General features: G+C 38.0%; 12 protein-coding genes and 2 long non-coding RNA genes across 23 annotated transcripts in view; 9 read left to right on the top strand and 5 right to left on the bottom strand.

Annotated features, from left to right (window-relative positions):
- Nucleotides 1–5167, top strand: part of cenpo (centromere protein O) — a 5521-nt gene extending 354 nt beyond the window's left edge. The window contains exons 2-6 of the mRNA XM_082142989.1: nucleotides 547–692; nucleotides 1533–1671; nucleotides 1779–2047; nucleotides 2763–2925; nucleotides 4026–5167. Of these exons, the coding sequence (XP_081999115.1) occupies nucleotides 547–692; nucleotides 1533–1671; nucleotides 1779–2047; nucleotides 2763–2925; nucleotides 4026–4135 (827 nt within the window). The 3' untranslated portion in view covers nucleotides 4136–5167. The remainder of the gene's footprint in view (nucleotides 1–546; nucleotides 693–1532; nucleotides 1672–1778; nucleotides 2048–2762; nucleotides 2926–4025) is intronic.
- Nucleotides 5168–5876: 709 nt separating this feature from the next.
- Nucleotides 5877–8906, top strand: tp53i3 (tumor protein p53 inducible protein 3). The gene is made up of 7 exons (XM_082142984.1): nucleotides 5877–6029; nucleotides 6352–6428; nucleotides 6648–6779; nucleotides 6854–7121; nucleotides 7188–7400; nucleotides 7481–7677; nucleotides 7909–8906. The coding sequence occupies exons 2-7, from the start codon at nucleotides 6402–6404 to the stop codon at nucleotides 8089–8091; spliced, it is 1020 nt and encodes a 339-aa protein (XP_081999110.1). The 5' UTR covers nucleotides 5877–6029; nucleotides 6352–6401; the 3' UTR covers nucleotides 8092–8906.
- Nucleotides 8907–12287: 3381 nt separating this feature from the next.
- On the top strand, nucleotides 12288–23566 carry dnajc5gb (DnaJ (Hsp40) homolog, subfamily C, member 5 gamma b). The gene is made up of 6 exons (XM_082142991.1): nucleotides 12288–12403; nucleotides 12599–12812; nucleotides 12934–13081; nucleotides 18973–19029; nucleotides 21788–21829; nucleotides 21949–23566. Exons 1-6 carry the CDS (start codon nucleotides 12291–12293, stop codon nucleotides 21993–21995), a joined length of 621 nt encoding a protein of 206 aa, XP_081999117.1. The 5' UTR covers nucleotides 12288–12290; the 3' UTR covers nucleotides 21996–23566.
- LOC309479112 lies at nucleotides 15116–18966 on the bottom strand. The gene is made up of 2 exons (XR_014199162.1): nucleotides 15565–18966; nucleotides 15116–15522 (listed from the first exon to the last, which is right to left on the bottom strand). It is a non-coding gene; the product is annotated as an uncharacterized lncRNA (long non-coding RNA).
- A 141-nt stretch (nucleotides 23567–23707) lies between the features above and the next one.
- On the top strand, nucleotides 23708–32297 carry LOC309479110 (proton-coupled zinc antiporter SLC30A2-like). The gene is made up of 8 exons (XM_082142993.1): nucleotides 23708–23982; nucleotides 24064–24248; nucleotides 24447–24593; nucleotides 27961–28114; nucleotides 29271–29457; nucleotides 31003–31108; nucleotides 31807–31941; nucleotides 32018–32297. Exons 1-8 carry the CDS (start codon nucleotides 23903–23905, stop codon nucleotides 32143–32145), a joined length of 1122 nt encoding a protein of 373 aa, XP_081999119.1. The 5' UTR covers nucleotides 23708–23902; the 3' UTR covers nucleotides 32146–32297.
- A 129-nt stretch (nucleotides 32298–32426) lies between these two features.
- Nucleotides 32427–222347, bottom strand: coq8ab (coenzyme Q8A-b). Of its 2 annotated transcripts, none has more exons than XM_082142980.1 (15): nucleotides 221692–222347; nucleotides 220987–221106; nucleotides 220616–220861; nucleotides 220360–220426; nucleotides 220189–220263; nucleotides 219972–220097; nucleotides 218355–218440; nucleotides 37728–37868; nucleotides 37548–37629; nucleotides 37379–37472; nucleotides 36591–36732; nucleotides 36385–36492; nucleotides 36231–36296; nucleotides 36055–36141; nucleotides 32427–33029 (listed from the first exon to the last, which is right to left on the bottom strand). In XM_082142980.1, exons 2-15 carry the CDS (start codon nucleotides 221089–221091, stop codon nucleotides 32736–32738), a joined length of 1719 nt encoding a protein of 572 aa, XP_081999106.1. In that variant the 5' UTR covers nucleotides 221092–221106; nucleotides 221692–222347; the 3' UTR covers nucleotides 32427–32735. The 2 variants fall into 2 exon arrangements, with proteins under 2 accessions (XP_081999106.1, XP_081999105.1); XM_082142979.1 differs by having other exon boundaries at nucleotides 221696–222345.
- LOC309479109 (uncharacterized protein) lies at nucleotides 115087–118739 on the bottom strand. The gene is made up of 4 exons (XM_082142992.1): nucleotides 118698–118739; nucleotides 117783–117858; nucleotides 115699–115791; nucleotides 115087–115586 (listed from the first exon to the last, which is right to left on the bottom strand). The coding sequence occupies exons 1-4, from the start codon at nucleotides 118724–118726 to the stop codon at nucleotides 115248–115250; spliced, it is 537 nt and encodes a 178-aa protein (XP_081999118.1). The 5' UTR covers nucleotides 118727–118739; the 3' UTR covers nucleotides 115087–115247.
- A 460-nt stretch (nucleotides 222348–222807) lies between the features above and the next one.
- Nucleotides 222808–227378, bottom strand: LOC309479115 (putative deoxyribonuclease TATDN3). 3 transcript variants are annotated; one of them, XM_082143000.1, is made up of 10 exons: nucleotides 227223–227378; nucleotides 227104–227136; nucleotides 226951–227024; nucleotides 226801–226879; nucleotides 226654–226716; nucleotides 224515–224624; nucleotides 224376–224431; nucleotides 224167–224279; nucleotides 223324–223398; nucleotides 222808–223252 (listed from the first exon to the last, which is right to left on the bottom strand). In XM_082143000.1, the coding sequence occupies exons 1-10, from the start codon at nucleotides 227274–227276 to the stop codon at nucleotides 223109–223111; spliced, it is 801 nt and encodes a 266-aa protein (XP_081999126.1). In that variant the 5' UTR covers nucleotides 227277–227378; the 3' UTR covers nucleotides 222808–223108. The 3 variants fall into 3 exon arrangements, with proteins under 3 accessions (XP_081999126.1, XP_081999124.1, XP_081999125.1); XM_082142998.1 differs by having other exon boundaries at nucleotides 223324–223404; XM_082142999.1 differs by having other exon boundaries at nucleotides 223324–223401; nucleotides 227223–227377.
- A 124-nt stretch (nucleotides 227379–227502) lies between these two features.
- On the top strand, nucleotides 227503–240208 carry fuca2 (alpha-L-fucosidase 2). The gene is made up of 7 exons (XM_082142997.1): nucleotides 227503–227838; nucleotides 231939–232126; nucleotides 233537–233876; nucleotides 235031–235241; nucleotides 237337–237527; nucleotides 237657–237765; nucleotides 239022–240208. Exons 1-7 carry the CDS (start codon nucleotides 227654–227656, stop codon nucleotides 239154–239156), a joined length of 1359 nt encoding a protein of 452 aa, XP_081999123.1. The 5' UTR covers nucleotides 227503–227653; the 3' UTR covers nucleotides 239157–240208.
- Nucleotides 240209–241746: 1538 nt separating this feature from the next.
- On the top strand, nucleotides 241747–243906 carry LOC309479117. The gene is made up of 2 exons (XR_014199163.1): nucleotides 241747–241794; nucleotides 242750–243906. It is a non-coding gene; the product is annotated as an uncharacterized lncRNA (long non-coding RNA).
- A 2029-nt stretch (nucleotides 243907–245935) lies between these two features.
- On the top strand, nucleotides 245936–262133 carry hivep2b (HIVEP zinc finger 2b). 3 transcript variants are annotated; one of them, XM_082142996.1, is made up of 9 exons: nucleotides 245936–246595; nucleotides 252870–252956; nucleotides 254578–254669; nucleotides 254830–259055; nucleotides 259176–259318; nucleotides 259421–259596; nucleotides 259674–259769; nucleotides 260166–260869; nucleotides 261585–262133. In XM_082142996.1, exons 4-9 carry the CDS (start codon nucleotides 255108–255110, stop codon nucleotides 262017–262019), a joined length of 5502 nt encoding a protein of 1833 aa, XP_081999122.1. In that variant the 5' UTR covers nucleotides 245936–246595; nucleotides 252870–252956; nucleotides 254578–254669; nucleotides 254830–255107; the 3' UTR covers nucleotides 262020–262133. The 3 variants fall into 3 exon arrangements, with proteins under 3 accessions (XP_081999122.1, XP_081999121.1, XP_081999120.1); XM_082142995.1 differs by lacking the exon at nucleotides 245936–246595 and adding an exon at nucleotides 252037–252786; XM_082142994.1 differs by lacking the exon at nucleotides 245936–246595 and having other exon boundaries at nucleotides 252037–254669.
- LOC309479116 (gap junction epsilon-1 protein) lies at nucleotides 261492–269770 on the bottom strand. Its single transcript, XM_082143001.1, has 4 exons — nucleotides 268026–269770; nucleotides 266237–266419; nucleotides 262133–265274; nucleotides 261492–261771 (listed from the first exon to the last, which is right to left on the bottom strand). Exons 1-3 carry the CDS (start codon nucleotides 268062–268064, stop codon nucleotides 264879–264881), a joined length of 618 nt encoding a protein of 205 aa, XP_081999127.1. The 5' UTR covers nucleotides 268065–269770; the 3' UTR covers nucleotides 261492–261771; nucleotides 262133–264878.
- A 1443-nt stretch (nucleotides 269771–271213) lies between these two features.
- On the top strand, nucleotides 271214–279566 carry txlnbb (taxilin beta b). 2 transcript variants are annotated; one of them, XM_082144295.1, is made up of 10 exons: nucleotides 271214–271357; nucleotides 273374–273593; nucleotides 273753–273844; nucleotides 274624–274794; nucleotides 276133–276327; nucleotides 276790–276909; nucleotides 277130–277204; nucleotides 277292–277384; nucleotides 278340–278435; nucleotides 278619–279566. In XM_082144295.1, the coding sequence occupies exons 1-10, from the start codon at nucleotides 271229–271231 to the stop codon at nucleotides 279498–279500; spliced, it is 2073 nt and encodes a 690-aa protein (XP_082000421.1). In that variant the 5' UTR covers nucleotides 271214–271228; the 3' UTR covers nucleotides 279501–279566. The 2 variants fall into 2 exon arrangements, with proteins under 2 accessions (XP_082000421.1, XP_082000422.1); XM_082144296.1 differs by having other exon boundaries at nucleotides 271239–271357; nucleotides 273371–273593.
- A 6706-nt stretch (nucleotides 279567–286272) lies between these two features.
- The window catches only part of slc22a3 (solute carrier family 22 member 3), a 20831-nt gene continuing 18745 nt past the window's right edge, over nucleotides 286273–288358 (top strand). For 2 of the 4 annotated variants that reach the window (XM_082143505.1, XM_082143506.1), the window contains exons 1-4: nucleotides 286273–287299; nucleotides 287516–287619; nucleotides 287765–287919; nucleotides 288184–288352. In XM_082143505.1, coding sequence (XP_081999631.1) covers nucleotides 286907–287299; nucleotides 287516–287619; nucleotides 287765–287919; nucleotides 288184–288352 — 821 coding nt within the window. In that variant the 5' untranslated portion in view covers nucleotides 286273–286906. The remainder of the gene's footprint in view (nucleotides 287300–287515; nucleotides 287620–287764; nucleotides 287920–288183; nucleotides 288353–288358) is intronic. The other 2 variants (XM_082143504.1, XM_082143503.1) reach the window with 2 other exon arrangements.

The raw sequence follows: 288358 nt of genomic DNA on the forward strand, positions 1-288358 counted from the left end.
TTACGTGCCTGGAATTAATATGGCAGACACAACTCAACTCAACTCACTTATTGTAAATACATTGACAAAAAAGTAAATGCATCAATAAGTAACAATACACTACAATCAAAATGTCACTTGTTTTGATTTACAGATTCTGTTCAGTCAGTTTAATCAAATTCATAAAGGGTTAATATATATATATATATATATATATATATATATATATATATATATATATATATATATATATATATATATTCTTCATTTGGACATCAAAGTCTTCTACATCATTTTCCATAATCCATAAAAGATGATTAATCTCATTTAATTTTCTCATATTAAAATATGATATAACTTCTAAGGTGAGGAAAATTTGAATGTTTTCACAAAATGTTTATCATTATTATAATTATTTTGATGACAATTATTCTACAATGTGGAAAATATTCCTACTAAAAATGAGTAGCTATGTCCTAACCTTTGTCTGGTGGTGTAAGCATATTTTCACTTACTCTGTAATTGTTTTTAATGCACCCTGTGTTTATGTGTCATGTTATATATCAGGTGTTCTGAATCACCTGATGGCTTTAGAGAGAGGTATGATACAGCAGGACCAGCATCAGTCTGAGAGGTTAGAGATGCTCAAGGTCAAAGCTCTGACCCTCCGTGCCAAAAGAGATCAACTCAAACGTCAGACAGACGCCATCAAAGTGAGACTGCTTTGAAATAGTAAAGAGACTCTAATATGTGACTTTCTCTTTGATATTTGGTAGAAAATGAGTAGCATACATTTATTTATGTTACTGAGTAGCATAAATATCTAATTCAGTCATGAAACTCTTGAGGGTGCAGGCTGAAACGTCCTTTACATGCAATCTACAAGCAATCACATCATTACTGCATGGCGATGAGATGAGGTTAAATGAGAACATTTAAATGGTCTGGTCCATTGTTTGCTGTAAGCTAGTCCTGCAGTGTGCCATCAGAATTCTTCTGAAACCCTCCACCTCCCCAGCTCCACCTGCCTAGATCTGCAATGTGATTTTTGTACAGTATGTCTATATATGCAGCAGTGTGTCTGTAGAGCAAGTCCATACTTGCTCTGAAGCAGCAGCAATAATCAACAACAACAACAACAGCATCATAGCAGATCTAGTCCGCCAAGACCAAATACATTAACACTGCCATATTCAATAACATGCTCAAACTATTCAGAGAGTTGTCATGATTGACCTCTAAAATGTTAATAATGGTTCTAATTCTATGATAATAGTGACGTTCACAACACACAACTGTATCAAACAACACAGATAAACGTTATCATTGGATTTACGTTTTAGAACGATTTTTTTCCAGCTCATGAACATTAACAACATTCATAACCAATCAGAAACCACTCGAACTTTTAAAGCGGCAGATGGCAACTGCAGCACGTGCTTATAGCAAACACAAGGTTACTGTGCGACGGTGTGAATGCTAATATAGTTATCTTTAGTTATTCTTGGTGTAAATGGGCCTTACTGTAAACTTATTGTCATTGTGTATGGCAGATCCTTAAAGATAAAATCAGCAAAGATCTTCCTTTACAAGATGATGATGATGCTGGCGGCCTCATAGAAATGCAGCAGTCTTTGTTAACTGCTTGGAAAATGCAGTTAAAAGATCTTCAGCGTGCTCATCACTTAATTGGTAATTATATTCACATCTCATTTTAATGGTGATATTGATCAGTCCTAGATCGATCATGCTTCTGTTTAGGCCTGATCGTATGTTCTGTTGTTTTTATTTATTATTAGGTGGCTATGATTTGGTGGAGTGTAAGGAAGGGAAAAGTGTGTGTGTGTCTTTTCACACAGCTTTTGAGGGTGTGTATTTGGACACATATAACATGGAGCTGGATCTGACGCGCACCGTGCAGATCTCCCGCCATAACATCCCACCGTCATTACCACTCGAGAGTTTTGCCAAACAGAACCTGCAGAAAGACCTGAAAGCCTTCCTGCAAACCCTCAGCCAGAACCTCAATGCTTTAGCTGGTCGCAGACAGCAGGTTTCCCTCGTCAAGGTATTTTATATAGAGATTTTTCTTTTTTATATATATTTATGTATAAACTGTATATATATATATATATATATATATATATATATATATATATCATTCACAGGAATAAAGGACATGCTCTCTTATGCTCACCAAGGCTACATGTATTTAATCAACATTAAAAACAATAATGTTTTCTATTTTAACATATATTTTAGAATGTAATTTATTCCTGTGACGCAAAGCTGAAATTACCAGTCTAAAATGATGATTTGCTGCTTCCCTAATGTGAAGTATATCCGAGTGAAACAGCTTCTCAAACAATAAAAATGTTGGGCAGGACTTGACTTTGTCCATCGGGAATTGATTGGATGGTTGTGGTTTGCTATTGGTGGATCTCATTTGAGTGAAAGGTTGTCCCGCCTTTGAGTCAGAGAAGAGATATCACTGCAAGAGGGAGGGGAAGTTATTTTGATGAAAGATTATGAGGGCATATGAATTTAACGCGGATAAATCATTTATTAAAAAAATAAAGATTTCATAAAAAACAAGAATTGTCATTTAAATTGACTTTAATGCTGAATTTTTTTGTAGAAATGGTGATACAGTTTTTCAGTGACTAGATTTTTTTGATTAATCGAAAGTTCAAAAGAACAGCATTTATTTGAATTGGAAATCTTTTGTAAATCTTTTTGATAAATTTAATGCATCCTTGCATTCTCTCCTGTCTTTGCCACAGGAACTCGTTGGTTCGGTGGAGGTGATGGAGAGCAATCAGCTGTGCAATATTCTCGTGCTCATGTGTACAGAACAAGGAGAGACTCCCAAAGCTGTTCTGTGCACACTGGAGTATGGAGATCTCACACAATGTCTCCCAACACGTGTCAGCATTGAGAGTGAAGGTACGGCACATCGCAATTGAATTGACCCGGGCTAAGCTTGACCTGCGCTTACGATTTCTCGCTTGGAAGAGAACATTCCTGTAGCACATATACACTGTAACACTATACCATGACACTAGCAACAAGGAATGCATGAACTGACAAAAAAAAAGTGTTGCTTGTGTGATATGTGATATAAGTCACTTTGGATAAAATAGATACAAATTTAACAGAACATATTAATATGAATTATTTAAAGGGACAGTTCACCCCCCAAAAAATTTAAATTCTGTCATCATATACTCACCTTCAGGTCATTCCAAACCTGTAAGTCTTTGGTTAATCTTGTAAACACAATTTAATTTTTAAGGAAACCTGAGAGGTTTCTGTCCCTCCATTGAAGGTTCAGGTAACCAAAACTTAGAAGATCATAAAGCATTGTAAAATGAGTCAAGCGGTTTAATCCAAGGCTTGTGAAGAGACACAATCGATTCATATGATGAACAGATTTGCTAATGCTTTATTCTCATATAAACACTCATGCATATAGCACATAACAAATGGTACATGGAAACTCATGATACATGTGCATCACGTGCTAGAACAAACAAACCTCATCGGTTCTCATGCATCACACGCGTCTTTATGATGTGCTCTGTGTATGTGTGTCGATCATTGTTTAGATGAAATCTGTCCATCATATAAAGTAATCATATATCTTAACAAGACTTGGATTAAACCACTTGATTCATTTCACAATGCCTGTTACCTGGACTTTCAATGGAGGGACTACCTCTTTAATATGAAACGATTTTCAGTAAAATCTCTACGGTCTGTTAAACATTGAATGGATATTATTCTTACATGGGCTGGGATGAAGTGTGAGATTACAAAGCATTTTTATCTGCTATTTTTCATGCACTAAAAAATGTAAATCAAATGAAGTGCTTATCAGATTATGAAGTTGTTTTAGGGTAAATGTATGTGCTCACGTTCATTTGGCAATAAGGGCGGACACATAGTTTAATCCAAAGCATGCACTTTCTTTATTTAAAGATTTGAAAAAAGAAAAGTAACTGAGATTACAATAATTTTGTGTATATTTGCTTTTATTTTTGTAGATAAAACCATTTCGGAATCTCCACAGTGGAAGAAAAACCAGTCGCTGCTCCTGGAGTCTCCAGCTCATACGGCTCTCCTGACCATGAGGAGGATGGGAAGCATAGCTTAAGGAAATCAATTCATTTAATGTAAATAATGTTCTGTGATAGTGCAGTTAAAAACCCGACAATGAGCTCATATAACAGAGAGATGCGTCAGAGGTAGATTAGCATGCAGATGAGGAAACAAACAACTATTTAGAATGATCTATATGTTCAAAATTTCCTTAAGGACAAATAAAGATTCATCTGACAACCATATTCACAAGCATACGTTGTTAAATATGTTCTATCGTGTTGAGAAAGCTCCTTATTTTCTGTCGTAGTTTTTCTCTCTGCAGTTGTTTCAGTCTTTCTTTATACCCTCTGTAACACTCTTCCTGATACATCAGCTCTCTCTGGGAGATGCTGTCGATCAGCGCCAGGTTTTTCAGCTGTAGAATAGATAGCTGACCATTCTCCGACGCTTTGAATCTCTCTGTGATCATAGATGGAGATGAATCATCTTGCTTGACAAAAAATGATGCTGATTTAGCAAACCTCTGTTGGTTATCATCCTCAAAGGTTTCAATAGAGGACAAAGCTCTGAATGCTGGGGCAGATTTTGAGAATCGGGTCTTGTGTGCGTCGTTTGCCATCCTGACCTCTGATATGGTCCTCATTGTGTTGTTTATTGTCGCGTACGGTTCGCAAAACTTTAATTGCAGAAGACGTTTGTGCTCTTTCAGGACGATCTGTCGTTCCTGCTCCAGCAGTCTGAGGTTGAGTCTGTGTTTGGTGCTGATGTTGTGTAGTTTCCTCTGAAGATAGACGTCCTCTTTGTGGTTCAGCAGTCTTACGTCCATGTAAATGAAAGACTTGGGTTTCTTAATGCTTGGCTGTGTTGTCATTTCGAGATGTTTCTTGAAACAAATACTGTAAATCAAACGCACACCCATTTAGTTTTTTTTCGGTCAAAGCCGAATTTATTTTACAAACACACACAAATGTCTCAGAAGCTTCAAACTTGTAGACCACAATGATTGCTCGAAGGCTAAGTTATTTTATGAAAATATGTATGTGTATGGACATTGTGTATACATAATAAATGCAAGTTTACTCTACCTGAAACTGCTGCATATGTTTTCTAGTCTCGTAAGAGCCCGCATCTGCTGCTATGACACTTAAACATAACATGTATTTCCTTCTGTCAGGTTTCAGAGTTTTGAGTTTCAAAGTCGCTCGGTCACATGATCACTATTGTGTTGATAATGACAATGTAAAGCTGGAAGACCAAATTCTGGCCTTATCTACTTTTAATAGCTCACAACTCATTTAAGACGTTTGAAAATTCTATCATTTACTATAAGAATTTCTTTCTTTCTTACTGTATAAAGATATGTTGAAGAATGTTGTTAACCAGACAGTTGATGAACTTCATTGACTTACATACTTGCAGTATTGTTTTTTCTCCCATACTATAGAAGTCAATGGGGCCCATTCATTGTTTGGTTACCCATATTCTTGAGGTAATGAATGACAGAATTTTCATTTTTGGGTCAACTATCTCTTTAAGCCTTACATTATGTATATTTTGAGATGTATAAATTTACTCTTATAATGTTCCATAGTATTGTTTACTTTACACACTAAAATACGATAGACTTCGGTTATTGCTACCGAAGGAATAGCATTACTACAGAATCGTAAATTAATTTGGAATCTCCTTCAAACCGCCTCAAAGCTCAAAGCTTACAGAACGTTTTGTTCTTTTAGAACGTGGTTCGTTAGAATGTAGGTAATATGGGAGGTACTAGGATAGCATTTGACGTCAGTTTATGTTCAGTTCAGACCAACGTCCAATCAACTACTTTCACAACAAAAACAGCGATTTAAATGAGTAATTTTAGGAAGTTAGTTCTATTAAAAAATTTTAAAAGCCTAAATTTGAGTTTGTCGCTGTTTTCTTCCACAGTGAATGTAAAGGTGAGCTGTTTGAATTATAGTTTTTAGTCAGACAACACAGAGATTAAAGTCGATGTCATAATTTGTGCATTCACTACAGAAACAAGCTATATTGCAGTGATATGCATATATATGATTGATCAGTGCTGTAGATTTTGTTTTCGTTAACGCACAGAATAGTTGATATAGTTCATATGTGCGTCGAAATTGCGCAGAAAATCAGACACTGGTGTAAATAAAAGTCACTCATTCCAATTGTGTGTATCTCAAGTTACGTTGCATTACAGTGTTATGTGTGATATAATGCTTCACTTTTAATTCACGTTTGTGTTTTTAATTTTAGGCCTTAAATCAAAAGGAAAGCTAATATCCTGTTTGTGTCGTTAGATCGAAATGTTACAAATGTCCGAAGAGAAAACAGTAAGTAAAAATTTAAGAGTGTTTTCCAGAGTGTTTTAAAGTTGTTCAAATTGTCTCCCCCTCATAATAAATATATATAATAAACTTTGTATATTGCCAAAGTATTACAGAGGGAAACAAACAAAATGAAATAATAAAATACTGTAAAAAAAAAATATAGACATCAAAAATCCAATAAAAAAGCATGATAAACAGCTTGTATTTCTTCTCATTTCCGAGTCAATGCAGGCAGTTTGTGTTGATGAAGCTGGGAAACTGGGTGTGAAACATGTTCCTCGGCCTGAACCCAAAGATGGGCAGCTCCTCATCAGAGTCGCCGCTACCGCTTTAAACAGAGCTGATCTTCTGCAGGTGATCCACAAATCCTGCCGAAGTTTGTGTCCTGGTCAATTTCAACCCCATTGATGGCTCATTTTAATTGACAGAAAAAGGGTCTTTACCCACCTCCCCCTGGAGAGAGTGAAATCTTGGGACTGGAGGCCAGCGGGGTGATCGCTGAGATCGGTCCTGGGGTCAAGGGGAACTGGATGCTGGGAAGTAAAGTAATGGCTTTACTCGGAGGAGGTGGCTATGCAGAATATGTAGCTGTTCCAGAAGAACTCATCATGCCTGTCCCGTCAAACCTCAATCTTCATCAAGCCGCAGCTCTTCCTGAGGCCTGGCTGACTGCCTACCAACTTCTGCACTTCATAGGTAACAATGTCAGCTTATGAATGCTTTTTATGCCCACTATATTCCCATATGCTGCCCTTTTTTTAGCCAAAGTGAAGGCGAATGAGACGGTGTTGATTCATGCTGGAGCGAGTGGTGTCGGCACCGCTGCCGTTCAGCTGGTTCGCTTATGTCGTGCCATTCCAGTAGTAACAACAGGGAGCCCTGAAAAGTTAACATTTGCAGAGCAGGTTGGAGCAGCTGTGGGAATCAATTACAAAGAGGAGGATTTCTCGGAAAAAGTGCTGCAATTCACTGAAGGTCAATCATTTTAGTATAAAAAATATCTTTGTTAAATGTTGCAATGAATGCATTTAAACGAATTGTGTATTTTCGTTTAGGTAAGGGAGCCGATGTGATTCTGGACTGCATTGGTGGATCTTTTTGGGAGAAGAACATCTGTAGCCTTGCGATGGATGGACGATGGGTGCTTTATGGTGTATTGGGAGGGAAAACAGCAGATGGAGACTTATTTGGCAAGCTTTTGAGGAAAAGAGGGCATCTGCTTTGCAGTCTCCTCAGAAACAGAAGTTTAGAGGTAAGAGGAATTTTCGAGAAACCATTTTTATTGATAAATTGATGTAGAATAAATAGTTCACCCCAAAATGGTCTGAGACTATTCTGTCATTATTTATTCAAACCTCATGTCACTCCAACCCATAATGCTGTTAATTGTGGCCTGTTTTAACTCCTTTAATGATGTATAATTCTCAGTTTGAAGCGTTAACGGTTATACGCTTTGTATGAATGATTGTGTCTTTATTTCTAGTATAAAGCAGAGTTGGTCAGGAGTTTCACCGAGCAGGTTTTGCCACACTTCCAGTCGACAGATCCTTCTCTGCGGCCTGTGATTGACAGCATGTTCAACATGGAAGATGTTGAAATGGCTCATCAACACATGGAGGCCAACAAGAATATTGGGAAAATCATTATCAAAATTGGAACCTTTTGATCACAGTATTATTATGGAATACAGTCAGTAGCATCACCCGATCAGCCCCTGTGCAGCGGCATTGAGAATAACATCTATGCGTTTTCATAGAGCAACAATCAGCGGATTTGATTTATGACCACTTACAAAACTGTCGTCAATGTTAAAAAATGTAAAGTTCCTATATTAGATTAATGAGATCAAATGTTGTTAGAGGTTTGAATCTTCCTAATATCTGTTATTCCATTTCGATTTATTTTGTGACCCTAAGCCCTAAAAAATATACTTACGAACTTTCTGGACAAAATATTAAATAAAAAATGTAATGCATTTTTTGGAGATATTTTGTTATTTTTATTATTTTATTTTCCTCTGAATTACTAGATTTGATCAATAATTTTTATATAAATAAGCACATTATTTCACTAAAATACAAAATAACTTAAATCAGCAAAGAAATCTCACATTGTCTCTGCCGACCTTTGTGAAAAAATAAAACATGATATTAAATGACTCTTACCACTAGATGGCCTTATTGCTCTATATGGAGCAAATGAACTGTTTCCCTGGATCCTGAAGTCCCATTTAAAGTCAGTTTGCTTCAGTATGCATTCAGGTATATATATTTAGACATTACAAAATAATTATTTGGAAATATTTGAGCACTTTTCTTTCCATTTTGAGCATTTTTTTTTAGGTTTGTATTGATTTGGCAACAATTCGAGTTCAAAGTTCAAAACAAAAGTAAATCTTTGAAGAATTTTTATTTGAATATGCTGATTTTCTTTGTGTGTGTGTTTGTTTAAATGGACAAAAATAAAAAACCTCACTTCCCACCATTTTCCATTCATTCTTATGGGGGTCAAATTAACCCGTGAGGGAAGGATTTGTCACTATTTTTTATTACAACCACAAAAACTTGAAATCAGTTAATTTTTAATTAAATGGATTGGATTGCTTATTGTTTTTTAATTGGGCTTTACTATGTAATGATAACAGACTCTGATCTCTAAAAAGCATAGTTGACATCAAGCAACATTTTCATAAATCTTTGAATAATTACTATATGCATTACCTCATATTAATAATGGGATGAAATATCTGGACGTTAAATCGTATTCTACGTAGGCCTACTACTACTACATAGGCTACTCTCCATTATTCATTCCCATTTAAGTAATATAAAATTTAATGTTAAAATAAAAAGACAAGTTTGTGTTATTTGTCGTCAACCAACCCAAATACATATGTGATATGTCCTACTGGAATTATAGATAACGTTACTAAAATACTTTGGTTTTTCTAACTGGTGACACACACACACACACACACACACAGCTTGCTTTACTAGTTCACGGCTGCACTCACACTGAGTTTTCGTACTTTGACGTAAGAGAAACTTTATTTCCTACTTCCTGGTCTAAAGTAAACTCTGCTGCTCATGATCAATGGATCAACTTTATGTAAAAACGCTGTAAATATAATCAGAAATGAATACACGCACAACTTTATCAAACTTCAGCTTCTCTTCTTAAACGGTAAGTGATCGATTTCATGAATCGGTATATAATTATTTTAGTCAAGTTATGATACAACAGGCCTGAGCTCAAACAAGCGCAAATGACCTGAAAATGAATAATAGTCGTGGTTATGTTGTTGGCGGAAATACAGCAATCAGCAAATTCAATATTAGTCTTTCTGATGATGAATTCTAACCCTGTAAATATGTAAGTATTTTGTAAAAAAAAAAAAGTATTTGGTTTTTACATGTATAAAAACAGTGGCCCTAATTGGGTGCACTTTTACTGTATGAATGTCATTTTTACCTTTGCGTCTTCCTTCGAATCATTAGGTGGTGATTTTTAGTCAATGTGTGAAGTCATTTCTTCAAGCTCGCACAGGTGTAATCCAATCATATACAAAATGTGCTTGTGCTATTTTTGGTAGCACTTTACAATAAGGTTCTATTTGTTAACATGAACTAACAATGTAAAATACTTTTAAAGCATTTAATCTTCGTTAATGTTTTTTTATTTTTTATTTACTAATACATTATTACATTTATTACATCCTATTTAATGGACCTGAGCTAACATGAACCAACTTTTTATTAACAAAGAAAACATTGTAGTTAACACATTAAATAATGTTAAAGGGATAATTCCCCCCCCCCCCAAAAAAAAAAAAAATCTGTTATTAATTACTCCCCTTCATGTCGTTTCAAACCCGTAAAACTTTTGTTAATCTTCGGAACACAAATGAAGATCTTTTTGATGAAATCTGAGAACTTTCTGTCCCTCAATTGACAGCTATGCCACTTTGATGCTTCAAAAAGTTCATAAAGAGATCGTAAAAACGAATCCATATGAATTGAGCGGTTTAGTCCACATTTTCTGAAGAGACTCAATCGCTTTAAATGATGAACAGATTTAATTTAGGCTTTTATTCATATAAACATTCATCAGCTTACACATTAGTTGTGGTAAATGGAAGCTCAAGCATGTTCACTTGACGTGCGAGAAGCAATGAGGTTCATTCTCGTGTTACGCAGCACGTTTGAGCTTCTGCAAGAACCAATGAGGTTCATTCTCGTGTTACGCATCACGTTTGAGCTTCTGCAAGAACCAATGAGGTTCATTCTCGTGTTACGCAATACGTTTGAGCTTCTGCAAGAACCAATGAGGTTCATTCTCGTGTTACGCATCACCTTTGAGCTTCTGCAAGAACCAATGAGGTTCATTCTCGTGTTACGCAGCACGTTTGAGCTTCTGCAAGAACCAATGAGGTTCATTCTCGTGTTACGCATCACCTTTGAGCTTCTGCAAGAACCAATGTCGTAAGGTTTGTTCTCGCAAATCAAGCAAGTGCGGTTGAGCTTTTGTTTATGTTCGCAGATCAATGTATAGTAAGTATATGTAAAGTAAGTCGAGTCTGGCCTAAATTATAAGCATTTTTAAAATCACTTATAATTTGGTCTGAAGACTTCACTGGGGTATGTTCTTCTTAAAAGTCTTACAACACCATAAATCGAAGTCTCGGTTGGCAGTTTTTGTTATCAATAAAATTTATTTTAATTGGTTACTTTTCTTTTTATAATAAACAAAAATGTAAAGGCAAATAAAACTTCACCATTAAAGTATAAAATACAATAATCACGTTTTGAATCAAAGATGTAGTCAGCTCTGGGCTTCTTGTCTTCCACTTGGGTTTCTTGTCCTCAGCTCTGGGCTTCTTGGCGTCGGGGGTTTAATGACGTATATCAGTATCCAAGTCAATCACCTCATCAGTCTTTAATACTCCTGTTGTTTACCACTGGCGTTAGGTTCTAATCCTCTTGATTGAACATAAATGGTAACTTTCCCAAAGTTTCCCAGATCCTTTTCAAGGCCTCACAGGTGCAAGCTGTACACCTCTTCATGTCTTTGAACTCCAGTAAACTCAACCAAGATGGCTGATTTCCTTTAACATTCTAGGAGTATAACCACAGTAGAACCACAGTTCTTTGTGTCCTTGAGCACATACATAATCGCACAAAAGGCACACACGCATATACATAACGAACAATTACTGTACATCTATGCCAATACAATATAAGCCATTTTTTACAAACAAAAATAAATAACAACATTGAATGCAATGCATTATATTCAATACACTGGCTAAATATGTGTAACAAAAATGCATCTACAATAGACAAGGAAGCAGGTAATTGCATTTTCTTGATATTATACAACAAAGCCTAAATTAAATCTGTTCATCATATAAAGCGATCCTGTCTCTTCAGAAAATTAAGACTAAACCGCTCAATTCATATGGATTCGTTTTACAATCTCTTTATGTACTTTTTGAAGCGTCAAAGTGGTAGTTGCGTAGCTGTCAATGAAGGGACAGAAAGCTCTCAGATTTCATTAAAAGATCTTTATTTGTGTTCTGAAGATGACAGAAGTCTTATAGGTTTAGAACGACATGAGGGTGAGTAATTAATGACAATTACAATTTTTGGGTGAACTTACCCTTTAACTAATGGGACCTTATTGTAAAGTGTTAACCTATTTTTTTTTTATATAAATGACACTTGGTTTGATATGTTGTTATCTAATACAGTAACATTCAGAATTTTTTTTTTTTTTTACATAGCCAATGTCCTGTTTTTTGGTTATTTTGAGTAATAGAGAGGAAAACTAAAAATGACTCTTCTGATCTTTTAGCAGAATTAAACAATGGCAGATCCAAGACAACCTCAACGCAAGCTGTCCAGAGCTGGAGAGAGTTTATACAAGACATTAGGCCTGCAGAAAGGAGCAACATCTGACGAAATTAAGAAAGCATACCGGTATGTTTGTTCAAATAATGCAAATCTTTTGTTTAGCCTAATTATTATTGAAAACAATCCAAATATGTTTAGCTAATCGAAAAGGGTATTTCTCCATAATAAAGCACTCTATTTGATCAATAATTCATGTCAGTTCAGGAAATCATAAATGCAACGTACCTGAAAGGCTTTGTTTTTATAAATCCTCACCATAAGAAAACTGGCGCTGAAGTATCATCCAGACAAGAACCCCAACAACCCAGAAGCGTCAGAGAAGTTCAAAGAGATCAACAATGCCAACACCATCCTCCACGACGAGACCAAAAGAGAGATCTACGACAAGTACGGCTCCATGGGCCTCTACATCGCAGACCAGTTCGGAGAGGACAGCGTTAAATACTACTTCCTCATGAACAAGTGCTGGTTTAAGGTGAGTCATTTGTGTGCATGCAAGTATGTTCTTTGCTTTTAGTTATATAAATAATACAACTCATTGCATGCACATGATCACTATAATAATCCCTTTTTTTGTTTTGTTGAACCTTGTTCAGACGCTCCTTGCGTTAGGGATGATCTTCACGTGCTGCTGCTGCTTGTGCTGTTGTTGTTTTTGTTGTGGAAAATGTGGCGCTACAGAGCAGGAAGAACACTTTCAGTATATGGATCCAGATGAGCTGGCGGCAGAGGAGGAGAACGGAGGTGAGGAGCAGTCATGTTTTCAGGTTTGGAGACTGCAAAGTTTCCCAGTTTCCATCTTGGGCCTGCTTAAAGGGATAGTTCACCCAAAAAACTCTCCCTCAAGCAATGGCGCCACCAGGGGGTGGCCAGGGGTGGCCGTGGCCACCCCTGACCGACTCCTGGCCACCCCACTGGCCACCCCGCTGGCCAGTATAATTTTTAGTAGCATCAGTTATGCATTTCATCCCTAATGCACAGCCAGGCAGGCAAGCCGCTCTAGACCTTCGATCGCACACAGTAGCCAGTACTCCCCCGCCCCTCCGTCCATGCCACTGTTGCGCGCTCAGACAGCAACAGCTCAGCGCGTGCCCGTCGGTCAACAATTTCAAAAGAAGTTAAGAAAGAAGACTACCGCGTCAGTTTGGGTGACAAAGTCATCTGAAGTTATTCCATAGCTTAATATGACGGACAGAAGTCTATTTACATCATTAAAGTTTACGGAAACTCGTTTTCCCTCCTCTGTGGCTGTCAATCATTCTCCATTCAGTATTCAAACAGCGCGCGCGCCTCTTCCGGTTGGATGCACGGTAAAACTCTCTCCAATATGATATATTCACCTTTTTAATGCATTATCTGTAGATAAAATGCTGTGGCTTTGCATAAAATGACTTTATTTTGTTGGAGTTTGTTGCTGTTTTTAAACGACTCACTACCGTGTGCTTGTTAGATCACACACACATCACAAGGACTATGAATCGGAATCAAACGCACAATAACTGGAATTTAAAACTGTGAAACAAATGATCAATAAACTGTTGGACAGATATACACTAGGATTTGTGCGCTCGACATTTCTTCGCCTTGTGCCGTGAACTTTTAAATGCTGCACCCGCGATGCGCATACGCTCTTTGTGCGCTCTGTTTTGAAGCGTTTCATATTATCATGGTTTTGCGCACTGAAAGATTATTAAAAGCCTATATTTTTTATACCTAGCCTGCTCAATAGATTTAAAATAAGCATAATTTAATTGTATATTATTTCTTTGTAGTGTAGGCTATATAAATATATACACTTCTGAATTCTTGACATTAATAAATATAATATATTTGTATCTGCCAGTATCTGCTTTTCCCCAGTAACTGTTTTGTTTGCAATAAATGTACACCTTTGTTGTTGTGCAACTCAAAATGTACACTGTACTGTTATTATGCACATTATATCATTAGTAACATTAAATATAACACAATAAACCATCATATAGTATATAGGAGTTTCCTTAAGTCTTTCTAAAAGTTTACTACAGGCCGGTTTACTACAACAGTAGAAAAAAATTCTGAAATTATGGTTTATAGTTTTGGTGTGCCACCCCAAGATTTTAAGTGGCCCCATCTGGCCACCCCAATGAAAAATTTCTGGAGGCGCCACTGCCCTCAAGCCATCCTAGGTATATATGACTAGCATTGAATAGTGACTGAGTTTTTGAGTAATCATAAAAGTAATCCATACGACGGGTTAATAAAGGCCTTCTGAAGTTAAGTAAAATATGGTTGTAAGAAAAATATCCATATTTATAACCTTAAAACTATAATCACTGGCTTCTGGCAACGGCCGTACACGCATTCACAAGAGAGTTACATGGTTTTCGCGTGAGGTGTCTATTCTCACCTAAGCTTATGCTACATTTACATCATACGTCCGCCAGAACTCAACTCTCATGAACGCGCGTACGGCCGTTACCGGAAGCCAGTGATAAAATATGGATATTGTTCTTACAAAAACCCATCGCTTCACTTCAGAAGGCTTTGGAACCTTATGGCCCCCTGGAACCTTATGGATTATTTTTATGATGGATGAATGCGCTTTTTGGAGCTTCACAAACTCTGGCACTATTCAATGCCATTACTGTAACATCCTGACTGTATGTCCTCAAAGGGACACTGTAGCCCTCGGGCAAGATCCCTGTACTCTCGCGAGATTGTGCAGAAATCAAGATGGCGAAATAAACACCCAGTTCAGAATGTCCGGTGTGCGTTCCAGTTATTTTGTATAAGCTAGTTTAGCCAGTGCGCAAACGAGTAAACATTACATGGTGTCAGAGTAGAGGCTGTAATACTCACGTTCCGACAGAAATATGGATAGTTTCGGCGTCCCAGCACCCAAAATGGATTGGGATTCAGCTAATTTACCGGAAGCGTGGCGACGTTTCAAGCAGCACGCAGAGCTAATATTCTCTGGACCCCTACAGGAGAAACGCGAACAGGACAAATGCAGCTACCTTCACTTATGGATCGGGGAGAAAGGACGGGAAGTTTTCAACACATGGACACTAACAGATGAAGATTCAAAGAAACTGAAAACATACTACGATACTACACCAAAGTCTAACCCGATATACGCAAGATATCGTTTCCATGAGAAAACGCTAGGAGATGGGGAAACTTTCGAACACTTCGTCACGGAACTAAAGCTGCTAGTTAAGGACTGTGGATACCCAAACAGCGACGAGATGGTGCGAGGCCGCATCGTTTTCGCTACAAACTCACCGCGAGTGCGGGAGAAATTGCTTAGCCATGGCACGGAGCTAACGCTAGACCAGCGCTCTCATGAGCTAGCACAAGTCCAGCTCAAAGAGATGGTTGGAGGCAGAGACCTCTACATCGACGCTATACACGCCATTACAAAGCCAGGCCGAGAGAGTCCGCCACAGCACACAGAGAATGTGACCGATGTGACCAAAGACGGCGCCTGTCCAGCCAAAGGCAAGCAGTGCATGAAATGCAAAAAACTCAATCACTTTGCAAAAATCTGCAAGTCAAAGTACCACACAAACACCCATACAATAAAAGTGACACACTGTGGATGAAGACACTGAAGATGAGCAGGTAGAACTTTTTATTGATGGACTTACAACTGAAAACACAGGAAAATGTAACGAACAAACTTATGCTGAAATTGAAATCGGAACTCAGAAAGTTCAATTCAAAATTGACACAGGCGCAAACACCAATGCAATTCTCGTACACATATTTGAAAGACTGTTTAGAGATACTGCCATAAAACCAGCCACCCAAAAGATCTCCGGCTATGGTGGTGAGTTCCTGAAAGTGAAGGGGACCTGTCATCTGAAGTGGTGCAAGTAAAAGAACACCTCCATTGTGCTTGAATTCTACATAGTAGACACCAAAGCACCTCCCAGTCTAGGGATGAGAGCTTGTCTAGACCTTAAGTTGTCTAGACCTTCCTTGGCTGTGGCCGAGGAAGAAGTGAAGCCATGCACAGACACAGACAGCCTCCTTAAAGAATACACAGACGTCTTCTAGGGCATAGGAGAGTTTCCAGGGGAGTGCAACCTCCATGTCGACCCTCACACCACACCAGTAGTATACCCCCCACGAAGAGTACTGATCACTCTGCGAGATGGACTGAAACAGGAGCTCGAGAAGATGGAAGAGAGCAACTTGATCTGCAAAGTGACTGAGCCCACAGAATGGGTCAATGACCTCGTAGTCATAGAAAAACCCCAGACTGGCAAGCTGAGAGTCTGCCTGGACCACAGAGACCTCAACAAGGCGATACAAAGGCCCCACAACCCCTTACCAATTTTAGAAGACATCACCACAAAGCTCGCCGGAGCGAAGTACTTCAGCGTCCTCGATGCCAGATCAGGCTATTGGGCCATAAAGCTGAGTACAGAGTCGTCCCTGCTAACAACATTCAACACCCCCTTTGGCAGATACAGGTTCCTGAGGCTGCCGTTCGGAATCAATTCAGCTCAAGACGAATTCCGAAGGCGTGTGGACGAGACGTATGAAGGCCTCCCAGGTGTAGCCGCCATTGTCGACGACATACTCGTTTTCGGCAAGACAAAGCTTGAACACGACAACAACCTCAGGGCCATGCTGAGGCACACAAGAGAAAGAGGGGTAAGGCTAAATCCTGACAAATTCCAAATAGGTGTATCAGAGGTTAGCTACTTAGGCCACACGCTCTAGCGTGAAGGCGTCAAGCCGGACCCGGCGAAGGTGAAAGCGATATGAGAAATGCAGTCACCCACAAGCAGAGGGTAGTTGGAAAACATCCCCGGGATGATTAACTATTTGGCCAGATTTGCACCACGCCTCTCCGAGATAAATGCCCCACTACGTCAACTACTGAAGCAGGACAGTGAGTTCCTATGGGACAAAAACCACGACAAAGCATTCATGCAGATGAAAAAACTGATAACACATCAGATTACTACTATAGCAGATTCTTTGAAATGGAGCGGCTTACAAGCTGCACCTCACTTGCAGTAATCACCAAGCTCAAGTCCGCGTTCGCTCGTCACGGCATCGCAGAGACAGTCATCAGCGACAACGGACCATGCTACAGCTCTGAGGAGTTCTGCCGCTTCGCAAACGCGTGGGACTTCACCTACACCACCACAAGTCCGCGTTACCCACAGAGCAACAGCCTCGCCGAAAAGACTGTCCAGACAGCGAAGCGCATCCTGGACAAGGCAAGCTGGAAACACAGACCCCTACCTCGCTCTGCTGGAGTAGAGGAACACTCCAGTGGACAACCTCCAATCACCTGCCCAGGTTCTGATGAGCCGACGACTACGCTCCATACTCCCAGTGACCAGCAGGCATCTGCAGCCACAGGTAGTACCCCAGAAAGCCGTTCAAGATAGGCGAAAGGCATCCCAACACCGCCAACAAGCATACTTCAACAGAGGCACCAAGCCTCTGTCTCACCTACCTGCTGGCACACCTATTCGTTTCCATCAGGAGGATGGCTCCTGGAGACCTGCAACAGTAACACAACATGCACACACACACAAGAGCTACCACGTCCAGACAGGAGATGGATAGACTCTACGACGCAACCACTGGCACCTCCTCGAAAGCAGAGATGCTCGAGGCGCCAAAGACACACAACATGCAGACACACACACCAACAACACACAGTCAACGCAACCTGAACCTGCGGACCACCCGCGACTGGCAAACTAACAACAGCCCAACTACACAACAAGGTTTGGCAGCATCTCCAGGCCAAGACAAGTCCTCGATCGCTGCCCTAGAAAACACAAACAAACTTGTAGTTCAACTGTTGTTTCTGATCACTTGCCTCTTGTTAAAACAAAACAAAAACAAGAGAAAATGAGTTTACTTACCTGTTACTTACCTGTTACTTACCTGTTACCTCGAAAACACTGTGAAATCACTTTGACTGCCTGTTATGTCTTGCCTTTTCACTAAACAAAAGAAAACAACGAGTTCACTTACAAGTTACTTGAATCCTACAAGAAATTAAAACCTTGCTTTCTAACTTGAACACTATTGACTTGTTTGCACCCACGTCTTATGTCATTTAACTGCTGCCTGTACCTATTTACATTACAGCAATGACACTAATGACCACAGAATGTATTCAGACTCCTTATATGTGCCTTAAGCACAAGTGTTCTGTTCATGGAATTAATGTTGTGTGTGTTTAGGTAATGCCATTTTTCTCTTAAGAAGGGAGATATAACATCCTGGTTGTATGTCCTTAAAAGGACACCGTAGCCCTCAGGCAAGATCCCTGTACTCTCGTGAGATTGTGCAGAAATCAAGATGCCGAAATAAACACCCAGTTCAGAATGTCCGGTGTGCGTTCCGGTTATTTTGTATAAGCTAGTTTAGCCAGTGCGCAAACGAGTAAACATTACAATTACAAAGCTTGGAAGAGCCAGGATATTATTAAACTGCTCTGCACTGCACTGCTCGTGTTCGGCTGAAAGAAGAAAGTCATATACACCTAGGATGGCTTGAGGGAGAGTAAATTATGGGATCATTTTCATTTTTGGGTGAACTTACTTTTTAAGAACAATTGTTATTAAAGAAAGGCGCATTGTAACTTGTACGATGTTACTTGTGATTCACAGGCAATGACACAGTAATAACAGGACAGCCTGTTCCCAGTCCAGCGCCTGGAGATTCCGGTGAACATTTATTCTTTCCTCCAACAGATGCATATTTAACTTGTTCAGTCATTTTGTGTATTTGTTAGACATCTCATATATATATATATATATTAGTGCTTTCAATAGATTACAAAAAATTAACTAATTAATTAGACATTTTTCTGTAATTAATCATGATTAATAGCACCTAACATACAAGTTTTTAATATATTTTTATGATGTAATACTCAATTTCACATTGAATCTTCAAAATAATGTAGAAACAACATAAAGATAGTATATTTTAAATATTTGTTTAATAGCATCTTTTTACTAAGCACTATGAATCACTGATACTGTGACTGATACTGATGTCACCATTAAAAAATACATTTTCCCTAAGTTTTAGCCAATTTTATCCACAGTAAAAATGAAAGCTATCATTTGTAACATTTAATAATAGGCAAAAAATATAACAACTTTTGATTTAAGTAAACTTAAAACAATCTTCACATAAACCCATTGTATTAAATGTCACATTTAGCTGTGCCTTTAATATATCAGGGCTCAATGCTAAGGGTTTTTTCTACTGATCCAGTCAGACCGGTTCAGATTTGTATCTTCCCTGCTAAAATGCCATTGTTTTTGACCCATGTAACCTTGTAAACAGTGCTTTAATATTTCCAAGCAGGTCTAACATGTAAATATACAGAAATTGAATAATCAAACACTGCACAGCCTTCACTGCATAAATTATAAATTAAATATAGATTAATCCTTATTAAAGCTACAAAAGTGATTCAGTCAAGAGCAGTGAGTGATTTTCTCTTTGTCTTTTGTTATTTGATTAACATTAATGACACAGACAGCAGCAGGTTTATTAGGCTGCTGTCACTTTACAAGCTGACGCACGGCACGGATCTGACACATATCCTATTTCCTCAAAATTTAAAAAAGAATGTTCTGACCCCAAACTTTTAAACAGTAGTATATAAAAGTAGTTTATAATTAATATTATAATTTGAATATCCTTGTAATAGTTTACTATTACTTAACTTATAATAGTGTAATATTATAGTTAAAATGGTTGATACTTTTTTATGTTTATTTTATATATATTTATATTTATATATTAGACAAAGGGGAGCTGGAGCGCTGCTGGTATCCCTTGTATCCTCTGGTGCGCTTGGAAGTGTTAAATGTTCATAAAAAAAATAATAGGAAAAAATCCAGGTCCAGGCACTCAGTAGGATGCAAAAGTTAAAAAGCCTTTGTTTTAAAGGACTAAAACATTAAAACACCAACGCGTATCGGCCCACTGGCCTCATTAGGCTGTTGGTAACAAACAGACAGAATCAAGCCATACTTATAGTTGCATTGATTTCAGGTGTGCCACTCTGGCACTTGCAACACAATGTCTTGGCCACTAGAGGCAATAGTTCAGGTCATGACTAATGCCAGAGGTTAAACCATACAAATACAAGACCAAATGAGAGATCTCCAACTGGAAAAATAGGAGTGACACCACTACAAACATCTAGTGTACTCCACACAACATGCACCAAAAGTCAATAAATATGAATAAGCTAGTTTCACATCATAATTCTTAATTCATAGTGTTGGAAACTTTTCCTTCGTCAAAGCAGAGACCAGGAGACTTGGTTCTTTCTTCAGCAGGATTCTTTATTGAGAACACGAGCTGTCGGTAGCTGCAGTCATCAAGTCTAACTAATGGCAGTGTACATTGCAGTTTATACCTTTCAAGGGGGAGGGATTTACATAGAGGTGGCATGTAAATGAAGTACAGGAGTCAGCCAATTTCCTGATCTCATCAGCATAACAGGGGCATTCAAATTCATAGATGCTAATCCAATCAGCCTGATAGTATCACCCATACCTTCACATTATCATTGCTTAACTTGGGACAATGACACTGTTCAGGAGGTGCATAAAGACAAAAGGTTAATGTCAGACACCTAGGTTGCTTGACTTAATCTTCTTTGAATCTCATCATCTCATCTCATGATTGAATCTCATCATCTCAAAATGTAAAACACAGTGTACAGAACCGTGACCCGGATATAGCTACTCACCTGAATCCAGATTGAAACTTCAAGCTCAACAATAGTCAAGATGGTTTTAAAACAACATGAATAGTGTACAAAAATGGCAATTGGGTCTATTGCATTCAAAAACTAGTCATCATTTACGAACAGCAATACACTATTGAGACAGAACAATTACAAAAAGTGTGAAAGGTCAAAATCTTCATTGAGACCTGGATAACTAGTGGCCCTCAAGGAATAGATCCAATATGTCTCCCTCTGTTTAAGGCGTTTGATTATATCCCCACCCCTGGCATCAAGGCATTTTACACTTGTAGATCTCTCATTTGGTCTTGTATTTGTATGGTTTAACCTCTGGCATTAGTCATGACCTGAACTATTGCCTCTAGTGGCCAAGAAATTGTGTTGCAAGTGCCAGAGTGGCACACCTGAAATCAAAGCAACTATAAGTATGGCTTGATTCTGTCTGTTTGTTACCAACACCCTGATGAAGGCCAGTGGGCCGATACGCGTTGGTGTTTTAATGTTTTAGTCCTTTAAAACAATAAAGGCTTTTTAACTTTTGCATCCTACTGAGTGCGTGGACTTTTTCCTATTCTTTTTTATGAATACATTAGTTTACCTTTTTGCACATATGACTGAACACAAGAATATTTTGCTCTCTCATGTAACAGTTCTATGCTGTCTCAAAAATTAAGAAAGAAAGCTTACTTTTTTGTGTTGTTTAACAGGACACCCTGTGTTTGTAGGAATGCCCATTCCTGAAAAGTCAGGTGAATATCAGCTTCAGTTATTAGCATTAGCATGTTCTGTTCTGTGTGATGTTTGGATAATGTTGTGATTCTGAGGGTTGTTTTGCAGTGAAATGCTGATAGTTTGTGTTCTCCTGCAGATCGAGACACTGCTATACTGATCGCTCCAGAAGCACACAGCAAATGACAACCTGAAGATTTCCTCGTCCTAGAAATGAGGACACGGCTGTTGAAATGTGTTTCAGTGGAAGGCTTTGTGTTGCACACGGTGTCTGTGCAGTATATGTGGATCATTTGATCTCCACGCGTAATGCTATTTCTGTTTACATCATTGCTTGATTTTCATTGCAAAAACACTTTTTCTAAAGCTTCTTTGATGAGGCACACAGATCAGATGCAGCCCTTTAAATGACATCTAGAGCACAATCAAACATATACATGCTTGCCTAAAAAAGTTGCCAAATAACCTGATCTAATAAAATAAGAATCTGCTGTTTTTATAACAACACCATATTTATTGATATCTCGTTTTTTTTTTTTCAGTGTGAACCGATTTATGCACTTTCTGTGCTGTAAGTCACAATAATTCTTAAAAACACAAAGCCTTTGGAACCTTTATTAATATTGTATATGTACGATGTGAAGACGTTAAGACAGTGTAATACAGTGATAACAAATAAATTCATAACTCTTCACAAGTTTTCATAAGTTAACTACTTTAGTTAACATGAATTAAGAATGAACAATACTTCTATAGAATTTATTCATCTAAATTAATGTTAATTTCAACATTTACTACATTATTAAAATCAAAAGTTGTATTTGTTAACATTAGTTAATTATGGAAGCTTGTTTCCTCCACAGAATAAAATTAAAAGATAATTGCGATCTTACAATTGCAAGTTTACATCTCGCAATTCTGACATCTTTTCTCAGAATTGTGAGATATAAACTCACAATTGTGTGTTATAAAGTCCAATTCTAAGGAAATAAAGACTGACTTTTTTTCCTCAGAATTGGATGTTTATATCTCACAATTCTGACTTTATATCATGCAATTCTGAGATAAAAAGTCAGGACTGTGAGATAAAAAGTCGCAATTACCTTTTTTTATATTTTATTCTTTGCTGGAAACAAGCTTCCATAGTTAATGCACTGTGAACTAACATGAACAAACAATGAACAGCTATATTTTTATTAACAAAGATTAATAAACGAATATTTTGCTCATTGTTAGTCTATGTTAGTTAATACATTAACTAATTTTAATAATGAAACCTTATTGTAAAGTGTTACCAAAAATCCATTAGTAATTTATTATCTCTTTGTACATAAACATTGACATTTTATCTAACAGACAATTTTATGTGGTTTATTTAGTTTCAAGCACACTTTGAAATAACCATTTCATAATACATGATCATTTACTATGGTGTCAATCTTTTAAAAGTTTCAAATGAATGTATATAAATGAACTTATGATCAATAGGGCTGGGGTTCAGGTACGGACTGTCCCGCTGAGTTCAAAGGACCACTGAAATTTTGCCATGTAACGGCTAATAATAAAAGAGATTCATATTTTGTTGCTGTTTTGATAGTGGTAATATTGCACAGCCTCAGGGATGGTTTTGTCTGCGATTATGTATGTATATGTATGTTTTTGTTTATAATTGTAATTGTTGGCAAATGACTGCTGCTGCAATATTCATTTATATTATTAATTATGAAAGATTAATAAATAGTTGATTATTGTATCTACTCAAGCTTTCCGTGTGAGTTTGTACATGTGAATTAGCTCTTACAGCAGTGAAAAGGCTATATGTACACATCTGTTATCCAAACCCTCCAAAAGCTTTATCTCACTTTATCGCTAGTTTTTGGAAAGTGACCTTGATGAAAACTAAACATGGTTTCACGGCACCAACTAACTTTTCCGGCATGTTATAGTAGCAGCGTGTGGAACGGCATATGGCTTTAAATTGACTGGAAACTTAAAGTTTCACATTAGTTCATCTTCAAAGTTCTAGAGATTTTATTGCATGCTTTTCAAGCACTAGTTATTTGGAATTTACTATTTGGAAGGATTTATTGTTAATGGCCTCCATGATGAATTTGGAGAAAGTCCAGCTGAGCAAGCAGAACAAGACCTCGACAGACTCGCTTGAACTTTTGGGGTAAGTCTCTCAAACCCGTTCTGCTGCTATTCCAGGTGATTGATCTCGCTTTCTTCATTCTGTTTTGATTCTTTCCTCTAGTTTGCTGGATAATTCAGAGGACGAATACCTCAGCACTCAGTTTGAGTGTCAACATGACGCACACGCTTTTCATTGTCACAGCCTGAAAGACACAAGCTTGAAGCACCAGGACAAAACACAGGCCCGGAGAAAGTTACTCATCACATGTGCTGTGTGCTTGATCTTCATGATCGGAGAAGTCATTGGTGAGAATTATAAGACGTGCACAGTTTAAACAACCTAGACAGTTGACAACAAAATTTACATTACAAGACGTACTGTTACTTCTAGATGCATTTGAGACCAATCAAACTTGAATAGCCTATAGTAACAGATGTTATCATCTCCTGTAGCAGGTTGTGTGTGGTACTGTGTTGACTGTGTGTGGTACTGTGTTCTCGTAGGTGGTTACGCTGCTCACAGTCTCGCTATCATGACTGATGCTGCTCATCTTCTCACTGACTTTGGCAGCGTTTTGATCAGTCTCTTCTCGCTGTGGATTTCCTCCAGACCGCCGTCCAAACATCTGACCTTTGGATGGCATCGATCAGGTGTGTGTGGGTCCTGTAGTCTGCTGGATATATATACACTGCCTGGCCAAAAATGATAATAATTGGATTTAAATAGGCAAATGCTTAAGAGTCTATGATTGGATCAGTATTGCAGTGATTATGTTGCTATCATGTTATGTTTAGCAACAGTTCTTTTAACCCTTGATAGTGTGTAGCTTTTCATTTCTTAAACAACCATGTAGGAAAACACATCATGGCCATATTTCAGGAGGACAATGATTCATCAGGCTCAAACTGTGAAAGAATGTTTGGGAGGAGCATGAAGAATCATTTTCACACATGAATCGGCACCAAGAGTCCAGACCTTAAATTCATTGAAAGTCTTTGGGATGTGCTGGAGGAGACTTTACAGAGTGCTGGACTCTTGCATTCTCAATACAAGATCTTGACCAAAAATGTATGCACCTCTTGATGGAAATAACATCACAACATTTATTTCCATCAAGAGGTACATACATTTTTGCAGTTTTGCAAATAAATGCAGCCTTGGTGAGCAGAAGAGATTTAAAATAAATTATAATTCCAAACTTTTGACCGATAATATACAGTGTATCCGGAAAGTATTCACATCGCTTCACTTTTTCCACATTTTATTATGTTACAGCCTTATTCCAAAAGTGATTGAATTCATTATTTTCCTCTTGTTTAATTCTACAAACAATACCCCATAATGACAACATGAAAGAATTTTTTTGAGATCTTTGCAAATTTATTAAAAATAAAAAGTATTCACAGCCTTTGCTCAATACTTTGTTGATCACCTTTGGCACCAATTACAGCCTCAAGTCTTTTTGAGTATGATGCTACAAGCTTGGCACACCTATTTTCGGGCAGTTTCTCCCATTTTTCTTTGCAGAACCTCTCAAGCTCTGTCAGATTGAATGGAAAGCGTCGGTGCACAGACATTTTCAGATCTCTCCAGAGATGTTCAAGTCTGGGCTCTGGTTGGGCCACTCAAGGACATTCACAGAGTTGTCCCGTAGCCACTCCTTTGTTATCTTGGCTGTGTGCTTAGGATCATTGTCCTGATGGAAGATGACCCGTCTCCCCAGTCTGAGGTCTAGAGCGCTCATGAACAGATTTTCATCAAGGATGTCTCTTTACATTGCTGCATTCATCTTTCCCTCGATCCTGACTAGTCTCCCAATTCCTGCCACTGAAAAACATCCCCACAGCATGATGCTGCCACCACCATTCTTCACTGTAGGGATGGTATTGGCCAGGTGATGAGCGGGGCCTGGTTTTCTCCAGCACATGATGCTTGCCATTCAGGCCAAAGAGTTCAATCCAATTTTGTTTCTCATGGTCTGAGAGTCCTTCAGGTGCCTTTTGGCAAACTCCAGGCGGGCTGTCATGTGCCTTTTACTGAGGAGTGGCTTCCGTCTGGCCACTCGACTATACAGGCCTGATTGGTGGAGTGCTGCAGAGATGGTTGTTCTTCTGGAAGGTTCTCCACTCTCCACAGAGAAATGCTGGAGCTCTGTCAGAGTGACTATCGGGTTCTTGGTCTCCTCCCTGACTAAGGCCCTTCTCCCATGATCGCTCAGTGCAGACAGCTTTAGGAAGAATCCTGGTGGTTCCAAACTTCTTCCATTTACGGATGATGGCGGCCACTGTGCTCATTTGGACCTTCAATGCTGCAGATATTTTTCTGTACCCTTCCCCAATTCTGTGCCTCGATACAATCCTGTCTCAGAGGTCTACAGACAATTCCTTGGACTTCATGGCTTGGTTTGTGCTCTGTAGTGATGTGACATTTGAACCGAGGTGTCGGAGCTTGTGTCGAGAAAAAATGGGCGTGCCAGATGAAGCCGCGAATCGAGGCTTGTGTTGTTAACGTGAAAATCACGTGACTAATGACAAACGAGGCCTCGGTTTGTGTGGATACATCATCGATTCGGTCTGAGTGTCTCTTCCGGATAAAGGGGGTTCGAAACTCGCGCCACCTTGTGGGTGTTGTCAGGAGTAGTAGAAGCAGTTGTAGTAGTGTCAGAGAGTCAGAGAGTTAGAGAACTATCATTGTCATTGTCCTTATTGTGTCATATATGTGTTAGGGCTGTATATTATTACATTATATCAGGTTAGAATAGTTATAGTATATTGTTATTATTAATTATAGTAGGCCTAGCTATATTATAGTCTTGTTATATTAATTAGATAAGATTATTTGGATTGCTTTGGATTTTTGGATCTGGACTGGACTGCTTTTTGATTTGGATTGCCCTTTTTGATTTGTTTCCTTTTTGTGACCTCTTCCCTTTTTCCTGGTAATGGAGCCAGCAAGAAAGAGGAAATCCTCCCCTGTCTGGGCTCAACAGAAGCATCAGTGTCCTCATTTATACCAGCTGGCACTGCCATTTTTATGTTCCCCTGCATCCTCTGTGGCTGGAGAGGTTTTGTCCAAGAAGAGGAATCGTCTAAACCCCAACACACTTGAAAAAATTCCCCAGTGCCATAAGCACAACACTACACTAAAACTAGTAACAGTTCACTTCACAAACCCCCCCAGAAACAATTCTTAACTTTTCCCACCCCAGACTATTCTGTTGCAGTTTACTTTATTACACTCCCTCCACCATAAGCACTGCACTCAACACAGTGTCACGTTTGCTGTTCATACTGTCACTATCCAAACAATTTTTGAATAATTAATGAATTGTGTGTGTGACAGTTGTCTCTGCACAAGTAAATTCAGACAGAGAAAGATACATATTTTATTTTATACCCAGGCAATGGACAAATGTCTGCTCAGGTCATTGGTTCAAAATTTATAAATTTGTCTGCTATTTCTTTGCACAGTAGCTAGGTGTCACTAGTTAGCAATGCTGACTGAAGCTTCGAGTAATGAACCTTTGGGTGAAGCAATGGGCTGCGAGGTCTCAGTGGTTCAGAAAGCTTCATTTTGCCATCACTAGTGCTCTGACATGCACTGTTAACTGTGGGACCTTATATAGACAGGTGTGTGCCTTTCCAAATCATGTCCAATCAACTGAATTTACCACAGGTGGACTCCAGTCAAGTTGTAGAAACATCGCAAGGATGATCAGTGGAAACAGGATACACCTGAGCTCAATTTTGAGTGTCATGGCAAAGGCTGTGAATACTTATGTACATGTGATTTTTTTTTCCATTTTTTATTTTTTTGATAAATTTGCAAAGTTTTCAAACAAACTTCTTTCACGTTGTCATTATGGGGTATTGTTTGTAGAATTTTGAGGATTCTGTAACATAACAAAATGTGGGTTTTTTTTTAAATGATGTCACTAATGTTTATTCCTTTCTTAGGAATTACATTTAACAACTATGCCAACTGTTCCACAGTGTTTCTGTCATTTGTTTTGTCCAGAGGTTTTAGGAGCTCTTCTGTCTGTTATGTCCATCTGGACTGTGACGGTGGTTCTCGTTCTCCTTGCTGTTCAGAGGATCATCAGTGATGATTATGAGATACACAGTGATGTCATGATAATCACAGCTGGATGTGCGGTAGCACTCAACATATTGTGAGTGATTTTATTTGATTTCATTAGTGGTGTTTGTTAAAAAAGCATCACTATTACAACTGTTCATACTCATAGTTAGGTAAGGGAATTAACACTAACCCTAAATGTTAAACTTTGGCATGAAGCTCATTCTACACCATTTGTGTGATAAGCATGAATGATTTCAGCAATTGTGTATTGCATTGCACCACTCACTTTTCTTGCCAGTTGGGTCAGAAAGATAAACTTAATTTAAGTTTATTTTTCTGACCCCATTGACAGATTTTTAAGCTTAAAAAATGTAAATCTATCTTTATTTAAAGTCCCCCTGTAGTCAATAATTGTATCCTTTTTTTTCCTTTGAAAAGAACATGCCTTAAAATAGCTTGAATGTAACTCTACACCCGTGCCTCATTTAGTATTATGTGGTTCTATGAATATGCTAATTAGCCCCGTCTCCACTCTCTCGCCAGCTCAGAGATTCACTTGGCGTTCATTCATATCGCTCTTTACAACGTCGGACCCACGTCGGACACATAAGGGTAATTAATATGATTATCCTTTTGGCTGACTACGTTATCAAACAGATAATAATGTGTTGCTAATGTTACACGAACCATACCGTTCGCCATCTCAGAGTCAGACAGATGCCTTCTCATAATCATCAGAAACGCTTTGAACAAATCGACCCGATTTTTCATATAAACAAAAAACTATACCGGGATAAGCTGGCTTCTCCTGGCTAGTATTCTGTTAATGATATGCTAAAGCCCACCGGCACGCTGACATGATTGGTTACAAGGTAGTTTGTGACGTCAGAAACACCAGCGATTTCAAACCACGTTTTTGAGACTGTCTTTAGTTCACCGCAGTTTTTAAGAGAAAATACTCCGCAATGGTGTTGACTCATGAATTTGCACATGGTTTGTCTTAAAGCATATTAAAAACACCACATAGACATATAAACAACATTAAAAACTTGATTTTCACCACAGGGGGACTTTAAGACTTTGTAATGGAAAACAAGACAAAAATACTAAGTGTGCAAAATGTTAAGTGATTGTAACATTTGTAGAGCATTTGTAGAACATTGTTGTAATTGAACATTAGATTCATTATTATGCATGCTGGGAAATGGCATCTTCCTGTACAGTGTTTTAATGTTTGTTTCCATCAGTTTGGCTTTCATTCTCCACCAGTCTCCGGCCCGTCACTCTCACAGCTCTCTCAGTGTCTCGGGTCATTCTCACGGCCTCACAGAAGAGCACAGGAACACCAGCGTGAGGGCTGCTTTTATTCATGTGCTGGGGGATTTACTGCAAAGTTTAGGTGTTCTGCTGGCTGCCACTATCATCTACTTCAGGGTTAGTAACATTACTACTACTGGCATATACAAAAGTTCTCAGACTTTCACTTTTATGGACTTTTAGTCAGACTTATAAATGTGTTTATGTGATTCATCAGATCAGTGTGTCTCGAATGCTGCAGGAAAGTTCCTCCTTACTAACGCTAACACTAACTCATGATTTTTTGTAGATGTATGAAGTATTTCTCTTTAAGTTCACACAGAGGAACACAGGCATTGATCGTCGTATTTATATCAACATGATCCTCTAACTTAAAATCGTTCTGTCAAATAAATTCTACTTGCTTTGATATTTCATTATCTAATGCAGGGATTCTCAAACTCTTGTGCCAGCCTAACCTCTTTGACAAAATATTTACTTGAGGTACTCCCTGAGACTTTAAGTTAATATTTCAATAATTGAACAACACATTTCAATATTTACAGTTCTGTGACGTCATCGAAGCTCCCTGGTTTTCACAGTGCATTGTGGGATGTTTTAGAGAGCGAATGTTTAAGTGCACTGGAAGGATTTTGCAATTGAGATTAGCCATATTGGCCGACTCCCTGATCAGTGCCCTGACTACTGAACTAGGGAGCTGATTGAGACGCACCCATAGTCTCGGCCTCAGACATCACACCCACGGACTGTGGGCTGAACATCTGATGCATTTGCCACACAAAATTGAAAACACTTTGGTAGTTTCAAAGTCTGTCCAATCATTATCTGATTGGTTTAATTCTACTGGATTTCTGGGAGACGTGTGTCGCATTCTTTAGCGGTCCGCCTGGAAACAAAGCCGTCGAGATGCCAAACCCCCTTATGGAAGAAAGCTTGGCAAATGAAAGCTTTATGGAGCCCAGACCTTCTGCAGTCAGTCTGAAGGTCTGGCTGCGCGAGACTACCGCACCCAAAACATGAGGACCAAGTTCTGGCTGCGCGAGACTACCGCACCCAAAACATGAGGACCAAGTTCTGGCTGCGCGAGACTACCGCACCCAAAACATGAGGACCAAGTTCTGGCTGCGCGAGACTACCGCACCCAAAACATGAGGACCAAGTTCGAGGCCTCTCTCTGTGGAGCTTGTGTGTTTTGCGTCTGATATATGTTGTATGTCCCCTACATGAAAAATAACAGAGACAAAAAAAGGTTCTTTATTGGCATGGTTCCATGAAGAACCTTTAACATCCAATAAATTTGAACAAAAGCTTCTCTATAGTGCAAAATGCTCCTGGAAGGCCACTGTCCTGCAGAGTTTAGCTTCAACCACAATTAAACAAACCAGAACCAGCTAATAAAAGTCTTACTAAGCATACCAGAAACTTCCAGGCAGGTGTGTTGATGGAAGTTGGAGTTTGGACACCCCTTCTATAGTGAAAAATTGTTTGTTAGAGTTTTAAAATTTTCTTCACACTACGAAAAAATGGTTCTTTTATGGCATCATTTTGAAAATCCCTTTGAGGAACCTTTATTTTTAAGAGAGTATGTGCAAATACTTTTTTTTAACAGCTGCATATGCAATTTAAAAAGCTTCCATAACTGTTGTCTCTTTGCCCTAACAGCCTGAATGGAAAATAGCAGATCCAATTTGTACTTTTCTGTTTTCAATACTTGTGCTCGGAACAACATTCACCATCCTGAAAGACATATTCAAAATACTCATGGAAGGCAAGTGATTAGTTGATCCGTATAGGATTGTAAATGCCCTAGTGATTAGTTGATCCGTATAGGATTGTAAATGCCCTAAAATGTTGACACAAAAGCTAATGGTTAAATGGTTAATTCACCCACAAATTAAAATTCTGTCATCATTTACTTACCTTCATGTCATTCCAAACCTGTAAGACTTTCATTCATCTTTGAAATAAAACTGAATGATGTTTAAATAGAGCTTTCTGTCCCTCCACTGACAACTACACAACTACCACTTTGACAAAGTTCATAAAGAGATCGTAAAACATTTACAAAAATTGTGTAAGAGAGCTTCTGCAAGAACCAATGAGGTTCATTCTCGTGTTACGCAGCGCGTTTGAGCTTCCGCAAGAACGAATGAGGTTTGTTCTCGCTCGCCAAGCAAGTACGGTTGAGCTTGTTTATGTTTGCCGGTCAATGTTTATATATGAATAAAAGCCTAAATTCAATCAGTTCATCATATAATGATCTGTGGATAATCTGTTCATCATACAGTCTCTTCAGAAAATTTGGACTAAATTAAATGTTTGATCCATATGGATTAGTTTCACAATCTTTTTATGATCTTCATTTGTGTACTGAAGATAAACGAAAGTCTTATGGGTTTGGAACGACATGAAGTGAGTAACCGTGTTGGTTTTGGGTGAACTAACCCTTTATTGTTTTATCTGAAGGAGTCCCGCATGGCATTGACTTCGACTCTGTGAATGACGTTCTGCTGGCAGTGGGCGGAGTCAAATCTACACACAGTCTGCGCATGTGGTCTTTAACTGCGAGTGAAACGCATCTCTCCGTTCACACGGTCATAGGTAATACATGTACACGTTTAAATGCTTCTTTAAAAAATGTCTGTTGTTTAACCCAAACAAATGATTTAATTTCCAGATGAGCAAACCAGCCCACAGACTGTGCTTATGGACATGACCAAAATACTCCAGATAGAATATGGATTCAGCAATATCACTGTTCAAATGGAGTCTTATTGCTTACAGTGCCAGGAACCGATGGACTGACATAGCATTTTAGCTTCTCATTACACAGGTTGAGTGTAATAAACGTATATAAATATATACATGTTTTCCAAGGCACACGTTTTTGTAATTAAAATGTCTGTTTATCAGACATTGTGGTCAAAATTTGAATGAAAATAACTGTTTCAAAACCAGCATAAGACTCTTCTCCTTTTGTTTTCCATGGAAGCAAAAAAAAAAAAACATATGGGTTTAGAACATGTAGTACAATAAATGAAACGATGGACTTCAGAAGCTCAAGAACGACATGAGCGATCAGTAAATGAGTTTAAACAATGACAAATTTTATGTCATATTTGGTTCTGCAAATTCAAATGTATATTTTACTCAAGATTGAAATGCAAACCACACATCACAAAACAAGTTAACATTTTTCTCCTGGTTCATAAATATACATCTTCACTTATATTATTCAAGTATAATCCACAGCCAAAGATCCTCCATTTACTTCTCTAAAGATAGAGTTAAGCTTGAAGCCAGATAAAGTGCATATTCATCATGCTAGCATAGTGCATTTCATTATTTTCAAATCCATTTTTGTCTGGTACACACACATTGATATGCCCACTGGTTCATTTAGCAGTTTCCTTTTGCCGATCTGTCCAGTATTTAGCGTAGGCCTCGTGGAACATGTTCTTGCAGCTGATCTTGGCCTTCAAGCGGGAGCAGATGAGGAAGGAGCCGCCCATCTTGCGGTGCAGAGAGTAGGTTTCCTCCGGCGGAGGAGTCAGACGCTCCTTCAGCATCACAGGGATCAGCCTGTGGATCCGCTCCGTTGTGCTCTGGGAACCGAAGTCAAACGGCTCGTCTGACGCGAATGCTTCCCCGAGGATCATCACCGCATCCACATGGGCGTCCTTCATCGCCTGAAATGTTGAAAAGAGTGAAGTGAAATTGCACTCAAGGTTGTGCGCCATTCAGAACTGACTTAAGAATTTCAGTTATAAATTTGAACTGAGGTTAAGTAGGAATAAGGGAATACAATGTCTATGTGGTGTTTTTATGCTTTAAGACAAACCATGTGCAAATTCACCAGTCAACACCATTGCTGAGAATTTTCTCCTTAAAACAGGATTGAAAATAAACAGTCTCAAAAACGCGGTTCGAAATCACTGGTGTTTCTGACGTCACAAACTACCTTGTAACCAATCACGTCACAAAGGGGGTGGGCTTAAGTATATCATTAACTATGACCACTCTGAAGCATGCGAGTCTCAAGAGGAGCCAGGTTACCCTAGTATATTTTCATGTGCATTTAGCATATAGCGGGTGAATTAAGTATATGATGTTTATTACGATGTTATGATGAACTATATGCCTTTCTCCACTGACGTTCTGAGTTCAAAGTGTTTATGATGATTGTTAAAAGGCCAGCTGTCTGACTCTGAGATGGCGAACGAGAACATAGTTCGTGTAACATTAGCAATATATTATTAGCGGTTTGATAATGTAGTCAAGCAAAAGGCTAATCAAATTTATTACAGTGATGTGTCCTATGTTGTAGAGAGCGATACATAAAACGCATAAAAACCATTGTGATACATCGACTTGTAGACGAGCCTGTATAATTCAATATTCCACTTCTTCTGAATCAGTTTCTAGTTCAAACATACAAGGTTGAATTAAACCAGTATTTCTACTTGCCATTGTGTAGCGTTTACTACAGTTAAGTTGAGTGAGTTGATCAGGTATTCTAAGCTCTTGTGATTGAGGGGCTGTTTACACAACACTGTTTTCAACTAAAAACGTAAAACTTTTTATGCTTTTTGGCCGGGTTTCAAAGTTCAAGTTTTTGAAAACGGTCTCCGTGTAAACAGAAAAAACACGAATCTGTGAAGACGATGACGTCATGCACATGTGTATTACGAGTTCAGTTTAATGTTTCATCGCCATCTAATGGCCTGGCAGCAGAATTAGGGCTGGGTATCGTTCAAAAAATTTCGATACCAATACCGATACCGATACCTTGATTTCGATACCGGTTCCTGAACGATACTTTTTTCGATACCAATTTTATGAAATCCATTTTAACAAGATTACATTACACATTACCTCAGAAAAACTTTGGTTTTATTTTTTCAGTTTGACTCATGCTCCTTAGCCAGTGCACAAAGGAACAATTTTTTTTTTTATAAAGAGCTCATGCTCACCAAAGCTGAATTTGTTTGATCAAAAATACAGTAAAACTTGTAACATTGTGAAATAGTATTACAATTTAAAATCTTATTTGAATATATTTTAAAATGTAATTAAGTAATTTATTTTATTTAATTGCTGAATTTTCAAAATCATTACTTCAGTGTCACATGATCCTTCAGAAATATGAAAACAGTTTGCTGCTTAATATTTTGGAAACTGATACATTTTTTCATGATTCTTTGATGAATACAAATTTCAAACAGCATTTATTTGAAACAGAAATCTTTTGTAACATTACACATGTTTTAAGGTAATTTTTGATCACTTAAATGCATCCTTACAAAAAAAAAAATCTGACACATATTTGAACGGCAGTGTACATTCAATAGGTCATTATTGCGATATAATTACTGTCAGAGTGATCAACAAGGTATCTCTTCATTTACCAGTCGAAGACGGAGCAACTTTCTGCTCTTATCGTGCACTGTCAAGGTCTTCATCATATTTGTCGTGGTAACGGTCTTTGCAGCAATTATTTTACCGCAAATACTGCATCGCGCGCTGTTGGCATCGAGCCTGGAGAAATGTAGCCACACTTTTGATCGATTTTTCCACATCTTTAGGGTATTGTGATTGTGTGTGTGTGTGAGTGAGAGTGTGTGTGTGTGTGTGTGTGTGTGTGTGTGTGTGTGTGTGTGTGTGTGTGTGTGTGTGTGCTCGCGTCTCATATGAGTATGTGCGCGTAGAGTTTGTGTGTGTGTGCTCGCGTCTCATATGAGTATGTGCGTGGACAGTTTGTGTGCGCGCGCGCGTTGCATATGAGCATGTGCGCGGACAGTTCCGCGCGTCTCGTGTGTGTAGAGTTCGCGTGTATGTGCATGAGCGACTTTAGGTGTGTCGTTGTGCATTTCATATGTATTTGTTTGAGCACTGACGTTGACGAGAAACGCCTTAGGTATCGAAATCTGGTACCGAAAAACAAGTAATTTTTCGATACTCGATAGTATCGAGACAATTCGGTCGGTACCTAAGAAGTATCGAACTTGGTACCCAGCCCTAAGCAGAATACAGCGTTTTTAGTCGTTTTCACGGATCCGTGTGAATGGGGATCATTTTGAAAATGGCGTCGTCTGTATGCGGAAAACTTCTAAGTTTCAAGCATATCGTTGTCGTGTAAACGTACCCTGAGTTGAGACATGACCAATTTGCTTATTCATGGATCCATATACTAAACCTTTGGTGATCAAAGATGAGTTCTTAGGGATAAAATTATTGAGTACAGGGGGACTTTAAGATTTAGAAAACATTTGACTGAAAACAAAACTGATAACATTTCAGTCATGACAACTCTGAGTAGTTTGTAATACATTTTGTTAATGAGAAATATAAATGTAAATAAAAATAGGTTTGGTTCATGACTGAACTTGGTATTTATATTAATAATTCAAATAATGGTAATTTAATAATAATTATTTATTTTAATTTATATATATTTTTACTCTTTTGTTGTTTAATTATGTAAAGTTCCTGTAAATTATAATTAAGTAAATTCAGTAAATATGAGGTCAATTCCATTCACACTTATGAATTTTCAGTGTTTACTATGCAAATGGATTTTCTCAAAACAAGCTACAAAATGTTTGTGGCAATGACCTAACAGGATATGATGCGTCCAAAACCATCATAGAGTTTTTTGGCAGGTGAAACATGTAATGTTTAGGTCTGTGGGCTCTTTGGAGTGAATTACTGTACCTTTGACTCGTATCCGGTCAGAAAGTTCATATCAATCGACTGTTTTAAAACTCCCTCTCTGTTCCTGTCTGCAGCAGCTTTGATAATCTGATCAAGAAATAAAATTGAAGAATTGTCACAAATTTAAATATGAAACAATATAAAAAATATGCAGAATGTAAAGTTTACAGTGTTACCTCAATATAGACATCAGTGAAGCTCGCATCAAAACCTCTAGTGGCTCCAAAGTCTAACAGAGCAACCTGCATATGAATCCCAAACAATACTCATTTGCAATCAAAACTATGCAGAATAAACGATTCCAGATATACAATGAAAACAGAGAAGTACCTTGTGTGTTTGTGGGTCAAAGAAGAAATTGGACCAGTTGGGATCCGTCTGCATGTATCGAAACTCAAAGAGTTCACGCAAACACAGAGTCAGAATCTGCTCACAGATCTGACAAAGAGCAGATATGATCATTTTGAATGTTTATGACTACAAAAAGATCTTTTTAAAGACAACATCAGTCTGGAAGCATGTGTGGCCAGCTTTACCTCGTTCTTGAGTTCCTGTGACAGGTCATCGGCTTTATCCAAAGGGAAACCGGACACCAGCTCCGTGGTGAGGACGTGCTGGCTGCTCAGTTCATCCACAACATTTGGCACGTAGAAATAAGGATGGCCCTTCAATAACTCCCTGTAATGATATTAACACACACACAGAATATTACACCTGTGCAACAGAAGAAATATTGTACTGTACATACACAATATATTACAGAATGTTCCAGAAACAATAAATCTAACATAATGCATTTGCATATTTTTATAATCTTACACATTGGTATTATTTATATTCTAAAAGGAGCAATCATGAAGTCAATTTTATTTATGATGTCTAGCTCTATATGCAATTCATAATTCCTATCTGTGAATCAATGTTGTTCTTATAAATAACTAAAACTAAAAAATATTTTAAACAGTTTCTGTTAATTGAAGAAAAATAAATAAACTACAATAAAATAAAATAATTTGAAAACTTAAACGAATATCTGAAATGTTGAAACTAACTGATATATAATAGGTTTAAGCTGAAACTACTATAATTATTAGAACTATAATAAATATTAAAGTAAAATAGAAATAAAAAAAATAACAAAACAAAAACCTAGTCAAAAAATGAACACTGAAAATATATATTTTTAAAAAGTATTATAATAGCATATAAATAATACTAAAATAACAGCCTAACCTTTGAATACAATCTCATTTGCCTCATTTAAATATCAAATGAACTACGCTGAGATATGCTCCACACTTTGGATCTACTCAAAGTTACTCACTGGAATTTCTTGGCACATTTGGCTTCCCGTACATAATCACACTCCAAAGCCAATTCCCTGCTCATGACCTCTATGAGATGCTCAGGAAACAAACCTTCACGCGAACAGAACGACAGACACGGTTACAGTAGAACTGAAATCAAAAGCATTGTGACAACATAACTCATACCTTCAGGTAAAGCATTGCTGATACTGAGGAGTGTCATTAGGTTGTTCACGTCGCTGTTTATACTTTTGGCCACTCCTGGATACTGACAGCACATAATAATGTTCAATTAATGAATGCCTAGATCTAGCGGCACAAAGCACAGACATGTGAAACACTACGAGACAAAAGCAGCTCTCGAACCTGGATCTTCATGGCCACTTCTCTGCCGTCCTTCATTCTGGCCAGGTGAACCTGACCGATGGAGGCCGCTGCAAACGGACGCTCCTCGAAGTACTCTAGTTTATCCTGCCAGTTTGGACCCAGATCACTGACCACTGTTTTCTGTCCGAATGATAAACACACCATAAAACAAAACCATATTTTGTTTTTAAACTTGCTGTTCTTACTATCTCAGGCTACGTCTACACCAATCCATATTTCTCTGTTTTGGCTTTTTTTCCCCTGCAAAAACATTTAGTGTGGACTGTTAAAACTGAGATGATGCATCTTTGAAAAAGATGATGCATGTTTAGTCATGTGATGCATATTTTATGATGAAATTTACTCAAAATTGCTGTGCTGCTGTAAAACATGAAGGTAATTGCGTTTTAGACCATAAATGGAATGGCCACAGTGCGACCTTGTGAACTAAAACTACTGGCCTAATATAAATTTAAAACATTATTAAAGACAAGTAATAAAATAAGAACAAATAATCAAATTACAAGCAAAAAGCACAAATAAATACAATATAACAAAGATACAAATAAAATAAACAGTGCTTTTCAGGTTTTCAGGTAGGTCTGACAGAAGTTTTCAGGTACAGAAATTTGATAATTTAATAGTGTGGACGGAGAGCGTTTTTTAAAACGCCATTTTCAAATGTATCTGGATTAATGTAAAAAGTGCCTTAAAAGTAATTAATTGATTATCTTTCTTAAAGGGATAGTTAATTTAAAGGGAACTAAAAGGGAATTTTCATTTTTGTGTGAACTATCGCTTTAATTACTTTCTAATTTCAGCTCAACAGCAAAAAAAGTTCAAATTACAGACATTAAATAACTTGCAAATGTTTTTTAATGTCGACTTTAAGCAGTGTTGGGGAAAGTTACTTTTAAAAGTAATGCATTACAATATTGCATTACTCCCTAAAAAATAACTAATTGCATTACTTAGTTACTTCTTATGGGAAGTAATGCATTACATTACTTTTGCGTTACTTTTTCTCACCTGGGCTGGACTTGGTTGTTTGTTTTTTAATAAAATAAAATAAAAAGTTCTGCTTTTGGGCCCTTTCACACCGAAGTGAAATAAGTACAATAATAATAATAATTAAAGCTGCAAGCAGCATTTATCGGGGTTCAAGCTGTTAAGGTGTTTAAGGTTTTTAAGCACAAAAGCATCAAAAGTTATAAAGTTTTATTTAGCAAGCATGTAACCACTGACATAATAGATTAAAAAGACCATTTACAGCCAATGCAGGCAATTCACCATAGGTAATATATGGTTTTAAAGCTTTTTAACAGTTATAGCGCCACCTTTGGTCCGATGTCCATAAAATTTGGCATGCTTGTTAATGATGTTATGTCACATATGCTCACCAATTTTTGTGAAGTTCTGAGTTTTCATTTATGATTTATAGGCTTTTTAATGTATTTTGCCACGCCCATTTTATAAATGACCCTATTACAGCCATCCAAATGCAAAAGTTCAACTTTTTTTTGATAATTATTGATCTAGAGAGTCCAGAGAATTGTCCTAGACTGGTCTGGTTCCGATCGGGCGAAAAACCTAGGACTAGTTCGCAAAAGTAGGTTTTTAACATATTTGCGAATAATTAATGAACGGTTTGATTGACAGCAATGGTTCTTGAGGCAAAGTTGTTCAGCATGAGCAGATCTATCAAATGATATGCATATTGTGTGGATGTGTGCAACACCACGTGATTACAAAGCCATAAAACTCATAAAACAATTGGACTTCGTTAACCTTGTTTAATAGGTGCTCAAACCTCATTGGCCAATGGCGGCCATGTTTTTCGAGATATGCCAATATCCTTTTAGACATACATGGCCTCTTGGCCCAAGACACTGCATACCAAATTTCAAGTCATTCGGAAAAACGGTCAGGTGTTTATACGTTTTTTTTGTTTATAGCGCCACCATGTGGCCAATCGATGCAATTTTTTTACTGTGACCTCAGATTGACCTCCTACACATGTGTACCAAGTTTGGTGAAGTTTACTCAATTAATTCTTGAGTTATAGCCATTTTAGTAAAATAGGCTCCTCCCACAACGTTCATTTTGCACCCCCTAGCGACCATGAATCAAAATTTCGACTTTTTTTTGATAATTATTGATTGTCAGACTCCAGAGAACAATTCTGCACTGGTTTGGTTCCGATCGGACAAAAAACCTAGGACTAGTTCGCAAAAGTAGGTTTTTGACAAAATTCAAAATGGCGGAAAATCTATCATGACGGAAATGAAATCGGAGATATACGTTTTGTTCGTCAGGCGTCCAGCTTTCCAATGATATAAGACACTTGAGTCTACGACTTACGGTCTATGAGTTATGAGCTGTTTCGCGCTTTTGGTTGCTATAGCGCCACCTATGGGCCAATCGGGGTCATAATTTGATAACCTCTCCTCGATTTTTGTACTACCATCTGGCAAAGTGTCAATGCTCTAGCCCTTACGGTTTGGGCTGCACGATGCGTTTTACGGCAGAAGAATAATAATAATAATTAAAGCTGCAAGCAGCATTTATCGGGGTTCAAGCAGTTAAGGCCTTTAAGGCATTTAAGCACAAAAGCATCAAAAGTTATTAAGTTTTATTTAGCAAGCATGTAACCACTGACATAATAGATGGAAAATACCATTTACTGCCAATACAGGCAATGTACCATAGGAAATATATGATTTCAAAGCTTTTTAACAGTTATAGCGCCACCTCTGGTCCGATCTCCATAAAATTTGTTACGCTTGTTATTGATGTTATGTCACATATGTGCACCACTTTTTGTCAAATTCTGAGTTTTCATTTATGATTTATAGGCTTTTTAGTGTATTTTGCTATGCCCCTTTTATAAATTACCCTATTACAGCTACCCAAATTAAAAAAGATCAACCTTTTTTCGATAATTATTGATCTAGAGAGTCCAGAGAATTGTCCTAGACTGGTCTGGTTCCGATCGGGCGAAAAACCAGGGACTAGTTCGCAAAAGTAGGTTTTTAACATATTCATGAATATTTAATGAACGGTTTGATTGACAGCAATGGTTCTTGAGGCAAAGTTGTTCAGCATGAGCAGATCTATCAGATGATATGCATTTTGTGATGATAAGTGTAACACCACGTGATTACAGAGGCATAAAACTCGTTAGCGCCAACTAGTGGCCGATTTCTTTCAAAAATCTTACAGACCTCTAGGGGCTTGAGCCGAACATGCCCAATGAGTTTCGTTCCGATCGGACTTCGTTAATAGGTGCTCAAACCTCACTGGCCTATGGCGGCCATGTTTTTCGAGATACGCCAATATCCTTTTAGACATACATGGCCCCTTGGGCCAAGACACGGCATACCAAATTTCAAGTCATTCGGAAAAACGGTCAGGTGTTTATACGTTTTTTTTGTTTATAGCGCCACCATGTGGCCAATCGATGCAATTTTTTTACTGTTACCTCAGATTTACCTCCTACACATGTGTACCAAGTTTGGTGAAGTTTACTCAATTAATTCTTGAGTTATAGCCATTTTAGTAAAATAGGCTCCTCCCACAACGTTCATTTTGCACCCCCTAGCGACCATGAATCAAAATTTCGACTTTTTTTTGATAATTATTGATTGTCAGACTCCAGAGAACAATTCTGCACTGGTTTGGTTCCGATCGGACAAAAAACCTAGGACTAGTTCGCAAAAGTAGGTTTTTGACAAAATTCAAAATGGCGGAAAATCTATCATGACGGAAATGAAATCGGAGATATAGGTTTTGTTCGTCAGGCGTCCAGCTTTCCAATGATATAAGACACTTGAGTCTACGACTTACGGTCTATGAGTTATGAGCTGTTTCGCGCTTTTGGTTGCTATAGCGCCACCTATGGGCCAATCGGGGTCATAATTTGATAACCTCTCCTCGATTTTTGTACTTTTGTACTAATAATAATCTAGAGCTTCCAGAGAATTGTACTGCACTGGTATATTTCCGATCGGGCGAAAAACCTAGGACTAGTTCGCAAAAGTAGTTTTTTTAACATAATCGCAAGTATTTAATGAACAAATTGATTGACAGCAGTAGTTCTTGAGGCAAAGTTGTTCAGTATGAGGAGATCTATCAAATGATATGCATCACGTGATTACATAGCCGTAAAACCTGTTAGCGTCAACTAGTGGCTGATTTTTCAAAATTCTTACAGACCTCTAGGGCCACGAGTCGAACATGCCCACCTAGTTTCGTTCTGATCGGCCTCCGTTAAGAGCAAACTAACAGCTTTGAATTAAAATGGTGAGGTATCCTGTTGTAAACATCAACCATGCCTGTTGACAGTTCTCTTTTGTGGGAAGGGAATGAAAAGTTCTCAAATCCGCAGCACAGCCTCAGACATAACATTTATATCCATGATCTGCCATTTTCACTATTGTCCTTGCTTGCTTCTTCACAATACCTGCAGATCTTCTGCTGATTCGGCTGTGCAGGTCTACATTAACACTGCCTGGCCTAGAACATGGACTGGAAAATGTAAATTTGGGGGGTATAAATATTAATGATCCTGACTCCAACGTCACAGTCGGTGTTATGGTGGGATTCACTCATTTTTCAGCGGTCTTTTGCAAACAGGAGATTTACACATGAAGGAGGAAACAATGGTGTTTGAGGCTCACGGTATGTCAGTTCCATGTCCAGAACTCTTATCATTCAACTATGCCAAGATAAATACAGTTTTCAATTGTATGGCACCTTTAAAATAGATGATTAGTAATATAATGCTTACTTGGAGTCTGAAATGGCTTTAACAAAAGAAGAAAAATATTCTTAGATTTCTGTTCATTCTAATCATGTACAAATAAAGTAGCACAGTAAGATTACATTTATTTGAATGCATTAGTGAGTGTGTGATTGTGCTGTGTGTGCAGCGTGTCAATACTAAAAGTGAAGGTGTAGTTGATATCTTTGGTGATAATATCTGTAGTAATCATAAAAAAACAATTAAGAAATAAAGAATTAAAATTACAAATAATATTCTATTAAGATATGAGTTACAATAACATGATTTGCAATAGTAATAATATCAATAATATATGCACAATACACACAGATTAGACTATCAGGTCTGTGTTTTACAAAAACATTAGTATTGCAGCCAATGTGAGTCTGTGGGATTTATAAACAGACAAAATATGATTTGAAATGTTATTTTAATGATTTTATTAAGTTTAAACAATATTTCAAATGGAAAAAAAATGAAAAATAATATTTTAGTGAGCAGAATGAACCAATGAGTGTTCTTCTTCTGGTGGTTAAAATGTAAATGAAAACAATAATACTTAAACAATAATACTTAATACACTAACCATGCTTGAACACACACATGCACACACATTTTTTTGTAGATGTAGATATTTAAAATAAAAGATAGGTAACAAAATGATAATTGCAAATCTCCTCTGTATAACACCATTTTCAGATTTCAAATTAATCACTGAGAGGCAGAATTGTTCAAACTGAGAGCTCAGTGAAAATGAAGTGATAAACTTTGACAAAACATGACTGTGTTATAATAGGTGATTTTCATGCAAGTAATTTTATATAGTCCAAAAACTAATGCAAAAGCACAGATGAAAATATTTTATTAAGTAGAATGTCCTGCAGAGGGCAGTAGAAGACCACTAATTGACTCACTTTCATTTGAAAGACTTTTTTATCCACCAGTAAAACAAAGCAGTTTCTCCATGTTCTTTCCATTAAGCATGCTTACACACACAGACACACACACAAACACATCCATCCACACACACACACACACACACACACACACACACACACACACACACACACACACACACACACACACACAAGACAAATATGTTTTCAATGTTTTTATGATGTGATATTGTGAAAATATCTTCATCTCCTCATCTTGAACAACTTTGCCTCAAGAATCACTAATGTCAATCAAACCGTTCATAATCATAATAAAAAAATAAAATATATGAAGAGTTCAGATGCAAAAGCCTCTAAGTGCCATCTGAAATTTTCTTCTATAATGATCATTTTTATCAAGCTCGTATATTTAAGTTCAGTAATTTCCTTAACTTAAATATACGAGCTTGATAAAAATGATCATTCTAGAAGAAAATTTCAGATGGCACTTAGAGGCTTTTGCATCTGAACTCTTCATATACAAATATCATAATAAAACAAAAAACATCGTAATAAAAAAGATTGCTTCTTAAAGCATTTGTTTATTTCCCAATACTGAAAGCGAATTAAAAGATCATGCGTAATCCTGCTGCTCCCTCTAGTGGACAACAGTGGTATTATAGCTTACATTTTACAGTTGAAGTGTTTGAATGAATGAATGGGAATTTGTTTTTTTACTTATATCTCAGGAACCAAAAGGCGAAAAATTCTGAAACTCAGAGCATAGATAGTGCTTGAGGAGCCCTGTTGAATGAGACCATCAAGGTGTTTTTGGGCGATTGGGGCTGGGAGTTATGACTGTTATAAGGCATATCTGTTCGGGCTATTATCTCTGGAATGCCCAGGGCAAATAACACCACATTTGAATCGAAGCTAGCCAAGGACACGCCCTTTCCAACGAGCTCTCACACAAGGTTCGGGGTGGTTTGGGTCGGGAGTTGCGGTCGTTCAAAGTCGGGGGTCCGCGGGCTTGCGATGCGCGGGGGGGCGCGCTCCCGAGGCCCGCGACGACACGTTTCGATCAAGAGCCCCGAGAGGTCCTCACCATCAAAATTTGAGCGCGCAACGACTTTCCGTTTTCGAGTTATGAATGAATTTGTATTTGGGGGCGTGGCTTAAATGCCGTTATACTTTCGTTTCATTTCATTCATTTACTTTCGTCCATTTCCATATCTCAGTGTAACACAATTGTCAATAGTAATACTCAATAGATGAGTTTTGACAAAATGTGATTGTAAATGTTAAAATAATGATTTTATAAAGTCTAAATATGAATTTTATAACAATATTAGGGAGTAGTATGATGAAATGACAGCAGGGGGCAGTAAAATACCACTTATTGGCTTAATATGTCATTATATTCATATAAAATCACCTTTTGAAGAAGTTAAACTTTTTTTCTGATAATTATTGATCTAGAGAGTTCAGAGAATTGTGCTGCACTGGTTTTGAACATTATGATATGAACATTATATGATAGAAGACACCATTTACAGCAAATACAGGCAATTTACCATAGGAAATATATGGTTTTAAAGCGTTTTAACAGTTATAGCGCCAACTATGGTCCGCTCTCCATAAAATTTTCCATGCTTCTTAAGCAGGTTATGACACATATGCTCATCAATTTTCGTGAAGTTCTGAGTTTTCGTTTAGGATTTATAGGCTTTTGAGTGCATTTTACCACGCCCATTTTCTAAATGACCCTGTTAGCCATGCGAAAAATGCAAAAGTTCAACTTTTTTTTGATAATTATTGACCTAGAGAGTCCATAGAATTGTCCTAGACTGGTTTGGTTCCGATCGGGCGAAAAACCTAGGACTAGTTCGCAAAAGTAGGTTTTTAACATAATTACAAATATTTAATGAACGGTTTGATTGACAGCAATGGTTCTTGAGGCAAAGTTGTTCAACAAGAGGAGATCTATCAAATGGTATGCATTTTGTGACAATAAGTGTAACACCACGTGATTACAGAGCCATAAAACTCGTTAGCGCCAACTAGTGGCCGATTTCTTTTAAAATTCTTACAGACCTCTAGGGCCATGAGTAGAACATGCCCACCGAGTTTCGTTCCGATCGGCCTCCGTTAACCTTGTCTAATAGGTGCTCAAACTTCATTGGCCGATGGCGGCCATGTTTTTTTAGATACGCCAATGTCCTCATACACATACATGACACCTTGGACCAAGACACTGCATACCAATTTTCAAGTCAATCGGACTAACGGTCAGGTGGTTAAAGCCTGTTTTATGTTTTTTTCATATTATAGCGCCACCATGTGGCCAATCGCCGCGATTTTTTTACTGTTACCTCATATTGAGCTCATACATATGTGTACCGAGTTTGGTGAAGATACCTCATTTACTTCTGGAGTTATAGCCATTTTAGTAAAATAGGCCCCTCCCACAACGTACGTTTTGGCGCCCCTTAGCGTCCGTGAATCGAAATTTCGACTTTTTTTCGATAATTATTGATCTTCAGTTTCTAGAGAACATTTCTGCACTGGTTTGGTTCCGATCGGGCGAAAAACCAGGGACTAGTTCGCAAAAGTAGGTTTTTGACAAAATTCAAAATGGCGGAAAATCTATCATGGCGGAAATGAAATCGGAGATATACGTTTTGTTCGTCAGGCGTCCAGCTTTCCAATGATATAAGACACTTGAGTCTACGACATACGGTCTAGGAGTTCTGAGCAGTTTCGCGCTTTTGGTTGCTATAGCGCCACCTATGGGCCAATCGGGGTCATAATTTGATAACCTCTCCTCGATTTTTGTACTACCATCTGGCAAAGTTTCAAGGTTCCAGCTCTTACGGTTTGGGCTGCACGATGCGTTTTACGGCAGAAGAAAAATAATAATAAAAATCAGCACAATTACAATAGGGTTTCAGCACTTCGTGCTTGAACCCCTAATTAAAGCTGCAAGCAGCATTTATCGGGGTTCAAGCATTTAAGGCCTTTAAGCACATAAGCATTTAAGACATTAAGTTTTATTTAGCAAGCTTTTAACCACTGAAATAATAGATGGAAAAATCCATTTACAGCCAATAAAGGCAATTTACCATAGGAAATATGTGGTTTTCAAACCTTTTTGCCAGTTATAGCGCCACCTATGGTCCAATCTCCATGAAACTCTGCATGTTTCTTCACCATGTTATGACACATATGCCCACCAATTTTCGTGAAGTTCTGAGTTTTCATTTATGATTTATAGGCATTTTAGTGTATTTTGCCACGCCCCTTTTATAAATTACCCTATTACAGCCACCCAAATGCAAAAGTTCAACTTTTTTTCGATAATTATTGATCTAGAGAGTCCAGAGAATTGTCCTAGACTGGTCTGGTTCCGATCGGGCGAAAAACCAGGGACTAGTTCGCAAAAGTAGGTTTTTAACATATTCATGAATATTTAATGAACGGTTTGATTGGCAGCAATGGTTCTTGAGGCAAAGTTGTTCAACATGAGCAGATCTATCAGATGATATGCATTTTGTGATGATAAGTGTAACGCCACGTGATTACAGAGCCATAAAACTCGTTAGCGCCAACTAGTGGCCGATTTCTTTCAAAATTCTTACAGACCTCTAGGACCATGAGTCGAACATGCCCATCGAGTTTCGTTCCGATCGGACTTCGTTAACGGTGCTCAAATTTCATTGGCCAATGGCGGCCATGTTTTTTGAGATACGCCAATATCCTTTTAGACATACATGGCCCGTTGGGCCAAGACACTGCATACCAAATTTCAAGTCATTCGGAAAAACGGTGAGGTGTCTATACGTTTTTTTTGTTTTATAGCGCCACCATGAGGCCAATCGACGCAATTTTTTTACTGTGACCTCAAATTGACCGTCTACATATGTGTACCAAGTTTGGTGAAAATATCTAATTTCGTTCACGAGTTATAACAATTTTAGTAAAACTGACTCCGCCTCCTTCGAACATTTTGGCGCCCCAGAGCGACCATGAATCGAAATTTAAACTTTTTTTCGATAATTATTGATAGTCAGACTCCAGAGAACATTTCTGCACTGGTTTGGTTCCGATCGGACAAAAAACCACAGACTAGTTTGCAAAAGTAGGTTTTTGACAAAATTCAAAATGGCGGAAAAATTTGCATACCGGAAATGAAATCGGAGATATACGTTTTTTCCGCCTTGAGCCAAGGATTACAGTGATATAAGACACTTGAGTCTACGACAAACCGTCTAGGAGTTATTAGCGATTTTATACTTTTGCTTACTATAGCGCCACCTATTGGCCAATCGGGGTCATAATTTGATAACCTCTCCTCGATTTTTGTACTACCTTCTGGCAAAGTCTCAAGTCTCCAGCACTTACGGTTTGGGCTGTACGATGCGTTTTACGGCAGAATAATAATAATAATTAAAGCTGCAAGCAGCATTTATCGGGGTTCAAGCAGTTAAGGCCTTTAAGCACACAAGCATCAAAAGACATTAAGTTTTATTTAGCAAGCATTTAACAACTGACATAATAAACGGAAAAGACCATTTACAGCCAATACAGGCTGTTTACCATGGGAAATATATGGTTTTAAAGCTTTTTAACAGTTATAGCGCCACCTTTGGTCCAATCTCCATAAAATTTGGCATGCTTGTTAATGATGTTATGTCACATATGCTCACCAATTTTTGTGAAGTTCTGAGTTTTTATTTATGATTTATAGGCATTTTAGTGTATTTTGCCACGCCCCTTTTATAAATTACCCTATTACAGCCACCCAAATGCAAAAGTTCAACTTTTTTTCGATAATTATTGATCTAGAGAGTCCATAGAATTGTCCTAGACTGGTCTGGTTCCGATCGGGCGAAAAACCAGGGACTAGTTCGCAAAAGTAGGTTTTTAACATATTCATGAATAATTAATTAATGGTTTGATTGACATTAGTGGTTCTTGAGGCAAAGTTGTTGAGCATGAGCAGATCTATCAAATGATATGCATTTTATGACGATAAGTGTAACACCACGTAATTACAGAGCCAAAAAACTCGTTAGCGCCAACTAGTGGCCGATTTCTTTCAAAATTCTTACAGACCTCTAGGGCCATGAGTCGAACATGCCCATCGAGTTTCGTTCCGATCAACGTCCGTTAACCTTGTCTTATAGGTGCTCAAACCTCATTGGCCAATGGCGGCCATGTTTTTCGAGATACGCCAATATCCTTTTAGACATAGGTGGCCCCTTGGGCCAAGACACTGCATACCAAATTTCAAGTCATTCGGAAAAACGGTCAGGTGTCTATATGTTTTTTTTTGTTTATAGCGCCACCATGTGGCCAATCGACGCAATTTTTTTTACTGTGACCTCAGATTGACCTCTTAAACATGTGTGCCAAGTTTGGTGAAGATATCTCATTTACTTCTCGAGTTATAGCCATTTTAGTAAAATAGGCTCCTCCCACAACCTTAATTTATCATCCCCTAGCGACCAGGAATCGGAATTTCGACTTTTTTTCGATAATTATTGATCTTCAGACTCCAGAGAACAATTCTGCTCTGGTTTGGTTCCGATCGGACGAAAAACCAGGGACTAGTTTGCAAAAGTAGGTTTTTGACAAAATTCAAAATGGCGGAAAATCTATCATGACGGAAATAAAATCGGAGATATACGTTTTGTTCGTCAGGCGTCCAGCTTTCCAATGATATAAGACACTTGAGTCTATGACTTATCGTCTAGGAGTTATGACCAGTTTCGCGCTTTTGGTTGCTATAGCGCCACCTATGGGCCAATCAGCGTCATAATTTGATAACCTCTCCTCGATTTTTGTACTACCATCTGGCCAAGTTTCAAGTCTCTAGCACTTACGGTTTGGGCTGCACGATGCGTTTTACGGCGGAAGAATAATAATAATAATAATAATAATAATAATAATAATAATAATAAAAATCAGTACAATTACAATAGGGTTTCAGCACTTCGTGCTTGAACCCCTAATTAAAGCTGCAAGCAGCATTTATCGGGGTTCAAGCTGTTAAGGCCTTTAAGGCATTTAAGCACAAAAGCATCAAAAGTTATTAAGAGTTATTAAGCAAGCATGTAACCACTGACATAATAGATGGAAAAGACCATTTACAGCCAATACAGGCAGTTTACCATGGGAAATATATGGTTTTAAAGCTTTTTAACAGTTATAGCACCACCTATGGTCCGATCTCCATAACATTGTTTACTGTGACCTCAAATTGAACCCATACACATGTGTACTAAGTTTGGTGAAGATATCTCATTTACTTCTTGAGTTATAGCCATTTTAGTAAAATAGGCTCCTCCCACAACAATTTACCACATTCTAGTATTATTTACTATGATTCTAGCATGATTTACCGTAGTTTACCATGATTTACCATGAAATACTACATTCTAGTATGATTTACCATTGTTTACTGTGATTGTAGCATGGTTTACCATAGTTTATCATGATTTATCATAGTTTACCATGATTTATTATAGTTTACCATGATTAACCCTGTTCTAGCATAGTTTACCATGTTCTAGCATATTTGCCATGATATACCATGTTCTAGAATGATTTGCCAGAATTCTAGAATGATTTACCTTGATACACCACATTACTAGCAATTATGTGAAGTGTCAGTGCAAATGAAGTGATAAACACTGACAAAATATGATTGTGTTATAATAGTTATTGTAATAAGTATTTTCCATGTTAACTCAATAATGCATGCTTACACACACACACACACACACACACACACACACACACACACACACACACACACACACACACACACACACACACAGATACAAATATGTTTTCAATGTCTTTAGGATGTGTTATTGTGAAAAAATATTTTAATGGTCTAACCATTTCATATATTTCATTGTGATCTATATTATCAGTCCAATAATAATAATAAAAAAATAGCTTTAACCATTTGTTTGTTGACCAAAGCTGAAAGCTGATAAAAAGATTAATACTATGTCTAATACTGCTGCTCCCTCTAGTTGACAACAGTGGAATTACAGCCTCCATCTTACAGTTGAAGTGTTTGAATGAATGAATGGGAATTTGGTTTTTCACTTATATCTCGGGAACCAGAAGGCGAAAAATTCTGAAACTCAGAGCATAGATAGTGCTTGAGGAGCCCTGTTGAATGAGACCATCAATTATTTACTATGATTTACCATGTTTCTAGCGTGATTTACCACATTACTAGCAATTATGTGAAGTGTCAGTGCAAATGAAGTGATAAACACTGACAAAATATGATTGTTATAATAGTTATTGTAATATAAGTGTTTTCCATGTTAACTCAATAATGCATGCTTACACACACACACACACACACACACACACACACACACACACACACACACACACACACACACACACACACACACACACACACACACACACAAATATGTTTTCAATGTCTTTAGGATGTGTTATTGTGAAAAAAATATTTTAATGGTCTAACCATTTCATATATTTCATTGTGATCTATATTATCAGTCAAAAAAAAAAATAGCTTTAACCATTTGTTTGTTGACCAAAGCTGAAAGCTGATAAAAAGATTAATACTATGTCTAATACTGCTGCTCCCTCTAGTTGACAACAGTGGAATTACAGCCTCCATCTTACAGTTGAAGTGTTTGAATGAATGAATGGGAATTTGGTTTTTCACTTATATCTCGGGAACCAGAAGGCGAAAAATTCTGAAATTCAGAGCATAGATAGTTCTTGAGGAGCCCTGTTGAATGAGACCATCGCTGTGTTTTTGGGTGATTGGGCCCGGGAGTTATGACTGTTCAAAGGCATGTATTTTGGGGCTGTTATCTCTGGAATGCCCAGGGCAAATTACACCACATTTGAATCGAAGCTAGCCAAGGGTGGGCCCTTTCCAACGAGCTCTCACACAAGGTTCGGGGTGGTCTGGGTCGGGAGTTACGGCGGTTCAAAATCGGGGGTCCCGCGATCTGGCGATCCGCGGGGGGGGGGCGCGCTCCCGAGGCCCGCGACGACACGTTTCGATCAAGAGCCCGGAGAGGACCTTACCATAAAAATTTGAGCGCGCAACGACTTTCCGTTTTCGAGTTATCAGTGAATTTGTACTGGGGGGGCGTGGCTTAAATGCCGTTATACTTTCGTTTCATTTCATTCACTTACTTTCGTCCATTTCCATATCTCAGTGTAACACAATTGTCAATAGTAATACTCAATAGATGAGTTTTGACAAAATGTGATTGTAAATGTTAAAATAATGATTTTATAAAGTCTAAATATGAATTTTATAACAATATTAGGGAGTAGTATGATGAAATGACAGCAGGGGGCAGTAAAATACCACTTATTGGCTTAATATGTCATTATATTCATATAAAATCACCTTTTGAAGAAGTTAAACTTTTTTTCTGATAATTATTGATCTAGAGAGTTCAGAGAATTGTGCTGCACTGGTTTTGAACATTATGATATGAACATTATACGATAATAGATAGAAGACACCATTTACAGCAAATACAGGCAATTTACCATATAGGAAATATATGGTTTTAAAGCGTTTTAACAGTTATAGCGCCAACTATGGTCCGATCTCCATAAAATTTTCCATGCTTCTTTAGCAGGTTATGACACATATGCTCATCAATTTTTGTGAAGTTCTGAGTTTTCGTTTAGGATTTATAGTTATAACTATATAGTTATAGTTTAGCAGTTTTCTGCACTAAAGCAAACCAGTTTTTCCATGTTAACTCAATCATGCATGCTTACACACACACACACACACACACACACGAAGACAAATGTTGTTGTTGTTTTTTCAATGCTATTGGGATATGTCATTATGAAAATATATTTGAATGGTCTATAAACATTTCACAAAGTCTTTGTTAGCTATTAATCAGAAGATTCAGAATTTATTCAGAAACCTAAGACTACACAAACACATTATGTTGTAGATACAGACATTTGAAATATATGATGTGATAAAACTGTCAATACTAATACTTTAACGGACGGATTTTGACTAAATGTAATTGTAAATGTTAAAATAGTGATTTTATAAATTTTAAACAGCAGGGGGCAGTAAAATACAACTTATTGGCTTAATATGCCATTATATTCATATAATTTTCACCTTTTTAACTGTTATAGAGGCAAATTTTGTCCGATCGGTCTGAAAATTTTCATGCATGTTCAGAGTGATATTTCACTGGCTTTTTAAGAAGGTCTGAGTCATTCATTAAAGAGATATAGGCTTTCGGGGACACTTGGTAAAGGCTACATTTTGAAGTGAACCTATTATATCTATCCAAATGAAGTAGTTCAACTTTTTCTGACAATTATTGACCTAGTGAGTCCAGAGAATTGTATTGCACTAGTTTTGAACATTATGATATGAGAACTATATGATCAGAGATGGAAAAGACCATTTACAGCCAATACAGACAGTTTACCATAGGAAATATATGGTTTTAAAGCTTTTTAACAGTTATAGCGCCACCTTTGGTCCAATCTCCATAAAATGTTGCATGCTTGTTAATGATGTCATGTCACATATGCTCACCAACTTTTGTGAAGTTTTGAGTTTTCATTTAGGATTTATAGGCTTTTTAGTGTATTTTGCCACGCCCATTTTATAAATGACCCTATTACAGCCATACAAATGCAAAAGTTCAACTTTTTTTTGATAATTATTGATCTAGAGAGTCCAGAGAATTGTCCTAGACTGGTCTGGTTCCGATCGGGCGAAAAACCAGGGACTAGTTCGCAAAAGTAGGTTTTTAACATATTCATGAATATTTAATGAACGGTTTGATTGACAGCAATGGTTCTAGAGGCAAAGTTGTTCAGGATGAGCAGATCTATCAAATGATATGCATTTTGTGACGATAAGTGTAACACTACGTGATTACAGAGCCATAAAACTCGTTAGCGCCAACTAGTGGCCGATTTCATTCAAAATTCTTACAGACCTTTAGGGCCATGAGTCGAACATGCCCATCGAGTTTCGTTCCGATCGGCCTCCGTTAACCTTGTCTAATAGGTGCTCAAACTTCATTGGCTGATGGCGGCCATGTTTTTTGAGATACACTAATGTCCTCATAGATATACATGGCACCTTGGACCAAGACACTGCATACCAATTTTCAAGTCAATCGGACTAACGGTCAGGTGGTTATAGCCCATTTTATGTTTTTTTCATGTTATAGCGCCACCATGTGGCCAATCGCCGCGATTTTTTTACTGTGACCTCAGATTGACCTCTTACACATGTGTACCGAGTTTGGTGAAGATACCTCATTTACTTCTGGAGTTATAGCCATTTTAGTAAAATAGGCTCCGCCTTCTTCAAACGTTTTGGCGCCCCTTAGCGACCGTGAATCGAAATTTCAACTTTTTTTCGATAATTATTGATATTCAGACTACTGTGAACATTTCTGCACTGGTTTGGTTCCGATCGGGTAAAAAACCAGGGACTAGTTCGCAAAAGTAGGTTTTGGACAAAATCCAAAATGGCGGAAAAATTTGCATACCGGAAATAAAATACCTCCTATATTTCTTGTTCGGCTTGAGCCAAGGATTCCAATGATGTATGACACTTGAAGCTGAGACAAATGGTTATTGAGATATGAGCAAAATAGTGATTTTTTTTTGTTTTTTGCGCTATAGCGCCACCTATTGGCCAATCGGGCTCATACTTTGATAACCTCTCCTCGATTTTTGTACTACCTTGTGGCCAAGTTTCAAGTCTCTAGCTCTTACGGTTTGGGCTGCACGATGCGTTTTAGCGGAGAAGAATAATAATAATAATAATAAAAATCCTTACAATTACAATAGGGTTTCAGCACTTCGTGCTTGAACCCCTAATTAAAGCTGCAAGCAGCATTTAGCGGGGTTCAAGCATTTAGGGTCTTTAAGCACATAAGGCAGTTTAGTGAGTTGTCTGAGTTTTTGTTTAGGATTTACAGGCTTTTGAGTGTTTTTTGCCATACACATTTTCTAAATGATCCTGTTATGGCTACCCAATGGGTAAAGTTAAAGTTTTTTATATAATTAATAATCTAGAGCTTCCAGAGAATTGTACTGCACTGGTATATTTCCGATCGGGCGAAAAACCTAGGACTAGTTCGCAAAAGTAGGTTTTTAACATAATCGCAAGTATTTAATGAACAAATTGATTGACAGCAGTAGTTCTTGAGGCAAAGTTGTTCAGTATGAGGAGATCTATCAAATGATATGCATCACGTGATTACATAGCCATAAAACCTGTTAGCGTCAACTAGTGGCTGATTTTTCAAAATTCTTACAGACCTCTAGGGCCACGAGTCGAACATGCCCACCTAGTTTCGTTCTGATCGGCCTCCGTTAAGAGCAAACTAACAGCTTTGAATTAAAATGGTGAGGTATCCTGTTGTAAACATCAACCATGCCTGTTGACAGTTCTCTTTTGTGGGAAGGGAATGAAAAGTTCTCAGATCCGCAGCACAGCCTCAGACATAACATTTATATCCATGATCTGCCATTTTCACTATTGTCCTTGCTTGCTTCTTCACAATACCTGCAGATCTTCTGATGATTCGGCTGTGCAGGTCCACATTAACACTGCCTGGCCTAGAACATTGACTGGAAAATCCAAATTTGGGGGGTATAAATATTAATGATCCTGACTCCAACGTCACAGTCGGTGTTATGGTGGGATTCACTCATTTTTCAGCGGTCTTTTGCAAACAGGAGATTTACACATGAAGGAGGAAACAATGGTGTTTGAGGCTCACGGTATGTCAGTTCCATGTCCAGAACTCTTATCATTCAACTATGCCAAGATAAATACAGTTTTCAATTGTATGGCACCTTTAAAATAGATGATTAGTAATATAATGCTTACTTGGAGTCTGAAATGGCTTTAACAAAAGAAGAAAAATATTCTTAGATTTCTGTTCATTCTAATCATGTACAGATAAAGTAGCACAGTAAGATTACATTTATTTGAATGCATTAGTGAGTGTGTGATTGTGCTGTGTGTGCAGCGTATCAATACTAAAAGTGAAGGTGTAGTTGATATCTTTGGTGATAATATCTGTAGTAATCATAAAAAAACAATTAAGAAATAAAGAATTAAAATTACAAATAATATTCTATTAAGATATGAGTTACAATAACATGATTTGCAATAGTAATAATATCAATAATATATGCACAATACACACAGATTAGACTATCAGGTCTGTGTTTTACAAAAACATTAGTATTGCAGCCAATGTGAGTCTGTGGGATTTATAAACAGACAAAATATGATTTGAAATGTTATTTTAATGATTTTATTAAGTTTAAACAATATTTCAAATGGAAAAAAAAATGAAAAATAATATTTTAGTGAGCAGAATGAACCAATGAGTGTTCTTCTGGTGGTTAAAATGTAAATGAAAACAATAATACTTAAACAATAATACTTAATACACTAACCATGCTTGAACACACACATGCACACACATTTTGTTGTAGATGTAGATATTTAAAATAAAAGATAGGTAACAAAATGATAATTGCAAATCTCCTCTGTATAACACCATTTTCAGATTTCAAATTAATCACTGAGAGGCAGAAATGTTCAAACTGAGAGCTCAGTAAAAATGAACAGATGAACAGATGAAAATATTTTATTAAGTAGAATGTCCTGCAGAGGGCAGTAGAAGACCACTAATTGACTCACTTTCATTTGAAAGACTTTTTTATCCACCAGTAAAACAAAGCAGTTTCTCCATGTTCTTTCCATTAAGCATGCTTACACACACAGACACACACACAAACACAAACACATCCACACACACACACACACACACACACACACACACACACACACACACACACACACACACACACACACACACACACACACACACACACACAAGACAAATATGTTTTCAATGTTTTTAGGATGTGATATTGTGAAAATATCTTCATCTCCTCATCTTGAACAACTTTGCCTCAAGAATCACTAATGTCAATCAAACCGTTCATAATCATAATAAAAAAATAAAATATATACAAATATCATAATAAAACAAAAAACATCGTAATAAAAAAGATTGCTTCTTAAAGCATTTGTTTATTTCCCAATACTGAAAGCGAATTAAAAGATCATGCGTAATCCTGCTGCTCCCTCTAGTGGACAACAGTGGTATTATAGCTTTTTTTACAGTTGAAGTGTTTGAATGAATGAATGGGAATTAGTTTTTTTACTTATATCTCAGGAACCAAAAGGCGAAAAATTCTGAAACTCAGAGCATAGATAGTGCTTGAGGAGCCCTGTTGAATGAGACCATCAAGGTGTTTTTGGGCGATTGGGGCTGGGAGTTATGACTGTTATAAGGCATATCTGTTCGGGCTATTATCTCTGGAATGCCCAGGGCAAATAACACCACATTTGAATCGAAGCTAGTCAAGGACGCGCCCTTTCCAACGAGCTCTCACACAAGGTTCGGGGTGGTTTGGGTCGGGAGTTGCGGTCGTTCAAAGTCGGGGGTCCGCGGGCTTGCGATGCGCGGGGGGGCGCGCTCCCGAGGCCCGCGACGACACGTTTCGATCAAGAGCCCCGAGAGGTCCTCACCATCAAAATTTGAGCGCGCAACGACTTTCCGTTTTCGAGTTATGAATGAATTTGTATTTGGGGGCGTGGCTTAAATGCCGTTATACTTTCGTTTCATTTCATTCATTTACTTTCGTCCATTTCCATATCTCAGTGTAACACAATTGTCAATAGTAATACTCAATAGATGAGTTTTGACAAAATGTGATTGTAAATGTTAAAATAATGATTTTATAAAGTCTAAATATGAATTTTATAACAATATTAGGGAGTAGTATGATGAAATGACAGCAGGGGGCAGTAAAATACCACTTATTGGCTTAATATGTCATTATATTCATATAAAATCACCTTTTGAAGAAGTTAAACTTTTTTTCTGATAATTATTGATCTAGAGAGTTCAGAGAATTGTGCTGCACTGGTTTTGAACATTATGATATGAACATTATACGATAATAGATAGAAGACACTATTTACAGCAAATACAGGCAATTTACCATAGGAAATATATGGTTTTAAAGCATTTTAACAGTTATAGCGCCAACTATGGTCCGATCTCCATAAAATGTTCCATGCTTCTTTAGCAGGTTATGACACATATGCTCATCAATTTTTGTGAAGTTCTGAGTTTTCGTTTAGGATTTATAGACTTTTGAGTGCATTTTACCACGCCCATTTTCTAAATGACCCTGTTATAGCCATACGAAAAATGCAAAAGTTCAACTTTTTTTTGATAATTATTGACCTAGAGAGTCCATAGAATTGTCCTAGACTTGTTTGGTTCCGATCGGGCGAAAAACCAGGGACTAGTTCGCAAAAGTAGGTTTTTAACATAATTACGAATATTTAATGAACGGTTTGATTGACAGGAATGGTTCTTGAGGCAAAGTTGTTCAACAAGAGGAGATCTATCAAATGGTATGCCTTTTGTGACAATAAGTGTAACACCACGTGATTACAGAGCCATAAAACTCGTTAGCGCCAACTAGTGGCCGATTTCTTTCAAAATTCTTACAGACCTCTAGGGCCATGAGTAGAACATGCCCACCGAGTTTCGTTCCGATCGGCCTCCGTTAACCTTGTCTAATAGGTGCTCAAACTTCATTGGCCGATGGCGGCCATGTTTTTTGAGATACACCAATGTCCTCATAGACATACATGGCACCTTGGACCAAGACACTGCATACCAATTTTCAAGTCAATCGGACTAACGGTCAGGTGGTTATAGCCTGTTTTATGTTTTTTTCATATTATAGCGCCACCATGTGGCCAATCACCGCAATTTTTTTACTGTGACCTCAGATTGACCTCTTACACAAGTGAACCGAGTTTGGTGAAGATACCTCATTTACTTCTGGAGTTATAGCCATTTTAGTAAAATAGGCCCCTCCCACAACATACATTTGGGCGCCCCTTAGCGACCGTGAATGGAAATTTCAACTTTTTTTCGATAATTATTGATATTCAGACTCCAGAGAACATTTCTGCACTGGTTTGGTTCCGATCGGGCGAAAAACCAGGGACTAGTTCGCAAAAGTAGGTTTTTGACAAAATTCAAAATGGCGGAAAATCTATCATGGCGGAAATGAAATCGGAGATATACGTTTTGTTCGTCAGGCGTCCAGCTTTCCAATGATATAAGACACTTGAGTATACGACATACGGTCTAGGAGTTATGAGCAGTTTCGCGCTTTTGGTCGCTATAGCGCCACCTATGGGCCAATCGAGGTCATACTTTGATACGTTCTCCCCAAATTGAGGACTACCATTTGGCCAACTTTCAAGGTTCCAGCTCTTACGGTTTGGGCTGCACGATGCGTTTTAGGGGAAAATAATAATAATAATAAAAATCCTTACAATAACAATAGGGTTTCAGCACTTCGTGCTTGAACCCCTAAAAATCCTTACAATTACAATAGGGTTTCAGCACTTCGTGCTTGAACCCCTAATTAAAGCTGCAAGCAGCATTTAGCGGGGTTCAAGCATTTAGGGTCTTTAAGCACATAAGGCAGTTTAGTGAGTTGTCTGAGTTTTTGTTTAGGATTTACAGGCTTTTGAGTGTTTTTTGCCATACCCTTTTTCTAAATGATCCTGTTATGGCTACCCAATGGGTAAAGTTAACGTTTTTTATATAATTAATAATCTAGAGCTTCCAGAGAATTGTACTGCACTGGTATATTTCCGATCGGGCGAAAAACCTAGGACTAGTTCGCAAAAGTAGGTTTTTAACATAATCGCAAGTATTTAATGAACAAATTGATTGGCAGCAGTAGTTCTTGAGGCAAAGTTGTTCTGTATGAGGAGATCTATCAAATGATATGCATCACGTGATTACATAGCCGTAAAACCTGTTAGCGTCAACTAGTGGCTGATTTTTCAAAATTCTTACAGACCTCTAGGGCCACGAGTCGAACATGCCCACCGAGTTTCGTTCTGATCGGCCTCCGTTAAGAGCAAACTAACAGCTTTGAATTATAATGGTGAGGTATCCTGTTGTAAACATCAACCATGCCTGTTGACAGTTCTCTTTTGTGGGAAAGGAATGAAAAGTTCTCAAATCCGCAGCACAGCCTCAGACATAGCATTTATATCCATGATCTGCCATTTTCACTATTGTCCTTGCTTGCTTCTTCACAATACCTGCAGATCTTCTGCTGATTCGGCTGTGCAGGTCCACATTAACACTGCCTGGCCTAGAACATGGACTGGAAAATGCAAATTTGGGGGGTATAAATATTAATGATCCTGACTCCAACGTCACAGTCGGTGTTATGGTGGGATTCACTCATTTTTCAGCGGTCTTTTGCAAACAGGAGATTTACACATGAAGGAGGAAACAATGGTGTTTGAGGCTCACGGTATGTCAGTTCCATGTCCAGAACTCTTATCATTCAACTATGCCAAGATAAATACAGTTTTCAATTGTATGGCACCTTTAAAATAGATGATTAGTAATATAATGCTTACTTGGAGTCTGAAATGGCTTTAACAAAAGAAGAAAAATATTCTTAGATTTCTGTTCATTCTAATCATGTACAAATAAAGTAGCACATTAAGATTACATTTATTTGAATGCATTAGTGAGTGTGTGATTGTGCTGTGTGTGCAGCGTGTCAATACTAAAATTGAAGGTGTAATTGATATCTTTGGTGATAATATCTGTAGTAATCATAAAAAAACAATTAAGAAATAAAGAATTAAAATTACAAATAATATTCTATTAAGATATGAGTTACAATAACATGATTTGCAATAGTAATAATATCAATAATATATGCACAATACACACAGATTAGACTATCAGGTCTGTGTCTTACAAAAACATTAGTATTGCAGCCAATGTGAGTCTGTGGGATTTATAAACAGACAAAATATGATTTGAAATGTTATTTTAATGATTTTATTAAGTTTAAACAATATTTCAAATGGAAATTTTTTTTTAAAAATAATATTTTAGTGAGCAGAATGAACCAATGAGTGTTCTTCTTCTGGTGGTTAAAATGTAAATGAAAACAATAATACTTAAACAATAATACTTAATACACTAACCATGCTTGAACACACACATGCACACACATTTTGTTGTAGATGGAGATATTTAAAATAAAAGATAGGTAACAAAATGATAATTGCAAATCTCCTCTGTATAACACCATTTTCAGATTTCAAATTAATCACTGAGAGGCAGAATTGTTCAAACTGAGAGCTCAGTAAAAATGAAGTGATAAACTTTGACAAAACATGACTGTTATAATAGGTGATTTTCATGCAAGTAATTTGATATAGTCCAAAAACTAATGCAAAAGCACAGATGAAAATATTTTATTAAGTAGAATGTCCTGCAGAGGGCAGTAGAAGACCACTAATTGACTCACTTTCATTTGAAAGACTTTTTTATCCACCAGTAAAACAAAGCAGTTTCTCCATGTTCTTTCCATTAAGCATGCTTACACACACAGACACACACACAAACACAAACACATCCACACACACAGATACAAATATGTTTTCAATGTCTTTAGGATGTGTTATTGTGAAAAAATATTTTAATGGTCTAACCATTTCATATATTTCATTGTGATCTATATTATCAGTCCAATAATAATTTAAAAAAAATAGCTTTAACCATTTGTTTGTTGGCCAAAGCTGAAAGCTGATAAAAAGATTAATACTATATCTAATACTGCTGCTCCCTCTAGTTGACAACAGTGGAATTGCAGCCTCCATCTTACAGTTGAAGTGTTTGAATGAATGAATGGGAATTTGGTTTTTCACTTATATCTCGGGAATGCCCAGGGCAAATTACACCACATTTGAATCGAAGATAGCAGAGAACGGGCCCTTTCCAACGAGCTCTCACACAAGGTTCGGGGTGGTCTGGGTCGGGAGTTGCGGTCGTTCAAAGTCGGGGGTCCGCGGGCTTGCGATGCGCGGGGGGGCGCGCTCCCGAGGCCCGCGATGACACGTTTCGATCAAGAGCGTGGAGAGGACCTTACCATCAAAATTTGAGCACGAAACGACTTTCCGTTTTCAAGTTATGAGTGAATTTGTACTGGGGGGCGTGGCCTAAATGCCGTTTTACTTTCGTTTTCATGTTAAATGTTAAAATAATGATTTTATAAAGTCTAAATATGAATTATATAACAATATTACGGAGTAGTATGATGAAATGACAGCAGGGGGCAGTAAAATACCACTTATTGGCTTAATATGTCATGGTATTCATTTTAAGGCTACGTATTGAAGTGACCCTATTATAGCTATCCAAATGAAGTAGTTCAACTTTTTCTGACAATTATTGATCTAGTGAGTCCAGAGAATTGTATTGCACTGGTTTTTAAGATTATTTTATAAACATTATATGATTACATATGGAAAACACAATTTACAGCCAATACAGGCAATTTACCATAGGAAATATATGGTTTTAAAGCTTTTTAACAGTTATAGCGCCAACTATGGTCCGATCTTCATAAAAATGCTTCTTTAGCATGTTATGTCACATATGCTCATCAATTTTTGTGAAGTTCTGAGTTTTCCTTTAGGATTTATTGGCTTTTGAGTGCATTTTGCCACGCCCATTTTCTTTATGACCCAATATACCCATGCGAAAAATGCAAAAGTTAAACTTTTTTTCGATAATTATTGATCTAGAGAGTCCAGAGAATTGTCCTAGACTGGTCTGGTTCCGATCGGGCGAAAAACCAGGGACTAGTTCGCAAAAGTAGGTTTTTAACATATTCATGAATAATTAATTAATGGTTTGATTGACATTAGTGGTTCTTGAGGCAAAGTTGTTGAGCATGAGCAGATCTATCAAATGATATGCATTTTATGACGATAAGTGTAACACCACGTGATTACAGAGCCAAAAAAACTCGTTAGCGCCAACTAGTGGCCGATTTCTTTCAAAATTCTTACAGACCTCTAGGGCCATGAGTCGAACATGCCCATCGAGTTTCGTTCCGATCGACGTCCGTTAACCTTGTCTTATAGGTGCTCAAACTTCATTGGCCGATGGCGGCCATGTTTTTTGAGATACACCAATGTCCTCATAGACATACATGGCACCTTGGACCAACACACTGCATACCAATTTTCAAGTCAATCGGACTAACGGTCAGGTGGTTATGGGCCGTTTTATGTTTTTTTCATGTTATAGCGCCACCATGTGGCCATTCGCCGCGGTTTTTTTACTGTGACCTCAAATTGACCTCTTACACATTTGTACCGAGTTTGGTGAAGATACCTCATTTACTTCTGGAGTTATAGCCGTTTTAGTAAAATAGGCTCCTCCCACAACATACATTTGGGCGCCCCTTAGCGACCGTGAATGGAAATTTCAACTTTTTTTCGATAATTATTGATATTCAGACTCCAGAGAACATTTCTGCACTGGTTTGGTTCCGATCGGGCAAAAAAACAGGGACTAGTTCGCAAAAGTAGGTTTTTGACAAAATTCAAAATGGCGGAAAATCTATCATGGCGGAAATGAAATCGGAGATATACGTTTTGTTCGTCAGGCATCCAGCTTTCCAATGATATAAGACACTTGAGTCTACGACATACGGTCTAGGAGTTATGAGCAGTTTCGCGCTTTTGGTCGCTATAGCGCCACCTATGGGCCATTCGAGGTCATAATTTGATAACCTCTCCTCGATTTTTGTACTACCATATGGCAAAGTTTCAAAGTTCCAGCTCTTACGGTTTGGGCTGCACGATGCGTTTTACGGCAGAAGAAAAATAATAATAAAAATCAGGACAATTACAATAGGGTTTCAGCACTTCGTGCTTGAACCCCTAATTAAAGCTGCAAGCAGCATTTAGTGGGGCCAAGCACAATCAGATGACAAGACATGCCAACATTGCTCAAAGTGTCAGACCAACTGCAACAATGAGCAATTAAAGACATTAAAGAGGATTTTAGGCAAAATGCCTGAAAATTCATAGAAACAGTAAATAAAAATATGTAATGCATTATCACTTTCGACCAATAGGTGGCGCAGTTACAAAACTGATGTGATGTGGTCAGAGTGAAGTGACAATGACAAATACAAAGTTTGGTGTCAATATGTCAAGGCATTGCAGAGATAAAGCCTGAATAGTGCTTTTAGCATCATGCCTCAACTTTGCTGCTGCGCTATACGAAAACAGTTTTGTCAATCGAGACGAAATCGATAACTTTTAGTCGGCACGGTCTGGAGATGATACGATTCGATTTTGGTGAAAATCGGACAAACGGTGTAGGAGGAGTTCGAAAATGTATGTTTTGAATGAAAATCAAGATGGCGGACAGGAAGTTAGGCCAAATAAGGAAAACGTGGTTTCTATGTTCTCGGCTTGACCCAAGGAATCTATTAATACCAGTGGCTTTTTAATAGGCAGATTTATTCAAAAGTTATTAGCATTTTTAGAAGTTTTGTTATAACTTTTGACCACTAGGTGGCGCTGTCTTGAAATATGTTGGGTACTTTCAGGAAATGGTGCTGAAGGCACTTTCTGAGTTTCATTAAATAACACCAATGCATTTGTTTAGTATAGCATTTTATTTCACAAAACTGTATTGAAGTCAATGGGAATTTCATGTTTTGTTCTATTATAGCGCCACCAAGAGGCTCAGTCACACCATTTTTTTTACGTGTCCTCAGAGTGAGCCCATACATATCTGTGTCAATTTTGGTGAAAATATCTCAATTCGCTTCGGAGTTATAGACATTTATATGAAAAAACACGTAAAAAATGACTGACACATGACTTTGATTGAATTTTACTACCCCTTACTATCAATATTTTCGCATTTGGGCATTGGCGTATAGCTATCGACCTATGTTTCCAAACTTCTGACGGTGGTTTCGTCTCGATCAGACTAGCGGTTTCGCAGATATAGCCAAATGTTTTTTAAGCGCTAAATCACAACGCTACACAAACCGTAAGGCGAAACCTAGCATCTTTGGTATCGTAGGACTCGGCAAGGATTCAGGAGTCTAATTAGATGAGTCTCGTGAAAATAAGTCGACCACACCCAAAGTTATAAGCATTTGAATAAAAAGATTAACCACTAGGTGGCGCTGTTTCGAAACTTCTCAGGCTCCTTCAGGACATCGTGCTGATGACCCATACCAAGTTTCGTAACAATCCGTTCATGCGTTCTTAAAATACAGCATTTTAGCACAAAATTCAAAATGGCCGACAGTCAAAATGGCCGATATGGTAAAATTGGATATCAGTCGACTCTGCATTTTACCCTGAATCTAACGAGACCAATTTTATGATTTTTGGACAAACTGTTCAGAAGTTATAAGCAAAAATAGCCATTTTTCATATCTCTGGACCAGTAGGTGGCGCTGCGCCGAAACGCAGCATGTAGCCTCAGGTCATGCTTGTGATGACATGTACCAAGTTTGGTCTGAATACGATAAAGCGTTGCGAAGATACAGCCTTACGACTGTTTTCGCAAGCGCTACGTAAAATTTGTTCGAGCGTTTATTGAAAACAGTTTGACAAATCAACTAGATTTTAATAACTTTTTGTCAGCACTGCCTGAAGATGATCTGGTTCAATTTTCATGCAAATCGGACAAACTGTCTAGGACGAGTTCGAAAAAGTAGGTTTTGAGAATAATTCAAAATGGCGGCCATGTTTTTATGACGGAAAATGACGACATAGGGTGCAATCGAATCGGCATGAGCTCAGGAATCAGAGGAAAAAAGAATTTTGTTGATTGGCCTTACGGTTCAAAAGTTATTAGCAAAACAAAAGTGAAATTTTGGACAGGTGGTGGCGCTAGAGGGAATGACTTAGACACACCAAAATTGGTGTATTTAATGTTGGGACTGTCCTCTATCAGAATGTCAAACCATTACAACTTTCCCGCAATCGGTTCTATGGGCTGCCATAGACTCCCAGAGTGGAAGAAGAATAATAATAATAATAATTAAAGCTGCAAGCAGCATTTAGCGGGGCCAAGCACAATCAGATGACAAGACATGCCAACATTGCTGAAAGTGTCAGACCAACTGCAACAATGAGCAATTAAAGACATTAAAGAGGATTTTAGGCAAAATGCCTGAAAATTCATAGAAACAGTAAATAAAAATATGATTTAATGCATTATCACTTTCGACCAATAGGTGGCGCAGTTACAAAACTGATGTGATGTGGTCAGAGTGAAGTGACAATGACACATACAAAGTTTGGTGTCAATATGTCAAGGCATTGCAGAGATAAAGCCTGAATAGTGCTTTTAGCATCATGCCTCAACTTTGCTGCAGCGCTATACGAAAACGGTTTCGTCAATCGAGACGAAATCGATAAGTTTTAGTCGGCACGGTCTGGAGATGATACGATTCGATTTTGGTGAAAATCGGACAAACGGTGTAGGAGGAGTTCGAAAATGTATGTTTTGAATGAAAATCAAGATGGCGGACAGGAAGTTAGGCCAAATAAGGAAAACTTGGTTTCTATGTTCTCGGCTTGACCCAAGGAATCTATTAATACCAGTGGCATTTCAATGGGCAGATTTATTCAAAAGTTATTAGCATTTTTAGAAGTTTTGTTATAACTTTTGACCAAAAGGTGGCGCTGTCTTGAAATATGTTGGGTACTTTCAGGAAATGGTGCTGAAGGCACTTTCTGAGTTTCATTAAATAACACCAATGCATTTGTTTAGTATAGCATTTTATTTCACAAAACTGTATTGAAGTCAATGGGAATTTCATGTTTTGTTCTATTATAGCGCCACCAAGAGGCTCAGTCACACCATTTTTTTTACGTGTCCTCAGAGTGAGCCCATACATATCTGTGTCAATTTTGGTGAAAATATCTCAATTCGCTTCGGAGTTATAGACATTTATATGAAAAAACACGTAAAAAATGACTGACACATGACTTTGATTGAATTTTACTACCCCTTACTATCAATATTTTCGCATTTGGGCATTAGCGTATAGCTATCGACCTATGTTTCCAAACTTCTGACGGTGGTTTCGTCTCGATCAGACTAGCGGTTTCGCAGATATAGCCAAATGTTTTTTAAGCGCTAAATCACAACGCTACACAAACCGTAAGGCGAAACCTAGCATGTTTGGTATCGTAGGACTCGGCAAGGATTCAGGAGGCTAATTAGATGAGTTTCGTGAAAATATGTCGACCACACCCAAAGTTATAAGCATTTGAATAAAAAGATTAACCACTAGGTGGCGCTGTTTCGAAACTTCTCAGGCTCCTTCAGGACATCGTGCTGATGACCCATACCAAGTTTCGTAACAATCCGTTCATGCGTTCTTAAAATACAGCATTTTAGCACAAAATTCTAAATGGCCGACAGTCAAAATGGCCGATATGGTAAAATTGGATATCAGTCGACTCGGCATTTTGCCCTGAATCTAACAATACCAATTTTATGATTTTTGGACAAACTGTTCAGAAGTTATAAGCAAAAATAGCCATTTTTCATATCTCTGGACCAGTAGGTGGCGCTGCGCCGAAACGCAGCATGTAGCCTCAGGTCATGCTTGTGATGACATGTACCAAGTTTGGTCTGAATACGATAAAGCGTTGCGAAGATACAGCCTTACGACTGTTTTCGCAAGCGCTACGTAAAATTTGTTCGAGCGTTTATTGAAAACGGTTTGACAAATCAACTAGATTTTAATAACTTTTTGTTAGCACTGCCTGAAGATGATCTGGTTCAATTTTCGTGCAAATCGGACAAACTGTCTAGGACGAGTTCGAAAAAGTAGGTTTTGAGAATAATTCAAAATGGCGGCCATATTTTAATGACGAAAAATGACTTCATAGGATGCAATCGAATCGTCATGAGCTCAGGAATCAGAGGAAAAAAGAAGTTTGTTGATTGGCCTTACGGTTAAAAAGTTATTAGCAAAATAAAAGTGAAATTTTGGACAGGTGGTGGCGCTAGAGGGAATGACTTAGAAACACCAAAATTGGTGTATTTAATGTTGGGACTGTCCTCTATCAGAATGTCAAACCAAAACAACTTTCCCGCAATCGGTTCTATGGGCTGCCATAGACTCCAAGAGCGGAAGAAGAAGAATAATAATAATAATAATTAAAGCTGCAAGCAGCATTTAGCGGGGCCAAGCACAATCAGATGACAAGACATGCCAACATTGCTGAAAGTGTCAGACCAACTGCAACAATGAACAATTAAAGACATTAAAGAGGATTTTAGGCAAAATGCCTGAAAATTCATAGAAACAGTAAATAAAAATTTGATGTAATGCATTATCACTTTCTACCAATAGGTGGCGCAGTTACAAAACTGATGTGATGTGGTCAGAGTGATGTGACAATGACACATACAAAGTTTGGTGTCAATATGTCAAGGCATTGCAGAGATAAAGCCTGAATAGTGCTTTTAGCATCATGCCTCAACTTTGCTGCTGCGCTATACGAAAACGGTTTCGTCAATCGAGACGAAATCGATAGCTTTTAGTCGGCACGGTCTGGAGATGATACGATTCGATTTTGGTGAAAATCGGACAAACGGTGTAGGAGGAGTTCGAAAATGTATGTTTTGAATGAAAATCAAGATGGCGGACAGGAAGTTAGGCCAAATAAGGAAAACTTGGTTTCTATGTTCTCGGCTTGACCCAAGGAATTTATTAATACCAGTGGCATTTCAATGGGCAGATTTATTCAAAAGTTATTAGCATTTTTAGAAGTTTTGTTATAACTTTTGACCAAAAGGTGGCGCTGTCTTGAAATATGTTGGGTACTTTCAGGAAATGGTGCTGAAGGCACTTTCTGAGTTTCATTAAATAACACCAATGCATTTGTTTTGTATAGCATTTTATTTCACAAAACTGTATTGAAGTCAATGGGAATTTCATGTTTTGTTCTATTATAGCGCCACCAAGAGGCTCAGTCACACCATTTTTTTTACGTGTCCTCAGAGTGAGCCCATACATATCTGTGTCAATTTTGGTGAAAATATCTCAATTCGCTTCGGAGTTATAGACATTTATATGAAAAAACACGTAAAAAATGACTGACACATGACTTTGATTGAATTTTACTACCCCTTACTATCAATATTTTCGCATTTGGGCATTGGCGTATAGCTATCGACCTATGTTTCCAAACTTCTGATGGTGGTTTCGTCTCGATCAGACTAGCGGTTTCGCAGATATAGCCAAATGTTTTTTAAGCGCTAAATCACAACGCTACACAAACCGTAAGGCGAAACCTAGCATGCTTGGTATCGTAGGACTCGGCAAGGATTCAGGAGTCTAATTAGATGAGTCTCGTGAAAATAAGTCGACCACACCCAAAGTTATAATCATTTGAATAAAAAGATTAACCACTAGGTGGCGCTGTTTCGAAACTTCTCAGGCTCCTTCAGGACATCGTGCTGATGACCCATACCAAGTTTCGTAAGAATCCGTTCATGCGTTCTTAAAATACAGCATTTTAGCACAAAATTCAAAATGGCCGACAGTCAAAATGGCCGATATGGTAAAATTGGATATCAGTCGACTCGGCATTTTGCCCTGAATCTAACGAGACAATTTTTATGATTTTTGGACAAACTGTTCAGAAGTTATAAGCAAAAATAGCCATTTTTCATATCTCTGGACCAGTAGGTGGCACTGCGCCGAAACGCAGCATGTAGCCTCAGGTCATGCTTGTGATGACATGTACCAAGTTTGGTCTGAATACGATAAAGCGTTGCGAAGATACAGCCTTACGACTGTTTTCGCAAGCGCTACGTAAAATTTGTTCGAGCGTTTATTGAAAACGGTTTGACAAATCAACTAGATTTTAATAACTTTTTGTCAGCACTGCCTGAAGATGATCTGGTTCAATTTTCGTGCAAATCGGACAAACTGTCTAGGACGAGTTCGAAAAAGTAGGTTTTGAGAATAATTCAACATGGCGGCCATGTTTTTATGACGGAAAATGACGACATAGGGTGCAATCGAATCGTCATGAGCTCAGGAATCAGAGGAAATAAGAATTTTGTTGATTGGCCTTACGGTTAAAAAGTTATTAGCAAAACAAAAGTGACATTTTGGACAGGTGGTGGCGCTAGAGGGAATGACTTAGACACACCAAAATTGGTGTATTTAATGTTGGGACTGTCCTCTATCAGAATGTCAAACCAAAACAACTTTCCCGCAATCGGTTTTATGGGCTGCCATAGACTCCAAGAGCGGAAGAAGAATAATAATAATAATTAAAGCTGCAAGCAGCATTTAGTGGGGCCAAGCACAATCAGATGACAAGACATGCCAACATTGCTGAAAGTGTCAGACCAACTGCAATAATGAGCAATTAAAGACATTAAAGATGATTTTAGGCAAAATGCCTGATAATTCATAGAAATAGTAAATAAAAATATGATTTAATGCATTATCACTTTCGACCAATACGTGGCGCAGTTACAAAACTGATGTGATGTGGTCTGAGTGAAGTGACAATGACACATATATAGTTTGGTGTCAAAATGTCAAGGCATTGCAGAGATAAAGCCTGAATAGTGCTTTTAGCATCATACATCAAATTTGCTGCTGCCCTATACGAAAACGGTTTCGTCAATCGACACGAAATCGATAACTTTTAGTCGGCACGGTCTGGAGATGATACGATTTGCTTTTGGTGAAAATCGGACAAACGGTGTATGTGGAGTTAGAAAAAGTAGGTTTTGAATGAAAATAAAACAAAACTGTATTGAAGTCAATGGGAATTTCATGTTTTGTTCTATTATAGCGCCACCAAGAGGCTCAGCCACACCATTTTTTTTATGTGTCCTCAGAGTGAGCCCATACATATGTGTGTCAATTTTGGTGAAAATATCTCAATTCGCTTCGGAGTTATAGACATTTATATGAAAAAACACGTAAAAAATGACTGACACATGACTTTGATTGAATTTTACTACCCCTTACTATCAATATTTTCGCATTTGGGCATTGGCGTATAGCTATCGACCTATGTTTCCAAACTTCTGACGGTGGTTTCGTCTCGATCAGACTAGCGGTTTCGAAGATATAGCCAAATGTTTTTTAAGCGCTAAATCACAACGCTACACAAACCGTAAGGCAAAACCTAGCATGTTTGGTATCGTAGGACTCGGCAAGGATTCAGGAGTCTAATTAGATGAGTTTCGTGAAAATATGTCGACCACACCCAAAGTTATAAGCATTTGAATAAAAATATTAACCACTAGGTGGCGCTGTTTCGAAACTTCTCAGGCTCCTTCAGGACATCGTGCTGATGTCCCAGACCAAGTTTCGTAAGAATCCGTTCATGCGTTCTTAAAATACAGCATTTTAGCACAAAATTCGAAATGGCCGACAGTCAAAATGGCCGATATGGTCAAATTGGATATCAGTCGACTCAGCATGTCGCCCTGAATCTAACGAGACCAATTTTATGATTTTTGGACAAACTGTTCAGAAGTTATAAGCAAAAATAGCCATTTTTCATATCTCCGGACCAGTAGGTGGCGCTGCGCCGAAACGCAGCATGTAGCCTCAGGCCATGCTTGTGATGACATATACCAAGTTTGGTCTGAATACGATAAAGCGTTGCGAAGATACAGCCTTACGACTGTTTTTGCAAGCGCTACGTAAAATTTGTTCGAGCGTTTATTGAAAACGGTTTGACGAATCAACTAGATTCTAATAACTTTTTGTCAGCACTGCCTGAAGATGATCTGGTTCAATTTTCGTGCAAATCGGACAAACCGTCTAGGACGAGTTCGAAAAAGTAGGTTTTGAGAATAATTCAAAATGGCGGCCATATTTTAATGATGGAAAATGACTTCATAGGATGCAATCGAATCGTCATGAGCTCAGGAATCAGAGGAAAAAAGAAGTTTGTTGATTGGCCTTACGGTTCAAAAGTTATTAGCAAAATAAAAGTGAAATTTTGGACAGGTGGTGGCGCTAGAGGGAATGACTTAGAAACACCAAAATTGGTGTATTTAATGTTGGGACTGTCCTCTATCAGAATGTCAAACCAAAACAACTTTCCCGCAATCGGTTCTATGGGCTGCCATAGACTCCAAGAGCGGAAGAATAATAATAATAATAATAAGAACGGGAACAATTACAATAGGTGCCCGCACCTTCGGTGCTTGGCCCCTAATAATAATAATAATAATAAGAACGGGAACAGATACAATAGGTGCCTCCGCACCTTCGGTGCTTGGCCCCTAATAATAATAATAATAATAATAAGAACGGGAACAGATACAATAGGTGCCCGCACCTTCGGTGCTTGGCCCCTAATAATAATTAAAGCTGCAAGCAGCATTTAGCGGGGTTCAAGCATTTAGGGTCTTTAAGCACATAAGGCAGTTTAGTGAGTTGTCTGAGTTTTTGTTTAGGATTTACAGGCTTTTGAGTGTTTTTTGCCATACACATTTTCTAAATGATCCTGTTATGGCTACCCAATGGGTAAAGTTAAAGTTTTTTATATAATTAATAATCTAGAGCTTCCAGAGAATTGTACTGCACTGGTATATTTCCGATCGGGCGAAAAACCTAGGACTAGTTCGCAAAAGTAGGTTTTTAACATAATCGCAAGTATTTAATGAACAAATTGATTGACAGCAGTAGTTCTTGAGGCAAAGTTGTTCAGTATGAGGAGATCTATCAAATGATATGCATCACGTGATTACATAGCCGTAAAACCTGTTAGCGTCAACTAGTGGCTGATTTTTCAAAATTCTTACAGACCTCTAGGGCCACGAGTCGAACATGCCCACCGAGTTTCGTTCTGATCGGCCTCCGTTAAGAGCAAACTAACAGCTTTGAATTAAAATGGTGAGGTATCCTGTTGTAAACATCAACCATGCCTGTTGACAGTTCTCTTTTGTGGGAAGGGAATGAAAAGTTCTCAAATCCGCAGCACAGCCTCAGACATAACATTTATATCCATGATCTGCCATTTTCACTATTGTCCTTGCTTGCTTCTTCACAATACCTGCAGATCTTCTGATGATTCGGCTGTGCAGGTCCACATTAACACTGCCTGGCCTAGAACATTGACTGGAAAATCCAAATTTGGGGGGTATAAATATTAATGATCCTGACTCCAACGTCACAGTCGGTGTTATGGTGGGATTCACTAATTTTTCAGCGGTCTTTTGCAAACAGAAGATTTACACATGAAGGAGGAAACAATGGTGTTTGAGGCTCACGGTATGTCAGTTCCATGTCCAGAACTCTTATCATTCAACTATGCCAAGATAAATACAGTTTTCAATTGTATGGCACCTTTAAAATAGATGATTAGTAATATAATGCTTACTTGGAGTCTGAAATGGCTTTAACAAAAGAAGAAAAATAGTCTTAGATTTCTGTTCATTCTAATCATGTACAAATAAAGTAGCACAGTAAGATTACATTTATTTGAATGCATTAGTGAGTGTGTGATTGTGCTGTGTGTGCAGCGTATCAATACTAAAAGTGAAGGTGTAGTTGATATCTTTGGTGATAATATCTGTAGTAATCATAAAAAAACAATTAAGAAATAAAGAATTAAAATTACAAATAATATTCTATTAAGATATGAGTTACAATAACATGATTTGCAATAGTAATAATATCAATAATATATGCACAATACACACAGATTAGACTATCAGGTCTGTGTTTTACAAAAACATTAGTATTGCAGCCAATGTGAGTCTGTGGGATTTATAAACAGACAAAATATGATTTGAAATGTTATTTTAATGATTTTATTAAGTTTAAACAATATTTCAAATGGAAAAAAAAATGAAAAATAATATTTTAGTGAGCAGAATGAACCAATGAGTGTTCTTCTGGTGGTTAAAATGTAAATGAAAACAATAATACTTAAACAATAATACTTAATACACTAACCATGCTTGAACACACACATGCACACACATTTTGTTGTAGATGTAGATATTTAAAATAAAAGATAGGTAACAAAATGATAATTGCAAATCTCCTCTGTATAACACCATTTTCAGATTTCAAATTAATCACTGAGAGGCAGAATTGTTCAAACTGAGAGCTCAGTAAAAATGAAGTGATAAACTTTGACAAAACATGACTGTGTTATAATAGGTGATTTTCATGCAAGTAATTTTATATAGTCCAAAAACTAATGCAAAAGCACAGATGAAAATATTTTATTAAGTAGAATGTCCTGCAGAGGGCAGTAGAAGACCACTAATTGACTCACTTTCATTTGAAAGACTTTTTTATCCACCAGTAAAACAAAGCAGTTTCTCCATGTTCTTTCCATTAAGCATGCTTACACACACAGACACACACACAAACACAAACACATCCATCCACACACACACACACACACACACACACACACACACAAAGACAAATATGTTTTCAATGTTTTTATGATGTGATATTGTGAAAATATCTTCATCTCCTCATCTTGAACAACTTTGCCTCAAGAATCACTAATGTCAATCAAACCGTTCATAATCATAATAAAAAAATAAAATATATACAAATATCATAATAAAACAAAAAACATCGTAATAAAAAAGATTGCTTCTTAAAGCATTTGTTTATTTCCCAATACTGAAAGCGAATTAAAAGATCATGCGTAATCCTGCTGCTCCCTCTAGTGGACAACAGTGGTATTATAGCTTTTTTTACAGTTGAAGTGTTTGAATGAATGAATGGGAATTAGTTTTTTTACTTATATCTCAGGAACCGAAAGGCGAAAAATTCTGAAACTCAGAGCATAGATAGTGCTTGAGGAGCCCTGTTGAATGAGACCATCAAGGTGTTTTTGGGCGATTGGGGCTGGGAGTTATGACTGTTATAAGGCATATCTGTTCGGGCTATTATCTCTGGAATGCCCAGGGCAAATAACACCACATTTGAATCGAAGCTAGCCAAGGACGCGCCCTTTCCAACGAGCTCTCACACAAGGTTCGGGGTGGTTTGGGTCGGGAGTTGCGGTCGTTCAAAGTCGGGGGTCCGCGGGCTTGCGATGCGCGGGGGGGGGCGCGCTCCCGAGGCCCGCGACGACACGTTTCGATCAAGAGCCCCGAGAGGTCCTCACCATCAAAATTTGAGCGCGCAACGACTTTCCGTTTTCGAGTTATGAATGAATTTGTATTTGGGGGCGTGGCTTAAATGCCGTTATACTTTCGTTTCATTTCATTCATTTACTTTCGTCCATTTCCATATCTCAGTGTAACACAATTGTCAATAGTAATACTCAATAGATGAGTTTTGACAAAATGTGATTGTAAATGTTAAAATAATGATTTTATAAAGTCTAAATATGAATTTTATAACAATATTAGGGAGTAGTATGATGAAATGACAGCAGGGGGCAGTAAAATACCACTTATTGGCTTAATATGTCATTATATTCATATAAAATCACCTTTTGAAGAAGTTAAACTTTTTTTCTGATAATTATTGATCTAGAGAGTTCAGAGAATTGTGCTGCACTGGTTTTGAACATTATGATATGAACATTATATGATAGAAGACACCATTTACAGCAAATACAGGCAATTTACCATAGGAAATATATGGTTTTAAAGCGTTTTAACAGTTATAGCGCCAACTATGGTCCGCTCTCCATAAAATTTTCCATGCTTCTTAAGCAGGTTATGACACATATGCTCATCAATTTTCGTGAAGTTCTGAGTTTTCGTTTAGGATTTATAGGCTTTTGAGTGCATTTTACCACGCCCATTTTCTAAATGACCCTGTTAGCCATGCGAAAAATGCAAAAGTTCAACTTTTTTTTGATAATTATTGACCTAGAGAGTCCATAGAATTGTCCTAGACTGGTTTGGTGCCGACCGGGCGAAAAACCTAGGACTAGTTCGCAAAAGTAGGTTTTTAACATAATTACGAATATTTAATGAACGGTTTGATTGACAGCAATGGTTCTTGAGGCAAAGTTGTTCAACAAGAGGAGATCTATCAAATGGTATGCATTTTGTGACAATAAGTGTAACACCACGTGATTACAGAGCCATAAAACTCGTTAGCGCCAACTAGTGGCCGATTTCTTTTAAAATTCTTACAGACCTCTAGGGCCATGAGTAGAACATGCCCACCGAGTTTCGTTCCGATCGGCCTCCGTTAACCTTGTCTAATAGGTGCTCAAACTTCATTGGCCGATGGCGGCCATGTTTTTTTAGATACGCCAATGTCCTCATACACATACATGACACCTTGGACCAAGACACTGCATACCAATTTTCAAGTCAATCGGACTAACGGTCAGGTGGTTAAAGCCTGTTTTATGTTTTTTTCATATTATAGCGCCACCATGTGGCCAATCGCCGCAATTTTTTTACTGTTACCTCATATTGAGCTCATACATATGTGTACCGAGTTTGGTGAAGATACCTCATTTACTTCTGGAGTTATAGCCATTTTAGTAAAATAGGCCCCTCCCACAACGTACGTTTTGGCGCCCCTTAGCGTCCGTGAATCGAAATTTCGACTTTTTTCGATAATTATTGATCTTCAGTTTCTAGAGAACATTTCTGCACTGGTTTGGTTCCGATCGGGCGAAAAACCAGGGACTAGTTCGCAAAAGTAGGTTTTTGACAAAATTCAAAATGGCGGAAAATCTATCATGGCGGAAATGAAATCGGAGATATACGTTTTGTTCGTCAGGCATCCAGCTTTCCAATGATATAAGACACTTGAGTCTACGACATACGGTCTAGGAGTTATGAGCAGTTTCGCGCTTTTGGTCGCTATAGCGCCACCTATGGGCCATTCGAGGTCATAATTTGATAACCTCTCCCCGATTTTTGTACTACCATATGGCAAAGTTTCAAAGTTCCAGCTCTTACGGTTTGGGCTGCACGATGCGTTTTACGGCAGAAGAAAAATAATAATAATTAAAGCTGCAAGCAGCATTTATCGGGGTTCAAGCATTTAAGGCCTTTAAGCACAAAAGCATCAAAAGTTATTAAGTTTTATTTAGCAAGCATGTAACCACTGACATAATAGATGGCATAAAAGACCATTTACAGCCAATACAGGCAATGTACCATAGGAAATATGTGGTTTTAAAGCTTTTTATAGGAGTTATAGTGCCATCTATGGACCGATCTCCATAAAATTGTTTACTGTGACCTCAAATTGAACCCATACACATGTGTACTGAGTTTGGTGAAGATATCTCATTTACTTCTTGAGTTATAGCCATTTTAGTAAAATAGGCTCCTCCCACAATAATTTACCACATTCTAGTATTATTTACTATGATTCTAGCATGATTTACATAGTTTACCATGATTTTATCTTAGTTTACCTTGATTTACCATATTCTAGCATGATTTACCATGATATACTACATTCTAGTATGATTTACCATTGTTTACTGTGATTCTAGCATGGTTTACCATAGTTTATCATGATTTATCATAGTTTACCATGATTTACCCTGTTCTAGCATGATTTACCATGATATACCACATTCTAACATGATTTACCATAGTTTATCATGGTTTACCATGATTTACCCTGTTTTAGCATAGTTTACCATGATTTACCACGTTCTAGAATGATTTGCCAGGATTCTAGCATGGTTTACCTTGATACACCACATTATAGTATTATTCACTATGATTTACCATGTTTCTAGCAATTATGTGAAGTGTCAGTGCAAATGAAGTGATAAACACTGACAAAATCTGATTGTGTTATAATAGTTATTGTTATATAAGTGATTTTTAGAGTCTAAATATGAATGTGAGCACATGTGAAAAGACTTCATTAATAAGTAGAATGGCCAGCAGAGGGCAGAAGAAGACCACTTATTGGCTCACTTTCACTTTAAACTTCATGATTTTCACCAGTTTTCTGGACTAAAGCAAACCAGTTTTTCCATGTTAACTCAATACACACACACACACACACGCACACACACGCACACACACGCACACACACGCACACACACACACACACACACACACACACACACACACACACACACACACACACACACACACACACACACACACACACACACACACAGAAATAAACATACACAAATGCAAATATGTTTTTAATGTTTTGGAATATGTTATTGAGAAAATATATTTATTGGTCTATTAGAATTCCTTTGTGATCTAATAATATTAAAAAAAATTTTTTTTAAAAAAGATTGCTTTTTAAAGCATTTGTTTGTTTCCCAATACTGAAAACTAATGAAAAGGTCATGCGTAATCCTGCTGCTCCCTCCAGTGGACAGTGGTATTACAGCTTCCATCTTACAGTTGAAGTGTTTGAATGAATTAATGAATGGGAATTTGGTATTTCACTTATATCTCGGGAACCAGAAGGCGAAAAATTCTGAAACTCAGAGCATAGAGAGTGCTTGAGGAGCCCTGTTGAATGAGACCATCAATTATTTACTATGATTTACCATGTTTCTAGCGTGATTTACCACATTACTAGCAATTATGTGAAGTGTCAGTGCAAATGAAGTGATAAACACTGACAAAATATGACTGTGTTATAATAGTTATTGTAATATAAGTGTTTTCCATGTTAACTCAATAATGCATGCTTACACACACACACACACACACACACACACATATACAAATATGTTTTCAATGTCTTTAGGATGTGTTATTGTGAAAAAAATATTTTAATGGTCTAACCATTTCATATATTTCATTGTGATCTATATTATCAGTCCAATAATAATAATACAAAAAAAAATAGCTTTAACCATTTGTTTGTTGGCCAAAGCTGAAAGCTGATAAAAAGATTAATACTATGTCTAATACTGCTGCTCCCTCTAGTTGACAACAGTGGAATTACAGCCTCCATCTTACAGTTGAAGTGTTTGAATGAATGAATGGGAATTTGGTTTTTCACTTATATCTCGGGAACCAGAAGGCGAAAAATTCTGAAATTCAGAGCATAGATAGTTCTTGAGGAGCCCTGTTGAATGAGACCATCGCGGTGTTTTTGGGCGATTGGAGCCCGGAAATATGACCGTTCAAAGGCATATCTATTGGGGCTTTTATCTCTGGAATGCCCAGGGCAAATTACACCACATTTGAATCGAAGCTAGCCAAGAACTGGCCCTTTCCAACGAGCTCTCACACAAGGTTCGGGGTGGTCTGGGTCGGGAGTTTCGGCCGTTCAAAATCGGGGGTCCCACGAATTTGCGATTCGTGGGGGGCGCGCTCCCGAGGCCCGCGATGACACGTTTCGATCAAGAGCCCGGAGAGGACCTTACCATCAAAATTTGAGCGCGCAACGACTTTCCGTTTTCGAGTTATGAATGAATTTGTACTGGGGGGGCGTGGCCTAAATGCCGTTTTACTTTCATTTTCAATTTCCATATCTCAGACAGACAGTGTGACACAATTGTCAATAATAATACTCCAATAGATGAGTTTTGACAAAATGTGATTGTAAATGTTAAAATAATGATTTTATAAAGTCTAAATATGAATTTTATAACAATATTAGGGAGTAGTATGATGAAATGACAGCAGGGGGCAGTAAAATACCACTTATTGGCTTAATATGTCATTATATTCATATAAAATCACCTTTTGAAGAAGTTAAACTTTTTTTCTGATAATTATTGATCTAGAGAGTTCAGAGAATTGTGCTGCACTGGTTTTGAACATTATGATATGAACATTATACGATAATAGATAGAAGACACCATTTACAGCAAATACAGGCAATTTACCATATAGGAAATATATGGTTTTAAAGCGTTTTAACAGTTATAGCGCCAACTATGGTCCGATCTCCATAAAATTTTCCATGCTTCTTTAGCAGGTTATGACACATATGCTCATCAATTTTTGTGAAGTTCTGAGTTTTCGTTTAGGATTTATAGTTATAACTATATAGTTAAGCAGTTTTCTGCACTAAAGCAAACCAGTTTTTCCATGTTAACTCAATCATGCATGCACACACACACACACACACGAAGACAAATGTTGTTGTTGTTTTTTCAATGCTATTGGGATATGTCATAATGAAAATATATTTGAATGGTCTATAAACATTTCACAAAGTCTTTGTTAGCTATTAATCAGAAGATTCAGAATTTATTCAGAAACCTAAGACTACACAAACACATTATGTTGTAGATACAGACATTTGAAATATATGATGTGATAAAACTGTCAATACTAATACTTTAACGGACGGATTTTGACTAAATGTAATTGTAAATGTTAAAATAGTGATTTTATAAATTTTAAACAGCAGGGGGCAGTAAAATACAACTTATTGGCTTAATATGCCATTATATTCATATAATTTTCACCTTTTTAACTGTTATAGAGGCAAATTTTGTCCGATCGGTCTGAAAATTTTCATGCATGTTCAGAGTGATATTTCACTGGCTTTTTAAGAAGGTCTGAGTCATTCATTAAAGAGATATAGGCTTTCGGGGACACTTGGTAAAGGCTACATTTTGAAGTGAACCTATTATATCTATCCAAATGAAGTAGTTCAACTTTTTCTGACAATTATTGACCTAGTGAGTCCAGAGAATTGTATTGCACTAGTTTTGAACATTATGATATGAAAACTATATGATCAGAGATGGAAAAGACCATTTACAGCCAATACAGGCAGTTTACCATAGGAAATATATGGTTTTAAAGCTTTTTAACAGTTATAGCGCCACCTTTGGTCCAATCTCCATAAAATGTTGCATGCTTGTTAATGATGTCATGTCACATATGCTCACCAACTTTTGTGAAGTTCTGAGTTTTCATTTAGGATTTATAGGCTTTTTAGTGTATTTTGCCACGCCCATTTTATAAATGACCCTATTACAGCCATACAAATGCAAAAGTTCAACTTTTTTTTGATAATTATTGATCTAGAGAGTCCAGAGAATTGTCCTAGACTGGTCTGGTTCCGATCGGGCGAAAAACCAGGGACTAGTTCGCAAAAGTAGGTTTTTAACATATTCATGAATATTTAATGAACGGTTTGATTGACAGGAATGGTTCTAGAGGCAAAGTTGTTCAGGATGAGCAGCTCTATCAAATGATATGCATTTTGTGACGATAAGTGTAACACCACGTGATTACAGAGCCATAAAACTCGTTAGCGCCAACTAGTGGCCGATTTCTTTCAAAATTCTTACAGACCTTTAGGGCCATGAGTCGAACATGCCCATCGAGTTTCGTTCCGATCGGCCTCCGTTAACCTTGTCTAATAGGTGCTCAAACTTCATTGGCTGATGGCGGCCATGTTTTTTGAGATACACTAATGTCCTCATAGATATACATGGCACCTTGGACCAAGACACTGCATACCAATTTTCAAGTCAATCGGACTAACGGTCAGGTGGTTATAGCCCATTTTATGTTTTTTTCATGTTATAGCGCCACCATGTGGCCAATCGCCGCGATTTTTTTACTGTGACCTCAGATTGACCTCTTACACATGTGTACCGAGTTTGGTGAAGATACCTCATTTACTTCTGGAGTTATAGCCATTTTAGTAAAATAGGCTCCGCCTTCTTCAAACGTTTTGGCACCCCTTAGCGACCGTGAATCGAAATTTCAACTTTTTTTCGATAATTATTGATATTCAGACTACTGTGAACATTTCTGCACTGGTTTGGTTCCGATCGGGCGAAAAACCAGGGACTAGTTCGCAAAAGTAGGTTTTGGACAAAATCCAAAATGGCGGAAAAATTTGCATACCGGAAATAAAATACCTCCTATATTTCTTGTTCGGCTTGAGCCAAGGATTCCAATGATGTATGACACTTGAAGCTGAGACAAATGGTTATTGAGATATGAGCAAAATAGTGATTTTTTTTTGTTTTTTGCGCTATAGCGCCACCTATTGGCCAATCGGGCTCATACTTTGATAACCTCTCCTCGATTTTTGTACTACCTTGTGGCCAAGTTTCAAGTCTCTAGCTCTTACGGTTTGGGCTGCACGATGCGTTTTAGCGGAGAAGAATAATAATAATAATAATAAAAATCCTTACAATTACAATAGGGTTTCAGCACTTCGTGCTTGAACCCCTAATTAAAGCTGCAAGCAGCATTTATCGGGGTTCAAGCATTTAAGGCCTTTAAGCACAAAAGCATCAAAAGTTATTAAGTTTTATTTAGCAAGCATGTAACCACTGACATAATAGATGGCATAAAAGACCATTTACAGCCAATACAGGCAATGTACCATAGGAAATATGTGGTTTTAAAGCTTTTTATAGGAGTTATAGTGCCATCTATGGACCGATCTCCATAAAATTGTTTACTGTGACCTCAAATTGAACCCATACACATGTGTACTGAGTTTGGTGAAGATATCTCATTTACTTCTTGAGTTATAGCCATTTTAGTAAAATAGGCTCCTCCCACAATAATTTACCACATTCTAGTATTATTTACTATGATTCTAGCATGATTTACATAGTTTACCATGATTTTATCTTAGTTTACCTTGATTTACCATATTCTAGCATGATTTACCATGATATACTACATTCTAGTATGATTTACCATTGTTTACTGTGATTCTAGCATGGTTTACCATAGTTTATCATGATTTATCATAGTTTACCATGATTTACCCTGTTCTAGCATGATTTACCATGATATACCACATTCTAACATGATTTACCATAGTTTATCATGGTTTACCATGATTTACCCTGTTTTAGCATAGTTTACCATGATTTACCACGTTCTAGAATGATTTGCCAGGATTCTAGCATGGTTTACCTTGATACACCACATTATAGTATTATTCACTATGATTTACCATGTTTCTAGCAATTATGTGAAGTGTCAGTGCAAATGAAGTGATAAACACTGACAAAATCTGATTGTGTTATAATAGTTATTGTTATATAAGTGATTTTTAGAGTCTAAATATGAATGTGAGCACATGTGAAAAGACTTCATTAATAAGTAGAATGGCCAGCAGAGGGCAGAAGAAGACCACTTATTGGCTCACTTTCACTTTAAACTTCATGATTTTCACCAGTTTTCTGGACTAAAGCAAACCAGTTTTTCCATGTTAACTCAATAATGCATGCTTACACACACACACACACACGCACACACACGCACACACACACACACACACACACACACACACACACACACACACACACACACACACACACACACACACACACACACACACACACACACACACACACACACACACACACACACACACACACACACACACACACACACACACACAGAAATAAACATACACAAATGCAAATATGTTTTTAATGTTTTGGAATATGTTATTGAGAAAATATATTTATTGGTCTATTAGAATTCCTTTGTGATCTAATAATATTAAAAAAATTTTTTTTTAAAAAAGATTGCTTTTTAAAGCATTTGTTTGTTTCCCAATACTGAAAACTAATGAAAAGGTCATGCGTAATCCTGCTGCTCCCTCCAGTGGACAGTGGTATTACAGCTTCCATCTTACAGTTGAAGTGTTTGAATGAATTAATGAATGGGAATTTGGTATTTCACTTATATCTCGGGAACCAGAAGGCGAAAAATTCTGAAACTCAGAGCATAGAGAGTGCTTGAGGAGCCCTGTTGAATGAGACCATCAATTATTTACTATGATTTACCATGTTTCTAGCGTGATTTACCACATTACTAGCAATTATGTGAAGTGTCAGTGCAAATGAAGTGATAAACACTGACAAAATATGACTGTGTTATAATAGTTATTGTAATATAAGTGTTTTCCATGTTAACTCAATAATGCATGCTTACACACACACACACACACACACACATATACAAATATGTTTTCAATGTCTTTAGGATGTGTTATTGTGAAAAAAATATTTTAATGGTCTAACCATTTCATATATTTCATTGTGATCTATATTATCAGTCCAATAATAATAATAAAAAAAAAAATAGCTTTAACCATTTGTTTGTTGGCCAAAGCTGAAAGCTGATAAAAAGATTAATACTATGTCTAATACTGCTGCTCCCTCTAGTTGACAACAGTGGAATTACAGCCTCCATCTTACAGTTGAAGTGTTTGAATGAATGAATGGGAATTTGGTTTTTCACTTATATCTCGGGAACCAGAAGGCGAAAAATTCTGAAATTCAGAGCATAGATAGTTCTTGAGGAGCCCTGTTGAATGAGACCATCGCGGTGTTTTTGGGCGATTGGAGCCCGGAAATATGACCGTTCAAAGGCATATCTATTGGGGCTTTTATCTCTGGAATGCCCAGGGCAAATTACACCACATTTGAATCGAAGCTAGTCAAGGACGGGCCCTTTCCAACGAGCTCTCACACAAGGTTCGGGGTGGTCTGGGTCGGGAGTTTCGGCCGTTCAAAATCGGGGGTCCCACGAATTTGCGATTCGTGGGGGGCGCGCTCCCGAGGCCCGCGATGACACGTTTCGATCAAGAGCCCGGAGAGGACCTTACCATCAAAATTTGAGCGCGCAACGACTTTCCGTTTTCGAGTTATGAATGAATTTGTACTGGGGGGGCGTGGCCTAAATGCCGTTTTACTTTCATTTTCAATTTCCATATCTCAGACAGACAGTGTGACACAATTGTCAATAATAATACTCCAATAGATGAGTTTTGACAAAATGTGATTGTAAATGTTAAAATAATGATTTTATAAAGTCTAAATATGAATTTTATAACAATATTAGGGAGTAGTATGATGAAATGACAGCAGGGGGCAGTAAAATACCACTTATTGGCTTAATATGTCATTATATTCATATAAAATCACCTTTTGAAGAAGTTAAACTTTTTTTCTGATAATTATTGATCTAGAGAGTTCAGAGAATTGTGCTGCACTGGTTTTGAACATTATGATATGAACATTATACGATAATAGATAGAAGACACCATTTACAGCAAATACAGGCAATTTACCATATAGGAAATATATGGTTTTAAAGCGTTTTAACAGTTATAGCGCCAACTATGGTCCGATCTCCATAAAATTTTCCATGCTTCTTTAGCAGGTTATGACACATATGCTCATCAATTTTTGTGAAGTTCTGAGTTTTCGTTTAGGATTTATAGTTATAACTATATAGTTAAGCAGTTTTCTGCACTAAAGCAAACCAGTTTTTCCATGTTAACTCAATCATGCATGCACACACACACACACACACGAAGACAAATGTTGTTGTTGTTTTTTCAATGCTATTGGGATATGTCATAATGAAAATATATTTGAATGGTCTATAAACATTTCACAAAGTCTTTGTTAGCTATTAATCAGAAGATTCAGAATTTATTCAGAAACCTAAGACTACACAAACACATTATGTTGTAGATACAGACATTTGAAATATATGATGTGATAAAACTGTCAATACTAATACTTTAACGGACGGATTTTGACTAAATGTAATTGTAAATGTTAAAATAGTGATTTTATAAATTTTAAACAGCAGGGGGCAGTAAAATACAACTTATTGGCTTAATATGCCATTATATTCATATAATTTTCACCTTTTTAACTGTTATAGAGGCAAATTTTGTCCGATCGGTCTGAAAATTTTCATGCATGTTCAGAGTGATATTTCACTGGCTTTTTAAGAAGGTCTGAGTCATTCATTAAAGAGATATAGGCTTTCGGGGACACTTGGTAAAGGCTACATTTTGAAGTGAACCTATTATATCTATCCAAATGAAGTAGTTCAACTTTTTCTGACAATTATTGACCTAGTGAGTCCAGAGAATTGTATTGCACTAGTTTTGAACATTATGATATGAAAACTATATGATCAGAGATGGAAAAGACCATTTACAGCCAATACAGGCAGTTTACCATAGGAAATATATGGTTTTAAAGCTTTTTAACAGTTATAGCGCCACCTTTGGTCCAATCTCCATAAAATGTTGCATGCTTGTTAATGATGTCATGTCACATATGCTCACCAACTTTTGTGAAGTTCTGAGTTTTCATTTAGGATTTATAGGCTTTTTAGTGTATTTTGCCACGCCCATTTTATAAATGACCCTATTACAGCCATACAAATGCAAAAGTTCAACTTTTTTTTGATAATTATTGATCTAGAGAGTCCAGAGAATTGTCCTAGACTGGTCTGGTTCCGATCGGGCGAAAAACCAGGGACTAGTTCGCAAAAGTAGGTTTTTAACATATTCATGAATATTTAATGAACGGTTTGATTGACAGGAATGGTTCTAGAGGCAAAGTTGTTCAGGATGAGAAGCTCTATCAAATGATATGCATTTTGTGACGATAAGTGTAACACCACGTGATTACAGAGCCATAAAACTCGTTAGCGCCAACTAGTGGCTGATTTCTTTCAAAATTCTTACAGACCTTTAGGGCCATGAGTCGAACATGCCCATCGAGTTTCGTTCCGATCGGCCTCCGTTAACCTTGTCTAATAGGTGCTCAAACTTCATTGGCTGATGGCGGCCATGTTTTTTGAGATACACTAATGTCCTCATAGATATACATGGCACCTTGGACCAAGACACTGCATACCAATTTTCAAGTCAATCGGACTAACGGTCAGGTGGTTATAGCCCATTTTATGTTTTTTTCATGTTATAGCGCCACCATGTGGCCAATCGCCGCGATTTTTTTACTGTGACCTCAGATTGACCTCTTACACATGTGTACCGAGTTTGGTGAAGATACCTCATTTACTTCTGGAGTTATAGCCATTTTAGTAAAATAGGCTCCGCCTTCTTCAAACGTTTTGGCACCCCTTAGCGACCGTGAATCGAAATTTCAACTTTTTTTCGATAATTATTGATATTCAGACTACTGTGAACATTTCTGCACTGGTTTGGTTCCGATCGGGCGAAAAACCAGGGACTAGTTCGCAAAAGTAGGTTTTGGACAAAATCCAAAATGGCGGAAAAATTTGCATACCGGAAATAAAATACCTCCTATATTTCTTGTTCGGCTTGAGCCAAGGATTCCAATGATGTATGACACTTGAAGCTGAGACAAATGGTTATTGAGATATGAGCAAAATAGTGATTTTTTTTTGTTTTTTGCGCTATAGCGCCACCTATTGGCCAATCGGGCTCATACTTTGATAACCTCTCCTCGATTTTTGTACTACCTTGTGGCCAAGTTTCAAGTCTCTAGCTCTTACGGTTTGGGCTGCACGATGCGTTTTAGCGGAGAAGAATAATAATAATAATAATAACAAGCAGCATTTATCGGGGTTCAAGCTGTTAAGGCCTTTAAGGTTTATAAGCAAAAAAGCATCAAAAGTTATTAAAATTTATTTAGCAAGCATGTAAACACTGACATTATAGATGAAAAAGACCATTTACAGCCAATGCAGGCCATTTACCATAGGTAATATATGGTTTTAAAGCTTTTTAACAGTTATAGCGCCACCTTTGGTCCGATCTCCATAAAATTTGGCATGCTTGTTAATGATGTTATGTCACATATGCTCACCAATTTTTGTGAAGTTCTGAGTTTTCATTTAGGATTTATAGGCATTTTAGTGTATTTTGCCACACCCCTTTTATAAATTACCCTATTACAGCCACCCAAATGCAAAAGTTAAACTTTTTTTCGATAATTATTGATCTAGAGAGTCCAGAGAATTGTCCTAGACTGGTCTGGTTCCGATCGGGTTAAAAACCAGGGACTAGTTCGCAAAAGTAGGTTTTTAACATATTCATGAATAATTAATTAATGGTTTGATTGACATTAGTGGTTCTTGAGGCAAAGTTGTTGAGCATGAGCAGATCTATCAAATGATATGCATTTTATGACGATAAGTGTAACACCACGTGATTACAGAGCCAAAAAACTCGTTAGCGCCAACTAGTGGCCGATTTCTTTCAAAATTCTTACAGACCTCTAGGGCCATGAGTCGAACATGCCCATCGAGTTTCGTTCCGATCGACGTCCGTTAACCTTGTCTTATAGGTGCTCAAACTTCATTGGCCGATGGCGGCCATGTTTTTTGAGATACACCAATGTCCTCATAGACATACATGGCACCTTGGACCAAGACACTGCATACCAATTTTCAAGTCAATCGGACTAACGGTCAGGTGGTTATGGGCCATTTTATGTTTTTTTCATGTTATAGCGCCACCATATGGCCATTCGCCGCGTTTTTTTTACTGTGACCTCAAATTGACCTCTTACACATTTGTACCGAGTTTGGTGAAGATACCTCATTTACTTCTGGAGTTATAGCCGTTTTAGTAAAATAGGCTCCTCCCACAACATACATTTTGGCGCCCCTTAGCGACCGTGAATGGAAATTTCAACTTTTTTTCGATAATTATTGATATTCAGACTCCAGAGAACATTTCTGCACTGGTTTGGTTCCAATCGGGCAAAAAACCAGGGACTAGTTCGCAAAAGTAGGTTTTTGACAAAATTCAAAATGGTGGAAAATCTATCATGACGGAAATGAAATCGGAGATATACGTTTTGTTCGTCAGGCATCCAGCTTTCCAATGATATAAGACACTTGAGTCTACGACATATGGTCTAGGAGTTATGAGCAGTTTCGCGCTTTTGGTCGCTATAGCGCCACCTATGGGCCATTCGAGGTCATAATTTGATAACCTCTCCTCGATTTTTGTACTACCATATGGCAAAGTTTCAAAGTTCCAGCTCTTACGGTTTGGGCTGCACGATGCGTTTTACGGCGGAATAATAATAATAATAATAATTAAAGCTGCAAGCAGCATTTATCGGGGTTCAAGCAGTTAACGCCTTTAAGGCCTTTAAGCACACAAGTATCAAAAGACATTAAGTTTTATTTAGAAAGCATTTAACAACTGACATAATAGACTGAAAAGACCATTTACAGCCAATACAGGCAGTTTACCATGGGAAATATATGGTTTTAAAGCTTTTTAACAGTTATAGCGCCACCTTTGGTCCGATCTCCATAAAATTTGGCATGCTTGTTAATGATGTTATGTCACATATGCTCACCAATTTTTGTGAAGTTTTGAGTTTTCATTTATGATTTATAGGCATTTTAGTGTATTTTGCCACGCCCCTTTTATAAATTACCCTATTACAGCCACCCAAATGCAAAAGTTAAACTTTTTTTCAATAATTATTGATCTAGAGAGTCCAGAGAATTGTCCTAGACTGGTCTGGTTCCGATCGGGCGAAAAACCAAGGACTAGTTCGCAAAAGTAGGTTTTTAACATATTCATGAATATTTAATTAAGTGTTTGATTGACAGCAATGGTTCTTGAGGCAATTTCAATAAAAGATCTATAAGATGATATGGATTTTGTGATGATCAGTGTAACACCACGTGATTACAGAGCCATAAAACTCGTTAGCGCCAACTAGTGGCCGATTTCTTTCAAAATTCTTACAGACCTCTAGGGGCTTGAGCCGAACATGCCCACCGAGTTTCGCTCCGATCGGACTTCGTTAACGGTGCTCAAACCTCATTGGCCAATGGCGGCCATGTTTTTCGAGATACGCCAATATCCTTTTAGACATAGGTGGCCCCTTGGGCCAAGACACTGCATACCAAATTTCAAGTCATTCGGAAAAACGGTCAGGTGTCTATATGTTTTTTTTTTGTTTATAGCGCCACCATGTGGCCAATCGACGCACTTTTTTTTACTGTGACCTCAGATTGACCTCTTAAACATGTGTGCCAAGTTTGGTGAAGATATCTCATTTACTTCTCGAGTTATAGCCATTTTAGTAAAATAGGCTCCTCCCACAACCTTAATTTATCACCCCCTAGCGACCAGGAATCGGAATTTCGACTTTTTTTCGATAATTATTGATCGTCAGACTCCAGAGAACAATTCTGCTCTGGTTTGGTTCCGATCGGACGAAAAACCAGGGACTAGTTTGCAAAAGTAGGTTTTTGACAAAATTCAAAATGGCGGAAAATCTATCATGACGGAAATAAAATCGGAGATATACGTTTTGTTCGTCAGGCGTCCAGCTTTCCAATGATATAAGACACTTGAGTCTATGACTTACCGTCTAGGAGTTATGACCAGTTTCGCGCTTTTGGTTGCTATAGCGCCACCTATGGGCCAATCAGCGTCATAATTTGATAACCTCTCCTCGATTTTTGTACTACCATCTGGCCAAGTTTCATGTCTCTAGCACTTACGGTTTGGGCTGCACGATGCGTTTTACGGCGGAAGAATAATAATAATAATAATAATAATAATAATAATAATAATAATAAAAATCAGTACAATTACAATAGGGTTTCAGCACTTCGTGCTTGAACCCCTAATAATTAAAGCTGCAAGCAGCATTTAGCGGGGTTCAAGCATTTAGGGTCTTTAAGCACATAAGGCAGTTTAGTGAGTTGTCTGAGTTTTTGTTTAGGATTTACAGGCTTTTGAGTGTTTTTTGCCATACCCATTTTCTAAATGATCCTGTTATGGCTACCCAATGGGTAAAGTTAAAGTTTTTTATATAATTAATAATCTAGAGCTTCCAGAGAATTGTACTGCACTGGTATATTTCCGATCGGGCGAAAAACCTAGGACTAGTTCGCAAAAGTAGTTTTTTTAACATAATCGCAAGTATTTAATGAACAAATTGATTGACAGCAGTAGTTCTTGAGGCAAAGTTGTTCAGTATGAGGAGATCTATCAAATGATATGCATCACGTGATTACATAGCCGTAAAACCTGTTAGCGTCAACTAGTGGCTGATTTTTCAAAATTCTTACAGACCTCTAGGGCCACGAGTCGAACATGCCCACCTAGTTTCGTTCTGATCGGCCTCCGTTAAGAGCAAACTAACAGCTTTGAATTAAAATGGTGAGGTATCCTGTTGTAAACATCAACCATGCCTGTTGACAGTTCTCTTTTGTGGGAAGGGAATGAAAAGTTCTCAAATCCGCAGCACAGCCTCAGACATAGCATTTATATCCATGATCTGCCATTTTCACTATTGTCCTTGCTTGCTTCTTCACAATACCTGCAGATCTTCTGATGATTCGGCTGTGCAGGTCCACATTAACACTGCCTGGCCTAGAACATGGACTGGAAAATGCAAATTTGGGGGGTATAAATATTAATGATCCTGACTCCAACGTCACAGTCGGTGTTATGGTGGGATTCACTCATTTTTCAGCGGTCTTTTGCAAACAGGAGATTTACACATGAAGGAGGAAACAATGGTGTTTGAGGCTCACGGTATGTCAGTTCCATGTCCAGAACTCTTATCATTCAACTATGCCAAGATAAATACAGTTTTCAATTGTATGGCACCTTTAAAATAGATGATTAGTAATATAATGCTTACTTGGAGTCTGAAATGGCTTTAACAAAAGAAGAAAAATATTCTTAGATTTCTGTTCATTCTAATCATGTACAAATAAAGTAGCACAGTAAGATTACATTTATTTGAATGCATTAGTGAGTGTGTGATTGTGCTGTGTGTGCAGCGTGTCAATACTAAAAGTGAAGGTGTAGTTGATATCTTTGGTGATAATATCTGTAGTAATCATAAAAAAACTATTAAGAAATAAAGAATTAAAATTACAAATAATATTCTATTAAGATATGAGTTACAATAACATGATTTGCAATAGTAATAATATCAATAATATATGCACAATACACACAGATTAGACTATCAGGTCTGTGTTTTACAAAAACATTAGTATTGCAGCCAATGTGAGTCTGTGGGATTTATAAACAGACAAAATATGATTTGAAATGTTATTTTAATGACTTTATTAAGTTTAAACAATATTTCAAATGGAAAAAAAAATGAAAAATAATATTTTAGTGAGCAGAATGAACCAATGAGTGTTCTTCTTCTGGTGGTTAAAATGTAAATGAAAACAATAATACTTAAACAATAATACTTAATACACTAACCATGCTTGAACACACACATGCACACACATTTTTTTGTAGATGTAGATATTTAAAATAAAAGATAGGTAACAAAATGATAATTGCAAATCTCCTCTGTATAACACCATTTTCAGATTTCAAATTAATCACTGAGAGGCAGAATTGTTCAAACTGAGAGCTCAGTAAAAATGAAGTGATAAACTTTGACAAAACATGACTGTGTTATAATAGGTGATTTTCATGCAAGTAATTTTATATAGTCCAAAAACTAATGCAAAAGCACAGATGAAAATATTTTATTAAGTAGAATGTCCTGCAGAGGGCAGTAGAAGACCACTAATTGACTCACTTTCATTTGAAAGACTTTTTTATCCACCAGTAAAACAAAGCAGTTTCTCCATGTTCTTTCCATTAAGCATGCTTACACACACAGACACACACACAAACAAACAAACACAAACACATCCATCCACACACACACACACACACACACACACACACACACACACACACACACACACACACACACAAAGACAAATATGTTTTCAATGTTTTTAGGATGTGATATTGTGAAAATATCTTCATCTCCTCATCTTGAACAACTTTGCCTCAAGAATCACTAATGTCAATCAAACCGTTCATAATCATAATAAAAAAATAAAATATATACAAATATCATAATAAAACAAAAAACATCGTAATAAAAAAGATTGCTTCTTAAAGCATTTGTTTATTTCCCAATACTGAAAGCGAATTAAAAGATCATGCGTAATCCTGCTGCTCCCTCTAGTGGACAACAGTGGTATTATAGCTTTTTTTACAGTTGAAGTGTTTGAATGAATGAATGGGAATTTGTTTTTTTACTTATATCTCAGGAACCAAAAGGCGAAAAATTCTGAAACTCAGAGCATAGATAGTGCTTGAGGAGCCCTGTTGAATGAGACCATCAAGGTGTTTTTGGGCGATTGGGGCTGGGAGTTATGACTGTTATAAGGCATATCTGTTCGGGCTATTATCTCTGGAATGCCCAGGGCAAATAACACCACATTTGAATCGAAGCTAGCCAAGGACGCGCCCTTTCCAACGAGCTCTCACACAAGGTTCGGGGTTGTTTGGGTCGGGAGTTGCGGTCGTTCAAAGTCGGGGGTCCGCGGGCTTGCGATGCGCGGGGGGGCGCGTTCCCGAGGCCCGCGACGACACGTTTCGATCAAGAGCCCCGAGAGGTCCTCACCATCAAAATTTGAGCGCGCAACGACTTTCCGTTTTCGAGTTATGAATGAATTTGTATTTGGGGGCGTGGCTTAAATGCCGTTATACTTTCGTTTCATTTCATTCATTTACTTTCGTCCATTTCCATATCTCAGTGTAACACAATTGTCAATAGTAATACTCAATAGATGAGTTTTGACAAAATGTGATTGTAAATGTTAAAATAATGATTTTATAAAGTCTAAATATGAATTTTATAACAATATTAGGGAGTAGTATGATGAAATGACAGCAGGGGGCAGTAAAATACCACTTATTGGCTTAATATGGTATTCATTTTAAGGCTACATATTGAAGTGACCCTATTATAGCTATCCAAATGAAGTAGTTCAACTTTTTCTGACAATTATTGATCTAGTGAGTCCAGAGAATTGTATTGCACTGTTTTTTAACATTATTTTATAAACATTATATGATTATATGGAAAACACAATTTACAGCCAATACAGGCAATTTACCATAGGAAATATATGGTTTTAAAGCTTTTTAACAGTTATAGCGCCACCTATCGTCCAATCTACATGAAATTTTGCATGCTTGTTTAGAATGTTATGGCACATATGCTCACCAATTTTCGTGAAGTTCTGAGTTTTCCTTTAGGATTTATAGGCTTTTGAGTGCATTTTGCCACGCCCATTTTCTTTATGACCCAATATACCCATGCGAAAAATGCAAAAGTTCAACTTTTTTTTGATAATTATTGATCTAAAGAGTCCATAGAATTGTCCTAGACTCGTTTGGTTCTGATCGGGCAAAAAACCTAGGACTAGTTCGCAAAAGTAGGTTTTTAACATAATTACAAATATTTAATGAACGCTTTGATTGACAGCAATGGTTCTTGAGGCAAAGTTGTTGAGCATGAGCAGATCTATCAAATGATATGCATTTTATGACGATAAGTGTAACACCACGTGATTACAGAGCCAAAAAACTCGTTAGCGCCAACTAGTGGCCGATTTCTTTCAAAATTCGTACAGACCTCTAGGGCCATGAGTCGAACATGCCCATCGAGTTTCGTTCCGATCGACGTCCGTTAACCTTGTCTTATAGGTGCTCAAACTTCATTGGCCGATGGCGGCCATGTTTTTTGAGATACACCAATGTCCTCATAGACATACATGGCACCTTGGACCAAGACACTGCATACCAATTTTCAAGTCAATCGGACTAACGGTCAGGTGGTTATGGGCCGTTTTATGTTTTTTTCATGTTATAGCGCCACCATGTGGCCATTCGCCGCGGTTTTTTTACTGTGACCTCAAATTGACCTCTTACACATTTGTACCGAGTTTGGTGAAGATACCTCATTTACTTCTGGAGTTATAGCCGTTTTAGTAAAATAGGCTCCTCCCACAACATACATTTGGGCACCCCTTAGCGACCGTGAATGGAAATTTCAACTTTTTTTCGATAATTATTGATATTCAGACTCCAGAGAACATTTCTGCACTGGTTTGGTTCCGATCGGGCAAAAAACCAGGGACTAGTTCGCAAAAGTAGGTTTTTGACAAAATTCAAAATGGCGGAAAATCTATCATGGCGGAAATGAAATCGGAGATATACGTTTTGTTCGCCACGCATCCAGCTTTCCAATGATATAAGACACTTGAGTCTACGACATACGGTCTAGGAGTTATGAGCAGTTTCGCGCTTTTGGTTGCTATAGCGCCACCTATGGGCCATTCGAGGTCATAATTTGATAACCTCTCCTCGATTTTTGTACTACCATATGGCAAAGTTTCAAAGTTCCAGCTCTTACGGTTTGGGCTGCACGATGCGTTTTACGGCAGAAGAAAAATAATAATAAAAATCAGGACAATTACAATAGGGTTTCAGCACTTCGTGCTTGAACCCCTAATAAAAATCCTTACAATAACAATAGGGTTTCAGCATTTCATGCTTGAACCCCTAATAAGAAGAGACGTTTTTGCCAGTTATAGCGCCACCTATTGTCCGATCTTCACGAAACTTGGCATGCTTCTTCACCATGTTAGGACACATATGCTCATCGATTTTTGTGAAGTTTGGTGTTTTCCCTTAGGTTGTATAGGCTTTTGAGTGTTTTTTGTCCCTCCCCTTTCCTAAATGACCCTGTTACAGCCAGGCAAATGCAAAAGTTCAACTTTTTTTCGATAATTATTTATCTAGAGAGTCCAGAGAATTGTCCTAGACTGGTCTTGTTCTGATTGGACCAAAAACCAGGGACTAGTTTGCCAAAGTAGGCTTTGGACAAAAGTGGCCATATAAATTTTTTTTTTGCTCAAATCGGGATTTGGAGATAGCCATGTTGTTCGTCTGGAGCCAGGGATCACAGTGATGCTAAATTTGAGCCTCTAGGACAAACTATGTATGAGTTATGACCAATTTAGTAAATGGGGTCATTATAGCGCCACCTATGGGCCAATTGGGGCCATACTTTGATAGGTTCTCCCCAAATTGAGGACTACCATTTGGCCAACTTTCAAGGTTCCAGCTCTTACGGTTTGGTCTGCACGATGCGTTTTAGGGGAAAATAATAATAATAATAAAAATCCTTACAATAACAATAGGGTTTCAGCATTTCATGCTTGAACCCCTAAAAATCAGTACAATAACAATAGGGTTTCAGCACTTCGTGCTTGAACCCCTAATTAAAGCTGCAAGCAGCATTTATCGGGGTTCAAGCAGTTAAGGCCTTTAAGGCCTTTAAGCACACAAGCATCAAAAGACATTAAGTTTTATTTAGCAAGCATTTAACAACTGACATAATAGATGGAAAAGACCATTTACAGCCAATACAGGCAGTTTACCATGGGAAATATATGGTTTTAAAGCTTTTTAACAGTTATAGCGCCACCTTTGGTCCGATCTCCATAACATTGTTTACTGTGACCTCAAATTGAACCCATACACATGCGTACTAAGTTTGGTGAAGATATCTCATTTACTTCTTGAGTTATAGCCATTTTAGTAAAATAGGCTCCTCCCACAACAATTTACCACATTCTAGTATTATTTACTATGATTGTAGCATGATTTACCATAGTTTACCATGATTTACCATGAAATACTACATTCTAGTATGATTTACCATTGTTTGTAGTGTGATTTACCATGATTTACCACATAACTAGCAATTATGTGAAGTGTCAGTTCAAATGAAGTGATAAACACTGACAAAATCTTATTGTGTTATAATTGTTATTGTTACATTAGTGATTTTTAGAGTCTAAATATGAATTTGAGCACATGTGAAAAGCACATGTGAAAAGACTTCGTTAATAAGTAGAATGGCCAGCAGAGGGCAGTAGAAGACCACTTATTGGCTCACTTTCACTTTAAACCTCATGGTTTTCACCAGTTTTCTGCACTAAAGCAAACCAGTTTTTCCATGTTAACTCCATAATGTATGCTCTCTCTCTCTCTCTCTCTCACACACACACACACACACACACACACACACACACACACACACACACACACACACACACACACACACACACACAAGACAAATGTTGTTGTTGTTTTCAATGCTATTGGGATATGTCATTATGAAAATATATTTGAATGGTCTATAAACATTTCACAAAGTCTTTGTAAACTATTAATCAGATGACATTTGAACCATAGGATGTGATCAAACTGTTTACTGCAAGTCACCTTCAGGATTCACATCTCTCAATGTGACACAATTGTCAGTAGTAATACTTCAATAGATGAATTCTGACTACATTTGATTGTAAATGTATTTTTTTAACAGCAGGGGGCAGTAAAATACCACTTATTGGCTTAATATGTCATTAAATTCATATCATTTTCACCTTTTTAACTGTTATAGAGGCAAATTTTCTCCGATCTGTCTGAAATTTTTGATGCTTATTCAGAGTGATATTTCACATGTTCTGACTTGTTTTTAAGAAGATCTGAGCATCTTAAAAGATATAAGCTTTCGGGGACACTTGGTCAAGGCCACATTTTGAAGTGACCCTATTATAGCCATCCAAATGAAGAAGTTCAACTTTTTGTGATAATTACTGATCTAGAGAGTCCAGAGAATTGTACTGCACTAGTTTTGAACATTATTATATGAAAATTATATGATCATAGATGGAAAAGACCATTTACAGCCAATACAGGCAATTTACCATAGGAAATATATGGTTTTACAGTTTTTTAACAGTTGTAGCGCTACCTATGGTCCGATCTCCATAAAATTTTGCATGGTTATTAATGATGTTATGTCACATATGCTCACCAATTTTTGTGAAGTTCTGAGTTTTTATATATGATTTATAGGCTTTTTAGTGTATTTTGCCACACCCATTTTATAAATGACCCTATTACAGCCACCCAAATGCAAAAGTTCAACTTTTTTTTGATAATTATTGATCTAGAGAGTCCAGAGAATTGTCCTAGACTGGTCTGGTTCCGATCGGGCAAAAAACCTAGGACTAGTTCGCAAAAGTAGGTTTTTTACATATTCATGAATATTTAATGAACTATTGGATTGACAGCAATGGTTCTTGAGGCAAAGTTGTTCAGCATGAGCAGATCTATCAAATGATATGCATTTTGTGACGATAAGTGTAACACTACGTGATTACAGAGCCATAAAACTTGTTAGCGCCAACTAGTGGCCGATTTCTTTCAAAATTCTTACAGACCTCTAGGGCCATGAGTCGAACATGCCCATCGAGTTTCGTTCCGATCGGCCTTTGTTAACCTTGTCTAATAGTTGCTCAAACTTCATTGGCCGATGGCGGCCATGTTTTTTGAGATACACCAATGTCCTTATAGACATACATGGCACCTTGGACCAAGACACTGCATACCAATTTTCAAGTCAATCGGACTAACGGTCAGGTGGTTATAGCCCTTTTCATGTTTTTTTCATGTTATAGCGCCACCTAGTGCTCAATCGTCGCGATTTTTTTACTGTGAACCCAGACTGAACCCATACACATGTGTACCGAGTTTGGTGAAAATATCTCATTTCGTTCATGAGTTATAGCCATTTTAGTAAAATAAGCTCCGCCTCCTTCGAACGTTTTGACACCCCTTACCAACCGTGGATCGAAATTTCAACTTTTTTTCGATAATTATTGATATTCAGACCCCTGTGAACATTTCTGCACTGGTTTGGTTCCGATCGGGCAAAAAACCAGGGACTAGTTCGCAAAAGTAGGTTTTGGACAAAATCCAATATGGCGGAAAAATTTGCATACCGGAAATGAAATCCTTGAGGCCATTTTTGTTCGGCTTGACCCAAGGATTCCAATGATATAAGACACTTGAGTCTGTGACAAACGGTTAATGAGATTTAAGCAAAAATATGCTTTTTTTTTGTTTTTTTCGCTGTAGCGCCACCTATTGGCCAATCTGGCTCATATTTTGATAACCTCTCCTCGATTTTTGTACTACCATCTGGCAAAGTTTCAAGTCTCTAGCACTTACGGTTTGGGCTGCACGATGCGTTTTACGGCGGAATAATAATAATAATAATAATTAAAGCTGCAAGCAGCATTTATCGGGGTTCAAGCAGTTAAGGCCTTTAAGGCCTTTAAGCACACAAGCATCAAAAGACATTAAGTTTTATTTAGCAAGCATTTAACAACTGACATAATAGACGGAAAAGACCATTTACAGCCAATACAGGCAGTTTACCATGGGAAATATATGGTTTTAAAGCTTTTTAACAGTTATAGCGCCACCTTTGGTCCGATCTCCATAAAATTTGGCATGCTTATTAATGATGTTATGTCACATATGCTCACCAATTTTTGTGAAGTTCTGAGTTTTCATTTATGATTTATAGGCATTTTAGTGTATTTTGCCACGCCCCTTTTTATAAATTACCCTATTACAGCCACCCAAATGCAAAAGTTCAACTTTTTTTCGATAATTATTGATCTAGAGAGTCCAGAGAATTGTCCTAGACTGGTCTGGTTCCGATCGGGCGAAAAACCAGGGACTAGTTCGCAAAAGTATGTTTTTAACATGTTCGTGAATATTTAATGAACGGTTTGATTGACAGCAATGGTTCTTGAGGCAAAGTTGTTCAGCATGAGCAGATCTATCAGATGATATGCATTTTGTGATGATAAGTGTAACACCACGTGATTACAGAGCCATAAAACTCGTTAGCGCCAACTAGTGGCCGATTTCTTTCAAAATTCTTACAGACCTCTAGGGGCTTGAGCCGAACCTGCCCACCGAGTTTCGCTCCGATCGGACTTCGTTAACGGTGCTCAAACCTCATTGGCCAATGGCGGCCATGTTTTTTGAGATACGCCAATATCCTTTTAGACATACATGGCCCCTTGGGCCAAGACACTGCATACCAAATTTCAAGTCATTCGGAAAAACGGTCAGGTGTCTATATGTTTTTTTTGGTTTATAGCGCCACCATGTGGCCAATTGACGCAATGTTTTTACTGTGACCTCAGATTGACCTCTTAAACACGTGTGCCAAGTTTGGTGAAGATATCTCATGTACTTCTCGAGTTATAGCCATTTTAGTAAAATAGGCTCCTCCCACAACCTTAATTTATCACCCCCTAGCGACCAGGAATTGGAATTTCGACTTTTTTTCGATAATTATTGATCTTCAGACTCCAGAGAACAATTCTGCACTGGTTTGGTTCCGATCGGACAAAAAACCAGGGACTAGTTTGCAAAAGTAGGTTTTTGACCAAATTCAAAATGGCGGAAAATTTGCATACCGGAAATGAAATCGGAGATATACGTTTTGACCTTCAGGAGTCCAGCTTTCGAATGATATAAGACACTTGAGTCTACGACTTACGGTCTAGGAGTTATGAGCAGTTTCGCGCTTTTGGTCGCTATAGCGCCACCTATGGGCCAATTGGGGTCATAATTTGATAACCTCTCCTCGATTTTTGTACTACCACCTGGCCAAGTTTCAAGTCTCTAGCACTTACGGTTTGGGCTGCACGATGCGTTTTACGGCGGAAGAATAATAATAATAATAATAATAAAAATCAGTACAATTACAATAGGGTTTCAGCACTTCGTGCTTGAACCCCTAATTAAAGCTGCAAGCAGCATTTATCGGGGTTCAAGCAGTTAACGCCTTTAAGGCCTTTAAGCACACAAGCATCAAAAGACATTAAGTTTTATTTAGCAAGCATTTAACAACTGACATAATAGACGGAAAAGACCATTTACAGCCAATACAGGCAACTGCATGGGAAATATATGGTTTTAAAGCTTTTTAACAGTTATAGCGCCACCTTTGGTCCGATCTCCATAAAATTTGGCATGCTTGTTAATGATGTTATGTCACATATGCTCACCAATTTTTGTGAAGTTCTGAGTTTTAATTTATGATTTATAGGCATTTTAGTGTATTTTGCCATGCCCCTTTTATAAATTACCCTATTACAGCCACCCAAATGCAAAAGTTCAACTTTTTTTCAATAATTATTGATCTAGAGAGTCCAGAGAATTGTCCTAGACTGGTCTGGTTCCGATCGGGCGAAAAACCAGGGACTAGTTCGCAAAAGTAGGTTTTTAACATATTCATGAATATTTAATGAACGGTTTGATTGACAGCAATGGTTCTTGAGGCAAAGTTGTTCAGCATGAGCAGATATATCAGATGATATGCATTGTGTGATGATAAGTGTAACACCACGTGATTACAGAGCCTTAAAACTCGTTAGCGCCAACTAGTGGCCGATTTCTTTCAAAATTCTTACAGACCTCTAGGGTCTTGAGCCGAACATGCCCACCGAGTTTCGCTCCGATCGGACTTCGTTAACGGTGCTCAAACCTCATTGGCCAATGGCGGCCATGTTTTTTGAGATACGCCAATATCCTTTTAGACATACATGGCCCCTTGGGCCAAGACACTGCATACCAAATTTCAAGTCATTCGGAAAAACGGTCAGGTGTCTATATGTTTTTTTTTTGTTTATAGCGCCACCATGTGGCCAATCGACGCAATTTTTTTTACTGTGACCTCAGATTGACCTCTTAAACACGTGTGCCAAGTTTGGTGAAGATATCTCATTTACTTCTCGAGTTATAGCCATTTTAGAAAAATAGGCTCCTCCCACAACCATAATTTATCACCCCCTAGCGACCAGGAATTGGAATTTCGAATTTTTTTCGATAATTATTGATCTTCAGAATCCAGAGAACAATTCTGCACTGGTTTGGTTCCGATCGGACAAAAAACCAGGGACTAGTTCGCAAAAGTAGTTTTTTTACATCATTCAAAATGGCGGAAAATTTGCATACCGGAAATGAAATCGGAGATATACGTTTTGACCTTCAGGAGTCCAGCTTTCCAAAGATATAAGACACTTGAGTCTACGACTTACGGTCTAGGAGTTATGAGCAGTTTTGCGCTTTTGGTCGCTATAGCGCCACCTATGGGCCAATTGGGGTCATAATTTGATAACCTCTCCTCGATTTTTGTACTACCATCTGGCCAAGTTTCAAGTCTCTAGCACTTACGGTTTGGGCTGCACGATGCGTTTTACGGCGGAAGAATAATAATAATAATAATTAAAGCTGCAAGCAGCATTTATCGGGGTTCAAGCTGTTAAGGCCTTTAAGGCCTTTAAGAACAAAAGCATCAAAAGTTATTAAGTTTTATTTAGCAAGCATTTAACCACTGACATATATGATGGAAAAGACCATTTACAGCCAATACAGGCAGTTTACCATAGGAAATATATGGTTTTCAAAGCTTTTTGACAGTTATAGCACCTTTTTGCCTGAGTCTTCTTACAGTCTTGCCTGATCTCCACCACTTTTATTAGTAGTACTCAAAGTGTGCCCATATATATGTGTCAAATTTGTTGTAAATATGTTATTTTGATAAGGAGTTTAGACAATTATATTCAGTGGCGTAACAAGCCAACACCGGGCCCTTAAGTAGGATTATCAAGGCGGGCCCCTTGATGACGCAATTGATGACATTGATGACGCAATGTCCGCGAGTAAGCTACCATGAATAGGGCAGGATATGATCATACACAGCATATAAGAGATGAGATGACTAACAAAATCAGGAGGAGCCTACGCTCACCAAAAAACAAACAAACAAAAAAACACTGGTGACAGCGCACCATAACACATTGTTAGGCCTAGGTCCAAATACATAAAAAAGATGCTCTCTTACATTATAGCGGGATTTTCCGGGCTTTCCTATGTGCAACTGCAAAGTTGGTGATTAGATCAGGATTGTGCGCACGGGCATTCTCAATTGACCATTTGCAGGGAGTTTGATTGACAGGCGATCTGACTAATCATAATCCGCCAGTTTGTCCCACAAAGCAGTCAGGAGAGTTAGTAGATTAACATTGGAGGATTTAAATTTGAAAAACAAAGTGTACTGACGTCTTAGCACTTTAAAACAACATTCCTTTTATGTTCATTCATGTTTATTTTAATGCTAGTCTACAGCGATCTGTCAGATCTGGATATTTTGGGGATATTTAATTTAATTTGATCAATCAATAAATTCCTCTTGAAACAAACTTTGTTGTATTATTTTAATTTAATACTGTGAAGTCACAAAACAGTATTTATTGTTTAAATGTCTCTAAAAAGTGACTACATTTGAAAGGTGAGACTTTTGCCGCTTTTCCATTACCAGTACCAGCTCAACTCGACTCGACTCGCTTTTCGCTCCGTTTTCCATTGCAGATAGTACCTCCACAATAGTATCTGGTCGTCATAGCGACGCCGCAGGAAACTGCTGTGACTTAATCTTCTACTCGAGATACATCCGCTGCCACACACACAGGACAAAGGAGGAAATCAAGTGTATGCTGTTTTTGGATGTTTTTGTTTTTGCTGTTTTTTATTCAGGATACTCCGTCTGGCGCGTGCAATGATGACGCAGTGAATAGTGACGATTCTCTCTGACCAGTCAGCAGTCTGCCGTGTTTTCACGTCACATTTTAGTATCGCCTCAGCTCGCTTAGAACCTCGCCGGAGGTGGTACGAAAAAAAGTACCTGGAAGCAGGTACAGGTACAACTTTTATACAGTGGAAAAAGTACACTGTGTTACACTGTGTAGTGGAAAAGCGCCATTTGTTTCATATCAAAAGTACTTATCTGTCAGACGCGCAGTCTTCTCTCTGATCCGCAATGTATTTTTCACTGCGTGAGAACTTGGTGTGGTGTGAGAGTGGCGTCGCTTGTCAGACATAGCAACAGTAACTAAAGTGGGCGGGTCTTTGCGAATGGTCATTGACAGTATGGACGGGGATTCGCCAGTCCCAATTCAAAACAAATTCCATCACAATCCATCATTGTTCGTTTCAAACATGTGAGAGCATCAAAATGATCCATGGGTGAAATTGATTGGATTTAATTCATTTTTTTGTCAGTTCCTATCATAATTTTAACATTTTGGTGTTATTGTTTAGCTATTTACCTATGTTTTCAAATTTTCATTGTTTTTTTGTTGTTGTCTCGATCGGACTAACGGCTTTGAAGATAAACACAATTTTTTAAAGCTCTAAATGACACTTACAAAAACCATAAGGCGAAACCTGGCATGTTTGGTATTGTTGGACTCGGCAAGGATTCAGGAGTCTTAGGAGGTCACTCCTGTGAAAAAACACTGGCATTGTGTCAATGACGTATACTGAGTTTTTTGAGATACACCAATGTTCTCATAGACTATCATGGCACCCTGGACAAAGACACTGCGTGCCAATTTTCAGTAGACTAACAGTTGGGTGCGCTTATAGCTATTTTCATGAATTTTTTCACTGTTATAGCGCCAACAATTGGCCAATTGTCACAATTTTTTTCATGTCAACTCAGATTGAGCTTATGAACATGTGTCCCAAGTTTAGCGAAAATATCTCTTTCCGCTCACAAGTTATAACCATTTTATAGTGCCACCAAGTGGACAATTGTCATGATTTTTTTTCACATGACCTCAGATTGAGCTCATGAACATGTGTCCCAAGTTTTGCGAAAATATCTCTTTCCGTTCACAATTTATAACCGTTTTAGTAAAAGTGGCCCTGGTGCCGTCAAATATTTTGGTTCCCCTTATCGACCGTTAATTAAAATTTTGAATTATTTGGATGATTATTGATTGTCAGACTCCAGAGAATATTCCTGCAGTGGTTTGGTTCCGATCGGGCCAAAAACCTAGGAGAAGTTCGCAAAAATAGGTTTTTCAAAAAAATGCAATTTACTCGAAATTGGCGCCTGAAGGGCGAGCAAATCGGAGATAGCCATTTTGTCCGGCTTGAGCCAAGGATTCCAACGATATAAGACACTTGATCCTGGGACAAACGGTCTAAGAGTTATGAGCGATTTAGTACTTTTGGTTGCTGTAGCGCCACCTATGGGCCAATTGGGGTCATACTCTGATAGGTTGTCCCCAAATTGAGGCCTACCATCTGGCCAGGTTTCACGTCTCTAGGCCTTACGGTTTGTCCTGCACGATGCGTTTTACGAATCCTTACAATTACAATAGGGTTTCAGCATTTCATGCTTGAACCCCTAATAAGAATGAAGGCTTTTTGCCAGTTATAGCGCCACCTATGGTCCGATCTCCATGAAACTCTGCATGCTTCCTCACCATGTTCTGACACATACGCTCATCAATTTTTGTGAAGTTCTGAGTTTTCATTTGGGATTTATAGGCTTTTTAGTGTATTTTGCCACGCCCCTTTTCTAAATGACCCTGTTACAGCCACCCAAATGCAAAAGTTCAACTTTTTTTCGATAATTATTGATCTAGAGAGTCCAGAGAATTGTCCTAGACTGGTTTGGTTCCGATCGGGCCAAAAACCAGGGACTAGTTCGCAAAAGTAGGTTTTGGACAAAATCCGACATAGCAGAAAATTTTCCCTGCTTACATCCAAATCGGAGATAGCCATTTTGTCCGGCTTGAGCCAAGGATTCCAACGATATAAGACACTTGATCCTGGGACAAACGGTCTAAGAGTTATGAGCGATTTAGTACTTTTGGTTGCTGTAGCGCCACCTATGGGCCAATTGGGGTCATACTCTGATAGGTTGTCCCCAAATTGAGGCCTACCATCTGGCCAGGTTTCACGTCTCTAGGCCTTACGGTTTGTCCTGCACGATGCGTTTTACGAATCCTTACAATTACAATAGGGTTTCAGCATTTCATGCTTGAACCCCTAATAATTAAAGCTGCAAGCAGCATTTATCGGGGTTCAAGCTATTAAGGTCTTTAAGGTTTTTAAGCATCAAAAGTTATAAAGTTTTATTTAGCAAGCATGTAACCACTGACATAATAGATGGAAAAGACCATGTTCTAGCATGATTTACCATGATATACCACATTCTAGCATGATTGACCATAGTTTATCATGATTTACCATGGTTTACCATTATTTACCATGTTCTAGCATAGTTTTACCATGATTTTATCTTAATTTACTTTGATTTACCATGTTTTAGCATGATTTACCATGATATACCACATTCTAGCATGATTTACCATAGTTTATCATGATTTACCATGGTTTACCATGATTTACCCTGTTCTAGCATAGTTTACCATGAATTCATCTTAGTTTACCTTGATTTACCATGTTCTAGCATGATTTATCATGATATACCACATTCTAGCATGATTTACCATAGTTTATCATGATTTACCATGGTTTACCATGATTTACCCTGTTCTAGCATAGTTTACCATGAATTCATCTTAGTTTACCTTGATTTACCATGTTCTAGCATGATTTACCATGATTTTCCACATTCTAGCATGATTTACCATAGTTTATCATGATTTACCATGGTTTACCATGATTTACCCTGTTCTGGCATAGTTTACCATGAATTTATCTTAGTTTACCTTGATTTACCATGTTCTAGCATGGTTTACCATGATATGCCACATTCTAGCATTATTTACCAAAGTTTATCATGATTTACCATGGTTTACCATGATTTACCCTGTTCTAGCAAGGTTTACCATGATTTACCATGTTCTAGCATGATTTACCTTGATACACCACATTCTAGTATTATTTACTATGATTTACAATGTCTAATTATGAATTCAAAAGCACATGTCAAAAGACTTCATTAATAAGTAGAATGGCCAGCAGAGGGCACTAGAAGACCATTATTGGCTCAGTTTCAGTTTAATCTTCATGATTTTCACTAGTTTTCTGCACTAAAGCAAACCAGTCTTTCCATGTTAACTCTATAATGCATGCTTACACACACACACACACACACACACACACACACACACACACACACACACACACACACACACACACACACTAATACTTTAACAGATGGATTTTGACTAAATGTAATTGTAAATGTTAAAATAATGATTTTATAAAGTCTAAATATGAATTATAGAAACAATATGACAAAATAACTATTTTAAACAGCAGGGGGCAGTAAAATACCACTTATTGGCTTAATATGCCATTGTATTCATATTATTTTCACCTTTTTAAACTGTTATAGAGTCAAATTTTGTCCGATCTGTCTGCAATTTTTCATGCTTGTTCAGAGTGATATTTCACATGTTCTGACTTGTTTTTTAGAAGATCTGAGCATCTTAAAAGATATAATCTTTCGGGGACACTTGGTCAAGGCCACATTTTGAAGTGACCCTATTATAGCCATCCAAATGAAGTAGTTCAACTTTTTCTGATAATTACTGATCTAGAGAGTCCAGAGAATTGTACTGCACTAATTTTGAACATTATTATATGAAAATTATATGATCATAGATGGAAAAGACCATTTACAGCCAATTCAGGCAATTTACCATAGGAAATATATGGTTTTAAAGGTTTTTGACAGTTATAGCGCCACCTATGGTCCGATCTCCATAAAATTGGGCATGCTTGTTAATGATGTTATGTCACATATGCTCACCAATTTTTGTGAAGTTCTGAGTTTTCATTTAGGATTTATAGGCTTTTTAATGTCTTTTGCCACGCCCATTTTATAAATGACCCTATTACAGCCAGGCAAATGCAAAAGTTCAACTTTTTTTTGATAATTATTGATCTAGAGAGTCCAGAGAATTGTCCTAGACTGGTCTGGTTCCGATCGGGCGAAAAACCAGGGACTAGTTCGCAAAAGTAGGTTTTTAACATATTCATGAATATTTAATGAACAGTTTGATTGACAGCAATGGTTCTTGAGGCAAAGTTGTTCAGCATGAGCAGATCTATCAAATGATATGCAAATTGTATGGATGTGTGCAACACCACGTGATTACAGAGCCATAAAACTCATAAAACAATTGGACTTCGTTAACCTTGTTTAATAGGTGCTCAAACCTCATTTGCCAATGGCGGCCATGTTTTTCGAGATATGCCAATATCCTTTTAGACATACATGGCCTCTTGGCCCAAGACACTGCATACCAAATTTCAAGTCATTCGGAAAAACGGTCAGGTGTTTATACGTTTTTTTTTGTTTATAGCGCCACCATGTGGCCAATCGATGCAATTTTTTTACTGTGACCCCAGACTGAACCCATACACATGTGTACCAAGTTTGGTTAAGCTATCTCATTTACTTTTTGAGTTATAGCCGTTTTAGTAAAATAGGCTCCGCCCTCAACGTTAATTTTATGCCCCCTAGCGACCATGAATCAAAATTTCGACTTTTTTTTGATAATTATTGATCTTCAGACTCCAAAGAACATTTCTGCACTGGTTTGGTTCCGATCGGACAAAAAACCTAGGACTAGTTCGCAAAAGTAGGTTTTTGACAAAATTCAAAATGGCGGAAAATCTATCATGACGGAAATGAAATCGGAGATATACGTTTTGTTCATCAGGCGTCCAGCTTTCCAATGATATAAGACACTTGAGTCTACGATTTACAATCTAGGAGTTATGAGCTGTTTCGCGCTTTTGGTTGCTATAGCGCCACCTATGGGCCAATCGGGGTCATAATTTGATAACCTTTCCTCGATTTTTGTACTACCATCTGGCAAAGTTTCAATGCTCTAGCCCTTACGGTTTGGGCTGCACGATGCGTTTTACGGCGGAATAATAATAATAATAATAATTAAAGCTGCAAGCAGCATTTAGCGGGGTTCAAGCATTTAGGGTCTTTAAGCACATAAGGCAGTTTAGTGAGTTGTCTGAGTTTTTGTTTAGGATTTACAGGCTTTTGAGTGTTTTTTGCCATACACATTTTCTAAATGATCCTGTTATGGCTACCCAATGGGTAAAGTTACAGTTTTTTATATAATTAATAATCTAGAGCTTCCAGAGAATTGTACTGCACTGGTATATTTCCGATCGGGCGAAAAACCTAGGACTAGTTCGCAAAAGTAGTTTTTTTAACATAATCGCAAGTATTTAATGAACAAATTGATTGACAGCAGTAGTTCTTGAGGCAAAGTTGTCCAGTATGAGGAGATCTATCAAATGATATGCAGCAGTGATTTTTCAAAATTCTTACAGACCTCTAGGGCCACGAGTCGAACATGCCCACCGAGTTTCGTTCTGATCGGCCTCCGTTAAGAGCAAACTAACAGCTTTGAATTAAAATGGTGAGGTATCCTGTTGTAAACATCAGCCATGCCTGTTGACAGTTCTCTTTTGTGGGAAGGGAATGAAAAGTTCTCAAATCCGCAGCACAGCCTCAGACATAACATTTATATCCATGATCTGCCATTTTCACTATTGTCCTTGCTTGCTTCTTCACAATACCTGCAGATCTTCTGATGATTCGGCTGTGCAGGTCCACATTAACACTGCCTGGCCTAGAACATGGACTGGAAAATGCAAATTTGGGGGGTATAAATATTAATGATCCTGACTCCAACGTCACAGTCGGTGTTATGGTGGGATTCACTCATTTTTCAGCGGTCTTTTGCAAACAGGAGATTTACACATGAAGGAGGAAACAATGGTGTTTGAGGCTCACGGTATGTCAGTTCCATGTCCAGAACTCTTATCATTCAACTATGCCAAGATAAATACAGTTTTCAATTGTATGGCACCTTTAAAATAGATGATTAGTAATATAATGCTTACTTGGAGTCTGAAATGGCTTTAACAAAAGAAGAAAAATATTCTTAGATTTCTGTTCATTCTAATCATGTACAAATAAAGTAGCACAGTAAGATTACATTTATTTGAATGCATTAGTGAGTGTGTGATTGTGCTGTGTGTGCAGCGTGTCAATACTAAAAGTGAAGGTGTAGTTGATATCTTTGGTGATAATATCTGTAGTAATCATAAAAAAACAATTAAGAAATAAAGAATTAAAATTACAAATAATATTCTATTAAGATATGAGTTACAATAACATGATTTGCAATAGTAATAATATCAATAATATATGCACAATACACACAGATTAGACTATCAGGTCTGTGTTTTACAAAAACATTAGTATTGCAGCCAATGTGAGTCTGTGGGATTTATAAACAGACAAAATATGATTTGAAATGTTATTTTAATGATTTTATTAAGTTTAAACAATATTTCAAATGGAAAAAAAATGAAAAATAATATTTTAGTGAGCAGAATGAACCAATGAGTGTTCTTCTTCTGGTGGTTAAAATGTAAATGAAAACAATAATACTTAAACAATAATACTTAATACACTAACCATGCTTGAACACACACATGCACACACATTTTTTTGTAGATGTAGATATTTAAAATAAAAGATAGGTAACAAAATGATAATTGCAAATCTCCTCAGTATAACACCACACACAGACACACACACACACACACAAACACAAACACATCCATCCACACACACACACACACACACACACACACACACACACACACACACACACACACACACACAAAGACAAATATGTTTTCAATGTTTTTATGATGTGATATTGTGAAAATATCTTCATCTCCTCATCTTGAACAACTTTGCCTCAAGAATCACTAATGTCAATCAAACCGTTCATAATCATAATAAAAAAATAAAATATATACAAATATCATAATAAAACAAAAAACATCGTAATAAAAAAGATTGCTTCTTAAAGCATTTGTTTATTTCCCAATACTGAAAGCGAATTAAAAGATCATGCGTAATCCTGCTGCTCCCTCTAGTGGACAACAGTGGTATTATAGCTTTTTTTACAGTTGAAGTGTTTGAATGAATGAATGGGAATTAGTTTTTTTACTTATATCTCAGGAACCAAAAGGCGAAAAATTCTGAAACTCAGAGCATAGATAGTGCTTGAGGAGCCCTGTTGAATGAGACCATCAAGGTGTTTTTGGGCGATTGGGGCTGGCAGTTATGACTGTTATAAGGCATATCTGTTCGGGCTATTATCTCTGGAATGCCCAGGGCAAATAACACCACATTTGAATTGAAGCTAGCCAAGGACGCGCCCTTTCCAACGAGCTCTCACACAAGGTTCGGGGTGGTTTGGGTCGGGAGTTGCGGTCGTTCAAAGTCGGGGGCCCGCGGGCTTGCGATGCGCGGGGGGGCGCGCTCCCGAGGCCCGCGACGACACGTTTCGATCAAGAGCCCCGAGAGGTCCTCACCATCAAAATTTGAGCGAGCAACGACTTTCCGTTTTCGAGTTATGAATGAATTTGTATTTGGGGGCGTGGCTTAAATGCCGTTATACTTTCGTTTCATTTCATTCATTTACTTTCGTCCATTTCCATATCTCAGTGTAACACAATTGTCAATAGTAATACTCAATAGATGAGTTTTGACAAAATGTGATTGTAAATGTTAAAATAATGATTTTATAAAGTCTAAATATGAATTTTATAACAATATTAGGGAGTAGTATGATGAAATGACAGCAGGGGGCAGTAAAATACCACTTATTGGCTTAATATGTCATTATATTCATATAAAATCACCTTTTGAAGAAGTTAAACTTTTTTTCTGATAATTATTGATCTAGAGAGTTCAGAGAATTGTGCTGCACTGGTTTTGAACATTATGATATGAACATTATATGATAGAAGACACCATTTACAGCAAATACAGGCAATTTACCATAGGAAATATATGGTTTTAAAGCGTTTTAACAGTTATAGCGCCAACTATGGTCCGCTCTCCATAAAATTTTCCATGCTTCTTAAGCAGGTTATGACACATATGCTCATCAATTTTCGTGAAGTTCTGAGTTTTCGTTTAGGATTTATAGGCTTTTGAGTGCATTTTACCACGCCCATTTTCTAAATGACCCTGTTAGCCATGCGAAAAATGCAAAAGTTCAACTTTTTTTTGATAATTATTGACCTAGAGAGTCCATAGAATTGTCCTAGACTGGTTTGGTTCCGATCGGGCGAAAAACCTAGGACTAGTTCGCAAAAGTAGGTTTTTAACATAATTACGAATATTTAATGAACGGTTTGATTGACAGCAATGGTTCTTGAGGCAAAGTTGTTCAACAAGAGGAGATCTATCAAATGGTATGCATTTTGTGACAATAAGTGTAACACCACGTGATTACAGAGCCATAAAACTCGTTAGCGCCAACTAGTGGCCGATTTCTTTTAAAATTCTTACAGACCTCTAGGGCCATGAGTAGAACATGCCCACCGAGTTTCGTTCCGATCGGCCTCCGTTAACCTTGTCTAATAGGTGCTCAAACTTCATTGGCCGATGGCGGCCATGTTTTTTTAGATACGCCAATGTCCTCATACACATACATGACACCTTGGACCAAGACACTGCATACCAATTTTCAAGTCAATCGGACTAACGGTCAGGTGGTTAAAGCCTGTTTTATGTTTTTTTCATATTATAGCGCCACCATGTGGCCAATCGCCGCGATTTTTTTTACTGTTACCTCATATTGAGCTCATACATATGTGTACCGAGTTTGGTGAAGATACCTCAATTACTTCTGGAGTTATAGCCATTTTAGTAAAATAGGCCCCTCCCACAACGTACGTTTTGGCGCCCCTTAGCGTCCGTGAATCGAAATTTCGACTTTTTTTCGATAATTATTGATCTTCAGTTTCTAGAGAACATTTCTGCACTGGTTTGGTTCCGATCGGGCGAAAAACCAGGGACTAGTTCGCAAAAGTAGGTTTTTGACAAAATTCAAAATGGCGGAAAATCTATCATGGCGGAAATGAAATCGGAGATATACGTTTTGTTCGTCAGGCGTCCAGCTTTCCAATGATATAAGACACTTGAGTCTACGACATACGGTCTAGGAGTTCTGAGCAGTTTCGCGCTTTTGGTTGCTATAGCGCCACCTATGGGCCAATCGGGGTCATAATTTGATAACCTCTCCTCGATTTTTGTACTACCATCTGGCAAAGTTTCAAGGTTCCAGCTCTTACGGTTTGGGCTGCACGATGCGTTTTACGGCAGAAGAAAAATAATAATAAAAATCAGCACAATTACAATAGGGTTTCAGCACTTCGTGCTTGAACCCCTAATAATTAAAGCTGCAAGCAGCATTTAGCGGGGTTCAAGCATTTAGGGTCTTTAAGCACATAAGGCAGTTTAGTGAGTTGTCTGAGTTTTTGTTTAGGATTTACAGGCTTTTGAGTGTTTTTTGCCATACACATTTTCTAAATGATCCTGTTATGGCTACCCAATGGGTAAAGTTAAAGTTTTTTATATAATTAATAATCTAGAGCTTCCAGAGAATTGTACTGCACTGGTATATTTCCGATCGGGCGAAAAACCTAGGACTAGTTCGCAAAAGTAGGTTTTTAACATAATCGCAAGTATTTAATGAACAAATTGATTGACAGCAGTAGTTCTTGAGGCAAAGTTGTTCAGTATGAGGAGATCTATCAAATGATATGCATCACGTGATTACATAGCCGTAAAACCTGTTAGCGTCAACTAGTGGCTGATTTTTCAAAATTCTTACAGACCTCTAGGGCCACGAGTCGAACATGCCCACCTAGTTTCGTTCTGATCGGCCTCCGTTAAGAGCAAACTAACAGCTTTGAATTAAAATGGTGAGGTATCCTGTTGTAAACATCAACCATGCCTGTTGACAGTTCTCTTTTGTGGGAAGGGAATGAAAAGTTCTCAAATCCGCAGCACAGCCTCAGACATAACATTTATATCCATGATCTGCCATTTTCACTATTGTCCTTGCTTGCTTCTTCACAATACCTGCAGATCTTCTGATGATTCGGCTGTGCAGGTCCACATTAACACTGCCTGGCCTAGAACATTGACTGGAAAATCCAAATTTGGGGGGTATAAATATTAATGATCCTGACTCCAACGTCACAGTCGGTGTTATGGTGGGATTCACTCATTTTTCAGCGGTCTTTTGCAAACAGGAGATTTACACATGAAGGAGGAAACAATGGTGTTTGAGGCTCACGGTATGTCAGTTCCATGTCCAGAACTCTTATCATTCAACTATGCCAAGATAAATATAGTTTTCAATTGTATGGCACCTTTAAAATAGATGATTAGTAATATAATGCTTACTTGGAGTCTGAAATGGCTTTAACAAAAGAAGAAAAATAGTCTTAGATTTCTGTTCATTCTAATCATGTACAAATAAAGTAGCACAGTAAGATTACATTTATTTGAATGCATTAGTGAGTGTGTGATTGTGCTGTGTGTGCAGCGTATCAATACTAAAAGTGAAGGTGTAGTTGATATCTTTGGTGATAATATCTGTAGTAATCATAAAAAAAACAATTAAGAAATAAAGAATTAAAATGACAAATAATATTCTATTAAGATATGAGTTACAATAACATGATTTGCAATAGTAATAATATCAATAATATATGCACAATACACACAGATTAGACTATCAGGTCTGTGTTTTACAAAAACATTAGTATTGCAGCCAATGTGAGTCTGTGGGATTTATAAACAGACAAAATATGATTTGAAATGTTATTTTAATGATTTTATTAAGTTTAAACAATATTTCAAATGGAAAAAAAAATGAAAAATAATATTTTAGTGAGCAGAATGAACCAATGAGTGTTCTTCTGGTGGTTAAAATGTAAATGAAAACAATAATACTTAAACAATAATACTTAATACACTAACCATGCTTGAACACACACATGCACACACATTTTGTTGTAGATGTAGATATTTAAAATAAAAGATAGGTAACAAAATGATAATTGCAAATCTCCTCTGTATAACACCATTTTCAGATTTCAAATTAATCACTGAGAGGCAGAAATGTTCAAACTGAGAGCTCAGTAAAAATGAAGTGATAAACTTTGACAAAACATGACTGTGTTATAATAGGTGATTTTCATGCAAGTAATTTTATATAGTCCAAAAACTAATGCAAAAGCACAGATGAAAATATTTTATTAAGTAGAATGTCCTGCAGAGGGCAGTAGAAGACCACTAATTGACTCACTTTCATTTGAAAGACTTTTTTATCCACCAGTAAAACAAAGCAGTTTCTCCATGTTATTTCCATTAAGCATGCTTACACACACAGACACACACACAAACACAAACACATCCATCCACACACACACACACACAAAGACAAATATGTTTTCAATGTTTTTATGATGTGATATTGTGAAAATATCTTCATCTCCTCATCTTGAACAACTTTGCCTCAAGAATCACTAATGTCAATCAAACCGTTCATAATCATAATAAAAAAATAAAATATATACAAATATCATAATAAAACAAAAAACATCGTAATAAAAAAGATTGCTTCTTAAAGCATTTGATTATTTCCCAATACTGAAAGCGAATTAAAAGATCATGCGTAATCCTGCTGCTCCCTCTAGTGGACAACAGTGGTATTATAGCTTTTTTTACAGTTGAAGTGTTTGAATGAATGAATGGGAATTTGTTTTTTTACTTATATCTCAGGAACCAAAAGGCGAAAAATTCTGAAACTCAGAGCATAGATAGTGCTTGAGGAGCCCTGTTGAATGAGACCATCAAGGTGTTTTTGGGCGATTGGGGCTGGGAGTTATGACTGTTACACTCAAAAAAATGATTCTTTAAACTTACTTAATTTAATTATGGACAGTGGTTCCACACAAGCAAATTGCTTTTTATTAACATTAATGGAATTTTTTGAATCTATGTAAACTCCTTTTGTTGGGACAACACAACTGAATGGGGAAGAATCTATGTGAAATAGTAATGTCGAACTAAATCAATAGAATTGCTTCCCTGTAACTTAAATCAGTTAAGTTAAGTGAACATGCAGTAGTTTATTTAAAACTGTCCAAATAGGTTACATTCAACAAACACAAGGAGATTTGTTTCAAATAACTCATTTAAATTATGGACAGTGGTTCCATCCAATTAGTTCTTGTTACTTTAACTCAGTAGTATCTATTTAAAGTTACTCCTTTCAAAGCAGCATTTGTTTGTGTGTGATTGTCTTGTAGAGTCACAAAAAGACAAGATGTGTAACAAATTATCAGACTGTATTTGTTCAACAGTTGCAATAAACAGTTTTTAACAGCTTGCTCACCCATACATTCAACTCTTTAAACTTGTGCAAATGTATTAACATCAGCAAAAATTACTTTTACACATTGTTCAAAAAAAGTCAAAAGACTTCTGCAAATTCAGTGTAAATTAAAACTATAAAAATTTATATAACATGTACTAGACATCTTTCACAGAAAATAACAGATGCACCGAGCACCAAATAGGCAGCTTGCAACTAAGTTCAACAATTTTGAACATTGAAAAATACAAGAAGTGTAACCTGCAATAGAAAATCTACATATTGCCCTTTTTTTAACAGTAACATTCTGGCATTCCAGGAACAGTCCTTAGAGTCCTTTCTCAAACACATCAGAGAAGAGCTTGGTCTTCAGTCTTTGGATTTTATTGGACAACTTGTTGCCATCTAGCTCCAGAATTATTTTTTGAAGGACTTCGAATGTGTACCTTAGTTCAGGAGGGTAGCTCAGGTTCAGTCCATAAATCAGTCCCAGCAACATGGCTGCTGCATATGGGACACTGGTAATGTCCTGAAGAACCTTTTGACCCTCTAATACCACTCCAAGATCTGCTGGGCTGTCTTCCATGTCTCCACCTTCATGTCTTATGACATCAATTCCCATCACAGTCTTCTGGATCGCCTCCTCAGTGCTGGCAACGTCTGTATCCTAGAGGGGATATTAAAAAAAATAAAGTACTCTTAAATTCCTGTGTATTAACTTTAACAAAACTTTAAGCATTCTTGAAAATACAGCAACATTTTAAAAAGCACATACTCACCATATACTCCCAAAGCAGACTGCTAGGGTCTTCGTTCAGGTATGCACAGAGAGATTGGATTATGCATGCTCTCCTCACTTCAATGCCATCAGTCTAAAGATGCAAATAACAACATTCATCTATTATTACTTTGCCTGATTATTTCCTTAAAGGGATAGTTCACTTTAAAATGAAAATTCTGTCATCATATACTCACCCTCATGTTTTTTCAACAGGGCCTGAATTTCATTTTGGAAAATGGGGGGAAATCCCCCCTTAGGTGATTCTTATAGGGGGGAATTTTTTATTTGAGGGGGGAGTTTAGGCTTTTTCTTTTTAAATTACATTTATCTTGCCTAAATATGCTCACTCATTGCATTTTTACAATGGGGTAATTTTGTTCTTAAGAATTTACACAACACAAGGAAGCTTGATTTCAATCTTTGAATTAAATTGAAAAAAGTAGCACAAATAAATACAATAGAATAACGATACCAATAAAGAGAAATAAAGAGAAAAGTTTTTGCTTAGGTCTAAACACAGAAATACTACAGAGACTGAATAAATTAATCAAAAGTAAAATAACACTGGGTAGTATTTTAGTCCTGACTAAATTAAATACATAGGCTATTAATCCTGATTCCTTAAAATGAAAGCAATGTTTTGTTGTTTTGAAAACCAAATTAATGACAGACACATATGGCTGCTGTCCCTTTAAGAGCTAGTGCACGGATCCTGTTTTCATTATACAGTCACGTGCGATTTATGCTTATTTAAGACATAACCGACTGTGTTTAGAGGATACTCACCAAGACCGAAATTTACATGATTTTCGCATGTTTGTGACTGTTAAAGCGATATAATCCACGAAAAATAACTTTTGTTACCCGCGAGCTGTTTGTGAGGCGGCTTTACTCTATGTATGTGTGCAGAGAAAAAACATCTCTCAGAGTCAGACAGCGTGCAAGTACCGAATAGTTTAAAATCACGTGAATGTTTAAACTGATAAGACTTAAAAAGACTTGCAAATGGTCAACTTTAGTTACTCATGATGCAATGCTGGCCCAAATATGCAAGTGACAATTCCGTCTATCCCGACTCCCGAAACGCGAGAGTGTATTATCGCCCCCTGCAGCGCGCTTAACGATTCCCTTGTGCAACCCATTTAGAGAGACGAGAAGACGACGCAATTTATAGCTAGATGTTTACAATCATAGGCTGCACAATGCGGTGCCATTATCAATTAAAATTCAATTATTTTAGTTTGAGTGATGAACAGCATCATCATGGGCTGCGTTTAAGTACATTTTTTATGCCCTTCCCTCACTAACTTCCCTCCATCTTGTTCACGAGGATGCATGAAGGCCCTAAACCAGTGGTTCTTAATCCTCATCTTGAGGACCCCCCGCTCTGCACATTTTGTATGTTTCCTTTACCTGACACATCCAGTTCAGTTCTTGGAGCTGATGATCTAAATCAGGTGTGTTAAATGAAGGAGACACAAAATGTGCAGAGCAGGGGGTCCCCAGGACCAGGATTAAGAACCACTGTCCTAAAGGGTCAGTCACTACACTTTACGTCCCATTGACTTCTATTTATATACGTCGTGGCGTGACCTTTTGGCTGAATAAAAAACAAACTATATTTTTGCAGTCAAGTCGAGTAGATTGTATATTTTCTACATTTTACATTACTACTTGTTATATGTTGAATTCATGTTTATAAAAAAAAGGGTGTGACTTCATATCACGATCGTTGCAGTGCCCGAAGAAATTTTGCATGCTCAAAGTCTAGTGTGGCCACGGCATAAGCCATTGATCATCTGGAATCTGATATGGAACTGATTTTATATTTGTTTTCCTTAATTTAATTTAATAATTGATTTAATTTAAATAACATTCCAACTTTGTTTTTTCTCATTTATGATCACTGTTTTCTACAGTGCATTGATTTACACTGTCTGCTCACAGCTACTCAATCAGTGCAATAATAAGTGCTTTAGCGTAATTCGTAAAACTTTAAATACTATCATTGTGTGTGGGTTGTAACAAAGTTTGCAAAAATATTACTACTTTTTATAAATCCTAAAAAGGAGCTTCACTTACCTTAGCCAAAACCTTGTTTTCACAATCAATAAAGTTGTGGCATTCCTTCATTTCACCAAATTTAGGCAGTGATGAACTGGAAAAACCATAATGAAAAACATACTGTCATAAAAAAAAACATCAGAAAACATGCCAAAATATATCTGTCTACGGCAGGCGAATGTGGCCTTATTTGTGCTTGCTTCAGAGCTTCAGCCAGTTTTACTGGGATTAAAACACTGGATGGTTTGTTATTAGACATTCTAAAACGCTTAATGTCTTTAATGTACTAATACTAACCATACTACACCATACTAATAAAGCATACTATGTACAGGAAAGCAAATTTACTCACAGGTTATAAATGCTTAAGCTGGCTAAATACTTAACACTGAGAAATTAATATTAAAATATCAAATTCTGTAACGTTACATACCTTATTAATAAACCACAGGCTGACGTTATAAACAGATTAACCCAGAATATGAACTAAACGCGTTGCATTCATATGCTGGGTTCATCTGTTTATCTGCACATTGTAAGGTTTATCATACATATATATATATATATATATATATATAGCCTATTATTAGATTTGTATTATATCACTGTTAGCCACATTAAACGTTTTAGAATGTCCCTCGTTAGTCATTTCATTACTTCGACTGAAAACCATTTTGAATTATTGTCAAATAATTTGTTCCACGAGCACACATCAAGTATTACACGACAGAGAATCATGCGTTTACCACAACCAGAATTAAACTCGCATCTTTTTAATCGAATGCAATCATCAATTAATACCGTAATCAACACATTCAACACAATATTTGATAGTTAAACCATATTAAAAGCATCCCAGAACAGACTTAACGAAACACTAAAAGAAATTAAACACTTTGCATTCGGAATAACTTTATAATTAACTTTTCTTACCTGGCTGGTACTTCTAGCTCTGACACCATGCATGCACCTCGTTGTCACCTCGTTCGTTCGCGCGCGCGCCGTCTTCATCCAATACGTTGGAAATCGTCACATCCGGTTTTTTGAATCGCGCAATCAAACCACTTGCGTTAGTTTAACGCTTGATAATTAAGTATAGTGGACCATTACACAACTTAAGTTACTTAAACGCAATACAATAGTGTTTTGATGGGAAAATAAATATATGTGGGTTATTTTAACAAAAAACATTTGGGTAGAACGAACAGTGCCCCAAAACCATTTTTTTGAGTGTATAAGGCATATCTGTTCGGGCTATTATCTCTGGAATGCCCAGGGCAAATAACACCACATTTGAATCGAAGCTAGCCAAGGACGCGCCCTTTCCAACGAGCTCTCACACAAGGTTCGGGGTGGTTTGGGTCGGGAGTTGCGGTCGTTCAAAGTCGGGGAACCGCGGGCTTGCGATGCGCGGGGGGGCGCGCTCCCGAGAACCGCGACGACACGTTTCGATCAAGAGCCCCGAGAGGTCCTCACCATCAAAATTTGAGCGCGCAACGACTTTCCGTTTTCGAGTTATGAATGAATTTGTATTTGGGGGCGTGGCTTAAATGCCGTTATACTTTCGTTTCATTTCATTCATTTACTTTCGTCCATTTCCATATCTCAGTGCAACACAATTGTCAATAGTAATACTCAATAGATGAGTTTTGAAAAAATGTGATTGTAAATGTTAAAATAATGATTTTATAAAGTCTAAATATGAATTTTATAACAATATTAGGGAGTAGTATGATGAAATGACAGCAGGGGGCAATAAAATACCACTTATTGGCTTAATATGTCATTATATTCATATAAAATCACCTTTTGAAGAAGTTAAACTTTTTTTCTGATAATTATTGATCTAGAGAGTTCAGAGAATTGTGCTGCACTGGTTTTGAACATTATGATATGAACATTATATGATAGAAGACACCATTTACAGCAAATACAGGCAATTTACCATAGGAAATATATGGTTTTAAAGCATTTTAACAGTTATAGCGCCAACTATGGTCCGCTCTCCATAAAATTTTCCATGCTTCTTAAGCAGGTTATGACACATATGCTCATCAATTTTCGTGAAGTTCTGAGTTTTCGTTTAGGATTTATAGGCTTTTGAGTGCATTTTACCACGCCCATTTTCTAAATGACCCTGTTAGCCATGCGAAAAATGCTAAAGTTCAACTTTTTTTTGATAATTATTGACCTAGAGAGTCCATAGAATTGTCCTAGACTGGTTTGGTTCCGATCGGGCGAAAAACCTAGGACTAGTTCGCAAAAGTAGGTTTTTAACATAATTACGAATATTTAATGAACGGTTTGATTGACAGCAATGGTTCTTGAGGCAAAGTTGTTCAACAAGAGGAGATCTATCAAATGGTATGCATTTTGTGACAATAAGTGTAACACCACGTGATTACAGAGCCATAAAACTTGTTAGCGCCAACTAGTGGCCGATTTCTTTTAAAATTCTTACAGACCTCTAGGGCCATGAGTAGAACATGCCCACCGAGTTTCGTTCCGATCGGCCTCCGTTAACCTTGTCTAATAGGTGCTCAAACTTCATTGGCCGATGGCGGCCATGTTTTTTTAGATACGCCAATGTCCTCATACACATACATGACACCTTGGACCAAGACACTGCATACCAATTTTCAAGTCAATCGGACTAACGGTCAGGTGGTTAAAGCCTGTTTTATGTTTTTTTCATATTATAGCGCCACCATGTGGCCAATCGCCGCGATTTTTTTATTGTTACCTCATATTGAGCTCATACATATGTGTACCGAGTTTGGTGAAGATACCTCATTTACTTCTGGAGTTATAGCCATTTTAGTAAAATAGGCCCCTCCCACAACGTACGTTTTGGCGCCCCTTAGCGTCCGTGAATCTAAATTTCGACTTTTTTTCGATAATTATTGATCTTCAGTTTCTAGAGAACATTTCTGCACTGGTTTGGTTCCGATCGGGCGAAAAACCAGGGACTAGTTCGCAAAAGTAGGTTTTTGACAAAATTCAAAATGGCGGAAAATCTATCATGGCGGAAATGAAATCGGAGATATACGTTTTATTCGTCAGGCGTCCAGCTTTCCAATGATATAAGACACTTGAGTCTACGACATACGGTCTAGGAGTTCTGAGCAGTTTCGCGCTTTTGGTTGCAATAGCGCCACCTATGGGCCAATCGGGGTCATAATTTGATAACCTCTCCTCGATTTTTGTACTACCATCTGGCAAAGTTTCAAGGTTCCAGCTCTTACGGTTTGGGCTGCACGATGCGTTTTACGGCAGAAGAAAAATAATAATAAAAATCAGCACAATTACAATAGGGTTTCAGCACTTCGTGCTTGAACCCCTAATTAAAGCTGCAAGCAGCATTTAGCGGGGTTCAAGCATTTAGGGTCTTTAAGCACATAAGGCAGTTTAGTGAGTTGTCTGAGTTTTTGTTTAGGATTTACAGGCTTTTGAGTGTTTTTTGCCATACCCATTTTCTAAATGATCCTGTTATGGCTACCCAATGGGTAAAGTTAAAGTTTTTTATATAATTAATAATCTAGAGCTTCCAGAGAATTGTACTGCACTGGTATATTTCCGATCGGGCGAAAAACCTAGGACTAGTTCGCAAAAGTAGGTTTTTAACATAATCGCAAGTATTTAATGAACAAATTGATTGACAGCAGTAGTTCTTGAGGCAAAGTTGTTCTGTATGAGGAGATCTATCAAATGATATGCATCACGTGATTACATAGCCGTAAAACCTGTTAGCGTCAACTAGTGGCTGATTTTTCAAAATTCTTACAGACCTCTAGGGCCACGAGTCGAACATGCCCACCGAGTTTCGTTCTGATCGGCCTCCGTTAAGAGCAAACTAACAGCTTTGAATTAAAATGGTGAGGTATCCTGTTGTAAACATCAACCATGCCTGTTGACAGTTCTCTTTTGTGGGAAGGGAATGAAAAGTTCTCAAATCCGCAGCACAGCCTCAGACATAACATTTATATCCATGATCTGCCATTTTCACTATTGTCCTTGCTTGCTTCTTCACAATACCTGCAGATCTTCTGATGATTCGGCTGTGCAGGTCCACATTAACACTGCCTGGCCTAGAACATGGACTGGAAAATGCAAATTTGGGGGGTATAAATATTAATGATCCTGACTCCAACGTCACAGTCGGTGTTATGGTGGGATTCACTCATTTTTCAGCGGTCTTTTGCAAACAGGAGATTTACACATGAAGGAGGAAACAATGGTGTTTGAGGCTCACGGTATGTCAGTTCCATGTCCAGAACTCTTATCATTCAACTATGCCAAGATAAATACAGTTTTCAATTGTATGGCACCTTTAAAATAGATGATTAGTAATATAATGCTTACTTGGAGTCTGAAATGGCTTTAACAAAAGAAGAAAAATATTCTTAGATCTCTGTTCATTCTAATCATGTACAAATAAAGTAGCACAGTAAGATTACATTTATTTGAATGCATTAGTGAGTGTGTGATTGTGCTGTGTGTGCAGCGTGTCAATACTAAAAGTGAAGGTGTAGTTGATATCTTTGGTGATAATATCTGTAGTAATCATAAAAAAACAATTAAGAAATAAGGAATTAAAATTACAAATAATATTCTATTAAGATATGAGTTACAATAACATGATTTGCAATAGTAATAATATCAATAATATATGCACAATACACACAGATTAGACTATCAGGTCTGTGTTTTACAAAAACATTAGTATTGCAGCCAGTGTGAGTCTGTGGGATTTATAAACAGACAAAATATGATTTGAAATGTTATTTTAATGATTTTATTAAGTTTAAACAATATTTCAAATGGAAAAAAAATGAAAAATAATATTTTAGTGAGCAGAATGAACCAATGAGTGTTCTTCTTCTGGTGGTTAAAATGTAAATGAAAACAATAATACTTAAACAATAATACTTAATACACTAACCATGCTTGAACACACACATGCACACACATTTTTTTGTAGATGTAGATATTTAAAATAAAAGATAGGTAACAAAATGATAATTGCAAATCTCCTCTGTATAACACCATTTTCAGATTTCAAATTAATCACTGAGAGGCAGAATTGTTCAAACTGAGAGCTCAGTAAAAATGAAGTGATAAACTTTGACAAAACATGACTGTGTTATAATAGGTGATTTTCATGCAAGTAATTTTATATAGTCCAAAAACTAATGCAAAAGCACAGATGAAAATATTTTATTAAGTAGAATGTCCTGCAGAGGGCAGTAGAAGACCACTAATTGACTCACTTTCATTTGAAAGACTTTTTTATCCACCAGTAAAACAAAGCAGTTTCTCCATGTTCTTTCCATTAAGCATGCTTACACACACAGACACACACACAAACACAAACACATCCATCCACACACACACACACACACACACACACAAAGACAAATATGTTTTCAATGTTTTTATGATGTGATATTGTGAAAATATCTTCATCTCCTCATCTTGAACAACTTTGCCTCAAGAATCACTAATGTCAATCAAACCGTTCATAATCATAATAAAAAAATAAAATATATACAAATATCATAATAAAACAAAAAACATCGTAATAAAAAAGATTGCTTCTTAAAGCATTTGTTTATTTCCCAATACTGAAAGCGAATTAAAAGATCATGCGTAATCCTGCTGCTCCCTCTAGTGGACAACAGTGGTATTATAGCTTTTTTTACAGTTGAAGTGTTTGAATGAATGAATGGGAATTAGTTTTTTTACTTATATCTCAGGAACCAAAAGGCGAAAAATTCTGAAACTCAGAGCATAGATAGTGCTTGAGGAGCCCTGTTGAATGAGACCATCAAGGTGTTTTTGGGCGATTGGGGCTGGGAGTTATGACTGTTATAAGGCATATCTGTTCGGGCTATTATCTCTGGAATGCCCAGGGCAAATAACACCACATTTGAATCGAAGCTAGCCAAGGACGCGCCCTTTCCAACGAGCTCTCACACAAGGTTCGGGGTGGTTTGGGTCGGGAGTTGCGGTCGTTCAAAGTCGGGGGTCCGCGGGCTTGCGATGCGCGGGGGGGCGCGCTCCCGAGGCCCGCGACGACACGTTTCGATCAAGAGCCCCGAGAGGTCCTCACCATCAAAATTTGAGCGCGCAACGACTTTCCGTTTTCGAGTTATGAATGAATTTGTATTTGGGGGCGTGGCTTAAATGCCGTTATACTTTCGTTTCATTTCATTCATTTACTTTCGTCCATTTCCATATCTCAGTGTAACACAATTGTCAATAGTAATACTCAATAGATGAGTTTTGACAAAATGTGATTGTAAATGTTAAAATAATGATTTTATAAAGTCTAAATATGAATTTTATAACAATATTAGGGAGTAGTATGATGAAATGACAGCAGGGGGCAGTAAAATACCACTTATTGGCTTAATATGTCATTATATTCATATAAAATCACCTTTTGAAGAAGTTAAACTTTTTTTCTGATAATTATTGATCTAGAGAGTTCAGAGAATTGTGCTGCACTGGTTTTGAACATTATGATATGAACATTATATGATAGAAGACACCATTTACAGCAAATACAGGCAATTTACCATAGGAAATATATGGTTTTAAAGCGTTTTAACAGTTATAGCGCCAACTATGGTCCGCTCTCCATAAAATTTTCCATGCTTCTTAAGCAGGTTATGACACATATGCTCATCAATTTTCGTGAAGTTCTGAGTTTTCGTTTAGGATTTATAGGCTTTTGAGTGCATTTTACCACGCCCATTTTCTAAATGACCCTGTTAGCCATGCGAAAAATGCAAAAGTTCAACTTTTTTTTGATAATTATTGACCTAGAGAGTCCATAGAATTGTCCTAGACTGGTTTGGTTCCGATCGGGCGAAAAACCTAGGACTAGTTCGCAAAAGTAGGTTTTTAACATAATTACGAATATTTAATGAACGGTTTGATTGACAGCAATGGTTCTTGAGGCAAAGTTGTTCAACAAGAGGAGATCTATCAAATGGTATGCATTTTGTGACAATAAGTGTAACACCACGTGATTACAGAGCCATAAAACTCGTTAGCGCCAACTAGTGGCCGATTTCTTTTAAAATTCTTACAGACCTCTAGGGCCATGAGTCGAACATGCCCACCGAGTTTCGTTCCGATCGGCCTCCGTTAACCTTGTCTAATAGGTGCTCAAACTTCATTGGCCGATGGCGGCCATGTTTTTTTAGATACGCCAATGTCCTCATAGACATACATGACACCTTGGACCAAGACACTGCATACCAATTTTCAAGTCAATCGGACTAACGGTCAGGTGGTTAAAGCCTGTTTTATGTTTTTTTCATATTATAGCGCCACCATGTGGCCAATCGCCGCGATTTTTTTACTGTTACCTCATATTGAGCTCATACATATGTGTACCGAGTTTGGTGAAGATACCTCATTTACTTCTGGAGTTATAGCCATTTTAGTAAAATAGGCCCCTCCCACAACGTACGTTTTGGCGCCCCTTAGCGTCCGTGAATCGAAATTTCGACTTTTTTTCGATAATTATTGATCTTCAGTTTCTAGAGAACATTTCTGCACTGGTTTGGTTCCGATCGGGCGAAAAACCAGGGACTAGATCGCAAAAGTAGGTTTTTGACAAAATTCAAAATGGCGGAAAATCTATCATGGCGGAAATGAAATCGGAGATATACGTTTTGTTCGTCAGGCGTCCAGCTTTCCAATGATATAAGACACTTGAGTCTACGACATACGGTCTAGGAGTTCTGAGCAGTTTCGCGCTTTTGGTTGCTATAGCGCCACCTATGGGCCAATCGGGGTCATAATTTGATAACCTCTCCTCGATTTTTGTACTACCATCTGGCAAAGTTTCAAGGTTCCAGCTCTTACGGTTTGGGCTGCACGATGCGTTTTACGGCAGAAGAAAAATAATAATAAAAATCAGCACAATTACAATAGGGTTTCAGCACTTCGTGCTTGAACCCCTAATAATTAAAGCTGCAAGCAGCATTTAGCGGGGTTCAAGCATTTAAGGCCATTAAGCACATAAGCATCAAAAGACATTAAGCTTTATTTAGTAAGATTTTAACCACTGACATCATAGATGGAAAAGTCCATTAAAAGCCGTCTGTCTTTGAGGTCAAGCCATATATATGTTTAAAAGGTTGTTGTGTCCAAGGAAAGGGACATATTGTATCGTCCTTTTACTGTTTAAGGGTATTTACCATAAATGGCATTTCACAGTGTGAGGAAGCAGCTGGAAAATAAATCGGCGAGTCATGCATTGAATCAATACCACTGGTCTCTATTAAGCTATGAAGCTTCAGCGTTACCCATGCGACGCATTGCTGGTCAGCTGAGCCTTAAAGTGGAGCTTAAAGTTAAAAATAATTAACACCTAGTTTCATCACATCTATCTTTTTAACAAATCAGTGTTTTTGAACAAGTTTCTACATTACGGTTTAATGACTCAAAGACAATCCGTTGCTGTAACAATGTGACTGTGCACTGAGTGACAGCCTTTCCATGCGCAGAGACGCTGTTTAGTTTCGGCTACATTCGTTACAGAAAATGTCCTTGATTTGTGTGCATGCTATACACATCGTAACACTTATTTATATAGCAACACATAAATATAAATAAGTCCAAATATATAAATGGTGATAATACTGCATGTTGCGCTATTGAGCTACTCAAAATTACCGCATGGGAAATTCCTTTACAAGACAGCCCTATATTCTATAACCCAAATGTACAAAAAGAAGTGTACAGAAACTGTCTGGTTACTGATATTCTCCTAAATATCTTCCTTTCTGTTCAGCAGAAGAAAGAAATTCATACAGGTTTGAAACAACATGAGGGTGAGTATATGATAACAGAATTTTCATTTTAAAGTGAACTATTCCTTTAAGTTGAACAAAGTTCATGAATCAAACAAGTCAGCTGATCAGAGTTCGTGAATCAAATGATTCAGTTTAAAGAGTTGTTCAAACTTCTCTCGATCAGTTCAAGTACAAAAAAACAAAGTCTCTCCATTTTAGAAGTAAAAAAAAAAAAAAAAAAAAAATTCAATCAAAGTCCTTTGGGTCCAAAAAAACTAAAGAAACCTGTAATTATCCTACCAGTTGATGGTTTCAAATTACAGTTCAAAGGGGAAACAGGTCCATGGGCACTGGTCAGCATTTGTGCATGTAATTGCATACACTAAGCCAGGGGTCGGCAACCCAAAATTTTTAAAGAGCCATATTGGACCAAAAAAAAAAAAAAAAAAAATCTGTCTGGAGCCGCAAAAAATTAAAGCCTTATATAAGCCTTATAATGAAGGCAACACATGCTGTAAGTGTCTATATTAGCTTTATTAGCCCCCTAGTATCAAAATGATAAGTAGCCTGGGCTACAAATACATAATGAGCATTCATGATTAAATGTTTATTTTCCCTGCAGCATCCTGGAGAGAATGACGCACCACGTGACTACTCTACGATGGTGCTTTAAGTTTAACTTCATTATAATTTTAATGTATTACGTTTTATTTATTTGTGTATTATTTTTACAACGTTGAAAAACTTTAACCCTTTCACACGTAAGTTTAAAATATTCTGACTGACCCCCCCAGCGTGAGTTTTTCAAGGCGACCGTTATTTAGAATGTGTCACTTTATGGTTTCCAAGGTGACGCGTCATTGCGTGTCACACCGCAGCAACAACAGAGCTGAATGAATGATGATCTGCTTTTATGTCATTTTTCCTTTTTTATTCAAAATATTCACAAATTTGTTAGATATGGCATGAAATATCTGATATTCCGATTGTCAAATATATGCAAGTGGAAGTGTTTTGTTGTTTAAACACCTTTATAACGATCGCGTTAGTTGAGCTGTATGCGCTGCCATCTTAGTTTGTGCCGCAGACGCAGTTCAGAGAATCGGATCTGTTGGATTTACAACACGTGAATTCATCCACTTCTCCCGAAATACATCAAAGTAAGTGGCTGGTGAACTGGGAGAAGAATAGAGTAAACTTTAAAGTTACTTACACAATGTATATCTGATATGAATAAAACGTGACTAATTATAATGGAAAGGATTATTGCCTCTTCCTTTAACATAAGTGTGTATTTTACAAACTCTAAATGTATTGTTTTTTTAGTACTTATATGTAAACATTATGTGGTTGAAAACACTGAAAAGTTGTGATATATGACAGCTCTGAACGCGCCTGTCTCTGGCTCAGCGCCAGCCAACGCGCGAGAGCACATTTGAATTTAGCAGTTGATCACTTCATGCACTGACTGTTCTGATCACACCGATGCGATCGTACGTGCGAAAGGGTTAAGAATGTTTGTCATGTTTTTCCTCCTACAGAAATTATATTAAAACAAAAAATATTTTTTCCATTTTCATATTTTTGAAAAAGCTCCAGGGAGCCACTAGGGCGGCGCTTAAGAGCCGCATGCGGCTCTAAAGCCGCGGGTTGCCGACCCCCGCACTAGGCGGACGATTCACCTTCACGGGATTATTTATGGCACAAAACAGGATACACTTGCCGATCACGTTAACATAAAAAAAAAAAAAAAAAAACAGAGAACAAGAAAACGCAGCCTTGGAAAACACAAGGCAAACGTACAATAATTAATTTCTGATCAACATTTCAGTAACAAATGACACGCGCAGCTCAAATGACACATTAATCCAACTTTACGACAGTTATTTAACACATCGACACTCATTAATCACTCTTTGTCTCAACTCATGATGATACAAAGATGATTGTTACACGCGGTAGCTTTAGCTCACGGCTAACTAGCTCAGCTCGCGCTGTGACTGCGGCCTAACGTTACACAACTAAGCTCATATCAAATAATTTCTGAAATTGACATATCTGTCATAAGATAACATATGATAAAAAAATGTCACTCACCAAAACGAGATTGCATCACATATTCAATTAAAGAAGATTATTCAATAAAGATTATCACACTGGGATCCACTAAATCTTTACTCCCGATTTCCACTTCACCTTTCTCTGACGACAACACTCTAGGTTGATGCATCCAAAGTTTCCAAGTGCACACAATCACAGTTACCGATAGATTATGATGATCATTTAATACAAGGAGTTTCTGGAGAAATGTTCCGTGCTGCGGTCTCATCTGATCTGTTCTCTCATCATGCTGACAGCGCCAGCGCGAACAGTGGGCGGGCCTTATGAATATGCCGCTACTGTTGGTTCTCAGGGGTGTCAGTCACTGCAGCACAATCAATCAGTGATTGGATGAATCGCGTGTTATTGCCCAGTGCCAGTGGTGTGGCAACCAGTGCATCAAGTAAAGATTTTTTTTTTTTAATATTGTAATTGAAAAATTAAATTTGTCCAGAACAGAGCGACAAGACTGAATTTAAACTGTTATAGAAGAGCTAATATACTAAGAATGAACTGGTGAAGGATTGTCTCTCTGCTTTATTTTATAATAAATATTTCTGTGTCTAGAGTTCCTAATGCGCTGTATTCTCAACTTTTGTATAATAGTACTAGTCATAATTTTTTACACCAGGCATGAATAAAAGGAATGTTTTTTATTTCCTGTTTCGAAAACCACTGGAAAACAACGGACTGTAATGTATAGAGGAATGAAAATATGGAATCATTTACCATTGATATCACATTTTTACAAGAAAAAATAGTTTAAAAAAAATATTTAAAGGAGCATTTAATGGCAAAATATATATTAAATTGTTGATTTTGATATTTGGGTTAGTATGTTTCATTGACTTGACTTTTTACTGTTGTTGATTAAATGTAGTTCTGTATGTTTTACTTGTTGGGACCCCAGGAAGAGTAGCCACTGCCTAGGTAGTGGCTAATGGGGATCCAAATAAACTAATAAACTTAGATCATTGATGGAAAATACCATTTACAGCCAATACAGGCAATTTACTGAGGAAAGGCAAGGCAAGGCAAGGCAAGTTTATTTATATAGCACATTTCATACACAATGGCAATTCAAAGTGCTTTACATAGAAGAAATTAAAATAATGAAAAGAAATAAGAATAATTAAAACAGTTTAGAAAAATAAAATAAAATACAGTACTTTTAAAAAATAATAAAAAAAAAATATTATTATAGATCTTTCCTTCAAAGGATTCCCTTAAGACTTAAATCTTTCAACCTTCTTTTAACCTTCAATCTTCTTACGACTTCCATCTATCAACTTTCCTTTAACTTTCTTTTCTCCCTCATTTACTCACACGTTCTTTTCACTTTCTTTAGCACTGCGTTCACATTCTTTCTCAGACGAAAACTTTAATATCGTCATTTAAATACTGTTCTACTTTCAAACCCACATTAATACACGTCACTTTCACATTATCACCTTCTGAGTGGGCATTTACAGTTACGGGCTAAATGCCCTGCTGACATAGGAGAAATTAAAATAATTAAAAGAAATAAGAATAATTAAAACAGTTTAGAAAAATAAAATACAGTACAGTACAAACAGTCGGACGAACAGCGGCACAGTGCTCATTCAGTAAATGCACAGCTAAACAGAAGTGTTTTGAGTCTGGATTTGAATGTGACCACTGTAGGAGCACATCTGATCTCTTCTGGAAGCTGGTTCCAGCTGTGGCTGGCATAATAGCTAAAAGCAGACTCGCCATGCTTAGAGTGAACCCTTGGTATTTCTAGCTGATATGATCCTAATGATCTGAGTGATCTGTTGGGTTTATATTCAGTGAGCATATCTGCAATGTATTGAGGTCCTAGGCCATTGAATGATTTATATACCAGTAATAATACTTTAAAATCAATCCTAAATCTAACTGGGAGCCAGTGTAGAGACCTGAGGACTGGTGTGATATGTTCATATTTTCTGTTTCTGCTCAGAATCCTAGCGGCAGCGTTCTGTATGAGCTGCAGGAAAATGAGCATACGTTCTGTATGAACTGAGGAAAGTTTTTTTTGACAGTTATAGCACCACGTCTTGCCTGATCTCCACCACTTTTATTAAGTGTCCTCAAAGTGTGCCCATGCATGTCTGTCCAATTTGTTGTAAATATCTCATTTTCAAACGGGGGGGGGTAAGACTTTCCCTCTCTGCCGTGCGTGCGCGCGCGCGCTATCGGTTGGTTTGGAGCACAGTCTCTGTCTCGCATGCGTGCTCGCTCTAGATTGTGGGAGATTTTTAAATCATTTGCGCCATAACTAGTGGTCCATCCAGTAGTTAAGAGCCTGAATTGTTTATAGTAATTCTGAAATTTAGTGCACATGAGTGAAAAAAAATACAGCACAGAAGAATGTCTATTTTTGCGTGAGATTTCTTTGTTGAGCGTGAGAGCGTGAGATTGAGGCTGAATGCGTGACTGTCACGCGAGATGCGTGAGAGTTGGCAACCCTGTAGCGATCCGCGGGGGGGGGGCGCGCTCCCGAGGCCCGCGACGACACGTTTCGATCAAGAGCCCGGAGAGGACCTTACCATAAAAATTTGAGCGTGCAACGACTTTCCGTTTTCGAGTTATGAGTGAATTTGTACTGGGGGGCGTGGCCTAAATGCCGTTTTACTTTCGTTTTCATGTTAAATGTTAAAATAATGATTTTATAAAGTCTAAAAATGAATTATATAACAATATTACGGAGTAGTATGATGAAATGACAGCAGGGGGCAGTAAAATACCACTTATTGGCTTAATATGTCATGGTATTCATTTTAAGGCTACATATTGAAGTGACCCTATTAGCCATCCAAATGAAGAAGTTATACTTTTTCTGATAATTATTTATCTAGAGAGTCCAGAGAATTGCACTGCACTGGTTTTGAACATTATTATATGAACATTATATGTTCATAGATGGAAAACACTATTTACAGCCAATACAGGCAATTTACCATAGGAAATATATGGTTTTAAAGCCTTTTAAAAGTTATAGCGCCACCTATGGTCCGATCTCCATAAAATGTTGCATGCTTGTTAATGATGTTATGTCACATATGCTCATCAATTTTTGTGAAGTTCTGAGTTTTCGTTTAGGATTTATAGGCTTTTTAGTGCATTTTGCCACGCCCATTTTCTTTATGACCCAATATACCCATGCGAAAAATGCAAAAGTTCAACTTTTTTTTGATAATTATTGATCTAAAGAGTCCATAGAATTGTCCTAAACTCATTTGGTTCTGATCGGGCGAAAAACCTAGGACTAGTTCGCAAAAGTAGGTTTTTAACATAATTACAAATATTTAATGAACGTTTTGATTGACAGTAGTGGTTCTTGAGGCAAAGTTGTTCAGCATGAGCAGATCTATCAAATGATATGCATAATGTGACAATAAGTTTAACACCACGTGATTACAGAGCCATAAAACTCGTTAGCGCCAACTAGTGGCCGATTTCTTTCAAAATTCTTACAGACCTCTAGGGCCATGAGTTGAACATGCCCATCGAGTTTTGTTCCGATCGGCCTCCGTTAACCTTGTCTAATAGGTGCTCAAACTTCATTGGCCGATGGCGGCCATGTTTTTTGAGATACACCAATGTCCTCATAGACATACATGGCACCTTGGACCAAGACACTGCATACCAATTTTCAAGTCAATCGGACTAACGGTCAGGTGGTTATAGCCTGTTTTATGTTTTTTTCATATTATAGCGCCACCATGTGGCCAATCACCGCGATTTTTTTACTGTGACCTCAGATTGACCTCTTACACAAGTGTACCGAGTTTGGTGAATATACCTCATTTACTTCTGGAGTTATAGCCGTTTTAGTAAAATAGGCTCCTCCCACAACATACATTTTGGCGCCCCTTAGCGACCTTGAATCGAAATTTCAACTTTTTTTCGATAATAATTGATATTCAGACTCCAGAGAACATTTCTGCACTGGTTTGGTTCCGATCGGGCGAAAAACCACAGACTAGTTCGCAAAAGTAGGTTTTTGACAAAATTCAAAATGGCGGAAAATCTATCATGGCGGAAATGAAATCGGAGATATACGTTTTGTTCGTCAGACGTCCAGCTTTCCAATGATATAAGACACTTGAGTCTACGACTTACGGTCTAGGAGTTATGAGCTGTTTCACGCTTTTGGTCGCTATAGCGCCACCTATGGGCCAATCGGGTTCATAATCTCTGAACCTCTCCTCGATTTTTGTACTACCATCTGGCAAAGTTTCAATGCTCTAGCCCTTACGGTTTGGGCTGTACGATGCGTTTTACGGCAGAAGAAAAATAATAATAATTAAAGCTGCAAGCAGCATTTAGCGGGGTTCAAGCATTTAGGGTCTTTAAGCACATAAGGCAGTTTAGTGAGTTGTCTGAGTTTTTGTTTAGGATTTACAGGCTTTTCAGTGTTTTTTGCCATACACATTTTCTAAATGATCCTGTTATGGCTACCCAATGGGTAAAGTTAAAGTTTTTTATATAATTAATAATCTAGAGCTTCCAGAGAATTTTACTGCACTGGTATATTTCCGATCGGGCGAAAAACCTAGGACTAGTTCGCAAAAGTAGTTTTTTTTAACATAATCGCAAGTATTTAATGAACAAATTGATTGACAGCAGTAGTTCTTGAGGCAAAGTTGTTCAGTATGAGGAGATCTATCAAATGATATGCATCACGTGATTACATAGCCGTAAAACCTGTTAGCGTCAACTAGTGGCTGATTTTTCAAAATTCTTACAGACCTCTAGGGCCACGAGTCGAACATGCCCACCTAGTTTCGTTCTGATCGGCCTCTGTTAAGAGCAAACTAACAGCTTTGAATTAAAATGGTGAGGTATCCTGTTGTAAACATCAACCATGCCTGTTGACAGTTCTCTTTTGTGGGAAGGGAATGAAAAGTTCTCAAATCCGCAGCACAGCCTCAGACATAACATTTATATCCATGATCTGCCATTTTCACTATTGTCCTTGCTTGCTTCTTCACAATACCTGCAGATCTTCTGATGATTCGGCTGTGCAGGTCCACATTAACACTGCCTGGCCTAGAACATGGACTGGAAAATGCAAATTTGGGGGGTATAAATATTAATGATCCTGACTCCAACGTCACAGTCGGTGTTATGGTGGGATTCACTCATTTTTCAGCGGTCTTTTGCAAACAGGAGATTTACACATGAAGGAGGAAACAATGGTGTTTGAGGCTCACGGTATGTCAGTTCCATGTCCAGAACTCTTATCATTCAACTATGCCAAGATAAATACAGTTTTCAATTGTATGGCACCTTTAAAATAGATGATTAGTAATATAATGCTTACTTGGAGTCTGAAATGGCTTTAACAAAAGAAGAAAAATATTCTTAGATTTCTGTTCATTCTAATCATGTACAGATAAAGTAGCACAGTAAGATTACATTTATTTGAATGCATTAGTGAGTGTGTGATTGTGCTGTGTGTGCAGCGTATCAATACTAAAAGTGAAGGTGTAGTTGATATCTTTGGTGATAATATCTGTAGTAATCATAAAAAAACAATTAAGAAATAAAGAATTAAAATTACAAATAATATTCTATTAAGATATGAGTTACAATAACATGATTTGCAATAGTAATAATATCAATAATATATGCACAATACACACAGATTAGACTATCAGGTCTGTGTTTTACAAAAACATTAGTATTGCAGCCAATGTGAGTCTGTGGGATTTATAAACAGACAAAATATGATTTGAAATGTTATTTGAATGATTTTATTAAGTTTAAACAATATATCAAATGGAAAAAAAAATGAAAAATAATATTTTAGTGAGCAGAATGAACCAATGAGTGTTCTTCTTCTGGTGGTTAAAATGTAAATGAAAACAATAATACTTAAACAATAATACTTAATACACTAACCATGCTTGAACACACACATGCACACACATTTTTTTGTAGATGTAGATATTTAAAATAAAAGATAGGTAACAAAATGATAATTGCAAATCTCCTCTGTATAACACCATTTTCAGATTTCAAATTAATCACTGAGAGGCAGAATTGTTCAAACTGAGAGCTCAGTAAAAATGAAGTGATAAACTTTGACAAAACATGACTGTGTTATAATAGGTGATTTTCATGCAAGTAATTTTATATAGTCCAAAAACTAATGCAAAAGCACAGATGAAAATATTTTATTAAGTAGAATGTCCTGCAGAGGGCAGTAGAAGACCACTAATTGACTCACTTTCATTTGAAAGACTTTTTTATCCACCAGTAAAACAAAGCAGTTTCTCCATGTTCTTTCCATTAAGCATGCTTACACACACAAGACACACACACAAACACAAACACATCCATACACACACACACACACACACACACACACACACACACACACACACACACACACACACACACACACACACACACACACACACACACACACACACACACACACACACACACACACACACACAAAGACAAATATGTTTTCAATGTTTTTATGATGTGATATTGTGAAAATATCTTCATCTCCTCATCTTGAACAACTTTGCCTCAAGAATCACTAATGTCAATCAAACCGTTCATAATCATAATAAAAAAATAAAATATATACAAATATCATAATAAAACAAAAAACATCGTAATAAAAAAGATTGCTTCTTAAAGCATTTGTTTATTTCCCAATACTGAAAGCGAATTAAAAGATCATGCGTAATCCTGCTGCTCCCTCTAGTGGACAACAGTGGTATTATAGCTTACATTTTACAGTTGAAGTGTTTGAATGAATGAATGGGAATTTGTTTTTTTACTTATATCTCAGGAACCAAAAGGCGAAAAATTCTGAAACTCAGAGCATAGATAGTGCTTGAGGAGCCCTGTTGAATGAGACCATCAAGGTGTTTTTGGGCGATTGGGGCTGGGAGTTATGACTGTTATAAGGCATATCTGTTCGGGCTATTATCTCTGGAATGCCCAGGGCAAATAACACCACATTTGAATCGAAGCTAGCCAAGGACGCGCCCTTTCCAACGACCTCTCACACAAGGTTCGGGGTGGTTTGGGTCGGGAGTTGCGGTCGTTCAAAGTCGGGGGTCCGCGGGCTTGCGATGCGCGGGGGGGCGCGCTCCCGAGGCCCGCGACGACACGTTTCGATCAAGAGCCCCGAGAGGTCCTCACCATCAAAATTTGAGCGCGCAACGACTTTCCGTTTTCGAGTTATGAATGAATTAGTATTTGGGGGCGTGGCTTAAATGCCGTTATACTTTCGTTTCATTTCATTCATTTACTTTCGTCCATTTCCATATCTCAGTGTAACACAATTGTCAATAGTAATACTCAATAGATGAGTTTTGACAAAATGTGATTGTAAATGTTAAAATAATGATTTTATAAAGTCTAAATATGAATTTTATAACAATATTAGGGAGTAGTATGATGAAATGACAGCAGGGGGCAGTAAAATACCACTTATTGGCTTAATATGTCATTATATTCATATAAAATCACCTTTTGAAGAAGTTAAACTTTTTTTCTGATAATTATTGATCTAGAGAGTTCAGAGAATTGTGCTGCACTGGTTTTGAACATTATGATATGAACATTATATGATAGAAGACACCATTTACAGCAAATACAGGCAATTTACCATAGGAAATATATGGTTTTAAAGCGTTTTAACAGTTATAGCGCCAACTATGGTCCGCTCTCCATAAAATTTTCCATGCTTCTTAAGCAGGTTATGACACATATGCTCATCAATTTTCGTGAAGTTCTGAGTTTTCGTTTAGGATTTATAGGCTTTTGAGTGCATTTTACCACGCCCATTTTCTAAATGACCCTGTTAGCCATGCGAAAAATGCAAAAGTTCAACTTTTTTTTGATAATTATTGACCTAGAGAGTCCATAGAATTGTCCTAGACTGGTTTGGTTCCGATCGGGCGAAAAACCTAGGACTAGTTCGCAAAAGTAGGTTTTTAACATAATTACGAATATTTAATGAACGGTTTGATTGACAGCAATGGTTCTTGAGACAAAGTTGTTCAACAAGAGGAGATCTATCAAATGGTATGCATTTTGTGACAATAAGTGTAACACCACGTGATTACAGAGCCATAAAACTCGTTAGCGCCAACTAGTGGCCGATTTCTTTTAAAATTCTTACAGACCTCTAGGGCCATGAGTAGAACATGCCCACCGAGTTTCGTTCCGATCGGCCTCCGTTAACCTTGTCTAATAGGTGCTCAAACTTCATTGGCCGATGGCGGCCATGTTTTTTTAGATACGCCAATGTCCTCGTACACATACATGACACCTTGGACCAAGACACTGCATACCAATTTTCAAGTCAATTGGACTAACGGTCAGGTGGTTAAAGCCTGTTTTATGTTTTTTTCATATTATAGCGCCACCATGTGGCCAATCGCCGCGATTTTTTTACTGTTACCTCATATTGAGCTCATACATATGTGTACCGAGTTTGGTGAAGATACCTCATTTACTTCTGGAGTTATAGCCATTTTAGTAAAATAGGCCCCTCCCACAACGTACGTTTTGGCGCCCCTTAGCGTCCGTGAATCGAAATTTCGACTTTTTTTCGATAATTATTGATCTTCAGTTTCTAGAGAACATTTCTGCACTGGTTTGGTTCCGATCGGGCGAAAAACCAGGGACTAGTTCGCAAAAGTAGGTTTTTGACAAAATTCAAAATGGCGGAAAATCTATCATGGCGGAAATGAAATCGGAGATATACGTTTTGTTCGCCAGGCGTCCAGCTTTCCAATGATATAAGACACTTGAGTCTACGACATACGGTCTAGGAGTTCTGAGCAGTTTCGCGCTTTTGGTTGCTATAGCGCCACCTATGGGCCAATCGGGGTCATAATTTGATAACCTCTCCTCGATTTTTGTACTACCATCTGGCAAAGTTTCAAGGTTCCAGCTCTTACGGTTTGGTCTGCACGATGCGTTTTACGGCAGAAGAAAAATAATAATAAAAATCAGCACAATTACAATAGGGTTTCAGCACTTCGTGCTTGAACCCCTAAAAATCAGGACAATTACAATAGGGTTTCAGCACTTCGTGCTTGAACCCCTAATAAAAATCAGTACAATTACAATAGGGTTTCAGCACTTCGTGCTTGAACCCCTAATAAAAATCAGTACAATTACAATAGGGTTTCAGCACTTCGTGCTTGAACCCCTAAAAATCTGTACAATTACAATAGGGTTTCAGCATTTCATGCTTGAACCCCTAATTAAAGCTGCAAGCAGCATTTATCGGGGTTCAAGCAGTTAAGGCCTTTAAGGCCTTTAAGAACAAAAGCATCAAAAGTTATTAAGTTTTATTTAGCAAGCATTTAACCACTGACATATATGATGGAAAAGACCATTTACAGCCAATACAGGCCATTTAACATAGGAAATATATGGTTTTCAAAGCTTTTTGACAGGTATTGCACCTTTTTGCCTGAGTCTTCTTACAGTCTTGCCTGATCTCCACCACTTTTATTAGTAGTACTCAAAGTGTGCCCATATATATGTGTCAAATTTGTTGTAAATATGTAATTTTGATAAGGAGTTTAGACAATTATATTCAGTGGCATAACGAGCCAACACACGGCATACGGCTCCTAAGATTGTGGCCAAAACTGGTACTGCAATCACTTTCAAATTACTGTAGAGCGGTGTATCCCCTCCCCCTCCCCCTGACTCGAGGTTGCCAGATAGGCTGCAGGATCCAGCAGGAACGTAGGCTGCTACGTAGCTGTGGTAACTAGAGCAGAACTGGCAACCCTGAGGCCGAAACACTACTGACTTCGTGATTGGTAGATAGGTGGAGGGTGGCGCTTCAGACCAAAACACAACATGACAACATCAACATCAGTTGAGGGCTGCAACTTCAATTTTAAAATGACAATATTCTGCCCGGACTACTGTTGTCAGTGATATAAGTATTTGAAATGAACATGATTTCTTAATGTCTAGTGATATATCAGGGCCATTTTATGATTAATTGAAATACATTTCTTACATACAGCTCCTTTAAGTAGGATTATCAAGGCGGGCCCCTTGATGACGCAATTGATGACATTGATGACGCAATGTCAGCGAGTAGGCTACCATAAATAGGGCAGGATATGATCATACACAGCATATAAGAGATGAGATGACTAACAAAATCAGGAGGAGCCTACGCTCACCAAAAAAACAAAAAAACAAAAAAAACACTGGTGATAGCGCACCATAACACATTGTTAGGCCTTGGTCCAAATACATAAAAAAGATGCTCTCTTACATTATAGCGGGATTTTCCGGGCTTTCCTATGTGCAACTGCAAAGTTGTCGATTAGATCAGGATTGTGCGCACGGGCATTCTCAATTGACCATTTGCAGGGAGTTTGATTGACAGGCGATCTGACTAATCATAATCCGCCATTTTGTCCCACAAAGCAGTCAGGAGAGTTAGTAGATTAACATTGGAGGATTTAAATTTGAAAAACAAAGTGTACTGACGTCTTAGCACTTTAAAACAACATTCCTTTTATGTTCATTCATGTTTATTTTAATGCTATAAATTAACTAGAAGGAAGAGATGATTGGTTCACGAGCAGCTTTAACTGAGCCTCGAGTCTACAGCGATCTGTCAGACACATTAAAGAGTCACAAAACAGTATTTATTGTTTAAATGTCTCTAAAAAGTGACTACATTTGAAAGGTGAGACTTTTGCCGCTTTTCCATTACCAGTACCAGCTCAACTCGAGTCGACTCGACTCGACTCGACTCGACTCGACTCGGCTCGGCTCGGCTCGGCTCGCTTTTCGCTCCGTTTTCCATTGCAGATAGTACCTCCACAATAGTACCTGGTCGTCATAGCGACGCCGCAGGAAACTGCTGTGACTTAATCTTCTACGCGAGATACATCCGCTGCCACACACACAGGACAATGGAGGAAATCAAGTGTATGCTGTTTTTGGATGTTTTTGTTTTTGCTGTTTTTTATTCAGGATACTCCGTCTGGCGCGTGCAATGATGACGCAGTTAATAGTGACGATTCTCTCTGACCAGTCAGCAGTCTGCCGTGTTTTCACGTCACATTTTAGTATTGCCTCAGCTCGCCCCAGCTCGCTTAGAACCTCGCCGGAGGTGGTACGAAAAAAAGTACCTGGAAGCAGGTACAGGTACAACTTTTACACAGTGGAAAAAGTACACTGTGTTACACTGTGTAGTGGAAAAGCGCCATTTGTTTCATATCAAAAGTACTTGTCTGTCAGCGCGCAGTCTCCTCTCTGATCCGCAATGTATTTTTCACTGCGTGAGAACTTGGTGTGGTGTGAGAGTGGCGTCGCTTGTCAGACATAGCAACAGTAACTAAAGTGGGCGGGTCTTTGCGAATGGTCATTGACAGTATGGACGGGGATTCGCCAGTCCCAATTCAAAACAAATTTCATCACAATCCATCATTGTTCATTTCAAACATGTGAGAGCATCAAAATGATCCATGGGTGAAATTGATTGGATTTAATTTCTTTTTTTTGTCAGTTCCTATCATAATTTTAACATTTTGGCGTTATTGTTTAGCTATTTACCTATGTTTTCAAATTTCCTTTGTTTTTTTGTTGTTGTCTAGATCAGACTAACGGCTTTGAAGATAACCAAAATTTTTTAAAGCTCTAAATGACACTTACAAAAACCATAAGGCGAAACCTGGCATGTTTGGTATTGTTGGACTCGGCAAGGATTCTTAGGAGGTCACTCCTGTGAAAAAAACATGGGCTTCCTTGAAACTTTTAAGGCTCCTTCAAGGCTTTGTGCCAATTACGTATACTGAGTTTTTTGAGATACACCAATGTTCTCATAGACTATCATGGCACCCTGGACAAAGACACTGCGTGCCACTTTTCAGTAGACTAACATTTGGGTGCACTTATAGCTATTTTCATGAATTTTTTCACTGTTATAGCGCCACCAAGTGTCCAATTGTCACGATTTTTTTCATGTCAACTCAGATTGAGCTTATGAACATGTGTCCCAAGTTTAGTGAAAATATCTCATTCCGTTCACAAGTTATAACCATTTTATAGCGCCACCAAGTGGCCAATTCTCATGATTTTTTTTCACGTGACCTCAGAATGAGCTCATGAACATGTGTCCCAAGTTTTGTGAAAATATCTCTTTCCGTTCACAAGTTATAACCGTTTTATTGTGCCACCTACTGGCCAATTGTTGCGATTTTTTTCAAGTGATCTCAGATTGAGCTCAGGAAGATGTGTCCCAAGTTTAGCAAAAAAATCTCTTTCCGTTCACAATTTATAACCGTTTTAGTAAAAGTGGCCCTGGTGCTATCAAAGATTTTGGTTCCCCTTATCGACCGTTAATTGAAATTTAGAATTTTTTGGATGATTATTGATTGTCAGACTCCAGAGAATATTCTTGCAGTGGTTTGGTTCCAATTGGTCGAAAAACCAAGGAGAAGTTCGCAAAAATAGGTTTTTCAAAAAAATGCAATTTACTCGAAATTGGCGCCTGAAGGGCGTGCAAATCGGAGATAGCCATTTTGTCCGCCTTGAGCCAAGGATTCCAACGATATAAGACACTTGATCCTGGGACAAACGGTCTAAGAGTTATGAGCGATTTAGTACTTTTGGTTGCTGTAGCGCCACCTATGGGCCAATTGGGGTCATACTCTGATAGGTTGTCCCCAAATTGAGGCCTACCATCTGGCCAGGTTTCACGTCTCTAGGCCTTACGGTTTGTCCTGCACGATGCGTTTTACGAATCCTTACAATTACAATAGGGTTTCAGCATTTCATGCTTGAACCCCTAATAAGAATGAAGGCTTTTTGCCAGTTATAGCGCCACCTAGGGTCCGATCTCCATGAAACTCTGCATGCTTCCTCACCATGTTCTGACACATATGCTCATCAATTTTTGTGAAGTTCTGAGTTTTCATTTGGGATTTATAGGCTTTTTAGTGTATTTTGCCACGCCCCTTTTCTAAACGACCCTGTTACAGCCACCCAAATGCAAAAGTTCAACTTTTTTTCGATAATTATTGATCTAGAGAGTCCAGAGAATTGTCCTAGACTGGTTTGGTTCCGATCGGGCCAAAAACCAGGGACTAGTTCGCAAAAGTAGGTTTTGGACAAAATCCGACATAGCAGAAAATTGTCCCTGCCTACATCCAAATCGGAGATAGCCATTTTGTCCGCCTTGAGCCAAGGATTCCAACGATATAAGACACTTGATCCTGGGACAAACGGTCTAAGAGTTATGAGCGATTTAGTACTTTTGGTTGCTGTAGCGCCACCTATGGGCCAATTGGGGTCATACTCTGATAGGTTGTCCCCAAATTGAGGCCTACCATCTGGCCAGGTTTCACGTCTCTAGGCCTTACGGTTTGTCCTGCACGATGCGTTTTACGAATCCTTACAATTACAATAGGGTTTCAGCATTTCATGCTTGAACCCCTAATAATTAAAGCTGCAAGCAGCATTTATCGGGGTTCAAGCAGTTAAGGCCTTTAAGGCATTTAAGCACAAAAGCATCAAAAGTTATTAAGAGTTATTAAGCAAGCATGTAACCACTGACATAATAGATGGAAAAGACCATTTACAGCCAATACAGGCAGTTTACCATGGGAAATATATGGTTTTAAAGCTTTTTAACAGTTATAGCGCCACCTATGGTCCGATCTCCATAACATTGTTTACTGTGACCTCAAATTGAACCCATACACATGCGTACTAAGTTTGGTGAAGATATCTCATTTACTTCTTGAGTTATAGCCATTTTAGTAAAATAGGCTCCTCCCACAACAATTTACCACATTCTAGTATTATTTACTATGATTGTAGCATGATTTACCATAGTTTACCATGATTTACCATGAAATACTACATTCTAGTATGATTTACCATTGTTTGTAGTGTGATTTACCATGATTTACCACATTACTAGCAATTATGTGAAGTGTCAGTTCAAATGAAGTGATAAACACTGACAAAATCTTATTGTGTTATAATTGTTATTGTTACATTAGTGATTTTTAGAGTCTAAATATGAATTTGAGCACATGTGAAAAGCACATGTGAAAAGACTTCGTTAATAAGTAGAATGGCCAGCAGAGGGCAGTAGAAGACCACTTATTGGCTCACTTTCACTTTAAACCTCATGGTTTTCACCAGTTTTCTGCACTAAAGCAAACCAGTATTTCCATGTTAACTCCATAATGTATGCTCTCTCTCTCTCTCTCTCTCTCTCTCACACACACACACACACACACACACACACACACACACACACACACACACACACACACACAAAGACAAATGTTGTTGTTGTTTTTCAATGCTATTGGGATATGTCATTATGAAAATATATTTGAATGGTCTATAAACATTTCACAAAGTCTTTGTAAACTATTAATCAGATGACATTTGAACCATAGGATGTGATCAAACTGCTTACTGCAAGTCACCTTCAGGATTCACATCTCTCAATGTGACACAATTGTCAGTAGTAATACTTCAATAGATGAATTCTGACTACATTTGATTGTAAATGTATTTTTTTAACAGCAGGGGGCAGTAAAATACCACTTATTGGCTTAATATGTCATTAAATTCATATCATTTTCACCTTTTTAACTGTTATAGAGGCAAATTTTCTCCGATCTGTCTGAAATTTTTGATGCTTATTCAAGAGTGATATTTCACATGTTCTGACTTGTTTTTAAGAAGATCTGAGCATCTTAAAAGATATAAGCTTTCGGGGACACTTGGTCAAGGCCACATTTTGAAGTGACCCTATTATAGCCATCCAAATGAAGAAGTTCAACTTTTTGTGATAATTACTGATCTAGAGAGTCCAGAGAATTGTACTGCACTAGTTTTGAACATTATTATATGAAAATTATATGATCATAGATGGAAAAGACCATTTACAGCCAATACAGGCAATTTACCATAGGAAATATATGGTTTTACAGTTTTTTAACAGTTGTAGCGCTACCTATGGTCCGATCTCCATAAAATTTTGCATGGTTATTAATGATGTTATGTCACATATGCTCACCAATTTTTGTGAAGTTCTGAGTTTTTATATATGATTTATAGGCTTTTTAGTGTATTTTGGCACACCCATTTTATAAATGACCCTATTACAGCCACCCAAATGCAAAAGTTCAACTTTTTTTTGATAATTATTGATCTAGAGAGTCCAGAGAATTGTCCTAGACTGGTCTGGTTCCGATCGGGCAAAAAACCTAGGACTAGTTCGCAAAAGTAGGTTTTTAACATATTCATGAATATTTAATGAACTGTTTGATTGACAGCAATGGTTCTTGAGGCAAAGTTGTTCAGCATGAGCAGATCTATCAGATTATATGCATTTTGTGACAATAAGTGTAACACCACGTGATTACAGAGCCTTAAAACTCGTTAGCGCCAACTAGTGGCCGATTTCTTTCAAAATTCTTACAGACCTCTAGGGGCTTGAGCCGAACATGCCCACCGAGTTTCGTTCCGATCGGACTTCGTTAATAGGTGCTCAAACCTCATTGGCCAATGGCGGCCATGTTTTTCGAGATACGCCAATATCCTTTTAGACATACATGGCCCCTTGGGCCAAGACACTGCATACCAAATTTCAAGTCATTCGGAAAAACGGTCAGGTGTCTATACGTTTTTATTGTTTTATAGCGCCACCATGAGGCCAATCGACGCAATTTTTTTACTGTGACCCCAGACTGAACCCATACACATGTGTATCAAGTTTGGTTAAGCTATCTCATTTACTTTTTGAGTTATAGCCATTTTAGTAAAATAGGCTCCTCCCACAATGTTCATTTTATGCCCCCTAGCGACCATGAATAAAAATTTCGACTTTTTTTTGACAATTATTGATCTTCAGACTCCAGAGAACATTTCTGCACTGGTTTGGTTCCGATAGGGCAAAAAACCACAGACTAGTTCGCAAAAGTAGATTTTTGACAAAATTCAAAATGGCGGAAAATCTATCATGGCGGAAATGAAATCGGAGATATACGTTTTGTTCGTCAGGCGTCCAGCTTTCCAATGATATAAGACACTTGAGTCTACGACAAACGGTCTAGGAGTTATGAGCTGTTTCGCGCTTTTGGTTGCTATAGCGCCACCTATGGGCCAATCGGGGTCATAATCTCTAAACCTCTCCTCGATTTTTGTACTACCATCTGGCAAAGTTTCAATGCTCTAGCCCTTATGGTTTTGGCTGCACAATGCGTTTTACGGCAGAAGAATAATAATAATAATAATTAAAGCTGCAAGCAGCATTTAGCGGGGTTCAAGCAATTAAGGCCTTTAAGCACAAAAGCATCAAAAGTTATTACGTTTTATTTAGCAAGCATGACATAATAGACGGAAAAGACCATTTACAGCCAATACACGTAGTTTACCATGGGAAATATATGGTTTTAAAGCTTTTTAACAGTTATAGCGCCACCTATGGTCCGATCCCCATAAAAATTTCCATGCTTCTTTAGCATGTTATGTCACATATGCTCATCAATTTTTGTGAAGTTCTGAGTTTTTATTAAGGATTTATAGGCTTTTTAGTGTATTTTGCCACGCCCATTTTCTAAATGACCCTATTACAGCCATTCAAATGCAAAAGTTCAACTTTTTTTCGATAATTATTGATCTAGAGAGTCCAGAGAATTGCCCTAGACTGGTCTGGTTCTGATCGGGCGAAAAACCAGGGACTAGTTCGCAAAAGTAGGTTTTTAACATGTTTGCGAATATTTAATGAACGGTTTGATTGACAGCAGTGGCTCTTGAGGCAAAGTTGTTCAGCATGAGCAGATCTATCAAATGATATGCATATCGTGTTGATGTGTGCAACACCACGTGATTACAGAGGGCGTAAACCTTGTTAGCGCCAACTAGTGGTCGATTTCTTTCAAAATTCTTACAGACCTCTAGGGCCATGAGTCGAACATGCCCACTGAGTTTTGTTTCAATCAGCCACCGTTAACCTTGTCTAATAGGTGCTCAAACTTCATTGGCCGATGGCGGCCATGTTTTTTGAGATACACCAATGTCCTCATAGACATACATGGCACCTTGGACCAAGACACTGCATACCAATTTTCAAGTCAATTGGACTAACGGTCAGGTGGTTATAGCCTGTTTTATGTTTGGAACATGTTTTGTTCCTCGCGGAGTACCTCTGGAATGCTTCTTCGGAGGTTTATTGTTTTATCCGCAGCAATAAAGTTTGTCGGCGTCTAAATGGATCGCGCTCTGGATCACTAACAGGAATTATTCTCGTCATGTATACACTTAACTTGATGAAAAGCGGGATTGACGCACTGCAAGCAGAGAGATGATTTCTGGCTGCCTCCGCAAAAATTGTCTTCGGCGGACAGCCCGCTGTCTTTGGAACGATTTTTTTCAAACAAAACCAAAGGTTAAAAAAAAAAAAAGAACAAATGTGAAGCGAGCAATTCTATCCATTTTGACGCCTTTTCATTCATAGCGGTTACCAAGCAACACGATTACGCACCAGCTGCAACTTGATGACACAAGCATACTGCGGTTCGGATACAAATAATATGTGAACACAAGTCCATCGGGGGCAGGGGGGGAGCAATCGAACTCGGGTTAGGAACAGGCAATCGAACCAAGTGTGAAAGCGCCCTTAGTCTAGTTTTAGTCAATGAAAATTGTATTTTAGTCTCTTTTTAGAAATGCAATTCTATTTAACCCAGTGAATATAGTGTATCACTATGGAAAAATAGCGAAAATAGTGAACAGAAAAGTAACACTCGTCTCATTCGTGGAGGTTGAAAAACAAGTTCTTTCTGACATCCAAGATTTACTGTATTAATTTAAATGCAAAAGAAAAGGCATGAGAGTTGGTTGTTTTTGTCAATTTTAAGTTTTAATTTAAAATATTTGTCATTTTAATATAACTATATGGCTAAATATTTTACCACTTGCTAATAAATCTAGATAGAAGTAGTGCATTGAATACATTGTTTAAATTGTGCTTAAAAGTGAATTACGACCATTAAAGAGTATGTGTGTACAAAGAGAATCGTAATGCTGACAAAACTTTTTTTAAATAAAAGTATTTGATAACTTCTGGATTTGAAATAAAAATAGTGAGTATGTGTTTGTGGTTCAGCCGTGGATCAGTTACGCACTGCAAACGCAGCATATGTGAAAGCACTATAGCGAGTGCTGCTCCTGCACCGCATATGCACTGCACACGGAGTATGGGCCCTATCTTGCACCCAGCGCAATTGACTTTGTACACCGACGCATGTATCATTCCTATTTTGCACCCGCGCACAGCGGACTTTTCCCTCCACAGACGCACGTCGGTTAACTAAGAAATACACTTGCGCTCCCGGGGGCGGTTCAGCGCAAAGAGGAGGCGTGTTCCGGCGCAAACGTTCCCTCATGCTATTTTGCACGTTTAGAAAACAATTCCGCCACTAACTGAAAAAATCTAGTTTAAAGTCAGTGGCGCGTTGCACATGTTATTCTTATGCTATTTTAAGGGCGCATGCTTGGCCATAATCAATGTAGCGTGTGCACAACGCGCATACACTTTGATTCTCTCACACAGAAGCAGCCGTTTTCATTTTTGCAAATCATACATTACGATAGATAGATAGATAGATAGATAGATAGATAGATAGATAGATAGATAGATAGATAGATAGATAGATAGATAGATAGATAGATAGATAGATAGATTATAAAAGCATACTTCTAGTTTACACATTTACCCAAATTATCATACGCCTGTTTAATCGAAGTTAATTTGGGTGTGTTTCTCCATCCCCAATGTCACTTCTCTGTGTTTTACGGCCCTGATGAGAACGTCGGTCTCCTCGGCTGTGAACCGCTGCTGGCGCGCGTCTGGCAAATCCACCGTTATAATAGGAATCCGCTATAGAATAAGCGCGTCTGCTCTTAAAGGGAATGTGAGATGACGCTCTGATTGGTTTATTTCACGTTACGCCCAAACCACACCTATGAGTAATGAAGCTACTGCAGACCAACACATTTTAGATTTGCGTTGAGCGCAAGAGTAATTTATCCCGCCGGTATAATAGCAACAGCGCCCAAGACCCGGCCACAAAGTTACTTGCGTTTCGCGCTTGATACTTGCGTTTCAGATCGTTAAAATCGGGCCCTATGTGTGAAACGGGCGTCAGACTTAACTTTGTTTGTTGTCGTTTACGCTAACTCACCGCAGCTGCATCTTCTAAATAATGCCGCGAGTGGGGCTTGAGGAAGTGACGTCGTCTGCGCAGTGCGCCCTGATGCAGCCCCTGAAGTGAGACACGGGAAACAGAAATACTGCAAAATAATAATAATAATAATAATAATAATGTGACTAAACAAGACGAAATAGCGTCATAACATTTCATCTCGTTTTGGTCAACGAAAATGAAGAGACATTTTAACATAGTTTTTATTTTGTAAAACCACATTTAGTCTCGTTTTTATTCGTCAACAATATTGCATTATACATTTAATTATAGTTATTGTCACATGACCAGCATTTACGTTGCGTCTCGTTTTCGTCACGTGGTTCGTTGACGACAATATTTAGTTATAATTTTTGTTGACGAAAGAAATACTAGTAATCAGATATCGGATTTGACTCAAAAGACAATGTGATTCATCATTCCTTCCAATTAACCACCTTATCTTTGTATAGTAAAATAGTATGTTCAACAACATGAATAACGACGTAGCTGACCAGAGTTCGTGAATCAAATGATTCAGTTTAAAGAGTTGTTCAGACTTCTCTCGATCAGTTGAAGTCTCTCCATTTCAGATGTAAAAATAAATAAATTTATTTCACAAATTAAAAGTCCTGTGAGTCCGAAAAACAAAAGAAAATTGTAATTATCCTACCAGTTGATGGTTTCAAATTATGGTTCAAAGTGGAAACCGGTCCATGGGCACTGGTCAGCTAGCCATTTGTGCATATTTAATTGTATTCAATAGGCAGGCGATTCACCTCCACAGGATTATTTATGGCACAAAACAGGATCTCACTTGCCGATCACGTTCACATAGGAAAAAAAACAGAACAAGAAAACGCAGCCTTGGAAAACACAAGGCAAACGTACAATAATTCATTTCTGATTCAACATTTCAGTAACAAATCATATACATGCGCAGTTCAAATGACACATTAATCGAACTTTTCGACAGTTACTTAACACAGACACTCATTAATCACTCAATGGGTCTCATTCATGAAATCGTAAATATACGAGTAAATATGTGAGTGATTTGCGCGTAAAGGCGACATTCCCGAAAATTCTTCTCCTGATTCAGAAATACTTCGTAAACGTCAGATGTGATAGTGAAATGTGTGTGTGTGTGTGTGTGTGTGTGTGTGTGTGTGTGTGTGTGTGTGTGTGTGTGTGTGTGTGTGTGTGTGTGTGTTAATGAATTCCAATCAGTTGTAAATGGGACGCGTGTGCACGCTCATTCTCTAAATTACCATAAATCCCGCCCATTAAAACCGACTGAAAACTATAGGCTATATGGGCATCATATTATGACACCAAACGAAGGATTTCAACTTGTCTTCTCAAAAACGAATGAAGAAGAGAAATTTCTCAGATGCAGAAATTGAAGTTTATTATCAGAAGTTCATTCAAAACGCCACATTTTGTTTTCAAGCGTACATAGTGGCGTATCAGGCCTAAAAAAAAGGAAGCTTGGCAGCATAGATGCAGTTAATGGAGTTTCATCTGTTAATCGAACAGTCCTAGAAGTGAAAAGAAAATGGTTTGACGTGAAGCGTGACTGCATTATTTGTGACTTGCGGACTTGTAAAAGAATAAACAGCTTGAATAAAAAAATTAAATAAAAAAAACTTGCAGACTTTTGTTCCGTTTGCAGATGGCTCTCGTAATTACTGGCTGTCGTAATAAAAGTAAAAAGAAAAACCGTATGTAATTACTATATATAATATTTGGTAACACTTTACAATACGGGTGCACTAATAACCATTAATTCATGCTTAACTAATGCACAGATAATCATGTGTTAATGTATGACTCATGAAGAACTAAACCATTAATTAATGATTACTGCATCATGAAGATTCTAAATGATTAATATAAAGTAATATATGAATTGTTATTAATTAAATGTGTCATAATGTATTAATTCATTAATAACTTATTTTATTAACTAAAAGTCTAAATCAATGCGTTACTTACCACAATTGGTCAAGGCAATGTACTTCAACTTCCAGTTGTCTGCTTTAATTAATCATTAACTAATGATTTGCAAATGCATCATTATGTTATGACTTTACTTGTTGAGGCACATGACTATTAACTAATTGTTAAGTAATATGCCATTTTGGTTTTGACATCCACACTAAGCCATGGATTTCAATTTCCAACCATGTACAACCAAGATTTCACTGAGTCCGATGAACTTTGTTGTTCATGGCACAGGACTATGTCAGGTTAACATACACTGAGAACATGTGGTTGAGCGCTGCTAGTTCATAACACTGTGTCTAGACTGGACAAAGACAATAGAACGTCCATTATAGTCAGTGATACTACACTGGATGCGTCGCGACACTACACGACAAAACCCAGTCAGTAAACCGATGCCACACTCTATTACTGACGTACTCAGAGCTCTTGTGCTAGTTCTGTTACGAAGGACTAATGGACTTGCGATGGTCTGTCATGTCCAGGTGTAGACAGCTGGTCTCGTCCAGTGTAAACACAGTATAACAGCTTCAGGAGTTCAGATTCTGGTGTGCTGATATTTGTGTGCAGCCCAACTCACCCCATCCTTCAAACACGTTCACCGACATTACATTCACTGCATGTGCAAACTGTCAAAACCCATAAATGGCATATTACTTAACAATTAGTTAATAGTCATGTGCCTCAACAAGTAAAGTCATAACATAATGATGCATTTGCAAATCATTAGTTAATGATTAATTAAAGCAGACAACTGGAAGTTGAAGTACATTGCTTTGACCAACTGTGGTAATTAACGCATTCATTTACACTTTTAGTTAATAAAATAAGTTATTAATTAATTAATACATTGACACATTTAATTAATAACAATTCATATATTACTTAATCTATTAATCATTTAGAATCTTTATTAGTTGCTGATGCAGTAATCATTAATTAATGGTTTAGTTCTTCATGAGTCATACATTAACACATGATTATCTGTGCATTAGTTAAATATGAATTAATGCAGATTAGTGCACCCGTATTGTAAAGTGTTACCTAATATTTTTTCAAAATGCTGTGTAAATATGTACACGATTAAGGTGAATTAAAATGCAGCCTTATTAATGAGCAAAACGTTCGGATGTTAAACGCACTATTTACGCGTGGCTGGAGCAGGTGTGGATTTCTTTCGTACCAACTAACGTTTGGAAAATACGAACATTTTAATGAATCCGAAAATTTACGTCAGAACCACTTTACACACGATTTACACAAAAATTCGTTCTGCTCGTGTTTCATGAATAAGACCCATTGTCTCAACTCATGACACAAAAGATCATTGTTATACGTGATAGCTTTAGCCTACGGCTAATTAGTTCAGCTCGCGCTGTGCGGCCTACACTCAGCTCATATCAAATCATTTCTGAAATTGACATATCTTTCATAAGATAACATATGATAAAAAAATGTCACTCACCAAAACGAGATTGCATCACATATTCAATAAAAAAAAGACTATTCAATAAAGATTACCGCTCTGGGATCCACTAAATCTTTACTCCGATTTCCACTTCACCTCTCTCTGACGACAACACTCCAGGCTGAAGCATCCAAAGTTTACAAGTGCACACAATCACAGTTCTCGATAGATTATGATTATCATTTAGTGCAAGGAGTTTCTGGAGAAATGCTCCGTGTCTCATTTGATCTGTTCTCATCTGATTCTCTGTTTATGCTGACAGCGGCAGCGCCTGCGCGACCTGTGGGCGGGCCTTATGAATATGCCGCTTCTGTTGGCTCTCAGGGGTGTCAGTCACAGCAGCACAATCAGTGATTGGATGAATCGTGTGTTATTGCCCAGTGGTGTAATCGAGTGCATCAAGTAAAGAAAAAAAAAAAGAACTGATTGAAAAATATAATTTGTCCAGAACAGATCGACACGACTCAATTTAAACTGTTATAGAAGAGCTAATATACTAAGAATGCACTGGTCTCTCAAGGATTGTCTCTCTGCTTTATTTTATAAGAAATATCTCTGTGTCTAAAGTTCCTAATGTCCTGTACTCTCAACTTTTGTATAATAGTACTAGTCATAATTTTTACACCAGGCATGAATAAAAGCAGTAAAATACCACTTATTGGCTTAATGACATGTTATATAATTTTTACCTTTTTGACTGTTATAGAGGCAAATTTTGTCTGATCTGTCTGAAATGTTTCATGCTTATTAAGAGTCATGAACATTATTATATGAAAATTATTTCATTTTGATCAAATTATTTCCTATGGAATTTTTCATAGGAAAAGACCATTCACAGCCAATACAGGCAATTTACCATAGGAAATATATGGTTTTAAAGTGTTTTAACAGTTATAGCGCCACCTTTGGTCCGATCTCCATACAAATTTCCAGGCTTCTTTAGCATGTTATGACAAATATGCGCATACATTTTTGTGAAGTTCTGTGTTTTCGTTTAGGTTTTATAGGCTTTTGAGTGCATTTTGCCACGCCCATTTTCTTTATGACCCAATATACCCATGCGAAAAATGCAAAAGTTCAACTTTTTTTTGATAATTATTGACCTAGAGAGTCCATAGAATTGTCCTAGACTGGTTTGGTTCTGATCGGGCGAAAAACCAGGGACTAGTTCGCAAAAGTAGGTTTTTAACATAATTACGAATATTTAATGAACGGTTTGATTGAGAGCAATGGTTCTTGAGGCAAAGTTGTTCAACAAGAGGAGATCTATCAAATGGTATGCATTTTGTGACAATAAGTGTAACACCACGTGATTACAGAGCCATTAAACTCGTTAGCGCCAACTAGTGGCCGATTTCTTTCAAAATTCTTACAGACCTCTAGGGCCATGAGTCGAACATGCCTACCGAGTTTTGTTCCGATCAGCCTCCGTAAACCTTGTCTAATAGGTGCTCAAATTTCATTGGCCGATGGCGGCCATGTTTTTTGAGATACGCCAATGTCCTCATAGACATACATGGCACCTTGGACCAAGACACTGCATACCAATTTTCAAGTCAATCGGACTAACGGTCAGGTCGTCATAGCCCTTTTCATGTTTTTTTCATGTTATAGCGCCACCTAGTGTTCAATCGTCGCGATTTTTTTACTGTGACCCAAGATTGAACTCCTACACATGTGGACCGAGTTTGGTGAAGATACCTCATTTACATCTTGAGTTGTAGCCCATTTAGTAAAATAGGCTCCTCCCACAACAATAGTTTTGCGCCCCCTAGCGACCGAGAATCGAAATTTCAACTTTTTTCGATAATTATTGATATTCAGACTCCAGAGAACATTTCTGCACTGGTTTAGTTCCGATCGAACGAAAAACCTAGGACTAGTTCGCAAAAGTAGGTTTTTGACAAAATTCAAAATGGCGGAAAAATTTGCATACCGGAAATGAAATCGGAGATATACGTTTTGTTCTTCAGTGTTCCAGCTTTCCAATGATATAAGACACTTGAGTCTACGACATATGGTCTAGGAGTTATGAGCAGTTTCGCGCTTTTGGTTGCTATAGCGCCACCTATGGGCCAATCGGGGTCATACTCTCTAAACCTCTCCTCGATTTTTGTACTACCATTTGGCAAAGTTTCACATTTCCAGCACTTACGGTTTAGGCTGCACGATGCGTTTTACGGCAGAAGAAAAATAATAATAAAAATCAGGACAATTACAATAGGGTTTCAGCACTTCGTGCTTGAACCCCTAATAATTAAAGCTGCAAGCAGCATTTATCGGGGTTCAAGCAGTTAAGGCCTTTAAGGCCTTTAAGCACACAAGCATCAAAAGACATTAAGTTTTATTTAGCAAGCATTTAACAACTGACATAATAGACGGAAAAGACCATTTACAGCCAATACAGGCAGTTTACCATGGGAAATATATGGTTTTAAAGCTTTTTAACAGTTATAGCGCCACCTTTGGTCCGATCTCCATAAAATTTGGCATGCTTGTTAATGATGTTATGTCACATATGCTCACCAATTTTTGTGAAGTTCTGAGTTTTCATTTATGATTTATAGGCATTTTAGTGTATTTTGCCACGCCCCTTTTATTAATTACCCTATTACAGCCACCCAAATGCAAAAGTTTAACTTTTTTTTGATAATTATTGATCTAGAGAGTCCAGAGAATTGTCCTAGACTGGTCTGGTTCCGATCGGGCGAAAAACCAGGGACTAGTTTGCAAAAGTAGGTTTTTAACATATTCATGAATATTTAATTAACTGTTTGATTGACAGCAATGGTTCTTGAGGCAAAGTTGTTCAGCATGAGCAGATCTATCAGATGATATGCAGTTTGTGATGATAAGTGTAACACCACGTGATTACAGAGCCATAAAACTCGTTAGCGCCAACTAGTGGCCGATTTCTTTCAAAATTCTTACAGACCTTTAGGGGCTTGAGCCAAACATGCCCACCGAGTTTCGCTCCGATCGGACTTCGTTAACGGTGCTCAAACCTCATTGGCCAATGGCGGCCATGTTTTTCGAGATACGCCAATATCCTTTTAGACATAGGTGGCCCGTTGGGCCAAGACACTGCATACCAAATTTCAAGTCATTCGGAAAAACGGTCAGGTGTCTATATGTTTTTTTTTGTTTATAGCGCCACCATGTGGCCAATCGACGCAATTTTTTTTACTGTGACCTCAGATTGACCTCTTAAACATGTGTGCCAAGTTTGGTGAAGATATCTCATTTACTTCTCGAGTTATAGCCATTTTAGTAAAATAGGCTCCTCCCACAACCTTAATTTATCACCCCCTAGCGACCAGGAATCGGAATTTCGACTTTTTTTCGATAATTATTGATCTTCAGACTCCAGAGAACAATTCTGCTCTGGTTTGGTTCCGATCGGACGAAAAACCAGGGACTAGTTTGCAAAAGTAGGTTTTTGACAAAATTCAAAATGGCGGAAAATCTATCATGACGGAAATAAAATCGGAGATATACGTTTTGTTCGTCAGGCGTCCAGCTTTCCAATGATATAAGACACTTGAGTCTATGACTTATCGTCTAGGAGTTATGACCAGTTTCGCGCTTTTGGTTGCTATAGCGCCACCTATGGGCCAATCAGCGTCATAATTTGATAACCTCTCCTCGATTTTTGTACTACCATCTGGCCAAGTTTCAAGTCTCTAGCACTTACGGTTTGGGCTGCACGATGCGTTTTACGGCGGAAGAATAATAATAATAATAATAATTAAAGCTGCAAGCAGCATTTATCGGGGTTCAAGCTGTTAAGGCCTTTAAGGCCTTTAAGCACAAAAGCATCAAAAGTTATTAAGTTGTATTTAGCAAGCATGTAACCACTGACATCATAGATGGAAAAGACCATTTACAGCCAATACAGGCAATGTACCATAGGAAATATATGGTTTTAAAGCTTTTTAACAGTTATAGCGCCACCTGTCGTCCGATCTCCACAAAATCCGGCACGCTTCTTAATGATGTTATGTCACATATGCTCACCAATTTTTGTGAAGTTCTGAGTTTTCATTTAGGATTTATAGGCTTTTTAATGTATTTGCCACGCCCATTTTATAAATGACCCTATTACAGCCATCCAAATGCAAAAGTTCAACTTTTTTTTGATAATTATTGATCTAGAGAGTCCATAGAATTGTCCTAGACTGGTCTGGTTCCGATCGGGCGAAAAACCTAGGACTAGTTCGCAAAAGTAGGTTTTAGACATATTAACGAATATTTAATGAACGGTTTGATTGACAGCAATGGTTCTTAAGGCAAAGTTGTTCAGCATGAGCAGATCTATCAAATGATATGCAAATTGTATGGATGTGTGCAACACCACGTGATTACAGAGCCATAAAACTCATAAAACAATTGGACTTCGTTAACCTTGTTTAATAGGTGCTCAAACCTCATTTGCCAATGGCGGCCATGTTTTTCGAGATATGCCAATATCCTTTTAGACATACATGGCCTCTTGGCCCAAGACACTGCATACCAAATTTCACGTCATTCGGAAAAACGGTCAGGTGTTTATAAGTTTTTTTTTGTTTATAGCGCCACCATGTGGCCAATCGATGCATTTTTTTTACTGTGACCCCAGACTGAACCCATACACATGTGTACCAAGTTTGGTTAAGCTATCTCATTTACTTTTTGAGTTATAGCCGTTTTAGTAAAATAGGCTCCGCCCTCAACGTTAATTTTATGCCCCCTAGCGACCATGAATCAAAATTTCGACTTTTTTTTGATAATTATTGATCGTCAGACTCCAAAGAACATTTCTGCACTGGTTTGGTTCCGATCGGACGAAAAACCAGGGACTAGTTCGCAAAAGTAGGTTTTTGACAAAATTCAAAATGGCGGAAAATCTATCATGACGGAAATAAAATCGGAGATATACGTTTTGTTCGTCAGGCGTCCAGCTTTCCAATGATATAAGACACTTGAGTCTACGACTTATCGTCTAGGAGTTATGACCAGTTTTGCGCTTTTGGTTGCTATAGCGCCACCTATGGGCCAATCAGCGTCATAATTTGATAACCTCTCCTCGATTTTTGTACTACCATCTGGCCAAGTTTCAAGTCTCTAGCACTTACGGTTTGGGCTGCACGATGCGTTTTACGGCGGAAGAATAATAATAATAATAATAATAATAATAATAATAATAATAATAAAAATCAGTACAATAACAATAGGGTTTCAGCACTTCGTGCTTGAACCCCTAATTAAAGCTGCAAGCAGCATTTATCGGGGTTCAAGCAGTTAAGGCCTTTAAGGACTTTAAGCACAAAAGCATCAAAAGTTGTTAAGTTTTACACCACGTGATTACAGAGCCATAAAACTCATTAGCGCCAACTAGTGGCCGATTTCTTTCAAAACTCTTACAGACCTCTAGGGCCATGAGTTGAACATGCCCATCGAGTTTCGTTCCGATTGGCCTCCGTTAACCTTGTCTAATAGGTGCTCAAATTTCATTGGTCGATGGCGGCCATGTTTTTCGAGATACGCCAACGTCCTCATAGACATACATGGCACCTTGGACCAAGACACTGCATACCAATTTTCAAGTCAATTGGACTAACGGTCAGGTGGTTATAGCCTGTTTTATGTTTGGAACATGTTTTGTTCCTCGCGGAGTACCTCTGGAATGCTTCTGCGGAGGTTTATTGTTTTATCCGCAGCAATAAAGTTTGTCGGCGTCTAAATGGATCGCGCTCTGGATCACTAACAGGAATTATTCTCGTCATGTATACACTTAACTTGATGAAAAGCGGGATTGACGCACTGCAAGCAGAGAGATGATTTCTGGCTGCCTCCGCAAAAATTGTCTTCGGCGGACAGCCCGCTGTCTTTGGAACGATTTTTTTCAAACAAAACCAAAGGTTAAAAAAAAAAAAAGAACAAATGTGAAGCGAGCAATTCTATCCATTTTGACGCCTTTTCATTCATAGCGGTTACCAAGCAACACGATTACGCACCAGCTGCAACTTGATGACACAAGCATACTGCGGTTCGGATACAAATAATATGTGAACACAAGTCCATCGGGGGCAGGGGGGGAGCAATCGAACTCGGGTTAGGAACAGGCAATCGAACCAAGTGTGAAAGCGCCCTTAGTCTAGTTTTAGTCAATGAAAATTGTATTTTAGTCTCTTTTTAGAAATGCAATTCTATTTAACCCAGTGAATATAGTGTATCACTATGGAAAAATAGCGAAAATAGTGAACAGAAAAGTAACACTCGTCTCATTCGTGGAGGTTGAAAAACAAGTTCTTTCTGACATCCAGGATTTACTGTATTAATTTAAATGCAAAAGAAAAGGCATGAGAGTTGGTTGTTTTTGTCAATTTTAAGTTTTAATTTAAAATATTTGTCATTTTAATATAACTATATGGCTAAATATTTTACCACTTGCTAATAAATCTAGATAGAAGTAGTGCATTGAATACATTGTTTAAATTGTGCTTAAAAGTGAATTACGACCATTAAAGAGTATGTGTGTACAAAGAGAATCGTAATGCTGACAAAACTTTTTTAAAATAAAAGTATTTGATAACTTCTGGATTTGAAATAAAAATAGTGAGTATGTGTTTGTGGTTCAGCCGTGGATCAGTTACGCACTGCAAACGCAGCATATGTGAAAGCACTATAGCGAGTGCTGCTCCTGCACCGCATATGCACTGCACACGGAGTATGGGCCCTATCTTGCACCCAGCGCAATTGACTTTGTACACCGACGCATGTATCATTCCTATTTTGCACCCGCGCACAGCGGACTTTTCCCTCCACAGACGCACGTCGGTTAACTAAGAAATACACTTGCGCTCCCGGGGGCGGTTCAGCGCAAAGAGGAGGCGTGTTCCGGCGCAAACGTTCCCTCATGCTATTTTGCACGTTTAGGAAACAATTCCGCCACTAACTGAAAAAATCTAGTTTAAAGTCAGTGGCGCGTTGCACATGTTATTCTTATGCTATTTTAAGGGCGCATGCTTGGCCATAATCAATGTAGCGTGTGCACAACGCACATACACTTTGATTCTCTCACACAGAAGCAGCCGTTTTCATTTTTGCAAATCATACATTACGATAGATAGATAGAGATAGATAGATAGATAGATAGATAGATAGATAGATAGATAAATTATAAAAGCATACTTCTAGTTTACACATTTACCCAAATTATCATACGCCTGTTTAATCGAAGTTAATTTGGGTGTGTTTCTCCATCCCCAATGTCACTTCTCTGCGTTTTACGGCCCTGACGAGAACGTCGGTCTCCTCGGCTGTGAATCGCTGCTGGCGCGCGTCTGGCAAATCCACCGTTATAATAGGAATCCGCTATAGAATAAGCGCGTCTGCTCTTAAAGGGAATGTGAGATGACGCTCTGATTGGTTTATTTCACGTTACGCCCAAACCACACCTATGAGTAATGAAGCTACTGCAGACCAACACATTTTAGATTTGCGTTGAGCGCAAGAGTAATTTATCCCGCCGGTATAATAGCAACAGCGCCCAAGACCCGGCCACAAAGTTACTTGCGTTTCGCGCTTGATACTTGCGTTTCAGATCGTTAAAATCGGGCCCTATGTGTGAAACGGGCGTCAGACTTAACTTTGTTTGTTGTCGTTTACGCTAACTCACCGCAGCTGCATCTTCTAAATAATGCCGCGAGTGGGGCTTGAGGAAGTGACGTCGTCTGCGCAGTGCGCCCTGATGCAGCCCCTGAAGTGAGACACGGGAAACAGAAATACTGTAAAATAATAATAATAATAATAATAATGTGACTAAACAAGACGAAATAGCGTCATAACATTTCATCTCGTTTTGGTCAACGAAAATGAAGAGACATTTTAACATAGTTTTTATTTTGTAAAACCACATTTAGTCTCGTTTTTATTCGTCAACAATATTGCATTATACATTTAATTATAGTTATTGTCACATGACCAGCATTTACGTTGCGTCTCGTTTTCGTCACGTGGTTCGTTGACGACAATATTTAGTTATAATTTTTGTTGACGAAAGAAATACTAGTAATCCGATATCGGATTTGACTCAAAAGACAATGTGATTCATCATTCCTTCCAATTAACCACCTTATCTTTGTATAGTAAAATAGTATGTTCAACAACATGAATAACGACGTAGCTGACCAGAGTTCGTGAATCAAATGATTCAGTTTAAAGAGTTGTTCAGACTTCTCTCGATCAGTTGAAGTCTCTCCATTTCAGATGTAACAATAAATAAATTTATTTCACAAATTAAAAGTCCTGTGAGTCCGAAAAACAAAAGAAAATTGTAATTATCCTACCAGTTGATGGTTTCAAATTATGGTTCAAAGTGGAAACCGGTCCATGGGCACTGGTCAGCTAGCCATTTGTGCATATTTAATTGTATTCAATAGGCAGGCGATTCACCTCCACAGGATTATTTATGGCACAAAACAGGATCTCACTTGCCGATCACGTTCACATAGGAAAAAAAACAGAGAACAAGAAAACGCAGCCTTGGAAAACACAAGGCAAACGTACAATAATTCATTTCTGATTCAACATTTCAGTAACAAATCATATACATGCGCAGTTCAAATGACACATTAATCGAACTTTTCGACAGTTACTTAACACAGACACTCATTAATCACTCAATGGGTCTCATTCATGAAATCGTAAATATACGAGTAAATATGTGAGTGATTTGCGCGTAAAGGCGACATTCCCGAAAATTCTTCTCCTGATTCAGAAATACTTCGTAAACGTCAGATGTGATAGTGAAATGTGTGTGTGTGTGTGTGTGTGTGTGTGTGTAATGAATTCCAATCAGTTGTAAATGGGACGCGTGTGCACGCTCATTCTCTAAATTACCATAAATCCCGCCCATTAAAACCGACTGAAAACTATAGGCTATATGGGCATCATATTATGACACCAAACGAAGGATTTCAACTTGTCTTCTCAAAAACGAATGAAGAAGAGAAATTTCTCAGATGCAGAAATTGAAGTTTATTATCAGAAGTTCATTCAAAACGCCACATTTTGTTTTCAAGCGTACATAGTGGCGTATCAGGCCTAAAAAAAAGGAAGCTTGGCAGCATAGATGCAGTTAATGGAGTTTCATCTGTTAATCGAACAGTCCTAGAAGTGAAAAGAAAATGGTTTGACGTGAAGCGTGACTGCATTATTTGTGACTTGCGGACTTGTAAAAGAATAAACAGCTTGAATAAAAAAATTAAATAAAAAAAACTTGCAGACTTTTGTTCCGTTTGCAGATGGCTCTCGTAATTACTGGCTGTCGTAATAAAAGTAAAAAGAAAAACCGTATGTAATTACTATATATAATATTTGGTAACACTTTACAATACGGGTGCACTAATAACCATTAATTCATGCTTAACTAATGCACAGATAATCATGTGTTAATGTATGACTCATGAAGAACTAAACCATTAATTAATGATTACTGCATCATGAAGATTCTAAATGATTAATATAAAGTAATATATGAATTGTTATTAATTAAATGTGTCATAATGTATTAATTCATTAATAACTTATTTTATTAACTAAAAGTCTAAATCAATGCGTTACTTACCACAATTGGTCAAGGCAATGTACTTCAACTTCCAGTTGTCTGCTTTAATTAATCATTAACTAATGATTTGCAAATGCATCATTATGTTATGACTTTACTTGTTGAGGCACATGACTATTAACTAATTGTTAAGTAATATGCCATTTTGGTTTTGACATCCACACTAAGCCATGGATTTCAATTTCCAACCACGTACAACCAAGATTTCACTGAGTCCGATGAACTTTGTTGTTCATGGCACAGGACTATGTCAGGTTAACATACACTGAGAACATGTGGTTGAGCGCTGCTAGTTCATAACACTGTGTCTAGACTGGACAAAGACAATAGAACGTCCATTATAGTCAGTGATACTACACTGGATGCGTCGCGACACTACACGACAAAACCCAGTCAGTAAACCGATGCCACACTCTATTACTGACGTACTCTGAGCTCTTGTGCTAGTTCTGTTATGAAGGACTAATGGACTTGCGATGGTCTGTCATGTCCAGGTGTAGACAGCTGGTCTCGTCCAGTGTAAACACAGTGTAACAGCTTCAGGAGTTCAGATTCTGGTGTGCTGATATTTGTGTGCAGCCCAACTCACCCCATCCTTCACACACGTTCACCGACATTACATTCACTGCATGTGCAAACTGTCAAAACCCATAAATGGCATATTACTTAACAATTAGTTAATAGTCATGTGCCTCAACAAGTAAAGTCATAACATAATGATGCATTTGCAAATCATTAGTTATGATTAATTAAAGCAGACAACTGGAAGTTGAAGTACATTGCTTTGACCAACTGTGGTAATTAACGCATTCATTTACACTTTTAGTTAATAAAATAAGTTATTAATTAATTAATACATTGACACATTTAATTAATAACAATTCATATATTACTTAATCTATTAATCATTTAGAATCTTTATTAGTTGCTGATGCAGTAATCATTAATTAATGGTTTAGTTCTTCATGAGTCATACATTAACACATGATTATCTGTGCATTAGTTAAATATGAATTAATGCAGATTAGTGCACCCGTATTGTAAAGTGTTACCTAATATTTTTTCAAAATGCTGTGTAAATATGTACACGATTAAGGTGAATTAAAATGCAGCCTTATTAATGAGCAAAACGTTCGGATGTTAAGCGCACTATTTACGCGTGGCTGGGAGCAGGTGTAGATCTCTTTCGTACCAACTAACGTTTGGAAAATACGAACATTTTAATGAATCCGAAAATTTACGTCAGAACCACTTTACACACGATTTACACAAAAATTCGTTCTGCTCGTGTTTCATGAATAAGACCCATTGTCTCAACTCATCATGACACAATGATCATTGTTATACGTGATAGCTTTAGCCTACGGCTAATTAGTTCAGCTCGCGCTGTGCGGCCTACACTCAGCTCATATCAAATCATTTCTGAAATTGACATATCTTTCATAAGATAACATATGATAAAAAAATGTCACTCACCAAAACGAGATTGCATCACATATTCAATAAAAAAAAGACTATTCAATAAAGATTACCGCTCTGGGATCCACTAAATCTTTACTCCGATTTCCACTTCACCTCTCTCTGACGACAACACTCCAGGCTGAAGCATCCAAAGTTTACAAGTGCACACAATCACAGTTCTCGATAGATTATGATTATCATTTAGTGCAAGGAGTTTCTGGAGAAATGCTCCGTGTCTCATTTGATCTGTTCTCATCTGATTCTCTGTTTATGCTGACAGCGGCAGCGCCTGCGCGACCTGTGGGCGGGCCTTATGAATATGCCGCTTCTGTTGGCTCTCAGGGGTGTCAGTCACAGCAGCACAATCAGTGATTGGATGAATCGTGTGTTATTGCCCAGTGGTGTAATCGAGTGCATCAAGTAAAGAAAAAAAAAAAGAACTGATTGAAAAATATAATTTGTCCAGAACAGATCGACACGACTCAATTTAAACTGTTATAGAAGAGCTAATATACTAAGAATGCACTGGTCTCTCAAGGATTGTCTCTCTGCTTTATTTTATAAGAAATATCTCTGTGTCTAAAGTTCCTAATGTCCTGTACTCTCAACTTTTGTATAATAGTACTAGTCATAATTTTTACACCAGGCATGAATAAAAGCAGTAAAATACCACTTATTGGCTTAATGACATGTTATATAATTTTTACCTTTTTGACTGTTATAGAGGCAAATTTTGTCTGATCTGTCTGAAATGTTTCATGCTTATTAAGAGTCATGAACATTATTATATGAAAATTATTTCATTTTGATCAAATTATTTCCTATGGAATTTTTCATAGGAAAAGACCATTCACAGCCAATACAGGCAATTTACCATAGGAAATATATGGTTTTAAAGTGTTTTAACAGTTATAGCGCCACCTTTGGTCCGATCTCCATACAAATTTCCAGGCTTCTTTAGCATGTTATGACAAATATGCGCATACATTTTTGTGAAGTTCTGTGTTTTCGTTTAGGTTTTATAGGCTTTTGAGTGCATTTTGCCACGCCCATTTTCTTTATGACCCAATATACCCATGCGAAAAATGCAAAAGTTCAACTTTTTTTTGATAATTATTGACCTAGAGAGTCCATAGAATTGTCCTAGACTGGTTTGGTTCTGATCGGGCGAAAAACCAGGGACTAGTTCGCAAAAGTAGGTTTTTAACATAATTACGAATATTTAATGAACGGTTTGATTGAGAGCAATGGTTCTTGAGGCAAAGTTGTTCAACAAGAGGAGATCTATCAAATGGTATGCATTTTGTGACAATAAGTGTAACACCACGTGATTACAGAGCCATTAAACTCGTTAGCGCCAACTAGTGGCCGATTTCTTTCAAAATTCTTACAGACCTCTAGGGCCATGAGTCGAACATGCCTACCGAGTTTTGTTCCGATCAGCCTCCGTAAACCTTGTCTAATAGGTGCTCAAATTTCATTGGCCGATGGCGGCCATGTTTTTTGAGATACGCCAATGTCCTCATAGACATACATGGCACCTTGGACCAAGACACTGCATACCAATTTTCAAGTCAATCGGACTAACGGTCAGGTCGTCATAGCCCTTTTCATGTTTTTTTCATGTTATAGCGCCACCTAGTGTTCAATCGTCGCGATTTTTTTACTGTGACCCAAGATTGAACTCCTACACATGTGGACCGAGTTTGGTGAAGATACCTCATTTACATCTTGAGTTGTAGCCCATTTAGTAAAATAGGCTCCTCCCACAACAATAGTTTTGCGCCCCCTAGCGACCGAGAATCGAAATTTCAACTTTTTTTCGATAATTATTGATATTCAGACTCCAGAGAACATTTCTGCACTGGTTTGGTTCCGATCGAACGAAAAACCTAGGACTAGTTCGCAAAAGTAGGTTTTTGACAAAATTCAAAATGGCGGAAAAATTTGCATACCGGAAATGAAATCGGAGATATACGTTTTGTTCTTCAGTGTTCCAGCTTTCCAATGATATAAGACACTTGAGTCTACGACATATGGTCTAGGAGTTATGAGCAGTTTCGCGCTTTTGGTTGCTATAGCGCCACCTATGGGCCAATCGGGGTCATACTCTCTGAACCTCTCCTCGATTTTTGTACTACCATTTGGCAAAGTTTCACATTTCCAGCACTTACGGTTTAGGCTGCACGATGCGTTTTACGGCAGAAGAAAAATAATAATAAAAATCAGGACAATTACAATAGGGTTTCAGCACTTCGTGCTTGAACCCCTAATAATAATAATAATAATAAAAATTAAAGCTGCAAGCAGCATTTAGCGGGGTTCAAGCATTTAGGGTCTTTAAGCACATAAGGCAGTTTAGTGAGTTGTCTGAGTTTTTGTTTAGGATTTACAGGCTTTTGAGTGTTTTTTGCCATACACATTTTCTAAATGATCCTGTTATGGCTACCCAATGGGTAAAGTTAAAGTTTTTTATATAATTAATAATCTAGAGCTTCCAGAGAATTGTACTGCACTGGTATATTTCCGATCGGGCGAAAAACCTAGGACTAGTTCGCAAAAGTAGGTTTTTAACATAATCGCAAGTATTTAATGAACAAATTGATTGACAGCAGTAGTTCTTGAGGCAAAGTTGTTCAGTATGAGGAGATCTATCAAATGATATGCATCACGTGATTACATAGCCGTAAAACCTGTTAGCGTCAACTAGTGGCTGATTTTTCAAAATTCTTACAGACCTCTAGGGCCACGAGTCGAACATGCCCACCTAGTTTCGTTCTGATCGGCCTCCGTTAAGAGCAAACTAACAGCTTTGAATTAAAATGGTGAGGTATCCTGTTGTAAACATCAACCATGCCTGTTGACAGTTCTCTTTTGTGGGAAGGGAATGAAAAGTTCTCAGATCCGCAGCACAGCCTCAGACATAACATTTATATCCATGATCTGCCATTTTCACTATTGTCCTTGCTTGCTTCTTCACAATACCTGCAGATCTTCTGATGATTCGGCTGTGCAGGTCCACATTAACACTGCCTGGCCTAGAACATTGACTGGAAAATCCAAATTTGGGGGGTATAAATATTAATGATCCTGACTCCAACGTCACAGTCGGTGTTATGGTGGGATTCACTCATTTTTCAGCGGTCTTTTGCAAACAGGAGATTTACACATGAAGGAGGAAACAATGGTGTTTGAGGCTCACGGTATGTCAGTTCCATGTCCAGAACTCTTATCATTCAACTATGCCAAGATAAATACAGTTTTCAATTGTATGGCACCTTTAAAATAGATGATTAGTAATATAATGCTTACTTGGAGTCTGAAATGGCTTTAACAAAAGAAGAAAAATAGTCTTAGATTTCTGTTCATTCTAATCATGTACAAATAAAGTAGCACAGTAAGATTACATTTATTTGAATGCATTAGTGAGTGTGTGATTGTGCTGTGTGTGCAGCGTATCAATACTAAAAGTGAAGGTGTAGTTGATATCTTTGGTGATAATATCTGTAGTAATCATAAAAAAACAATTAAGAAATAAAGAATTAAAATTACAAATAATATTCTATTAAGATATGAGTTACAATAACATGATTTGCAATAGTAATAATATCAATAATATATGCACAATACACACAGATTAGACTATCAGGTCTGTGTTTTACAAAAACATTAGTATTGCAGCCAATGTGAGTCTGTGGGATTTATAAACAGACAAAATATGATTTGAAATGTTATTTTAATGATTTTATTAAGTTTAAACAATATTTCAAATGGAAAAAAAAATGAAAAATAATATTTTAGTGAGCAGAATGAACCAATGAGTGTTCTTCTGGTGGTTAAAATGTAAATGAAAACAATAATACTTAAACAATAATACTTAATACACTAACCATGCTTGAACACACACATGCACACACATTTTGTTGTAGATGTAGATATTTAAAATAAAAGATAGGTAACAAAATGATAATTGCAAATCTCCTCTGTATAACACCATTTTCAGATTTCAAATTAATCACTGAGAGGCAGAAATGTTCAAACTGAGAGCTCAGTAAAAATGAAGTGATAAACTTTGACAAAACATGACTGTGTTATAATAGGTGATTTTCATGCAAGTAATTTTATATAGTCCAAAAACTAATGCAAAAGCACAGATGAAAATATTTTATTAAGTAGAATGTCCTGCAGAGGGCAGTAGAAGACCACTAATTGACTCACTTTCATTTGAAATACTTTTTTATCCACCAGTAAAACAAAGCAGTTTCTCCATGTTCTTTCCATTAAGCATGCTTACACACACAGACACACACACAAACACAAACACATCCACACACACACACACACACACACACACACACACACACACACACACACACACACACACACACACACACACACACACACACAAAGACAAATATGTTTTCAAGGTTTTTAGGATGTGATATTGTGAAAATATCTTCATCTCCTCATCTTGAACAACTTTGCCTCAAGAATCACTATGTCAATCAAACCGTTCATAATCATAATAAAAAAATAAAATATATACAAATATCATAATAAAACAAAAAACATCGTAATAAAAAAGATTGCTTCTTAAAGCATTTGTTTATTTCCCAATACTGAAAGCGAATTAAAAGATCATGCGTAATCCTGCTGCTCCCTCTAGTGGACAACAGTGGTATTATAGCTTTTTTTACAGTTGAAGTGTTTGAATGAATGAATGGGAATTTGTTTTTTTACTTATATCTCAGGAACCAAAAGGCGAAAAATTCTGAAACTCAGAGCATAGATAGTGCTTGAGGAGCCCTGTTGAATGAGACTATCAAGGTGTTTTTGGGCGATTGGGGCTGGGAGTTATGACTGTTATAAGGCATATCTGTTCGGGCTATTATCTCTGGAATGCCCAGGGCAAATAACACCACATTTGAATCGAAGCTAGCCAAGGACGCGCCCTTTCCAACGAGCTCTCACACAAGGTTCGGGGTGGTTTGGGTCGGGAGTTGCGGTCGTTCAAAGTCGGGGGTCCGCGGGCTTGCGATGCGCGGGGGGGCGCGCTCCCGAGGCCCGCGACGACACGTTTCGATCAAGAGCCCCGAGAGGTCCTCACCATCAAAATTTGAGCGCGCAACGACTTTCCGTTTTCGAGTTATGAATGAATTTGTATTTGGGGGCGTGGCTTAAATGCCGTTATACTTTCGTTTCATTTCATTCATTTACTTTCGTCCATTTCCATATTTCAGTGTAACACAATTGTCAATAGTAATACTCAATAGATGAGTTTTGACTAAATGTGATTGTAAATGTTAAAATAATGATTTTATAAAGTCTAAATATGAATTTTATAACAATATTAGGGAGTAGTATGATGAAATGACAGCAGGGGGCAGTAAAATACCACTTATTGGCTTAATATGTCATTATATTCATATAAAATCACCTTTTGAAGAAGTTAAACTTTTTTTCTGATAATTATTGATCTAGAGAGTTCAGAGAATTGTGCTGCACTGGTTTTGAACATTATGATATGAACATTATACGATAATAGATAGAAGACACTATTTACAGCAAATACAGGCAATTTACCATAGGAAATATATGGTTTTAAAGCATTTTAACAGTTATAGCGCCAACTATGGTCCGATCTCCATAAAATTTTCCATGCTTCTTTAGCAGGTTATGACACATATGCTCATCAATTTTTGTGAAGTTCTGAGTTTTCGTTTAGGATTTATAGGCTTTTGAGTGCATTTTACCACGCCCATTTTCTAAATGACCCTGTTATAGCCATACGAAAAATGCAAAAGTTCAACTTTTTTTTGATAATTATTGACCTAGAGAGTCCATAGAATTGTCCTAGACTTGTTTGGTTCCGATCGGGCGAAAAACCAGGGACTAGTTCGCAAAAGTAGGTTTTTAACATAATTACGAATATTTAATGAACGGTTTGATTGACAGGAATGGTTCTTGAGGCAAAGTTGTTCAACAAGAGGAGATCTATCAAATGGTATGCATTTTGTGACAATAAGTGTAACACCACGTGATTACAGAGCCATAAAACTCGTTAGCGCCAACTAGTGGCCGATTTCTTTCAAAATTCTTACAGACCTCTAGGGCCATGAGTAGAACATGCCCACCGAGTTTCGTTCCGATCGGCCTCCGTTAACCTTGTCTAATAGGTGCTCAAACTTCATTGGCCGATGGCGGCCATGTTTTTTGAGATACACCAATGTCCTCATAGACATACATGGCACCTTGGACCAAGACACTGCATACCAATTTTCAAGTCAATCGGACTAACGGTCAGGTGGTTATAGCCTGTTTTAGGTTTTTTTCATATTATAGCGCCACCATGTGGCCAATCACCGCAATTTTTTTACTGTGACCTCAGATTGACCTCTTACACAAGTGAACCGAGTTTGGTGAAGATACCTCATTTACTTCTGGAGTTATAGCCATTTTAGTAAAATAGGCCCCTCCCACAACATACATTTGGGCGCCCCTTAGCGACCGTGAATGGAAATGTCAACTTTTTTTCGATAATTATTGATATTCAGACTCCAGAGAACATTTCTGCACTGGTTTGGTTCCGATCGGGCGAAAAACCAGGGACTAGTTCGCAAAAGTAGGTTTTTGACAAAATTCAAAATGGCGGAAAATCTATCATGGCGGAAATGAAATCGGAGATATACGTTTTGTTCGTCAGGCGTCCAGCTTTCCAATGATATAAGACACTTGAGTATACGACATACGGTCTAGGAGTTATGAGCAGTTTCGCGCTTTTGGTCGCTATAGCGCCACCTATGGGCCAATCGAGGTCATACTTTGATACGTTCTCCCCAAATTGAGGACTACCATTTGGCCAACTTTCAAGGTTCCAGCTCTTACGGTTTGGGCTGCACGATGCGTTTTAGGGGAAAATAATAATAATAATTAAAGCTGCAAGCAGCATTTATCGGGGTTCAAGCATTTAAGGCCTTTAAGTAGAAAAGCATCAAAAGTTATTAAGTTTTATTTAGCAAGCATGTAAGCACTGACATAATAGATGGAAAGGACCATTTACAGCCAATACAGGCAATGTACCATAGGAAATATATGGTTTTAAAGCTTTTTATAGGAGTTATAGTGCCATCTATCGACCGATCTCCATAAAATTGTTTACTGTGACCTCAAATTGAACCCATACACATGTGTACTGAGTTTGGTGAAGATATCTCATTTACTTCTTGAGTTATAGCCATTTTAGTAAAATAGGCTCCTCCCACAATAATTTACCACATTCTAGTATTATTTACTATGATTCTAGCATGATTGACATAGTTTACCATGATTTTATCTTAGTTTACCTTGATTTACCATATTCTAGCATGATTTACCATGATATACTACATTCTAGTATGATTTACCATTGTTTACTGTGATTCTAGCATGGTTTACCATAGTTTATCATGATTTATCATAGTTTACCATGATTTACCCTGTTCTAGCATGATTTACCATGATATACCACATTCTAACATGATTTACCATAGTTTATCATGGTTTACCATGATTTACCCTGTTCTAGCATAGTTTACCATGATTTACCACGTTATAGAATGATTTGCCAGGATTCTAGCATGGTTTACCTTGATACACCACATTATAGTATTATTTACTATGATTTACCATGTTTCTAGCAATTATGTGAAGTGTCAGTGCAAATGAAGTGATAAACACTGACAAAATCTGATTGTGTTATAATAGTTATTGTTATATAAGTGATTTTTAGAGTGATTTTAGTAGAATGGCCAGCAGAGGGCAGAAGAAGACTATTATTGGCTCACTTTCACTTTAAACTTCATGATTTTCACCTGTTTTCTGGACTAAAGCAAACCAGTTTTTCCATGTTAACTCTATAATGCATGCTTACACACACACACACACACACACACACACACACACACACACACACACACACACACACACACACACACAGAGAAATAAACATACACAAATACAAATATGTTTTTAATGTTTTGGAATATGTTATTGAGAAAATATATTTATTGGTGTATTAGAATTCCTTTGTGATCTAATAATATAAAAAAGAAAAGAAAAAAAAGAAAAAAAGATTGCTTTTTAAAGCATTTGTTTGTTTCCCAATACTAAAAACTAATGAAAAGATAATATGCAATACTGCTGCTCCCTCTAGTGGACAGTGGTATTACAGCTTCCATCTTACAGTTGAAGTGCTTGGTTTTTCACTTATATCTCGGGAACCAGAAGGCGAAAAATTCTGAAACTCAGAGCATAGATAGTGCTTGAGGAGCCCTGTTGAATGAGACCATCAATGATTTACTATGATTTACCATGTTTCTAGCGTGATTTACCACATTACTAGCAATTATGTGAAGTGTCAGTGCAAATGAAGTGATAAACACTGACAAAATATGATTGTGTTATAATAGTTATTGTAATATAAGTGTTTTCCATGTTAACTCAATAATGCATGCTTACACACACACACACACACACACACACACACACACACACACACACACACACACACACACACACACACACACAAATACAAATATGTTTTCAATGTCTTTAGGATGTGTTATTGTGAAAAAATATTTTAATGGTCTAACCATTTCATATATTTCATTGTGATCTATATTATCAGTCCAATAATAATTTTAAAAAAATTGCTTTAACCATTTGTTTGTTGGCCAAAGCTGAAAGCTGATAAAAAGATTAATACTATGTCTAATACTGCTGCTCCCTCTAGTTGAGTTTGGTAGTGGAGCAATGGATAAGACACATGCCTTTGGTGTGAGAGACCCGGGTTCGAATCCACTGTGAGACACCAATGTGTCCCTGAGCAAGACACTTAACCCCTAGTTGCTCCAGAGGCGTGCGACCTCTGACATATATAGCAATTGTAAGTCGCTTTGGATAGAAGCGTCAGCTAAATGAATAAATGTAAATGTAAATGTAGTTGACAACAGTGGAATTACAGCCTACATCTTACAGTTGAAGTGTTTGAATGAATGAATGGGAATTTGGTTTTTCACTTATATCTCGGGAACCAGAAGGCGAAAAATTCTGAAATTCAGAGCATAGATAGTTCTTGAGGAGCCCTGTTGAATGAGACCATCGCGGTGTTTTTGGGCGATTGGAGCCCGGAATTATGACCGTTCAAAGGCATATCTATTGGGGCTTTTATCTCTGTAATGCCCAGGGCAAATTACACCACATTTGAATCGAAGCTAGCCTAGAACGGGCCCTTTCCAACGAGCTCTCACACAAGGTTCGGGGTGGTCTGGGTCGGGAGTTTCGGCCGTTCAAAATCGGGGGTCCCACGAATTTGCGATTCGTGGGGGGCGCGCTCCCGAGGCCCGCGACGACACGTTTCGATCAAGAGCCCGGAGAGGACCTTACCATCAAAATTTGAGCGCGCAACGACTTTCCGTTTTCGAGTTATGAATGAATTTGTATTCGGGGGCGTGGCTTAAATGCCGTTTTACTTTCGTTTTCATGTTAAATGTTAAAATAATGATTTTATAAAGTCTATTCCCTAATATTGTTATATAATTCATATTTAGACTTTATAAAAGTTTAAATATGAATTATATAACAATATTAGGGAGTAGTATGATGAAATGACAGCAGGGGGCAGTAAAATACCACTTATTGGCTTAATATGGTATTCATTTTAAGGCTACATATTGAAATGACCCTATTATAGCTATCCAAATGAAGTAGTTCAACTTTTTCTGACAATTATTGATCTAGTGAGTCCAGAGAATTGTATTGCACTGGTTTTTAACATTATTTTATAAACATTATATGATCATAGGATGGAAAACACAATTTACAGCCAATACAGGCAATTTACCATAGGAAATATATGGTTTTAAAGCTTTTTAACAGTTATAGTGCCAACTATGGTCCGATCTTCATAAAAATTTCCATGCTTCTTTAGCATGTTATGTCACATATGCTCATCAATTTTTGTGAAGTTCTGAGTTTTCATTTAGGATTTATAGGCTTTTTAGTGTATTTTGCCACGCCCATTTTCTAAATGACCCTATTACAGCCATCCAAATGCAAAAGTTCAACTTTTTTTCGATAATTATTGATCTAGAGAGTCCAGAGAATTGCCCTAGACTGGTCTGGTTCCGATCGGGCCAAAAACCAGGGACTAGTTCGCAAAAGTAGGTTTTTAACATGTTTGCTAATATTTAATGAATGGTTTGATTGACAGTAGTGGTTCTTGAGGCAAAGTTGTTCAGCATGAGCAGATCTATCAAATGATAGGCATAATGTGACAATAAGTTTAACACCACGTGATTACAGAGCCATAAAACTCGTTAGCGCCAACTAGTGGCCGATTTCTTTCAAAATTCTTACAGACCTCTAGGGCCATGAGTTGAACATGCCCATCGAGTTTTGTTCCGATCGGCCTCCGTTAACCTTGTCTAATAGGTGCTCAAACTTCATTGGCCGATGGCGGCCATGTTTTTTGAGATACACCAATGTCCTCATAGACATACATGGCACCTTGGACCAAGACACTGCATACCAATTTTCAAGTCAATCGGACTAACGGTCAGGTGGTTATAGCCTGTTTTATGTTTTTTTCATATTATAGCGCCACCATGTGGCCAATCACCGCGATTTTTTTACTGTGACCTCAGATTGACCTCTTACACAAGTGAACCGAGTTTGGTAAATATACCTCATTTACTTCTGGAGTTATAGCCGTTTTAGTAAAATAGGCTCCTCCCACAACATACATTTTGGCGCCCCTTAGCGACCTTGAATCGAAATTTCAACTTTTTTTCGATAATTATTGATCTTCAGACTCCAGAGAACATTTCTGCACTGGTTTGGTTCCGATCGGGCGAAAAACCACAGACTAGTTCGCAAAAGTAGGTTTTTGACAAAATTCAAAATGGCGGAAAATCTTTCATGGCGGAAATGAAATCGGAGATATACGTTTTGTTCGTCAGCCGTCCAGCTTTCCAATGATATAAGACACTTGAGTCTACGACTTACGGTCTAGGAGTTATGAGCTGTTTCGCGCTTTTGGTTGCTATAGCGCCACCTATGGGCCAATCGGGTTCATAATCTCTGAACCTCTCCTCGATTTTTGTACTACCATCTGGCAAAGTTTCAATGCTCTAGCCCTTACGGTTTGGGCTGCACGATGCGTTTTAGCGGAGAAGAATAATAATAATAACAAGCAGCATTTATCGGGGTTCAAGCAGTTAAGGCCTTTAAGGCCTTTAAGCACACAAGCATGAAAAGACATTAAGTTTTATTTAGCAAGCATGTAACCACTGACATAAGAGACGGAAAAGACCATTTACAGCCAATACAGGCAGTTTACCATGGGAAATATATGGTTTTAAAGCTTTTTAACAGTTATAGCGCCACCTTTGGTCCGATCTCCATAAAATTTGGCATGCTTGTTAATGATGTTATGTCACATATGCTCACCAATTTTTGTGAAGTTCTGAGTTTTCATTTATGATTTATAGACATTTTAGTGTATTTTGCCACGCCCCTTTTCTAAATTACCCTATTACAGCCACCCAAATGCAAAAGTTCAACTTTTTTTCGATAATTATTGATCTAGAGAGTCCAGAGAATTGTCCTAGACTGGTCTGGTTCCGATCGGGCGAAAAACCAGGGACTAGTTCGCAAAAGTAGGTTTTTAACATATTCATGAATATTTAATTAAGTGTTTGATTGACAGCAATGGCTCTTGAGGCAAAGTTGTTCAGCATGAGCAGATCTATAAGATGATATGCATTTTGTGATGATCAGTGTAACACCACGTGATTACAGAGCCATAAAACTCGTTAGCGCCAACTAGTGGCCGATTTCTTTCAAAATTCTTACAGACCTCTAGGGGCTTGAGCCGAACATGCCCACCGAGTTTCGCTCCGATCGGACTTCGTTAACGGTGCTCAAACCTCATTGGCCAATGGCGGCCATGTTTTTCGAGATACGCCAATATCCTTTTAGACATAGGTGGCCCCTTGGGCCAAGACACTGCATACCAAATTTCAAGTCATTCGGAAAAACGGTCAGGTGTCTATATGTTTTTTTTGTTTATAGCGCCACCTTGTTGCCAATCGACGCAATTTTTTTTAGTGTGACCTCAGATTGACCTCTTAAACATGTGTGCCAAGTTTGGTGAAGATATCTCATTTACTTCTCGAGTTATAGCCATTTTAGTAAAATAGGCTCCTCCCACAACCTTAATTTATCACCCCCTAGCGACCAGGAATCGGAATTTCGACTTTTTTTCGATAATTATTGATATTCAGACTCCAGAGAACAATTCTGCTCTGGTTTGGTTCCGATCGGACGAAAAACCAGGGACTAGTTTGCAAAAGTAGGTTTTTGACAAAATTCAAAATGGCGGAAAATCTATCATGGCGGAAATAAAATCGGAGATATACGTTTTTTTCGTCAGGCGTCCAGCTTTCCAATGATATAAGACACTTGAGTCTATGACTTACCGTCTAGGAGTTATGATCAGTTTCGCGCTTTTGGTTGCTATAGCGCCACCTATGGGCCAATCGGCGTCATAATTTGATAACCTCTCCTCGATTTTTGTACTACCATCTGGCAAAGTTTCAAGGCTCTAGCCCTTACGGTTTGGGCTGCACGATGCGTTTTACGGCAGAAGAATAATAATAATAAAAATCAGTACAATTACAATAGGGTTTCAGCACTTCGTGCTTGAACCCCTAATAATAATTAAAGCTGCAAGCAGCATTTATCGGGGTTCAAGCAGTTAAGGCCTTTAAGGCCTTTAAGAACAAAAGCATTCAAAAGTTATTAAGTTTTATTTAGCAAGCATTTAACCACTGACATATATGATGGAAAAGACCATTTACAGCCAATACAGGCCATTTAACATAGGAAATATATGGTTTTCAAAGCTTTTTGACAGTTATAACACCTTTTTGCATGAGTCTTCTTATAGTCTTGCCTGATCTCCACCACTTTTATTAGTAGTACTCAAAGTGTGCCCATATATATGTGTCAAATTTGATGTAAATATGTAATTTTGATAAGGAGTTTAGACAATTATATTCAGTGGAGTAACGAGCCAACACCAGGCCCTTAAGTAGGATTATCAAGGCGGGCCCCTTGATGACGCAATTGATGACATTGATGACGCAATGTCCGCGAGTAGGCTACCATGAATAGGGCAGGATATGATCATACACAGCATATAAGAGATGAGATGACTAACAAAATCAGGAGGAGCCTAAGCTCACCCAAAAAAACACAAAAAAAAAAACACTGGTGACAGCGCACCATAACACATTGTTAGGCCTAGGTCCAAATACATAAAAAAGATGCTCTCTTACATTATAGCGGCATTTTCCGGGCTTTCCTATGTGCAACTGCAAAGTTGTCGATTAGATCAGGATTGTGCGCACGGGCATTCTCAATTGACCCTTTGCAGGGAGTTTGATTGACAGGCAATCTGACTAATCATAATCCGCCATTTTGACATTGGAGGATTTAAATTTGAAAAACAAAGTGTACTGACGTCTTAGCACTTTAAAACAACATTCCTTTTATGTTCATTTATTTTAATGCTATAAATTAACTAGAAGGTAGAGATGATTGGTTCACGAGCAGCTTTAACTGAGCCTCGAGTCTACAGCGATCTGTCAGACACATTAAAGAGTCACAAAACAGTATTTATTGTTTAAATGTCTCTAAAAAATGACTACATTTGAAAGGTGAGACTTTTGGCGCTTTTCCATTACCAGTACCAGCTCGACTCGACTCGACTCGGCTCGGCTCGCTTTTCGCTCCGTTTTCCATTGCAGATAGTACTTCCACAATAGTACCTGGTCGTCATAGTGACGCCGCAGGAAACTGCTGTGACTTAATCTTCTACGCGAGATACATCTGCTGCCACACACACAGGACAATGGAGGAAATCGAGTGTATGCTGTTTTTGGATGTTTTTGTTTTTGCTGTTTTTTATTCAGGATACTCCGTCTGGCGCGTGCAATGATGACGCAGTGAATAGTGACGATTCTCTCTGACCAGTCAGCAGTCTGCCGTGTTTTCACGTCACATTTTAGTATCGCCTCAGCTCGCCCCAGCTTGCTTAGAACCTCGCCGGAGGTGGTACGAAAAAAAGTACCTGGAAGCAGGTACAGGTACAACTTTTACACAGTGGAAAAAGTACACTGTGTTACACTGTGTAGTGGAAAAGCGCCATTTGTTTCATATCAAAAGTACTTGTCTGTCAGCGCGCAGTCTCCTCTCTGATCCGCAATGTATTTTTCACTGCGTGAGAACTTGGTGTGGTGTGAGAGTGGCGTCGCTTGTCAGACATAGCAACAGTAACTAAAGTGGATGGTCTTTGCGAATGGTCATTGACAGTATGGACGGGGATTCGCCAGTCCCAATTCAAAACAAATTTCATCACAATCCATCATTGTTCGTTTCAAACATGTGAGAGCATCAAAATGATCCATGGGTGAAATTGATTGGATTTAATTCATTTTTTTGTCAGTTCCTATCATAATTAAAAAATGTTGGCGTTATTGTTTAGCTATTTACAAGGATTCAGGAGTCTTAGGAGGTCACTCCTGTGAAAAAACACTGGCATTGTGCCAATGATGTATACTGAGTTTTTTGAGATACACCAATGTTCTCATAGACTATCATGGCACCCTGGACAAAGACACTGCGTGCCAATTTTCAGTAGACTAACAGTTGGGTGCGCTTATAGCTATTTTCATGATTTTTTCACTGTTATAGCGCCGCCAAGTGGCCAATTGTCACGATTTTTTTCATGTCAACTAAGATTGAGCTTATGAACGTGTCCCAAGTTTAGCGAAAATATCTCTTTCCGTTCACAAGTTATAACCGTTTTATAGTGCCACCAAGTGGCCAATTGTGGCGATTTTTTTTCTCAAGTGATCTCAGATTGAGCTCAGGAAGATGTATCCCAAGTTTAGCAAAAAAATATCTTTCCGTTCACAATTTATAACCGTTTTAGTAAAAGTGGCCCTGGTGCCATCAAATATTTTGGTTCCCCTTATCGACCGTTAATTCAAATTTTGAATTTTTTGGATGATTATTGATTGTCAGACTCCAGAGAATATTCTTGCAGTGGTTTGGTTCCGATCGGGCCAAAAACCTAGGAGAAGTTCGCAAAAATAGGTTTTTCAAAAAAACGCCTGAAGGGCGAGCAAATCGGAGATAGCCATTTTGTCTGCCTTGAGCCAAGGATTCCAACGATATAAGACACTTGATCCTGGGACAAACGGTCTAAGAGTTATGAGCAATTTTGAACTTTCGGTTGCTGTAGCGCCACCTATGGGCCAATCGGGGTCATACTCTGATAGGTTGTCCCCAAATTGAGGCCTACCATCTGGCCAGGTTTCACATCTCTAGGCCTTACGGTTTGTCCTGCACGATGCGTTTTACAAATCCTTACAATTACAATAGGGTTTCAGCATTTCATGCTTGAACCCCTAATAAGAATGAAGGCTTTTTGCCAGTTATAGCGCCACCTATGGTCTGATCTCCATGAAACTCTGCATGCTTCCTCACCATGTTCTGACACATATGCTCATCAATTTTGGTGAAGTTCTGAGTTTTCCTTTGGGATTTATAGGCTTTTGAGTGTATTTTGCCACGCCCCCTTTTCTAAATGACCCTGTTACAGCCACTCAAATGCCAAAGTCCAACTTCTTTTCGATAATTATTGATCTAGAGAGTCCAGAGAATTGTCCTAGACTGGTTTGGTTCCGATCGGGCGAAAAACCAGGGACTAGTTCGCAAAAGTAGGTTTTGGACAAAATTCGACATAGCAGAAAATTTTCCCTGCCTACATCCAAATCGGAGATAGCCATTTTGTCCGCCTTGAGCCAAGGATTCCAACGATATATGACACTTGATCCTGGGACAAACGGTCTAAGAGTTAGGAGCAATTTTAAACTTTCGGTTGCTGTAGCGCCACCTATGGGCCAATCGGGGTCATACTCTGATAGGTTGTCCCCAAATTGAGGCCTACCATCTGGCCAGGTTTCACATCTCTAGGCCTTACGGTTTGTCCTGCACGATGCGTTTTACAAATCCTTACAATTACAATAGGGTTTCAGCATTTCATGCTTGAACCCCTAATAAGAATGAAGGCTTTTTGCCAGTTATAGCGCCACCTATGGTCTGATCTCCATGAAACTCTGCATGCTTCCTCACCATGTTCTGACACATATGCTCATCAATTTTGGTGAAGTTCTGAGTTTTCCTTTGGGATTTATAGGCTTTTGAGTGTATTTTGCCACGCCCCTTTTTCTAAATGACCCTGTTACAGCCACTCAAATGCCAAAGTCCAACTTCTTTTCGATAATTATTGATCTAGAGAGTCCAGAGAATTGTCCTAGACTGGTTTGGTTCCGATCGGGCGAAAAACCAGGGACTAGTTCGCAAAAGTAGGTTTTGGACAAAATTCGACATAGCAGAAAATTTTCCCTGCCTACATCCAAATCGGAGATAGCCATTTTGTCCGCCTTGAGCCAAGGATTCCAACGATATATGACACTTGATCCTGGGACAAACGGTCTAAGAGTTAGGAGCAATTTTGAACTTTTGGTTGCTGTAGCGCCACCTATGGGCCAATCGGGGTCATACTCTGATAGGTTGTCCCCAAATTGAGGCCTACCATCTGGCCAGGTTTCACATCTCTAGGCCTTACGGTTTGTCCTGCACGATGCGTTTTACAAATCCTTACAATTACAATAGGGTTTCAGCATTTCATGCTTGAACCTCTAATAAGAATGAAGGCTTTTTGCCAGTTATAGCGCCACCTATGGTCTGATCTCCATGAAACTCTGCATGCTTCCTCACCATGTTCTGACACATATGCTCATCAATTTTGGTGAAGTTCTGAGTTTTCCTTTGGGATTTATAGGCTTTTGAGTGTATTTTGCCACGCCCCCTTTTCTAAATGACCCTGTTACAGCCACTCAAATGCCAAAGTCCAACTTCTTTTCGATAATTATTGATCTAGAGAGTCCAGAGAATTGTCCTAGACTGGTTTGGTTCCGATCGGGCGAAAAACCAGGGACTAGTTCGCAAAAGTAGGTTTTGGACTAAATTCGACATAGCAGAAAATTTTCCCTGCCTACATCCAAATCGGAGATAGCCATTTTGTCCGCCTTGAGCCAAGGATTCCAACGATATATGACACTTGATCCTGGGACAAACGGTCTAAGAGTTAGGAGCAATTTTGAACTTTCGGTTGCTGTAGCGCCACCTATGGGCCAATCGGGGTCATACTCTGATAGGTTGTCCCCAAATTGAGGCCTACCATCTGGCCAGGTTTCACATCTCTAGGCCTTACGGTTTGTCCTGCACGATGCGTTTTACAAATCCTTACAATTACAATAGGGTTTCAGCATTTCATGCTTGAACCCCTAATAAGAATGAAGGCTTTTTGCCAGTTATAGCGCCACCTATGGTCTGATCTCCATGAAACTCTGCATGCTTCCTCACCATGTTCTGACACATATGCTCATCAATTTTGGTGAAGTTCTGAGTTTTCCTTTGGGATTTATAGGCTTTTGAGTGTATTTTGCCACGCCCCCTTTTCTAAATGACCCTGTTACAGCCACTCAAATGCCAAAGTCCAACTTCTTTTCGATAATTATTGATCTAGAGAGTCCAGAGAATTGTCCTAGACTGGTTTGGTTCCGATCGGGCGAAAAACCAGGGACTAGTTCGCAAAAGTAGGTTTTGGACAAAATTCGACATAGCAGAAAATTTTCCCTGCCTACATCCAAATCGGAGATAGCCATTTTGTCCGCCTTGAGCCAAGGATTCCAACGATATATGACACTTGATCCTGGGACAAACGGTCTAAGAGTTAGGAGCAATTTTGAACTTTTGGTTGCTGTAGCGCCACCTATGGGCCAATCGGGGTCATACTCTGATAGGTTGTCCCCAAATTGAGGCCTACCATCTGGCCAGGTTTCACGTCTCTAGGCCTTACGGTTTGTCCTGCACGATGCGTTTTACAAATCCTTACAATTACAATAGGGTTTCAGCATTTCATGCTTGAACCCCTAATTTACAAATACAATAGGTGTTCAGCACTTCGTGCTTGAACCCCTAATAAAAATCCTTACAATAACAATAGGGTTTCAGCACTTCGTGCTTGAACCCCTAAAAATCCTTACAATTACAATAGGGTTTCAGCACTTCGTGCTTGAACCCCTAATAATAATAAAAATCAGTACAATTACAATAGGGTTTCAGCACTTCGTGCTTGAACCCCTAATAAAAATCCTTACAATTACAATAGGGTTTCAGCATTTCATGCTTGAACCCCTAAAAATCAGTACAATTACAATAGGGTTTCAGCATTTCATGCTTGAACCCCTAATAAGAAGAGACGTTTTTGCCAGTTATAGCACCACCTATTGTCCGATCTTCACGAAACTTGGCATGCTTCTTCACCATGTTAGGACACATATGCTCATCGATTTTTGTGAAGTTTGAGGTTTTCCCTTAGGTTGTATAGGCTTTTGAGTGTTTTTTGTCCCTCCACTTTCCTAAATGACCCTGTTACAGCCAGGCAAATGCAAAAGTTCAACTTTTTTTCGATAATTATTTATCTAGAGAGTCCAGAGAATTGTCCTAGACTGGTCTGGTTCCAATTGGACCAAAAACCAGGGACTAGTTTGCCAAAGTAGGCTTTGGACAAAAGTGGCCATATAAATTTTTTTTTTGCTCAAATCGCGATTTGGAGATAGCCAGGTTGTTCGTCTGGAGCCAGGGATCACAGTGATGCTAAATTTGAGCCTCTATGACAAAGTATGTAGGAGTTATGAGCAATTTAGTAAATGTGGTCATTATAGCACCACCTATTGGCCAATCTGGGCCATATTTTGATAGGTTTTCCCCAAATTGAGCACTATCATTTGGCCAAGTTTCAAGGTTCCAGCTGTTACGGTTTGGGCTGCACAATGCGTTTTACGGCAGAAGAATAATAATAATAATTAAAGCTGCAAGCAGCATTTATCGGGGTTCAAGCAGTTAAGGCCTTTAAGGACTTTAAGCACAAAAGCATCAAAAGTTGTTAAGTTTTACACCACGTGATTACAGAGCCATAAAACTCATTAGCGCCAACTAGTGGCCGATTTCTTTCAAAACTCTTACAGACCTCTAGGGCCATGAGTCGAACATGCCCATCGAGTTTCGTTCCGATTGGCCTCCGTTAACCTTGTCTAATAGGTGCTCAAATTTCATTGGTCGATGGCGGCCATGTTTTTCGAGATACGCCAACGTCCTCATAGACATACATGGCACCTTGGACCAAGACACTGCATACCAATTTTCAAGTCAATTGGACTAACGGTCAGGTGGTTATAGCCTGTTTTATGTTTGGAACATGTTTTGTTCCTCGCGGAGTACCTCTGGAATGCTTCTGCGGAGGTTTATTGTTTTATCCGCAGCAATAAAGTTTGTCGGCGTCTAAATGGATCGCGCTCTGGATCACTAACAGGAATTATTCTCGTCATGTATACACTTAACTTGATGAAAAGCGGGATTGACGCACTGCAAGCAGAGAGATGATTTCTGGCTGCCTTCGCAAAAATTGTCTTCGGCGGACAGCCCGCTGTCTTTGGAACGATTTTAGTACTTTTGCGGCAGACAAACACATGTGTTTCTCTTTCTGGATCTTTTCTTTGAAAACATAAAAAAAAAAAAAGAACAAATGTGAAGCGAGCAATTCTATCCATTTTGACGCCTTTTCATTCATAGCGGTTACCAAGCAACACGATTACGCACCATCTGCAACTTGATGACACAAGCATACTGCGGTTCGGATACAAATAATATGTGAACACAAGTCCATCGGGGGCAGTGGGGGAGCAATCGAACTCGGGTTAGGAACAGGCAATCGAACCAAGTGTGAAAGCGCCCTTAGTCTAGTTTTAGTCAATGAAAATTGTATTTTAGTCTCTTTTTAGAAATGCAATTCTATTTAACCCAGTCAATATAGTGTATCACTATGGAAAAATAGCGAAAATAGTGAACAGAAAAGTAACACTCGTCTCATTCGTGGAGGTTGAAAAACAAGTTCTTTCTGACATCCAAGATTTACTGTATTAATTTAAATGCAAAAGAAAAGGCATGAGAGTCGGTTGTTTTTGTCAATTTTAAGTTTTAATTTAAAATATTTGTCATTTTAATATAACTATATGGCTAAATATTTTACCACTTGCTAATAAATCTAGATAGAAGTAGTGCATTGAATACATTGTTTAAATTGTGCTTAAAAGTGAATTACGACCATTAAAGAGTATGTGTGTACAAAGAGAATCGTAATGCTGACAAAACTTTTTTTAAATAAAAGTATTTGATAACTTCTGGATTTGAAATAAAAATAGTGAGTATGTGTTTGTGGTTCAGCCGTGGATCAGTTACGCACTGCAAACGCAGCATATGTGAAAGCACTATAGCGAGTGCTGCTCCTGCACCGCATATGCACTGCACACGGAGTATGGGCCCTATCTTGCACCCAGCGCAATTGACTTTGTACACCGACGCATGTATCATTCCTATTTTGCACCCGCGCACAGCGGACTTTTCCCTCCACAGACGCACGTCGGTTAACTAAGAAATACACTTGCGCTCCCGGGGGCGGTTCAGCGCAAAGAGGCGGCGTGTTCCGGCGCAAACGTTCCCTCATGCTATTTTGCACGTTTAGAAAACAATTCCGCCACTAACTGAAAAAATCTAGTTTAAAGTCAGTGGCGCGTTGCACATGTTATTCTTATGCTATTTTAAGGGCGCATGCTTGGCCATAATCAATGTAGCGTGTGCACAACGCACATACACTTTGATTCTCTCACACAGAAGCAGCCGTTTTCATTTTTGCAAATCATACATTACGATAGATAGATAGATAGATAGATAGATAGATAGATAGATAGATAGATAGATAGATAATTATAAAAGCATACTTCTAGTTTACACATTTACCCAAATTATCATACGCCTGTTTAACCGAAGTTAATTTGGGTGTGTTTCTCCATCCCCAATGTCACTTCTCTGTGTTTTACGGCCCTGACGAGAAGGCGCGCGTCTGGCAAATCCACCGTTATAATAGGAATCCGCTATAGAATAAGCGCGTCTGCTCTTAAAGGGAATGTGAGATGACGCTCTGATTGGTTTATTTCACGTTACGCCCAAACCACACCTATGAGTAATGAAGCTACTGCAGACCAACACATTTTAGATTTGCGTTGAGCGCAAGAGTAATTTATCCCGCCGGTATAATAGCAACAGCGCCCAAGACCCGGCCACAAAGTTACTTGCGTTTCGCGCTTGATACTTGCGTTTCAGATCGTTAAAATCGGGCCCTATGTGTGAAACGGGCGTCAGACTTAACTTTGTTTGTTGTCGTTTACGCTAACTCACCGCAGCTGCATCTTCTAAATAATGCCGCGAGTGGGGCTTGAGGAAGTGACGTCGTCTGCGCAGTGCGCCGATGCAGCCCCTGAAGTGAGACACGGGAAACAGAAATACTGCAAAATAATAATAATAATAATAATAATGTGACTAAACAAGACGAAATAGCGTCATAACATTTCATCTCGTTTTGGTCAACGAAAATGAAGAGACATTTTAACATAGTTTTTATTTTGTAAACCACATTTAGTCTCGTTTTTATTCGTCAACAATTTGCATTATACATTTAATTATAGTTATTGTCACATGACCAGCATTTACGTTGCGTCTCGTTTTCGTCACGTGGTTCGTTGACGACAATATTTAGTTATAATTTTTGTTGACGAAAGAAATACTAGTAATCCGATATCGGATTTGACTCAAAAGACAATGTGATTCATCATTCCTTCCAATTAACCACCTTATCTTTGTATAGTAAAATAGTATGTTCAACAACATGAATAACGACGTAGCTGACCAGAGTTCGTGAATCAAATGATTCAGTTTAAAGAGTTGTTCAGACTTCTCTCGATCAGTTGAAGTCTCTCCATTTCAGATGTAAAAATAAATAAATTTATTTCACAAATTAAAAGTCCTGTGAGTCCGAAAAACAAAAGAAAATTGTAATTATCCTACCAGTTGATGGTTTCAAATTATGGTTCAAAGTGGAAACCGGTCCATGGGCACTGGTCAGCTAGCCATTTGTGCATATTTAATTGTATTCAATAGGCAGGCGATTCACCTCCACAGGATTATTTATGGCACAAAACAGGATACACTTGCCGATCACGTTCACATAGGAAAAAAAACAGAGAACAAGAAAACGCAGCCTTGGAAAACACAAGGCAAACGTACAATAATTCATTTCTGATTCAACATTTCAGTAACAAATCATATACATGCGCAGTTCAAATGACACATTAATCGAACTTTTCGACAGTTACTTAACACAGACACTCATTAATCACTCAATGGGTCTCATTCATGAAATTGTAAATATACGAGTAAATATGTGAGTGATTTGCGCGTAAAGGCGACATTCCCGAAAATTCTTCTCCTGATTCAGAAATACTTCGTAAACGTCAGATGTGATAGTGAAATGTGTGTGTGTGTGTGTGTGTGTGTGTGTGTGTGTGTGTGTGTGTGTGTGTGTGTGTGTATGAATTCCAATCAGTTGTAAATGGGACGCGTGTGCACGCTCATTCTCTAAATTACCATAAATCCCGCCCATTAAAACCGACTGAAAACTATAGGCTATATGGGCATCATATTATGACACCAAACGAAGGATTTCAACTTGTCTTCTCAAAAACGAATGAAGAAGAGAAATTTCTCAGATGCAGAAATTGAAGTTTATTATCAGAAGTTCATTCAAAACGCCACATTTTGTTTTCAAGCGTACATAGTGGCGTATCAGGCCTAAAAAAAAGGAAGCTTGGCAGCATAGATGCAGTTAATGGAGTTTCATCTGTTAATCGAACAGTCCTAGAAGTGAAAAGAAAATGGTTTGACATGAAGCTTGACTGCATTATTTGTGACTTGCGGACTTGTAAAAGAATAAACAGCTTGAATAAAAAAATTAAATACAAAAAACTTGCGGACTTTTGTTCCGTTTGCAGATGGCTCTCGTAATTACTGGCTGTCGTAATAAAAGTAAAAAGAAAAACCGTATGTAATTACTATATATAATATTTGGTAACACTTTACAATACGGGTGCACTAATAACCATTAATTCATGCTTAACTAATGCACAGATAATCATGTGTTAATGTATGACTCATGAAGAACTAAACCATTAATTAATGATTACTGCATCATGAAGATTCTAAATGATTAATATAAAGTAATATATGAATTGTTATTAATTAAATGTGTCATAATGTATTAATTCATTAATAACTTATTTTATTAACTAAAAGTCTAAATCAATGCGTTAATTACCACAATTGGTCAAGGCAATGTACTTCAACTTCCAGTTGTCTGCTTTAATTAATCATTAACTAATGATTTGCAAATGCATCATTATGTTATGACTTTACTTGTTGAGGCACATGACTATTAACTAATTGTTAAGTAATATGCCATTTTGGTTTTGACATCCACACTAAGCCATGGATTTCAATTTCCAACCATGTACAACCAAGATTTCACTGAGTCCGATGAACTTTGTTGTTCATGGCACAGGACTATGTCAGGTTAACATACACTGAGAACATGCGGTTGAGCGCTGCTAGTTCATAACACTGTGTCTAGACTGGACAAAGACAATAGAACGTCCATTATAGTCAGTGATACTACACTGGATGCGTCGCGACACTACACGACAAAACCCAGTCAGTAAACCGATGCCACACTCTATTACTGACGTACTCAGAGCTCTTGTGCTAGTTCTGTTACGAAGGACTAATGGACTTGCGATGGTCTGTCATGTCCAGGTGTAGACAGCTGGTCTCGTCCAGTGTAAACACAGTATAACAGCTTCAGGAGTTCAGATTCTGGTGTGCTGATATTTGTGTGCAGCCCAACTCACCCATCCTTCAAACACGTTCACCGACATTACATTCACTGCATGTGCAAACTGTCAAAACCCATAAATGGCATATTACTTAACAATTAGTTAATAGTCATGTGCCTCAACAAGTAAAGTCATAACATAATGACGCATTTGCAAATCATTAGTTAATGATTAATTAAAGCAGACAACTGGAAGTTGAAGTACATTGCTTTGACCAACTGTGGTAATTAACGCATTCATTTACACTTTTAGTTAATAAAATAAGTTATTAATTAATTAATACATTGACACATTTAATTAATAACAATTCATATATTACTTAATCTATTAATCATTTAGAATCTTTATTAGTTGCTGATGCAGTAATCATTAATTAATGGTTTAGTTCTTCATGAGTCATACATTAACACATGATTATCTGTGCATTAGTTAAATATGAATTAATGCAGATTAGTGCACCCGTATTGTAAAGTGTTACCTAATATTTTTTCAAAATGCTGTGTAAATATGTACACGATTAAGGTGAATTAAAATGCAGCCTTATTAATGAGCAAAACGTTCGGATGTTAAACGCACTATTTACGCGTGGCTGGAGCAGGTGTAGATCTCTTTCGTACCAACTAACGTTTGGAAAATACGAACATTTTAATGAATCCGAAAATTTACGTCAGAACCACTTTACACACGATTTACACAAAAATTCGTTCTGCTCGTGTTTCATGAATAAGACCCATTGTCTCAACTCATGACACAATGATCATTGTTATACGTGATAGCTTTAGCCTACGGCTAATTAGTTCAGCTCGCGCTGTGCGGCCTACACTCAGCTCATATCAAATCATTTCTGAAATTGACATATCTTTCATAAGATAACATATGATAAAAAAATGTCACTCACCAAAACGAGATTGCATCACATATTCAATAAAAAAAAGACTATTCAATAAAGATTACCGCTCTGGGATCCACTAAATCTTTACTCCGATTTCCACTTCACCTCTCTCTGACGACAACACTCCAGGCTGAAGCATCCAAAGTTTACAAGTGCACACAATCACAGTTCTCGATAGATTATGATTATCATTTAGTGCAAGGAGTTTCTGGAGAAATGCTCCGTGTCTCATTTGATCTGTTCTCATCTGATTCTCTGTTTATGCTGACAGCGGCAGCGCCTGCGCGACCTGTGGGCGGGCCTTATGAATATGCCGCTTCTGTTGGCTCTCAGGGGTGTCAGTCACAGCAGCACAATCAGTGATTGGATGAATCGTGTGTTATTGCCCAGTGGTGTAATCGAGTGCATCAAGTAAAGAAAAAAAAAAAGAACTGATTGAAAAATATAATTTGTCCAGAACAGATCGACACGACTCAATTTAAACTGTTATAGAAGAGCTAATATACTAAGAATGCACTGGTCTCTCAAGGATTGTCTCTCTGCTTTATTTTATAAGAAATATCTCTGTGTCTAAAGTTCCTAATGTCCTGTACTCTCAACTTTTGTATAATAGTACTAGTCATAATTTTTACACCAGGCATGAATAAAAGCAGTAAAATACCACTTATTGGCTTAATGACATGTTATATAATTTTTACCTTTTTGACTGTTATAGAGGCAAATTTTGTCTGATCTGTCTGAAATGTTTCATGCTTATTAAGAGTCATGAACATTATTATATGAAAATTATTTCATTTTGATCAAATTATTTCCTATGGAATTTTTCATAGGAAAAGACCATTCACAGCCAATACAGGCAATTTACCATAGGAAATATATGGTTTTAAAGTGTTTTAACAGTTATAGCGCCACCTTTGGTCCGATCTCCATACAAATTTCCAGGCTTCTTTAGCATGTTATGACAAATATGCGCATACATTTTTGTGAAGTTCTGTGTTTTCGTTTAGGTTTTATAGGCTTTTGAGTGCATTTTGCCACGCCCATTTTCTTTATGACCCAATATACCCATGAGAAAAATGCAAAAGTTCTACTTTTTTTTGATAATTATTGACCTAGAGAGTCCATAGAATTGTCCTAGACTGGTTTGGTTCTGATCGGGCGAAAAACCAGGGACTAGTTCGCAAAAGTAGGTTTTTAACATAATTACGAATATTTAATGAACGGTTTGATTGACAGCAATGGTTCTTGAGGCAAAGTTGTTCAACAAGAGGAGATCTATCAAATGGTATGCATTTTGTGACAATAAGTGTAACACCACGTGATTACAGAGCCATTAAACTCGTTAGCGCCAACTAGTGGCCGATTTCTTTCAAAATTCTTACAGACCTCTAGGGCCATGAGTCGAACATGCCTACCGAGTTTTGTTCCGATCAGCCTCCGTAAACCTTGTCTAATAGGTGCTCAAATTTCATTGGCCGATGGCGGCCATGTTTTTTGAGATACGCCAATGTCCTCATAGACATACATGGCACCTTGGACCAAGACACTGCATACCAATTTTCAAGTCAATCGGACTAACGGTCAGGTGGTTATGGGCCGTTTTATGTTTTTTTCATGTTATAGCGCCACCATGTGGCCATTCGCCGCGGTTTTTTTACTGTGACCTCAAATTGACCTCTTACACATTTGTACCGAGTTTGGTGAAGATACCTCATTTACTTCTGGAGTTATAGCCGTTTTAGTAAAATAGGCTCCTCCCACAACATACATTTGGGCGCCCCTTAGCGACCGTGAATGGAAATTTCAACTTTTTTTCGATAATTATTGATATTCAGACTCCAGAGAACATTTCTGCACTGGTTTGGTTCCGATCGGGCAAAAAACCAGGGACTAGTTCGCAAAAGTAGGTTTTTGACAAAATTCAAAATGGCGGAAAATCTATCATGGCGGAAATGAAATCGGAGATATACGTTTTGTTCGTCAGGCATCCAGCTTTCCAATGATATAAGACACTTGAGTCTACGACATACGGTCTAGGAGTTATGAGCAGTTTCGCGCTTTTGGTCGCTATAGCGCCACCTATGGGCCATTCGAGGTCATAATTTGATAACCTCTCCTCGATTTTTGTACTACCATATGGCAAAGTTTCAAAGTTCCAGCTCTTACGGTTTGGGCTGCACGATGCGTTTTACGGCAGAAGAAAAATAATAATAAAAATCAGGACAATTACAATAGGGTTTCAGCACTTCGTGCTTGAACCCCTAATAATAATTAAAGCTGCAAGCAGCATTTATCGGGGTTCAAGCAGTTAAGGCCTTTAAGCACACAAGCATCAAAAGACATTAAGTTTTATTTAGCAAGCATTTAACAACTGACATAATAGACGGAAAAGACCATTTACAGCCAATACAGGCAGTTTACCATGGGAAATATATGGTTTTAAAGCTTTTTAACAGTTATAGCGCCACCTTTGGTCCGATCTCCATAAAATTTGGCATGCTTGTTAATGATGTTATGTCACATATGCTCACCAATTTTTGTGAAGTTCTGAGTTTTCATTTATGATTTATAGGCGTTTTAGTGTATTTTGCCACTCCCCTTTTATAAATTACCCTATTACAGCCACCCAAATGCAAAAGTTCAACTTTTTTTTCGATAATTATTGATCTAGAGAGTCCAGAGAATTGTCCTAGACTGGTCTGGTTCCGATCGGGCGAAAAACCAGGGACTAGTTCGCAAAAGTAGGTTTTTAACATATTCATGAATATTTAATGAACGGTTTGATTGACAGCAATGGTTCTTGAGGCAAAGTTGTTCAGCATGAGCAGATCTATCAAATGATATGCATTTTGTGACGATAAGTGTAACACTACGTGATTACAGAGCCATAAAACTCGTTAGCGCCAACTAGTGGCCGATTTCTTTCAAAATTCTTACAGACCTCTAGGGCCATGAGTCGAACATGCCCATCGAGTTTCGTTCCGATCGGCCTCCGTTAACCTTGTCTAATAGTTGCTCAAACTTCATTGGCCGATGGCGGCCATGTTTTTTGAGATACACCAATGTCCTTATAGACATACATGGCACCTTGGACCAAGACACTGCATACCAATTTTCAAGTCAATCGGACTAACGGTCAGGTGGTTATAGCCTGTTTTATGTTTTTTTCATATTATAGCGCCACCTAGTCTTCAATCGTCGCGATTTTTTTGCCGTGACCCCAGATTGACCTCTTACACATGTGTACCGAGTTTGGTGAAGATACCTCATTTACTTCTGGAGTTATAGCCATTTTAGTAAAATAGGCTCCGCCTCCTGCGAACGTTTTGACACGCCTTAGCAACCGTGGATCGAAATTTCAACTTTTTTTCGATAATTATTGATATTCAGACCCCTGTGAACATTTCTGCACTGGTTTGGTTCCGATTGGGCAAAAAACCAGGGACTAGTTCGCAAAAGTAGGTTTTGGACAAAATCCAATATGGCGGAAAAATTTGCATACCGGAAATGAAATCCTTGAGGCCATTTTTGTTCGGCTTGACCCAAGGATTCCAATGATATAAGACACTTGAGTCTGTGACAAACGGTTAATGAGATTTAAGCAAAAATATGCTTTTTTTTTGTTTTTTGCGCTGTAGCGCCACCTATTGGCCAATCTGGCTCATATTTTGATAACCTCTCCTCGATTTTTGTACTACCATCTGGCAAAGTTTCAAGTCTCTAGCACTTACGGTTTGGGCTGCACGATGCGTTTTACGGCGGAATAATAATAATAATTAAAGCTGCAAGCAGCATTTATCGGGGTTCAAGCAGTTAAGGCCTTTAAGGCCTTTAAGCACACAAGTATCAAAAGACATTAAGTTTTATTTAACAAGCATTTAACAACTGCCATCATAGATGAAAAAGTCAATTTACAGCCAATACAGGCAGTTTACCTTAGGAAATATATGGTTTTAAAGCGTTTTTACAGTTATAGCACCTTTTTGCCTGAGTCTTCTTATAGTCTTGCCTGATCTCCACCACTTATATTAGTAGTACTCAAAGTGTGCGCATATATATGTGTCAGATTTGTTGTAAATATGTAATTTTGATAAGGAGTTTAGACAATTATATTTAGTGGCGTAACGAGCCAACACCGGATCCTTAAGTATGATTAACAAGGCGGGCCCCTTGATGACGCAATTGATGACATTGATGACGCAATGTCCACGAGTAGGCTACCATGAATAGGGCAGGATATGATCATACACAGCATATAAGAGATGAGATGACTAACAAAATCAGGAGTAGCCTACGCTCACCAAAAACAAAACAAAAAAAACAACAAAAAAAACACTGGTGACAGCGCACCATAACACATTGTTAGGCCTAGGTCCAAATACATAAAAAAGATGCTCTCTTAAATTGTAGCGGGATTTTCCGAGCTTTCCTTTGTGCAACTGCAAAGTTGTCGATTAGATTAAGATTGTGCGCACAGGCATTCTCAATTGACCCTTCGCAGGGAGTTTTGATTGACAGGCGATCTGACTAATCATAATCCGCCATTTTGTCCAACAAAGCAGTCAGGAGAGTTAGTAGATTAACATTGGAGGATTTAAATTTGAAAAACAAAGTGTACTGATGTCTTAGCACTTTAAAACAACATTCCTTTTATGTTCATTCATGTTTATTTTAATGCTATAAATTAACTAGAAGGAAGAGATGATCAGTTCACAAGCAGCTTTAACTGAGCCTCGAGTCTACAGCGATCTGTCAGACACATTAAAGAGTCACAAAACGGTATTTATTGTTTAAATGTCTCTAAAAAATGACTTTTCTCTGATCCGCAATGTATTTTTCACTGCGTGAGAACTTGGTGTGGTGTGAGAGTGGCGTCGCTTGTCAGACATAGCAACAGTAACTAAAGTGGGCGGGTCTTTGCGAACGGTCATTGACAGTATGGACGGGGATTCGCCAGTCCCAATTCAAAACAAATTTCATCACAATCCATCATTGTTCGTTTCAAACATGTGAGAGCATCAAAATGATCCATGGGTGAAATTGACTGGATTTAATTTATTTTTTTGTCAGTTCCTATCATAATTTTAACATTTTGCCGTTATTGTTTAGCTATTTACTATGGGTGTAACGATTCGTTTTAACAACGATTCGATTCGTATCGCGATTCGTGGTTGTCGATACGATTCAAGGACGATATTGGATCATTTAGAACGATCCGATCCGAAACGATTCAGTGACTTGAGATCGATTCAGTGACTTTTTTGCCAAAAATTCTTGTAAGGGAATCAGGTATAAGGAATAAAGTAGGACTGCACGATTATGACAAAAATTATAACTGTCGATTATTCCCTTGAATTTGTAATTGTGATTATTAATTACGATTATCACAACATTGAATGATGTTTTGAATAGTTTGGCCATGGGACCCACATTTCCCCATGGTCATCAAGCCGCGACCCACCTTTTTAGGAATTATATAAGCCTATTATAATACATTTGTTTACACAAAAATTGTTGACTCACAAGTTATGTCCCCCTTTACTTAACATACAAAATAAAATTGTAAGAATATTTCAAATACTGATAAACAGTAGGCACTGCGAGGTTAAGCTATATAGCAGTCCCAAACTAGTTTTTGTTAATACAATCTTGGTATGAGCCACCACAGTCATATAAAAATATACAAAATAACCATTAAGTGGCATTTTGTTATGTTAACAACAACAGTTAGGCTACCAAGGTGATACACAATACTTAGAAGAACTGGTAAAGAAACATGGAAACTGCTCCTGATAAATAGCAACACACATGACGTACCAATAACGTAATTTATGGGTATTTTACTTTTATTTCTTAACTTACTAATTTACGACGTTGCATTCTCGTGTCTTTTGCGCTTTAGTGAAGTGATACAGCGCGCGCTGGCGCATTTGCGCGTGCAGTTGAAGAGTGCGCGCTCCTGCAGTATAGCGGTTTGGTATTGTTGGTATTGTTGGACTCGGCAAGGATTCAGGAGTCTTAGGAGGTCACTCCTGTGAATAAAACACGGGCTGGAAACTTCTAAGGCTTCTTCAAGGCATTGTGCCAATGACGTATACTGAGTTTTTTGAGATACACCAATGTTCTCATCGACTATCATGGCACCCTGGACAAAGACACTGTGTGCCAATTTTCAGTAGACTAACGGTTGGGTGCGCTTATAGCTATTTTCATGATTTTTTCACTATTATAGCGCCACCAAATGGCCAATTGTCACGATTTTTTTCATGTCAACTCAGATTGAGCTTATGAACATGTGTCCCAAGTTTAGCAAAAATATCTCTTTCCGCTCACAAGTTATAACCATTTTATAGCGCCACCAAGTGGCCAATTGTCGTGATTTTTTTTCACGTGACCTCAGAATGAGCTCAGGAACATGTGTCCCAAGTTTTGCGAAAATATCTCTTTCCATTCACAAGTTATAACCGTTTTATAGTGCCACCTAGTGGCCAATTGTTGCGATTTTTTTCAAGTGATCTCAGATTGAGCTCAGGAAGAAGTGTCCCAAGTTTAGCAAAAAAATCTCTTTCCGTTCACAATTTATAACCGTTTTAGTAAAAGTGGCCCTGGTGCCATCAAATATTTTGGTTCCCCTTATCGACCGTTAATTGAAATTTAGAATTTTTTGGATGATTATTGATTGTCAGACTCCAGAGAATATTCTTGCAGTGGTTTGGTTCCGATCGGGCCAAAAACCTAGGAGAAGTTCGCAAAAATAGGTTTTTCAAAAAAATGCAATTTACTCGAAATTGGTGCCTGAAGGGCGAGCAAATCGGAGATAGCCATTTTGCCCGCCTTGAGCCAAGGATTCCAACGATATAAGACACTTGATCCTGGGACAAACGGTCAAAGAGTTATGAGCGATTTAGTACTTTTGGTTGCTGTAGCGCCACCTATGGGCCAATTGGGGTCATACTCTGATAGGTTGTCCCCAAATTGAGGCCTACCATCTGGCCAGGTTTCACGTCTCTAGGCCTTACGGTTTGTCCTGCACGATGCGTTTTACGAATCCTTACAATTACAATAGGGTTTCAGCATTTCATGCTTGAACCCCTAATAAGAATGAAGGCTTTTTGCCAGTTATAGCGCCACCTATGGTCCGATCTCCATGAAACTCTGCATGCTTCCTCACCATGTTCTGACACATATGCTCATCAATTTTTGTGAAGTTCTGAGTTTTCATTTGGGATTTATAGGCTTTTTAGTGTATTTTGCCACGCCCCTTTTCTAAATGACCCTGTTACAGCCACCCAAATGCAAAAGTTCAACTTTTTTTCGATAATTATTGATCTAGAGAGTCCAGAGAATTGTCCTAGACTGGTTTGGTTCCGATCGGGCCAAAAACCAGGGACTAGTTCGCAAAAGTAGGTTTTGGACAAAATCCGACATAGCAGAAAATTTTCCCTGCCTACATCCAAATCGGAGATAGCCATTTTGTCCGCCTTGAGCCAAGGATTCCAACGATATAAGACACTTGATCCTGGGACAAACGGTCTAAGAGTTGTGAGCGATTTAGTACTTTTGGTTGCTGTAGCGCCACCTATGGGCCAATTGGGGTCATACTCTGATAGGTTGTCCCCAAATTGAGGCCTACCATCTGGCCAGGTTTCACGTCTCTAGGCCTTACGGTTTGTCCTGCACGATGCGTTTTACGAATCCTTACAATTACAATAGGGTTTCAGCATTTCATGCTTGAACCCCTAATAAGAATGAAGGCTTTTTGCCAGTTATAGCGCCACCTATGGTCCGATCTCCATGAAACTCTGCATGCTTCCTCACCATGTTCTGACACATATGCTCATCAATTTTTGTGAAGTTCTGAGTTTTCATTTGGGATTTATAGGCTTTTTAGTGTATTTTGCCACGCCCCTTTTCTAAATGACCCTGTTACAGCCACCCAAATGCAAAAGTTCAACTTTTTTTCGATAATTATTGATCTAGAGAGTCCAGAGAATTGTCCTAGACTGGTTTGGTTCCGATCGGGCCAAAAACCAGGGACTAGTTCGCAAAAGTAGGTTTTGGACAAAATCCGACATAGCAGAAAATTTTCCCTGCCTACATCCAAATCGGAGATAGCCATTTTGTCCGCCTTGAGCCAAGGATTCCAACGATATAAGACACTTGATCCTGGGACAAACGGTCTAAGAGTTGTGAGCGATTTAGTACTTTTGGTTGCTGTAGCGCCACCTATGGGCCAATTGGGGTCATACTCTGATAGGTTGTCCCCAAATTGAGGCCTACCATCTGGCCAGGTTTCACGTCTCTAGGCCTTACGGTTTGTCCTGCACGATGCGTTTTACGAATCCTTACAATTACAATAGGGTTTCAGCATTTCATGCTTGAACCCCTAATAAGAATGAAGGCTTTTTGCAAGTTATAGCGCCACCTATGGTCCGATCTCCATGAAACTCTGCATGCTTCCTCACCATGTTCTGACACATATGCTCATCAATTTTTGTGAAGTTCTGAGTTTTCATTTGGGATTTATAGGCTTTTTAGTGTATTTTGCCACGCCCCTTTTCTAAATGACCCTGTTACAGCCAGCCAAATGCAAAAGTTCAACTTTTTTTCGATAATTATTGATCTAGAGAGTCCAGAGAATTGTCCTAGACTGGTTTGGTTCCGATCGGGCCAAAAACCAGGGACTAGTTCGCAAAAGTAGGTTTTGGACAAAATCCGACATAGCAGAAAATTTTCCCTGCCTACATCCAAATCGGAGATAGCCATTTTGTCCGCCTTGAGCCAAGGATTCCAACGATATAAGACACTTGATCCTGGGACAAACGGTCTAAGAGTTGTGAGCGATTTAGTACTTTTGGTTGCTGTAGCGCCACCTATGGGCCAATTGGGGTCATACTCTGATAGGTTGTCCCCAAATTGAGGCCTACCATCTGGCCAGGTTTCACGTCTCTAGGCCTTACGGTTTGTCCTGCACGATGCGTTTTACGAATCCTTACAATTACAATAGGGTTTCAGCATTTCATGCTTGAACCCCTAATAAGAATGAAGGCTTTTTGCCAGTTATAGCGCCACCTATGGTCCGATCTCCATGAAACTCTGCATGCTTCCTCACCATGTTCTGACACATATGCTCATCAATTTTTGTGAAGTTCTGAGTTTTCATTTGGGATTTATAGGCTTTTTAGTGTATTTTGCCACGCCCCTTTTCTAAATGACCCTGTTACAGCCACCCAAATGCAAAAGTTCAACTTTTTTTCGATAATTATTGATCTAGAGAGTCCAGAGAATTGTCCTAGACTGGTTTGGTTCCGATCGGGCCAAAAACCAGGGACTAGTTCGCAAAAGTAGGTTTTGGACAAAATCCGACATAGCAGAAAATTTTCCCTGCCTACATCCAAATCGGAGATAGCCATTTTGTCCGCCTTGAGCCAAGGATTCCAACGATATAAGACACTTGATCCTGGGACAAACGGTCTAAGAGTTGTGAGCGATTTAGTACTTTTGGTTGCTGTAGCGCCACCTATGGGCCAATTGGGGTCATACTCTGATAGGTTGTCCCCAAATTGAGGCCTACCATCTGGCCAGGTTTCACGTCTCTAGGCCTTACGGTTTGTCCTGCACGATGCGTTTTACGAATCCTTACAATTACAATAGGGTTTCAGCATTTCATGCTTGAACCCCTAATAAGAATGAAGGCTTTTTGCCAGTTATAGCGCCACCTATGGTCCGATCTCCATGAAACTCTGCATGCTTCCTCACCATGTTCTGACACATATGCTCATCAATTTTTGTGAAGTTCTGAGTTTTCATTTGGGATTTATAGGCTTTTTAGTGTATTTTGCCACGCCCCTTTTCTAAATGACCCTGTTACAGCCACCCAAATGCAAAAGTTCAACTTTTTTTCGATAATTATTGATCTAGAGAGTCCAGAGAATTGTCCTAGACTGGTTTGGTTCCGATCGGGCCAAAAACCAGGGACTAGTTCGCAAAAGTAGGTTTTGGACAAAATCCGACATAGCAGAAAATTTTCCCTGCCTACATCCAAATCGGAGATAGCCATTTTGTCCGCCTTGAGCCAAGGATTCCAACGATATAAGACACTTGATCCTGGGACAAACGGTCTAAGAGTTGTGAGCGATTTAGTACTTTTGGTTGCTGTAGCGCCACCTATGGGCCAATTGGGGTCATACTCTGATAGGTTGTCCCCAAATTGAGGCCTACCATCTGGCCAGGTTTCACGTCTCTAGGCCTTACGGTTTGTCCTGCACGATGCGTTTTACGAATCCTTACAATTACAATAGGGTTTCAGCATTTCATGCTTGAACCCCTAATAAGAATGAAGGCTTTTTGCCAGTTATAGCGCCACCTATGGTCCGATCTCCATGAAACTCTGCATGCTTCCTCACCATGTTCTGACACATATGCTCATCAATTTTTGTGAAGTTCTGAGTTTTCATTTGGGATTTATAGGCTTTTTAGTGTATTTTGCCACGCCCCTTTTCTAAATGGCCCTGTTACAGCCAGCCAAATGCAAAAGTTCAACTTTTTTTCGATAATTATTGATCTAGAGAGTCCAGAGAATTGTCCTAGACTGGTTTGGTTCCGATCGGGCCAAAAACCAGGGACTAGTTCGCAAAAGTAGGTTTTGGACAAAATCCGACATAGCAGAAAATTTTCCCTGCCTACATCCAAATCGGAGATAGCCATTTTGTCCGCCTTGAGCCAAGGATTCCAACGATATAAGACACTTGATCCTGGGACAAACGGTCAAAGAGTTATGAGCGATTTAGTACTTTTGGTTGCTGTAGCGCCACCTATGGGCCAATTGGGGTCATACTCTGATAGGTTGTCCCCAAATTGAGGCCTACCATCTGGCCAGGTTTCACGTCTCTAGGCCTTACGGTTTGTCCTGCACGATGCGTTTTACGAATCCTTACAATTACAATAGGGTTTCAGCATTTCATGCTTGAACCCCTAATAAGAATGAAGGCTTTTTGCCAGTTATAGCGCCACCTATGGTCCGATCTCCATGAAACTCTGCATGCTTCCTCACCATGTTCTGACACATATGCTCATCAATTTTTGTGAAGTTCTGAGTTTTCATTTGGGATTTATAGGCTTTTTAGTGTATTTTGCCACGCCCCTTTTCTAAATGGCCCTGTTACAGCCAGCCAAATGCAAAAGTTCAACTTTTTTTCGATAATTATTGATCTAGAGAGTCCAGAGAATTGTCCTAGACTGGTTTGGTTCCGATCGGGCCAAAAACCAGGGACTAGTTCGCAAAAGTAGGTTTTGGACAAAATCCGACATAGCAGAAAATTTTCCCTGCCTACATCCAAATCGGAGATAGCCATTTTGTCCGCCTTGAGCCAAGGATTCCAACGATATAAGACACTTGATCCTGGGACAAACGGTCAAAGAGTTATGAGCGATTTAGTACTTTTGGTTGCTGTAGCGCCACCTATGGGCCAATTGGGGTCATACTCTGATAGGTTGTCCCCAAATTGAGGCCTACCATCTGGCCAGGTTTCACGTCTCTAGGCCTTACGGTTTGTCCTGCACGATGCGTTTTACGAATCCTTACAATTACAATAGGGTTTCAGCATTTCATGCTTGAACCCCTAATAAGAATGAAGGCTTTTTGCCAGTTATAGCGCCACCTATGGTCCGATCTCCATGAAACTCTGCATGCTTCCTCACCATGTTCTGACACATATGCTCATCAATTTTTGTGAAGTTCTGAGTTTTCATTTGGGATTTATAGGCTTTTTAGTGTATTTTGCCACGCCCCTTTTCTAAATGACCCTGTTACAGCCACCCAAATGCAAAAGTTCAACTTTTTTTCGATAATTATTGATCTAGAGAGTCCAGAGAATTGTCCTAGACTGGTTTGGTTCCGATCGGGCCAAAAACCAGGGACTAGTTCGCAAAAGTAGGTTTTGGACAAAATCCGACATAGCAGAAAATTTTCCCTGCCTACATCCAAATCGGAGATAGCCATTTTGTCCGCCTTGAGCCAAGGATTCCAACGATATAAGACACTTGATCCTGGGACAAACGGTCTAAGAGTTGTGAGCGATTTAGTACTTTTGGTTGCTGTAGCGCCACCTATGGGCCAATTGGGGTCATACTCTGATAGGTTGTCCCCAAATTGAGGCCTACCATCTGGCCAGGTTTCACGTCTCTAGGCCTTACGGTTTGTCCTGCACGATGCGTTTTACGAATCCTTACAATTACAATAGGGTTTCAGCATTTCATGCTTGAACCCCTAATAAGAATGAAGGCTTTTTGCCAGTTATAGCGCCACCTATGGTCCGATCTCCATGAAACTCTGCATGCTTCCTCACCATGTTCTGACACATATGCTCATCAATTTTTGTGAAGTTCTGAGTTTTCATTTGGGATTTATAGGCTTTTTAGTGTATTTTGCCACGCCCCTTTTCTAAATGACCCTGTTACAGCCACCCAAATGCAAAAGTTCAACTTTTTTTCGATAATTATTGATCTAGAGAGTCCAGAGAATTGTCCTAGACTGGTTTGGTTCCGATCGGGCCAAAAACCAGGGACTAGTTCGCAAAAGTAGGTTTTGGACAAAATCCGACATAGCAGAAAATTTTCCCTGCCTACATCCAAATCGGAGATAGCCATTTTGTCCGCCTTGAGCCAAGGATTCCAACGATATAAGACACTTGATCCTGGGACAAACGGTCTAAGAGTTGTGAGCGATTTAGTACTTTTGGTTGCTGTAGCGCCACCTATGGGCCAATTGGGGTCATACTCTGATAGGTTGTCCCCAAATTGAGGCCTACCATCTGGCCAGGTTTCACGTCTCTAGGCCTTACGGTTTGTCCTGCACGATGCGTTTTACGAATCCTTACAATTACAATAGGGTTTCAGCATTTCATGCTTGAACCCCTAATAAGAATGAAGGCTTTTTGCAAGTTATAGCGCCACCTATGGTCCGATCTCCATGAAACTCTGCATGCTTCCTCACCATGTTCTGACACATATGCTCATCAATTTTTGTGAAGTTCTGAGTTTTCATTTGGGATTTATAGGCTTTTTAGTGTATTTTGCCACGCCCCTTTTCTAAATGACCCTGTTACAGCCAGCCAAATGCAAAAGTTCAACTTTTTTTCGATAATTATTGATCTAGAGAGTCCAGAGAATTGTCCTAGACTGGTTTGGTTCCGATCGGGCCAAAAACCAGGGACTAGTTCGCAAAAGTAGGTTTTGGACAAAATCCGACATAGCAGAAAATTTTCCCTGCCTACATCCAAATCGGAGATAGCCATTTTGTCCGCCTTGAGCCAAGGATTCCAACGATATAAGACACTTGATCCTGGGACAAACGGTCTAAGAGTTGTGAGCGATTTAGTACTTTTGGTTGCTGTAGCGCCACCTATGGGCCAATTGGGGTCATACTCTGATAGGTTGTCCCCAAATTGAGGCCTACCATCTGGCCAGGTTTCACGTCTCTAGGCCTTACGGTTTGTCCTGCACGATGCGTTTTACGAATCCTTACAATTACAATAGGGTTTCAGCATTTCATGCTTGAACCCCTAATAAGAATGAAGGCTTTTTGCCAGTTATAGCGCCACCTATGGTCCGATCTCCATGAAACTCTGCATGCTTCCTCACCATGTTCTGACACATATGCTCATCAATTTTTGTGAAGTTCTGAGTTTTCATTTGGGATTTATAGGCTTTTTAGTGTATTTTGCCACGCCCCTTTTCTAAATGACCCTGTTACAGCCACCCAAATGCAAAAGTTCAACTTTTTTTCGATAATTATTGATCTAGAGAGTCCAGAGAATTGTCCTAGACTGGTTTGGTTCCGATCGGGCCAAAAACCAGGGACTAGTTCGCAAAAGTAGGTTTTGGACAAAATCCGACATAGCAGAAAATTTTCCCTGCCTACATCCAAATCGGAGATAGCCATTTTGTCCGCCTTGAGCCAAGGATTCCAACGATATAAGACACTTGATCCTGGGACAAACGGTCTAAGAGTTGTGAGCGATTTAGTACTTTTGGTTGCTGTAGCGCCACCTATGGGCCAATTGGGGTCATACTCTGATAGGTTGTCCCCAAATTGAGGCCTACCATCTGGCCAGGTTTCACGTCTCTAGGCCTTACGGTTTGTCCTGCACGATGCGTTTTACGAATCCTTACAATTACAATAGGGTTTCAGCATTTCATGCTTGAACCCCTAATAAGAATGAAGGCTTTTTGCCAGTTATAGCGCCACCTATGGTCCGATCTCCATGAAACTCTGCATGCTTCCTCACCATGTTCTGACACATATGCTCATCAATTTTTGTGAAGTTCTGAGTTTTCATTTGGGATTTATAGGCTTTTTAGTGTATTTTGCCACGCCCCTTTTCTAAATGACCCTGTTACAGCCACCCAAATGCAAAAGTTCAACTTTTTTTCGATAATTATTGATCTAGAGAGTCCAGAGAATTGTCCTAGACTGGTTTGGTTCCGATCGGGCCAAAAACCAGGGACTAGTTCGCAAAAGTAGGTTTTGGACAAAATCCGACATAGCAGAAAATTTTCCCTGCCTACATCCAAATCGGAGATAGCCATTTTGTCCGCCTTGAGCCAAGGATTCCAACGATATAAGACACTTGATCCTGGGACAAACGGTCTAAGAGTTGTGAGCGATTTAGTACTTTTGGTTGCTGTAGCGCCACCTATGGGCCAATTGGGGTCATACTCTGATAGGTTGTCCCCAAATTGAGGCCTACCATCTGGCCAGGTTTCACGTCTCTAGGCCTTACGGTTTGTCCTGCACGATGCGTTTTACGAATCCTTACAATTACAATAGGGTTTCAGCATTTCATGCTTGAACCCCTAATAAGAATGAAGGCTTTTTGCCAGTTATAGCGCCACCTATGGTCCGATCTCCATGAAACTCTGCATGCTTCCTCACCATGTTCTGACACATATGCTCATCAATTTTTGTGAAGTTCTGAGTTTTCATTTGGGATTTATAGGCTTTTTAGTGTATTTTGCCACGCCCCTTTTCTAAATGGCCCTGTTACAGCCAGCCAAATGCAAAAGTTCAACTTTTTTTCGATAATTATTGATCTAGAGAGTCCAGAGAATTGTCCTAGACTGGTTTGGTTCCGATCGGGCCAAAAACCAGGGACTAGTTCGCAAAAGTAGGTTTTGGACAAAATCCGACATAGCAGAAAATTTTCCCTGCCTACATCCAAATCGGAGATAGCCATTTTGTCCGCCTTGAGCCAAGGATTCCAACGATATAAGACACTTGATCCTGGGACAAACGGTCAAAGAGTTATGAGCGATTTAGTACTTTTGGTTGCTGTAGCGCCACCTATGGGCCAATTGGGGTCATACTCTGATAGGTTGTCCCCAAATTGAGGCCTACCATCTGGCCAGGTTTCACGTCTCTAGGCCTTACGGTTTGTCCTGCACGATGCGTTTTACGAATCCTTACAATTACAATAGGGTTTCAGCATTTCATGCTTGAACCCCTAATAAGAATGAAGGCTTTTTGCCAGTTATAGCGCCACCTATGGTCCGATCTCCATGAAACTCTGCATGCTTCCTCACCATGTTCTGACACATATGCTCATCAATTTTTGTGAAGTTCTGAGTTTTCATTTGGGATTTATAGGCTTTTTAGTGTATTTTGCCACGCCCCTTTTCTAAATGACCCTGTTACAGCCACCCAAATGCAAAAGTTCAACTTTTTTTCGATAATTATTGATCTAGAGAGTCCAGAGAATTGTCCTAGACTGGTTTGGTTCCGATCGGGCCAAAAACCAGGGACTAGTTCGCAAAAGTAGGTTTTGGACAAAATCCGACATAGCAGAAAATTTTCCCTGCCTACATCCAAATCGGAGATAGCCATTTTGTCCGCCTTGAGCCAAGGATTCCAACGATATAAGACACTTGATCCTGGGACAAACGGTCTAAGAGTTGTGAGCGATTTAGTACTTTTGGTTGCTGTAGCGCCACCTATGGGCCAATTGGGGTCATACTCTGATAGGTTGTCCCCAAATTGAGGCCTACCATCTGGCCAGGTTTCACGTCTCTAGGCCTTACGGTTTGTCCTGCACGATGCGTTTTACGAATCCTTACAATTACAATAGGGTTTCAGCATTTCATGCTTGAACCCCTAATAAGAATGAAGGCTTTTTGCCAGTTATAGCGCCACCTATGGTCCGATCTCCATGAAACTCTGCATGCTTCCTCACCATGTTCTGACACATATGCTCATCAATTTTTGTGAAGTTCTGAGTTTTCATTTGGGATTTATAGGCTTTTTAGTGTATTTTGCCACGCCCCTTTTCTAAATGACCCTGTTACAGCCACCCAAATGCAAAAGTTCAACTTTTTTTCGATAATTATTGATCTAGAGAGTCCAGAGAATTGTCCTAGACTGGTTTGGTTCCGATCGGGCCAAAAACCAGGGACTAGTTCGCAAAAGTAGGTTTTGGACAAAATCCGACATAGCAGAAAATTTTCCCTGCCTACATCCAAATCGGAGATAGCCATTTTGTCCGCCTTGAGCCAAGGATTCCAACGATATAAGACACTTGATCCTGGGACAAACGGTCTAAGAGTTGTGAGCGATTTAGTACTTTTGGTTGCTGTAGCGCCACCTATGGGCCAATTGGGGTCATACTCTGATAGGTTGTCCCCAAATTGAGGCCTACCATCTGGCCAGGTTTCACGTCTCTAGGCCTTACGGTTTGTCCTGCACGATGCGTTTTACGAATCCTTACAATTACAATAGGGTTTCAGCATTTCATGCTTGAACCCCTAATAAGAATGAAGGCTTTTTGCCAGTTATAGCGCCACCTATGGTCCGATCTCCATGAAACTCTGCATGCTTCCTCACCATGTTCTGACACATATGCTCATCAATTTTTGTGAAGTTCTGAGTTTTCATTTGGGATTTATAGGCTTTTTAGTGTATTTTGCCACGCCCCTTTTCTAAATGGCCCTGTTACAGCCAGCCAAATGCAAAAGTTCAACTTTTTTTCGATAATTATTGATCTAGAGAGTCCAGAGAATTGTCCTAGACTGGTTTGGTTCCGATCGGGCCAAAAACCAGGGACTAGTTCGCAAAAGTAGGTTTTGGACAAAATCCGACATAGCAGAAAATTTTCCCTGCCTACATCCAAATCGGAGATAGCCATTTTGTCCGCCTTGAGCCAAGGATTCCAACGATATAAGACACTTGATCCTGGGACAAACGGTCAAAGAGTTATGAGCGATTTAGTACTTTTGGTTGCTGTAGCGCCACCTATGGGCCAATTGGGGTCATACTCTGATAGGTTGTCCCCAAATTGAGGCCTACCATCTGGCCAGGTTTCACGTCTCTAGGCCTTACGGTTTGTCCTGCACGATGCGTTTTACGAATCCTTACAATTACAATAGGGTTTCAGCATTTCATGCTTGAACCCCTAATAAGAATGAAGGCTTTTTGCCAGTTATAGCGCCACCTATGGTCCGATCTCCATGAAACTCTGCATGCTTCCTCACCATGTTCTGACACATATGCTCATCAATTTTTGTGAAGTTCTGAGTTTTCATTTGGGATTTATAGGCTTTTTAGTGTATTTTGCCACGCCCCTTTTCTAAATGGCCCTGTTACAGCCAGCCAAATGCAAAAGTTCAACTTTTTTTCGATAATTATTGATCTAGAGAGTCCAGAGAATTGTCCTAGACTGGTTTGGTTCCGATCGGGCCAAAAACCAGGGACTAGTTCGCAAAAGTAGGTTTTGGACAAAATCCGACATAGCAGAAAATTTTCCCTGCCTACATCCAAATCGGAGATAGCCATTTTGTCCGCCTTGAGCCAAGGATTCCAACGATATAAGACACTTGATCCTGGGACAAACGGTCAAAGAGTTATGAGCGATTTAGTACTTTTGGTTGCTGTAGCGCCACCTATGGGCCAATTGGGGTCATACTCTGATAGGTTGTCCCCAAATTGAGGCCTACCATCTGGCCAGGTTTCACGTCTCTAGGCCTTACGGTTTGTCCTGCACGATGCGTTTTACGAATCCTTACAATTACAATAGGGTTTCAGCATTTCATGCTTGAACCCCTAATAAGAATGAAGGCTTTTTGCCAGTTATAGCGCCACCTATGGTCCGATCTCCATGAAACTCTGCATGCTTCCTCACCATGTTCTGACACATATGCTCATCAATTTTTGTGAAGTTCTGAGTTTTCATTTGGGATTTATAGGCTTTTTAGTGTATTTTGCCACGCCCCTTTTCTAAATGACCCTGTTACAGCCACCCAAATGCAAAAGTTCAACTTTTTTTCGATAATTATTGATCTAGAGAGTCCAGAGAATTGTCCTAGACTGGTTTGGTTCCGATCGGGCCAAAAACCAGGGACTAGTTCGCAAAAGTAGGTTTTGGACAAAATCCGACATAGCAGAAAATTTTCCCTGCCTACATCCAAATCGGAGATAGCCATTTTGTCCGCCTTGAGCCAAGGATTCCAACGATATAAGACACTTGATCCTGGGACAAACGGTCTAAGAGTTGTGAGCGATTTAGTACTTTTGGTTGCTGTAGCGCCACCTATGGGCCAATTGGGGTCATACTCTGATAGGTTGTCCCCAAATTGAGGCCTACCATCTGGCCAGGTTTCACGTCTCTAGGCCTTACGGTTTGTCCTGCACGATGCGTTTTACGAATCCTTACAATTACAATAGGGTTTCAGCATTTCATGCTTGAACCCCTAATAAGAATGAAGGCTTTTTGCCAGTTATAGCGCCACCTATGGTCCGATCTCCATGAAACTCTGCATGCTTCCTCACCATGTTCTGACACATATGCTCATCAATTTTTGTGAAGTTCTGAGTTTTCATTTGGGATTTATAGGCTTTTTAGTGTATTTTGCCACGCCCCTTTTCTAAATGACCCTGTTACAGCCACCCAAATGCAAAAGTTCAACTTTTTTTCGATAATTATTGATCTAGAGAGTCCAGAGAATTGTCCTAGACTGGTTTGGTTCCGATCGGGCCAAAAACCAGGGACTAGTTCGCAAAAGTAGGTTTTGGACAAAATCCGACATAGCAGAAAATTTTCCCTGCCTACATCCAAATCGGAGATAGCCATTTTGTCCGCCTTGAGCCAAGGATTCCAACGATATAAGACACTTGATCCTGGGACAAACGGTCTAAGAGTTGTGAGCGATTTAGTACTTTTGGTTGCTGTAGCGCCACCTATGGGCCAATTGGGGTCATACTCTGATAGGTTGTCCCCAAATTGAGGCCTACCATCTGGCCAGGTTTCACGTCTCTAGGCCTTACGGTTTGTCCTGCACGATGCGTTTTACGAATCCTTACAATTACAATAGGGTTTCAGCATTTCATGCTTGAACCCCTAATAAGAATGAAGGCTTTTTGCAAGTTATAGCGCCACCTATGGTCCGATCTCCATGAAACTCTGCATGCTTCCTCACCATGTTCTGACACATATGCTCATCAATTTTTGTGAAGTTCTGAGTTTTCATTTGGGATTTATAGGCTTTTTAGTGTATTTTGCCACGCCCCTTTTCTAAATGACCCTGTTACAGCCAGCCAAATGCAAAAGTTCAACTTTTTTTCGATAATTATTGATCTAGAGAGTCCAGAGAATTGTCCTAGACTGGTTTGGTTCCGATCGGGCCAAAAACCAGGGACTAGTTCGCAAAAGTAGGTTTTGGACAAAATCCGACATAGCAGAAAATTTTCCCTGCCTACATCCAAATCGGAGATAGCCATTTTGTCCGCCTTGAGCCAAGGATTCCAACGATATAAGACACTTGATCCTGGGACAAACGGTCTAAGAGTTGTGAGCGATTTAGTACTTTTGGTTGCTGTAGCGCCACCTATGGGCCAATTGGGGTCATACTCTGATAGGTTGTCCCCAAATTGAGGCCTACCATCTGGCCAGGTTTCACGTCTCTAGGCCTTACGGTTTGTCCTGCACGATGCGTTTTACGAATCCTTACAATTACAATAGGGTTTCAGCATTTCATGCTTGAACCCCTAATAAGAATGAAGGCTTTTTGCCAGTTATAGCGCCACCTATGGTCCGATCTCCATGAAACTCTGCATGCTTCCTCACCATGTTCTGACACATATGCTCATCAATTTTTGTGAAGTTCTGAGTTTTCATTTGGGATTTATAGGCTTTTTAGTGTATTTTGCCACGCCCCTTTTCTAAATGACCCTGTTACAGCCACCCAAATGCAAAAGTTCAACTTTTTTTCGATAATTATTGATCTAGAGAGTCCAGAGAATTGTCCTAGACTGGTTTGGTTCCGATCGGGCCAAAAACCAGGGACTAGTTCGCAAAAGTAGGTTTTGGACAAAATCCGACATAGCAGAAAATTTTCCCTGCCTACATCCAAATCGGAGATAGCCATTTTGTCCGCCTTGAGCCAAGGATTCCAACGATATAAGACACTTGATCCTGGGACAAACGGTCTAAGAGTTGTGAGCGATTTAGTACTTTTGGTTGCTGTAGCGCCACCTATGGGCCAATTGGGGTCATACTCTGATAGGTTGTCCCCAAATTGAGGCCTACCATCTGGCCAGGTTTCACGTCTCTAGGCCTTACGGTTTGTCCTGCACGATGCGTTTTACGAATCCTTACAATTACAATAGGGTTTCAGCATTTCATGCTTGAACCCCTAATAAGAATGAAGGCTTTTTGCCAGTTATAGCGCCACCTATGGTCCGATCTCCATGAAACTCTGCATGCTTCCTCACCATGTTCTGACACATATGCTCATCAATTTTTGTGAAGTTCTGAGTTTTCATTTGGGATTTATAGGCTTTTTAGTGTATTTTGCCACGCCCCTTTTCTAAATGACCCTGTTACAGCCACCCAAATGCAAAAGTTCAACTTTTTTTCGATAATTATTGATCTAGAGAGTCCAGAGAATTGTCCTAGACTGGTTTGGTTCCGATCGGGCCAAAAACCAGGGACTAGTTCGCAAAAGTAGGTTTTGGACAAAATCCGACATAGCAGAAAATTTTCCCTGCCTACATCCAAATCGGAGATAGCCATTTTGTCCGCCTTGAGCCAAGGATTCCAACGATATAAGACACTTGATCCTGGGACAAACGGTCTAAGAGTTGTGAGCGATTTAGTACTTTTGGTTGCTGTAGCGCCACCTATGGGCCAATTGGGGTCATACTCTGATAGGTTGTCCCCAAATTGAGGCCTACCATCTGGCCAGGTTTCACGTCTCTAGGCCTTACGGTTTGTCCTGCACGATGCGTTTTACGAATCCTTACAATTACAATAGGGTTTCAGCATTTCATGCTTGAACCCCTAATAAGAATGAAGGCTTTTTGCAAGTTATAGCGCCACCTATGGTCCGATCTCCATGAAACTCTGCATGCTTCCTCACCATGTTCTGACACATATGCTCATCAATTTTTGTGAAGTTCTGAGTTTTCATTTGGGATTTATAGGCTTTTTAGTGTATTTTGCCACGCCCCTTTTCTAAATGACCCTGTTACAGCCAGCCAAATGCAAAAGTTCAACTTTTTTTCGATAATTATTGATCTAGAGAGTCCAGAGAATTGTCCTAGACTGGTTTGGTTCCGATCGGGCCAAAAACCAGGGACTAGTTCGCAAAAGTAGGTTTTGGACAAAATCCGACATAGCAGAAAATTTTCCCTGCCTACATCCAAATCGGAGATAGCCATTTTGTCCGCCTTGAGCCAAGGATTCCAACGATATAAGACACTTGATCCTGGGACAAACGGTCTAAGAGTTGTGAGCGATTTAGTACTTTTGGTTGCTGTAGCGCCACCTATGGGCCAATTGGGGTCATACTCTGATAGGTTGTCCCCAAATTGAGGCCTACCATCTGGCCAGGTTTCACGTCTCTAGGCCTTACGGTTTGTCCTGCACGATGCGTTTTACGAATCCTTACAATTACAATAGGGTTTCAGCATTTCATGCTTGAACCCCTAATAAGAATGAAGGCTTTTTGCCAGTTATAGCGCCACCTATGGTCCGATCTCCATGAAACTCTGCATGCTTCCTCACCATGTTCTGACACATATGCTCATCAATTTTTGTGAAGTTCTGAGTTTTCATTTGGGATTTATAGGCTTTTTAGTGTATTTTGCCACGCCCCTTTTCTAAATGACCCTGTTACAGCCACCCAAATGCAAAAGTTCAACTTTTTTTCGATAATTATTGATCTAGAGAGTCCAGAGAATTGTCCTAGACTGGTTTGGTTCCGATCGGGCCAAAAACCAGGGACTAGTTCGCAAAAGTAGGTTTTGGACAAAATCCGACATAGCAGAAAATTTTCCCTGCCTACATCCAAATCGGAGATAGCCATTTTGTCCGCCTTGAGCCAAGGATTCCAACGATATAAGACACTTGATCCTGGGACAAACGGTCTAAGAGTTGTGAGCGATTTAGTACTTTTGGTTGCTGTAGCGCCACCTATGGGCCAATTGGGGTCATACTCTGATAGGTTGTCCCCAAATTGAGGCCTACCATCTGGCCAGGTTTCACGTCTCTAGGCCTTACGGTTTGTCCTGCACGATGCGTTTTACGAATCCTTACAATTACAATAGGGTTTCAGCATTTCATGCTTGAACCCCTAATAAGAATGAAGGCTTTTTGCCAGTTATAGCGCCACCTATGGTCCGATCTCCATGAAACTCTGCATGCTTCCTCACCATGTTCTGACACATATGCTCATCAATTTTTGTGAAGTTCTGAGTTTTCATTTGGGATTTATAGGCTTTTTAGTGTATTTTGCCACGCCCCTTTTCTAAATGACCCTGTTACAGCCACCCAAATGCAAAAGTTCAACTTTTTTTCGATAATTATTGATCTAGAGAGTCCAGAGAATTGTCCTAGACTGGTTTGGTTCCGATCGGGCCAAAAACCAGGGACTAGTTCGCAAAAGTAGGTTTTGGACAAAATCCGACATAGCAGAAAATTTTCCCTGCCTACATCCAAATCGGAGATAGCCATTTTGTCCGCCTTGAGCCAAGGATTCCAACGATATAAGACACTTGATCCTGGGACAAACGGTCTAAGAGTTGTGAGCGATTTAGTACTTTTGGTTGCTGTAGCGCCACCTATGGGCCAATTGGGGTCATACTCTGATAGGTTGTCCCCAAATTGAGGCCTACCATCTGGCCAGGTTTCACGTCTCTAGGCCTTACGGTTTGTCCTGCACGATGCGTTTTACGAATCCTTACAATTACAATAGGGTTTCAGCATTTCATGCTTGAACCCCTAATAAGAATGAAGGCTTTTTGCAAGTTATAGCGCCACCTATGGTCCGATCTCCATGAAACTCTGCATGCTTCCTCACCATGTTCTGACACATATGCTCATCAATTTTTGTGAAGTTCTGAGTTTTCATTTGGGATTTATAGGCTTTTTAGTGTATTTTGCCACGCCCCTTTTCTAAATGACCCTGTTACAGCCAGCCAAATGCAAAAGTTCAACTTTTTTTCGATAATTATTGATCTAGAGAGTCCAGAGAATTGTCCTAGACTGGTTTGGTTCCGATCGGGCCAAAAACCAGGGACTAGTTCGCAAAAGTAGGTTTTGGACAAAATCCGACATAGCAGAAAATTTTCCCTGCCTACATCCAAATCGGAGATAGCCATTTTGTCCGCCTTGAGCCAAGGATTCCAACGATATAAGACACTTGATCCTGGGACAAACGGTCTAAGAGTTGTGAGCGATTTAGTACTTTTGGTTGCTGTAGCGCCACCTATGGGCCAATTGGGGTCATACTCTGATAGGTTGTCCCCAAATTGAGGCCTACCATCTGGCCAGGTTTCACGTCTCTAGGCCTTACGGTTTGTCCTGCACGATGCGTTTTACGAATCCTTACAATTACAATAGGGTTTCAGCATTTCATGCTTGAACCCCTAATAAGAATGAAGGCTTTTTGCCAGTTATAGCGCCACCTATGGTCCGATCTCCATGAAACTCTGCATGCTTCCTCACCATGTTCTGACACATATGCTCATCAATTTTTGTGAAGTTCTGAGTTTTCATTTGGGATTTATAGGCTTTTTAGTGTATTTTGCCACGCCCCTTTTCTAAATGGCCCTGTTACAGCCAGCCAAATGCAAAAGTTCAACTTTTTTTCGATAATTATTGATCTAGAGAGTCCAGAGAATTGTCCTAGACTGGTTTGGTTCCGATCGGGCCAAAAACCAGGGACTAGTTCGCAAAAGTAGGTTTTGGACAAAATCCGACATAGCAGAAAATTTTCCCTGCCTACATCCAAATCGGAGATAGCCATTTTGTCCGCCTTGAGCCAAGGATTCCAACGATATAAGACACTTGATCCTGGGACAAACGGTCAAAGAGTTATGAGCGATTTAGTACTTTTGGTTGCTGTAGCGCCACCTATGGGCCAATTGGGGTCATACTCTGATAGGTTGTCCCCAAATTGAGGCCTACCATCTGGCCAGGTTTCACGTCTCTAGGCCTTACGGTTTGTCCTGCACGATGCGTTTTACGAATCCTTACAATTACAATAGGGTTTCAGCATTTCATGCTTGAACCCCTAATAAGAATGAAGGCTTTTTGCCAGTTATAGCGCCACCTATGGTCCGATCTCCATGAAACTCTGCATGCTTCCTCACCATGTTCTGACACATATGCTCATCAATTTTTGTGAAGTTCTGAGTTTTCATTTGGGATTTATAGGCTTTTTAGTGTATTTTGCCACGCCCCTTTTCTAAATGACCCTGTTACAGCCACCCAAATGCAAAAGTTCAACTTTTTTTCGATAATTATTGATCTAGAGAGTCCAGAGAATTGTCCTAGACTGGTTTGGTTCCGATCGGGCCAAAAACCAGGGACTAGTTCGCAAAAGTAGGTTTTGGACAAAATCCGACATAGCAGAAAATTTTCCCTGCCTACATCCAAATCGGAGATAGCCATTTTGTCCGCCTTGAGCCAAGGATTCCAACGATATAAGACACTTGATCCTGGGACAAACGGTCTAAGAGTTGTGAGCGATTTAGTACTTTTGGTTGCTGTAGCGCCACCTATGGGCCAATTGGGGTCATACTCTGATAGGTTGTCCCCAAATTGAGGCCTACCATCTGGCCAGGTTTCACGTCTCTAGGCCTTACGGTTTGTCCTGCACGATGCGTTTTACGAATCCTTACAATTACAATAGGGTTTCAGCATTTCATGCTTGAACCCCTAATAAGAATGAAGGCTTTTTGCAAGTTATAGCGCCACCTATGGTCCGATCTCCATGAAACTCTGCATGCTTCCTCACCATGTTCTGACACATATGCTCATCAATTTTTGTGAAGTTCTGAGTTTTCATTTGGGATTTATAGGCTTTTTAGTGTATTTTGCCACGCCCCTTTTCTAAATGACCCTGTTACAGCCAGCCAAATGCAAAAGTTCAACTTTTTTTCGATAATTATTGATCTAGAGAGTCCAGAGAATTGTCCTAGACTGGTTTGGTTCCGATCGGGCCAAAAACCAGGGACTAGTTCGCAAAAGTAGGTTTTGGACAAAATCCGACATAGCAGAAAATTTTCCCTGCCTACATCCAAATCGGAGATAGCCATTTTGTCCGCCTTGAGCCAAGGATTCCAACGATATAAGACACTTGATCCTGGGACAAACGGTCTAAGAGTTGTGAGCGATTTAGTACTTTTGGTTGCTGTAGCGCCACCTATGGGCCAATTGGGGTCATACTCTGATAGGTTGTCCCCAAATTGAGGCCTACCATCTGGCCAGGTTTCACGTCTCTAGGCCTTACGGTTTGTCCTGCACGATGCGTTTTACGAATCCTTACAATTACAATAGGGTTTCAGCATTTCATGCTTGAACCCCTAATAAGAATGAAGGCTTTTTGCCAGTTATAGCGCCACCTATGGTCCGATCTCCATGAAACTCTGCATGCTTCCTCACCATGTTCTGACACATATGCTCATCAATTTTTGTGAAGTTCTGAGTTTTCATTTGGGATTTATAGGCTTTTTAGTGTATTTTGCCACGCCCCTTTTCTAAATGACCCTGTTACAGCCACCCAAATGCAAAAGTTCAACTTTTTTTCGATAATTATTGATCTAGAGAGTCCAGAGAATTGTCCTAGACTGGTTTGGTTCCGATCGGGCCAAAAACCAGGGACTAGTTCGCAAAAGTAGGTTTTGGACAAAATCCGACATAGCAGAAAATTTTCCCTGCCTACATCCAAATCGGAGATAGCCATTTTGTCCGCCTTGAGCCAAGGATTCCAACGATATAAGACACTTGATCCTGGGACAAACGGTCTAAGAGTTGTGAGCGATTTAGTACTTTTGGTTGCTGTAGCGCCACCTATGGGCCAATTGGGGTCATACTCTGATAGGTTGTCCCCAAATTGAGGCCTACCATCTGGCCAGGTTTCACGTCTCTAGGCCTTACGGTTTGTCCTGCACGATGCGTTTTACGAATCCTTACAATTACAATAGGGTTTCAGCATTTCATGCTTGAACCCCTAATAAGAATGAAGGCTTTTTGCAAGTTATAGCGCCACCTATGGTCCGATCTCCATGAAACTCTGCATGCTTCCTCACCATGTTCTGACACATATGCTCATCAATTTTTGTGAAGTTCTGAGTTTTCATTTGGGATTTATAGGCTTTTTAGTGTATTTTGCCACGCCCCTTTTCTAAATGACCCTGTTACAGCCAGCCAAATGCAAAAGTTCAACTTTTTTTCGATAATTATTGATCTAGAGAGTCCAGAGAATTGTCCTAGACTGGTTTGGTTCCGATCGGGCCAAAAACCAGGGACTAGTTCGCAAAAGTAGGTTTTGGACAAAATCCGACATAGCAGAAAATTTTCCCTGCCTACATCCAAATCGGAGATAGCCATTTTGTCCGCCTTGAGCCAAGGATTCCAACGATATAAGACACTTGATCCTGGGACAAACGGTCTAAGAGTTGTGAGCGATTTAGTACTTTTGGTTGCTGTAGCGCCACCTATGGGCCAATTGGGGTCATACTCTGATAGGTTGTCCCCAAATTGAGGCCTACCATCTGGCCAGGTTTCACGTCTCTAGGCCTTACGGTTTGTCCTGCACGATGCGTTTTACGAATCCTTACAATTACAATAGGGTTTCAGCATTTCATGCTTGAACCCCTAATAAGAATGAAGGCTTTTTGCCAGTTATAGCGCCACCTATGGTCCGATCTCCATGAAACTCTGCATGCTTCCTCACCATGTTCTGACACATATGCTCATCAATTTTTGTGAAGTTCTGAGTTTTCATTTGGGATTTATAGGCTTTTTAGTGTATTTTGCCACGCCCCTTTTCTAAATGACCCTGTTACAGCCACCCAAATGCAAAAGTTCAACTTTTTTTCGATAATTATTGATCTAGAGAGTCCAGAGAATTGTCCTAGACTGGTTTGGTTCCGATCGGGCCAAAAACCAGGGACTAGTTCGCAAAAGTAGGTTTTGGACAAAATCCGACATAGCAGAAAATTTTCCCTGCCTACATCCAAATCGGAGATAGCCATTTTGTCCGCCTTGAGCCAAGGATTCCAACGATATAAGACACTTGATCCTGGGACAAACGGTCTAAGAGTTGTGAGCGATTTAGTACTTTTGGTTGCTGTAGCGCCACCTATGGGCCAATTGGGGTCATACTCTGATAGGTTGTCCCCAAATTGAGGCCTACCATCTGGCCAGGTTTCACGTCTCTAGGCCTTACGGTTTGTCCTGCACGATGCGTTTTACGAATCCTTACAATTACAATAGGGTTTCAGCATTTCATGCTTGAACCCCTAATAAGAATGAAGGCTTTTTGCAAGTTATAGCGCCACCTATGGTCCGATCTCCATGAAACTCTGCATGCTTCCTCACCATGTTCTGACACATATGCTCATCAATTTTTGTGAAGTTCTGAGTTTTCATTTGGGATTTATAGGCTTTTTAGTGTATTTTGCCACGCCCCTTTTCTAAATGACCCTGTTACAGCCAGCCAAATGCAAAAGTTCAACTTTTTTTCGATAATTATTGATCTAGAGAGTCCAGAGAATTGTCCTAGACTGGTTTGGTTCCGATCGGGCCAAAAACCAGGGACTAGTTCGCAAAAGTAGGTTTTGGACAAAATCCGACATAGCAGAAAATTTTCCCTGCCTACATCCAAATCGGAGATAGCCATTTTGTCCGCCTTGAGCCAAGGATTCCAACGATATAAGACACTTGATCCTGGGACAAACGGTCTAAGAGTTGTGAGCGATTTAGTACTTTTGGTTGCTGTAGCGCCACCTATGGGCCAATTGGGGTCATACTCTGATAGGTTGTCCCCAAATTGAGGCCTACCATCTGGCCAGGTTTCACGTCTCTAGGCCTTACGGTTTGTCCTGCACGATGCGTTTTACGAATCCTTACAATTACAATAGGGTTTCAGCATTTCATGCTTGAACCCCTAATAAGAATGAAGGCTTTTTGCCAGTTATAGCGCCACCTATGGTCCGATCTCCATGAAACTCTGCATGCTTCCTCACCATGTTCTGACACATATGCTCATCAATTTTTGTGAAGTTCTGAGTTTTCATTTGGGATTTATAGGCTTTTTAGTGTATTTTGCCACGCCCCTTTTCTAAATGGCCCTGTTACAGCCAGCCAAATGCAAAAGTTCAACTTTTTTTCGATAATTATTGATCTAGAGAGTCCAGAGAATTGTCCTAGACTGGTTTGGTTCCGATCGGGCCAAAAACCAGGGACTAGTTCGCAAAAGTAGGTTTTGGACAAAATCCGACATAGCAGAAAATTTTCCCTGCCTACATCCAAATCGGAGATAGCCATTTTGTCCGCCTTGAGCCAAGGATTCCAACGATATAAGACACTTGATCCTGGGACAAACGGTCAAAGAGTTATGAGCGATTTAGTACTTTTGGTTGCTGTAGCGCCACCTATGGGCCAATTGGGGTCATACTCTGATAGGTTGTCCCCAAATTGAGGCCTACCATCTGGCCAGGTTTCACGTCTCTAGGCCTTACGGTTTGTCCTGCACGATGCGTTTTACGAATCCTTACAATTACAATAGGGTTTCAGCATTTCATGCTTGAACCCCTAATAAGAATGAAGGCTTTTTGCCAGTTATAGCGCCACCTATGGTCCGATCTCCATGAAACTCTGCATGCTTCCTCACCATGTTCTGACACATATGCTCATCAATTTTTGTGAAGTTCTGAGTTTTCATTTGGGATTTATAGGCTTTTTAGTGTATTTTGCCACGCCCCTTTTCTAAATGACCCTGTTACAGCCACCCAAATGCAAAAGTTCAACTTTTTTTCGATAATTATTGATCTAGAGAGTCCAGAGAATTGTCCTAGACTGGTTTGGTTCCGATCGGGCCAAAAACCAGGGACTAGTTCGCAAAAGTAGGTTTTGGACAAAATCCGACATAGCAGAAAATTTTCCCTGCCTACATCCAAATCGGAGATAGCCATTTTGTCCGCCTTGAGCCAAGGATTCCAACGATATAAGACACTTGATCCTGGGACAAACGGTCTAAGAGTTGTGAGCGATTTAGTACTTTTGGTTGCTGTAGCGCCACCTATGGGCCAATTGGGGTCATACTCTGATAGGTTGTCCCCAAATTGAGGCCTACCATCTGGCCAGGTTTCACGTCTCTAGGCCTTACGGTTTGTCCTGCACGATGCGTTTTACGAATCCTTACAATTACAATAGGGTTTCAGCATTTCATGCTTGAACCCCTAATAATAAAAATCTGTACAATTACAATAGGGTTTCAGCATTTCATGCTTGAACCCCTAATAAAAATCAGTACAATTACAATAGGGTTTCAGCATTTCATGCTTGAACCCCTAATAAGAAGAGACGTTTTTGCCAGTTATAGCACCACCTATTGTCCGATCTTCACGAAACTTGGCATGCTTCTTCACCATGTTAGGACACATATGCTCATCGATTTTTGTGAAGTTTGAGGTTTTCCCTTAGGTTGTATAGGCTTTTGAGTGTTTTTTGTCCCTCCACTTTCCTAAATGACCCTGTTACAGCCAGGCAAATGCAAAAGTTCAACTTTTTTTCGATAATTATTTATCTAGAGAGTCCAGAGAATTGTCCTAGACTGGTCTGGTTCCAATTGGACCAAAAACCAGGGACTAGTTTGCCAAAGTAGGCTTTGGACAAAAGTGGCCATATAAATTCTTTTTTTGCTCAAATCGCGATTTGGAGATAGCCAGGTTGTTCGTCTGGAGCCAGGGATCACAGTGATGCTAAATTTGAGCCTCTATGACAAAGTATGTAGGAGTTATGAGCAATTTAGTAAATGTGGTCATTATAGCACCACCTATTGGCCAATCTGGGCCATATTTTGATAGGTTTTCCCCAAATTGAGCACTATCATTTGGCCAAGTTTCAAGGTTCCAGCTGTTACGGTTTGGGCTGCACAATGCGTTTTACGGCAGAAGAATAATAATAATAATAATAATAAAAATCAGTACAATTACAATAGGGTTTCAGCATTTCATGCTTGAACCCCTAATAATAATGTAATTAGTGAAATGACGCAGGAGAAGGAAGTTCTCAAAGTTCTCTTTACATACATTATGTACAGTCATTTTTGCTTATTGGTGTGGTTGAATTGGATCATCGAAGGTCAGCAGCAAAGACATTGTTTAATAAAGTGAGATTAAATACATAAAGTATATTATTCATTTTGAGGAATAGTGAATGTTTCTGTGCAAATGAGATGAGTAAATGCATGCTCACATTCATTTTAAAACTACAGTAACTTGTGTTATATACTGTATTATATGTATTTGAAAAAGTAACTCAGATATTTTGTTGTAAATTTAAAAGTAATCTGTTACTTATTACTTGAAAAATGTAATCTTATAACGTAACTCACTTTACTTGTAATGCATTATCCCCAACACTGACTTTAAGATGTAAAAGCGGTTTGTGTTTTCAACTCTCACATTTGAGGCTATACCATCATTTGCTGGGTGGGCATGAAGTCGGCGCTCTGTCGAACACGGTCAAAGATCTTTGCAAGCTGAGGGTTGATGAAAGCATCGTCTATGGACAAGAAAAGATGAGCAGAACCAAAGATCAATGTGTAGCAGATCATGCAAACATGCTATAGGTGAACTCTGAACATGTACTTTTACAGCATGAAGCACTAAAAAAAGCTTTGCATGGTTATTGTGGCCAGCTGGTTTTCTTATTTTGGGTCGTGACATATTCCAGCTAAATGCGTCCTTCACCTCAATGACATGGCACACAATACACCTTAATGACATTGCACATAATACATTACTGCCCTTTTAAAAGACAACAACAGATTAAAAGAGACTTAATGTGACCTTATCAGCTATCTGTCTGGAACTACTTTCCTTTTTAACAAGTGGAAAGATACAGAATGCAGTTGGCAACACAGACAGCCATACACTGTGTCGAGGGGAAGGGGTGTAATGATATTTCAGAATGACATCTGTGTCAGATTCTTAGCAGGAATAATCCCTGCTGTGTGTGGCAGTATAGCAAACAGGTCAAAGGCAAGGGTAGTTGCCAAATCAGAGAAAACAAGTGGTAAAAACAAGCATTTGACAACACATATTCCATCCTATTTTTAAATAATTGTGATAAATTAGTAATGGCAAATTAAATTTAAATGAATGGTGCCATTATGATGCTAAACAGTTGTGTGTGGTTGCCAGGGTGTTGCTATTTACTGATCAGAAGTCAAATGACCAAATCCATTCAGATCCCTGATCGGCAATCACCTCTAATAAAAAAATTATTCTAGAATTTATTCAAAAAAAAAATAAAATAAAAAAAAAATATATATATATATATATATATATATATATATATATTGCAGTGGTGTTTTAAAATTAGGCAAAGTCCTTGCAGTTTTAAAAAAATAAATAAATTGTATATCAAATGTAAATCAAATGTAACTTCATTCAATTCTATTTAGTATTTTGACACTATGTAATTAATGTTCTATTTATTAAAACCAAGCATAAATCTAATCAAGTTAGTGTTATTACGCAGTTTTACATTTATTCTAAAATAACTAAAGGCACTAATATAAAATATAAAAATGTTAATTAAAAAAAATAAAAATTTACTTTTTTTTTTTTTTTAATTGCTCACAAAAAAATCATGTTTTCAGGCTTTTGAATTAGTTTTCCTATTAACGCCTCATTTTGTTCATATAGACCAATTCGTGAACTCACACATAAACAAGAGGCGGGATTAATCACATGAACCAATCATAACTGTTCATTTCCAATCATAGTGCGATAGACTTGGCATCCCGTTGTAACTTTACCTGCTGGTGTCGCTGTGGGACAGTGTTACTTTAGAAAAACAATTGATTCATACACTTTTAAATGTCGTATTTTGTTATATTTACGCTGTTTTATTTTTAAAATATCGATTGTTTTCTCATCCAATTTCTTTGAGGAGACACTGCCACCTCAGAGGAAACATGCCTGATCTAGGGTACTTCAAATAAATAATTTAGCTTGCACTGAATTAAAAACATTTGTAATGATGTTCATTATCTCTACAGACAGATGTGTTTGGAGGAATCTCTCACCCTGAATGCTGAGCATCTGTCCTAGTTTAAGTGCTGCTCCTCTCACTTTGCAGAGAGTCCGAACAATCCTTTCAGCATTGGCTTCTGATATGAACGGGTTTGAGTCCAGAATTGCTTTTTTCTGTCCTGCCAAAGCGGAGAGAGGAATAAAATAACCCAACTTGTAAATCACAGCCAATCAATTACTGAACCATAATGTCCAACCACATGTTCCCACCTGATTTCCCTCCAGATGCAAGACTCTTCTTTGCCACTTCAGCAATGGCTCCAATGCCCAGTCCAACTGCTAAACCTGTGGGAATCATGAAATATTTTGCATTTGCTTGTTTGCCAAAGCCTTTTTTGAGCAATTAAACAAGCAATCACACTATAATGGGTGTTATCTCACCTCCAAAGTTCACCAGCCTTCCCAGCCTCGTGACTGGCACTTTTCTCTCTCTGGAACTCTCACTTAACTGAGAAAACAACAGTAACAAATATAATTGGAGAAGGTGTTTTATAGTCACTGCTTTAAGATAAAATTATAATTGTAATGCTGCATAAATGTTAAAGTACTCAAAGTAAATCAGACCTTAATATTTAAACTTCAACACTTTTAATCAGGGCTGTGTATTAACAAGAATTTACAGTTTAGGGTGCTGTACCACTTGCTTATGTTTTCTGGAATCAGGTGTTTTGGCATCTTTGGTTGTGTCGACACCTTCTCTTTTCAGTCCACTGTAATATCTGTTATCTTGATGGAATAAACAGATCTGTCCATAGACGTGCTGTTGAGCTGGACAAATCTCTCCAAATAGCCTGTGTCCAGATCTCCCCAAATACCTGTCACGACCCCTGGCACATTCAACAACGCCACTAAAGCTGGAGGCATCTCGGTGGCTGTCATACTCCTGAAACCAAGCGTGCAGGACAAAGTAAAAAATCTGGTTTAGATGAATAGATGAAGCTTTGGAAATGTTGACTTCAAATCATGGCAGATATAAACTCAACTCAGACAGCAGCTTGTCAATCTTACCTGTTCTTTCAGGTGAGGCGTGTTAAAACGGACTCGTTTTTGACCTCCGAGTGTAACTTTTCTGAACCTGTTGATTCCCCTCATTAATAACATTTCAGCGGCCATTGTTACCTTTCAGAGCTGTAAAAGCAGAAGAACTGTCAGACTATTGCTTTTGGATATATATATATATATATATATATATATATATATATATATATATATATATATATATACTAAAACTTTACTTAAAACACAAAAGAGCTTCCGTTAAAAAATAAACTTTAACTTAGATACAATCTAAATCCTTAAACATAAAACTAGTTTAATTTATATTGAAGCACTAAAATAACAACAAAAAACTATATAGACACACTTAAAAAATAATAAAAATGGCAAAACACAAAATGACTAATATACACAATTTATATATATATATATATATATATATATATAAACACTGCTATATTGAGATACTATTATATTTTTTTATTCATATTTTTAATAAAATATATACACATATAGCCTATAAACTACACTTTACAGCAGTTCAGAAATTAAAAATGCATTCTCCATTGGATTCAGAACGAACCCTGTTCAATTCTACAGAGATTCAACCTCCATTAAACAAATTAGTGCGTGAAGTGAACAGACCAAACAAAGCTTTCTGATCGCCTACAAGATCGCTGTTTTTAAAGCAATAAAACGACTTACTTAATTAATGACTTACTTAATCCTTAATGACATTCACTGAAGTCTTCATTTATGATAGGCTACAACTACATTAGACTATGCTCAAACTCCATTAAGTTTCCGTGAGCTGTCCAAACATACGATGACATGCAATGAAACAGTGTGGAAACAGTGATCTAATCTGTGAGGATCTTGAGACAGCAGCAAATGTTACAAGCAGCCAAAAACGGATTCACTAAACGCTTCTTCCTCCAGGTGGCGCTACGGACAGGGTTGCCAAGTCTGCGTTACAAAACTAGCCCAAAGGCCCATCAAAATTAGGCCAAAAGTAGACCAATGACCATTTCCCATACATAAAAAATATCCGGTTTCACAAACAAGGCTTATTAAACCTAGTCCCAGACTAAAATACATGTTGAACTGAAAGCACCTTGCAGTGACATATCTTAAAATACGTCAGTGCTGTTGTTATGTCTCAAGATCATAGACTGTAGATCAAGATGCACATAAGTAATGGTTTTTTTTCCCTCATGCACGTTTATAAAAGCTACTTAAATGCCCTAATTGAACTAAGGCACAATCCTGGCTTAATATAAGCCCTCTCTGTGAATGTGACATTCCCATATTTTATAGTCTTCATTATGCAAAATGAAGAACACTGTCCTATATTGTAGTGATCAAAAAACTTAACATCTAGCAGTTTTATCACTGGTAGAATATATATATAAAAAAATGTGTACAAGCTTTTTGTCTAATATAATTTTTTGCAATAATATATATGTCAAACCTTTAACCCGTGGGGGGAAAAAATCAATCCGCAGCGAGAGTTTAAAAGTAGCCCAATTATGCAGGAAAACCTCAGACTTGGCAACCCTGACTACAGACCCCCTAGTGTTTAGATTAGAGACGGAACTATTATTGTATTTTCTGCCATCTACTGGTAAAAGCAAGTTCTGCATTATTATTTTTCACTCACTTTTTTTTATTACACTAACTTTTATTGTGGCCTTCCATTTCTTTCTATTTACCCTAAAGAACAATGCTGTCTTTGACTCTCCTATAAATATCCTGCAAAAAATCTTCACATGCTTACATTAGCTCGTGGTAAACTTGTTGCTCAATGACTTCATAAACAGGTTTGAGATCCACTGTACATACAGTATTTGTTTTTAATACAGCTTTTAAGCAATAATCCAATATTGTTTTGAGATCACAACAACAACAAAAAACTGCGGTCATTTGCAGTCATTCCTCCGAATCGGAACAATAGGCTATTTTGAATCAAAAAACCCCAAATGATAAATCAAGTCAAATAAATGAAAATAAGCAATGTCTTCTGAAAAAAAAAAAGAATCTTGATATTTTCTTGATCTTAATTTCTACACAACAATGCACATTTGTTTGTTTAAAGGACAGCTTTAAGCAGCTTTGCCGAGGTGCGGTATTAATGTCAAGCTTTGATAAATGTTTTTAATTTGGGGAACAGGTGCAGGGCATTCTGGGTAGTGACCTCTATGACCTTCTCCAAGGGAATTCCTTTGATTTTGGCGATATATTCGGCACTAATGCTGATGTTCCTTGGTACATTCCTCACCTAGAGTAAAAACACAGATGTAAATAAACGTCAAATCATGTTTATAACAGAAAAACTAAAAGCTGCCGTACCTGCTTCTCAGGTCCCAGCGCAGGAGCGTCCGTCTCTAAACACATGCTCTCCAGAGGAACCTGCTTCACCAGCTTCTGCTTCTTATCAAAGGTGGATATCATGTGATGTGTGACTAATAAATGCACTGAGGTGTTATTGTAAATTATAGAAACAGTAGAAACACTACAAGTTAAACGTTTGGACAAGATCTTAAGAACATTTTCATATAAAGACTTTCACTTAAATGCTTGAAATTAGTTTGTAGACAAATATAAATTATATATATATATATAGTAAAATCTTAAAAAAATGTATTCATCAAATTTGATTGAGAATGAAGAAGCCCAAATATTTAAAAATATAAAAAAAATTTGTTTTATTTGTTTGACATTTCGGTCACTACATAATTCTCATATTTACATTTCTGTTCATTTTTACTGTTCAATTATACTTCATTGTTCAAGCTTTTGATTTGGAGTGTGTGTCTATTAGCAGACCACATACTGTGAAGAGAGCTTGCAAATATTGGCATGAGGAGTCAAAACTAAGGTGGCCGAGAGAGCTCAATAGAAAACACTTAAGAAAACACATGCAACTTAAGAAAACACATGCAAATAGAAAAAAACACCCGCAAATTAAGAAAACATCTTCATCAGTTTCACATCTTCAGCGTGTTTCTGTATTTGATGGTGTTGTGAACTTCTGCAGTGTGTTTCTGTATTTGATGGTGTTGTGATTATTTGGAGCACAAATGTGTTGTGAAACTAAAGATGTTTTTCTATTTGCATGTGTTTTCTTCAGTTGCAGCGCATTGAGCTCTCTCGGCCACCGTGCAAAACCTTTTAACAGTAGGTTATATTTACCTGATCACTCCTTACAATGGATGGAGGTATTGAGAAAAAATAACCAGCTTTCACACCCTCCATTGCAACCGAAGGTTTTCCGTCAAATGCATGAAGAAGTGCATTTTCTACCCCTTATAGAAAACAGACAAGATTGAAATCATGAAAAGCAACAGATTTATGAATAAGCAAGCACTGTTTGTCATGCATGTTTTGGTATGTATGAATACCCAGCTCCTTCAAAAGATGGATGGTTGGTCTTCCAGCAGATCTTGAGTGTACATTCCTAACAGACAAAACTCTATATGAAAGATCATAATGTAATTTTTAATGTTCACAAATATACAAAGCCAGAAGCATGACACTTACAGAGGCAGATTTAACTGTTTCGCGATTTCAGCCTGTCGAATGAGTACCTGTCTCTGTCCGTCTTTCCCAGCGTCACTGTTGACTACACGTGGCGTGAAATCCAGGCCGACCTATATGTAATGATACACATTTAAACATGTATAAAAACATCATAACACTAAATAGTTCATTTAGGCACTGATGGAGGAGGAAGACTTTGTTTTTTGCCTGCATTAACAAAAGTTTGACCAACAAATGTTGGACTGCTCATTGCATTATGCAGTGGTGAAACTATTTTTTAGACAATTAAAGGTAGGGTGTGCAATTTTTTGAAAAACTCTAAACTCTCTTCTCATCCAGATAGCAATTAATAATAGAAGTGGTCTAAATATTAAAACATGTACATATATCTTTTGTGGAAGTCTCAGGACCAAAAGATGTTCGTCCAATCATTGCATTCGGTCCGAATCCAATGATAGGATATCCTACCTGTCTGTCAACATATCTATTTCCATACCTCTGCTTCTCGCTCAGACATCACACATCATCAGCGCGTTTCGTAAAGCTTATGCAGAGTTAGACAGACAGCAACAACAGCAGCCTTTTACAGTTCCACCTGAACCAAAACAACGAGCTTATGCTGCATTCACGCTGTGTCATAACCGTAATTACGACATGGCAACCCGCTGTTCACGTCCTCAGTTTTGCATTTATGCGTTTCTATGTCAACACTTTCAACAGCAAAATGAACCTGCAGCAGTCAGGTGGTACAATTAGCTCTTTAAGTTGTTTACGTTCATTATTATTGTAATGTTATGTGCTTTGAGACATGAGGTAATTTAACGCCTTCTCTCGTGACGTTTTTGTTTGTTTTTGTTTGCTCTGGCTGTACGCGTTCATGAAGGAGTAGGCCTGTCACGATAACAAATTTTGCTAGACGATAAATTGTCCAAGAAATTATTGCGATAAACGATAATATTGTCGCTCTGAGACATTTTTCATCTAATATAATGATAATGGCATAATAATGCAGGTACACCTTTCCAAAGATCTATAAACTTTTATTTCTAAATAATATTAAACATTGAAATCGGAAAACACTTTAAATATCCACAAAAAATTAACAAAACTACCAAAAACAATAAAAGCAATGGACTCTCAGTGTCTGTTAACAAAAAAATTCACTTGAATAAATACCAAAAACAATAAATAAAATGGATGTAAACAAAATTGCACTTCAAAAAATATTAAACATTAGGCTCAGACATAAATAGTGATATATTCCATAACAGGCTAAACTGCGGTTAGGACCTTTGTAAACAAATTAAAAAAAGCCTCAACAGGCCATATCACACCATTTTGCACTGTCCTCCAGTTACTTTGTCGACTAAACGCCCGAGTGATTGTGTACTGTCGGGAAGACGGAGACGCACTTTATTGCGTGTATATGCTACGCACTGAAAATACTTGGTTAGGATTAGGGGTGAGGAGTGCGTGCGTATTACACGCCATAAAGTGCGTATCATATGCACGCAAAAACTATTTTTGGCGTATAAATGGCACGAGAAATAACATTCGTGGTATAGATACGCATTTTCATGAGATCGGGCTCGCTGTCGCGTTTCGCTTTGAAACCAATTCCATCTTTTCCTTTTTTTTCCCCTCCAACTCACAACTAGCGTCTTCTCTCTCTCCCGGCAGTCGCCGCAAGCAGTCCCGCTTTCCCATACAAAGACCATGTGACTGACAAGCGCTGCGGCGCCGCCTCCCCACACAAAGACCATGCAACTGACAAGAGGGTTCACACTCCTCCTATACGCTAAGGAACCGAGAGTGGTCATCCAGTCTCTTTGGTAGAGAGAGAGAGACGAGGAAAACAAACAAGCATGCAAATGGAATTATCGCGGCCGGAAAAATTATCGAGCTCATTTTTTTTATCGTGCGATTAATTGATTCATTGACTATCGCGACAGGCCTATGAAGGAGGTGTGGCTTTGGAGACGCTGTGAAGAGAGGGTGGGTGGGTTCTTATGCTTTCAGAGCTAACTTGCTATTGCTAGCCTCTCTGAAATTGCCTACCCTACCTTTAAGGGATTAAAATCTTACAGAACTATATTCTCTACTTATAACAACTAGTTAGACATACAGTATATGTCTAACCTCACCAATAGCCACAATGTGCTCTTTGTATTTGTCAATCAGCGGTAATGCAGCATCTAAATCCTGTGGGGCAGAAAATAAGGAAACTGTGTCAGCTGTAAGACAGTAAATAAAATAAATGTATCTTAATACGCATATGTTTCAGACCTCTGGTACGGCTCCTCTGGGTTGTGCTGGATCTTGGACAGGATGAACTCCAAGACATGGCATAATGAATCCAGGGAACCTATAGGAAATTAAAGCCATTTAATATTGAGTTTGCTGAAAATAATACACAAGATCATATGTAAGATATACCTTTGTGAGAGCTGTATAATTTTCTCAAATTCACCAGCATGCTCTGCTACAGCAAGAAGGGCAACAAGCCCAGCCTAAAAAATTAAAACAAACATTACTGCACTCTTAATATGGATATCAGATTTGACAGAGAATACAGATTGAAAGAGGTACCTTTTTAGACTCTCCAATGACATCATCAATGTCCTAAATAAACACAACACACACTCATTAAGGAACTTCTCAGATAGTTCCATAGTATTATGAACATTGCAACTCTTTTTCTTTCTTACACTGTCAAAATCCTCGGCAGAAATATGACAGTGACAGTCGATATATCCTTGCATAGATGTATATTTTCAGATCGTTGAAAACCACAGTCCACACGGATCGCTCTATGTAAAATAGTACAGAACAGGATGTGACGAATCCCACGACAGCGAAGGCTTATGTCATGAATATTAATTAGGTCCTCCAGCGTTGCTTTAGCCAATCATCGGCGAACGTCTTGTTACCTACTTAATATTCATAAATCGAGCCTTCACAGTGGTGGCGCTTGTTTCCAGGTTTCTGAATGAGGAAGTTTCTACAGTTGCTGTATTTTAAACGTTTGTTTAGCAGTTGGCAGGTATATCACGTGAGTTTATGTAGACAACCACAACACATCATGTGATCTGAAACAACTCTCATTTGATCGCTGTGAATAAGAGACAGCGGCAGCACAATGCATCACTGGGGTGTTTTGTCCCTTTTTTTACTCTCGATTGGCAGCTGTCTTTGTCAATACAAGCCTACGTGGGAATCAATTGATTCAAGACCTCTACCGGAATGGTTCGATCAAGCCAAATTCGGCATTTTCATTCACTGGGGAGTGTTTTCAGTTCCCAGCTTTGGCAGTGAATGGTTCTGGTAAGTCTGCGTCTGGTTTTATATTGGACATTAGTTTGACAGGAGGTCAAAGTTAGGGAGTGTCGCAAAAGTGCAAAACGTTCAACAGTGCATGATTATATGCAAGGCATTGTTCTGTGAATACATGAATTATGCTTTTCTATGTAACGATTCAACTTAATTTAGTCAAAAACGAAGTAGCTATATCATTTATGATTTAAAAATGTGTTATTATAACTGTTTATAGGCTAAGTGTTATGCTTAAACTATTTAATTTCTTATTGATTTGACCTACAGATGTCAAACCACATGTAATTCAATCACTAGCTCTTGCATCAGATCTTACACCGTGTGATTTTAAAAATTATGTTTAGACACATTTTTTTTAACTATTAAAATCTATTTAACTTCCTGGTCATGTGACCTGATGCTGCCACAAACACTGTATTATAATAACAAATATAACTCACACATCTTGCATGCAGCCTATTTGTTTTTTGGGAAAATGTCTGTTGATTTTATAAAAACAAATTTGAATGATTAAAATCTATTTAAATTGCTAGGGTCATGTGGCCTGATTATATATCACACCCGTTTTGTATTAACATTTTGCATATTTTTTTCAGAATGAAAATATTAGCAGATATGTGACAGATCATGTGAGTTTTTGTAGACCACACCACATCATGTGATTTTTAAACAACTCTCATTTGATCGTCGTGAATAGAGACAGCTGCAGCACAATGGAGTGTCTTTGGTAGTTTTTGTTTCAAATCACATGATGTGGTTATCTACATGAACTCACCTGATCTGTCACATATCTGTCAACTGCTAAACAAAACATTTAAAATACAGCAACATCAGCTTCCTCATTCTGAAAATTAGTTTGAATGTGTTTTTTTAAACATTTAACTTCCCTGTCATGTGACCTAATGGTGTCACACACGGCCTGTTTAAATTGTCAGACTTTTCTCACACAAAAGTAATTTCATTACTATGTTAAGCAAATGCTTATAAAGTATTTGTATTAGTAGTACTATAGCCAATTGTACTATAAACTTGGCACTTTGTAGAATTTAATGGGTCTAGGCCTTGGTGGCTTTTTCTGAATAAATGCATAAAATAAGAATATTATGTTGAAAAAGAGTGGAGTGTTCACATGGACGATAGAATAAGATCAGTACATGACTCTGGTCAGTCTTGAACCATGTGCGTTGTGCTCTGCGCCATGCATGATGCATTCATTCAAAAAGTCGGTTAGTAAAGGAATGTTAAAGGTGCAGTAAATAATTTCTAAGAAACACTTGATATTTGAAATCAACTCAAACACACCCCTCCCTTCATTGTTCTGCCTCCAAAATGCACAAACACCCATATCTTTGTTCTGTGAAACATAGCAAAACCCTTAGTTATAAAGTTAAGGGAACCCTTTGTGAAACATGGGTTGCAAGGAAAAACCTAAGGGTCCACTTAAGGAACTTTAAGGAATAGTTCACTTCAAAATGAAAAGTCTGTCATCATTTACTCACTCTCAAGTTTTTCCATACCTGTATGAGATTCTTTCTTCTGCTAAACACAAAGGAAGATATTTTGAAGAATGTCGGTAACTAGACTGATGATGGACCCCATGGATGTCGGGTCAGAGGTCACTCTTCCGACGGAACTAGACTCGCATACGGAAGTTACTGGAAGCCAATGATTATAGTTTATATATATATATTTTATTTTTTTTACAAAAACCCATGGCTTCGCTTTAGAACGCCTTCATTAAGTTTTATTAAACCCTTTATTAACCCCTGGAGCCGTATGTATTGCTTTTATGATGGATGGATGTGCTTTTTGGGCTTCAAAATCGAAGGTACTATTCACTCTCATTATAAAGCTTGGAAGAGCCAGGATATTTTTAAATACCAGTATGACTCCGATTGGGTTTGGCTCGAAGGAAGTTGTCAATTCACCTATGATTGCTTGAGGGAGAGTAAAATATGGGATAATTTTCATTTTGGGGTATCATGCAACCAGGCCCTGACCATATCTCTTTATACAGTGTTTCTTTAAATCTCCCTCTTGCTCACTCTCTCTCCTTCCCCATCATGAGTGACACGCCCCCCTACTGCTGATTGGCTCACTCTCTCTCCTCCCCCATCATGAGTGACACGCCCTCTAATGCTGATTGGCTCACTCTCTCTCCTCCCCCATCATGAGTGACACACCCCCAACTGCTGATTGGCTACAAGTGTGTTGTGCTGCTCGGCCCGATCCGCTCTCAACAGAGTTCATCAGAAATCACTTACTGCACCTTTAATTGACAAAGGAACTTAGAATATTTGCTTATGTCATATTTTTGTTTGTGTGCAGAAAACATAAGTTTAAAGACCCAACATCAGGTGAAAGTTTACTCATTATGTTCATGCACAAATGTCATGAGTTTTTGCAGTACTTAAAAGCCATGGACAACTTTAAGTGAAGAGAATTTTTTGGCATTTAGGTTATGCTGGATGCAATGTGACATCATTAGATTACATAAGCATTAAAATATGTAATTGATTTGGTTATTCCAAGAACTGGGATTAACACACAAAATAAGATTTCCTTAAAATAAGACGTGTATAATGGGATATGTTTGCAGATGTTAGGTGAAATGATATTGTTAAATTTAAATAAATATATATAAATGTTTAACAGATTGTTATAAAATCACCAAAGACATGTTTCCACATGCATGTAACTGCATGTAAAATGTTTGAGAGATGTTTGTTATATAATACAGTGGGTGTGCCAACATCAGGTCACATGACCAGGAAGTTAAATGGATTTTAATCATTCAAAAAAATTATATAAAATCAACAGACATGTTCCCAAAAACAGGTGCATGTAAGATGTTTGACAGATGTTTATGAATATAATACAGTGGAGGTGCCAACATCAGGTCACATGACCAGGAAGTTAAATAGATTTTAATATAAAAAAAAAAAAAAAAAACATTAAAAATACAGGATATTTCCTAAATCCAAGTCATCAAAGATATGTGATATGTGAAGATATTACAACTGATGTGATATCATCAGGTGACATGACCGGCAAGTTATATAAATGATGTTTGTTATATAATACAGTGGGTGTGCCAACATCAGGTCACATGACCAGGAAGTTAAATGGATTTTAATTATTCAAAAAAATTATATAAAATCAACAGACATGTTCCCAAAAACAGGTGCATGTAAGATGTTTGACAGATGTTTATGAATATAATACAGTGGAGGTGCCAACATCAGGTCACATGACCAGGAAGTTAAATAGATTTTAATATAAAAAAATAAAAAAAAAACATTAAAAATACAGGATATTTCCTAAATCCAAGTCATCAAAGATATGTGATATGTGAAGATATTACAACTGATGTGATATCATCAGGTGACATGACCGGCAAGTTATATAAATGACACAAACATAATGTGAATGACAATAACATAAAAAGTTCCACAAAGTATCATGGCACTACCAATATTGTGATGTTTTGCACATATGCTGTACAACACTATGTTACTGTTTGAAATACCCATGAATACCATGTAATTATCATTGTACATTAATGTTAATCATTCATTACTACAATATGGTATATCAAAGTACCATGTTTCTATAATCTGATACATTACAATGCTACAGTAGTGAATGTGAATGTGAGTTAATAACATTAAAACAGGTCATACAACCCCAAAAATGCAAAGACAACGAAGCCTATGTTTGTAAAAGGATCATATTTCGCATGATTATTTCCATGATTTAATCCATCAATTCCATCCATTTAATTCCATGAAAATATTGCATGATGTGAACACATTTTCCCTCCCCCAGACAGTTTACTTTTGAGTTATATAGCAAAAAAATACTGTAATATTTTTTTTAAATTCTCAATACAGTAATAAGATTTATATATTTTTTATAATTTACAATGTGCATAATCTTAATTAAAATATTATATCTGAAATGCAAATAATCCAAATCGTTCTAAAAAGTAAGCTTTATTTTCTTTAATCAAGAAGTTAAATGGCCTTGGTCACTTTATGACATTGATATATTTGAGGTTAACTGTGCTTAATAGTTTTGTTTTCCAACAGGTGGTACTGGCAGGGCCAGAAATACCCGTCTTATGTTAACTTTATGGAGCAGAATTATGCACCTGGCTTCACCTACGCAGACTTTGCATCTCAGTTCCACGCTGAATTCTTTGATCCTGTAGAGTGGGTTGACATTTTTGCCTCGTCTGGAGCCAAATATATTGTGCTCACAACCAAACACCATGAAGGTTTGTGAGGGATAACTGCACAACTGCAATGCATTTAATTTGTGAATATCTGTCAACTCAAATTATTTTAATGCTATATAGTTATTTTATAGTTAACCAATTAACCGGTACTTACCATGGCATATTTACAGTATTTTTCATAATTTTTTTATTGTAATTATGTATAATTACAATAAGAAATACTGTAAAAATGCCATGGTAAAAACCGGTTAATTGGTTAACTGTAAAATACCTTGCTATAAATGGTTTAACATCACATTCTATGGGCATTTCCTATAAAATATTGTCAAATTTATAATATTTTTAAAGTAAAAAGTATGGTTTACCATATAGCTTATAGTGAAAAACAGTAAAAGGCCATTTCCAGAAGCCACTATGTGACACACCATATACAGAATGATAATATTTTCTTTAAATAGTTTTGTTTCTACTTTTTATTTTTGGTTATCAGTGATGTACTGTACTGTACTGTACATTAGGGTGTTTTCTGTTACATTCTCTGTTATTTAGTTAATATTTATTGCAGTATTTTAGTTTCAGTTGGTTACTCTGATGGTCTTTATGACCCTGTGCCCTGTCTATATATGAGTATTGACCATGTTTTATGGTGGTTATTAGTACATTTCAAGACACAAAGCAGATTTTATCTGTTCAAGTAGATTGGGAAATTAAAATGATATAACTTAAAATATACAGGCACCAATATGCCATACTGCAATACTTGAAACATTGGCTGCGTCCGAAAGCTTAAAACTGCTGCATTCGGATGACACGTTCCAATGTAGGAAGGCATCAAGGCACGCCTAAATCCAATGTTAGCTCCACTTCCTGTCTCCTGAGAGACCTTCATCTGAGGGATTTTTGAAGGCAACATAGATGTATCCTTCACTGCCTTTGACTTCCCACAATCCTGTGTGCTTTCCATTAAGTGACAGTTGAACTAAAAAATAAAGATGGTGCCGGAAAGTTGTGGTTGAAGGCAAGTTTGTATCTAAATGCACGTTTTTTCACTTTTTATGTAATTTCTAGTGACATTTATGTCCTTCAGTGCATTCACAAATACTTTTGTTAATAGGTAACACTTTACTATAAGGTTTGTTAGTTAACATTAGTTAACTACATTAGTTAACATGAACTAATAACGAACTGCACGTATACAGCATTTATTAATCTTTGTTAATGTTAATTTCAACATTTACTAATGCTTTATTAAAATCTTGTTAACATTAGTTAATGCATTGTGAACTAACATGAACTAACAATGAACTGCTGTATTTTTTTATTAACTATCGTTAACAAAGATTAACAAATACAGTAACAAATGGATTGCTCATAGTTAGTTAATACATTCATGTTTACAAAGGAACCTTATTATAAAGAGTTATTCATTCATGTGTTTCAATTCCTCAGGCTTTACAATGTGGGGCTCAAAGTACTCGTGGAACTGGAACGCCGTGGCGGTTGGGCCGAAGCGGGATCTGGTGGATGAGATCGCCACTGCTTTGCGGAAACACAGTGATTTGCATCTGGGGCTTTACCACTCCTTGTTTGAGTGGTTTAATCCTCTGTACAGAGCTGATGCCGACAACCTCTACAAAACCAATGTGTTCCCTACTACCAAGACCCTGCCCGAGCTGTACGAGATAGTCAACAAGTTCAAACCTGACGTACTGTGGTCTGATGGTGACGGAGATGCGCCTGACAACTACTGGAACAGCACAGGGTTCCTCGCCTGGCTCTATAACGAGAGGTAAGGACACCTTAACATGAGTGTCATGATTACAAACCAAGAAACCTAGAGGAGGTCCAAAGGCAGCAGATAGGAAATATATCAAATTCAATGTCCATTTTCTCCCTTAAGGGTCACACTTTTGATCCTCAACAGTCAACATTCATTTTTAAATGAAATGAATGCACTGTATTTCAATATTGGTTGAAATTAGTTGAATTATTTTCAATAATATTTATTTTTAATATTTTGTATTTTGATATTTCATGGTATTAGAAAGAAATATTTCATATTAGTTAATTACTATTAGTTAAATATTATTTTAATATAATTACTACACCCCTGTTACACCCCTAATATATATATGTGTGTGTGTGTGTGTGTGTATTATACACATAGGTTAGGTTTTGCATTTGTATTTAGACATAGACACATTGGCTACTTCATTGTGGCTGTAGATTATACCTCAGAAATTGCTCTGTATTTTCATATTTTTTCATATTTCCTGTTCATTTCATTTCATCCACAAAGATCACAAGTATGACAGTTTTTATTCAAGACCATTCAGCCTTATCTAAACATGTCCAGAATTTAGCAAGTGGCACAAAATTCACCAAGTTTGCAAATGAATCAATAAATTATTTTATTTTTTACTTCATTTGAATGATACGAAACTTGGTGACTTTTGTGCCACTTGCACAAAATGTAAAAAATTTTAAATGACCAAAGACCACCAGAGAGTTGAGATCCCTCTGTAAAAGCAATCACTGATAAAACATCTACTGTAAGGCTTTTACATTTTGTGATTTATATACTCTTTGCCATTCTTTTTTTATTTTGTCAGAACACACGGCTACTTTAGAATGGCCGTCATTGGCGAAAAATGCTTTTTGGCAACAGGATAGTGTACTGTAATTGCTGCATCTACCAGCAGGGGTTCACTAAACCTTGCCGGCTTGCCCCATTGCAATAGCATTTTTCTCCTAAACACTTATTTGTCAATGTTTTGGAGTACACTAGTGTCTAGATGAACTCAAAGCAATCAGACATAGACTAAATACTTTAATATTGATTTAATTTCACAATAACATTGTAGAGAACCAAACAAGTTGCCTACTAGAACTGTGTATGTAAAGTCATGTAGCTTAACTCATGGCAAATGTGTGTTTTCTCAGCCCTGTGCGTGACACTGTTGTGACCAATGACCGCTGGGGATATGGCAGCATATGTAAACATGGCGGATATTACACCTGCTCGGATCGGTTCAACCCAGGACACCTGCTGAAGCACAAGTGGGAGAACTGCATGTCCATTGACAAGAAGTCGTGGGGCTACAGGAGAGAGGCCAAACTCAGTGATTTCCTCACCACTGAACAACTGATAGGAGTGAGTTTTACATTTACATTAATTCACTCATTCACTTGTGTGCGATCTGACATTATCGAGTATGTCCCTCACTTTGCAAAAACCACAAATAACACGCCTCTAGAGTGCATACACTGCTTAAAGGGATAGTTCACCCAAAAATGAAAATTAGCCCATGATTTACTCACCCTCAAATCATCCTAGGTGTATATGACATTCTTCTTTCAGACGAATACAATCGGAGTTATATTAAAAAATGTCCTGGCTCTTCCAAGCTTTTTAATGGCAGTGAATTGCTGTTTCTGTTTTGAAGTCCATAGAAGTGCATCCATCCATCATAAATGTGCTCCACACTGCTCTGGGGGGTTAATAAAGGCCTTCTGAAGAGAAGAGAAGCGATGCGTTTGTGTAAGAAAAATATTCATATTTAAAACTTTATAAAGTAAAATAACTAGCTTCCGGCCAAACGAACATACTGATTTCACTTAAGTGTAAACCGCAACTATGCGAGTAATGCGACGTATTGCTGATATTTACACTACTTCTGACGTCACAAGTTGCGCAAGTTGCGCATTAGGCGTAAGTAGACTGTGTATGGCTGTTTAGCCGGAAGCTAGAATTTTACTTTGTTAAATATGAATATTTTTGTTACACAAACGCATCACTTCACTTCAGAAGGCCTTTATTAACCCCCCAGAGCCGTGTGGAGCCTAGGATGAAATCATTTTTGGGTGAACTATCCCTTTAATATTTTTGTGGAAACTGTGATACAGTTTCTGTCAGGATGAATATTTCGATGAATAGAAAGTTCAAAAGAACAGCATTTATTTGGTAACATTATAAATGTATTTACTGTCCCTTTTAATACATTTAATGCATCCCTTCTTCTTAAAGTAAATCTTACTGGCCCCAAACCTTTGAACAGTAGTGTGTGTATATACTGTATATATTGGGACAATTTGATGTAATTAATTGCAATTAATTGCATTTCCCCCAAGCTTGTAATCATCAATATTTAAACTTAGAATCACCTAATTAAATTAAACAACACAGGAAAAAAAAGGAACAGAAAATAGCCCAATATTAAAATATTAAACACCAATATCAATATATTATTCTTTTTCAATAATCAATCAACATAATCAATTTAACAGATTTGTATTTGTATTTTATTTTTTACTAATTATCAAAATAAAATATAGTCCTACAAAGCTATTATTACCAGAGCATGTGATCAGAGCAGGTAATTTTACCATTGTTGCCCAGCATGACTACACCAGCTCAGTAGGGCTATTGCAAACAGAAGTCTACTACAGAGAAATTTCACGTTATTTGAGCGGACTTTGCTTTTCCAGTGCGTGATCAGTAGCCTACATGATTGGAGCGTTTGGGCTGTGAACGACAGAGCAGAACACGCAGCGCAAACACGGAGCGGAACATTGAGCAGAGAGCGCATCGCTCCGACATACACACACACACACGGAACGGAGAGCGCGGCGCACACACGGAGCGGAAAAGACCCGCTCATGAAAGCTGCGCGAGAATGAAACCTGATCGCCGAACACGGAGGGGTGGGACGGCATATTTTCGGCCTTTTCAATAGCAGCCGCAACAGGAAATCATTAAAACGAGGCCAAAAAAAAAAGTGCTGCGTTAATTGCGTTATGTTTTTTTTACGCGTTAAACATCTCAAATTAATCGCAAAGGTTAACGCGTTAATTCCCCCAGCCCTAATATATATATATATTGGGGTTGTATTCGCTATACCAACCGCCTCGCACTACATTATCCTGCTTATTACATGGCTACCTACCAAATAAATCAATAATTTGACACAAAATATTGATTTAAAAAGGAGTTTATTGATTTTAAAACGATTGTATTGCTTCCGCTAAAGAAAAGAGTCCGTTCCGTCTCTACGGTTAGAATCCTGCGTCCATAGCAACGCTCTGTTTTTCATGGCAACGCTGTGTTATACTCAGCAGCGTCTGTTATTTCGCAGCGGTCTGTTATCAAGAAATAACAGACCGCATTCTACATTAGAATTCAACCAAGCCATGTAATATTTAATGACTAATTGCAGTGAGCATTTAGAAGTCCTCTGTTTGTCTTACAGATTCTCGTGGAGACCGTGTCCTGTGGGGGGAATCTGCTGTTGAACGTTGGCCCCACACATGACGGCCGCATCATGCCCATATTCGAGGAGCGTCTGCGGCAGATTGGTCAGTGGCTTCAGGTGAACGGAGAAGCCATTTACAACAGCAGCGCATGGAGAGTTCAGAACGACACTGCCACTCCTGGAGTTTGGTCAGTTACATTATGAATTATCTCTCATGTACAGTAACGTCTCAGTCTCTGTTTCTCTCTTCTTCCATTTAATCTCTTTCATCTTTATTTGCTTTTAAATCAATGTATAATTTGGTTTTGTCCTAACAGGTATACAGTGAATACGAAGAAGAACGCAATCTATGCTATTTTTCTTTCATGGCCCACTGATGGGTACATTGTTCTGAACGACCCCATTGTGTCAGCGTCCAAGACTCAGGTAATGTATATTGTAGAAATTATATATAAAAAAAGATTCTTATTGAATAATTGATTGTTTGTAAAGCCCGGCTTTAAAACGTTAGCGACCAACCATATTATGACCCTGGAACACAAAACCAGTCACAAGTCGCACGGGTATATTTGTGGCAATAGCCAACAATACATTGAATGGGTCAAAATTATGCCAAAATTCATTAGGATATTAAGTAAAGATTATGTTCCATGAAGATATTTTGTAAATTTCCTACCTTAAATATATAAAACATTTATTTTTGTGAGTGCATGCAACACAATCGCGAACATAAATGGACAATTTTAAATGCCATTTTCTCAGTGTTTCGATTTTTTTCCACCCTCAGATTCCAGATTTTCAAATAGTTGTATCTCGGCTAAATATTGTCCTAACAAACCATACATCAATGGAAAGCTTATTTATTCAGCTTTAGATGTATAAATCTCACTTTCAAAAAATCGACCCATGTGACTGGTTTTGTGGTCCAGGGTCACTAGCAGCTGTTGCCATCTCATCAGATTATCTTATTTTTTCCATGTACACTAACGTTCAAAAGTTGTTGTTTTTAAAGAAATTAATAATTTTACTCAACAAGGATGCATTAAATTGATCAAAAGTGACAGTAAAGACATTTATAATGTTATAAAAGTTTTATTTCTCAAATAAATACTGTTCTTTGGAACTTTCTCTTCATCAAAGAATCTTAAAAAAAAAGTGTCACGGTTTCCACAAAAATATGAAGCAGCACTTTTTGATAATAACCAGAAATGTTTCTTAAGCAGCAAATCGGCACATTAGAATGATTTCTGAAGGATCATGTGACACTGAAACCTGGAGTAATGATGCGACAAAATTCAAAATTCAGCTTTGCATCACAGGAATACATTACATACATTTTATTTATTTTTTTATAATATTAATAAACACACCCTTCCCTTCATTGCTCTGCCTCCAAAATGCACGAACATACAATGCAAGAGTGAATGTCACAATGCAAGAGTGAACGAAAAATAAAGCGAAGATGACGAATGAACAACAAGGAAGAACAAAAAATTAACATACAATACACAAGTAAATACAAGCAAGAGTTGTTTGTTAGTCGCCAGCAGCACATCAGCTCCAGACAAACAATGACACTCAAAACTGTCCTTAATTATTTAGAACTGTTTGCAGAAGTTTCAGAGCATTCACATCTGAAGCAAAACTGTTCTTATTCTTGTTTCAAACCTTTTCCAAATCAGGTGGTGCTGCTTGGCAGTAAGTCCGTCTCATGGGAGTCCATGAGTCCCACAGGTCTGAAGGTTCATCTACCCCAGCTGGACCCCAGTCAGATCCCCTCCTGGGCTTGGACCCTGCGACTGACTGGTGCCATGTAGCCTGAGGATACCGGCACTGTTAGTTTCTGCTTTTAGGACTAATGAAGCCAAAGATGGAATGCACTGTTTTCCCCCAACTTTTACATTTAAATAATAATCATACAAAAATAATCTTTATTCGTTGTTTTTATAATTTTTTAATTGTTGCACACTAGTGTATCCTAGTAGGGACACAGTGGTGCTGTGTCTTTGCTAAGTGATCAGACATTTTTGCATGGAAGACGAGTGAAAAAAACCCTGAGCCTAGAAAGCAGAAGATCATGGAGATGTGATGGTGGACTCTATTGGGCCAGTAAGCAACCACCTGACAACATCCTAGCAACCGCATAGGAACACACTTCTCTCTCTGAACACCTTAGCAACCATATAGTGACGGATCTGAGAATTTTTAATAACCTGTGTGTGTTACTTCAAGAGAGCTACCATATATATACCCGTGTTGCGTTCTATTTTCTTTGGTTTTTCATTCATCATGAGTAATTTTTGTAGTTATCACATTTGATTTATCATCTGATCATTTATTCATTATTCATTTATTTCATTTTATATTACTTGTTATTTCCTTTCTTTTGTTGTTTAATCTACTGATTGTGGGGTTTTATAGAATGTGGAATGTTTGTCTTTATAGAATGTGAAATATGACAATTTCAGATGAAGTCTGGGCATTTAAACGCACACAACTAAGATTATTCAATAGACTAAATATGTATCTTTTGACAGGATCACTGGATCGGATATTTCTGACTTGGAGATCCATCCGATCTAACAATAGCAATCTCTGTTACACACCTGCTTCATCCTATGACATGATGGTGTCATGATAATCCAAAGTCATAATGATGACTTTTGCATTGGCAAAAATATAGGCTAATCGTTTCTTAAGAAAATACATCTATGAATGAACTAAATAAATTAAAAAAATTAAAAGCTCTTAATGTGAAGCAAGATGTCTTTTGATAACCACATGAGATAAATTAGATAAATCATTGGTGTTTTATGTGTGCATTATCTTTTAAAATGAATAAACCGACAAATGAATTGTTTGATTAGCATCACTGTGTCCGTTTATAAAAGTTTTTTGTTATATATTTCTGAATATCCACACAAACGGGTGAGCTAAATATTTGTATAATTATATGTAAAAGAAATATTTTATGCTAGTGTCTTGCTAGGCGGTTTGCAGTCTGTGACATGAGGATTGTATAGTGCACTGAGATAAAGAAAGATGATTATTTATTATTTATACTGTTATAGTATTTTGAAATAGCTTGTATTTTTACATATTAAATTTTTATTATCATTTTAGTTTTAGTCATTTTGGTTATGTGGTTCTGTCGTTTTTATTAGGTTTTTTCTTCAATAGTTCTATTTATCTTTAATATCTTTTATACTATTTAATCTTTATTTTTATTTCAGTTTTAGTCATTTTAATACTTAAACTTTTTATTTGATTTCAGTTAGTTGCCAAGAAAACATTTTTAATTTTCACTTAAGTTTTTAAGTTAGGTTTTTCATGTATTATTTATAATTGATCTCAGCTTTGCTTCAATATATACAAGAATTTTAATAGTTTTAGTTAGCAATAACAACACTGGGTCTTAATGCCCCTATATACTTGAAGGGATAGTTCACCCAAACATGAAATTATCATATAATTTACTCTCCCTCAAGCCATCCTAGGTGTATAATATGACTTTCTTCTTTCAGCCGAACACAATCTGAGTTATATTTAAAAAAATATCCAATCTTTATAATGGCAGTGAATCGTAATTTATATTTTGAAGCCCAAAAAAGCGCATCCATCCATTATAAAAGTAATCCATACGACTCCAGGGTGTTAATAAAGGCCTTCTGAAGCGAAACAATGCATTTTTATAAGAAAAATATCAATATTTAAAACGTTATAAAAGCCTAAATTAAATCTGTTTATCATTTAAAGCGATCAAGTCTCTTCTGAAAATTAGGACTAAACCGCTCAATTCATATGGATTAGTTTTATCTCTTTATGTACTTTTTGAAGCGTCAAAGTGGTAGTTGCGGAGCTGTCAATGGAGGGACAGAAATCTCTCAGATTTCATCAAAAAGATCTTCATTTGTGTTCTGAAGATCAACGAAAGTCTTACGGGTTTGGAACGACATGAGGGCGAGTAAATGATGACGGAGAATTTTCATTTGTGGGTGAACTAACTCTTTAACTCCCTTAGTGAAGTGACTTTTATCTTAAAAGTTATATGTGTAAAATGTAAAGGACATGAAATGCGTTTTGTCTTTTGAATTTGTAGACATGTATTAGAGTGTGTGGCAGCCTAAGCTACCCATAATGCTCTGCTTATGGCCGTCTTTGGAATCGGAGAGCATCACATGCTGCATTCAGACACACGTGGCCACTGCTCCCATATCAGAAACTCCCTATCGGAGTTATTCAGGGCAGTTGTGCCAAGAATAGTCCTGCACTGTTTATGAACATCTCACTCGGCAGGGGGGGAATTCAGAATTAGCAACAGAATGTTCCTCATGTATGTGAAACTCCCTTTTTGGTCTGTTTTCCGTATTTCCTCATGGTTTCCACATGCAACTGTCTCTGTTTTGGCAGGTGTCAGGATGGTGTTTGTGCTGGTGTCTGGTCTGCCGCTGGGAGGTAAAGTAGGAAGGACCTTTGGGGTTCCAGAGCCAATCTTCCATTACGTGTAGTACGACAGAATGAGGGGGTCTGCGAGGGGATTTCGTCCTGCTTCCTATTTGTGCACTACATCTGATATGACATAGAAGCAATGACATTATTAGACTTACGGGAAACTCATTCTGGATGGTTACCAAAACGTATAGGGGATGCATTATGCATTGTTTTTTAAATAAATAGTTCAGCTAAATAGTTTTTAGCTACTAACCCTCATTATTTCTTTAATTATTCAATTCCATTTGAAAAGTAAGCTGTTCTAAAATTGAAATGAAACGTTCTAAAACATTCATCTGAAAACATTCAAGTCAACACAAAATTAAAATGTGAATGTGTGTTTTTTTTTTTTTTTTTTTTTACGTTTCTTTTCATAATCTTTTATCTGAATGCAATAACTTAACACCATAACATGTTTTTGACCTTGTTTTAGAGTAAAGATATCTAAACATTCTTAAATGAAGAATACTTGAGAAAGCAAAATTAAAGTATCAAGTCTATAAATAAAAACTCAACATTAAGTGAGTTTACACTTAAACCAAGAGAGATATCAGACATTGGGGTAAGAAAAAACTTATTTCAACTTAATTTTTCTTACCTACTGGTTTGTTATAGCATAAAGTCACTTATTTTTTTCCACAAAATAACTTTATATCATAAGTAAAGTTCTTCTCAAGTAAATGCATCTTTGTTTAAGAATGTTTAGATATTGTACTGAAAAACAAGACAAAAATGGTTACTTTGTTAATTTTTTGATAATATCTTTTTTGCTCTGAAATGACTGACAACACGAATCCCTCTCATTTTTCAACTAGTTCCCTCCAACTGCACATTTTCAATCAAGTGTTGTTTTACATAAATATCCTTCCTCACTCAGAAATATGCCAGATTACTAAATGATAGCGTTTGCTGATTTCAGTTATTTTCAGATGCACAGAAGCTGTGGCTCTGGATCTACAAGCTGCTGATTTAATGTCTCAGCCGTTTGGACAAGTTGACCTTCTACAAATCACAGGATGACAGACAATGCACTGAATTATGACCACATCCATTAAACCATGACTGTTCCTGTCTGTGACCTGAATCAAGATGATCATTGAAATGCAGATGAATGAATAGTTTTAAACACAATTGTTTTGTTTACAGAAACTTTCATCGGCAAGCACACTGTTACTATTGCTCATAGGTTGGCGATTTGAACAACCACGGGTTACACTTTGTTTTGATGGTCCACTTTAGACACTCTACTTACTATAAGTAACATTTCAACTACATGACATGTATTTGCAAAGTTTCTTATATTCAGTTAAATGTCTGTATAGGGACCATCAAAATAAATAGTTAGCAGATAAGCAGACAGTCTACTAATACTCTAATGGCTGTTAGTTGACATGAAGTTGCAAAGTTACTTATAGTAGTAGAAAGTCTAAAGTGTTGATTTAATTGTCGCTGGTCGATGAACTTATCATATTTGATAATTTTTTTGGCTTTTATGGCTCATATAGAAGAATATGGAGCTTATATTTGAGGAGGAAAAAACACCTCAGATGCTCAAACTGAGCAGAATATGCAATTCACGAGTTCACACTTACATACACTTAGAGGGAGGAAGGTTTAATGCGTATTTGGCGTGCTGTCCGGGGGAGGGCTCCGAGCTCGGAGTTCGGCCCCCTGTATGTAAGTGGTTAGGACTAGAAGTGTGGAGAAGGAGTGGTGAAGGGATGCTGCTAAACTGTCAACGAATTGAGGTGAGTCTGCTGAATATATATATATACACCTCTTATCGTTGATTTCTGAGTGCTCTCCACTCGTGTTAATTATCTGAACGTGCTCCTGCCGAACCTTGTTAATAAAACATCATTTTGTAAAAAATTAAATAAAATTCTGATAGCTTGAATTGTAAATCAATGAAATCTTTTGAATAAATGTTTGGATAATCAAATAAACCTAAGATGCTTCAGTTCAGTAAGTGTTCATCTTGAAATATTACTAACAATATAAAAGTTCTTCTTACATTTACTTTAAAAATCAGTACAGATTTCACAACAAAAGACACGTGTATCATGACCTAAAGGTGGACCTAAAGGTAAAAATGTAAGGTACTGTAGTATTTTGTATACAGCAGGTGTAAGACTGGAAAAACTGGAGGAGAGGGCAACTCTCTGAGAAAACAACGGAAATGAACATCTGAACTCTCTTGCTATATTAACATCCCCATTCGAGACACAATCACACTTGAGTTGATCACCTCCCAATTTATAGTTCTCTCCCTTCCCCATCTCGTCTCTCTCTGATGCTGAGATCACCTGAAATTCACCCAAAAATCTATGTGGTTTAATGTGAACAATTATCATAAAACACTATACATGTTTGGTATCATTTGAAATGTCTCAGTGCAACTGGTACAGAGGTCTCATCCCCATTGAAGTAAACCAAAAGGTAATAAGGTTTTTAAGAGTTTAGAGATATTTTGCTTATAGAGGAGGATGTGTCTTCCATGGAAATGGAATCCTGCTCTAAAAAGGTGTAAACTCTGAATACAAATTCCCATTGTCAGCACGTTTCCATTTGAAAGAAGTTTCTGCCCTGGTCTGAGTACTTAATGAAATGTCTCAAGCTCAATGCGATTTGTAATGAGATCAGCCCGTAATGCTTAGTGTCTTTCAGACACTCAGCATTATGTATTTCGTGAGTCAGGTACATCTTTTACTCTTTATCTCTGAGCATTTGATGTTTTTGTATTGATTATCTTTGAACTGATTATGTATTGGCATGATACATTTACCTGACATAAATTGTTACATTTGGATTTATTCTGACTTACTCTGAAATGATTAACTTTAGTAGATTACATTGTATCCATTGTTACAGCAAAGCTGCGTCCAGGGTTAAGTACATACTAGATCTCAGGTTAGGGAGCATGGGGCACATCTGGTGAGATTCTAGATTCCTGACTAACTGCTTGACATTAACTAAGTTGTTATGCAGTCGCATTACTATAGGGGGCTGGATAAAAATACTACTGAGGTAATAGCAAGCGTTGGAGCGGCATTATCTTAATGTATAGCCATAACTTCTGGTTATTGTTTGGGCTTTAAAGGGGCCATATAATGCCATTTTTGTACAAGTTATTATGATTCTTTAGGGTCTAAATGAAAAGTTTGTCATACACTTTAATTAAAAATTCTCATTAGCATTGTAAGAAAACACGAATTTTCCCTGGTCAAAAACAGCTCTGTTTTCAGCACGCCATTTAAGTACATGTGTCTTTAAATGATAATGAGCTTTGCTCACCCCGCCCCTCTGTTCTGTGTGTACACCGTTTGTAATAACACAATAACCATAACGTGTTGTTCATTATAAACTTGGGATTATGAATTATATTGAGAACGCTGTACATAGAAAACATGCCGTAATGTACCCTGAGTGTAAACCTTAGCCGCATTCATCGTGAAGCTGTCACAAGTTTGTCCTGTCTTGTTTTGCACTTGGGTGTTTGTTATGTTGAGCCATGTGCTCGTGTTCATTGTTAGCCCCGCCCTTCTTGTTATCTTGTTATTGGTTTAATTAATTCCACCTGTTGTCATCGTTACCTTCTTTTGTTTGCCTCCCTATTTAGTCTCCTTGTGTCTGTTGTACTGTGCTGTTACGTTGTCTAATGTTCTTGTGTTTTGTTCCCAGTATTTTGATCTGTTTAAGTTTTGTTCTAGTGTTTTCCCCACGTGGGAGTTTTGTTTGTACCTTTTTGCTTGTTTTGTTAATTAAAGTCTTATCTTGTTTTGCTGCATTTGAGTCCTCGTTTATGTTTCTTGACCGTATCGTGACAGAAGCGTGCAAGCGATCTGCAAAGATTAATATAAAGATTAATATAAAGGTTAATAAAACGTTACACTCACTTCAGTTCTTCTGGAGGTGCAGCAGGAACACGAATAGTTGGTACCGATCCTTTTTTCAGGAGCAGCTTCTTAGCAAAAACAGCTTTATACTGACCCTCCTTTATAAAGCATTTATAAATGACAAAATTAAAAGATTTGGGTTAACTATCCCTTTAAGGCCCGGTTTCACATACAGAGTTTAGATTAAGCCAGGATTAAGCCTTAGTTAAATTAGGGCATTTAAGAAGCTTTTATAAATTAGCCTTAGAAAAAGAAAAAAAACAGTACTGGTGTGCATCTTGAGACAAAACAATGGCACTGACGTGTTTTAAGATATGTCACTGCAAGTTGCTTTCAGATCAAACATGCATTTAGTCTGCGACTAGTTAAGCCTAGTCTGTGAAATCGGGAGTAAGTTGTGCAAAGTAATCCACACTAATGTTCACCAAAACAGGTCTCTGCACACACAGTAAGCATTGAGCAGTGGCACACTGCAGGTGTGATACTCTAAGCTAATGTCCTTGCTTTCTTATGTCTGCATTCATCTTCCGTCTCAGATTCCCTCCCTTCCTCTGTGCTGGGATCGTGGTGCTCCGGAGTGAGCAGAAATCTATTTCTGTCCCTGTGTATATTCCTCTCCGGCTGCTGCCATTGCCAGCAGCGTGTTGTCACGGTGATGGACATCAGCCCTCAGCCAATCAACACACACGTGTCAATGCCAAGAAACATGATCATTTTCCACTTACTTCCAATTGCTCATGTGAGAGAGGATTGTAGCAGTGCCTAACAGAAAGAAGTCAGTGTAAAATAGGACTCTTGGCAGTCACACACTGAGGATGGGAACCTGACCTGAGGGAGCTGAATGGGTTTGAATGAGGAGACCTGGCCAGGTGAGAGAGTTAGATACGATCTGAACATGATAATGTGAAGGCTTTTTTATCCTGGCACATGGTTGGGATGCATGACGTATTGGACTTTGGCTGCTGTTGATGCTCTGGAGATCCAGTAAGAGAGATGTTGTGTTTATAAATATTCTTTGAGTGATTAATGTGTAAAACAACTGTTAAATACAGTAAATATTGGCATAGTTTTGGTCACCCGAGGTGGCGTTGGTCAACAGAGCTTGTATGGGCATGTTTGGACATGCATTCATTTCATCTAGACATGTTATAATGGTTTTGATCATGAGTCATATGATTCTAGTCCTGCACACTTCAATGGAAGCCTGTTCATTGCCTCTTCATTCACTGTGAAATAGCACTTAGCATGTGTTGCCATGGTGATCAGAGAACACTGTTCTCAGAATAACACTGAGAAACCCAAGGCATTTATTTCAAAATCTAAAGCTTGTGACCTTCTCTAGTCTGAGAAATACTGGGAAGATGCACTGTGAGGACTGAAGACATACAGTTGTGGTTTACAGAAATAGATCACCCAAAAATTTAAATCCTGACATTTTCTCCATACCTCTAAAGCAAACAAACACTTTATTCAATAAATAAAGTAAAGCGGCAGCCCCTCACGGACTACTGCCGCACACACATAAACACAACGTAAAAAAATCCAGGCCTGGTCCTCTTTCGTCCTTCACTGTCGTCGCTCCTCCTTTTATGCTAATAAAGATGAATAAATACTGTTACAAATTAAATTGTCAACATTATGTTCAGTTTAGCTTTAGTTTCATTTTCACATACTTTTAGTTTGTTTCTCTTCAGTTACCTGTTTCCTTTGTTGTAGTTTCCCGCCATTAATCAGTTTTCGTGACTTTCATTTAACGAGCACACCTGTCTGTATTCAGTTCATTTTCTCTGTGTATTTAAGTTCCTCTTTAGTTCACATTTATTGTCCTGCATTGTTCATGTGTTTGTGCTTGCACGCTGTCTCGCATCTGTAGATTACCTGAGCTTACTTTATTTAAATAAAAACACTTATATTTAAATATTCTTAGTCATCATTGGACTGAAACGTGACAGAATACCAAACCAGAACAGAAAATGGATTTTGCAGTCTACTAGCGTGAAGATTAATTTGATTAAACTGGAAACAGAAAGCTGCCTCTACACATGAGGGATGTAATGAAGCCTTTTGAGCTATGAGAAAACCAGATTCTCCTTGAAAAAGAAAGAAGAAAAATTTGCCAACCTTTCATAGATTACTTTATTGACATTAATTCTTCTGGTGATTGTTAAATTGATCCCTTAATACAAGTAAACAATTAAGTTAAGAAGAGGAATAAATGAATGCTTGAAGTATCTATTATTTCTGTGTATTTAAGTTCCTCTTTAGTTCACATTTATTGTCCTGTATTGTTCATGTGTTTGTGCTTGAATGCTGTCTCGCATCTGTGGATTACCTGAGCTGACTTTATTTAAATAAAAACAAGAAGATTTTATCTTCTTCATCATCATTGGACTGAAACGTGACAGAAATGCTCATTTTGGTTAATGCATTAAAGGCAGGGGTGGGGGTCTTGAGCCACTGCCCCTTTAATAGTGAAAGCGAAAGTGCCCTTTTTGCATGTATTGCGGTGCCCCGCGGAACGCAATTTCGCCCCTGCCCCCGGAGAGGTCTGTGCACGCCACTGCCAACGTGTGTTCACACAACAACGCCTGCTCTCGCGTCAACTCAACACGCATGGGTTGTGGTTCTCTCGTAAACCCGTTGGAGATTAATAGTTTGTAAATTATGCTTTTTTTGGGGTGCAAACAAAGCATTGGTGTCACTTCATAAAACTGAGGTTAAACCACTGAAGTCACATGGATTACTTAAATGTCTTTACTACCTTTCTGGGGCTTGAAAGTGGTAGTTGCGTAGACTGTCAACGGAGGAACAGAAAGCTCTCAGATTTCACTGAAAAGATCTTCATTTGTGTTTCAAAGATGAATGAAAGTCTTACGGGTGAGTAATTAATGACATAATTTTCATTTTTGGGTGAACTAACCCTTTAAGTTAACTAATGTTTACTAATGGTTTTATCGTTGCCAGCTATTGTGTGGCTTCAGATGTGGATTGCTTTAAAGGAGTTTCCCCTGTTTTGGAGCTTTGTTTCTATGAAAAAGAACTGTGTGAATGTAACTTTTTGTGTTCCATAGAAAATATAACAGAGTACAGGTTTGGAACAAAATGGAAACAAATAAATAAGGATACAATTTTCATTTTGGGCTAAACTATTCTTTTAAAGATCTATTTCTAGAGTACCGCAGTGTACTGTTACTGGATTAAAACCATTCAAAAAAATGTGCTTTATATCAAACCAAGCACATTTTAGGTTACCTGGTGAACGATGTATGGATTCTGCAGATTCTCATCTGTCCCGTGTGCTGTGAGGGGGTTTAGTGAGCATGTGATGTCACAGGTGCACGGGGGTTACTTGAGGATGCCTGTTAGCCTATTGAATATCCACTTATGTGAGACAAAGAACGTGAAGTGCAGCAGAAATAGCAGTTTTTGTTGCCATGGGAACATTCCTCATTTCTGCACAACACATGCGTGGTGAGTGACATTTACAGTATAATTTCCAGATCAAGGCCATTTGCATATGGCACACTTTTAGTGCAACCATCAAACCTTTGTGCACACACTTGATGAAAATTATGATTTATCAGTTAACGATTAATATTAAAATATTAGATCTTTAAATATGTAAACATGGCATGCAGAGTAAGACATTTTAATAAATGTACTGTACATGTATGTTTCTGGGAGAACGCATTGTAAAGCTTGTTATATGTTATTTATATGTGCTTATATATGTACGCTACTGTTCAAAAGTTTGAGGTCAGTAAGATTTATCTTTAATAAATACTTTCATTCAGCAAGGTTGCATTAACGTACATTGATCAAAAGTGACTTTTATTGTGACAAAATATTGCTCTTTTCAACACTGAAGACTGGAGTAATGATGCTGAAAACTGAACTTTGCATCACAGGAATATATATATATATATATATATATATATATAGATATATAGAGAGAGAGAGACAGAGAGAGAGAAGGCACTGCAGCTTTCTATATTCTGCATTAAGTATATGTGGAACTGCCCTGAAATGGCTGATCCTCCACAAGCATTGAAGGTCAAGTCTCTCGTCTCTCTATAAATATGATGGTCTGTCCCAGCGGGTCCTCCTGCTCGGCTTTTCCACACGAGTCTGCTGACCAGCGGAAATCTGCACATTTGCATGTGATTTGATAGTGTGCAAACGCTCCTCCTCCAATGGCTGGTCGTGTCACAATGATGAATTACTGCATACTGTGAAAATAAATAAACTGTTGTTCAGGACTGCTTCTGTACTATTAATGCTTCACATAAACTGGACGTAAACACAGCTTTCCTGACTTAGCAAAAAAGCATTATTCAAGAATAGAGTAGTAGTTGTCCATTCAAAACTTGTTGCACTATTGCGTGAGTGTTATGCTGTTTATAAAGTGCTTTTTAGCATGTAGTGTATATTGTGGGTGGTTGCTTGCTTGCCTAAATCTGGTACTTTAGCTCGGTTCCCTTCTTCAATGCAAGTTGTTGTTGTTTTTTGTTCACAAATGACAATTATACACTGCAATGTCTGATTTTATTACTCAGTATTTTGTCTTGTTTTCCAGTACAAATATCTAAACATTCTTATATCAAGAATCTTAAGAAGCAAAATAACATACGATATTAAGTTACATTTTCTGAAAAAACATCAAAATGAAGTGAGTTTAAGTTTAAAACAAGAAAAATTCTGCCAGTGTGGTCAGAAAAATCATTAAAAAACTTAATTTAAAGGGAAAACAAGTTTATTTCCCTCACATGGGAAGATAGGCTACTTGTTCTTTTTTTAAGCTCAATATTGATAATTTTGATAAATAAAACAAGACTATCTTTTGTCACATTTTTGAAAACGATACCGTTATCATCTTCACAAAAAAAAGGTGAATTTGTGAAAACAGTTCATGCATATTACGTGTTCAGTCTATATGCGTGTAGTTTTTCTTTACAAAGTGACATCGCCAACAACTGACCATTTAGTCGTTTTCGTGGATCCGTGTGTGAACAGGGATCATTTTGACAATGTTGTTGTCTTTACAAGACAACTTTTCTGTTTCTAGTACATTGTTGGGAACTATACGGTTATCCGGACCACACGTGTGTCTTTTAGTCCCGTATAGTCCGTATAGTCATCCCTGATTGGTCTTAACCCCAGTGACGGGTAGGTTTAGGGGCGGGGTTAGGGGTAGGCCATCGTATGATTGGTCTTAACCCCAGTGACGGGTAGGTTTAGGGGCGGGGTTAGGGGTAGGCCATCATATGATTGGTCTTAACCCCAGTGACGGGTAGGTTTAGGGGCGGGGTTAGGGGTAGGCCATCGATTGGTCTTAACCCCAGTGACGGGTAGGTTTAGGGGCGGGGTTAGGGGTAGGCCATTGTGTGGTCCGGATAACCGTATAGTACCCATTGTTGTCGTATAAACTTATGGGTAAAATTTTTCAGTGTAAGTCATTTATCAAGACTCTTGAGAAATCATTCATGTCCGGAAAACACATGAGTGAAAATTAGTTGCTTGCCAAAATGCAATAGTAAGGGTTTGATCATATCACTAGCTCTGAGTAAAAGCAATAGTAGTGATGCTTGCTTTTGTAATACTGGCAGGCTACAATGTTACTTAATAGACTGAGACTACAACTCACTGACGGTATCTGTAGTGTATCATGTTATCCTGACCCCCTCCGCTCCTCTAATGCAGTGCAGTTGTCTTCCCCCGCTGTAACTTAAGATGATGGTCACGGCAGGTCAAGTATTTTTAGCTGTGTAAATTGTATTGTGTTGAAAGGTCAAGGTTAAACGCCAATTGAGAGGTAGTGAGGATTTACTACCCTGAACAAGGGCTTACTTTCAGTTACTTGTTTACTTAAAATTGTATTAAAATGTCATATAAAAACTATCCACATTTGCTTCCACGACTTGATTTCTTTTGTAAGACACTTTGGATAAAAAGCGGTGTTGAAAAAGTTAGGTGGTTGAAAGGAAATTCATGATGTCATGGTGACTGAGAGGAATTCATGATGTCAGCATAAAAGGAATGTTCAGAGCTGGAGCAATTTGGAATGTAACAGTTGGGTTCCGAAAGTAAAAGTCCCATTCATATTGATTTTTAATGATAACCCTAGTGAAAAATAAATATACTAAAATGTATTTGAAATGCATTTATTTTATGCTAAGTATACTACAAATACATTTACATATATTATATAAATATCCTGCAATTTTACTTTTGGTATACTAAATTAGTATACTTAAAATCTGCTAAATTGGGTCAACTAATTTTGTACTTAATTCACTTTAGTTATCACTGTGAATGTCAATCTCCAGCGCTCTGAAATTACTTAAATATTTATGTATGTATGTGCGTGGGTAAATGTGTTACATAATAAACCTAAAATACATTGTTTAAATCAAACGTTTTTAAGTTTTCAGTTTTTAATTATTTTAAGAATACTTTAAATGAATTGAAAAACGGAACCAAGGCACCTGAAAAAGTGAATGGACAGTTGCACTATTCCATTTTGATGAAACATTATGAATGCAAATGTGGTTTCGAAATAATGTGCATCAACAAATAAAGTAAAATAAAACCAGGAGCATCTTAAAAGAGCAAATGGCAGTTCATTTTTCGTTTTGACTTTAAGACAGTGCTGCTGATCATTTATCACACTCATGAGCAGCTAATGATAGCTGGCTTTACAACTATCAGGACTTTCAGTTCCAGTTGTACATGTGTTCGGAATAGCATACTATCATACTACTCTTAGAATCTCTGCCATAGTTACTGTATATTGCAGAAATAGTAAGAGTATGCAATTCTATACACAGCTTGAATCTTTTATTTCAGTGCAATTTAGGTTTTGTTTTATTCAAAATCTTTCTGCTTTCAGTCCCTTTTCACAAGCAGTATCAGCAGCATGGCCATTCACTTCTCCTTTGCGCTGATGCAAAAGTGGCTCGAATGTGGGCCGTTGCATAACCCTTCACAGGGTCCCTTTTCTATTTTTGTTCCTGGATACGCGTCTCAGTGAGGTATTTTCTGTGGTGACTCGCTTACATCTGTAGGTCTTCTAATGTACTCTTATTGAGCAAGACATGGATGACTGTTGAGACTTATTCCTGGCACATTTGTCTTTTTTTGAAGGTGATGTACAGCAATACGGGAAGCAGGAATTATGAGAACATCTGCATTTGACTGGAGACATTGGACAAGGCTGAATTTGGACTCCAGGTTTGTAGGTTGATGGCAATCAGTGTGTTATATGTCTTACTGGGACTCAAAAGCAGGTGACTCGTCAAAGTCGGTCCTTGACTGCTCTGCTTTTTTGAAGTACGATAAGCTCTTCTATGTGCCTGTTATAGTTTTAAGATGCAACACAGCTGTATTTCATGAGATGCCAGGCATTCCGCTGGGTAGTGATGCCATGGGGGGGCTGATATGACGTAATGGCATTCTCTGGAGTCTGGTTATATTTTCCCGCCTCTGGCTTTGATATGTTCCTCTGGTTGTTGTTGTTGTAGTGTGGATGCATTAATGCAGATGCATGTGTGATCATCTAAAGGATGATCGAAGGTCAAACTTAGATACTTCTAGTATTATGGTCACTATTACAGATGAGTTTCGATGTTTTTCTGAAAGGATAAATTCACATCGTGTTACTTTGACAGATTTAATGCGATCATTGCCCCAAGTCTTAGTACTGAATTCTGTGGCACCACTGACACTTATCAGCCCAGTTTTTAAAGGTGCATTTAGCCTCTGACAGGTTTATCCACCATATTCCTCCTTCATTGTGTTGAGGACAATGCATGATTGAGATTGACCTTGAAAAAAGCACATCTGATCGCTGTGTTTTGTCATTCCTACATCCACACTCTTCTCTGCTCGCTATCATCAGACAGACAGGCTGTTTAGATACTAACTCGACCCGTGGGAAATATTTGACTTCATTGTGGACCATGTCAAAGTTCGGTTTTAGGTTTTATAGCCTGGCAGAGCTTGATATTTCTTCTCTAATGGCTTTAGAGTTTGAATGTCCTAATTAAGAGGTTTGAACCAGATAACCTTATGCAACCTCATTATACACACTCTGATGTATGCAGATGGTAATTATATTTGCACGTCTTCTCAAATTGTGTAGGCAAGAGGTGGTATAAGTTGCAATATTATTGTTTTATATCCTGTTCATATTGTGGCACTACCTGTTGACTTATTTGAGCAGTAAAATTGTAACTTTAATATAATGGAATTTGGTCAGACATTTGTCTTGCGTTGCAAAATAGAAGTAGATACATTCACTAGTCTTTAGACTCTCTTGACATTCTACAGGGTACTTGACATGTATATATTTTTGGTTAATGAGGTACACAGTCATTAAACCAGGCCGTAACCACCATACACAGTATATTGATGTAGACACATTCTTCCAAATATTCAGAATAGTGTATCAATAGGGGTTTTTCAGTGCTAGATCTTTTACATTTGTTCCCCTGAATCTTGAGCATTTGGATACATCCTTACATCAAAAATGTGCAAAAGCTTTTGTAAATGTCTTTACTGTAAATGTCTTTACTGTGAAGTGTCAATCTAATGCATTTTTGCTGAATAAAAGTATGCATTTCTTTCAAAAACATTTACTGACCCCAAACTTTTTAACGGCAATGTATATAATTGAGTTATTGTTATTCATTCATATTTCAGGATTAGCCAGATTTCTTTTTAGATTTCTTTGAATAGCAACAACAACATTCCAAATAGAGATTATACGTCCTTATTATCCTTGCACAGCCGTGTACTTGTTGTACTTGTAGTTTTGGTCAATTCTCTAATGGAGGAATTCCTGACCTTACAGTTTGAGACGACCTTCACATCAATCACAAACCCCAGAAAGACACAGAGATGGTGCTGGCACACTGCCTTCAGAAACACTCTACTCAGGGCATGGTGAGTTTATGGGCCATTTTGGCTTGAAGATGGCTTTTGTACTCGTTTCATGAATAAGTAACATTTCATTATACAACTCAAATTATACTTCACTTCATACTTACAGTAATTGAAATGTTTTTAATTTGTTTGCTGATAACATGTTGTTTACTGTTTGCAGACAATTTGGATGTGGTGCCCAGGCGTAAATGTATATAGAGATGGAGACCATTTTTAAACAACTTGACTGAACTATGCTCTTGAACATATGGAAAGGATTATTTCATCATTTTTGAAAATGATGCTGGTGGACTGACTGCTGTACAATCATAGGGAGCTGTTTAAAGCATTGAAGGATTAAACTTCCAAGTTAAGTGAGAAACTTTAATCGAAGCAAGAAGATGTTCGTTGTCACAAAACCAAGGGCAATGTAGCAACTGTAGTTAGCAAATCCTTATAATGGAGGCTACTAAAACCTCAGGTGAAGCGGAACGTTCCAAACAGATTATCAGTTTCAAAGATGAAGAAAAACACTTGCCATCCGAGATGACCCAAAGAGGCCAATCCTCTGGCTCAGAGGACAAAATAAGACTTGTGGAGCAACCCCAGACCCCAGCTGTAAATCCATCTCCTGGTATGGAGTCACAGGTCATTGCTTCAGGAAATATTCTTACCTCAAAATCTAGAGAACAGTGTCACATCCAGCTCAGGAGGAAGAACGTTCCTCTCCCAAACAAACGATATCTTCAGTCGGAATATGAGCTGCTGTCAGAGGGCCTTCACAAAAAGGAGCAGAAGTCTGTTAAGACTGGGAAGTATGTATGCCAGTATTGTGGGAGAGCATGTGCCAAACCCAGCGTACTAAAGAAGCACATCCGTTCTCATACTGGCGAACGACCGTATCCGTGCATTCCTTGCGGTTTCTCATTTAAAACTAAGAGCAACCTCTACAAACACAGAAAATCTCACACCCATGCAGTGAAAGCAGGATTGGTTTCATTTTCAGAACAAGACAGCAAGCATATGGATGAGGAGTTGACTGTGGCAGAGGGCGAGATGCGTTTTGATGCTGAGCAAAGCAGTGACACCGATGAAGAAGTTGTGGAGGACTTGTCCTTGGATACAACAAGCCATATCAAAGACACAGAGGGTTTTGTGCAAGAAAAAGGAGGGAAACAGGCAAAAAGGGAAACCATGTGCTCTGCTCAGACTTCAGTCAAAAAGGAAACAGGGTCATCAGGAAAAGTATCTTTATGGCAGTTCCGGGAAATGTCGGCACCTGCAGCTATTGCTCAGGTGGACCAAATGATTGAATTCTCCTCCATCAAGCAAAGACTGGCACTTCGGCTTTCGGAGAAGAAAAGTCAAGACTCTGATCAGTCTCTTTCCCTGCCCAGTTCATACAGTAAAGGCAGCACTGATTCAGGATACTTCTCACGTTCTGAGAGTGCAGAGCAACAGTTCAACCAGTCAAGCGCGAATGCCAAATCGTATCAAGAAATTATGTTTGGGAAATGTTATAGACCAACGACCAGGCCAAAACAATCAATCACTGTACAAACTTGCATGACAGACGTAAATGAAGCCACATCTAGCTTCATGATAACATTGAACAAAGGCATGATCCCTGGTGACACAGACTCCTCCATTCACAGAAGCAAAAAAGACCTAGTTCGATCAATAAAAATTGATTCAGAGTCCTTCCAAGAGGAAGATTACCAAGAATGTCAAAACCCTAGCTCTGACTTTCTGGAAACTGCATCAGAGAGTAGTGTATTCTTGCGCAGTAATTCTCTTCCAACATCATCTAATTCGAATCTAAATGCACCAGAAGGGCTAAGAAGCAGTAATTCATTTGATGAAAGATTGACAGGTGCTGATGTCACCTACAGGGGTGCAATGGGTATGAGAAGACTAATGCGGCAAGCTGCGTTTGAGCACTCTGCTAACGAAGGACATGCAGAATCAGACTGCTACGCTCATCTGGCTTGTAGCCTAAAATCAGACTTGAAAATACACAGCATAGATGATTCCAAAATGGGTACAGAAAACTGTCAAGAAGCTGATCTGTGTTCCATATCTCCAAGTTATTTATCTGAAAATTCTACAAGGAAACGAAGAAAAGACAAAAATGTCATGGAGGAAGAAGACTTTCATATCCAAGTCAAGCCTTCTGGACACTCAGAGGAACCTGAAACAAAGCAAACTACTTTAGACACTGCCTTTTCTGACACTGAGAGAAGGGCTGGCAGTAATGTTATATCTGTCATTCAGCACACAAATTCATTAAACAAACTAAACTCGTCAGAAAAGTCAAGTGACGCTAGATCACATCCCTTAGACAAAATTGGCACTTACAAATTCATGGAAAAGGAGCATAGCATGGAGGGTCACAGAACAGACGGAGTAGACTGGCAATGGGGAAGCAGCGGTTTTCTACACCAGAAACTCCACATGCCTAAACAGCCTCCCTCTCAGCCCAGTATCCAAGTTCCAGAGATTAGAGTAACGGTGGAGCCTGACAGACCAGAAAAAGTTCAGGATGTAGGGGTCAAGCAGAAGGAAAAACACACTGAAGAGTTCCAGTGGCCACAGAGGAGTGAAACCCTGTCACAGTTTCCAATGGAAAAACTACCACCCAAAAAGAAACGCTTGAGATTAGCAGAGTTGGAATGTTCTTCTGGAGAATCTAGTTTTGAATCTGCTTGCACAAGTCTCTCCAGAAGCCCGAGTCAAGATAGCAATTTATCTCACAGCTCAAGTTTTTCCCAGTCCCTTGACAGAGAGGAGACCCTTAACCTTGTGTGCCAGGCCAACCCAGATGAGTTTAATAAGCCTTTGGAATTCTTATCTGTGCCAGGTAGTTCACAAAGTCATCACAGAGAGATGAGACGTTCTGCTTCAGAGCAGGCACCCTATAAATTACCCTCAGAGGTTCCAGAATTTCGAAGCAAGTCTTTTGATTATGGCAGTCTTTCTCCTTCATCTACATCTAGGCAGGAGGAGGTTAAAGAGCGTAGAAGGGCCTTCTTGGTTAGGCAGGCATCACTAAGTGGTGAACCCGAGATGCAAGGTGGTACAGTCTCAGATGAAATGAGCAAGAGAACAACCTCACCAAGCAAACCATTTATACCTGAGGAATCCATTGAGAAAATGAAGTACTCTTTGATTTCCGGTAGTCCATTTCCACAACACAAACAATATAGCCCAGTAAATTCATCTCAATATGCTAAACCAAATGTTTGCAATGTTCAAGACATGGATAGCATAATGCTTCTAATCAAGAAAGAACCTGAAGAGTCCAATGCATCTGAATCTTATATTAACTTAAGAAAACCCCAGGAAGATTGTTCTCAGAGTTTAGGCAATGTTTTGTCAACGATAGCAGTGCTTTCACACGCTCACCAAGCATTAGCAAGTCAAAGCACATCCAGCTTGTTAGTTCCTGTCAGAATTCAGATGCAAGTACCATCTTATGGAAACATAACGTACACTAGCATATCTCAAATTCTGGATTCTCAAACAAACAATCCTATATCGTGCATAGAACACAAAACTTCCTCCTGTCAAAATCTTGCCATTGTCCTGCCACAAAATATCCTAGGTTGTGATCTATCTCCAGTGTCAGGGCACCCAAGGCGACTACTGCAAAGCTCACAGGCATCACCAGCAAAGCTTAATACAGGCATACCTCTATCATTAACCTCCAAAACCATCTCTACTACAGAGGCCCCCAGTGGTGGAGCAAACAAGCGCATGCTCTCACCTGCAAGTAGCATTGAACTCTTTATTGAAGCGAAACAGCAAAAACGAGTCAAAGATGAGAACATTTATGGCCAGATTGTTGAAGAGCTAAGTGCTGTCGAGTTAGGAAATCTTGAAGGTGAAAAAGAAAGTCCCAAGAAAGGTTTCAAATCAGGAAGCACCCCAGAATTGTGTGAGCCCACTGAGGTAGTAGATATGGATGAGGCCAGCCAAGACTTTTACAGCAATCCAAAGTTACAGTCTTCTGCCATAATTCCTCAAGACGCTGCTATGATGGAGCGTAAACCAACACCTGAACACACGATGGCTAGTTATCATTCTGGAATAGGTGCAATGCCCTCTGCAATCACTGGTGCTTTACTTTTCTCCAAGTTTCCAGGTCTTCACACTACTACTTGTGTGAGCTGGTGCTATCTCAACTCCACTAAGCCAAATAGCACCCAAACAGTTGCACATTTCTCTGAGTATGCCTCATGGTTTGTGAGATGCCATAACCCTAACCCACCCGATCTTAGCACTGGGATGGTTCTTGCTCTTCTCCGATCCAAACAGGGGAGGCAGAATACTATTTATTCAATTGCTACCATGCATCAGCCTGGAGTACTTGTGACCTCCACCCCTTGGAGACCGAAGCAAGAACAAGTATGTTGCCTGTTGTTGGTTTTTGCTGATTTGCCACTTGCTACTTTGCTATATTTACTTTTACGATGATCCGATATTTGTTTAGCCATCTGTTCCAAAGAGTCTTCTGTGGTATTGCAGGTAACTCCGGACTACATAGAGGAAGATACAAAACAGGACGTGAGGATAAGAGACATAAGCCAGAGGTGCAAATCTTTACGAGAGGATGTTGCATCTACCATACGGCAAATAGAACCAGTCCGTGTGAAGATTTTTGAAGGAGGGTATGGATATGTACTTTGATTATGCTAATGTTGATGCGTGACTGTAGAAATGCCCCCTAATAAAAGTGTTCTCTTTTTTTTCTTTTTTTTTCTTTTTAACAGGTACAAATCCAATGAGGAATATGTGTATGTGAGGGGTCGTGGTCGGGGAAAGTATATATGTGAAGAGTGTGGCATTCGTTGTAAGAAGCCAAGCATGCTCAAGAAACACATTCGAACACACACAGATGTGAGACCCTATATGTGCAAGTGCTGCAACTTTGCTTTTAAAACTAAAGGTTGGTTTTACCATGTTCTTATTCAAGGATGACTGCAAAAGTTTGGGATTGAAAAATAACCCCTGTCTTTTTTTCAGGGAATCTCACCAAGCATATGAAGTCAAAAGCTCACATGAAAAAATGCCTTGAACTAGGAGTTTCACCCACAGCCATGGACAATACAGAGGATGCAGGTAGGAACTTTACTTCAGTAATGCTGGGCAGTAGTATCACTAATAGCAAAGCTTTTAGTTTAGCTGCATTTGTTAGTAGCAAGGTGTTAGCATCACTATAAATGTGGAACATTTCCATATATATATATATATTTTTAAATAAGTAGTTGATTCTCATTGACAATACTATAGCTTTACTGTAGAAAACTACTTTTTCATGCATTTGTAAATGATAGCTTACAGCCTAGCTTAGTACATTTTTCTGTAGTATAGTTGCTAGCTTTCAGTAGCAAATCTCCAAATCTGTTTTCTTATAAGGGCCTTAATTCTAACATGATACTAATTATGAATTATACTAATTATATTTAAAAAAAATTAATGAAAAATGTAATTGTTTTGCTCTTGCTGCTTGTGTAGATGACACCCAGAAGTCCTCTGGCATAATGCCATTGGAAACAACCATTAAACATCAGTTCTCAGATGTGGAAGACTCTGATGGTGTCGATGACGATGAACCAGACGATGATGAAGATGATGAATGTGATGGTGATTCTACACCAAAAACGCTGTCCAGAAGCACAAGTCCTCAGTCCTATGCAGTCAACAAGCCATGTCTGTCTGGTTGTGTCCCTAAACATTTTGACCCAAGCCGCAATCTACTGAAGGAACAGCTTGAAGTTTCCTCTCAGAGTATTGAGGATGATCTGACCTTTGAGCAGTCAAGCAGCTCCTTTGAGTCTTGCCCACCTCAGCTGCTGTCACCTTGTTGGGATTCACCACGCCAGAGGTACATATCCCCAAGAGGAGATCTCTCGCCACAACGTCACCTGTTGTCATGCCGTGATTCGTCTCCTTTAAGGGCCATTTCTCCAAGGAGAGATCTGAGCATCAGAGGGGACTTTTCACCCATCCGGCAGCTGTCACCTGTAAGACCTACAGGTTCGGACCCATCGGGGCAGCGAGCACAGTCTCCACTGGGTCGACATAAAGGGGTGCTCAGGGCCGTGTCTCCACGGAGAGGGTCTTATCAGCATAGGACCCTCATGGATCCGGGAAGGAGTGTGAGATTTCAAGCTCCTCCCCTTAGACCAATCATCGGAATGCACTCAGACGTGGGAATGGTATGCTTTTACATTTACGCATTTGGCAGACACTTTTATCCAAAGTGACTTGTATTGCATTCAAGGTACACATTTTTAATAGTTCTTGCTTTCCCTGGGAATTGAACCCATGATCTTGGCATTGCTAATGCCATGCTCTACTGATGGAAAGATGGCCTTTTTATACAATTTGGAGATAAACGTGTACCTTATAATTAGTTTAACTGTTAACTAATCATTTTTATTTGTATCAGAAATATTCTAAATTTTGGTTTATAGGTCTAAAAACCATTGAGTACACCTATTAACTGTTTTTGTAATGTAGCATTTTTACAGTTTTCAGCCTTAAAGCCACAGTTCACCCAAAACATTTTAATTCAGTAATTGTTTACTGACCCTCATGTTGTTCCTAACTCTTATGCAGTTATGTTTTTCTCTGAAACATATGTGGGAAACAAATAGCCTTTTTTGGTCCTTTTTGACAGCTTGAGCTGTCTTTGTGTAGACTGAAAGATGCATGAAGATCCTTCAAAATAATGGCAGAATTTTTGGTTGAAATATTGCTATAAGGCAGTGCAACTAAATGACAGTATGACAGTATGAAATACTTTAAAACAAATGTTCATACCAAAACTACACCAAGTCTGATGCCTGTATTTCATTTTCTGAAAATAGCTTACAGACATGAATGAACTGGTCAGCACCATGAACAACATTCTCCTCTCTTCTTTTTCAGAATCAAGGGGATACTCCTCAGAATCTGTATGTTCCTGTTGGCCTATGCAGCAGCAGGGATCTGTCCACAACCCTGCTGCCAGACATCTTCAGCCATTTGCCTTTGCACTCTCAAGGACAGGTGCCAACACCTGTTCCAATGATCCCTATTGGGGGGATAAGAATGCCCTCCACTTCAATATCTGGTGCTGCTGGGGAGAGAAATACGCTCCCATCAATTCCACAGGGGAAAATATTAGAAACGGCTAGTTCTGGCCGGACCTCAGCCCCTGTCCTAGATCCTGGAGTGGCCTACAGTGGAGAAATAGCAACCTCTTCCACTGGCCTTCATAGCAAAGAGGATAAAAAGGAGGAGAGCGTCTACATCTGTGCAAAAGCTATTGCATCCCTCAGAATCACATCTGAAGATGCCGTCGATAAACCACCTAAAAGCTGACTTTGTAAGCATTGTATAATCGCATTCAAAAGTAAAACTAAATCCAAGCTCAGACCAGAAACATATACTTTATGCAAGTATTCAAACATAGTAAATGGTTGTGTTGAACATACCTTACGTGCGTTCTTGTGTTGCACTGGTGGTTCTTCTGTACTCAAGGGGCGATAGAGTTACCTTTAAGTGTCTGTGCCATTAAACTGGATGTGTTATTATTCAGGTAGCTGCTGTAAACAAGCCAAGTTTAACAGACATTAACTAACTTGCTCAGCTAAATTCTCAATAGTTGACCTGAATGACTCAATGACTCATAGTGCCACCATGCAGCATTATACATTGCAGTCTGACACATTTCAGAGGGTAAAAATGCACACAAATCATTTTGTGTAACTTGTGTGTAGAGTGTGTTTTTGGCCTTGGAGTCTGACCAAGATTATTTGGAGTTTTGGTAACGTGGGCAGAATCAAATAATATGCACAACATCTCGCATTTTCATTCATTTCAATGCACATGCCATATTCTCTATACCTGCCATACCAATTTTAACTATAAATGTGTATAAGCTTCGAATTTACAACAATACATGCAAAAAGAAATATTAGATCAGTATTTCATGAAAACTATTTAAATTGCAGATCTGCATCTCACAGGACAATTTAAACAATTCCTACAGGAAGTGCATCAAGTCCCAAGTATAATACAAAGCACTGATCGCAATTCTAACTGACATCGTCTCCATTGACTTATGCTTGTGCCTTTTAAGAAGATGTTTGGATATCCCTCAAAGAGAGAAAGTCATTCGATGTACCCTATTTATGCACTTAACAATAGTGGTGGTCATAAAGGTTAACTAAAATGAGATATCGTGGTTGCTTTTTGAGATTGCACTTACAGTATTACGTACAGTATGTTAAAGTTTGCATATTGCATTAAGCTGTGCTATGCCATTGCCTTGTATGCTGTTGTATATTTTTGCTGGCACCTTTATAACTTAACTGCATTATGAGCGTTCAAGATTATGAACCTAAAAGTGTTGATGATAAATTCTTTAAAAAGCCCTTTTGTTTAAACCTTCTCCACCGTATAGTATTTTTCTAAATGTATCATACCTCGTTTCCTTTAAACTTTAGATTTTTCTGCACTTAAGCAAAGAAATGTCATTACAAGGCATTTTTAATATAGATCTGCATATTATTATATAAAAAGTGGTAAGTATTGTGCATTAAGATGACTATTTGAAGCACTTTCTAGGTAGCTGATAGACTGAATGCCGTGTCATCAATATTGGAGCTCTTTTAAATCATTTTAGATGATTTTTTTTTTTTTCATTGAAATAATCTTGACACAACATTCCAGTCACTGTTAAGTCAATTATATGTGCACATACAGTACATGCATACATATTTACATGTTTATATACACACGTACATATTTACAAACACAAACACACACACATAATCGCTATCATGTACTGTAATTACTTTTGAAGCGTGTCTTGTGTAGAAGTAAACAAAAATGAAATGGTATATTTGAAGGGATAGTTGCTTTTTTCAGGTTTTTCTTGTCATCAGATGAATGGGTTTGTCTGGTGAACTTGTCTGACTGTTTGAATGTATGAATTTTTAACCTAAGTCATTTTAAATGTCTTTAAAGAAGGTATAAGTGCTATCTCATATTAAACATATTGATATCATATGAAGTAGCAGTCAGTTTATGGTATTTATATTAATAGTCTGAGTATTTAAAAATGCTGAGATGATAAATTTAAACTGAGTTTATACTGAAGGAACTTTCATGTCATGTTTACAGTATTACATATTTAAGATTTTGATGTATCTAGTTTCAGTTTATGGCATTTTAGAAGTTACAACTGTTATTTATCTTTTGACTGGTACATGGTCTTCGTTTATAGAAGTTTATGAATGTTTCTTTTGTTTTGCCCATAAAGGCAGCTGATTTCTTCTTATTTAAATGTTTGTTTTTGTTTTACTCTGATTACAAGATGTCCTTTAGAAAAAAAAAAGAAAAAAAAAGAAAATTAAAGTTCTATCATAAAAAATTGTTGACGATGTTCTTACCTCAAAATGCAATATTCGTATTAATTATAATAAACAAATTAGATGAATAAGGAAATGAAATTTCATCTTTAATTTAAGTTTCAGAATAAGTTTTTGCTTCTTTACCATATAAAGTACTTTAGCACATTACCATATGCTTCTTTTTGCATTATTTTGTTTGGTAACTCTTTACAATAAGGTCTCATTTGTTAACATTCACCAAAATGAACAATGAGCAATACATTTATTACAGTAATAATTCCCCTTTGTACAAATACAGTACAACTTTTGGTTTTAACAATGTTTAAATCAACAATAACTTAGAATAATAAATGCTGTATAAGTATTGTTCATTATTAGCTTAAGTAAACTAATGATAATTATTGTTAACTTTTTTTTTCTCATTACAAATTATATATTAATTTCAGTAAAAAATTTTTTTGGGAATTTTCTAATGAATTTAAGACTCCATATGTGGTCATGAGTGATTAATGAGATTTAATGTTTGCAATGACACATACATCTACAATAATACATAATACAATGAAGTTTAATGACAAAAGTATTAAAAGAAATAACAGTCCGCATTACGCAGTGATTATGTTAGAGAATACGTAAAATGAGTAGATTATTATAGTGCAAAATATTTACAAACAGTTATTTCTGCGTCTCACAGTGTTTTATTGACAGTGAGGTAGAGAATAATGTAAACACCTGGATGGATGCCATGCAATCATGCAGTTTGATGATGTGAAAATTATCTAAATTTGCATTCTTTTGTCTGTTATTTTCAAGTTTACGATTGTCATTGATTTGTTAAGTAGCCCAACCTTCTGCAGAGGATTTCAAAAATCTCAGCCATACACAGAATCAGGGTGATAATGGTGAAAATGTACATTGCGCTGAGGAAGATGGTCTTTTCAAAGTGCTCTGGTACCATACATTTGGTGAAGTTTAATGTCTTCTCTAGTGAACTGGCGTCACAGAAGTACAGCGAATGAACCAGGAATCCAAAGAGACGACTCTGGAGCCAGAATGCTGCCATCTCCAGGACGATTCGTAACAGTACAGAAATGATGTAGAACACTGTGTATGTTGATCGTTCCAGAATATCCTCTTGATCTATGTTTTTATATGCGGCATACAGATGAAACACGGCCCCTGGAACAAGAACCGTCACTAGCTGCAGGGCCCAAAACACCTGAAAAAAAAAAAAAAAAAAAAAAAGCATAACTTAATTGCACTGTAAAATAAAATTCCCATTGTTTGCAAAAAAATCCTGGCAGGTGTGGTTGTCAGAATAATTCTGTAAAAAAGTAAACATATTTACCAAACAACCTGGACATTTCACAGTATAAAACTTACTGTTAACCTATTAACAGTTTTTTTTTCTGTAGTGTTTTTACAATATTTTACAGTTAAAATTACGTTTTTTTTTTGTTTTTTTTTACAGCATGATGATGCATAGATTGGGGCTAGTTGTCACATTTTCTCCAATTAATATTTCTATTTTTTAAGCTTATATTTTTGACCGCAAAGAATAAATAAATAAGTAAATAATAAATACAAATTATTTGATAAATAGACAAATCAAAAGAACAGCATTTATTTGAAATATATATATTTTTTGTAAAATTATAAATGTATTTACTATCACTTTTCATTGATTTAATGCATCCTTGCTAAGTAAAATTATTAATTTCTTTCTTTGTTTCTTTTATTTATTTATTTTTTAATTTTACGTAGCCCCAAATTGAAATGGTAGTGTATCACATTTACACAAAAATATTAAGCAAACACCACTGGTTTCACAATTAATTCACCTTTCTCATCACAGACACTATTAATTATTACAGAATTTTGACTGGAAGTGTACAAAATAAATAAATAAAATGCCCCAATAACGGGGCATGTTGTCACAGTATCAATCGCTTTTTAGCATTTAGTTTAAAATAAAATAAAACAATAAAAATGATATGCAGAGCAAACATAGCAACATAGCAACAATCATTGCAATGCAGAGCAAAAGTAATGAAAAACAAAAATACTGTTGTCCTGAGAACACTGTTCAACCTTTTTATAACTGGACTTTTGATAAATAATTGAGATACATTCCATCTTCAGACTTTCATTTTTATCTTAAAAATGACCTTTAAACTTTACCTGGGGTGTTACAGGTCTGAACTGATTGTAACAGAAGAGGTTGAGCTCCCTTCTTTCGGGGTCACAGCTGAAGTGAAGGGCCTCATTCCCATACACCGCAAATCCCAGAACACCCAGGAAGAACATGCGGATGGAGCCAAAAAACAGGGTGTGGAATTGACCAATCACAGTTGGAGGCCGGAGCTACAAAATGAAAACAGTATAGGTGCGTTTACATGGAGCAGTATATTCTGATTACAATCGGTTTTATGGAAAATTTTACGCATGTGCAATGACGTAGAAATGAAGCAATGACGCACAAAACAAGCTGAAGCTGTTGTTGATGCAGCACATTTGAGCTTCCTCAAGAACCAATGAAGTTCATTCTTGTGTTACGCAGGACGTTTGAGCTTCCACAAGAACCAATGAGGTTCATTCTCGTGTTACGCAGCACGTTTTAGCATCTGTAAGAACCAATGAAGTTCATTCTTGTGTTATGCAGCATGTTTGAGATTCTGCAAGAACCAATGAGGTTCTTTCTCATGTTACACAGCATGTTTAAGCTTCCTCAAGAACCAATGAGGTTCTTTCTCATGTTACACAGCATGTTTATGCTTCCTCAAGAACCAATGAGGTTAATTTTCCTGTTACGCAGCACATTTGAGCTTCAGCAAGAACCAATGAGGTTCATTCTGGTGTTACACAGCACGTTTGGGCTTCAGAAAATGTAAAAATGTTGCCTTCAGAAGAAGCATTCCACGGTAGGAATGTTTAGGAATGTTTAGCCAATGTTAGCTTTACTTCCTGTCTCCTTCATCTGATGGATTTTTGAAGGCAACATAGATGTGTCCTACACTGCCTTTGACTTCCCACAATCATGTGCGCTTTCCATTCGGAGACAGTTAAGCTAGAAAAAGAAAGATGGCGTCTAAAAGTTGCGGTTGTTGGTCAGTTTGCCATCCTCAAAAAATGACTTCTGTAGTAAATAAATATTTGTTTAGTTCTCACCGAAGCTCGCTCATTAAACTGTTTCATAGCTTTGTGCGCTGACTAGCTGCCTGAGTTTTTGGATCCAGCCTTCTTGTGCGTTAACCAGGTTCGGTTGAAATGTTTATGTTTGCTGATCAATGTTTATATATGAATAAAAGCCTAAATTCCTTCAGTTCATCATATTAAGCGATCAAGTCTCTTCAGAAATTTTGGACTAAACCAGCTCAATTCATATGGATTAGTTTTACGATCTCTTTATGAACTTTTTCAAAGTGGTTGTTGTGTAGCTGTCAATGAAGGGACAAAGCTCTCAGATTTCATTAAAAATACCTTCATTTGTGTTTCGAAGATGAACGAAAGTCTTACAGGTTTGGAACGACATGAGGTTGAGTAATTAATGACAGAATTTTCATTTTTGAACTATTGCTTCTAAAGCATACGTATATCCCTTTTGTGACATATAAACACTCTATATTTAGTGTTCCGGTAAATACTATGTTCGGATTCATCAAACAAGTGTCCATATAAACATGGCTGTACTGAATTACAAGACAAAGTAACTCTGAAAGTAAAGAAGACCTCAAACAAATATGTATGAAAATTGAGACAAACAAAACTGCTGAAATCAAATGTTTCCTCAAAATTCACACACACAAACACACACACACAAAATCTGTTAGCAAGGCTGTCACTAATTTATTAAAATAAATTAAAAGCACCCATTAAAACGGAATATAATCAATGCAGAGAACTTAAATTGATTTCGCAACAAAATGCACATAAAAACATCACCAGCACACATTAGTTCTGTCTTACTTACGCATCCCTCGTAGAAGTTCTTGATGTAGTTTAAGGACATGATAATGTCTTTTTTCTTTAAGTTCAAATATTCTGTAATGCTTTGCCCTCATTTCAGACCTGTTGCCTTCTGCTGAGCTCCAGCTCAAACGCTGCTGTTCCTGTTGACCTGTGCAGCTCCGGTCAATGCATTTCCCCTTTCATCTCTACCTTCATCGATTTACCCATGAGGTACAAAAAGACAACAAAAAGGCAAAAACAAAAGAACTGAACATGTGCTCCTCACATAATCCCCATTCATCTACGTCAGCAGAAAAAAACAGGCCTTTTGAGGCATAATGGGGGAACAGCTGACAAAAAGTGTAAGACAAAGTAAATAAAGAAACCAAGACATGGCAATAAAACAAATGCAACTGATGTTTTCAAAACAATGTAAATGTTTTTATTATATCAATTATGCTATTTTGGATGTTGTATGCATGTAAATCCATATACCGTAATCTTTGCATTTTCAAGATCAGTGGAAACACTGTCACTAAAATGAACAAAGCAAAAAAATGAATATAATTTGAATTTGATTATATTTTGTATAAGCTTACCAGACTGAGCCCAAGTGGAGAGTTTGTCCTCCTCATTTATTCAGGCATAAAGCAAGACTCATGGGAAATACTTCTCTTGAATGCCTTTCCCAGCGCTGTCACATATCAAAGTTTATCAAGTCACTAATGAAAAGATTGTCAAAACCAGCTGTCAACACTTACCCATTTGGCTTCTATAGGCGATCTGGGCAATCCCACCCTGAAAACATGGCACTTTAGACTCACACACTGAGATGAATAAAGGCTTTGGCAAAATATCTGAGCTGCTCAGAGTAAAGCAGTAGTCTGAATAATGAAAGGTGGGATTGAAGTTATATTTTAACCTTGGATGCACACTTTTCAAATTATTTTTGGAAAATATCTTAAATGCATAACATACATTGTTTTTAAAATGTATGTAAAAAAAAAAAAAAACCTTTTTTTTAAAGGTTTGCATTGTTACATTATTTTCTTCATAATTAAGCACAGTACTAATCTTTTTTAAATTATAAATAAATCAGCATAAATTGAAGGCATACCAAAAATACAAGCATGCTGCACAAATACTTTTTATACAATTTAAATATTATATTTTCCCCCCACATTAAAGTCATGAGAATTTGTTTTGTGTTTGAACAAACGAAAAATGTAGAGAAAATATAATTAGTCGTTAATCGGAAAACTAATCTCACACTGGAAGGGAAAAAAAGTCCTAAGATAAGTTTTTTTGTAATGAAATAGGACCTGGACATGTTTTTGATGTTTCATGAGATTCACAATTTCATATGATTGAAGTGCCCCTATTACAAATTTTTGAATATTACCTTTCATGTAGTGTGTAAAATAGTTGTTTGTGAATGTAAAATGTCTGCAAAGTGCCAAAGATCAAAGTGCATAAAAATAAAGTTATTGCTCCCTAAAAGAAAGAATCAATTTTGAACTGCCGAAACGAGTTGTCAGCCATTCAAGTCTCACTTCCTGTTACAAACCTACGTAACAATGTAATACATTTGCATAATGCCAGCCTATTGTCTTCAACGGCATCCGCAAACAAAGTCTACTTTGACCCTCAAACAAAAGAGTTTGGTTCGTGTTGTCAACATGTAAAGAAGACACTGTTTTCACTTCTTAAGGATAAGGACTCGATAGGCTGGAATTGATATGGAAAAAAATGCCATCGATACCCTTTCATATTTTCGTACAGACTGGGCCATCTGACCAATCAGAGCAGAGGAGGCTCTCGAAAGGAGGGATTTAGAAAGACTGAATCTTTGAATGAACCATTTTCAGACTCTTTGAGAAATGTGATGTGCAATGTATATTATGAGAATTTTTTATTTTATTTTTTACATTGGATGCTTGTAAACCTATTGTAGTGGGAGAAACAAAACACAATTAGGAACCTTTAACACACTTTAATATTTTTAAAATTTAAATCTGTCATGATTCTGCCATCTAGTCTTTGATTTTCCCTGGTCCTGAGGCAGGATCATGACAGACCCATGTTTTATGTGCACACACATGGTCTTTTGCTGGGCCATGTGCTTGTGTTGTCTTGTCATCTAGCCCCGCCCTCCATGTTATCCTTGTTTAGTCATTATTGTTTCCCCATTATCACCTGTTGCCCTCATCATTTGTTCCCTTTTTAATCCCCCTGTGTTTGCTGTCCTGTGTCGGTTCATTGTGATTCCTATCTGAGTGCTAATCATACCTGTGAGTACCTTGTGGAAAGTATTGTCATTGTGAGAGTATTTATTAGAAGTATTGTTTGTTTATTGTCTAGTCATAGTTTAGTCTTGTCAGCCTAAGATTCCTTGTCCTGTCCATGTTTTGCCCCCTCGTGGGTTTTGTTTTCCCGTTTTTGTACCAATAAACCTTGTGTTCATTGTACACTGTCTGCATTTGGGTTCATCTCCGTGCATCCTCATAACAAAATCAGCATAAATTAAGCAAAAAAAAAAAAATACAACAATGCTTAATAATAATAATAATTATTTTTAAAATAATATTATAATGGGGATTTCCCCCCACATCCAAGTCATGATTTTTTTTTTTTTCATGACAGTAATGAAAAATGGTGTCATAATATTTTTAATTGTCATTAATCTCACACTGAAACAACAATAAAAACAGTCCTAAAATTGGCTTCTTTTTTGGGTTGGGTGAAATATTATCTGGTCATGTTCTTGAGATTTCATAAGATTAACAATTTTTTAATGTAAATCAGCATAAATTGAAGGCGCTACCACGAATACAGCCATTCTGGAAATATTATAATGCTTTTTTCCACATCCAAGTCATGACTTTTTTTTGCATGACAGTAATAAAAATGGTTAGAAAATGTGCTAATTCTCATTAAACTAATCTCAAAATGCAAAAAGCAACAACAAAAGCAGACATATATAGGCTTAAAATAGACCTGGACTTTATGAAATTTCCTGAGATTCACAATTTCAAATGATAATTTAATAACATTTTAAAATGCTCTGATTTGTACTGAAACTTTTCCGGCTTCGTCCTGCATATCTACAGATTTCACAACAATCAAACAGTGTTTAACAAAAAGTCACAGATATTCTTTACTTATACTCTAGATGAACATGCTTTGAATGTGACATACATTGCAGAACATGACTGGAATCTCAGCATGGGCTCAGTGTGTTGTGTGTTCAGTGTGAGCACTGTGATTATTTTGAGGTCTCACGCAGCTGCTGTGTTTGTCCTGACAGCGACTCGGCTCGGCTCGGCTCCATTCACTCTCTCACTGCTCCTGCTGGTAAGTGTGTCCTCACGTCTTTATTGTCTCATGCAGTTATCATAGTTTTTTAAATGTGAATTTGTTTGACTGGATGTTTGATTGCCATACTGTAAAAGTAAATATATATTTCAACATGTATTCAGCATGAAAAGCATGTTTTATTGTAACACAGCATGTTTTGGGCTGAATTTCTGAGTAAAGGTCTTGTGTGTCTGTTGAATCCTACATTGCAATGCATGAAGGGTCATTGTAGGCTTTTATTTATTAAATGAGCAATGCAATTTTACAACATATCATTTGAACATTGACATGCTGGAGAATAAGCAGACAAGTTGACCATATTAAGGGGCTCTTGAAATAGACTTCAGGTCATGAACAGGTGCCATGTGCTTGTGAAATCAGGGGGAGTTATCAGCCTGGACCGAGTGGCTAAATTTAACCAGATAAACAGGGGAAACAGACAGTTGCTCTGTATCTCAGGGGGTAAACAACCCTAAACAGCTCTTTAGAATAAGTAAGAATTAAATCAATTCAAAGCAGTCATCTCACAAGCTCTAATGTGCATGTCCACGTTTAAACATATAAGAGATTTTTTAAGGGAAATTTTCTGACCCCTCTGATGATGTATTCTCAATACATAAAAAGCTTTAGTTTTAAAGTATAAAGTATTTTTAGTTTTAAATAATTTATGAATAGTGATACGATCAGGCAAATACAACCTTATAATTTCAACCTAGAAAAAATCACTACTTGGTATGTGTAGCCTACTATTTGTTTATTACAAAACATTTCTGTTTCATTTCATTAGCATCATTCCAATTAGAAAATGATTTTTAATCGCTATCGCCACTATATGCATAACATTAGCATCATGCCAAACGTTATTTGGGAAAATATATTTTCCCAAAAAAGTATTATTCAGTTATATATTATTACATATACATATAGTTATTATAAATCAAATATTTAATTTATCAGGAATTGTATTAATCAAAGTAAACTCACTTCTAAAGTGTAAGTTTTTCTTCAAAAACTGAAAAATCATTATCATCACATTAATCAATATCAGTAACACTTTACAATAAGGAATCATTTGTTAACATTAGTTAACTAACATGAACTAAAAGGAAGCAATAAAGCCTATTCTTAAAGCATTTATTAACTTTTGTTAATGTTATTTCACAGTGCATTAATTAACAGATACAACTTTTGATCTTAAAAACGTATTATTAAATGGTGAGATTAACATAATATACATTCCTGTAAATAACAATAAATATAATAATAATTATAGCTGCAAGGAGCAATTATCGGAGTTCGAATCGTTTTTAAAGCCTTTAAGCACATGCGTAAAAAGATATTATGTTTTATTTAGCAAGCATGTAACTACTTAAATCATAGAAGGAAAAGACTATTTTCAGCCAATACAGGCAATTTTAACGTTTTTTAACAGTTATTGCTCTATACTTATGGCCTGATCTCTGTAAAAGTTTGCATGCTTCTTTAGAATCATATGGCGCATTATGTACAACTAATTTCGTGAAGTTCTATGTACAGCAGACCATTTTTCAGTAATTCAAATGTAATTTTGCATTGAAAATATATAACGTTGTTCACCTTTATAACAGTTAAAGTGTCCATATGGCATAAAAGTTTCCATGCTTCTTTAACAACACCATTTTCCAATACCTTTTTACCAGTTATTCAGAGCTACGCGCTTGAACCCATAATAATAACAATAAACGCTATAGAAGCGTTGGTCATTGTTAGTTCATGTTAACTAATCTAGTTAACTAATGCTAACAAATGAAGCCTTGTTGTAAAATTTTACCATAACATCCAATCTTGTAATAAAACACAAGATGAAACATAGTTTGAAGAAGTTTCATTTTGCATAATTTAGTAGTTACTAAACATCATTCTTATACTAACAACAATCTGAATAAAAACCTTGTAAACGGCTACGTAGTTCAATCTAAAAGCAACAAATACATCCCATCATCTTTCACTGACTCTGCCCTGTCTCAATAGTAGAATATCATCAGGATGGAGAGCTGTTCACAACCTACAAATGGAGACAGCAAGGCTGATGAGACCAATGACCTCACTGAGGATCTGAGTCAGCAGCTGGAGGACATTATCAACACCTATCAGGTGAGCGAACAGCCAGGTGAGCCTGAGGATGTTGAGGAAGAGGCTGTTCCAGGCAAGGCCAAAGAGCAGAAAATGGAGAAGAAGATGCTTAAAGGCCTCGGTGAGTCACGTGCAAGATATTTAACATGTTACTCCGTTTAAATCACTGGCAATGTGATTAATGATAAATTAAAACAAGTATTTCCTCTTTATACTGCTTATTTTCCCCCTTTGCTCAATCAAACAGTGTGACCAAAGTAAATTGTGTCAATAATCACAGGGAAGGAAGCCATGCTGCTCATGCAAAGCCTGAATAAACTGGGAACGCCTGAACAAAAACTAGAAGCTCTCATCAGAAAACATGCAGAACTGGTGAGTACAATCCTGTTCCGCATTTGAATCATTAAGAAAACTTTTTAACAAAATACCTAATAAAAACAACATATTCCTAACATTGTATGCTGGTGTACTGCTGCTTAACTAACTTCTAGACTTCAAGGGTACTGTAAATATCCACATATGCATTTGGAAAAATCAGCCCCCTTTTAATTCATTTTCACAGCTTTGTGAAACCATTTTAAGTATATTAAAGGGATAGTTCACTTTGAAATAAAATTTTGGTATGTTTTAGCTTACCTCAAGGGCATCCAAGATGTAGGTGTCTTTTTTTCCGCAGTAGTTTCAATTTTGATATTTTTAGGTCAAACCGTTCTTGTCTGTCAGTCATATAATGCAGGTCGATGGTCACCACCTCAAAGAGCATGCACAGAGTCCAAATTAAAACAATTCCCCGTCGTCCAAATTAAACAATTCCCCATCGTAAGTACACATTGATGGCCTAAGACACGAAACGAGCGGTTTGTGTGAGAAAACGAACAGTATTTATATCGTTTTTACCTCTTGTACACAGCCACGTCCAAGTGATCTGAGAGCGCGGGCGGGTATAGATATATACAATAGAAGTCGCCTTGGCTACGGCAGTTCATTGGAACGAAACCGTAGCCAAGGCGACATCTAGTTTTCATCTAGTAATTCTCTAAGATTTTTTATTTTTAGCTTGTTATATTCAAATAGTTTTCTATATATACAGTTTTTATATTTCTGTAAACAAAAGAGATCATAACAACATTGTTTGTGCAAATAACTTGCAGCTGGAAGAGCACCGTTCAGACCAGAAACAGCTGAAGGTCCTGCAGAAGAAGCTTCTCCAGGTGCTGAAGGAGAAGGATCAGCTCCAGAGTGAACACAGCCGAGCTGTTCTGGCCCGCAGTAAACTAGAGGGCCTGTGCAGGGAGCTGCAAAGACACAACAAGACGTTAAAGGTACCAATATCATCCAGTCTCATGGATATGATTGTGTGAAAACATCTTATATTGCTTTAAACACTGATATCTACTAATGAGCACAAATCAAAGCATGCTCGACAATAATAAGAAGACAAAAGTGTGTCATAAAGTGGTAACAGGTTTAACCATTAGTTAACTATATTTGTTATATGAAAGTATTTCTAAAGCATTTATCAATCACAGTCATGTTAATTTCAACATTTACCAATACATTATTAAAATCAAAAGTTGTGTCTGTTAATAAAGGTGCTCTAAGCGATGTCACACGTTTTTTAGGCCGAAACATTTTTTGTCACATACAGCAAACATCTCCTCACCATCCGCTAGCTGCCTGTTCCCTGAACACACTGTATAAAAACGCGGTCTCTGTAGACCAGGCTCCACGAACGGCAAGAAAAACAAACTGGCCCAGCCTGGACCACGAAACATAACAAACAGTGTTCCAGCCAATAAACGACAAGAATGATTTAGGGGTGGGGGTTGGGGGGTTAGTGCGCATGCACACGAAGGTGTGGGGAGTAGAGGAGAGATAAGCATGAAGAGGGAAGTTAGCTAGAGGAGCGATGTCCTAGACAACGACAACGACTAACGTTAGAATTATATTCTCTTGAATTTTGATATGGCCGACACACGACCAAAGAGACGACGTTCCGATGAACAAATAGCAAAGAAGAGAGAAAAAGGAGAAGGAACGCGCGTCCCGAATTTTCATCGGAAAAGCACGGAAGGGAGGGGGAGGGGACAGGATGAGGAGGAGGGAGGGTCGAGCTAGCCTCCGTTTTGTTTGACAATACTTCGAACGTCAACAAGAAGTGACGTCACCCAACATCGCTTAGAGCACCTTTAATGGACATGGGCTGACATGAACTAAGAATGAACATTTGTATTACATATCTACTCTCACTCTGGCTCCTCTCCACCAATAAGTGTGCGGAGGGCGTTCTGCCGCAATATGGCTGCCGTCGCATCATCCAGGTGGTTGAGGAGAGTCCCCCTTCTATGTAAAGCGCTTTGTGCAGAGAAAAGCATTATATAAATGTAATGAATTATTATTATTATAATTATTATTATCTAGTTCAGTCATGAAACTCTAGGGCGCAGGCTGTGGTCCTTTACATGCAATTTGCAAGCTATCACATGACACAAGCTGATTGACCTCTGCCGATCTTGCAGCAAATGAGATTGCTTGCTCAACATTTAAATAGTCTGGTTCATTGTTTGCTGCAAGCTCTGAAACCCCCCTGTTGTTGTTTTTTTACTAGAACTCACTTGTTTACTAGAACTCACATCTGTCTGATGACGCTTTTGGTGCAGGAGGAAACCCTACAGAGGTGTCGTGAAGATGATCTCAAGAGGAAGGAGATCACCACGCATTTCCAGAACACGCTGACGGACATCCAGGCCCAGATCGAGGAGCACAGCAGCCGCAACAACAAACTGTGCCAGGAGAACAGCGAGCTGGCTGAGAAACTCAAGGACATCATATCAAAATGTGACCAGCGAGAGGCGGTACGGAAAACCAACAGGAGGTCACTCTGGGTTGACCTGAGATCATATCATTCCAATCAGTGATATTTTACTATCATTGAGATCCTTTTATTGTTTACTGTATATATATATATATATATATATAAGGATATAACACAAGAATATAAGGATATACAAGGGAAATTGGGACATTTTTCCTGGTCATCTCAACGGCAAAATATTTTCCTGAATATATTTTCTGTTTTCATTTTAGTTAAATAGTAAATTTGTATTTTTTGTTTAATCAGATTTTTTTCAATTAATGTTTTTTTAATTTTTTTTTTATTTTTTTTTTTATGGTTTTAGTTTTAGTTAACCTAAATATAATAACCCTGTTCTGAATGAAGTGTTTCAAACCTAGACGTCTTTAAGTAGAATGTGGATGGAAGTATATAAGAATAATTTAAGAATAATTGTATAATCGTGTTTTTGGCCTTCATGCAGAATCTTGAAAAAGTGTTCAAGCACCGAGACCTGCATCAGAAATTAATGGAGACAAAACTTAACAAGGCCAGCTTAATGCTCAAAGAGGCGGAGGAGAAACACAAACTGGAGAAGGAGCTTGTGAGTAAAATATCTAATGCCCTCAACTGCAAATAGTACATTTGCATTGCATAAATGATCTTGCATATACAGTATGCTAATTTATCTTGCTGCTATTTTGAGGCCAGAAAAATATAAACCATAAATTAAACAAATTTAAGAAAATAACTTAACCCCTGAAATAGGTATAAAATTTTTTCTGGGACTATTTAACTACTTCTGATGTACATGTATTCTCCAGTTACTGAAGCAGACTGCAGAGGCCAAAATACAGGTGAAACATCTGAAAGTACAGGAGTCTGATATGAAAGCCCAGGTACATTTTCATCAAATATTACCTATATTCTCTTTTTTTTCTCTAATCATATTTGTTCACAAAATAACTCACTTGTTTTCCGGTTAGCTTGCTGTATATTCTGAGAAGTTTGATGAATTCCAAGGAACGGTCTCTAAGAGCAGTGGTGTGTATGCCAGCTTCAAACAAGACATGGACAAGGTGTGTATATCCCTGACACATTTCTAGTCACTTTATAGTGGTTAAGTCATTCTGTATTTTTTTTCAACGTATAAGAAGAACATTGTAAAAATAATAATATTGTAGAAATATCGCATTTAACTGTTAGTCAATAATCAAATAATATACAGTACATGTAATCAATTTTTGTTTAAATTTGAATGCATCAAATTGCTTTGTTGAAATTTGTTGAAATTTTATTTACAGTCTTTTTACATAAAATGCATCATATTAAGTATGTTTATGAGCTACTAAAAGGGGCTTGGGGTCTCTCAGTTAATTAAAACTAAAACTTTTTGTTAGATGAAATAAATTTAAATTATTATTTTAATTTTTTTAATGTTGCCTTAGCAAATAACAGAAATACATTTAAGTCGAAACACTAAAATTACAAACTGCAAATGAATACAATCTAAAACAGAACTAAAACTAGCACTTAAACCTGAAATAAAATGTATTAAACCTAGTAATGTTTAAAAAACAATAAAACTACAATAAAAAAAACAAATGCACATGACAAAATTACTAAAAAGTTCAACAAAATTTAAAATTAACATATCAAAATGAATGCCAATTCAAAATATTAGATAGTCCAAATGCAGAACCTGATTTCACCAAATGCAACATGTTCCTCCTTAACATCTCTGTTGATCCTGGAACAACATTCCAATCAACCAATCAGATTTGAGAGACAAGTTTACAGTTTATGTGAAGATTAGGCTTACAAGCAGGGTTATGTGCTTCTACTGTTATTCACCTATCATTTCTCTCTGATTTTAAGGATAACTTATGGGTAATGTTTAATATGGTATGATTAGCATTACATTTCCAGACAGGAATGTTGTTCCAGCATCAACCAAATATGCGTCTTACTCTGCAAAATCACGTCGTCTAATACTAAAATAACACTAAGCTAAGATGTTGATTTGTATTACAGATGGCAAAGAAGATGAAAAAGTTGGAGAAGGAGGCAATTGGCTGGAAATCCCGTTTTGATGGCTGCAATAAAGCTCTTCTTGATATGGTTGGAGATGTAAGTTGCTCAGTTCATACATCATAAATCAATATTGTAGAATGAACCATCTCTGAATATTTAATGTTTTCAACTAAACAACTAGCTGTACAATAAGAATCAAGAAAATGAATCTTGACACAGTGTTTCAGTATTGCTGAAAGTGTAGATATGGAGCAATATGATCACGGTTGTTTCATACAGAAAGCACTGAAGGAGAAGGAGATTGAACTCTTAAGCCTGAAGAACCAGAAACTTGAGAATCTCTGTAGAGCGCTTCAAGACGAGAGGAAAACACTGTCTCAGAAGCTCAGTGGATCCCAACAGGCCGGAGCCGACGATGCGGTGGCTGCTGCGTCCGTCACAACAGAGAAAGCTACAGAAGCAACCGAGGAAGTTGCAGTAACTAAAGAGGAAGAGGCAGTCTCAACAGAAGTGGTCAGTCAAGATCCAGAACCCCCCACTGATCCAATCTGTAAGTCTCCCGCAGAAGCAACGCCGCTGACCAAAGAGCTCTTCAACCTGAAGGCTGAGAAAGCTCGGCTACAGGAGATCGAGGCAGCGTTCACCATTCGCCGCCACATGCCGCCAGAGGCTTGCGAGGACTCAGACATCTGTGCTGAGAGTCTAGACGACGCTCAGGGTGAGCAACAGGCCGGAGCCGACGATGCGGTGGCTGCTGCGTCCGTCACTACAGAGAAAGCTACAGAAGCAACCGAGGAAGTTGCAGTAACTAAAGAGGAAGAGGCTGTCTCAACAGAAGCGGTCAGTCAAGATCCAGAACCCCCCACTGATCCAATCTGTAAGTCTCCCGCAGAAGCCACGCCACTGACCAAAGAGCTCTTCAACCTGAAGGCTGAGAAAGCTCGGCTACAGGAGATCGAGGCAGCGTTCACCATTCGCCGCCACATGCCGCCAGAGGCTTGCGAGGACTCAGACATCTGTGCTGAGAGTCTAGACGATGCTCAGGGTGAGCAACAGGTCGGAGAGGAGCTCAACTTCACAGAGGAGATGCAACCCCTCACTGACACACTGTCTGAAGAACATCAAGAGCTCAGAGACAAAGACATGCAGTCGGTTGATTAGACAGACTAATCCAAATGTCATTTTCTCACACATTCACGAATAAAGTTTATTCTACATCTTTGCGAATCATGCTTGTAACTCGATGTTTGAACTATTACACCATACATGCTTGTAGTATTATGTATTTCAAGACAGCATAAGCGATGTGAGGTTAGACTAACAACTCTGAACTTGTGAAACGGTGACATGGTGCATTCATTTGGAGAAACTTTGATGCAACGTTTTGGAAAGTACAGATAGAGAGAAGATAATATTACATTTTCATACCATGTAACTATAATTGATAATAATTGGCGCCCTATCACACTTCTAAATTTTGATTATAAATGAATTGATTCTATATTTGCCAAGAGATTAAAACAACATTTACATCATATCATTAATGAAACACAGACCGGATTTTATGAAAGGACATATTAGTTGTAATACTCGACTTGTTCTTGATCTTATTGATTATAAAGGAGATATTGAGTCTGATGCAATTATCTTATTCCTTGATTTTTATAAGGCTTTAGAGGCTTTTGAATTCCAGTCCAATTTGATTAATGTTGTACAAATGTTGTACAAAGATATTAATGGCTGTATAATTTTAAATTCTAAATAATTTTAAAGAATATAAATTTATATTCTTCGCGGAATAAGACAGGGTTGCCCTTTAAGCCCATTTTTATTGGTTGTAGAAACATTATCAATTGATATTTATGTATCTAAAGTTCTTTAACAGAGAGATTCAAATCTCACATTTAGCAGATTATACCACTTTACCAGTCTTAAAAGATAAAGAGTTTCTCCAGTCTTAACTGCAATTAATAATTTCTCTAATACTTCTGGACTCAAACTTAATTTATCCAAGTGTGAAATGATTTATTTGACCATATAGAAACTGAAATTGAAAATATACCAATTAAAAATGAAGTGAAATATCTGGGGATTCATATAACGAAAAATGTAATTAGTAGACAGTTTCTGAATGTTTCTCCACGACTATCCAAAACAAAATATATTTTTAATAGTTGGCTACAAAGAGATCTGTCCATTTTAGGCAGAGTCTTTGTATCCAAAGCAGAGGGATTATCCAGATTTGTGTACCCTTGCCTGCCTTTAGCTGTAGATAATCACACCTCCAAAAATATTGATAAGGTTTTTCTTGATTTTATTTGGAATAATAAATCTCACAAATTGAAGAAATATATTTTAGCCAATAAAAGAAGTGAGGGGGGTCCTGAAGTCCTGAACCTTGATGATACTAACAACACATTCAAAATGAATTGGTTGAAGAGATGCTTGCTGGGTCAGATGTGGTATTTTATCCCTAATAATATATTTAAAAGGGTAAGTGGCCTTTCTTTTTTGATGAAATGTAATTACTCCACTGGTAAATTACCCATTAAATTGGCATTCATCAAAAAGCTCTGTTAGCCTGGAAACTGGTTTACAACCACAACTTTTCCCCCCACAAAACCATATTATGGAATAATTCAGATTTAAAAATGAGAAATAGATCAATCTTTTTTGATAAATGGTTTAATAAAAACATAATTTTTATTGCTGATCTATGCAACTTGAGCTCTTTTTTTCTTTTCTAAAGTTAATATGAACGGTAATCTACGCATTAAGGATGTCATTTGTCTTTTTGAAAACCCAAACAAATCTTTAGAATCTACTGTTAACTTCCTTATCCTTGTGGCAAAGTTTCTTAAGAAAATTCCTACTTTTAAAGATTTTTTATGTGAAGTAAAATATTTAATCAAATCACTAAGAATAATTGATAATAGAAAATTATTATCTATATTACAGCTATGGTCAGAGACGTATCATTATAATATTAAAGCTACAATATGTAATTTTTTTCGCCGCTAGGGGTCGATAATAACAAAGGCTTAGGTTGATGACGCATAAGTGGAATTATGAAACTTGTCCGTCATGCCGATTGATCTAATAATGTTAATGGATGAGTGAATACATTGATGTTTTTAACATGACATGTATGAAGCAGTGTGTGATTGCTAATGAGAGACAGATATCAGCGCCACATGCGAGTCCCGCGGATATAAAGGAATAAGGACATTTCATTCTACCAAACTAACTTACCTGCAAGTGCTGAATTACTACTCAAGTGCTGAATTACTACTTAGGGGTGGCAGTGGCTCAGTGGTTCATGCAGATTGTCTACAAACCGGAAGGTTGGTGGTTCAATCCCCGGTTCCACCTGACCAAGTGTCGAGGTGTCCTTGAGCAAGACACCTAACCCCAGCTGCTCCCGACGAGCTGAATCGCCTTGCATGGCTGACACCGCCGTCGGTGAATGAATGGGTGAATGTGAGGCAATATTGTAAAGCGCTTTGGTGGCCATTGGGTCTGTGAAAGCGCTATATAAATGCAGTCCATTTTACCATTTACTCACACGGGTCAGATTATTAGATGAATTAAACTTGTGAAGTAACGCAGCGCTGTTTCACTTGGTCTACACTATCACACTAAACTGCATTTGAGTATGTTGAAAGTTATAATGTTATTCTATGTGTTAGTTTATCTGTATGAGACTAGCAGTAAGCTAGATCAACATTAGAATAACATACAGATCATATTCTAACATTTCATCATGTTGAGCTATATAACATTGATTAGTTTTATGTACATTTGCTCACCTGTATAATAAAGTACATGCAGGAGCAGCGTCTCTGCATCCTGAAAACGCTACGCTGACATTGATCCTCGTTTTAGTTCTCCTTTTGTCCCAAAGTCTGCTTGCCATGGTCCATTATGTTTGAACGAAACAACAACAGGTGAGCGTGCCGCTAGACATAATGCAGTTGTCCACGTCTGTTGCCATGGTTACTATGGCAGTACGAGCGGAAACCAGGCATAACGCGGCTATTACGTCATTGACAGGCGACAATGACCAGGGACGAGCCATTATGGAATTTCTCTGAAATTAAAAATCTTTGGGAACTTTTGGGCTATTGTAAGTACACAACTGCAGGAAGTATTTCACACTGTGCAAGTGATTTTTGGATATTTTATTACAAAATTCTTACATATTGTACCTTTTACATTTTATGAAAATCAAGCTCAAATTAAGTTATGAGGTTTTTGACCAGTGAATGACAGATATTGTTTGTCTGTCACTGGAACAGCCGCATATGAGGCAGTACGTGCGTCGCATTACGTTTTCATCAACGGAAAAGATCTAAAGTTTGATATGGGAGCACCGTTTTCTTATCGTTGAAATATCATGATCAAAATCTCATGATACAAAAGATGAAGCGCTATGCACAAGATATTTAAAACACTATATTTGCTTCTAGACTAGACGGCAAAGACTAAGACTATTCTCCCCTTTTCAAATACTAAAAAACTTAGCCTTTATGGACACTGTTTAAAAAAATAAAATAAAATGCTGTCCTTACGCAAACATTATTTGTTTTTTTCCCTTGCAAGGGAAGCAAGCCGAGGCGGTACATTCTAATTTTAGGCGGGGTGGAGTTATGAGGTTTGACTGACAGTTTGAGGAGCCAATGGTTTAGTCACAACCTTTTTTAAATGCTTTTTATTGGTTAAATATTTTTAAAACCCACATACAGAAGTAAAGGATGACTAATAGCATTAGCCTAATTTTATAAAACAATGACAAAATATACAAAGAGATTCAATGACTGCATCCGAAAACCTAGGCAGCTGACTTTTGCTGCCCTGTCAGGCAATGACTTAGCAGGCAGCGTTTATGCATGAAGATACCTCACAAAACTGATTTCAAACAGACTTCTGAGGCAGCGTAACGATTTAGTGATCGATAACAAAACAGAGAGAGCTTTGGTGACAACAAATTTGGTGACAATCCTAAATTCACCATCTTTATTTTTTTTAGCTCAACAGTCAGGGAATGGAACACACAATATTGTGGGATATCAAAGGCAGCGAAGGATCCATCTATGCTGCCTTCAAAAATCGATCAGATGAAGGTATTTTAGGAGACAGGAAGTGGCTCGATCATTGGATTCGGACGAGCCTTGTTACCTTCCTACTAGGGCTGCACGATTAATCGCACTTTACATGAAATCGCACTGAAACCGATTTGGCTTACTGCGATTATGAAATCTCAAAGGCTTATGTGCAGCTTGTCATTGATGTACGGCTCTGTAAATGCTGCTCCATCTGAAAGCACTGTGAGTCTGAGTCACTTATAATGTGCATTTAAAAAAAGCAACACGCGTCAAACATCTTTCCAAACATGAGAAGCATTTTCGCAAACAAAAGACAACCTTTAATAACATGCTTTTACGCCAAACTCACTTCACAACGACAGTTGAGCATCCTTCTGTGAGATGATGTGGCTTCTTACACAGAATAAGGCAGTCGTGTGTTTATTAGTCATGTTTAATCAATCAAAGCGTTTCAATCTTCTGTTTATTCAGCTATAGAGATAGTATGATGCCCGATAGGGATTTCGTGTGTTATCGTTCTTCTGCGGCGGGGCATATTTGGTGTGTCTGCGTGAGAGCGCCCTCTGGCTTTCAGATGGAGCAGCATTTACTACCGATCAGCCGTGCTGCACTGACAAGCTGTGCATAAAATAATCACAGCCTTTGCCAAATCGCGTGCGGTTTCATTGCGATTAATCGTGCAGCCTTACTTTCTACCTCTCGTATCCTGCCTGTGGAGGCAGTATTTTTCAGTTTTCGGACGCAGCAAACGTTTCGGCGCAACAGCACAATGATATATTCTTATTTGTAGCATTTATTTTTTATTATTTTTGGGAATTTTATCATTTTCTACGGCACACCTGACAACAGCACACTAATGGTTGGGAAACACTGTGTTAATGTGTAGCCTACATGTATATGAGTGTGTGCGACGAATCGAGAGCATATCACACGTGATCCACATACACATCAAAATAACATTTAATTATGTGACTACTTGACGTATGGCTGAGCAGTGTAGCGAAAGGATAATCATATTATTCTGTCTTGTTTGGGAAAATGGCTCTCAGACGAGAACCGACTCTCACCATTCACTTAAGGAGCTGGAGGACATATTTTTTAGAGTGTTTGGTCATCTGCAATACGTCTCTAGGACATTTTCCTGTCAGATGTTAAATAGACGTTTAGAAAATGTCTTTAAGATGTTTATAATTTAGAATGTATGTAAAACTGACATCTTATAGACGTTTCTCAGATGTTTGTATACGGCAGATGCTTTCAAGATGAAAAACTCTTTAACAGATATCTTGCAGACGTGCTCGTTCGTGAAGGACACATCACTACTGTTTCCGCTGATGGTGTTTTATTTACTGTTGGTTACTAGGTTACCAATACCACCGTCATAAGCTGGAACAACTTGATGGAAACACACCTAATTCGCATTTGTTCGTTTTTTTCTTCTTTTTTTTTGTGCAAACTTTGAAAAGATTCGCTTTACATTTGGATGGAAACCCAGTTATTGTGAAACTGCAAACAAGCCTGTTTAATTTGTTTAACTTGATTTACAAAATTCCTAAATTAAGTAATTTGATGCCAAATGGCAGACCATAAATTGTGTATGGAAAAGCATGGTATAAATCATTGTACTATGTCATCTACCTTTTACAACTTATTGGGTAGCCTATAGACGAATCCGGCGAAACTACCGGAAGTAAGCGGGCGCCATTACTGAGCTGTTGCTGGGTAGCGTTGCGCCATTGCCTCCTATTGGTTTGGTTGCGTCCACTGGAATAAACAGCCCGCGATTTACGACTGTCACTAACGTTACATCTACAACTTTCCTATTCTTCCTCTGCCGAGTTATTTGTACAGTATGAGTGTTGTTAATGGTCTGTGAAAATCGGACAGGTCCTTTTAGAACTATGTGTTTATCATCTGGTAGAGTGTGCATTATTTAGCTAACCAAACCATCCGGAGCTCAGATCATTTTGACCCTCTATCAGTGACCTGTAGTTGGCATTTTGTTGATCATCGGATGCCAGGCGAAGGAGAAAATACTCTTGAATACCTTTAAAACAACCGAAGGGGCGCGATGGGGAAGTAGTAACATTACTTATGTCTGTTGTTAATGTTTGGTTTGCTCGACTGTGACTCTCACTCTGAGAACCAACAACGCTAGCAGTTAGCTGTACCACCCTTTCCTTTTGAAATGTGAAAATGAGATCAATAATGGTCACAAATGAAAAACATGAATTCGTTTATTTGATATTCATTTATTTATTGTTGTCAAATGGACAGATCTTTTTATAGTTTCCTCGTTAGCTAGCCTAGCTAGCATAGTTATTGCCAAGCTATTTTCATAAATAATCTGTAAGATCGTTTGTACCTTCATCTGTGACTGGAGCCCACTGTCTAACATCATCAACCCAACAAGTCATTCTGCCTGGCTGTAGCTGTCATCGACTGTGCGTTATCACGGAGGTTTGTTTATACTAGTAACAGCTCAGTAATGGCGTCGCCACAAGATGGCAGCCTACACAGAACGCTCGTCGGATTCGTCTATATATTGCTTTAATGGTGTATAGGTTTTATTAGATGCTGTTTTAATATTATTATCATCTGAAAATAATTAACAGATACCAGAAATACTTCTGATTGGAATGTTAGGCCGCATGTGCACTTGTCCACTTACAATTCAATGCCTTATGCTAAAACATTTTTTTTATAATAATCAATAAACCAGACTGGCCAATAATCAACCAGATAGTTAATTTTGTCAAAGAAGGTAACACATTTTCTTGTTTAGAGGTAAATTTCTAAAATTTGGTATAAAAAGTGGTCACGAATTCAAAAGTGTCTAAGTTTAAGCAAATTTAGCCAAAGCACCGCCTCCAAATTTGTGCCAGCCAATCCGATGACAGTAAATTCGAACGCGCAAAGTGTCTGACAGGCATCAGCGACCGTTCTTTTGATTGATTGGCAAAACAAATTTTTAAATAAAATGCAGGCTGCTGCTAACAGAGACAGCTGATTTCTCTTGACAACTGTTTGAGTGATATCTCATCTGTCAGGTAAAAGGCACATTTGATGCATTACAGCACCTTTCATTAAGTTTCTGACTATGTTGTTTCCTCATGTTGTTTTGGGGGCATTTAATATTCAACAAAATTATTGATCTGCCTTACTTAAGGTGGACGATGACGCAATTTTCTTCTACAAACAAACTTTGTTGTATTATTTTAATGTTATCACTGTGAAGCTGCTTTGATACAATCTGTATTGTAAAATAAAGGTGACTTGACTTGACTCACATGACGCTAAGGAACTTTGATCAGGTTCTTCAGGGTTTTTAACTCCTCCTTCGCAGCCCTTTAAAAGCTCATGCGTGACTCACTCTGAAGACCACACCAAAGTTGGCAACAACATCTTCATATCTTCAACTTCATATGATAAAATAAACCGCTTCCACTAACACTTGTAAAGATGTCTAATTTCGATGAACTTCTGCAGCATGCTGGTGATTTCGGGTTGTATCAGAAGAGAATCTCTCTCTTAGGTTCTTTGCCTATTTTACCGCTCGCATTTGTGCTTATTGGAGTTGTATTCTTAGGATATACGCCAGATCACTGGTGTAAAAGTGCGGATATCCAGGAGAAATGCGGTTTCTCAGAGGAGCAGGTGCGCGATCTGACAGTTCCCCGCACTGGCCCGCGCGGCGCGTTTAGTAAATGCGTGAAGTTTGACGCGCTTTGGAACGGGAGCGCGCTCACATGTAATGTCTCTGTCGACCGGTCCATATTTACCAACAGCAGTCATCAATCCTCCTGTAATGAAGGGTGGACCTTTAATGAGAACCGGACCACCATTGTAACAGAGGTGAGAAAAACTACCAGCTCTGCTTTAGAATTGACTCAAAAGTGAAGTGAAAATAGCAAATCATTGACATGTATCTGCTTGCTTTGGGTTTGCATGCTTTAAAATGTAACTGATCAATGTTTTAAACACAGCTCATTATAACGTTTACTATATCTAGATGTGTAGTTGTGTTTGTTACTTACCCTAATCTGAATGTTGTCCTCATGTATCCCGTAGTTTTCATTGGTTTGTGAAGACTCATGGCTTGCAGACCTGAATCAGGTATCCTTAGCTGTAGGGTTCTTTATAGGTGCCTTAGTGACTGGATACCTAGCTGACAGGTTTGATCAAATGCTTTATGACCATCTTTCATGTTTCAGTATGTTTTATTGGTATTCTTCAAAAAATCGAATTGTGTTTACTGTCATTTGAGCTTGGAAATAATAAAGGTAGTTAAGCTATCAAATTATTCTTATTTTTTTACAGGTTTGGAAGAAAACCATGTTTTATTGCATCTATATTCGGCCTTGGAGTCTCTGGGATATGTATTATTTTTTCTTATTATTACCCCCTGCTCCTGTTCTTCCGATTTTTGCAAGGTTTTTTCGCTAAAGGAGCATGGACTGCCACATATGTGTTAAGTGAGTACATAAGATGCCTTTTTATGTGACTGTTGAGAACATGAATTAACATCAGATGAGAACTAACCGGGAGTTAAATAAAACAACATGGTCATTTAAAAAGATACAGTTGAAAAGCAATAATTTTTCTGAAACAATAGTGTACTTTGTGTGTAACTTTACTGATATGTTTACAAAAACGCAGTTTTGAGGTTCTACATCTTGCACTAGGAGCATGAAGACTGCAGACCTGTTTTCTTGATATATTTTCTTTTTTCAAAACAGTTATTGAATTCTTTGGATCAAACAACAGGAAATTTGTCTCCGTTATGACCCGGACGCTGTACTCGTTGGGTTTGGTGCTCCTTCCTGCTCTTGCGTATTACATTCCTTCATGGAAAAACCTACAGCTGGCCATGACTCTGCCAACATTCATCTTTCTGGTCTATTACTGGTAATT

Source organism: Leuciscus leuciscus (assembly GCF_965113295.1).
Source record: "Leuciscus leuciscus genome assembly, chromosome: 17".
Classification (NCBI taxonomy): domain Eukaryota; kingdom Metazoa; phylum Chordata; class Actinopteri; order Cypriniformes; family Leuciscidae; genus Leuciscus; species Leuciscus leuciscus.

What these genes read in the sequence shown, in the direction of transcription:
- tp53i3 (XM_082142984.1), top strand. Translation starts at nt 6,402, where the DNA reads ATGTTACAAATGTCCGAAGAGAAAACA. An exon ending in AAATGTCCGAAGAGAAAACA is followed by an intron (nt 6,429 to 6,647) that starts GTAAGTAAAAAT and finishes CTCATTTCCGAG; the next exon opens with TCAATGCAGGCAGTTTGTGT. An exon ending in CCAACTTCTGCACTTCATAG is followed by an intron (nt 7,122 to 7,187) that starts GTAACAATGTCA and finishes CCCTTTTTTTAG; the next exon opens with CCAAAGTGAAGGCGAATGAG.
- dnajc5gb (XM_082142991.1), top strand. Translation starts at nt 12,291, where the DNA reads ATGGCAGATCCAAGACAACCTCAACGCAAGCTGTCCAGAGCTGGAGAG. An exon ending in GAAATTAAGAAAGCATACCG is followed by an intron (nt 12,404 to 12,598) that starts GTATGTTTGTTC and finishes CCTCACCATAAG; the next exon opens with AAAACTGGCGCTGAAGTATC. An exon ending in TCCAGCGCCTGGAGATTCCG is followed by an intron (nt 19,030 to 21,787) that starts GTGAACATTTAT and finishes GTTGTTTAACAG; the next exon opens with GACACCCTGTGTTTGTAGGA.
- LOC309479110 (XM_082142993.1), top strand. Translation starts at nt 23,903, where the DNA reads ATGGCCTCCATGATGAATTTGGAGAAAGTCCAGCTGAGCAAGCAGAAC. An exon ending in CTTTGGATGGCATCGATCAG is followed by an intron (nt 24,594 to 27,960) that starts GTGTGTGTGGGT and finishes TGTTTTGTCCAG; the next exon opens with AGGTTTTAGGAGCTCTTCTG. An exon ending in CCACTATCATCTACTTCAGG is followed by an intron (nt 29,458 to 31,002) that starts GTTAGTAACATT and finishes TTGCCCTAACAG; the next exon opens with CCTGAATGGAAAATAGCAGA.
- LOC309479109 (XM_082142992.1), bottom strand. Translation starts at nt 118,726, where the DNA reads ATGGTGTCAGAGCTAGAAGTACCAGCCAG. An exon ending in AAAACAAGGTTTTGGCTAAG is followed by an intron (nt 115,792 to 117,782) that starts GTAAGTGAAGCT and finishes TTGCATCTTTAG; the next exon opens with ACTGATGGCATTGAAGTGAG. An exon ending in GTCTGCTTTGGGAGTATATG is followed by an intron (nt 115,587 to 115,698) that starts GTGAGTATGTGC and finishes TATCCCCTCTAG; the next exon opens with GATACAGACGTTGCCAGCAC.
- coq8ab (XM_082142980.1), bottom strand. Translation starts at nt 221,091, where the DNA reads ATGGCCGCTGAAATGTTATTAATGAGGGGAATCAACAGGTTCAGAAAA. An exon ending in ACAGATGCTCAGCATTCAGG is followed by an intron (nt 218,441 to 219,971) that starts GTGAGAGATTCC and finishes TCTTGTCCATAG; the next exon opens with ACGATGCTTTCATCAACCCT. An exon ending in TGCCCACCCAGCAAATGATG is followed by an intron (nt 37,869 to 218,354) that starts GTATAGCCTCAA and finishes TCATTCGGACAG; the next exon opens with AAAACAGTGGTCAGTGATCT.
- LOC309479115 (XM_082142998.1), bottom strand. Translation starts at nt 227,276, where the DNA reads ATGCAAGGATATATCGACTGTCACTGTCATATTTCTGCCGAGGATTTT. An exon ending in CTGCCGAGGATTTTGACAGT is followed by an intron (nt 227,137 to 227,222) that starts GTAAGAAAGAAA and finishes GTGTTTATTTAG; the next exon opens with GACATTGATGATGTCATTGG. An exon ending in ACATTGTGGCTATTGGTGAG is followed by an intron (nt 224,625 to 226,653) that starts GTTAGACATATA and finishes CATTACATATAG; the next exon opens with GTCGGCCTGGATTTCACGCC.
- fuca2 (XM_082142997.1), top strand. Translation starts at nt 227,654, where the DNA reads ATGCATCACTGGGGTGTTTTGTCCCTTTTTTTACTCTCGATTGGCAGC. An exon ending in TTTGGCAGTGAATGGTTCTG is followed by an intron (nt 227,839 to 231,938) that starts GTAAGTCTGCGT and finishes GTTTTCCAACAG; the next exon opens with GTGGTACTGGCAGGGCCAGA. An exon ending in CCACTGAACAACTGATAGGA is followed by an intron (nt 235,242 to 237,336) that starts GTGAGTTTTACA and finishes TTTGTCTTACAG; the next exon opens with ATTCTCGTGGAGACCGTGTC.
- hivep2b (XM_082142996.1), top strand. Translation starts at nt 255,108, where the DNA reads ATGGAGGCTACTAAAACCTCAGGTGAAGCGGAACGTTCCAAACAGATT. An exon ending in GTGAAGATTTTTGAAGGAGG is followed by an intron (nt 259,319 to 259,420) that starts GTATGGATATGT and finishes TCTTTTTAACAG; the next exon opens with GTACAAATCCAATGAGGAAT. An exon ending in TGCACTCAGACGTGGGAATG is followed by an intron (nt 260,870 to 261,584) that starts GTATGCTTTTAC and finishes CTTCTTTTTCAG; the next exon opens with AATCAAGGGGATACTCCTCA.
- LOC309479116 (XM_082143001.1), bottom strand. Translation starts at nt 268,064, where the DNA reads ATGTCCTTAAACTACATCAAGAACTTCTACGAGGGATGC. An exon ending in AGAACTTCTACGAGGGATGC is followed by an intron (nt 266,420 to 268,025) that starts GTAAGTAAGACA and finishes TTCATTTTGTAG; the next exon opens with CTCCGGCCTCCAACTGTGAT. An exon ending in TCAGACCTGTAACACCCCAG is followed by an intron (nt 265,275 to 266,236) that starts GTAAAGTTTAAA and finishes TTTTTTTTTCAG; the next exon opens with GTGTTTTGGGCCCTGCAGCT.
- txlnbb (XM_082144295.1), top strand. Translation starts at nt 271,229, where the DNA reads ATGGGCTCAGTGTGTTGTGTGTTCAGTGTGAGCACTGTGATTATTTTG. An exon ending in AATGTGACCAGCGAGAGGCG is followed by an intron (nt 276,328 to 276,789) that starts GTACGGAAAACC and finishes GCCTTCATGCAG; the next exon opens with AATCTTGAAAAAGTGTTCAA. An exon ending in TTCTTGATATGGTTGGAGAT is followed by an intron (nt 278,436 to 278,618) that starts GTAAGTTGCTCA and finishes TGTTTCATACAG; the next exon opens with AAAGCACTGAAGGAGAAGGA.